The 288358-nt window shown below is 40.2% G+C and overlaps 5 protein-coding genes, 2 non-coding genes and 2 pseudogenes across 12 annotated transcripts; 3 read left to right on the forward strand and 6 right to left on the reverse strand.

The window, feature by feature from the left end:
* Window positions 1-7590: 7590 nt before the first annotated feature.
* On the reverse strand, window positions 7591-126949 carry USP13 (ubiquitin specific peptidase 13). The gene is made up of 21 exons (XM_042998705.1): window positions 126740-126949; window positions 104346-104471; window positions 92475-92535; window positions 83044-83165; window positions 77219-77361; window positions 75401-75585; window positions 68376-68470; window positions 66867-67054; window positions 62107-62178; window positions 61407-61500; window positions 51272-51397; window positions 49398-49551; window positions 46822-46996; window positions 39979-40067; window positions 37517-37639; window positions 35878-35904; window positions 32682-32825; window positions 29453-29619; window positions 27742-27895; window positions 14136-14220; window positions 7591-12462 (listed from the first exon to the last, which is right to left on the reverse strand). Exons 1-21 carry the CDS (start codon window positions 126905-126907, stop codon window positions 12369-12371), a joined length of 2592 nt encoding a protein of 863 aa, XP_042854639.1. The 5' UTR covers window positions 126908-126949; the 3' UTR covers window positions 7591-12368.
* On the forward strand, window positions 107803-107960 carry LOC122230888. The gene has a single exon (XR_006207956.1). It is a non-coding gene; the product is annotated as a small nucleolar RNA SNORA81 (small nucleolar RNA).
* A 2957-nt stretch (window positions 126950-129906) lies between the features above and the next one.
* Window positions 129907-130046, reverse strand: LOC122230779. The gene has a single exon (XR_006207865.1). It is a non-coding gene; the product is annotated as a U4 spliceosomal RNA (small nuclear RNA).
* Window positions 130047-152659: 22613 nt separating this feature from the next.
* On the reverse strand, window positions 152660-166997 carry NDUFB5 (NADH:ubiquinone oxidoreductase subunit B5). 2 transcript variants are annotated; one of them, XM_007094579.3, is made up of 6 exons: window positions 166751-166987; window positions 160314-160402; window positions 159192-159258; window positions 157795-157856; window positions 156474-156580; window positions 152660-152894 (listed from the first exon to the last, which is right to left on the reverse strand). In XM_007094579.3, exons 1-6 carry the CDS (start codon window positions 166872-166874, stop codon window positions 152774-152776), a joined length of 570 nt encoding a protein of 189 aa, XP_007094641.1. In that variant the 5' UTR covers window positions 166875-166987; the 3' UTR covers window positions 152660-152773. The 2 variants fall into 2 exon arrangements, with proteins under 2 accessions (XP_007094641.1, XP_007094642.1); XM_007094580.3 differs by lacking the exon at window positions 156474-156580 and having other exon boundaries at window positions 166751-166997.
* Window positions 166998-167015: 18 nt separating this feature from the next.
* MRPL47 (mitochondrial ribosomal protein L47) lies at window positions 167016-208406 on the forward strand. 4 transcript variants are annotated; one of them, XR_006222135.1, is made up of 8 exons: window positions 167017-167169; window positions 169747-169898; window positions 170473-170533; window positions 188456-188552; window positions 194220-194350; window positions 197154-197249; window positions 201242-201419; window positions 208389-208406. XR_006222135.1 is itself a non-coding variant. In XM_042998824.1 (7 exons), the coding sequence occupies exons 1-7, from the start codon at window positions 167072-167074 to the stop codon at window positions 201363-201365; spliced, it is 693 nt and encodes a 230-aa protein (XP_042854758.1). In that variant the 5' UTR covers window positions 167016-167071; the 3' UTR covers window positions 201366-201438. The 4 variants fall into 4 exon arrangements, 2 of the variants coding, with proteins under 2 accessions (XP_042854758.1, XP_007094643.1); XR_006222136.1 differs by lacking the exon at window positions 208389-208406 and adding an exon at window positions 201526-201960 and having other exon boundaries at window positions 201242-201423; XM_042998824.1 differs by lacking the exon at window positions 208389-208406 and having other exon boundaries at window positions 167016-167169; window positions 169813-169898; window positions 201242-201438.
* LOC102966124 (non-histone chromosomal protein HMG-17-like) lies at window positions 193724-194204 on the reverse strand (the record flags this gene model as incomplete). The annotated part of the gene is made up of 1 exon (XM_042956556.1): window positions 193724-194204. A coding segment is annotated over one exon (396 nt), but the record flags the coding sequence as incomplete, so codon positions are not given.
* Window positions 201931-232717, reverse strand: ACTL6A (actin like 6A). 2 transcript variants are annotated; one of them, XM_042998822.1, is made up of 14 exons: window positions 232542-232717; window positions 220201-220277; window positions 219860-220034; window positions 216808-216908; window positions 215617-215714; window positions 212489-212583; window positions 212062-212168; window positions 211875-211964; window positions 210222-210283; window positions 209831-209945; window positions 209595-209675; window positions 207770-207865; window positions 204500-204586; window positions 201931-202400 (listed from the first exon to the last, which is right to left on the reverse strand). In XM_042998822.1, exons 1-14 carry the CDS (start codon window positions 232564-232566, stop codon window positions 202320-202322), a joined length of 1290 nt encoding a protein of 429 aa, XP_042854756.1. In that variant the 5' UTR covers window positions 232567-232717; the 3' UTR covers window positions 201931-202319. The 2 variants fall into 2 exon arrangements, with proteins under 2 accessions (XP_042854756.1, XP_042854757.1); XM_042998823.1 differs by lacking the exon at window positions 232542-232717 and adding an exon at window positions 227276-227436.
* LOC102968137 lies at window positions 226682-228294 on the reverse strand (annotated as a pseudogene).
* A 22233-nt stretch (window positions 232718-254950) lies between the features above and the next one.
* On the forward strand, window positions 254951-255718 carry LOC122241911 (annotated as a pseudogene).
* Window positions 255719-288358: the final 32640 nt, after the last annotated feature.

Below are 288358 nucleotides of genomic sequence, written 5' to 3' on the forward strand. Positions count from 1 at the left end.
AAGCTCACTAAGACAAAGCTGGGGGTGAGTCTTATGTTGCTAACAGCTTTGTCACCATCTCACACACCGCCATACACACACATATAAGCTCAAAGACGGAAATCCTCAAACTCCTAGCAAAGACTCAGGTGTGGAGGCATTAAACAGTTAAAGAGGAGAAAAACCAGAAAATCAAAAGTGTGAAGTTTAACAACCTCTCACGTGGTATTTTGCCTTGAATAAAGTTTCCACTCCCTGTGACCTCTGCAGACTTACCAAAATAACACACTCTAGAAACCAGTGCCCCAATCTCAGAACTGTTGTCTCAGGACCTTCTCTACAAGAGAAAACTAACTTGCAGTGTTGCAGGGTGTGCATGCAAAACCCTGACAGGCTCTTCAGGACACTTTTAGAAACCCGCATTCGAAACACTATGAAGATGAAAAAACAGCAGGCAGTTCTTTGCTCAACAATAAAATGTGTGTCGTTTTTTTTTTCTTTGAATTTCTTGGAGAGGGGAAATGGACTGACAAAACAATAGTAAGGGATATACATACACACTCAGCTAGATAGTTTGGCATTTTCACTGAGATATGTAAAAAATTTGCCTAGATACCATAAAGAATTGCACAATGCGAGAAATGGTTCATGATTGAATATGTTACCAGTAGTTAAAGGAAATAAAGCAAACCTAAATTTTTACCAATGTCCCCCCATATCACTTGACTCAAACCCTCTTCAACTTTCATTGCCCAAATTTGTTTACATTAGTTGAAAAAAAAAACCTGATTAATTTAATAAACTTTTTACAAACTATAACAGGCATTTATTAACTATTTAGAAAAGACGTTTCTATATATTTTGTATATCTACGAATATTGCATATCTAGTCTAATCTAAAAATATTAAGACAAATGGCAAATTCTTCTGTGATGCTTCTCTATGCTCAATAATGTTTAAAATCTTGGGATTTCATTTTTAAGCTGAAATAGATAACAAAAAATTTAACTTTAAATGTTTACATTGAGTTTTTAAGTTAAAACCAACCCAAATTAAGTGACCTATAGTAAATTAATGGCAATGGGGTGAGGGTGTAAAAGTTACAGGCATACTATGTGATAATGTACCTGTGTATTTACTGAAATATTATGTATCATAGCACAACTCTGTTGGATAATAAGGCTTCATCTTAGTATTTCCCTGCATTGCTCTTTGAAATAAAACTACTACCATAAAAATAACCTATCATATTTATGTGTTTAATTTACTCCTTTGGCTTATAATTTGCAAAGTACCAAGATTAAGGTAGTATTTTTGTACTATTATTGGAAGCATGCCTTCCCTTTTTCACATTACTAAATTGTATTTATATTTGTGCAATTTTAAACTATGTTTTCAAATAAACTTTGTCTGTGGCTTCAAGGTCTTTTGAGAAATCTTTCAAAATGGGATTTGGGGGTCAGAATTGCTTCAAATCATATATAATCCAATTTGTACTATTGGTAAAAAAGGTCTTTTATTGAATACCACCACATATGATGTTGCATGAGCTATCTGGAAATCAAGAATGCATTTTTACATATAAAACAAAACTTTAAAATCTTCTTCCTTTGTTAATTTTTTAAGAGTAAAATATTTAACCTGAAATTGGATTTTGTGATTTTTTTTTTTTAGAATAAAAATATTAAAATATATTTCAGTTTTAGGGTCTGGTTTTTTTTTCTTTTCTTTCTTTTTTTAATCAGTCAATAAATATTTGAGGTTCTATTACGTGCATGTACTGTTCTAATTCAGGAGTGGTAAGTAAATCAAATCAAACTTGCCCTTGAAGAGCTTAGATTTCTGTGAGGGATCAACAAATACTTTAACACATAAGGATGTCATGCGCCAAAAACTGCTAGAAGGACAAGGCAAATGAGGTATTATGAGAGAAACTGGGGGCTCCTTTTTATCCATAGATGGTCAGGAAAGATTTCTCTTAGGTGACGTTTGGGCTGAGCTTTGAACACCAAGAAGCCCACCAAGTGGCACTGGGAACAGCTCTTTGAAATATTCTCAGCAGAGCCAACAGCTACCACAAGACACCAAGGCAGGAATGAGCTTGGTGTGTTCAATGAGGAAGGAGCCCAGGATGGCGAGCGCTGTGAGCTGGGGAGACCTTAGGAGATGCCCTGGCAAAGCAGGAGATTGTTGGTGGCCTTCCTGGAGCACATAAAGGGTGGATTTGCCCTCAAGCAGAGAAGGGATGCCACCGAGACAGATGTTTCTGTTTCCAGAATGTTTACTAATGAAGTCCTTGAGTGGTCAGGTTGGTGATGCAGGAACAATAGGCTTGGATGAAGAGAGCTACACAGGCACACTGAGCACCCCCTTCTCCCTCTTCACTAAGTCCTCTTGCTATAAGCCAACAACCTGGTGGAAGTTCATTTTCGCCTCTATCAAATCAGGCTGTACCTCCTTCTTTCCCACTTCACGGTTATTTTACCCAGCGGTGAATTGTGGCTCCTCTCCCGACCCCTTGCATAACTTAAACCTTTTATTATGTCTCTTAATCCTTTTTAAGCGTGAATTCTATTTCCTCAAACAGCTGCTTCACTCCATGTGTATACATGAAAGCAGCCCAAGGTTTGAAATGTTTTTCACATTCCTTTACAAGGCTCCTCACAGTAATGCCTTACCTATCCAGTACTTTAGGGCTCACAAGGACGTATGTATTTTTTTTCCTTACTTACACCTCATAATAAATAATGCTGCCTGAAAGGAGGTTAGAGGGGGAGTGAGCCAAAGCATAAGAGACTCTTAAAAGCTGAGAACAAACTGAGGGTTGATGGGGGGTGGGAGGGAAGGGAGGGTGGGTGATGGGTATTGAGGAGGGCACCTTTTGGGATGAGCACTGGGTGTTGTATGGAAACCAATTTGACAATCAACTTCATATATTGAAAAAAATAAAAAAATAAAAATAATGCTGCCTGGTTATCAATGAATCAGAACCTTGGAAACTGACAGTTAATTTTAGTATTTTGATCTATGGAATTAAGCCATTTGATTCTTAGGAGGCCCCCTGCTTGAGTTTGCTCACCTGAGTTTAGAAGGGTGGAGACCAAGCAGTGCAGCCTTCCCAGGCCAAGGTCTTTGAAAAGGAAAAAGAAAGGAAGCTAACACTGAAACCTGCCATGTGCCACATTCCTACACCATTATTTCTAACGCCATTTTAACCCTAATGCACATTCAGGTCCTCTGCTTCTCCCCTCCTAATAATACACACAGTCCATAATTAATATTATTGCAAATGATGAACATAATAGCAAAAACTGCGCCAGGTGGAAGAAAAACATCTTACCGATTAAGAACTGACTAAAGATCACATCTACTATTAAAAACTGCAAAAACTGGCCCAGGAAAAAGTAAGCTTGAGAGAAATCTTACCAAGACGATGGCTAAGAGTGCTTACAGGAAAACTGGCTACTGATTCAAAAAAATGACAAAAGAACAAAATCTTGACAAAATCTAGAGTGGCAAAATTTGACCTGGTAAAGGTGGACCCGCTGGAAATCATGGCCACAAAAGGGACTCTGCAATAGGAAAAGTTCTAATAGGGAAAATGCGATGAGGACCAAAAGCTGAAGACTCAGGCTGTCTTCACAAAATTTACAGAACTGAGGGTGCCCGGGTGGCTTAGTTGGTTAAACATCTGACTCTTGGTTTGAGCTCAGGTCATGATCTTGGGGTTTTGTGAGTTCAAGCCTTGCATTGGGTTCTGCACTGACTGTGCAAAGCCTGCCTGGGATTCTCTCGATCCCTCTCACTCTGCTGCTCCCCCACTCGTGCTGTCTCTCTCTCAAAATAACTTGAATTGATACCAATTAAACTAATTTCATTAAAATAGAAAGGAAAATATAAAAGCTTGGAGAGAGTTCAACTGGATAACTGTTTCACACCTCCCCTCGCCTCGAATCTCCAATCTCCCCCACCCATGGTCCCTCCAAGCTGAGGATCTCACTTCTTACTTCCCTGAGCAAATTAAAGCAGGCAGGACAGAATCCCCAGACTCTCAGTGCTCCCACTCCTCACAGCTGCATCTGGCGCTCTTATCTCTGCCTTCCTCCTGTCCCCAAAGACGGGCTCCCCAGCCGGTGCCTAAAGTCAGCTCCAACTGAGCACGAGATCCCGTCACCTCTTGCCTGCTCAAGGGCAGCAAACAGCAATTCTCACCTTTCTGTCCTACATCCTCAGTATTGGGCCTATTTGACCATCTTATTTCCCATATTTAAAAACAAAAACCTCTCTTGTTCCCAGCCCACGTCCTGTCAGCCACCATCTCTTCTTTGCTTCCCTTTGTGGCAAAATTCCCCAAAGAGTGGTTTGCATTCATCTTCTGCAAAAAGTTTAGAAGGGTGGAGACCAAGCAGTGCACCCCTCCCCACCCCCCAAACTGTCCCCATGGAGATCACCCATGACCTCCAACTTGATCAATTGTGTAGTCAACTCATCTGACTTAACCTACCACAGTTACTTGACAGTTGATATCTGTTGCCTCCACTTGGCTTCCACTTGCATGCACTGTTCTCTTGATTTTTGCCTACGTTGGTGTTCTCTCCTCTCAGAGTCTCCTTTGCTGGCTCATCTTCTCCTGGACTTCTTATATTGAGCCTTTGCTCAGTCCCTGGACCAGTTCCATTTCCTGTCTTCCTCCATTGATGATCATACCCAGTCCCTGGTTTAAATGCCATCTTTAGTTTTTTTTTACTTCAGTCCAGACTTTTCCCTCAAAATCCGGAGTTGTATATCCAGCTTCCCACTCAACATCAACCACGGAGATCTAACAGGCATTTCAAATTCAACACATCCCAAACTTGCGATCATCTTTTCCCATCAATACCCCCCAATCCCACCAAGCCTTCCCTATCTTTGTTGATTGCAACTACATTCTTTAGTTGCTCAGAGAAAGAACTTTGGGGTCTAGCTTGGCTACTCTCATTCCCTCACATGCCACGTCCGGCCCATCAGGAAATCCTACTGGCTTTACTTTCACATGTATCCAGAATCTGACTATCCTTGCTACCTCTACTGCTACCATCCCATTTATGTGAGCCATCATCCTAGCTCACCTTGCTTACCACAGTAGCCTCTACTTCTATCCTTGCCTCCTATCAGCTAATTTAGAGAACTATCTTCCTGAAACTTTGGTCAGATCAGATCATTGCTCTACTTAAGAGCCTATAATGACTCCCAATGGCACTCCAGAGTCAAGCCCTTCCAATGCCTCCTGGCTCAGGCAATCTGGCCCCTCTCCAACATCTTCCCCTACTCCTCTTCCCCTCATTCCCTTCTCTCAAATCACACTGGTCCCCTTACTGCTTCTCTGACATAATAGATTATGCTCCCACCCTTGAGCCTCTGCTCCCATGAGTCCCTCTGCCAAGCATATCTCCCCCCCCCCCAAATATCCATTTAGATGACTCCTTCACCTCCTTCAAGTCTTGGTTCAAATCTCACCTCCAAAAAAATGCTTTCCCTGCGTACCATATTTAGTAGCAAAATCCACACCTCCCCCCATTCTGCTGTTCTTTTTTTCCATAGCACATAGTACCTTTTAACATATTATATAATTTACTTATTTCTTATGTTTAGCATCCGGCTCTCCCTGCTAGAAAATAAACTCAACAAGGACAAAGAGTCTGGTCTGCTTTGTTTACTGATATATTCTAAGAAAAGCAATGCCCAGCACATAGATATTCAGTATTTATTGAATGATGAACCATGTCATATACACTAACAAAATAAATTGGCTTAATGACATTATCTCCAGAAAAATACTTTGGGGGAAAAAAGTCATCGATGTTGGTATAATTCTGATTCTTTACAAAAAAAAGATTTGCTAGACTGAAATAAAGGGTCAAAACCTCCACAGGGTCAAAGTGCTAGTTAAAATAGTGATGTAAAATAGCACAGTAAAAATATACTGTGCCACCAGACTGTGAAATGTTCGACATAACTTATCTCATGTATTATTAGGCCCCCTGCACAGATGACAAGACTGAGTTTCAGAAAGTCAAGTCTCTATGCCTCTACTCTTGCCGTTCTATCTGCCCCCTACCTCACTGAAAGACTTTTCCTAGTAAATTTTTAAATAATAGGTTGCATGAGAATGAGAATAACTTACTGTTTCCTATTAAATTTCCTCACTACAAATGATTTGCCACTGACCACATTTGAAAAGTGGGACCTTAGATTCAAACAGTGCATACACACCATGGTAGACTCTCCCACTGGGCACAAGGGGACAGAGCAAAGTGAATGTAAGCAGCATCTGACTTGCAAACATTGTCCTAAAAACTTTATAATGTGTGAGTCATAAAAAAAATCCTCCATCCCAATCATTTCCTTCTCCTCTTCTCACCAAAACATTATGGCACAACACTGATGTTGGTCATTTTACTTGGATTTTTAAAAATGTACAGATTCTTTTAAATTTTTTAAATATTGAGGGGCACCGGGGTGGCTCAGTTGGTTGAGCATCAGACTTTGGCTCAGGTCATGATCTCACAGTTCGTGGGTTCAAGCCCCCCATCAGACTCTGTGCTGACAGCTCAGAGCCTGGAGCCTGCTTTGGATTCTGTGTTTCCCTCTCTCTCTGCCCCTCCCTGGTTCATGCTCTGTCTCTCAAAAATGAACAAACATTAAAAAGAGAAATTTTTTTAAGTATCGAATGGACATGTTTTAAGTAGTAATAAGCATACCCTATATGGTAGGCAAAACAATGCCTCCTCAAGAATTTCTATATCCTAATCCCCAAAACCTGTGAATGTGTTACCTTACATGGCAAAAAGGAACATTGCAGATGTGATTAATTTAAGGATCTGGAGATGGGAAGTTTATTCTGGACTATCTAGGTGGGCCCACTGTAATCATAAGGGTCCTTATAAGAGGGAGCAGGAGAGCCAGTCAGAGGCCATAGGACAATGGACACAGACACTAAGTGACGTCCATGTTGTTAGGAGGCCACAAGCCAAAGAATAAGAACAGAAGAGTTTCTAGAAGCTGGAAAAGGCAAGGAATGGATTCTCACAGAGAGTTTCCCTGCCAACACCTAGATTTTAACCATGTAAGACCCATTTTCATACTTCTCACCTAATAAATGTGCTCTCTTGAGCCACCAAGTTTATAATCCTTTGTTACAGCAACAATAGGAAATTCATACAACCTACAAACACGGTGCCATCGAAATGCTGAAATCCCTTGGTGCAACCAGTATTGAGCATGCTGGCACCTGCATTAGGGAAGCTACCAGCAAATTGAGAGCCACAGAACCACAGCAGGGTCTCCACTGACTCCAGTATTGCACCTGACATCCATTCGAGAAAGACTAAAAGACTTCCCTGCCTCGGCCCCTCCCTCCTTTGCAGAAGAAACATCTTGCACCGTTGCTGATGTTCCACTATTGATGGGAATGAGGCGGCCTTGGTGCCCACACCAAGAAACCCCAAAGAGAAATAAAATCAGTCACTGTCTTGGGTTACCTGTTCTGTTGATGGATGAGAACCCGCCAAGGGCAGAATCAGTTTACTTGACATTTTGCAAAAGAAAAAAGAGCCATAGAGGAACCTCAGATTGTGAGAATAGCTTTTAATTTTAAAACAACTGAAGCAATAAATCATCCATCTCTCTTTCCATCACAGGCAATGCTCTCCCCAAACAGTTGAGATATTTTAACAGCAGCTGTGACTAGTGCAAAATAAAATAAATACCAACTCTTTCAGGAGTCAACCTCAAACCTGCTGGGCAGGTGGGCGCAGGCAGCAGGCTCAGCCTCTGCCCAGGCCGATAGGAGCGGCGAGATTTACACCATACATCATCACACCCAGCTCTGAATGGACCACACAATACCTGGGGAGGGGAAACCACAAGAGAATGTTGCCTAAGGTGAAGCAAATATGCCCAGCACCCTCATGTAGCCAGCATCCCTGGCACACGGAAGATGCTTGAAAAATAAGTGCAAAGTTAGCTTCTAAGCAAAGCTGAAGGAACGCAGTTTGGGGCTCATTTGCTTTAGTTTTGTTTTGGTTTTTTTTTTTTATTGGAGTCTTATACATACTGGTTTTTACATAGAAAGTCTTCTGCTGTCTGGAAGGCATTCTGTGCCTCACCGAGCTGACTCCAGCGAAAATATGTGTGTTGCTTCTGTCTATTGGGAGAATTACCTTCCACACGTGGCATCTCACTGCTGACTCCACACCATCTAGAACCTAGAGCAGCACCTGTCCAAGTGCAATGCCAGCCACATGTCTAATTTTAATTTTGGTAGCCATATTAAAAAAAAAGAGAGAAAAAGGAATAAGTGAAATTTTATTAACAGCTTATTTATCTAAAATATTGTCATGTTAGCATGTAACCAATATAAAATACTGATGAAATATTTGACGTTCCCTTCTTTTTGGTACCAAGCCTTCAAAATCTGGTGTATGTTTTACATGAACAGCACAATCTCGATTTGGACAAGCCAAATTTCAAGAGGTCACTAGCTACATGTGGCTACTGACCCTTACACCCAGTAGCACAGATCCAGCACATTTTAATACAAACTCTTTCAAGATGATTTACGGTGTAGGGAATCTTCATGGCACTGGGTAGGTGATCTTATACACCAACGTAAGAGTACAAAATCTTGCTCTGTAACCTAGGATTTCTGACCGAGGCAAAGGGTGAAATCACATTCCATCTAATCCCATCCCCTGCTCCTGCTCAGCACCTGCCATCTCCTCAACAGACTACAGAGATACTGTAATTTACCAACAGTGATGCTCACAAGAGGAAGAGACATCCTTTCTGTGACAGACAACTTTCTCAGTACTTACTTGGGGATCATAGCTATGACTGAATTAGAGTAAGAAAATCGTCTACACACGTTACAGATTTATTTGCTGAAAGTGGTGCCGAGCCTTTTCATCGCAGGAGGTGTTTTAAACAGACTTTTTCATTTTGGAAGGGGATGGGAACAAGGTATCTTGTGGACTAAGAAGTGGCAAGTTTCAAGAATGGGAGAGAAAGAGGATAATTACCAAAGGAAGTGGGAAGAGAAGTTGGGGTGGGGACACTAAAATGATGCAGATTATAAACTGGGGAGTACGACCTATAACAAACCAACAAGTTACATCTAACCTCTGTGTGCTCCCTCATCCCACATGTTTAACCCCCATAGTAACTATAGGAAAATAAAAATAGAATCGAATGTTAGGGCAGGAGGGGACTTCTGAGCTGATCCAGCCTACCGCACTCATTGTAAAGAAAAAGGCCCAGAGAGGTAAAAGGCCCACGGCACCTGGAGTGGCGTCGGGCCACGAACCCGGGTACGCACACTGGACACTGCAGGTCATGGGAAAGAATGATGTTGGGAGTCACAGGCTCAAGCTACTTGTGCCGGGCTTCCTGTAGCTCAAAGTGAGTGTGGGGGAACAGCAGGCACATTCTCTTATAGTTGGAAGAAAACAGCCGTGTCAATTCAAAATACCGAAGCAATGTTGATATAAATGGCATTAAAACATGATTCTTCCAGTAGTCCTTTCTGCATGCTTTTTTCCCTTAAAAAAAATCCCCCAATCTGAACCAAAACTGGATTTCTGATCAGTTATATGGGCATTCAGATCAATTGACAAAATAAAAACTTTGATACATTTTCCAAAGACACATTCATTGGGATTTTACACAAATGGATATCAAAAGATATTTACAGGAAAAAAAAGGTGCACTCTTTCACACGTACACCCACACACGGTGAGAATTTCACAATTACACCACCACGCCTCACACAGAGGACTCCTAACAGGCTGATAATCTGACAAAATCCACACATTATTCCAGTTTTCAGTCACAAATAATCTCGTCAACATACATGGTAAAATTAAGGAGTATGTTCCAGACTTTTATTCCAGGGAAATCTGCCTCGTATATATTAAGGTATACATATAAACACACTTTTAAAAGCAAGAAAGAAACACATTATTTGCTCCAGTTTTTCCCCAACTCTCAATCTGAAATAAAGAATAGCACATATACAAAACTTTGCCTTGTAGAAATAGCCCTTTGTTTTGTGAGGCAGGAAAAAAAGGCAGCCATAGTAATATTCTCTTACAATATGTTTAGGCATCAAAAGGGCTAAGTTTATTTTTCTACTTGAAGAAGTTAAATAATGGATAGCCTATAATCTTGTTCTGATTTTACACCATTTTGCAAAGTTTTATTACAAAATTTTTATTTTGTTCAAAATACACATGCTATCTTTGTTCGCATTTCAATCCAAACCCCCAGTTATCCCCCGACCCCCGAAGAAGGCCTTCACTTTGTAAGAGCATTGAAAACGAGTCATTTTTCATGTGTGTTTGGAGTCAGTATTCTAGGACACTCAGCCAAGGAGACTGGATTTTGTAAGGCTGCTTTGTGTGGGAATTTCTACAGGAGCCAGGGACTCATGTGACAGAGTGGGGCTGCTTTAGGATCTCCAAAACAACACTAAAAGGCGGCACTGGTGGGCACAACCGAGTAGAGTTACTGCACCATAAGCGCCCTCCTCATGCCAATTGCATTTGTTCCCAAATTGAAGAAAACATCAGACGAGAGAAGGAGGGAGCACACTCTACTGGGACCCACACGGCATACCACCTGCTACTCTTTCAAGGGTCACCGTATCAAACCTCACGTATCTATCCTCAAAGCACAGCTGGAAAGAGAGAGCAGGTGTTATTGTGCAGATAAGGAAGCTGAGGCACAGGGAGGATGAGGGTCTTGCCCAGCTAGGGGCAGCACCCAAGTCTCCAGGCTCCCAGCCTCCGGCTCAGTGCTCCTCAGACATACAGCGTAGCTAATCTCCTGTAAAAGGAGCCCCGATCTTGACCAGAATCCTGACTGCTCACAACTCACCGTGTTGCAATCCACTTGTCCATGTGGTATTTTACCCAACTGGTTCTACTTTATTTTCCTACAGTTTCTAGACAGATCCTTTCTACCAATCAAATACACGTTAGGCAGACTGCAGTAGATCCTTCTTCATTTGACTGGATAATCTGAAATAGAAACTCCAGAGACTCTAGAATTCGGTACAGAGCTGCAGGAAGATTATACACCACTCTTGTTGCACTTTTTCATCACATTTGAAACCCTGATCTAATCCCAGGTTGCAACAAAAATACTAAAACACCAAAATGGAAATGATGGTTTTTCACAATGTCATATAAAGCTTCCTTGCATCTGAAGCCCTGAAGGTGCCCAAGATCACACTGCTGGTCACAGCAAACAAGCAGCAAAGGCAAGTCAGGAGGTGATTAGCCCAGAAAGGGCCAAGAGGAGACTCTAGCCCCAGAAAAATGTAAAAATGGAGGCAGGCGAAGAGCTCAGGGACAAGAAAATTACAGACAAATTTGGGGCACTTAGTGGGATTCCAGGGAGTTGTTACGTGTTATGGTAAGATTAGCTATTTTAACTAAAAATACATACTATGCCTTAGGGAGAAGGGCTGCTGAGAACCAGAATTCATCTACTTTTATTTGGCAAAGAACAATGTTGTGCTGCTGTGGGCATCCGGCATTCTCCCACAAAATGTCACAAACCCAGGTGGATTCTTGACAACACTTTTTTAAAGGGACAACTCAGCCCTTTTTACTCCTGAAAATCTAAGTGGGGAACCAATTTTTAAAACTGATCCTGAGTTATAGTTTCTTTAAAATAGTTACTTGCTTTTCTCAGCTATGCTTAAGACCAACTGCTTTAACCTTTAAAAACTAGCCCGTCATAGATTTCCTGGTTGACGATAACAGTCTCACCCTCACACATTCACACAATCACATTATGAATTTTGATACGATTAAATTAAAAATACCTTTCATTGCAGATGCTCTTATCTTCTATACATGGACAGGTCAGAAATTGTGTGTAATGAAAAAACTATGTCACAAATAAAGCCCATCCCATTACTGATTTTTGATATGAAACAAAAATGGGCTTCTCATTTATTTGGGGGTGAGGCCACACCATGGGCCCCCAAAGCATAACAGAGGGCTGATGGCACATTCCCATTTTTGGTGTGACACTGGCAGATCCCCCACCAGCAGTATAAATACTTTTTTTTTTTTAATCATCCTCTCCTTGAACATTTATAAAAAGAAAAACTATCTACAGTAGTGTATCATCACTAATAGAAATTCCTTCCCAGTTCTATTTCAGAAGGCGTCAAATGATGTTCTTTAAATAAACTATAAATACCCCCATGTATTCCTTCATTTCATGTCTGGCTGTCCCAACTTCTGCTTTTTTTTTTTTTTTTTTTTTTTTTTTTTTTTTTTTTTTTGGCAAATTAAAAAGGCGTGTGGCTTCTTCTGGCCAACTGGCACATCTGAGGCTCAGCGTGGTACCCTGTGGTAAAAGTACATGTAGCCCAGGTCCTTAGGGGGCCTTTCTGAGGCACACACCCTGTGGTCATTGTAGATCACCCATCTGAAAACAAAAGAGAAGAATTCGATGATTTCAGTCAGTCCCAGGAAGCTTAGCGGAAAAAAAGTTACTGCTCCATCCTTATAATAGTCAAGATGTCTTAAGACAACCAAACCCAAGCCTGTTGTATAAAAAGGAACAGAACACTGGTGGGAATTTACTACTACTTTTTTTATTCTTGAGCTCAAAAGTGGTCATTAAAGGGGTTTCCAAACATTTTAAACCCTTTGATCTCATAACCCCTTTTGTAGAAATCCATAGATGGCCTCAGAAATTAAGTCAAAGAATTATGTACGACAGCACTTATTTCAGCCTGAGACATAAAACTAGGTAAAAGTAAGAAGTAAAGAGCCATGTGGTGAACTACTGTACAACTATTAAAATGTCTTCAAGGAATATTTGGTAAAGTGGGAAAATTATTTCAATACGGTATGAAGTGGAGAAAAAGGTTAAAAAATTGTATGTGCTGTGTGCATACTTTACTCTTTTAGAAAAGTTGTAAATACATACGTACATTTATATATAGCATATGTACATAGACATATACCCTCTCCCAACGAAAATAATAAAACAAAGAGAAGGGTTATCAAAATATAAACAATGATTATCTTTAGGCTTTCAAATGACATATCCTTTGCATGTTTTTGCACTTTACAAATTCCTTGCCATGAACTGTATGGCTTTTTAAATTATAATTAAGCTCATTTTCTTAAGAAGAATATTTTGCTTAGTAATAAAAAAAATTCTCACTATAAATCAAGTGTCTGTGTGCAACTGTTTCATTAATCAAGTTAAGATGACAGCACTAAAAGACGTACCAAAAAGGGGCACAACCAAGTCGCAGGGGTGGGGGGACGTGTCTCCCCTGCAGTGCATCTTGTTGTATGAGAGATCAACATCCCACCAGGACAGGGCAAGACTCCATTTCTCCAGCATCCCAGGGGCTGAGCATTGCCTCAAGCAGGAGGCCGACACACAGGCTGCTCAGAGGAAAGCTCAAGGAAGACAAACCAGTGGGGTGTGTGGGGATCCAGCCCAAGGAGAAGGTTCTGAAGAGAGCAGCAACCTCACATGCCGTAGATGTCTTATTCCCGGCTCACCACACACATAGCAGTTCTACTTAAGAAGCCAAGAAGCCCACTGTAAGGCCACAATAAGGCAAAACAGTGGATGTTTAGGGACGCCAGATAAAACACAGGATACCCAGTTAGATTTAAATGGCAGGCAAGCAACAAACAATTTTTTAGTGTAAATACATCCCACGTAATACTGAAGACATGTTTATACTAAAAAGTTATTCGTTGTTTATCTGAAATTCAAATTTCCAGGGCATCCAGTTTTCTCATTTTGTTGGCTAAAACTGGCAATCCTATGGAGGTCCCAAATATCTACACATTCGGCTGCAGGATGTATCTTAATTTTGGGAAGTCACTTTGGTATAATGGTTGAGAGAGGCTTTGAATACCAGCTACTTACAGGCTAAGTTCAAGCTATTCAACTTCTCTGAGCCTCCTGTGTCTTGATGTGTAAAATGGCTTTAAGAGTATATCCCTACAAAACCATTGTTGAGAGCCAAATGAAATAATATAACAATAATATACACCTAGTAGAGTCCCTGGCATACAGTAGGTGCTTAATAAAACATGGATATCATTTACCTTCTAAAAAAGACTTACCTTCCTTCCTTTTTAATATGGCAAACATAATGGCCACTCATTGTAGATGTTCCCATGTGACTGATGAACGCAAATAATTCATACACTATGAAAGAAGAAACACCTCTGTTACAAGGCAGCATTACCAGAAACCAAAGCCGCTTCTGATTAGAATTTAAAGCCAAGAACAGTGGGGGCGCCTATGGGGCTCAGTTGGTTAAGCATCCGACTTCAGCTCAGGTCATGATCTCACAGTTTGTGAGTTTGAGCCCTGCACCGGGCTCTGTGCTGACAGCTCAGAGCCTGAAGGAGCCTGCTTCAGATTCTGTGTCTCCCTCTCTCTCTGCCCCTTCCCCACTCTTGCTGTCTCTACCTCTCATAAATAAATGAACTTAAAAAAAATTAAAGCCAACAACAGTGAACCCTAGCAACTGTTTAGATTGAAAGACAAAGACTGTTTACCTTGCTATGCTGAGAACACACACACCCACCCACCCACACACACACCCAAAGTGACATCAAATTTGACCTGCAAATTCATCACAACACAGGACATAAACTATCAAAGCACAGCTGACATTAGATTCCTATCTGGAAGGGGCTTTAAAATCCCATAGCCAAGTCTGGTAGCAAGCTCATGGGTCTAACGGGGAAGTCCTGGCTCTCTCACTTCTAAGCAGCATGAGAGCAGAAAGTGGTTTCCTCTTTCTGAGCTCGTTTCTTCACAGTGATTAAAAAATCCACCCACTTCACAAGGTTGTATAAGGCGTAAGTGAGCAATTCAGACTAAAATACTATACAAATGTCAGGATTATGAGGAAGACAGCAGAGAGCTGTTGTCATTTATAGAAAAGGCTAATGCTTCACAGTAGGCTTCTTGTGGATTCTGACTTGCTCACAACGATACAGGACCAAAATTCAGACTTCACGCTTTCTGAAGAAGAAAATACAGAGCCTTAGTGTAAGACCGATGTTTATTCTCTAACAAGTACCTCCTGCCATCTAGCAAAGTATTCTGGACATCCCCATTCTGAATGAATTTCAGCTCATGCTCCCCGGGCCAGACCTCAATCTAAAAACACTGAGTGGGCTCCATGGACTGGTACCCATCCACTCTGCAAACTGTTACAGGCCACGACGGAGTGTTTACAAACTTTCATAATAATTTCAGAACAGTATTCATGTCTGTTGAATCTAATAAGGAAAGAAAATCAGCTTACCTGTTCATTTTTCTAGTGCTTAATTTGTATTGCATTTTCCAAAGTATTGTTTCTGGACACACTCTTTCCCTTGACCCTCCCTCTCTAATTCCTTCTCTCCTTTGCTGTTCACTCAGGCTCATCCACTTACTTTCCCACAAGTCCCGACCTTACTCCCCCTTCACTTCACATCACGCACTGCTGATCACCTGCTCCTTCCTCAAATATTTGCCCCCAGGACACAACTGTCTCTTGGTTGTTCAGCTGCCTCGTGGGCTCCTCCTCGTCTCCCTGACCTTCAAACACTGATGACCTGGAACTTAGACCTCAGACCTTTCTTTTCTCCATTCTACACACTCTCTTCGGGTGATCTCATCCCATTGCATGGAGTTAAATGGAATTATTTTCTTAATTTCTGGAATGTTCATTGCTAATGCCCAGAAATACAATTGAATTTTGTATGCTGATCTTGTTTCTTATAATCTTGTTAAATCCATTTATTAGTCCTAAAAGTTTTTAGTGAATTCCTTTGGATTTTCTATATACAAAATTATATCATCTGCAAATAGACAGAAGTTATACTTCTTCTTTGCTAACTTGGATGCCTTTTATTTCTTTTTCTTGCCTAATTGCCTTAGCTAGAATATTCTATTACAATGCTAAATAGAAATGGCAAGAGTGGACATCCCTGTCTTGTTCCTGACCTTAGAGGAAAAACATTTAGTCTTTCACCATTACGCATGATATGAGCTATGGGGTTTTTGTAGATGCTCTTTGTCAGGTTGAGAAAGCTCCTTTCATTTCCAGTTTGTTGAGCATTCCCTCTTCGGCCTTATCCACCTCAGTTAATGGTGATTCCATTCTTCCATTCAGGACAAAATTTTGACTTCTCTTTGACACCCATCTTTATTTTTCTTTTCGGTAAATTTTTTTGAGTATAGTTGACACACAATGTTATATCAGTTTCATGTCTCCTCAGGCTCTTTACACACATCCAATGCATCAGCAAATCCTGTCAGCATTTCCTTCAAAATATATCCAGCATCCAACCACTTTTTACCACCTCCACTAGTAATGCCTGATCCTAGTTACTGTCATCACTTGTCTGAATTTTTACAACAGCCCCCTATCTGGGCTCCTTGCTTCCTCCCTCGCCCTCTACTGACTATTCTCAGTATGGCTGTCACAGTGGTCTTTATTTTTTTTTTTAAATTTTTTTTCAACGTTTTTTATTTATTTTTGGGACAGAGAGAGACAGAGCATGAACGGGGGAGGGGCAGAGAGAGAGGGAGACACAGAATCGGAAACAGGCTCCAGGCTCCGAGCCATCAGCCCAGAGCCTGACGCGGGGCTCGAACTCACGGACCGCGAGATCGTGACCTGGCTGAAGTCGGACGCTTAACCGACTGCGCCACCCAGGCGCCCCCACAGTGGTCTTTAAATGGAAGTCAAACTGTGATTACTACTATTCAAAATCTTCCCAGTGGCATCCTGTATCTCACAGTAAACTCTTCCTCTCACAATGACCTATGAGGCCAATCTCCTGCCCCTCTCCCCCTCACTCCACCCTGGCTACTTCCCCTATCCCCTTCACATCACCTCAGCTACTTCCCCCCTCCCCCTCACTCCACCCCAACTATTCCCTTGCTCCCCCTCACTCCATCCCAGCTATTCCCCTTCTCCCCCTCACTCCACCTGGGCTACTCCCCTTCTCCCCCACACTCCACCCCTGCTACACACCATCCCCCTTACTCCACCATGGCTACTCCCCCCTCCCCCTCACTCCACCCTGGCTACTCCCCTTCTCCCCCTCACTCCATCCCAGCTACTCTAACCTCCTGGTTACTCCTCAAACACCCAGCATGTTCTGGCCTTCAAGCCTCTATTATTGTTCCCTCTCCGAAACTATTCTTTCAGATGTCATTTACTTACTTCACTCCTTACTTCATTGAGACCATGGATGAAATATCACCTCGGAGAGGACTTCCTGAACCACCTTGTAAAAGAGCAACTCTCCCTTCCACCCCCACCCTCACTCCTAAGCTCACCCCCAACCTTGCTTTATTACTGTCCACACAGCATGAAGTAACTCCTGTCACATTACATACTTACTTGTGTGTTTATTTATTGTCTATCTCCTTTTATCTCAGATTAGAATATATCTCCATAAGGATAAGAAGTCGGTCTGTTATGTTTACTGAAATATTCCTGACACAGAGAATGGTGGCTTAGCATGCAATAGATGCTTCATAGGTATTTGCTGAACATATAAATAAATGTATGAATTAGAGAACAACTCCGTTCACTCCATTTCTTCACTTGTTTTTATATCATCTTATATTGTATATATTTTATAAACCACCTACCAAAATATAAATTAGTAAAATAATTATTAAAAAAGGGGGTTCCTGGTAGGCTCAGTCAAGCATCTGACTCTTGATTTCAGCTCAGGTCACAATCTTACAGTTTGTGACTTCGGGGCCCACGTCGGGCTGCAAGCTGACAGTGTGGAGCCTGCTTGAGATTTATTCTTTACCTCTCTCTCTGCCCATCCCTCCCTCCCTCCCCTCTCTCTCTCTCAAAATAAACTTTAAAAAAATAATTATTAAAAAAGATATCATTCAGAGGGGATTGCTTTTCCCATCATTAACTAAATTTTTGTTGTTAGCTGTCATATCAACTGATGACTAAGTCAATCAATCAATAAATAAAATCCAAGTTTAAAACCTGAAACCAGGCAAAAACAATTATGAGTGGCAATCATTTTGCCTGGCACTTAGTTTTTGAAATAGTGACCCAAGCACCCTTTTTGGTCTTCCCTCCCCTTGGCACCCCCAACACTAAGAACCTACCCTACAGTAAGCAAGGGAGAGTGTGGGCAGAGACCGGTTCATGTTTCTAGACCCTGGCTGGTTTTTAAAACTCTTTGGAATGGGGTGTCTGGGTGGCTCAGTTGGTTAAGCATCCAACTTCAGCTCAGGTCATGATCTCAGTGGTTCTCGGGTTCAAGCCCCACATCTGCCTCTGTGCGACAGCTCGGAGCCTGGAGCCTGCAGCCTGCTTCGGTTTCTGTGTCTCCCTCTCTCTCTGCACCATCCCCCCCCCCCATTAACTCTCTCTCTCTCTCTCTCAAAAATGAATAAACATTAAAAAAAATTTTTTTTAACTCTTTGGAATAATTCTATATCAAATTCCAATACTTCAGTCTGAGATACAGTACTGGTCTCCCAAAATGAAGCTGCTCTCTTAGAGTCTTCATGAAATAAAGACAGGACATGATACCCTAACCAAGACTTCCCCCCTCCCACGGAACTGATCCCCAAAACAATGATGTAAATAATTGAACAGAGTATCTAATGAACATTGCTCACATTAAGCACGGGTCATACAATGAAACATGGCTTAGACCCCAACACAGCCAATGAGTTGACAAAACAAGACAGAGAAAGGGATGGATCCATACATTCCCAAGCCCCCAAAGGCATTTCTCCTCTCTTTGGTTAAAAACAATTCAATGTAGGGGCGCCTGGGTGGCGTAGTCGGTTAAGCGTCCGACTTCAGCCGGGTCACGATCTCGCGGTCCCTGAGTTCGAGCCCCACGTCAGGCTCTGGGCTGATGGCTTGGAGCCTGTTTCCGATTCTGTGTCTCCCTCTCTCTCTGCCCCTCCCCCGTTCATGCTCTGTCTCTCTCTGTCCCAAAAATAAATAAAAAACGTTGAAAAAAAAAAAAAAAAAAAAAAAAAACACAATTCAATGTATACTCAGAATCATAAAAATGAATTAAAGAAAAAAAAAGGATTAGCATAAATCTTAGTCCTATAATTAAAATTAACAATGTTTATCAATATAAGCAACCACCCCATGCATTATTCAAGACCTCCTGCTGGAACCGCCAGCAAAAGAGAGCATCTCTCCCAATGCATTTGCAAAAACTCAACAGGTAAGAAATCTCAATTGATATTTGCTTCCAAAAGAGAAAGTGAAGGCGAATAAACCCAACAGGGCAGCTACTGCTGATTCTTCTCCAAGTTCCCAGAGGCCTCCCTCTAAAAAAACAGCATCAGTGCACACACTCCCAAAAAATGTGCAGACCCCTCTTCACGGAGATAGAAAAAGCAGTTTGAGGCAAGGCAAATCATTTTTTAAATACTGACTTGCAACAGAGAAACTCTGGAAGTACCCGGAAGAGCTGGACAAAACTGCCTAAACCACTATGTCCCTCTAGAAAGCCAGAATTAAACAGTGTCTCCAACTCACATCTTTCCCCCTCACTTCCCTCTCCCAACAAAACTTGTCCTTTTTTGAACATTAGAAAAATGTGTCCAACCTTCCTAATATGAAGAATTTTTTAATATCAAAATTTTACCACCACTGCCCCTAAACAATAAAACAGCGACTATACCCTGATTTTATTCTTTGAGAAAGGACTGTCAGAAAACAAGGGTGGCACGTGGAAAACAGAGGAGCCAGGCAGCCTGCCCTTTCATGTCATATGGAGGAATAGCCACCCAAGGGTTGTCTAGGGTAGGGACTGGCATACTATGATGGCTCATAAGCCAAATCCAGCCCTCAGACTACTTCTGTACTGCCAAGGAGAAAGGAAGGAGGAGAGGGACAAAAATACCAGATGACATAATTATGGCCCACAAAGCCTGAAACATTTACTCTCCGGCCCTTTAGAGGAAAGGCTTGCTGGCCTCAGTCTAGGGGAATGAAAGTTCATCTCACTGCTTACTACTGACTAAAGGTCCCAGACTTAGTAAAGTTACTCATTAACTTGTAGATTTTTGTTTGGTAAAAGTACAAAAAATTTCTTTCCAGTGGATTGTATACCCTCAAGGATTTATGACCCTGAGACACTAATTTTATATTTAACTCAGCAGTCAAATTATCTTTCAACATCCTGGCTTCTCCGATGCTTTGAACCAGTAATAAAAACTAACTGGTCCCCTCAGTAATTAATGAGTCAAAGAAAATCTGTGATACGTGCTCAGTTTATATGTACCTGAAAATCATGATTTTACCTTTTTGAAAAGTATAGTTCAACAACTCGTAATGACCTAAAGCAACTCTAGATTCGGAAGTGCAGTTCAATGAATTTATATTTGTTAAGCCATTATAGCATCTATATGCTGTATATTTGAAAAGCAGTACTATCTTGTAAGGGTGTGACACATTAGTTAGTCTACAGAGCATGCACAGAGTACACAAACACCAACAGATTCCTTGAAAGGACCAGCGAGACCCCAGGGGCTCCACAGCTTTTTGGTAAGAAACCCAAACTGAGTCTTCCAACTGAATCTTCCTAACTGGAATAACTGGATCCATTACCCACCTCTAACTCCTTCTGTACAACGGTGGGGGGGGGGGGGTGGTGGATATCATTCCCAATTTATTAACATTTGACTCACAAATACCTTATATCTGCAAACAATTTCTACCCAGAACAGCTTGATTTCCCTCATCACTGCTCTGAGAAAAGAACACAGTGGGAGGTGGGGGGGAGAGAACAGGGTAGATTTGGATTTGGAGCTTTGAGAAAACTTCAGAATTCCCAAAAAAAGCAAAAGGAGCATTTGGGTAAATCAAGAACAGCTTAAGGCAGCTGACAACAAAGACAGAGTCTTAAAGAGCCTACAAATGGGCTCCCCAACCTCAGCCAGCTCAAAATTACCAAAACCTCTTGACTTCTCTTTCTTATACTGCCTAAAACTCTAAATATCAACCAATCCCCTCCAAAGCTTAATAGTTCTCAGTCATTCATACTTTAGTATAAATTAGCTTATTTCAGACTGGCTTCCTCTTAACTTCCAATAATACCATTTAAAAAAAAAAAAAAGGCCTATAGGAATTACAAGCAGATACTGAAATGCATGGGCTCAGGAGCCCAGCTGCATTAAGTGTGTGTTGCTTTCCAGTAGACCACCTGTGTTTAGCTCCGTTGCGTGGTTGTACCTCCTGCTCTGTGGATCCTATTCCCGTTGCATCCCTCAGGGACCCTGACACTTTGGGAGACCCACCATTATATAAATGTCTCTCTGCTCCCCTTGCTGGAAAATCTCAGCTGCAGTAGAAGCTGTCTGTGCCATTACAGCGATGCGGCTGAAGGAGCCAGAGCAGATTTTGAGTAATCACAGCCTAATCACATTTTAATTACATTGGCAATCAGTGAGTTCTTAAAAAAAAAGAAAGAAAGAAAGAAAGAAAGAAAGAAAGAAAGAAAGAAAGATTAAATGCTCGTTAAGCACAACACAGAAACAGAAATAATTTTGCAAATGGCAAAAGCCCAGATAGGTCAGACTGAAAGGCCTGATTTTTGCACTTTTTATAATATTTAAAAACTCAACAGAAAGTTAGGTGATAGCCCTACAATGTGCAGAATATGATGATAAATAGAGCCTTTTGAAAAACAGACTCCTCCTTCCCTTCCAATTTAGAAAATCTTCAGTAAGATGAAGGAGGAGGTACACAGGTTTCAAAATCAGACAGACCTGAATTCCAAGCTGGTTCTCCCACCACCAAGTCACCTAACTTGTCAGGTCCCTATTTCCTCATCTGAACACCCAGCCGTAAGGAGTGAAGGAAAGCTGTGGAGGAAGTAGCTGGTGCCTTAGCAGGCATTCAATAAGTGACACGCTATTTCACCCAGTGTTGTTAGCATTAACCCTTCTTTTTTCTTAATTTTTCTAAATGTTTATTTTTGAGAGAGAGAGAGAGACAGAGACAGAGTTCTACTGAGGGAGGGGGAGAGAGGGAGGGAGACATAGAATCTGAAGCAGGCTCCCAGGCTCTGAGCTGTCGCCACAGAGCCTGACGCAGGGCCCCAACTCACAAACCACAAGATCACGACCTGAGCCAGTCAGACACTTAACCGACTGAGCCACCCAGGTGCCCCAGTACAAGTGCTTCAGTAATCCCTGTCCTTATATAGTCACTTTTTTCCTAATTCAAACACCTATCTTGCCATTATTTTCCACATTAACATGGTATAGTGATGTCCCAGCAGCCACTGTCCTCCTTCTTAAGGCAATGGTAACCTAACCTGGCTTGTAGGGTGGTGGTTCCCAAAGTTTGGCTGAATTAGAACCACCTAGAGGGCTTGCTGACTCCTAAATTGCTGGACCACCTGTGAGGTCCTAATTCGATAGGTCTAGAGTAGCGCCCAAGAATATTCATTTCTAACCAGTTCACAGATGACGCTGATATTCCTGGTCCAGGGCTACTCCCTTCCCTTTTCAGATCACAAGCTAGGAAGGAAGGTCTCCACCCTCAGGTTCCATGAGTGGGTCCAGTGATCAGGGGAAGGCTGGGCAGCACATGACTCAGATTCTCAGGACCTTCGCTAAGAACTCCAGGACAGTACTCCGCTGGATTTTAACCTGGAGACATACATTGTAGGAGGCACTGGAAGTCACCTCAGGGCCATTAGGGAGACACTGTCTGAGAGTGGCACCAACCCAGAGGAAGCAGAGCCAAGGGGAACAAACAGATATAAGGGTTTCAGTCCCAGGGGCGCCTGGGTGGCTCAGTCAGTTAAGCATCTGGACTTGTGATTTCAGCTTAGGTCATGATCCCAGGGTGGTGGGATCGAGCCCTGTGCTGGGCTCCTCGTGGAGCATGGAGCCTGCTTAAGATTCTCTCTGTCTCTTTCCCTCTGCCCCCTCTCCCCCTCACACTAGCACATTCCGTCTCTCTCTCTAAAACAAACTAAAAAAAAGGGGGGGGGGGGGTTCAGTCCCAGAATCAAGGGCATGGTCTCCCTGGGACTGTCCAGGTTTTATGATACAATACTTCCCTTTTTGCTTAGATAAGCTTGGCTCAGCTCTCCTTCCACTTACAGCAGAACCGGAAAACGGAGTTTGTTGGTTTTACTTGGTTTTCCTGTCGGTTTTGGCTCTCCATTTTGCTCCTAAATAACAATTACCTAAACCATTAAATTGTCTCCATTACCACCAAGTCAAATGTCTCCACCAAGTCACCAACCCAAAAAGAGATCCAAAGCAATGTTTTGGGAATGTAAACAACCTACCCCACACAGAATACACATCTCCCAAGGTGAACCTCTATGAGTTTAATGTAATTCTAACCGAATCCCTACAGAATGGCCAATTACAAGATCAGGAACTTTCCAAAATTCAGCAGTAACAATTTAGAAAACATAATGGGGAAAAATTATATTTAAAAATACATTAAAATTATATTCATAAGTAACAGAAAATGTAATTCTGAGAAGACACTAAACCACAAATACACAGGAAGTTTATGAAGAAAACCATATAGCTTTGCAAGGGCGGGCGAAGGGAGAGGTGAATAAAAAAAAAAAAAAAAAAAAAGGATAAATAGCAAGTTTCTGGCCAGAAAAACTCAATATTGTCGAGCTACCAGGTATTCCCAAGCTAATATGCAATATATGAAACTCTCATACAAATCAATAAAAAACAGATGAAACCTCAATAAAAAATGGGAAAATGGACCAAAGGAAATGAGGAAGTGATTAACACAAGAAGAAAAACAACCAGCCAATAAAAATATGAAAACTAAGGGCAGTACTTAGCCTGACGGCACTGGTGCGAGGGACAGGGGAGCAAGAGAGTCACCAGAGCTGGCTTTTGGGGGCCAATGTAATAATCTGCATTAAAACCCTGAAAATACACAGTTTTGACTCAAAAACTTCACTTCTGAAATTTACCCTAAGGAAATAATCAAATAATTTTTAATAGAGAAAAAAGTAAGGGAGCACAGAAGAGAAAAAAACTTAAACATGGAACAAATGGTTACTATCTGGACAGTGACTGAAGGAGGTATTGTTGTACTTCTGTAAACAGAATTCATCCTTTAAGACATGTATTATTTAAAAATAATTGCTATTATCTTCTGGATGTAAAAATAACCCTATTATTTGAAACTCTTTCTACAACTGTCTTTTATTTATATAATGATTAGTTGGCCTAAAATCAGGTGTATAAATTGGCATACGTTCAACGATTTAGACTTACATATATGTACACACACAGGGGAAAAGCAGGTTATAAACAGCATGTACAGAATGAATGTTTGCTTTTTTTATTGTGGTTGTTTTTAATTTTATTTATTTTGAGAGACAGAGCACACAAGTGGGGGAGGGACAGACAGAGAATGAGAATCCCAAGTAGGCACTGCACTGAGAGTGCCCACCCCCCATACCAACATGGGGCTCAATCCCACAAACTGTGATATCATGACCTGAGCTGAAATCAAGAGTCAGATGTTTAACCGACTGAGTCACTGAGACGTCCCATGAATGTTCTACTTTCATAAATATACATATTTATATTCATTTTTATACAGTTTCATAGAAAGGCCTAAAGAACACACACAAAATATTAATAGTGGTTATGACTGGGAAGTAGGATTGTGAGTAATTTTTATTTTCTTCTTTTCATATATCTGCACTTTCTCAAGTTGCTAAAATTATTAAATACCCTTTTTAATTATAAGAAAAATAATATAAATGTTAATATTTTTAAAAAAAGAAGTGACTGACATTTGAGTTTGGGAGTGCTAATGCAGCTAAGTATAAGAAATCATCTTTTTCTTTTCCTGTGATTTATGTGATAGAACACAAAACGGTACACTACCAATTCCTCCATCTGGCACTTAATGGAGACAGCAAAAACTTTATCTCCCAACATTCATTCATCCTTCATTCAATCATTCATTTTTATGATCACCTCCCATGGGCAAGGCAGATGGTGCTGGAAAGTCTACTTTAAAAACATCCGTTTTTCTTAAAAATCAGATACAAAACGCAATGGGTAAGTTAGGGTGGGTTATACTTCTTTGGCTTTTCATAATTAAAATTTTCACCTACTACTGCTTTTAGATGCAGTATATTCTATACCTGATTTCTCATGGTGCATCACTGTCTCCTTCCCTACCCTCACCCACAGGAGCCCTAAATTTGGGGGCAGTGAAGAATAAGACCACAGAGCTTGGCCCCAAGTGCCTGCAATTTAAGGATGCTTAAAAGCATCATCGTGACATCCCATTCAAGGATGAAACTCAAAACCAGCAGCACCAGAAGTACCTGCAGATCACTCCAAGTCAGTAAGCCCAGGGAGATGATGTGGCTGTTCCAGACCATTAATGACCATCTGTAAGAGAGTGACTGGTCCTTCCAAGCTCCATCAGAAAACAGGAAAATGTAAGGATCAGATTCTCCCTCTTTCTGCAGCCAAATATCTTGGCAGCTTTACAATGGCCCCATCTTGTGGTTTATTCCTTCCATGAGGAGGACGTACCATCCCCAAAGAAAGTCCATTACAGAAAATCAAGGAAGAAGTGGACCGATAGATATGTAACATGTAATAAAATCCTGCTCATGAATTATTGAGTAACATCCATTAGTCACCAATTTCCAAAAAGTAATACAAGACTCTTAGAAGAATATGGAAATTGGGAGAACTAGATCTCATCATTTTCTTACCCAGTCGGGATAACAAGTTTCAGTGAAGAAATTCCTATTTTATATAAAAGAAGAAGAAAGTTTCCCTCCCACCGTCTATCTCTAGAGGTAAATCAATATACACATTACAGATTCTGTAAGACCACTAATGCGTGGACCATTAATGAGAGCTACAGCTTTATTATTACAGGAAAAAATGCTGCTAATGTAAAATTAATTAAATCCAATTATTTTTTACTTGGTACTTTCTATGTGCTAGACACCATGAGCTTTATAAAAATAAAACAGCCTCTCCCTTCCACAAGCTCCCAAACAGGAGATGCAAATATTTACATAAATAATTTTATGTTGCAAGATGAATTTGAAACTTCTAATAACAAAAGAATAAACATTATGTTATAGGGGTTTCAGTCACAGGCTCTGGAGGCAGATTACCTGGATTGGAATTCTGATTCTACACCCATCACTAGCTAGCTATGTGACCTCGACAAGCTTAACCTTCTCTTCTACCTCATTTTTTTCATTTATAAAATGGACATAATGATATCTACCTCATAGGATTATTGTGAGGATTAACTGTGGCACAAACGGAAGTATCATTAATATCAGTATAATTATTACTGGCATGAGATAAGGAAGCACTAATTATGAAGATCCTGGGAAAGCAGTCCCACGGAATAGAATCTGTGGCCAAGTTCTGAATAATGGTAAGGATTTTAGTGGGAAGTGATGGGAGAGAAGGGCATTTCACAATTAAGGATTAACCTGAGCAAAGGCCTAGAAGTAGGGAGAGTCGATGCCCTGAGTAAGCTGGTGGTGTGGCTACAGCAGCAAGGCAGCTGAGCTATATGTGGTGGGGGAAGGAGGTGTGCAAAAGAAATAATGCTGAGCAATGAGGCGCGCTGGCCTCTGACTCAAGGAGGTGGTGACCACCAGGCTAATAAGACAACACTCTTCTAGAGGCGATGACAGCTCAAGAAGCAGGGCATCATAGTGGTAAAGAACATGAGATTCTGGGTTTGAATTCTAGCTCCATCTCTTTTTTTTTTTTTAATTTTTTTTTTTAACATTTATTTATTTTTGAGACAGAGAGACAGAGCATGAACAGGGGAGGGGCAGAGAGAGAGGGAGACACAGAATCCGAAACAGGCTCCAGGCTCTGAGCTGTCAGCACAGAGCCCGACGCGGGGCTCGAACTCACGGACCGTGAGATCATGACCTGAGCCGAAGTCGGAAGCTCAACTGACCGAGCCACCCAGGCGCCCCTCTAGCTCCATCTCTTAAGAGCTGTGTGACTTGGGCAAGGATGTAATCTTTCTGTGCCTCTGTTTTCTCACATGTAAAATAGGTGTGTTGAAGATTAAATGAGGGTCTATATACCAAGTTCTTAGAATAAGTGCCCGGCACCTAGTGATACATATGTGTTTGCTATTAAAAGGTTGAATACTGTATGACTCTTGATCTCAGAGTCGTGAGTTTGAGCCCCACACTGGGTGTAGAGATTACTAAAATAAATAAATAAATAAACTAACTAACTTAAAAAAAAAGTAGAATACTGGCCTCTTCCTCTTGATAGCTGTTCAGAAAATTATGAGCAGTTGGTATGGGCAATGACAGGGTCAAGGGTATAAGACTGCTTTTCAATTATTCAAAAAAATACTACCATGAAAGTAAATGCTCTCATTTGGACAAAAATTTCCACGGTCCATGAAAAAAATTTATCTCAAAGGAGTGACAAACTGACAGCAATCACTAAGCTTAAGCACACACAGTTCTAGGCAACACGACTCTTAAGTTTGTCCAAGACTTCATCGGGTCACCACGGCCATGAAAAAATGGCAAAATGCACCATTTACGAGAAGACGGTATCTGTGTTGATTGTGGATGATGGCAAAGGTTTTAATGTGAGTTGGGGTGGGGGGAGGAGGGCATGAGCCAACGGATGGTCACGATTGCTCAGACGATCCCTAAGGCAAGAACTTACTTCCAGATCCATCCTTGACTCTAGGTCCTTCAGGCTTGGCCTCAGAAATAATGTTTGCATTGGCGTTATTCTCCATCTCGATCACAAAGTCACTGTCCTCCTCAAACTCAGGGTGACTAAAGATCCAATCCAGGGCTCTTTCCAGGTTATTATTCTAATAAAATAAAACATTTTTACAATGAATGCAGTCCCAGGGCCTCATTATATCCTGCCCACTTGAACCAGGATGTCAAGCAGATAAGACAGGAGGCCTGAATTCATTAGTCCTAAGTGCTTCTGAGTGAGAAGCTCTGACCCTGCATATGAAATGCACATTTAGCTGGTATTCTCTGAGTCTCCCAACTGGGGTCTGTAATTGGATTCACCAGAAAACAGTTCTGAGCAGCAGACCAGCATTCCAAAGTCCATATCAGTCTTAGCTCAGTGTTTCCACAGGCTAATGCTACTGATGAGGTGCAGAATATCAAAGAGTATTGCCTATGTCTAAGAACAGCCCTTTTTCAGGCCACAATAACTGCATGCACCACATTCCCTATCAACTGTGTTTTCTGCAGAGCCATGCCAGGTAGAAGGGATGCCAATGTGAGTACCATGTTAGCGCATCTTCTCCCTCAATGTCAGCAGAACTGTTGAAATTGCAGTAGAGACAAGATTAATGCCTTGATTAATGGTGACAGCATTGGTTAGTGAGGTTATATTGTTTTAAACTGAACTCCATGAAGTTCAAACCAATTGACCATAAAAACATTTTCCTCTGTTTGTGACATCAATGGCAGGTTAAAGAATTTGTTTCAACATCATCAGAATCTCCAATGAAACACTCAGGCAGTAAAATAAGTGGGGCAAAGCAAGTACCCCGAATGAAAACTAACTCCAGTTGAGATATTTCAAGCATTTTAAAGGGAAACAGATTGTTCCAGCCACACCCCATGCATCAGTTGAGAACTGTTATATGACCTCAACAATAGACCCCAGCAGGCAACCAGTCAGGAAAGGTAAGAAAGAATCAGTAGCAGACATCCACTCAAAAATGGATATGGTGTGGCAAGGGAGGGTGGGTTGAAAAAAAAAGTACTTTCCCTCAATATTAAACAGGTATCTGTACTATAAGAGGATGACTTCTATGTACCCTCTAGTTGCATGGTCTCTTCTCTCCTGATAACATCAGAAGTTCATTAATACCAGAAGCATCTTCTCTCTCCTCAGAGAGAAACAGAAATGGAAAATTCCAGAAGCCATTCAGTCTTCTCTCTGAGGACTTTTGATAGACACTTCTCCAAGGTCTTGGTCTCAGAAACGTAAAATTTCTCCTCAAGAACTGCCTTATTGAACACTGAATCTAATGCATCCTTCTCTGCTCTAAGGCCCCAAGGAAGCTCCAAGTCAAATCTCAGACCCCTGCGAGTAATAAACACCAAGATGATACAGTTTCTTTAGGTTTGGTCATCTTGCCCTGGCTGCATTATCTCCCTATTTTTTATTTTTTACTCCCTGTTCTTAAACTGCCCATATAATTCCCCCCAATCATTTATTTTAGCTATATATATATAATATATGCAAATATAATTTCTATGGGCCATGGTGGGGTACAGAGTGAGATGAACATGATTCCAAATGATCAAAGGACACTGGAAAGCCCAACGGCTACTGGCAGAAATACACATGACCTCCAATAAGTGGAGAATATTCTCACACTATCTCTCACGCTTACCGTGGCTCGTAGCGCCTGAATAGCCTGATTCCGATGGAATCCCATGGAAGTAATGATAGCTACAATTTCCTCCGGAGGTTGGTTATCCAATCCAGTAGCACCAAAAACAGAGGCCCCAGCAGAAGCCGCTCCTCCATAACCAGGCATGGTCAGTGGTTCAGCAAAATCTGGGGAAAATAATCATTCTCAGGTCTTTTCCTTTTTTTAGTCTTGAAATAAACAACATTTTAGAGCTAAGAAGGAAAAATACCTACGAAGTTATAATAATCAGGACAGTTGGTACTAGCATTAAGGATAAACATATAGATCAGCTAAAACAGAATTCAGAGAGTCCAAAAATAAACCCATAGATTTATGGTCAGTTGACTTTTGACAAGACCACTCAATGGGGGAGGGCAGTCTTCTCAACAGATCGTGCTGGAACAACTGCATGTCCACATACAAAGAATGAAGATGGATCCCTACCTCAAGCTATATTCAAAGATTAACTCAAAATGGCTCCCTGACCTCAATGTTAGAGATCTTAGGATAGGCAATGGCTTCTTAGCTATGACAACAAGAATACAAGTAACAAAAGAAAAAACATAGAAAATTAGACTTCATCAAAATTGCAAACTTTTGTGCTTCAAAAAATACCATCAAGAGGGGCGCCTGGGTGGCTTGGTCGGCTAAGCGTCCGACTTCGGCTCAGTTCATGATCTCACGGTCCGTGAGTTCGAGCCCCTCGTCGGGCTCTGTGCTGACAGCTCGGAGCCTGGAGCCTGTTTCAGATTCTGTGTCTCCCTCTCTCTCTGCCCCTCCCCTGTTCATGCTCTGTCTCTCTCTGTCTCAAAAATAAATAAACGTTAAAAAAAAATTTTTTTTTAAAAATACCGTCAAGAAAGTGAAAACACTCACAGGATGAGAGAATATATTTGCAAATCATGTATACAGTAAGGTACTTGTATTGATTAAGAAAATAACTCTTACTACTCAACAATAAAAAGACAAATAATTTCATTAAAAATGGGCAAAAGTTGGGCTGCCTGGGTGGCTCAGTCAATTGAGTGTCAGATTCTTGATTTTGGCTCAGGTCATTATCTCATAATCAAGATCAAGCTCGCTTAAGAGTGTCTCTCTCCCTCTGCCCCTCCCCCACTTGCACACACACATGCTTGCACAAGTGCTCTCTCTCTCTCAAAAAAAAAAAAAAATGGGCAAAAGATTGGATAGACATTTCTCCAAAGAGATTTAAATTACCCACAAGGACATCAAAAGATGCTCTACCTCATTAATCATTAGGGAAATGCACATCAATATCACAATGAGCTACCACTTTCACATCCACTGGAATGGCTATAATAAAAACAATAATAACAAGGGTTGGTGAGGATATGGAGAAATTGGAACCCTCATACATTGGTGGTAGAATGTAAAACAATACAGCCTGATTGTTGAAAAACCTGCATTTTTATGTTATGGACATGGCTTCTTTCCTTCAATCTTATGAAATAACCTGTGCTAGCTTCACACTTTTCTTCTATGGCTTCCTCACCTCTCCCAGACTTCACAGACTGAAGAGAGTGAGGGCCTTGCTCTAGACTAGGTTTTGGCTCAAGGGAATGTTGTGGCTGGTTTGATCTTGTGTCGAAACCACTAAAACTTTCTCCAAATCAGCAATAAACCTGCTGTGTGTTCTCATCACTGGTGTGTTCAATCGAGTAGCACTTTTCATTTCTGTGGAAGAATTTTTGCTTTGCCTTCACAACTTGGCTAACTGTTTGGTGTAAGAGGCCTAGCTTTTGGCCTCTCTGTTTTCAATACGCCTTCCTCTCTAACCTGAATCATTCCTGGCTTTTAAGTTAAGAGATGTGTGACTCTTCCTTTCACTTGGACACTTAGAGGCCAGCATAGAGTTATTAGCTGGCCTAACTTCAATATTGTTGTGTCTCAGGGAATAGGGAGGCCCAAGAAGAGGGACAAAGACAGGGGAATGGTTGGTCGGTGGAGCAGTCAGAACACACACATCTGTGGATTAAGTTTGCTATCTTACGGGTGCAATTTGTGGTACCCCAAAACAGTTACAACAGTAACATCAAAGATCACTGATCACAGATCACATAATAGAATAATAATGGAAAAGTCTGAAATATTGTGAGAATTACCAGAAATGTGACACAGAGACACGCAGTTAGCAAATATTGTTAGAAAAGTGGCACCAATAGACTTGCTCAACACAGAGTTGCCACCGACCTTCTGTTTGTAGAAAGTATAATATCTGCAAAGTGCAATCAGATGAAGTGCAGTAAAATGAGATATGCCTATATTTCTAACTAAGAAATGATAAGGACTTGAAATAGAAAACTGTGCATGAAGAAATGGGGGTTGTTTAGTTAGCTTTCACTTCTGTCTACTTTATTAAGGTATAATTCACACACCCTATAATTCACCCACTTGAAGTGTACACCCAGTGGTTTTCAGTAAACAATATTGCCCACTCAACAGACTACAGTATAGTGTAAACATAACTTTTATATACACTGAAAACTAAAAAATCCATTTGATTCACTTTATTGTGGTGGTCTGGAACTCAACCTACAACATCTCTCTGACATATGCCTGTATGTCCCACATCTTTCCACTGGTCTTTTTGCCACTGAATTACATACTTTAAAAGGTGAATTATGGGATGCCTAGGTGGCTCAGTTGGTTGAGCATCCGACTTCAGCTCAGGTCACGATCTCACGATTCATGGGTTCAAGCCCTGAATCAGGCCCTGCGGCGACAGCTCAGAGCCTGGAGCCTGCCTCAGATTCTGTGTCTCCCTCTCTCTCTCTGCCCCTCCCCCACTCACATTCTGTCTCTGTCTCCCAAAAACAAATAAACATTTTTTAAAAGGTGAAAATAAATAAATAAATAAATAAATAAATAAATGTAAAGTACTCACTTAAAAAAAAAAGGTGAATTATATCTCAGTAAAGCTATTATTTAAAAAAACAGAGAGAGTGAGAGTAAAGATTAACACTGTGACTCTGCTCCACAGGCAAAGTGCCACCTCACTGAAGCAGAAAAAAAAGTGACCTAAAAAGTTAAATTATGAGGGGCAGGAAAAAGTGAGCTAAGAAGCTAAATCATGAGCTAAAAAGTCATTTTCTGGGACACATTCAGAGGACATGTTAGTATCTCCATGGCTTAGCAACACTGAAGATCTCATCAGACTCCAAAGCTATTCCCCTTTCCAACCACTGACCTGGCTCTTCCATGTGAACAATGATCCAGTTGAAGGCCACTTCAGCTCCCATATTTCCAGTAAAGTACACAGCCTTCCGACACGCTTCTAGAGGGAAACCCATCTCGGCCAGCTGCATCACTGATGACTCATCAATGTCTGAGGCTATGGGGCACAACAGAATATTCTGGTGTAAAAATGTAAACTCTCTTCTGGTCTTAGCTTCTCCTCACCCACTATCCACGTGCTATCCAAACAAAGTGCTATTTTTTGGTGGTTTAACTTTGTTTTGTTGTGTTTTAAGTCATCCAAATATTTAGCTATTTGAGCTGAGTTTATATCTGACCTAAATAGGAACCATGTTAACTACCTGGACAGCCCAAGCACGGAAGAACAATTCTCTAATTTCATAAGGGGAGATTTGCTATATTCCCAGAACCATTTCAACCTCTCAGATCATCTCAAGACCTTTCCTACAGCAGTTCTTCTATGACTGAAATCTGAAGAGAAAAGAATTATCTACAGGCCTAAAAGCCTATTCTTTAAATCCCACAGGAAATTATACCAGGCCTTTAGGAAAATATATGTATTTTACATATACCAGGTCAAAGGAAATAATCAGCTCTGGGGAAATGGAGAGCCCAAATGTTAAGTAGAAAAGACAGAATATGTTCTGTAATGGTTTACATTTAAGATTTTGAAAGAGATAGCCTTTATAAACCTAACTTGGGCTTGGACACAGAGCGTTTTCTTTTCTTTTCTTTTCATAATAATAGATAGATGTTGGTGGAGATGTGTGTGCATACGTATGTGTGTGTGTGTGTGTGTGTGTGTGTGTGTGTCCATGTGTATACATAGAAGCACACGTCTGTATATGTATAATGTACAAAAATATACATTAAAACCTACAGGCATGTGTATCTATATATATGTACATGTACACACATACACACATAAATACATGCATGTATAATGCATACATGTATATAGGCCAATAAATTTTTTGTATATACTTTTGCACATGTATATACATGTTTATATATATACACATACATGTATGCATAAGTGCACACATAAACACCTACATAGTGCTCTCAAATTATCCAACAACTAGGGGGGAAGAGGAGCACAAAATATATCCCTCATGTTTTCCGTGTCGTGATGTCTCTACTGAAAATTCTGCCAAAGATGGCAATTAGTAGAACACAGTAGTAGTAGAACTGAGGATGAGAGATATCTTTTCTATAAAAATTATATCCAAAATGTATTTATCATACAAGGAAGATACACAGAACATCCTATCAAGACCAAATTTTAAGAAAGCAATGATTTAGGACAACAGTGGCTCCCAAGTTGTGTTGTATGGTGGCCTTGTGTTCCAAGAGAGATGTCATTATTGAACCACAAAACAAGGGGTTTCCATGGCCAAATTAGTTTTAAAATCTACATTCTCTATTCTCCCCTTAGAAATCACAAGGTGCATCAGCACAGTGAAGACTCAAACATCCTGTAATAAAGACTCCTACAGTAAAGAAACTAGGAAACTCTACAGGATACCTTTCAACATCTTGTAAGACTCTAATGTTCCCTACAATGCAGTTTAAGAAGCGCAGCTCAATAAATGGTGTATGTATGTCTATAATAACATATTAGATTGAAAGCGTTTAATTCCATTTTTGTGAAAAATTAAGTGAGCCAGGCATGGGTCAAGGACAGGGGAAGGATATGTGCCAAGAGTTAACAGTGATTATAGATGGGCGATGAAACCATAGATGGCTCCTACTGATAATCCATAATTTATAAATACCTTTTTACTCTCATAATAAGAAAATAATCAAAGTTATTCTTTTTAAAAATCTGAGAAAGGAAGGATGCAAATGTTAAACAAGCCCAGATCACTCTACTTCTCCTGTTGAGTACAGGTAATTGCTGATAAGACAGCAGGCTCAGATCTAGGAAGAAATCAATGGCCAAACCATTAACACTGGAAAATGGCTAAGTGCTTCCAATCAGAGACAGACTCCTCTGGCAGTCAGGTCCAACCACCCATCACCTCCCCTGGGGCAAAAGCCTTGCAAGGACAGCTCTCTGGAGGATCTGGAGCAGCCAGCAAACCTCTCACATTCCAGAAAATGTCAAGTGGCATGAAAAGCACATTTGACTCCTAGATCTGGTTCTGGTCCCAGCTCTTTGGTCTCTGAAGTTTTCTGGGTCTTAATTTTATACTCTGTAAAAGGTTACCTGCCCTGCCCTTCTTACTGTGAAAATCAAATAAGAACCTGGATTTTGTATGAATAGTAAAACTATTTATCATTGGAAGAATTTATGAAATAATAAATGCAATATAACTCATGGTAACCATTCAAAAGTAGTAACAGCCATTGTTATTGTTATAGATTATGCACAGAGACAATGGCTTTCCCAAGACCCTCGCTGACCCTAACAGCTTCTTCTAGCAAAGAGCAAATCGTAATTGACCAAGGAAAAGAAATGTGGAGGTCTAAGCCACATGATCAATCATTTGCAAAATACATGAACTTCTAAATTAACAATAGTTTGTCTCCAGGAGGGCTTTGTAGACAAAAAGATTGAGAGTATTTAGTGTTAAACATTCCTTCTTCCTCCTAATTAATCTCTAAATATTCATTATAAATAGTTTATTATGTTCTTTTCAGAAAACCAAGAGTACCAATTCCCACAGGATTAAGGAACTAAAAGTCTACAAAATTAACACAATCCAATGACACTAATAACCTTTAGAGTATTAATTAATACAGCCATGTCCTGTCCAACAGCAGGAGTGGAAAAAATGCTGGGCCACAGTGCCATCATTGCTCTAGAGCCCTACTCATGGCCAGAGTGGGAAGAAATGGCATCATTAGCCCACCTTCACACCTGAGGAAACTGAGGCTCAGAGAAGTTAAGTAAATTTTTCTAGGTTGCACAGTCATAAATGGCAGGGCCAGGTTTCCAATCCGGGGCTGGTTGGCTTTCATGCTGATGATCACTCTTCTGAGCTACAGAGCCATTTAATCACCATGTCACTGGTTTACATTTACTGGTAACTCAACTTGCAGACGAAGAATCATTCCTACCCAGGAAAAAGCTACACACATACACATGTAGAGAACAATGCCCCTTTATTGAATTCCCAAAGATAAATGTCAGACCCAGGACAACTGTAGGACAACTGAGAAAAATTTCGAAAGATACATACGGTCTATCAGTTGGTTCATCAGGCGATCTGGAAATTAAAGGAGAGGGAAGAAATGAGACCAAAGCATGGCAAAGAGTTTTAGAGAAAAAGTAAGAGTTCATGCAGGGCACTCTCTAATCCCTCAACCCCGAGGGATTCCACACTGTTGTCAACCACTCAGCTCCCCCCAACACATACCACCAAGTCTGTTCAATATGAAATCATCACAGTAGGGAGTGAAAATAAACAGGTTTCAGGCATTTCAATCAGATAAAACATGATGCTCTGGTTATCACCTTAATGAACGAAATGATTTATCTCCCTGTATTTCTAAGAACTCTATATAATTACAAACTAAGGATTCTGTTAGAAACATCAGAGAAAGCAGGAGCAGTTCTAATGAACTATAAACCATCTTGTATTTCTCTGATGCTCACACTGATCTATGCTCTCTGGCCCCTTGAATGGACCACCTATGCCACATAACAGAGTGTGCCACGCAGAGTTCCATTCCCTACTTTCCATACTCTACAATTTAGCATTTGCCTTAGCACTAGATAATAATGGAACATAGATGCCTATCTTGAATATGATCTTGCTCCTTCTGGATTCACCTTACCCTTCTTTGGCACCTGAACTTGGTCACCAATAATATTCAATGCTCAACTAATGAAAAACCTTTGGTAGAGGGGCCCAGAGTGCTCTATCACTATTAATTCACCTAATTAACTGATTAAAAAGGTGAACAGTAAATAGATAGGTGAGCAAATGAAACCACAATGAAACCAATTTCATCAGTAACCGAGCTAACAATAAAACCAAGATTTTTTGCCCCTGTCCTCAGATCCACAAAGATGAAGCAATTATTTTCTGTATGTCCTTTTCCCTTAAAAAGTTAAGTATTCTAGGGGTGCCTGGGTGGCTCAGTTGGTTGGCATCTGACTTCGGCTCAGGTCATGATCTCACAGTTCATGAGTTCGAGCCCCGCTTTGGGCTCTGTGCTGACAGCTCTGAGCTCAGAGCCTGCTTTGGATTCTGTGTTTCCCTCTCTCTCTGCCCCTTCCCCGCTCATGCTGTCTCTGTCTCTGTCTCTGTCTCTGTCTCTCAATAATAAACATTAAAAAAATTTTTTTTAAGTTAAGTATTTCTAAATAAAAATTTAGTCTTCACAGAGCCAACTGCTCCCTTGTATGAAACAGTGACTAAGCTGGGGAGGTAAAATGTGGTCAAGATTTTTAAAACCAACATGCACTATTGAACTTCCCCTTCTGGCTGTCCAACCATACTCCCAAGAGGACACAGCTCCTCAAAACTAAAAGCCTACTGAAAACACACTCCTTATCTTCCCTACAGGTCCGTTTGGGGGAAGAAGAGGCAGAGGAAGCCAGAGGCAACATAACCTAAAAACTGTTTGGAGATTTGCTGCCCTCTGTTACCAGTGATTTCTGCAGGTCCATTTCATTTACTCATCATGGGTCTGTGCCTCCTCCCATGACTAATTTAAGTTTACTGTTGCAGCCAGGACTCCTACTGTATGTCTGTGGTGGGTTAAACACAGGAAAATGGCCAAGGGACAACAGAGTGGTGGAAGAGAAGAGACTTCATCATCGGGTGGGGCAGGGAGACAGTGAGAGAACATCCTCCTGACAGAAGATGGTACCTTTTGAGTCATCAGGAATGACGATAGGGGGGCTGATGTCCGGAAGTTCCTCCTCTCCTGGTTGTAACCCCCTGGCTCGGAGATGGTTGATATCAAGTAGGTCTGGCATGTCAATAGAAACATCTGCAAAATTAGAGAGATTACATTCACCAACTCTCCAAAAACCCACAATCACCCCCTAAAACCAGCACCTCTAACTCTTATGTACATGTGTCTAAGCAGAGCTAAGGGATGCTTTTCAGTTCCCTGGAGTAGATTACTGGGCCAGTAAACTCACTGAGACTAGTTAGATTTAATGGAGAAGCAGAGGGAAAGTACAGAACATTTCACACTGAACAAGCAAGAGGTTGTAAACTGGGAACCCAAAGACTATTTGTGGCCCAGACACTTTCTGTTTAATGTTTTTAAAATGTTGGCAACAAATTCCAATTTTTAAATCAGAAGATTTCATTTAAATATCCCTATTTCCAGCTTATTATGAAAAACAGAAAGCTATAGCATATTCTCAAATGGTAATAACTGCCTGGGTCTAATTTTCAGCTTCCACTCTAGACAATATGTGCCCTAGAGCCTATCACAGACCCCACTGCTGCCTACTGATCCTGAGCATCATATTTGTGCTATTCTGATTCTTCTGGTAAAGAAATGTTTTTCTAAGCCATGTCTTTATCCAAAGTGGAAATACCCAAGAAAGACCAAGATAGCCAGGCTACACATTTCTTATATCCAATGTACTTCTTTCATTTACATTAATCCCTGTGCTTGTTAGGCATTTGAGTTTGCAGCCCCTAGATTATGCCTTTTCTCAGATCATGACAGGCACTGCGATCATTCTAACCAAGGTAATAAAGAATGAAGTTTTAAAGAAATAAAATTGAATCTCAAGTGTATTAGGCTTGGGGTATTTTTTTTTAACTGCTCAGGTCAGTTGTTATTGTGCTGACTTACTTAAATACAAAATTTATTAGTCTAAAAGTCTGCTGAGATTTAGTGTTACATTCAGTTATGACAATAATGAAAAATGGGTCCCAATGTTGGTGTGGGATAGGTCTCTTGGGCTAGCACACAGAACCTGAAAATACTATCCCCAAAACTAGCTATGATGTCAGATAAATAAATCCTATTTTAAAACAACAACCCAGAGAAAAAGCTTAGTTAAAAAAATTTTTTTCAATCTCAGGGGATAGCAAAAACAAACATAATGTCCGACAAAGTCAATACAGTTGTTCCTCAACAGAAAAATTCAGGTTCATTAAAGCTCTGAGGCTCCTTTAAATTCAGCAAGTCTATGAAATCTGATCTGAATTTTTACAGAAAATCCAATAACAAAGAAAAATAAGAAAGCTGTTTCCAAAGCAGTTAAAAGCCTTTAGAAGAAAGCAGTTTTCTCTCTCAGGTACTTCTCAGGTCCACAGAGGAAAGGCTGAGTGATGATCATCCTGCCCACAAAATCATTCCACCAGGAAAATCGAAGATGTGCTGCAGAATCAGTCACGGCCCTGCACAAGGTCACGTGGCAAGCAAGTACCATGTCAATGGAGTGCTAGAGGTTCTGGGGAAATCCGTCCTGCTGATTTTACATTCTTTCTACCTACCCCCTTCAGATGAGCAGATGAGTGCTTAATTAACCAGTATAAGACCTGAGTTATTTTTTAAGCCCTCAAAACCAGAAAATCTTTAAGACTGGCAAGCAGCCTGAGCTACCTGCTTGAGAAATGACAAAGAGTAAAACTGTCCATCCGGCACCGAAGACAGCATAGTAACATCTTGATGTTGGATCATGACAATGGAGAAAATGTTCTCATACATTGTCTAGAAAACTAACCTCTAACAAAGGCTTCTGAAAATAGCAAGAAAAAAACCCAAGTAAGGCAAAAATCAAATCCCTTTTTTGACTATTTAATGCAACTGACTATACTCATTTTGTTATTAATAAAATTTGTATGATTTAAGTGACTATTCTCAGCCACACCTGCCTACTTTAGAGGCAGAGGAGAAATAATAAGAGGAGCATGTACCTTCAATTACCTGCACCTCCAAGGGTGGTCTCTGGACCAGCAGCACCAGCAGCATCAGTATTACCAGGGAGCTTGTTAGAAATAAAGAATCCCAGGCCCCACCCCAGACCTGCTGAATTAGCACCTGCATTTTGCCAAGATCCCAGATAATTTGTGTGCACGTTAAAGTTTGGAAAGCATGGCTTATTTGATAATGTGGAGATGCCATTTTCACTCTCAGAATCCAGTCATCCCAGAACGCATCATTACAGGGGTGGGCAGCATGTGATAGTTTTTATTACGAGTGCAAATCATATACTGTGACTCAAAAGAGAAAGGTGAGGACGATGGAAAAAGAACGAAATGGAACTATTTCTGACAGCCAACAACATGGGCCCTTTCACACGCCATTTTTTTTAATGGCTAATTTGATGTTTCAAGCAAAAGCATGCAAAAGATACCTACCAAATTTTTTGGGAACCCAGTCAAGACCAAAAGTGAACTTCTTTATCTGCACTACCAAGTATTCAGGGAATGAGGCAAAGCGAGATGTTCTGGGAAACACAAGGGGATTAGATCAATGAAACAAGGCAATCAGAATCATGATTATAGTTCATGAAGCATCCAAAGCTTTGTCTGAGGCACACCTGGCAGTTCCAGTGACTGCACTGAGAAGGAAGGACACTCAAACAGACACAAGCAGACACACACTCACCCACAACCAGTCATTCTTCCTGACCTTTTCCCAAGGAGAAAATGTTTAACGGAGGAGAATGTTGTCCTTAGAGAGTGATTTGGAGCATGGTGCAAAATTACACTTTTATTTTGCTGTGGCATTTTGTATTTCTGAAAAGTACTTTTCAACCGTAGACATCTTTTTCTAAAACCCTTGCTAGAATTTAGTACAGTTTAGTACCCCTGAACAACGCAGAGGATAGGGGTGCTGAACCCCCCATGGAATCAAAAATCCACATATAACTTTTGACTCCCAAAAAACTTTACTAATAGTCTACTGTTGACCAGAAACCTTACCAATACCATAGAGTCAATTAAACATATTTTATGTTATATGCATCATATACTGTATTCTTACCGTATAAATACGCTAGAGAAAATATAACACTGTACTGTAAAAAACCCACTGGACCCACACAGTTCAAACCCATGTTGTTCAAGGACCAACTGTGTGTGTGTCTGTGTGTGTGTGTCTGTGTGTCTCTGTGTGTGTGTGTATTATCTGCAGGATAATATGTGCATGTACTACATGTTTGTATGTGGGGTTTGAAAAGCTTCACAAGTTGCGGCGGCTAGGTGGCTCAGTCAGTTAAGTGTCTGACTTCGGCTCAGGTCATAATCTTGCAGTTTGTGGGTTCGAGCGCCATATTGGGCTCTGTGCTGACAGCTAGGAGCCAGGAGCCTGCTTCAGATTGTGTGTTTCCCTCTCTCTCTGCCCGTCCCCCACTCACACTTTGTCTCTGTCTCTCAAAAAAAGTGAATAAACATTAAAAAAAATAAGAAGAAAAAAGAGAAACAGAAAAAAAAGAAAAGCTCCACAAGCAATCCTGACATACCCCCAATCTCTGCTCCCACAGAGAATCACTATCTTACAGCACAAAGTTGACATAAGGAAGGTTTATTGAAACTTTGGTTGAGGTTGACTACTGAAAATGCCAACACCTCATTAAAATACTACTGTATCTAAAATCCATGATCATGTGAATCCTAAATATATACAAATATATATACATAATGAGATAAGCATCTAAAATATCTAAATCTGACCTTACATTTTTAAATTAATACATATGGTCAATATCTCGAGTTTCCCTTCAAACTTTCAGGAATTGTCTAGACTTTAGTTTGACAATTTCATGCAGACTATTTACCTACTATACCAAATTCAAGCCCCAGTTCCAGCTCATTCTCTCCACATTTATCACCTTGTTTATAACAACCATTTCTATGTGGTGTCAATGTGGATATAGTAGGTTATGTAAAAAAGAAAATAAGCTGTAGACAGATACTATGTCTTAAAATGAAAGATTCTTGAACACCGTCCCCACAAACTCTACTTTTCATATCTAAGTCATTGCCTTCTACCTGGAATGCAGTGGGCCCAGAATTCAGAAAGCAAATACAAATGCATTGCTGCCCCCTAGTGTAGAAGAAAAGCCATAGTAGAGGGACAAAACACTATCCAAAAATGGGTCAAAATGATGTGGATTTGGGTCTAGAATATGCTACTTAATTCACTCCAATGTGGACAAATCACTGACCCTCCCTGAGGCTCCATTTTCACATCTACAAAACAGATTTCTTAATCATATCTACTTGCCAGGACTATGCAATGTTCATAAAATGATGTGAAAGCACTTGGCACACTAGAACATATACTATGTATACCCAGGGAATTAGCACGATTATTTTGTCATAAAAGAGCTATAATCCATGGCACTGAACACTGACTTGGTCTATCACTGACCTGTTTTTTGCCCCAAGCAAGTCACTTAACCTCTCTGTATCTCAAATTCTCCAACACAAGGATGGTAGAAGGGTCCAGGCAATAATGTAAAGGAGTTCTTTAAAAAACAGGAACTTAACGATCCTAAGGAACTTATCTATTATTACCCTGGTTCATTCTCCAGAAACTGTAATAAAAATTATCTCTAATTAGGCTTCCTACCTTCTGAGAGGCAGTAATAAACATCATTCTTACTCCAATATAGCCAAATCCTAATTTCACCAAAATCCAACCAACTCCAGCTGCAGTATTTTCAACTAATGTAAAAATGTCACCTCTCTGACCTCTTCTTCTTACCACATCAACTTCAAAGCTGGAAAATATGTAATAGTGAGATCAGCCAAAAGTCATCAGTATATCAGTTATTTCCAAAATGTGGTTGAAAAGCCCCAAGACTCTTAAATTTTTTTTTTAACGTTTATTTTATTTTTGAGACAGAGAGAGACAGAGCATGAACGGGGAGGGTCAGAGAGAGGGAGACACAGAATCTGAAACAGGCTCCAGGCTCTGAGCTGTCAGCACAGAGCCCAACGCGGGGCCTGAACTCATGAGATCATGACCTGAGCCAAAGTCGGCCGCTTAACCGACTGAGCCACCCAGGCGCCCCAAAAGCCCCAAGACTCTTAAAATTGCTCTGTGGTCAGTATCTGGGTGAGTAAATCAGCTGGTGATACCATGGGCAGTGCAGGGAGGGAACTGGAGGCTGGGGTGTGGTGGGAGAGGGGTGGATAATTTAACACATCCCTTTGTTATGGGTAACTAACTACCAACCTAAGAGTACCAGAAATCAGATTAGATGAGCCCACATTATATTTACCCTGTTAGGTAAACATGCTATATATTATATTCATCTTTGTAGCCTGTAGAGGGTCTCAAATTGAATCACACAGACAGTAACTGCTCAATATATATCTGCTCAAAATAATCTCAAAATCAGTAATGTGCATTCATTAATTGCAGGTTTGGGACATCAAGTTTGTTAGTTAAATCTAGCAAAAAGTGTAAATTATGCACCGCTTACTCTTTTATTCCTAAAATTAATTCCTGGAAATTAAAATTTTTCCTGAAAGACCATTAGACTGTAAACCATTCAAAAAGATCTAGGTAGACACACAGCAAATTTACCTCAAAAACCTGCTATGGGGACTAAATCAGTTAGTATACAAAGTGCTTAGAATTGTGCCTGACAACACTATTGAACTGTCTACTGACAACCTATTATCATCATTTAAAGTATATCAACTGTTTGCCAATCATAATCAAGGCAAAAACACTATGAAAGTCTTAATAAGAAAATATATAAGCTGTCCTTCTCTGTGAAATTAATATTGTCCACTGTATTGAAAACCTGGCAACTAAAAAAATACAATTCTATTCTTTCCATTGAATATGTTGAAAATATGACAATTAATCAACCACAGTCCAACTGTATAACCTAAGGCAAGAAAAAAAAAGGAAAGGAAAGATAAAAACAACGGTAATAGTAATTACAGCATGTGAGGCACTATACAAAGCACTCTGCATAGTTTATCTTGCCTTAACCTTCACCCCAACCCTAGGAAGAAACTATTATTATCCTGGTTTACAGATAAGGAAACAGGAGCTTAGGGAGATGAAGTCACTTGGCCAAGGTCACGTATCAGTAAGTTCTGCACTGGGGATTAAACACTACCTGTCCATTCAAAGCTTGCACTCTGGAATCCTACACTGTACCTTCCTCTTCATAAATGATGAAAGTCCACACAAAATTTCTCCCTATTGACCCTTCCCCTGTGAGCTGCTTAAAGGCAGGAACTAGGTCTTGTTCAACTCACTGCCTAGAATATTCCAGGTGAACAATAATACTTGCTAGGTGAATGAAATGTCCAAACACTAATATTCTTCCCAGAGACTGTCTGTTCAGAACTATTTGACGAAAGAGTCTTTATTCTGGTCTATACTGACTGAAGATCTACAAAAAGGACATTTTTTTGCCTCTTCCTGGTCTTTCAGTGTCTGGGTCTAACACAAGAAAAATTCAAGACCCTAAACTAGCATAAGGAGATCGTGTCTATATTGCTAGAAATAAGAAAAAGAAAAAAAATCTTTTAGGAATCTCCTGAACTGTGTCTCCCAAAACTAATACTTGAAACATGATAAGGCATAATAAGGAATATGCAAGGCTTTGTATAAGGGTTATAAGGATATAAGCAGATACGAAATGATAAGGGAAATTGGATACTATGTAACAGAGGAATTAAGAGTTTAAACTTTGAACTCAATAGATCTGAATGAATTCCAGGTCTGCCACTTACTGGCCAATTATTTCTCCTTTTATCTCCTCATCCATAAAATGGGGAGAATGGCACCCACTTCACAGTAGTACCAAGAGGATTAAATGACAATTGATGGTAAGTGCTTAACACATGACCTGGAATAATAAATGGACCAAAATATGGTAGCTGCTTTATTAACCTAACATTGTCTTCTCCTTTTCCACAAAGACCAGTTTTCAATTATTAACAACTGGATACATCCAGTATTAATTTTTTTCATATACATAAAAGAATGAGAGCATGTATGTATGTAAAAGACAGAGAAAAGGAATAAACGTGTTTAATATCTACTGTCAAGGATTAGAGAAAGCAGAAACCCCTCCTCTAGAGAGTTATGTTAGCACTGCCTACAACTAAATATTCTGTAGTGCTTGAGGAAAAAACCAGGTAAGCAAGCATCATTCCTCCATTACAGATGCAAGAAGGACACTGGGTGGTGACTGTGCCCTGGGATAGAACATAGGCTGGGAAGTGGACACAGGAGAAGGATCTAGATCTCCTGATCACTCACCCTGGGGTGAGAGCCTCTGTCTCTGGAAAGCTAATGCCTCCCAACTCCATTTTAACGATGGGCCTCTTCCAAGTGATAAGAAGGCTCCTTTCTGCAGGCCCAGAGAGTGTGTCACACCTTGCACTTCTAAGACACAAGGCTACTTTTCTGAAGAACAGAAAAGGGTAGCCAAGCAGACAGGTATACGAAGAACAACTCTGCAGCTTACATCTGATGCTGGGGACTTTCTAGGTGGCCAGGTCCCCTGATCACTTCTATATCCCATACATAAACAGAATTAAAGCGCAAAGAGAGAAGGATAACTGAGAAATCTTCCACCTACTGTCAATAATTAAAGCAAAAAAAAAAAAAACAAAATAAAATAAAATCATTATGTTGTATACCTTAAACGTACACAATGTTATTATATCTCAATATATATCTATATATGTCAATATCTCAATAATGTCAATGATATCTCAATAAAGCTGGAGGAAAAATAATTAAAGAAAGTGGGTCTACCACTAAGATACTGTGTAGATGTCTAACTGCCCAATGATGTCTCCAAGTTGCAATGAAGTAAATTTCACACATTTACCACACCAACTCATCAATGTTTCTCTGCAAGGACACACATACAACACACACACACACACACACACACACACCCCACAGACCCTGTAACTCAGCAATCCTAGGATAAAAACTTACTTCACATTGAATAACTGATAAAGGAATGGAAAATTATTAACCTCATTTGGATATGAACAACATTTAAAAAAATCATTTTAAGAAATTATGGCTTTTTTTAGCTCTTTGAAATAAATCTTTGTGCTTTCCCATTTTTAACATATGAAGTCAATCATCTGAAACAAAGAGGAATCCCAGGGATGGCTGTTCCAGAGAATAAAGGATTTAGGTTTGACGGCTACTTGAGGTGATAAAACATCCAGCAGTAGCTCTTCAGCCTTCATTCCCCTTTCACATCAACTAGATAGTGCTCAATTTTTGTCAGGAGGACAGATGGCCAAAGAATATCTAAAAGGAGTGGGGGTGCCTGGGTGGCTCAGTTAAGCATCTGACGTTGGCTCGTGAGCTCATGATCTCACAGCTGGTGGGTTCGAGCCCTGCATCGGGCTCTGTGCTGACAGCTCAGAAACTGGAGCCTGTTTCAGATCTGTGTCTCTCTCTCTGTCCCTTCCCCGCTTGTGCTCTGTCTCTCTCTCTTAAAAATAAATTTAAAATAAACAAATAATATCTAAAAGGAATAAAATTCCCAGAACCAAACTTCCAGACCTCCCTTCATTTTATGTGACTATGTGGGCTTTACACATTTGACTGTATAAAATCGATTAAGGTGTCAAGGGCAGAAAAAAAAAAAAAAAAACTTATGTACCTGACAATGAGGCACACAATGTGGAAACTGAACATCTCCTAGCTAAGTCCTGAGCAGCTCATTTGAACAAAGAGCAGGAGCCCTATGTCCACTTTGAAATACCCTGAGAGACCTGGACACCAAGTTCTAAGCCAAATTTTTAATTATGGAATTAAACTATATCATATGGAGTTTAAATATTGAAGACTATCATGAGTATTTCCATAATTTCTTCATTAATATCATTCTTACCATGGGGTTGGGGTAGGGGGTTGTTGGAGTTCTTGACTACATCCTCTTGGAAAAAAGAAATTCCTAATAGAGGATAAACCACAGCCTTGCCTTTAAAAGGCATAAAAAAAAGGCATTCCCTCCCTAGCACATAATATAAATTATGAACATTTTATTGGACAGGTCTCATACAAGTGAGCTCTATAATTAGGGTTGTATGATTCATTATCCCATCTCACGTGAGCAAGCATGTGCAAACTTATACAGTTCCCTGCTACCTCTCCCCTAGCCATTCCCCACCTGTCAAGGGTCCCCCCCTCACCCCACTCCCACCATACAAGAACACACACACAGGTGCACACATATACACACTTACTTAACACCTGCAGACTTTGCTTGTAGGGCGCTGCTCCAGAAGTCATCGACATTTTCTGGTTCAGAAAAGGCCTGAAGGCAGGCACTAAATGGTATCTTGGCGCGAACCAACTCAGGAAGGGGTCTTCTGTTTGCTTCTGCTTCCCTTCTCGTTAATTCATAGGCAATCAGTTCATCTGAGTAACAGAGCACATGAATGACCTTGTACTCACTCTTATCTTCTTAAAGTGAAAAACACCCCCTTTGGCCAACCTTCCCGAAGGCTTCTGGGCTGGGGCAAGATTGCTTACTTGTTGCCCTCCACAGATCCAGAAAAGCCTGCTGAAAGGCTGATCTTGAGCCATCTTTAAAGTGGCACCGACAGACCGCATGAGCCATTCATATTTTTTTTGCCTGTTCTTCTTTGAGACTGACAAGAGGGACCTGTGAACTCCAGCCCAGATCAGAGGTTCTGCCCTCATGTGTAATGTGAGTGATGCAGGAACCTGGTCTTTCATTCGTCCAGAGGTCAAGGCTGGGATTACCCAAATGCCACCTTCCAATCACAAAGTCTTCACACCAGAGAATTTCACACTGAAAGAGACCCAAGGGTCATCTCTTCATTCTGATTAGAGGTCATGGAGGGTGTGGACCAAGGAGCAAGAAGACCTATAGGATCCAGAGTCCTCTACCGCACACAGCCTGTGATTCTAACCAATGCTGCCCAGACAACTCGGGTTGAGGTTACCCACCACCTCAGATAGCAGAGCCACCAACCTAGAAGGCCTTTTACACTATTCCTGCTCAAACAATTAAAATACCAAGGGAAAAAGAAAACATCACATCATCAACTTCTCAAGAGTCAGCAGATCTGCTCTTGGAAACTGCCTATAAGTCAAAATTTTATATAATTTTGAAAGGGCCTTTTTGGGAATTCCTTTTGTTAACCAAAAAAAAAAAAAACCCAAAATAAAACAAATTACTCCCGAATTATCAGTTTTTAAGCACCCTTATGTACCTATGTGTTTTCTTAAGCACATCTGAGCATGGGTTTAAAATTCATTGTACAGCCCACCATCAGTTTATGATGTACTTATATCTAGGATGCCAGCATTAGGTGTTCCCAACAATCAATTCCCAGAGACTAAATTATAAATCTCCTTTCTGAAAAAGAATAGTTACTACTCATAAATCATAAACAATGAGTTACGGAGGATCACAGAACTGAGTAGAATATCCCCAAGGCTGGCAAGAGAAAGCAATCAAGCCTTATTCTAAAACAGAAACAAATCACAGACCCCTACCCTCATTTCTACATTATATAATGGATAAAAATTTTAAGAATTTTAAAACTGGTCCAAAGTTGCAGGAGCTTATAGAAAATGGAAATCATTTCATCTTAAAATCATCATAATCCTCATTTGCACAACAAACTGACCCCTCCCCCAAAAAGGGAAAAAGGCCACCCACTGAGTTGTTGACCTTCACAGAAATGACCAGTTCACAGGACATAAGTAACATAGTAGATAATACCCTTCCTCTATTCTGCTTGGGAAGAACCAGATAAACAAACTGAAGGAACCTTCTCCTGAGACCCCAGCCTGGCCATGGTTCCTCTACCTTCTTCTGAAGTCCAGAGACCCTTCTAACGGGTCTTGGTCCTACAAAAGCCCCTGCCCCACTTCATCTCCCACAGGAGGCATTTTCAATACTCAGAGGTCAAAGCCAGATTATTTCGAGATCTCTGCTAGAATGTCTCACATCAAAAAATGCAGTTCTGGGGGCGCCTGGGCAGCTCAGTTGGTTAAGCGTCCAACTTCAGCTCAGGTCATGATCTCACAGTTCGTGGGTTCGAGCCCCGCGTTGGGCTCTGTGCTGACAGCTCAGAGCCTGGAGCCTGCTTCGGAATCTGTGTCTCCCTCTCTCTCTGCCCCTCCCCTGCTCATGCTCTGTCTCTCTTCGTTTCAAAAATAAATAAGACATTAAAAAAAATTTTTTTAAATGCAGTTCTGGGGCACCTGGGTGGCTCAGTCAGCTAAACATCTGACTTCAGCTCAGATCATGATCTCATGGTTCGTGAGTTTGAGTCCCACATCGGGTAAGCTCAAGCCCCACTTTGGGTGAGCCCACTTCTCCCTTTCTCTCTCCCTTTCTCTCTCTCTGCCCCTCGCTCACTTGCGCCCCCCCAAAAAGAATAAATAAATAAAAAGAACGCAGTTCTGATCATTTCCCTCAGAACTTATAGCACAACTCATGAGTGCTAATGTTCAAAGAATTTCCCATATTTATAATTACAAATAATGTCCCACCAAATTAAGCTGACTCCAAGCCAACTGGTTGGTCAAATTTATAGGCACTAAAATAGGTTCCATCCGTAATCCCTCCAACAAAAACCTGTGATGCGTTGGACTCTTCTCACAAGAAAATCACATGGGGACTGAGGAAACGAGGAAAAGAGACGTGCCAACCAGACACCATCTGGGCTGGGTCTACTCCTGACGCAACTTGGCAGTGACTGAACCGTATTCCTTCTCTCCAGTTCGAGGGTTTTCACATATGAGAAAGCACACTGCTAGTTTCCCACTTTGGAACCATTACCCTTGTTGGTTGCTGCCTCCATGGCCACAGGTAACTGCATCAGGTAATCCACCCTCTCCGTGTAGCGGACTTTCCGGGTCTGACAGCACTGAATACGTTCTTCCACCAAAAACCGAAAAACGTCACTTGGGTTTTCTGAGCCAATGCGGTTCCTCTGAAGATTAGATTGTATCAGGTTAGTAAATTTAGGACTATTGAGCCATAAATAAAAACTGGCATAAAACAGAGTATCTATCAATCTGGTGTAGAGACTGGGCATTACTAAGCATTCCCTCTGGGCATGGCAGTTCACCTAGAGTACGTTCATAACAAAACACTGGCATTTCTCTAAAGTCAAAAAATGGGGGACTGGTTAAATAAACTGTAGTTCATCATGTGAATTAACATTATGCAGCCATGAACAGTTATGAAAGAGGGACTGACCTAGATGGAATCAGAAGAAAGGGGGTGAGGGAGCCATACTAAAGACAAGGCAGGGGGGAGGAGAGGGTAATAAAGGGTTGCCCTGGAAAAATTAAGGCACATATGATATGATCATGTAAATGCATTTGTGTAAATTACATACAAATAAAAAAGAAATCATGCTACATCCAAATATGTAACGATATGGGCAAAACATTCACAACAGGTTAAGTGGAAAGTAATGCTTATAGGAGCGCCTCAGTGGCTCAGTCGGTTAAGCATCCGACTTCAGCTCAAGTCATGATCTCACAGTTAGTGAGTTCCAGCCCCGCGTCATGCCCTGTGCTGACGGCTTGGAGCCTGGAGCTGCTTCAGATTCTGTCTCCCTCTCTTTCTGCCCCTCCCCTGCTCACACCCTGTCTCTGTCTCTCAAAAATAAATAAACATTAAAAAATTTTTAAAAAGAAAGAAGACAAAACAATGCTTATGAAACAGTCTGGAGAGAATTAATAAATGCACCCAGGGAGGCGCCTGGGTGGCTCAGTCGGTTAAGCATCCGACTCTTGATCTCAGCTCAGGTCTTGATCCCAGGGTCGTGAGTTCAAGTCCCAGTGGGTTTGAAACCTGCTTTAAAAAAATGCACCCAGGGGTGCCTGGGTGGCTCAGTCGGTTAAGCGTCTGACTTCAGCTCAGGTCACGATCTCGCAGTCGGTGAGTTCGAGCCCCGCATCGGGCTCTGGGCTGATGGCTCAGAGCCTGGAGCCTGTTTCAGATTCTGTGTCTCCCTCTCTATCTGACCCTTCCCCATTCATGGTCTGTCTCTCTCTGTCTCAAAAATAAATAAACGTTAAAAAAAAAATTAAAAAAAAAAATGCACCCAGAAAGTGACTGGTAGGTCAGACACCAAAATGTTAGCACTGGTTGTTGGTAGGGGCTGTTCTCACTGGTGATTTTTATTTTCTTTCTGCCTTTTTATATTTTCCACAAGAACATGTTTGTAATCAGGAAAAAGTGGCTGTTTTTTAAGAAGGGGAAAAATAGTTCAATCACAAATTCTCAGTAGCTTTGAAAAACCACAGCGTTTAATGTGGTTTGACTCTGCTGTGAGCAAAACGTGCCCATCTCTTCTGAGTGGTGGCACAAGGACACCAAAGACCACACCCGCCTCTTAAGGAAGTCTGTCATGGAGACCAAAAAACCTGTGAATGAAATTATGGACAAACACTCTTATAATTACAAATTAAAGAAGAACAGGAAGATCCAGAAGTGCTACAAAACAGGGACTGAGAAGCGACTCTGCCCAACGGGCTGCGCAGAGCAAGCCTCACACCAATGCCACATGAGCTTGGACCATGAGAGATTCGGGAAAGGGGCGGGGGGTGGGCACCCTGGCCACAACACAGTGGGCTGCACCTGCGGATTGGGCACACCTCTTACAATGCTTTGAGCAGTTTGGAAAACCGCCTTCTCACCTCTACTAGATTCACCAGATGCAAGAAGAACTCCTGGGCATCCTGCTGTCTATTAGAGGAGAATTCCGGGTGGCTCTTGCTTACGAAGGCCTTAAACATGCGTGGAGAGATCCCATTCTGTTGAGGCTGAGATGTAAAAATAAAACCAACTTACAATAGTTTCACACACGTTAACAGCACTGAGCGGCCAGCAGGGTAGGGATGACCATAAGTCCTGATTTTCAGATGAGACTACTAAAGCCCACAGAAGTTAAACAGTGATGACAGCCAACGTTCGCTGGACGTTTAGTGTGCAGCAGGCACCGCATTAACGAAACACAGGAGAAACACCTCCACTCTCTAAAGAAAGGCATTATTCGACCCATCTTCACAGGACATGCTCCAAGGCAGGCCATTATGGCCCACTTCAGGGCAGGCGAGAGAGGCAGGAGTGGGGGTTCTCTGAAAGAGGCCAAAGGGGAGGAGAGCTCTGCAGCACCCCCTTCCCTCCTTGTGAGAGAGTCTGAGAGAAGCCCCCGTAGAGACGGGGGTGCAGCACACCTCATTTTATCGTGCTTGACTTCACCGTGACTCGACGATACTGTGTTTTTTTACAAACTGAAGGTGTGTGGCCGCCCTGCACCAAGCAAGTCTGTGGGCGCCGTTTTTCCAATTGCATTCATTCATTTTGTGTCTGTGTGTCAAATGTTGCTTAATTCTCAAAATATTTCAAACTTTTTCATTATTGTATATTTGTTATGGTGACCTGTGATCAGTACTTACAACTCACCGAAAGCTCAGATGATGATTAGCATTTTTTGGCAGTAAGGTATTTTTCATTAAGGTATGCACATTGTTTGGGGGGGTTTTTTTAGACATAATGCTACCACACACTTAACAGGCCACAGTGTCAGGGCGCCTGGGTGGCTCAGTCGGTTGAGCATCCAACTCCGACTCAGGTCACGATCTCTCGATTCACGAGTTCAAGCCTGGAGCCTGCTTCAGATTCTCTGACCCTCCCCTGTTTGTGCTCTGTCTCTGTATCTCTCTCTCTCTCAAAAATAAGTAAACATTAAAAAAATAAAATTAAAAAAAGAAGGCCACCGCGTCGTATAAACATAGCTTTTATATGCACCAGGAAACCAAAAAATTCATTTGGCTCCCTTCATTGCAGTATTCCCTTTATTGTGGTGGTCTGGAACCAAACCCACATTCTCTTCGACGTATGCCTGTACCTCCAAGAGAGGAAATGGCACAGCATGCCCCCAGTAACCGCTGCAGAGTGTTCAGGCTCATGAGCGTGCCCTTGGCTGTTTCTGGATCAGAGCATGGGTTGTTTCCAGGAGCTTGCCCCTTGCCTGGAGAAGCTGGAGGAGGCTAGCAGCAGCTGCCAGGATGACAGAGTGCAAAGAGTGGGTGGCAGGGACAACTCTGATAGATAAGGATATGTGAACTTCCCTGGGACCAGAAACACAGTAGCCAGGCTCCTTCAGAAAGGACACTGCATAAGATGATGGAAAGTCAGCTGGCAGAGGAGACTTGAAGCAGGAGCCAAGGTGGGGGTTACAGAAGTCAGTTGAACAGAAAATAGGGAAAGGTCCCTGTGGAGGTCCCTGAGGAGACAAGCAGGGAGGAGGGACACCTCTAAGGAACCACTAATGTGCCCCTACAAAAAGGCTAACCATGGCAGAATACACATGGCAGCCAAGAGGAAGCCAAACACACTAGCTCAGTGAAAGGCTCTGCCTCTTGTCTAGTATCTCCATCCCTTGATCCTTACTTGACTTTAGAGGGGTCAGAGCCAGAGGGAGCAAGGACACAAAGCTACCAGAGGATGCTGATGCTAGCTAGCCCTTGTGCACTGCTGGTTTCCATGACTCCCGAGCCTGGTAGGGGAGAGATGCTTTCAACTGCCTTTGATGTGAACTGGACTTTTTAATGCTGGTAATCTGCAGGAAATCACTGGAAATCTAGGCGATCTGCCTGAGATGCTCTGAAGAGGCAGAACAGGATGAGTCCATATCACCACGGAGGACAGAGGTGGGCTCATGATAAAGCTGTTTCCTGAGTCCCCTCCAAGTTCACCCATCTAATAATGGTGTTACATGTCACTTCACCCAATACTCACAAGAACCCCACAAAGAAGAGACTTCTGTTATCCTCACTTGATAGCTAGAGAAATGGAGACGGGCAGAGAAGTGCCAGACAGATCTTTCAACTCAAAGAGGTCTTACGACCAGATTATCATGCAGCTAACAGAGCAGAACCAGAATGAACTCCAGTTGTGATTCCAATTCCAAGCTCTCTGAAGCAAAGATAGGGAGTGGCAGCTGTAGCACACAGTAGGTCTCAGTGAGACAAACCTCAGCTTGCCAAGCAAGCACAGGAAGTGGTTCATGTACTGTGCAAACTGTGTGGCTGCTGCACACCTACTTCTTCTCAAAACCTCCACTTGCTATCCTGAGAAACTTAACAGAAACCCATGGGGGAGGGGAAGGAAAGAAAAAAAAAGGTTAGAGTGGGAGAGAGCCAAAGCATAAGAGACTCTTAAAAACTGAGAACAAACTGAGGGTTGATGGGGGTGGGAGGGAGGGGAGGGTGGGTGATGGGTATTGAGGAGGGCACCTTTTGGGATGAGCACTGGGTGTTGTATGGAAACCAATTTCACAATAAATTTCATATATTGAAAAAAAAAAAACCCTCCACTTGCTCAGCTTCTGGGCCACGTTCCCCTCTGCAGTCCAGGGAACGTGGTCCCTGGGCGGGCCATCACTGAGTACACAGCACAGCGTGCCTCCCACTTCCTGTAACTTCCAGTCTGCTCTGGCCCACCTCCTCGGCCTCACTGCAGGCTTTAGCAGGTGGAGGCCACGTTTCACACTTCTATGAGATCTCCTGGACATCCAGGTCAATGCCTAGGGTCCAGGGACCATGTTAGGTGTGCACAATCACACAATCAGATGCAACGGGGGATGGGAAAACTCTCGTACCCATCTCCCTGCAGTCCCACAGCAGCTCTACGTGTAAATTCTCCCCAACACATATTTCCTAAAAGCAACGTTTCTAATAAAACTCTGGTGATTTTTCCTATCTTGTTGAATATATATGTGACCTAACCCTGTCATCCAGTATTTACTAATCACCTACATCACGCAGAGCACTACTGGGGATTCCACCTTCCAAGAGCTGAGAGACCATGGGGAAATGAAAGACAACACACGTGTCTGTAACAAATGCTGAGGGACACTGCAGAAGACCCACAACAGCGCCAGCAGCTCTTAAAGGAGAATTCTCCAAAGTGGGAGCATTTGGGCATCTGAGGACCTGGAAACTGTACATAAATGACCAGCTTACACACATGCGTGGCGTCAGATGTGCTTCCAGTGCTAGATGAAGACCAATTTACACCTGATAATTAATGTTACTACCTGTATAAAGACCTCCCGGGGACGATGTAACAAGCGTAACTCTCTTCACTCACACTGCTTGATGCCTGTCTACCACATGGTGTCACCCAACACAAGCACACAAAAATAATGCCTTGCATCACGGCTAACATTTATTCATTCATTTAACAGAAATTTACTGAGTGCTATAACATGTCAGCCATTGTTCTAGGTACTTGGATAAATACTTACTAGATGTCAGGCGTAGTTCTAACTACTTTATACATGTATCTTGCTTAACTCACCTAACCTGATGAGGTGATGATAATGATGATGATTTTCTCCACTTGACAGATGAGGAAACTGAAGCAGAGAAGTATTAAGTAACTGGCCCAGGATCACACAGCTACAGAAGTCAGCTACTTGCTATCTCACTGTCTGTCTCCCTGTGTGTGTCTGTCTCTCTCTTTATCCCAGGTCTTTTTTTTTTTTTTTTTTTTTTTTGTAGAGAGTGAACAAGCAGAGGAGGGGCAGAGAGGAGTAGGAGAGACAGAATCCAAAACATCCTCTGTGCATCATCAGCACACAGCCCGACATGGGGCTCAAACTCAGGAACCATGAGATCATGACCTGAGCCAAGATCAAGAGTCAGACACTCAACCAGCTGAGCCACCCAGCACCCCTATCCCATGTTTTAATACTGCTAGTAATAATTACTAGCTCTCATCTCTGATGGCCCTGAGTCCATCTCACCAGTTGCTGAAAAAAGGAAAACAGTATGCCTTGGACTCTGAGCCCTCTTCAAACCCACACACTTCTGGAGTCAACATTCCAGGCCAGTCCAGCAACTATTCCTCTGCTCTTGGCAGTGCAGAGGCACCACACGGAATGAGCCTTTTCACATTGAGCATTTATCTTTAGGCATTCACATACACACGCACTCACTGCCTGCTGCTGATGACATTTCTTCCTGCAAGCTGCACTTCAACCCGATGTGGCTGCCAGTCCCCATCAAAGCAGCTGCCTTGGAAAGTTCAACAAGTCAGTAAATTCAGAAAAGCTGGCTGCTGCTCTGTGCCATTCACTGTGTGGTCATACAACTGGGAGGAGAAGTTTCAACAGGGACTGTGGTGAGAACCCCAGCACCTCAGCCCCGCACTGGGCCGTGGCCCAGCCTCATTCATTACCCACCCCCACACCTCTTCTCTTTCTGTGCCCATTTCATTTGTTTTCCCTGGACTGACCTTTCTTAATCCTTTGTTCGATCCTCTGTCAAGCTATAGCTTGTTTACCATTGAAAAGTTATTTGAAGAAGCTTCCTAACCAGAGAGACGCTATCTCTTCCTCTCCACGTCACACTGCAGACCAGCTCCTGGCTTTTACCGGGTTCAAGCATCTTAGTTAAAACTAGCTGAACTCCACAGTTAATGTCTTGGTCATCAGCTGGCCTGTCTGCCTGTGCCCATGCCCCACACCTTATCTATCTGATTTCAGATGGAAGTCTTACTAATTCCTATACTCAACTATTAGTATGTTCCCTTCATATCTAGCATAGTCCAAAATCTTCCAGATCTAGCTTCCAGCTTATCAGGAACACAAGCTGAAAAAGGCAACAATCTTTAAAGCAATCCTGGGGCAGATGATTCAGCTCCTTCCATAAATCAATAGCTTGCAGAAAAAAAGGGAGGGGGATTTGTAAAAGTCATCTTTGATACTGCAGGGGAAACTCTGGGCATGGACTGCATATTAGATGATACTAAGGAATGGTTGTGAATTTTGTTACTGTGCTACTAACACTTTAAACAACTTTTAACATGATTTTTATTGGGGGGGGGGGAAGGCATTCTAGTCACAGTTGCATACTGAACATGTACAGGTAGAAAAGGAGGATGCTTGGGTTTTGTGTTAAAATCCTGCGGGGAAGAGAAGGGAGAGGAAGGGGAGGAAAGAGGAAGAGAACAGGGAGGAAAAGTTGAGCTCAAGGGGGACTGCTGAAACCAGACTGGCAGAATGGTGATTGCTAAAGCTACACAATGCTACTTGTGTGCATATTTGCAAATTTAAAGAAAAAAAAATTTTTTTTAAGACCAGGCTCTGGATAAGGCAGTTAGTTAAAAGAAACCAAAAAACCAAAATAAGAATCAACGAAGTCACAGAAACTACATCTCTTAGTTGGCAGTGCGTCACTGACATCATCCCAGTGTCCCCTATGGGTCTATCACCACACAAGATGAGAGGGAGTGACCAGACCTGACCAAGAGTCAGACCTGCCTTCAGGAAGCATACACTCTCACCATGAGCCAGCTCTTAAAACACCTGAAGCAATGGCTAGTCTCAACAACTAACTTTATTAAGAGGGAGCCCCAGGAGTCTCCAAAATAGCAACCACCTAAGGAACCTGTCATATTTATAGGATACTGTACTTACTTTCTCCATCAGCAATTGCAAAACAGATCAGCTAAAATTAGCGAGAGGACTACAGTGTTCAGAATCTTTCCCACATGCTTACTTATACAGGGCTTTCTGTTTAACTCTGTACCAAGAAAGCAGCCAGATACTCTCCACTCACATTCTGCTGAGCCTAAAGCTTTAATTAATAAACACACAGGAAGAGTGGGGCTTTGTATCACATTAGAGCAACACCCGTATGGATATTTACATTGTAAGACCACAGGAATAAAAAGAAAGCTAGATGCATCTCAGCCTGTCCTCAGTACACGTGTATGGCATCTGTTCATTTAAACTTTTATTAATCTTTTTTTTAAAAAATTTTTTTAACGTTTTTTATTTATTTTTGAGACAGAGAGAGACAGAGCATGAACGGGGGAGGGGCAGAGAGAGAGGGAGACACAGAACCGGAAGCAGGCTCCAGGCTCTGAGCCATCAGCCCAGAGCCCAACGCGGGGCTCGAACTCATGGACCGCGAGATCGTGACCTGAGCTGAAGTCGGATGCTCAACCGACTGAACCACCCAGGCGCCCCTAAACTTTTATTAATCTTAAACCATAAACCTTGGGCCAGTAGTTCCTAACCCAGATTCAAACCCCAAATCTCCAAAGAGAAAGGAACAGAGGGCTTTCCCCAAGCTATTTTTCATATTTCAAAAAGTGAGTTAGAAATGTTACATTTTCCCCACCGAGAAAAATGGAGGTTAGCGAAAATAAAGTTCTTATGCTTGGGAGTAAAACTACATCACCTCAAAGCAGAACACTGGTCATCTCATGGTGATCAAAAATGAAGACCGGTAATTCCTCATCAAGTATTTTTTTAGAGGGGAAATCAAATGAATTGTCATGTAAGAAATGCAGTTTGTTTAAAATACAGAATTGTTTAAAACATGTTATCTTCAGAAGAAGAAATAAATTAGAGTTATTCAGCATTAAAATGTGTGAAAGCATGGTCTTAGAATGCATAAAATCAGGAGTATTTTTTGAAGAAGAAGAAAAAGCGTCCTTTTATAAAAGTGAGGAGGTTTTATCTACAGCAGATGCAATTTAATTTTAAAAATCAATTCAACAAATTCATGTAGAAATGGCATTGCCCAAAACAAATACAGCAAATCTTTTTATAGATGAAAATGTGCATTAAGCATGTGTACATAAAAACTAGATTTTGCCTTGGTCTACAGAAGACCAACTTAAAACTAGGAAGCATGTAGCCTAGAAAGGACCCAAGATGTAAGATAGAGGTATTGAGAAACACAAGTTGCTGGGCCACCTGGCAATTCTGCAAACTTTAAGGACCCCCTGTTGTCATCCACCTACACCATCCACACACTGGGGCACTGGAAAGCCTGAAGCAAAGCCAGAACAACTATCAGGGATGCAGAATAATGTAGGGGTCAAATGCAGACTCAGGGGCCAGCCTGCCTGGTGTAAATCCCAGCTCTGCCACTCACTGACTGTGTAACTTTAGGCAAGGTTTCTGTGCATTAGCGAACATACAGGAAGAGCCAGGCCTTTCCTCAGCACTATGCAATCTTAGCGATTCGTATTGCTGGTGGTGGTGGCCGTGTAAAAAGGCCTTCCCACCACATGGTGGCTCTGACTTCTCTCTCATGCTCTCTCCCTTCCACAACACATTCCTCTTGTAATCCATCCCCTTCTCTGCTTTAGCACACCTTCTTTCTTCTCTTAGGGCATTTCAGGCACATTACAAATCACAAAAGCCACAGGCCTGGGACAAGGCCACCTCACCAAAGGGCTCCTGACACCTCAGAGAAGAGTCTCACAAACTGGTTTCTCTGAAACCAACTGCCAGTGAAAATCCTGATGCCTCAGAAAGCAATTCCCTCCACTGGGAGGGGAAATGGAGATTTTACTATGAATCACTTGTCTGTTCAAACAGCAGCTTAAAACTGACTCCCCCAGGGCCACAGATTGTATGGTCAACTCAAGCTCCTTTTGAATGTTAAAGAGACCCTGGTGATCTCTGAACCAAAGGCTCACTTGTATCCCACCCAGCTAGATGGTCTTCCCCACACTCCCAAGATGCACATTGTACTACTGGTCACATTCAGGATCCTTTCTCTAAGACCATTAGATCACGGTACCTTGGAGCAGGAAAGGATTTCACAGATCATCTAGATTAAAGGTCACACACTCAAATGCAACAGCATACTGGCCAAGTCACGAATCACAAAGGGACTGGAGCCAGCTGGGGACTGTGTGTCCTGTTTGAAGGGAGGGCTGCTACTCAGCTCCAGCCATCTGCTATCATGGGCCTGGAATCGCCACAGGGTCTTAGTGTTTAAGAGAAGCTGGAAATTCAGGTGTTTATGTGTGGGCCAAGGAAACACACCTAAGGCCAAATATGGCCCAAATGCTGGGTTACCCATGTTGGGCCAGACAAAGCTGGGGTTCCCACTTGTAGGCTACAGACCCTGGAGATCACAGAGCTACTGCACCACAGTCACTAAACCCAACAGTGAGGAGGGGGCAAGGGCCCCAAGCAGTCACTATTCATAGAATTTGAATAAATACATGCCTTACTCATATAAGAACTACTTTTTTTCTAATGTAAAAGGACATTGTAATATTAACCAAACCAAACTTTACTTGCAAATATTACTAAGTTGATGATTTTTATTCTATATTTTCTCAAATGAAGAGACTCCAAAAGCACAACACCAGGCAGGAATACACACAGATTTTATTTACACTGGAGAGACAACCTTCACACCTGCAACAGTCACAACCACCACCCACACCAATTCTGCCATTTGACCGCTGGGGTTGGAAGCTTGCGTGACTAGCCCATGATCTCACAGCTCCTTGCAGAGCCAGGAAAGGAAGCCAGAGTCCCCGAGTCCCAATCCAGTCTCCTTCTCCTCCACCAAGGAAGGTGGGCTCTGACCCAAAAGTGTCCCACAAAGTGACATAGTGTGGATGAAAACCCAGGATAAAATGTGATGAAAACAAAATGCTGGGCCCAGCTGTTTTCACCATCACCTCTTCAAGGATTCATGGGAGCTCAGAGGTGGAAGAAGCCTGAATAACCCCCATACTCCAGCCCCACCTCCAAACCATCCCTTCAGCTGTGTCCCAGATGAGGGCCTTCCAGTCTTGGATGGATGAAAGACTCGTTATCTCGCCATAGTGGATACCAACGCATCTCCCTGCCCCCACACCACTCTGATCTCCCAGCCCGGCCATTCGGAGTATCTATTTCCCTCTCCACCCTCTTAAGTCCCTTCCTTCTCCCCACCTCCAAACACCACCTCTAAATGCTCCCTTCATAATCTCCCTTCTCCCACCTTCTCCACTTCCCCAACTAGCCAGCTTTGTTATGAACAAGCGTTTACTCACTTTGAATTCCTGCTGTCAGTCTTGTTAAGGATGACCGACTGAAGGTGGGAACACAGAGGTCAACACTTGAGAAACAGATTTGCCCACTAAGTCAAAACAGAGCACTCTGAGGGCAGAGCAGGTGGTAGAGAAAAGGGGCACGCACTCCATTCAGGCCATATGCAGCACCACGAGCCGGGCTGCCAAACGCAGCTGTGTAAGCTGTGTACTGCAGAATTTCAAGGGCACCTCTCAAAAAGACCAGGTTGTGAGCAGTGTCCTCTGGAGTTGAGCAACAGAACCACCCAGGGAGGGGTCAGTAGCCCATTCTGTAGGCACATGGAAACGCAAGTCTCCCTATTAGGAGACGGGGTGCATCTTGCATTTATTCTATCAATAAACAGTGACTGAATGGCCAACTGAGTCTCTCATATCTGAGTGTGGTTTACAAATCTGCTAGGAGCTTACCAAAAACAAGAACCACCCACCCCTCCCCAGAAATTCAGAATTCCCAACTCTGAAGGTGGGAGCAGGGTGGAAGAGGAGGTGGAACAGGAATGTGTGTGTTGCTTTTTAACAACCAGCTTCTTGAGAAATCCTAGCAAACAAAGTTGAGGCCTAGGAGAAAAAAGACATTATAAGGGCCAAGATTATGCTGCCCAAGGAGAAAATGTTTGTATATTTGTATCAGGTTTATTCCTTCCATCTCAGCTCTATCTTACAAAGAACACTGTTCTGAAAACCAGTGACAACGGCACGCACATAAAATCCATAAAGCAACTATGACTAGAAACACCAACCCTAGCTATTTCTTACCACAACTTTTAAGAGCACACAGACACCCTAGACTCCAAAATGAAATAGCTATTCTAATACCTTCCTGAATTTACAGCCACCAATTGCCAAAACATAGGAAATCCGTATTTTAGCTGGTTAAGTCCCCTCCTACCTGCATATCAATGTGGCAAACACTGGGACACATACCTTGTGTTCTTCCTTCATCACCTGTTCAATGAGTTCAGATTTCACTGGAGGCTTTGAATACTGGCCTGAGAGAAGGCCGTGTCCTAACTTAGTCCTGGACAGGAGGGACAAAGAAAAACAAAAACATCATTGCTGTTTTCCCATAGAGATATTAACATTATCTATGAATGCTTTTAGCTGGAACATTTTATCTTGGTTACTCAAAAATAACTTATTTAAGGCGGCTTGGGTGGCTCAGTCAGTTAAGCTTCCGACTCTTGATTTTGGCTCAGGTCATGATTTCACAGTTTGTGAGTTCCAGTCCCATGTCCAGCTCTGTGCTGAGAGTCTCCTTGGGATTTTCTCTCTCTCTCTCTCTCTCTCTCTCTCTCTCTCTCTCCCCCTCTCTTTCTGACCCTCCCCTGTTCACACTCTCTCTCAAAATAAATAAATCTTAAAAACTTTAAACACTAACTTATTTATTTCATTCTTCTTGATACCGATGTCATTTTTAAACTAGCCTCAGTCCTTTATAAATAACTATTAATATCTTTCTTCTTCTAAAAGTAACACACGCTCATTTTATAACACTTTTAAAAATACAGAAAAGAAAAAGGAAAAGAGAATTGCCTTTAATTCTGCAACCCAGCAATAACCACTAAGAACACTTACTGGATAGTTTTCTAAAAAAAACTTTAGATACCTTTTAATCAGCACTTACATCTGTGTGTTGAAATCCTGTGTTGGATCTAAAGGAGAGTAGTCAAATATTCTTGGAAGATTTCCCACATACCTAGAAAATGAGAAGGGAGAGTCAAAACGTAGGAAGTGAATGAACAGAAATAAAATAAGCTGCCATCCTAGCTAAGACCTTCTTGTCTTTCTATCAAAGTTAACTCATCCACCCAAAGAAAACTTTTCCTGAAATCTTACCTTTACAGCTATCTTCATGGCCTTCCATTGTGCTTCTATCAGTGGGTCTCAACCCTGGGTGCAAGTTAGAATCACCTAAAAAGTTTCTCAAAAAAATACCAAAGCCAGGGTCACTCCCAGACGTTCTGATATTGTTGCCTGAGACTGAGGCTTGGGCTTTGCAATCTTTTCAAAGTCCCCCAAATGACTATAACATGTAGCCAGAGTCAGAAACCACCGGCTAATGCCATCACAACTGCCATCTCAAAAACGAATGGTAAGGCTGGAAATTATCCCAATCATATCAAGATGAATAATGATGATGACAGGAGTAACAACTACTATCCCTTAAGGGGTCTCTATATAACCTGGTTGGGTCTTCATGAAAACCATATGAGGAAGGGATGGTTATTGTTACCCATTGGAGAGATAAGAAATCAGGATGCTTCCAAAGTCACCCAAGGAAGGAGTGATGAAGCCCAGAGTGCACCCAGGCAGCCTGGCTCCAAACCTATGCTCTGAACCAGTTTCCTGGAAGTACCTGCCCTATCTGTGATCCCTTGAGCAGTCCCCAACCCGTCCTTCTGACCAGTTTACATTGACAGAGCAGCGCCAACTTCCACCACCCACAGCTAATCTCACTATACAATCATTCACTTCTCAAGTTCACTTCCTATTTCATACCCTCTGTTCTGTGCTGTTCATCTTTCCATTTTCAAGCTTTAACTCTCTGAGTGTGAAAGCTCTAGAAAGAAGAATCTAGAAGCAGATCCCTTTCACTGGCACTTCATGCACTCTGCTCTGCCCACTTCTCTGACCTCATTCCCATCCCTCTCCCCTAGACCACAACACACCAGCCACATGCCCTTCTTTGCCAGGACATGCCAAGCTCACACCTGCTTCAAGGTCATGCCATCTGCTCTCTTTCCCGGAATGTTCTCTCCACAGACCCTTGCTCCATCTCAGGTCTGTTTAAAAGGCACCTCTCCACCCCTCCTAATTCCCTATCACCTGACCCTGGCTGACTTTCTTCTTGGCATGCTTCAGTATTTGCAATTCTATAATTTATTTATCTCCCTGTTTATCATCTCTCTAGAGATTATATACGAGAGTATAATCTCCATGAAGGCAGATACATGATCTGAATCACTGCATCTCCAGAACTAGAATAGCATCTGACATGTAAAAGGCACTCATAAAATATTTGTGGGGGGCGCCTAGGTGGCTCAGTTGATTGGGCATCTGACTCTTGGTTTTCCTCAGGTCATGATCCCAGGGTGATGGGATCCACCCCGCATCAGGCTCCACACCCAGCATGCAGCCTCTTTAGGATTCTCTCTCTCCCTTTCCCTATCCCAATCCCTCAATCATGCTCTCTCTCTCTCAAATAAAAACATTTTTAATTTAAAAAAGTGTTGAATACATTTATATTGTGTAACCGTATAACCAATTTCCATAACTGACTACCTACAAACCAACATAAAAGGCATTACTATAATAAAGCCCTAGCAGAGAACCATGACAAATAATAGTCAGCAATGACTTCTAATCAGATCCCCCAACTACTGGACACTTGTAGGCACCTGCTGTCTACAAACTCAGAATTTATTCCCCATATTATGTACTTATGCCAAAATTAACAGAGCCCACTTCTCTGGGACAGTCCCATTCAGATGGTTTTTGGATGTGTCACTAGGGCAACAATTCCATCTAGAAATTTTCAGTCGACCAAGAGCCAAATAAGAGATCAACCAAACTTTGGAACAAAACTGTCCACAGCCAGAGACTGTACTGAGGAATTGTTAAAACACAACATGATGAATTCATCAGCTCTCCTACAAACCAGTCTTTATCATATCTCGAACATGATATGAAGATGAACATTAGTGAAAAGGCTTATGCTTTCAGGCAAGATTGGTGGAGAAGAATAAAAAATTAAAGGTGGCAAATCTTTGATGTCAGAAAAGCCCATTTTGCTAGTAATTTATATTACTTTTCTAATCGATGAGAAATATTCTTCATTTACAACAAAATTAAGTTAAAACACAGAAGCAATGCTGGATACTTTTTAAAATACGTATTATACCTTTAGTTTGCAATCTAGCAGTTCTCAAAGGAAAAACAGTTTTGCTATCTGATAATCCATCTTAGCTCTCATTCAGTTTGTACACTACACCAGGTTACTTAGACTGGATCCTCATCAGAAGTATTCTGAAATGTAAACTGGGTTCTGGTGGCAGAAAGAGTATCGAGGAGTCAGGCTGACATTTCTAAATTACACTGTGGTTGTACGTAAGGCATTTAATCTCTCTGTGAGACACTCTTTCTACTTACAAAATGGAGACACTGTCCCCTGAATCTAACCCCACTGAGTTAGTCCCGCTGGGGAGAAAGGAGTCAGAAAAGCAAGTATTTCAATCAACTGACACTTGGTAAAAGAATGAGCAGACTGAGGATGAGTATGAATAGATTGCTCATGTTCAAATATATACAGTAAATGTGCAGAAATCAGAAAATTAAATATTCAGTAATATCAAATTCTAAAACTCTTGAAACAACACTGAGCTGAGAGATTTGAATCTTAAATCCAAAACACAGATGTGAGGTACATTTTTTCATTAAAGAAAAAAAAATCAGAAAGATAAAACCGTTCATCAAACTTTGGAGGGTAGAAAGCATTTTCAAAAACTATAGACTATAAAGCACTGAAAATGTTGGATTTTGTAACCAAAGAACACAAGTTTCCTCCATTCTAGTTTAAAAGAAATAGTGATTATACAACACCTACCATAAGGTCTTTCCTTTAATGTTTTTTTTAAAAATCCTGGACCATGAGACACATAAGACGAAGTTATACTGCCCCCAAATAACAATACAAGTAGGAGACAATGGCAAAAATTTGTGAAAATAATACGACGTGTGATACATAACTTTGAAAAGGTTTTCCCATCTCAGAGCTTCAAACTTGCTCTTCCTCTAAAACCCTCCTCCCCACTCCTCCTGCATATGGGTCAAGGTGTGTGCCCCTTTGCATGTCCTTTCTTCAAAGAGATCCTCCCTGATCACCTCTTCCCCTTTTCCTCCGTGGAACTTACTATGTTTATAACCATGCAGCTGCTCTTCTGATCATTTATTTAATCAGTGTCTGTTTGCCCAAGTGGGGCCAGGCACCGTGTCCTTTTGTTTACCACTGAACCCCTGCACCCAACACACTGCTGAGCAGAGCAGAACCACTCCTCATTGGCTGGATGTGAAAAGGAAAACTAGACATGCAAACTAACCACAAATTTCCAAAGCCAGAAAACAGCAAGAGGAATGAGAATTCAAATACCAAGAGAGGAAAGAAAAGGATATTTGATACACTTTTGATTAACCACCATTAAAGCAATTAGCATTTCAACTCTACGTGAGTAAAAAATTGCCCTGTGCTGTTCCTAGTGTGCTGCCTACCCCTCCATCTGTAAGCACATGTGTCCTCTTCCATACTTGAACCATGGTAGAAACCTACCCGCTCTGGAATACACTAGAGATAATTTTCTTTTTCTTTAATTTTTATAATGTTTAATTATTTGGTGGGGGGGGAGTGGGAGTTAGACGATCCAAAATAGGCTCTGTGCACTGAGAGCCCAATGTGGGGCTTGAACTCACGAGCTATGACATCATGACCTCAGCCAAAGTCAGATGCTTAAGGAACTGAGTCACCCAGGCACCCCAAAGATAATGTTCTAAACTTTAGGCAGTGGCTGCCCACGAGTGCACAGCCACACTCCCAGTCTGTGCAGCGACCCATCTAAGCCCAGCCTAGGGAAGAAAAGGGCCACAGACACAGCTGCTCTCCCCCTCCATGTGGGAGGAAGAAGGCAGCCCCATACACACACAGTTAGGAAGCACCCTACATCAGTGCCTCCCAATTATCTATGGTGAAGGGCCAGCTGTTTTATTTCAACTCATACAGGTGACTCCTTTAAAAAATATAATAAAAGAAAAAAATGAAACACCTCTCATAAAGCATGACAATGTCAAATTGCTACAAAAACTTCTAAATCCTCACTCAATTTCCATAGTTATCACAGATCCCTATCCAGCAGTCCAAGGACCAGTGCCAGTCTGTGAACCACATTCTGAGTAGCAAAAAAACGAAAAGCTTAAATCCGCCAAGAAACTCCACTCACCAGGAGGGCAACACTGATCAAACCGATCACTGAATCTCTCCTAGAGCATCTATAGGAAGGAATGTGGCAGGCTTCCATGAAGATTGATGATTAATATTTTCTTGGCATAGAGGGTGATTGATGGTCTAAAAATGGAAGCCATTATTAATATGACAAACCCCTGTGAGTTTCTCAGTTACAAAGCTCTCCTAATCTCACCTGATTCCCGTCACACTTGACAAGTGTTCTCACCCAGCTTCAGTGCAAGAAGTCACACCATGAGGATGTGGTGAAATGTCCTGCAGCTGAGGAAGACAGGGTCCCCGGCACATGCTGAGTGGACTGGACATGGAGTGGACTGGACGTGGAGTGGACGAAGGGCAGCGCTGTGCGCACAGGTCTGCAAGGGGACACTTACGCTCTCTGGAATTCTGGGATGCTGAAGATGGCCTGCATGACCGAACTGAGATAGCAGCTGTTGCCCAGGTTCTTGAGACCCGTGTACCCGGGACCATACATGGGCTTCAGCTTCGTCCCCGTCTCCTGGATCACTTCCCACTCGCTGACACGCGGCTTGATGTCATTGTCTCGAAGCCCGTTCTCTGTCTGGGGCAAAGTCAATGAAGGAAACCAACCTTACTTGTAATTATCACCCAAAGATCATGTCCCAAGAATTATTTCTAACAGCAGTGGATGTTTCTGTCCCTTTATTCCTCCAGCTAAGCAGAAAAATAACCTAATTAAAGAGACTGAGGTAGTAATAGCTGCACAAAAATGTCAACACGCTCAATGCCACAGAACCACGTGCTTAAAAACAGTTAAAATGGTAAATTTTATGTTATGTACGTCTCTCCACAGTAAAAAAGAAACACATCTTTAAAAGATTAAAAAATGAAAGAGGGAGGCACCTGAGTGGCTCAGTCAGTTAAGCGTCTGACTCTTGATTTCAGCTCAGGTCATAATCTCACAGTTCATGAGTTCAAGCTCCGTATCAGGCTCCGTGCTGACACTGCTGAGCCTGCTTGGGATTCTCTCTCTCTCCCTCTCTCTCTCCCCCTCCCGCACCCATGCTCATGCTCTCTCTCTCTCAAAAATAAATAAACTTAAAAAATTTTTAAATGAAAGAGACTGAGGAAAGGAGATAAGAGGAGGAAGAAAGGCAAATAGGAACTGAAAGAAAGAAGCAAGTGGAGTGACTTCAAGGGAAGAGACAACACAATACTGCAAACAGAAAGGCAAGAAAGCTGGAGAGGAAAGTGAAGGAAAATCATGTGCCTTAGGAGTGCCCTGAAATAAGAGGGGGGTTTAAGAAGAGCACAGAACGTAAACTAGAAGGTGACATGAATGAGGATGAGGAGACAGGGGAGGAGAGCCCGAGGACAGGGAGGCGGGCTGGGAAGAAAGGGCCACAACAGAGCACGCACACTCAAACAGCTCCTCACAGGGACAAACATTACATAGGCATGATATCGGCTAGAAAACACAATATTAAATGAAGCAAAGCTTTTCCCATCAACAGTATGTTGGCTTGTTCTTTCCACCCCCGAGCTCTGCTTCCCTTCCTGAAATTAATTAAAGTGATGTCGGTCACAGATCATTTTAAAGGTCATCTTCCCGTACCTTCTCGCTTCAGTGAACAAGGAGTGATTCATGCAACTCTCCATCAGAGGAGACAGAAATTTTGCAAGTAAACTCCAACTAAAACAAATGGTACTTGAGGAGGTGCCACTTTTATTATACCATTAAGAAAATATTCTAAGCTGGTAACCAAAAGAAAATGCTAATGAATTAAATCCAAGAAGTAAATGCACACATTAAAACCGAAAACCTATAGAAGCAAGATTCCTGTTACAGGAATTACATATTAAATAAACCAAATGGTTCCCTCCCTGCAAGGAGGGAGCACAGACAAAGTCGACCTTCTTACCCCGTGCATATGAAGCATATCAATTCCAAAATGCGCTAAGTGCTTGGCCAAATGAGGATCCAAAACAGGTTCCTCTTCTTGAAAAGAATAAACATCTAGAGGGTGAGGAGAAAACAAGGAATGAGATTTTTAACCAAGTTGTTCAATATTCAACATATATTTATTGAGCTCCCTCTATGCACCAGGCTTGGACATATCAATGAATAAAGTCAAGAGAAACCCCTCCTGAGTTTACACTCAAGTGGAGAAAGGAAAGATGATAAACAAGGCACATAATAAAGAGATAGATTTTGTAATTATTCCCATATATCAAGTCTTTTGACATATATCAAGTCTTTTGACATTTCAGGAAGTAATTTTTTAAAAAGGATTTCTGGGGCGCCTGGGTGGCTCAGTCGGTTAAGTGTCCGACTTCAGCTCAGGTCACAATCTCACAGTTCGTGAGTTCGAGCCCGCATGGGGCTCTGTGCTGATAGCTCAGAGCCTGAAGCCTGCTTCATATTTTTCCATCTCCCTCTCTCTCTGCCCCTCCCCCACTCGCTCTCTGTCTCTCTCTCAAAAATAAACAAACATTAAAAAATTAATTAAAAAATGATAAAATAAAAAAAGGATTTCTGAAACAAAAAAATTAAAAAGCAGCATCTAAAGTTAAAATAATTGAAATTAAACAGATGTAAATGCCTAACAATTGATTGCCACGGCAGGGGGAGGCTGGGAGGGAACAAAGGGAACGCACAGGCCCTGGGGAGCAGCTGAATGGCTGGGGTGAGGTTTTAAGTCCAAAACAAAACAAAATTCTGCCTGTGGAATCCTCTATGGTCTCAGACCTACCAGCTCACCAACTTCCACCTCCCACCTGCCCCTTCATCCCTTCTTTCCAATGTTAGTGTCCACACCCCACATGGCTGGTGAGTGATTTAGTGAAAACTGTTCAGTACTTCCCAAATGCGTCCACCTCATAGCACACACAGAAAATGAGGATGCATGTGGCACAGCAGGGTAACTCAGGAGGTTCCAGCCACCCCAGGCCCGGTCCCTGGGCACCAGAGCCTGAGGGATTAGCATCTTGGCCTTCTTGGCAAATAACCCCCAAAGCTTTCCAAACTACTGTCTTCGGTGTCCTGACACAGCAGTGCAATTGTGGGAGAGGGAACAGATATCTTCAGGCCCATTTTGCAGGTGAGGAAAAGAGGCTCATATGGTTAAATAATTGGCCTCAAACCCCACAGGCGGCTCAGAACCCAGGAATCCTGACTCCCCCCCAGTACTTTTTTCTCTGTGCCATTCTATTTCCTTAGATCTCTCAGGAGACTCAGAGACTTGGTGAAGCATCATCGCAAGCCCTTAACAGGAATGAAGAGTCAAAAATCACAATTTCTTGGGGTGCCTGGGTGGCTCAGTCATTTAAGCATCCAACTTCGGCTCAGGCCATGATGTCACGGTTCATGGGTTCGAGTCCCATGTCAGGCTCTGTGCTGACAGCTCAGAGCCTGGAGCCTGCTTTGGATTCTGTGTCTCCCTCTCTCTTTCCCTCCCCCACTCGTACTCTGTCCCTATCTCAAAAATAAACAAACATTAAAAAAATTTTTTTAAAAAGATAGCATTCTCTAGGACAGGAAAAGATAGACTGTCCAAAGAGGTTCCTCCTCTTTGGAACATCACAGGGAGAATAAATAAATACACACACACACACACACACACACACACACACACACAGAAACTATGGTAACCTTCTGACCCATGTGGAGACTCATGGCCACCAAAGGAATTCAGTCTTTTTATTATTAATAGATTAAATGTTGTATAGCTTTCTCTGCTATTCCTCTTCCTCTAGGGACCCATTTTAACTTGTAGGTAGGCAGCCTTCATTTATATTCTTTCTTTAGTACAACTCCGTGTTCTCAAAAGCAAAACAAAGGACAAAATCCCCAGCCCAATCAAGAAAAACATCCCCCTCAAAAGAAACAAACAAACAAAAAAAAAATACTTCCCCAAAAGTTTAAATACTAAAAACACCAACAAAAATCTTTAAACTAATAATTTGAAACAAATATATAAATAATATTTTTTAATCTATGGCAAGTAACAAAAAAATACCACTCAAATACTAGCTGGGAGGTGAAAATGACATTCCCTAGGCACTTTCACTTTGGTCATTATTAACTAATGAAACAGTTTTGAAGACTTAAAGAGTTTAAGACTCTAATTATTTGAACTTTATTAGAAAATAATGAAATTGCCAGAACTGAACTGATGGCATTGGCTTAGGATTTTGAAATAAGTGAACACCACACAGCACTCTATAGTTCTTTTTAGGCTCATGCCATAATGAGAAATTAATGTTTCCTACCTCCAGTCATTAACTGCTCCAAAGATGTGACATGATTTGGTCAGACATGATAGTTATTTTTTACCACAATGATAAAAACAGTTCTGTGAGTAACATATAAGAAATCTAAAAAGGAACTGTGACCCTTTTGGCAATCATGAAGAATTTATAAATGACATGTGACATGTAGTCATAGAAAAAAAAATGTGAAATGGACTCAGGAAAGACCATCTTGAGATGTACTGAGTTGGCACAGGGGTTGGTGGGACAGGCTATTTCACAGCTGCTGTGGGCATCTCCAGAAGCTTCTCCTGCAGCCACCAAGGCATTATAGCTTCTTCTTAAGTAAACTAGTTTCACAATAGAAGAACAAAACACCCTCTCCTGCCTCTGTCCTTCCTCAGTCCCTTCCTACCAAGAACCTTATCCTTGCTTTGCCAAATCAATGTCTCCTCCCATAGAGGAAAGTTTTTTATTTGTTTGTTTGTATGGTGATCTGTTTTCTTGGTTTGTCGCTGTACCCATGGAAACCCAGAATGGAATTTAATATGGGGCCCATTTTTATTACCCATGCCACCACAATGGCCTAGCCTGCATGGTCCAGGCTTCTTGGAAGAACTAATTCTAAGTTGTGACCTCAAGGTGAGTAGGAGTTTCTCACTGAACAGGTATATCCTTATTGGGGAGAAGGAAACCAGATGATCAGATCACATTGCCATTAAATACTTGAGTCCACAACCTGCTTGGATTCCATGTGCACTAAGCAATATTCTAAATATAAGTCAGCTCCCCACAGGGAAGGAATGTACTGGTCAAGCCAACATAAACATCCCACTTACAGGCAGTTGTGGTTCTCACTATAAACTAAAAAATAAACACTTTCTTGTGAGTTGAATTAGCCTGGGTGAACCCAGCGAATATGGAAATGGGACCCTTGGCAGTGGTACCTTCACCAGGAGATGGCCACCCTAGACAGGGGGCACCATACCCTCCTAGGCCTCAATGTCCACAAGGCTCATCATCAGACATTAAGGCAAACTTCAGGTATGTTTTCATTAACTTATTTGACTTTAAAATAAGTGAGTTATGGTTAGCAATCTATTAAACAGACTTAAAAAACTAAAATAAAATTGATACATCCGTAAACTAATATGATAATTAGACTAAAAATAATCATTGTGCAACACTGCATAAGGCAAGCAGAAATCAAACCCTGATCTTTCTTCAAAAAGTGAACATTAATTGCAGGTGAATCAATTCAAGAACCCTCATCACAAGCTATATGATCTACATCGCTGGTTGTCATGCCTTCTATGATAGAAACAGAAGTACTTATTCAAATGTTCTCAATTACATGAGAGGAAAAACCCTGAAAGTTGTCCCTCCTCTATGAAAAACAACAGGGGAACCCATGTGCCTCAGTCAGTTAAGCGTCTAACTCTTGATTTGGGCCCAGGTCATCATCTCCCAGTTAGTGACACTGAGTCCCAAGTAGGGCTCTGTGCTGACAGCACAGAGCCTGCTTGGAATTCTCTCTCTCTCTCTCTCTCTCTCTCTCTCTCTCTCTCTCTCTGCCCCTCCACCACTTGCATGTGCAGGCACACATTCTCTCTCAAACATTTTAAAAAAACAAACGAAACAAAACCAAAAACAGCACTTAACTATGGCAGATAATGAATTAATATTCTTAGTAGCTAAAGAGTTTTTTTAAACAAGTAAGGAACACCTACACATACACTACTAGAAAATCAACCAACAAAATTCACAAATAGAACTACAAATGGCCAAAATTACTATGAAAAAATGTTTAGCCTTACTAGTAATGCAAAAGAAAACAAGATACAAGATTAGCAAAGGTTTTTAAAAGTTGTGAATACTTGGGGCACCTGGGTGGCTCAGTTGGTTAAGCGTCTGACTTCAGCTCAGGTCACGATCTCACGGTTCATGAGTTCAAGCCCCATGACAGGCTCTCAGCTGTCAGCGCAGAGCCTGCTTGGGATCCTCTGTCCTCCTCTCTGTCTGCCCCTCTCCTGCTTGCTCTCTCTCTCTCAAAAATAAATAAACATTTAAAAGAAATTGTGAATACTGAAAGTTGTCAAAGATTGGCTAAAATGAGTATTCTCATACACTGCTGAGAAGTAAATTACTATGACTGTTTAAAAGAAATTCAGCAATTGAAAATGTAAAAGGATCAATCCTTGTCCCTAAGAATTTATCCTAAATATATCATTAGACAAACATCCAAAGATTTCCATATATGTAAGGATACTCATCAGAATAGCAAAAAAATTGTAACAACTCATAGGAGAATAGTGAAATAATTAATGGAACTATCATAGAACATTTATTGAAGAATATTTAATAACATGGAATACATACATATTTAATGTTAAATAGAGGAAAATAAGGAATAAAATTTTATACACTATGATTCCATTTTTGTAAAAATGTGGGGCAGGGGTTGAGGGTGCTGTTGAATGTTGTGTAAGAATTGATCAAGGCCTTGGGGCACCTGGGTGGCTGAGTCAGTTAAGCTTCTAACTCTTGATCTTGGCTCAGGTCATGATCTCACAGTTCATGAGCGTGAGCCCCGCATCTGGCTCTGCACTGACAGCACTGAGCCTACTTGGAATTCTCTCTCTCTTCCCTCTCTCTCTGCCTCTCCCCGACTTGTACACTCGTGCTCTCTCCCAAATAGATAAAATTTTTAAAAATGTTAATTAAAAAATGTTAAAGAAAGAATTTATCAAGGCCTTAAAACATGGAAAAAAACTAAAAGGAAATACCCAAATTGTTAGAAGTGATTTGCCAAATGGTATTACTAGTAATTTTTATTTACTTCTCTAAGCTTTTCTGTTTTCTAAATATGTTACACTAAATATCTGCTTCTTGTATAATCAAGGGGCAAATATAAAACATTCCTTCCTCAGGCTGTAAGGAAAACAGCTTTAGATGTACTCTAAATCATAGTTTGAAAGTAAGTGTCATGCTGGAAAAAAGGCTTCTGGAAAATTAAAGATGCACAGAGAACAGAATTAACCCCTGCCTTTATTATTTGCATACATTTAAATAGAATTTAATTATTTAAATACTTACATACCAGTTGGTTTATTTAACAAAAGTATTTGGGCATACCATGCGTAAGATTTCATACAGAACCCAAAGATGAGTAAGACAGAGCTCTGCCCTCAAACAACTGAAATTTGAGAACTAAGCCATGTATACAAATAGCTGTAGTCTTAGGTTGTTCCGAGAACTGGACTTCTAATAACTGGTCTTATCAAAGCACTACAAAAAACAACATAGAAAGAAGACACATCCAAATTATTCTCCCCTTGCAATTTTTCCCATTAGAATTCCTACATTATAAACCCTTCCCTCTGTAGCCCCCTAAAAGGACAATGATGGTTGCCTCATACAGCAGTCATTCAACATAGGGAAGACCTGTAAAAAACTTGCTGTAACCCCCAACCCAACTTCACGTCCTGAATTTCTTCTTCAGATCCTAGAACTCTTAGGAGTCAACCTGGCTTGTGGAGAGGTTTATCCATTTGCGGGAAGAAGGTTTGGGACCAGGAATTGGGACTTTTGCAGCTACTTATCTCTAATGAGTTAAACATTAGTCCACTAACTGTGGAAGCAGGAAAATAATCCAAAATGTGAATCAAAAGGTCTTGACATGACTAAACTGTCAGCCCTCAATTATAAAACAAATGAAAAACAAAACCTGTTTGATGGAAAAGGCATGGTAGACAAGAAGTATGCCACATTTGGTGAACACACTCTAACCAATTAACTCTGAAGCAGGCTAACTCAGTCCTAGAAAGAGAACAGAAGAAAAGACAAATGTCTTTGTACGTCTCTTAAAAAAATCATCTTACCTTAAAATGAAGAAGAAACAGAGACTAAAGCTTGGAAAGATGAAGAAGACTGACCTAGCTGTTGGTCCAGATCTATGCTTAGTAAACGTTTTCAATGACACTTACATGATGGATTCTTATGGCCATTGCTCAGTATTTAAGTTTCTTGTTATTGATCCTGATATGATTTCCCTTTTCCATCACAAAATGGTAGATGGAATTAACTAAACAAACGTGGCCAAAAAGTAACACTTGAGAGCATACAGTGTGAGAGCATAAAGACAGCCAACTCTGAAGCTGACAGTACAAGCAGGAACCAAATCCAACCCTTTGCTGCCAGCTGCTGTCACACAACAGCCTTTAAAACCCCTCTTCTCCATAATGAACCCATTTGTTCCTGAAACGATACTAACCCCTAATGAATTCTAGGGCTTCCCACTACTGTGATTTGATTATCCCTGTTCACTTCACAGGTCTTGGTTCCTACCCCTGTCCTCTTAACCAAGAGATATACAAAAAGATAATAATAAGAGTGAACAGTAGCAACTAACTTTTATTAAGGCCTTACTGTATGAACTGGGCTAAATACTTTATACACATTAGCCTCCCTCCCCTATGAGGGAGATGCCCTGATCATCCTCAAGATGAGGAACTTGAAGCTGAGAAGTATTTGAAAACTTGCCCAAGACCTCACAGCTAGTACGAAGCAGAATCAAGATTCAAACGTGAGCTGTGTCATGGCCTCCACCCTCCACCCTCCACCCTGGGAATGAAGGCACTGGTTAAATGCAGACGGAGCCACTGCAAGTTCCCCAGGTCAGTAAAGGCACACTCACCTGCCCCGTCAGGAGTGATGGTTCCCAGTTTCACAGCCAGAGGGTAGCCCATGTCTCTGTAATGCTCCAGCGCGTGGCCATTGCCCCCGGAGCTGTCGAAGAACCATTTCCCACACAGCACGGAGCCATCGGTCAGATTCAACCAGAGGTTTTCCCGAAGGTCACACCTGGCACACTTCCAACCACTGAAAAAGTCATTGAAGAGCAGTTGGTATGGCCAGAACTCAGAGCATAGTTAGAAAATTAACATCTAAGAAAACAGAGTGTCTCAAGGTGGGGGTCACAGGAAACGGTCAGTGGACAACAGAAACCAGTGCTTCTTTCCTCCTTTTCTCCCTTCAAAATATTAATGTCACCCCTCTCAGAGCAGCAGGACCAATCAGTACCCTGTCTGCCTCCACAATGGCTTTTACCTTAGAAAATTGACATAGAACCTGAGGTTGGGAGGGGAGGTCATTTCCTTAAAATTCCGACGTGAGGGACACTAATAAATAATATGTAAATCTAAGATACTAAGGATCCCATGTATATAAACATATAAAGTTCTAAAGCATTAGCCACACTTAGTAAAACTAGTTTAAACAAATGCTACTACACAGTAAATCTGTATTAAGTAGAAAGAATGTCAACTTCACTGAAGGTTAAGTGTCGGGTATGTGCTAGGTACCTTCCAGAAGTTTGATCACCTAATTCTCCAGAAGTCTGATCACCTAATTCTAATAAACACCCTTCCGAATCAGTATTACCAGCCCCATTGTCAAAGGGAGAAACTGAGGCCCAGAAGCAGTCTGTCTTCCCCTAAGACCACACAGAATGGGAATTCAGTACAGGCAGCATTCAACAAGACTAGACACCCTCCTAATCCATCCACTCTTTGTCTCGAGTACCTGCCTCTGAAACACAACAGACCTGATAGGAGATGCTAATGTAGACCAAAGAACATTCCAGCCAAAAATGAGACAACCAAAGACTTTTATAATTTGGGGTCCCCTAGAAGCAGACTCCGAAACAAAGATCTGAATGTAAATAGCCTGTTTAGGAGGTGATCCCAAGAAGCACTGTAAGAACATAAGACTGGAAAGGTCAGGAAGTCAGTCCAGGCATGTCAACAAGATGACCATCATGGGCAACTGGGGCTCAGTCCAGTTGGGGAACTCCAGGAGATAGGCCCACTCAAGGGGTAAGGGTCCAGGGTATTTATCCATCCACTCCACAGCCACCGGTTGAGGGTTTGAGGGCTGTTCCAGGAGGATAGGAAGGAACATTAACTCCGTGGCATTTCTTTTTAATTTTTTTAATTTTTTTTAATGTTCATTTTTGAGAGAGACAGAGACAGAGCATGAGCAGGGAGGGGCAGAGAGACAGGGAGACACAGAATCCAAAGCAGGCTCTAGGCTCTGAGCTGTCAGCACAGAGCCTGACATGGGGCTCATACCCACAAACCACAAGATCATGACCTGAGCCGAAGTCGGATGCTTAACAATCTGAGCCATCCAGGCGCCCCAACTCTGTGGCATTTCTAACTGACACATGGCCAGGCCTACCTAGCCTCAAGCAGCCAGAGAAAGCCCTCAAGCAAAGAGTTGCAGGTACCTGCCACTGGAAACCTAGGGGTGGGATGGGCTCAGGGGTATGGGCTCGACATGTTCAGAATCCACAAAGGTAAAGATATTTTTGGAAAGAATTTTGAGCTTATTTTTAATCAAAGGCATCTGGTAAAAATATGTGTAACTGCTAATTCAGAGAAAAGGTAGAAAAGTAAATATTCCTTTGCCCAGTTTTAAGGGGTAAAGTTCCATTTCACTAGCTGATGCTCACCTTGGAGGAATCCTGACTCCATTGTCCAACTGGGTAAGGTTATTGGCATATTTGGATACTGGCAATTCATTTTCCCATGTGTCTGGGTCCTGCTTTCTATATGGAGATTTTGAGCTGAGAACTGCATCACAAGCAATTGTTACCTGTAAGACAAACCCAGGTATCATATGTAAAAACAGTTTGAGAGAACATCAACTTCTAGAAAACAAATTTAAAACTTTATTAATAAATACAGGCTAATCCAAGAAAATTCAAACAGCAGTTGCCATAAAAGCAAGATCCTAGTTAGCTAATTCCAGCACTTTCTCCATGAATCTAGCTAGGTTTAATCCCTAACCTGGCGTGTGCAATATTATTGATAATGACACAAGATAGCAAGAAACCAAATCCAGTTTGTAAACCCAAGCACAAGAGTCAGATTTAACGGTTTCTTAGCAAGCTGAGTGAAAAGTATATGGCAAACAATTTACAAGAGTGACATTAGCTACAGGAATGCCTAGGATTTACCCAACTGGTGTGTTTTCCTCCTAACAAATATACACCCAGATATCCAATATCCTCAACTCATCACACAATGGCATGTGGTCAAGGGCATTTGAATGGAATGCAAGCAGCACGGCTCCATTTCTTAATCTGGTGCAAATGTGACCCTGGATGGGGACAGGCCTAGGTGTCTCTGTGCCAGATCAGTCGACATCATGAGCAAATCTGTGATGTCCAGCTTGGCACCAACTGACCACAGGGGAAGGGGATGCAAATTCTCTGCTTTCTCCCAAACCGTTATGATCCTGGACATATGCCTTATCACCACATTTGCCATTTACTTAATGCTATAAAAACTATCTCTAGCTGTCTTTAAAAACATATTCTGGTGGGAATGTAAAATGGTACAGCCACTTTGGCAAACAGTTTGGCAGCTCCTCAAATGGTTGAATATACCTAGGCATCAGATGGTTAAACAGAGTTACCATATAACCTAGCATTCAACTCCTAGGTATGTATTCTAGATAAATGAAAATATGTACCCATACAAAGACTATTGTACACATATGTCACAGAAGTATTATTTATAACATCCAAAAAGCAGAAACAACCCAAATGTCTGTTAATGATAAGTGGATAAATAAAATATCATATGTCTACACAACGGAAATTCAACAATGAAAAAGAATGAAGTCCTGATACATGCTACAACATGAGTGAATCTTGAAAATATATGTAAGGTCTAAAAAAGGCCAGCCACAAAGAACTATGTACATCGTATGATTCCATTTATATGAAACGTCCAGAACAGGCAGTTCCACAGAGACAGAAAGTAGATTAGTAATTGCCAGAGGCTGGGAGGGATGACAGGTTGAGGGGTGATGGCTGCGGGCTAATGAAAATATTCTACAATGAGATAGTGGCGATGGATGCCCAACTCTGAATATAATAAAAGCCACTGAATGGTTTTAATGGGTTTTTTTTTCAATTTAGGTTTGTATTCTACATCACTAAGATCCCACACAATTAGCTGAACTTCATGCAGAGTATTTTCCCCTGGGTGGCCCTAGAATTCATTAAGAGGCAAGGAAGGAAGTTCCCTCAGCTGCCATCCACCCCCACCCAAACCATGAGCAATTCCTATCACTCCTACGTGCAAACTCTATTTGGAACCTTCCTCTTCTCAACTTCAACCACACTCATCTTGTCCCAGCCACTAAGACAGCTCACCCAGACGGCTACACAGCAGCCTCCTTGCAGTTTCCTTTCTCCTACTCCTGCCCCTCTTCTGCATAGCAGCCAGAGCGGTCTGCTGTGAACATCAAATCCTATCCTTCTGTGGCATAAAACTGCAAGGTACTAACTAGTGATGACACAGTCAGGAATAAGGAAGAGGTCTCTGCCTTCAAAAAAACTCATACTCCGGGGCGCCTGGGTGGCTCAGTTGGTTAAGCGTCCAACTCTTGATTTCGGCTCACAGTTCCTGAGATCGAGTCTCACATCAGGCTCTGTGCTGACAGCATGGAGCCTGCTTGGGATTCTCTCCCTCTCTCTCTGCCCCTCCCTGGCTCATATGGGCTTGCTCTCTCTCTCACTCTCATTCTCTCTCTCTCTCAAAATAAATAAACATTTTTTTTAAAAAAAAGCTTATACTCCATTACATGTCAGGCACCCATAAATATATCTAAACCTATTAAAGAGATATTCCTGGGGCACCTGGTGGCTGTGTCAGTTAAGCGTCGGACTTTGGCTCAGGTCATGGTCTCACGGTTCGTGAGTTCAAACCCCGCATTGGGCTCTGTGCTGACAGCTCGGAGCCTGGAGCCTGCTTCAGATTCTGTGTCTCCCTCTCTCTCTGCCCCTCCCCCCCTCATGCTCTGTCTCTCTCTGTCTTTCTCTGTCTCTCTCTCTCTCAAAAATAAACATTAAAGAAAAAATTTAAGAGATATTCCCATTCATCTCTCACTACAAACACTTTTATATATACAATTAGTCTTTTCTTTCAATTATCAAAATTCATCTCCCACTTCATTCCAGGAATGACCCTAGAAAACAGGGCTGAGGACACCATAAACCCCCTTCCTGATTCTATGGGTTTGGACTGCCTTAACACTTCTGTGCTGCCTTAGCACTTCTAAGCACACATCCGAATCTTTTTAGTCTGGTCTGTTATTACAATCTCTTTGTTGCTTCAACGACTACCTCAATCCCTTCCCTGTCCTCCTCTGAATCTTCTCCACCCCATTAGATCTTTTTAAAGTGCTCTGGTTTGCAATGCACAATAATGTTGACCAAGATTTGACTATAATATTCTCTCTTTTCTTTGAATACACTTCTTGGTGACATTCAACAAAATTTCCTTAAACTTCTGGGCCACTATAAAACACTGATCTAGTGTTTTCAGAGTATCATCTGAAATCACTTAGTGACCCTTTGTATGGATCACAGCTGAAGATCAGAATCCATTATCCTGTAATTATATTATGAATTATCTGTCTCTGGTTCCCTGGATTTGTTGTCCACAGTGAAGAGAAAGAACGTGATACTAGTCCTGGCTCCATCCCGGGTCTCCATAGGCTTCAAATTCAGTAGTGTTCTGGAACTGACTCAAACTGGCTTACAAAATTGATTGTTAAATTTTAAGAAATTCTGCAAGATGGTTGTTAAGCACAGCCATTAGTTTTGTAATTAAATTACAAAAACTTACAATTAAGTAAAATACATTTTTAAAAGGTAACAAATATTCAAAACTCTTCACTTCCTGTTCTACTATAACTTCTGATCTTCTGTGTGCTCTTGAGGTTATTTACATCTACGTTATGTGACTAGTGGAAATTCTGTATAATGGTGTGCTACTGCGCATTCTCTTTTCAACACTGCATTCAGAGACATGTTAGCCTGAAATCAGCCATGGTGGGAATATTTACACCATGGAAATCATCAAACACTACAAAGCAGGGCTTTTCCCCCAGGGAGCTGGTTGCTAAATATTTACAAGCACACCACTGCTTGAGTTCCTGATATCTAAAATGTGGCATTGGATTTCAGGCTGTCAGATCCCTACTGAGCTTCAAATGCTATGTGTCTGTGAACTCTGCATCACTGAGAGGTGGTTTAACTGTCTGGGACCATCCAAGGAGTTCCTATCTTAAACGCAATGTTTTCTGTGCTGAGAAGCTCAAAAGATGAAGCAAGAGTTATCTGGTTGGGTGATTTTGAGCTCAATAATGTTTGTAATTTAAAAGCTTAAAAAGAGAATATCAAACACCGAATATGTAGCAGAAGCATAAAAAGAAAATACAGGAACTAGGTTTAAATAAATCAATAAATAAATACTATTATATAAATAAATCCTATTATTTAGGATTACTATTATTTATCCCATCAGATAAATACAGGTGTTTCCTTCAATCTCTCCACCCCAACTTCCAAATAATCCTCCCTCTCCCCTTTTTTAAAATTCTTTTTAAGTATTTCTTAATTCTAAAAGATTCTGTGTTAAAAATTATAACATTTATTGCTGGATTCAGATTCCTATGACACTTCAATTTTAACTAAAAGTATTCACACTTCAAATTATATTGTGAATACAGGAATAATTAAAAAACACTTAAAGGCTCTTTCATCAACTTTTTTCACACAGACTTTTCCTTCTTAAGTGAGTGAGATCAAAGTATATTGTGAATATAAGAATAATTAAAAAACACTTAAAGGCTCTTTTATCAACTTTTTTCACACAGACTTTTCCTTCATAAGTGAGCGAGAGAAAAACTATTTCTCATGACATTTATTCACAATGTGCTTCTTTCTTTCTTTTCCGACAGCAGACATAAGAGTTTTATTAAACAAGGGCAGGCAGTAAGTACTCTCAGTATCATGGAGATACAAGCTTTAGTATATAATTTCAGGTAATGGGACGAGGTAAGACCATTTTGCCCACTCATATTTTATCCTTGGTAACAGCCACATGAGTCAACACAGGGAACTGGAGAAAGGAGAGGTAATTTAATTCTCTGTGCACTGCTAAACACTTTGCACTTAGCACTAAAAAGGATAGGTCACATATAATAATTAAAGGAAAGAACTACAATAGGTAAATACACAACATTTTCATTTCTGTGGTCTTGTATTTAGGGATAAAGTAGGTCAGGGTCAAAAGAGGTTGTATGGTAGAAACCTGGTCCCTAATGACATGGGAACTCCAAGCACAAACACCCTCCCCCTCCTGGCAGAGGCAAGTGAGCAGGTGGCTGTGGACACAGAGTCACACAATGTCCTGAAGATTCCGGGACCTAAACACCTGGCTTTTGTTCTGGAGTGTGAGGAGGGGAAAAAAAAGAACTAGCATACCTAAACTCAACTGACCCTGACCCCACTACTACTGGTGGCCAGGCTCTGACAATTCAGGGTATGCACGGATTGGAAAAGAGGAAAAGAAAGGGAAGAGAACAAAGCAGAGAAGGATGAGGTGGGGGAGACAATACAGGAAAGAACAGGAAACACAGTTGTGTCCTTGTAGGAGGACACTCCAGGCGCCTTCACAGCCTCAAACTAAAACAGAACCTGGCTTCCTCACAACTGCTCAGGAAGATGAAAGTCATTCCACAGAAACAAAAACAAAAACAAAAACAAAAACAAAAAACAAGGGAAGGGAAGAGAAAAGAAATCCACCACTAAATCTAAATGTTAAAACCTAGAAAGTAATCTTAGTCCTCATGAGGAACAAAACTTTCAAGGAGTCTCACATTACCACAGAGCTCCCGCAGACTTGTGATTTATAAACGTTTGGTTATTTTTATAATCGTGTTGCGGTTGTTTTGGCGGAGGAGTCCTTATTTCTCCCCCAAACAAAATCTCACACGGAGGGCTAACATGCAGAAGATAGAAAAATATAGCCATTCCTCTCATGAGAAGACAGCCCTCTCCAGCAGCCCCTGCATATCTCAGGGGCACAGTGTGAAAATCTAAGCAACAGACTGTTAACTACAAGCAGCAAGAAGCCAGCTCGCCTGGCGGAGGCCAGCCCACCTTGGTGGGGAGACAGGGGACCAGCTCACGGAGCAGGAGTGGGGAGCCAGGCCACCTGGGGGGAGGCCAACCCAATGTTTGTACAGCACCGGGAGTAACGCGCAGCAAAGGGTATCTGGCCCCACACTACTGAGACCTCACCCTGCAAGACCCTTTCACAGAGAAGAAGCAGTATGCTCATGATCGTGCTCATTCTCCTCTTCTCTCATTCAACCCTCCTTCCCCACCTCCACATGCACACACACCGCACACGCACACACACCTGACACAGAGAGTCACGCGCATCTAGCTAGCAGCCGTGCACACTCACTGACCAGGGCTGGTAACTCCTCAATATTTGGTAGTGCTATTTCATAGTGGTCTGGGAATATAACAAGTTTGGCTTCATCTTCATATTCATAATCGTCGCTATTTAAATCGTCATCAGTATCTAGATCTGAGGAGAAAACAAAAACAAAGAACAAGAAGTGAAGAGAAAACATTCTACACCAAGGCAGCACTCACTGGGAAAGCCAGAAATCCACAGCAATGACAAACAAAGGTCATGACATTTACGATTCCCTCCTCTGACAACCATCCATCTGCCCCAAACCAGGAGTAAATGTAGGTCTACCATCTTTCCTAAGTTATGAATACTTACTAATAAGTGACAGATGTATAAAGGCTGAGTCCGATCATACAGCTTTACAATTAAAATAGATACACGTGCTAGATATTCAATTCTTAAAGATTTTTAAAGGAATAAATTGTTAACTATGATTTGCCGGGTACCAGCCTCCTGATTGTGTAAGAATGGGTTGGAATGTCTTTCGTAACACTGTAAGATGGAAGAAAGCACAGGATTTCAGAAGTGATAAGCCAAGGTTCGATCCCAGCTCCAAAATTTAATGTAACTTTGAGCAAGTCACAAACTCTCTAAACCTTAGTTTCCTCACGTGTAGAATGGAGATAACAGCTCTTACCTCACACAGTTTACACAAGGGTATGTAAGAAATTGTAGACAAGAGATCAGGCACATAACGGGTAGTCAATGAATGAGGGCTATTTTTTAAAAATAAAATGTCAACCTCCCTCTCTCTGTCTCCATCTCTCTCTCTGTCCCCTTCCCCCTCTAGGAGTTATTAAAATACTGCATTGTAAGCCAGAGGGGAAAACTCCATAATATAACTAGTCCTGTTGTCCTCAGGCTGTGCAGAATTTTCAGTAAGAAAACTGAGCTCCTCTAGCCTGTTATTTATCAAGTCATCACCTATCTGCTTGGTTAATCTCTGCTAAAGGTTAGGTGAAGGCTCAAGGAAATGTCTTGTCACAGTATTTCCTTGGACATTTCAGCCTTACATTCACATGGATGCCAGGATCCCAGATCATGTTTGTATATTTAGATGTTTGGAACTATGGTGACAAAGAGCGATTGAGCCATATTCCACTCACACCACACATAAACAGGTACACAAACATGGGTCTATAGATAGGAAGAAGTTATTTTCCCAGACGAAGCAGCTGCCTGAGAACCAAAGGATCTAGGTTCTGTTATTACCTTCTTGTTTGCCTCCAATCACAAACTTAGTATCTTTTTGTATACAGCGCTGCTCCTGAATTCTCAAAAGGAAGGCAGTGTTAAGTGGAAAATGAGATACAGGGAAATACAGTCTCAATAATTTTTAATAAAAGGTCCAAATACTAAGAATCAGAAATATCAAAATAAAGAAATAACCAACATTATTTGATAGCTGTAAGTGTTCAAGTTGACAAAAAGCAATGTCAAAGATGATTCTAAGAATTTAAGAAGTCACTAAAGGCATTATTTGCTAGACGGAATGATGCCCAATTCATGAATCATTTAATAAAAGCAATTAGATCTTCAAATTTTTTTTAAAGTCACCAAAGGCATTTATTTAAAGGAAATGATTCACAGACATTCTACATGTAATAAAAATTCAGATGCCCCAATATCTATAATTTTAAAAATTAGAACCTAAATGTTCAATGAGAATGGTGTTGAACCCAACAGAATATTATTTAAATATTTATTTAGACTATGTAGAAACATGGAAATATTTATCCTATGGCAATGTTAAAAATACAAAATTCATCTTCACGGTAATGACAACTTTGTAAAAGTTATGCCCACAGACAAGCAATAGAAGGAAACCTGAACAAATGAAAACAGTGGGTGTGTGGGCTTTTTTCTATTCTTTAATCTTTATATCTTTTATGACAATTTTAAGGAACCAAAGTACAACCCTTTTGTTTTTGTGTACATATTGGGCTCATATAACATATTATCTAAGCGCCTTTTGTCCACAGAAAACACACTCATTTAATGCTAAGTCAAATCTTACCTGGCCGAACACAATGATAAACTAAGTCCAAAAAAAATCCTGCTCTGTCATTTACTAACTATGTAATCCTGGGCAAATTCTTTCCAAGTTCATTTTCCTCAGGAGCAAGCTATGAATAATGTTATGTACCCCCAAAAGAGTGTTGAAAAGATTAAACAAGATAAGGTTCTAAGGCATCTAATATAGGATCTGGCAGGTATTAGGGGCTCCACAGATAGCAGCCGCCATAATCACCATCAACACCTTCTCTACATTCCTGACAACCAACATAATCAAAAGTGCCTCCCCTTCCCTTTGGTTACCCAGCTGCAAAGCAATCCTGAAATAAGTTTCAGAAAGACCATGACATCACGTGGGGATCCTTCTATGAAATCTCAGTATGGAGAAGATATGAACTTCAAATGCTTCCAGACTGTAAGCTGTCACAGCAGGAAACGAGTCTTATTCACTTTACATACCCCCAGCCCCTGCACAGTACCCAGCACATACCACACACTCAGTAAATGTCTGTGAAAGGAGACTCCAGGAAGTTAAAGACCCCAATATGCTACGGACAACAGCTAAGCAAGAGCATCAGAAGGGTAGTTGTGGGTTCGGGGTTTATTTAATTGGTAACTGATATGTGTTTAACAATAAGCAAAACTGCTGTTGTACAAAAAGCAGAACTTTACTGGGCTTTTTTTTTTTCTTTTTCTAAGTAGGCTTCACACCCAATGCAGAGCCTAAACTCATGACCCTGAGAGAGCAAGACTTGAGCTGATATCGAGTCAGACACTTAACTGACTGAGCCACCCAGGTAACCCCCTTTGTTGAGCTTTTTTACACTTAGTTTAGAGTTGCTTTTATTTTTTTTTAATGTTTATTTATTTATTGAGAGAAACAGAGTATGAGTCGGAGAGGGTCAGAGAGAGAAGGAGACACAGAATCTAAAGCAGGCTCCAGGCTCTGAGCTGTCAGCACAGAGCCCGACACAGGGCTTGAACTTACAGACTGTGAGACCGTGACCTGAGTCGAAGTCGGACACTTAACCGACTGAGCCACCCAGGTGTCCCTGTTTTTATTTTTAATTCAATGGGATGGAAGGGGACATGATCTTTCCCAAACATTTTTATCCAAATGAGAGAAAAGTCAGCAGAAGTAACTTACACTCTGATTTTAAGGGACGAATCTACGGTTTCTCCTAAATGTATATGACCCCACAGTCCTAAGTATAAATCTACAATTTCCAAATTTCTCTAATTAGAGTCTTACCACTCCCCAAAATATCTAGTTGAGGAACCTACAGAGAAATTATACCCTAAGGACCAGTAGGACTAGGACCCCCACCAAACCTCTCCCAGCAGGTACTTTCCACTATGGCTATTAACTAGCAATACCTGGATGGTCTCTTTTTCTAAATCTAAAAACAAACAAACAAATAAATAAATAAAATTAGTATTTATTTTATTTATTTTTTGAGAGAGAGAGAGCAAGAGAGAGAGAGCATGAGCATGTAAGTAGAGGAGGGATAAAAAGAGAAGGAGAGAGAGAATCCCAAGCAGCCTCCACACTCAGCACAGAGCCCAACGCAGGGCTCAGTCTCACAAACCTCGAGACCATGACTTAAGGCTGAAATCAATGCTTAACTGACTGAACCACCCAGGCGCCCCTTAAAAATTTTTTTTAATATCTTTTCCCAATTCTACTTCAATGACCCTCTCAGATCCCTGGAAGAAGTGGCTGGGACCACATCCATTTCCAAGAAGTGACTTGCCTAAGCTGGGAAGAAGCACCATGGAAGAAAAGATCCCTGTATCAGACCAGGGCTCTGACGCCCAGCTCAGAGTTCTCCCAGCCTGACCAGATTAACTAGTTTGTACCCCACAGGTGAGCAGTTTGGCTGCTCTAGTGCTGTGAGGTCTGCACTAGGTGGGGGAAATCTCCTTGAACACAGACCCTGTTCTGGGACCTACTTCAGAAGGAAATGGCAAAATGGAGTTCACTAGAACCTTCTGGCCGTTACAGGTACAGTTGACTTTTCTGAACAGGCCCACTCCTAGAACTTTTTACAAACGCTCTGTTTTCAACCTACTTCTCATCAAGTATGAATGCTAGGGCTAAAACCAAAAAGGTGGAAATTCAAGTTCTCTGAGGTTTAGTGATGGTTCTTCAATGTCCCAGACTTCAGACACAAAAGAACTTGACTCATTTACTCCTACTTGTGAAAGTGGTGGAAAGGAGGGGAAGTCAATAAAAATGTGAATATTTAACACTATTTATGACATACCAAAGATATGCGTTAAATGTACTAGCAAGTATTTACACATTTATACACATTTGTAGCTTGACTGTAAAAAAGTATGTAAGATGAGGCCAGAACCACATCATGAGTCCTGGGGTATTCTTTGAAGATCCTGGACCCCCTTATATTCCCCCCTTCTCTCCTTCCATCTCATAAAACAGTAAGTTTTGAATCAGCTTAGCCCAAAAATTCACAATCTCTCATACTGTTGTAAGTTATCTTTTAAAAGACAATCTAATAGTATCCCTCTCTAGCTTAAAAACATTAACACAGAGCTACCCACTTTCTCAGTACACAGCAGCGTAAAGCATCCCAATGATTTTTGCACAGCAGCCCTAAGCCAAAAGAAATGCCTAAGGGCTCTGTTTATTTAGTAGTTAGGTCCAAACTACTTAATAAATATTTATGTTCTAATGATTTAGTAACCATTTGAAAAAATAAACATAAATTGAAAGAAATGTTTTATTTCACTCTTAACCACAATCCCTTATGTGTGCACCTGTTGGGCACTGCACAACTTCTTGAGTCAGATGTTAACACTGCCTCCCTCATTTTCTGTTCCACATTTATCTTCACATGGTACCTCCCTTTTACCATAGAAACCACCGAAAAATCAGCTTTACCAAGAGGTGAAGTCACTGAAAGGACTATAGGATACTCAAATAGTAAAACTACAGCAAGTTAATAGGTCATGCAATGTTGTGCTCGCTTCAGCAGCACATATACTAAAATAGGTCATGCAATGTTCAAGTACCACTGTCGTTTCCTTGAAGAGTTAAAAATACCTTGTGGTGCACCTGTGAACTCACTGTAGCACCCTAGGGTGCCTCAGAGTACAATTTGGAAACTAAGTGTTGATGGTTCCCAACTGCCTATAGGAAAAAATTCTAAAAGCATGATATATGTCTATACTATTGCTGGGAAAAATATAAAAGATATATAAAAATGTGCAAACAGAAAATACTGTTTGTCTCTGGGGAGAGTAACCAAGTAACCACGAGACAGAGAAGCAAGAATAACTTACTTTTCATTATACAGGCCCTCATAACTTTTCAATTTTAAGCTGTGTCCAAAAAACATTGTTCTAAAAATGTTTTTTAAACCCTAAATATAAAAAGTAAAAATTTAAGTGATTCAAAAATTAATAATTGTCACTGTTGATTTAAAAAATAAAAAAATACACCAGCTAAAGCTAGAGCTGAGGCAAGGATCTTTAACTGTGACTTCGCCTGAATGGACATCAAGGTAATCGGGAAGACTGACTTGAATGTTGAAGGGCAAGATGGTGCTCAGGAGACCTAGATAAGCCATTCAGCACCAGCTAATGGCCTCAGTTTCCCTTATAAAATCTGGAGTCATAAATGAATGATTATAATGTCACCATTAGGCCAGTGGAAAAGGAATTGGTCATCAAGTCATGAAGCGACTGGGGTACAAGAAGCTTTGATGAGAACGCGTGAGTCAGCTGCATCTATTTTATGAGGGGAAGAGGAGCATCAGGATGACATTTCAATAGCAATGGAAAAGTGCTTTCCAGTCACAGAAACAAAGAGACTATATAAGAGAGTTCTGCGTTCTCTTCCTCTCCAAGAAGAGACAACCCAACATCCCTTTTAGGTAAGGAGTCTGTGGCAGAGGCTACCAGCTGCCTCCCAGTAGTCACTCTCCCCTGCGTCTTTAGTAACAGACTTTACTCAATGACGCCAGCTAATAAATTTTACGTACTCTCCAGTCTCCTGTACAACACATGGTACAGCCACGTGACCAAGTTCTGACCAGAGAGGTGTAAACAGAATGCTGCTTAGGGATCTGTGAGAAGGCTGACAAAAGTAACGACCATGAAGAGACCATGAAGTTAGACTCACAGGCCAGGATGGAGGGTGAAGCAGAAATATGGGAAGGGTCTAGATCCTGATGAACATGAGGGCATCCCATTAGCCTAGACTTGATACTTCCCTACATCCTCTACATGAGAGAGAAATATACATCTACTTTATTTAAAGTCACCAATATTTTAAGTTTTCTGTTCCATACACCAGATCTAAGCCTAATGTGGTCCTTCACTGAAATTAATGCACAGGCCACATCAACTTGAAAACAGCTGTGATCAGTGTAACAAGAGAAAAGTCACTGCTATTGGGGAACATGAAGCATCATATCAAGGGAGCTATAAAGGTGGGCTTGCAAAACCAAATTCTTACTCAGATGAAGTAACTAACTTCATTTGTGAAGCATCTGGGTAACAAACAATAGAGAGAAACAGGGCCTAGGCAAGCCCCAAAGTACCAATGACGTTCGAATTTAAAATTTTTTTTAAACCCGGTACAGTCCAAATAGAATATCTTTGCTGGACTGTGAGTTTAAGGGATATTCTGTGGTTTCCTAAGATATGGAATATTGAGTGAACACAGACCACAGTCTATAGAAATGGATCGACTGGAATGAAATGGTAGGTTAGCATTCCCCAATGAAAGAGGTCCACACACTATAATGCACAAAACCTCAGTGCTTACTTTTGGCTTAATTCTTAAAATAGCTAAGGGGCACCTGGGTGGCTCAGTTGGTTGAGCATCCAACTTCAGCCTAGGTCATGCCCTCGTTCCCGATTTCAAGCCCCACATCGAGCTCTGTGCTGACAGCTCAGAGCCTAGAGCCTGTTTCAGATTCTGTCTCTCTCTCTCTCTCTCTCTCTCTCTGCCCCTCCCCCACTCACTCTCATTCTCCCTCCCTTTCTCTCTCTCTCTCTCAAAAATAAATAAAACATTAAAAAATGTTAAATTTAAAATAGCTACTTTACCATACCCTCTACCACCAAAATGATCACTAGAGAAATCAAACTGCAAGCAAGGTCTTTCAGGCAAAAGACACAAAGGCTAAAGGGCAGGAAGTCAGCTAACATCTTCATTCAATCAAGAAAATAATGAAAAATAACAACAGTAATCAAAAATGTTTAATTATTTCCACCTCTAAGAATGCCACGCTGATATCATTTAATTCAGAAGTTACATTATCTCTGCAAGCCAATTTGACAATAAATTTCATATGAAAAAAAAGTTACATTATCTCTACTAGTAGAAGGGGGCCTGCGGCTAATAACCAAAGCATCAGAATGCATACAATCATTTCAGCTTTGAGGCCCATTCTGAGCTGGTTTGGGGTTAGCTGGTTGATTTGGGCTGTGGTCCAAAGACCATAGAGAGGTGGGAAAGATTGGTCAGTCTGGAAAAGCCAACAACAGATAAGCCTCATAAAGTAAACCACTACTGAAAATCAGGACAGAAGACTGCAAGCATGAGCTCAGTGTAGAGTAACAGAGAATCAAGGCAGGAAGGACACTCAGCTCCACGACTGTTTCCAATGGATTTCCTTTCCAAATAATTAATGTGTCTTTTCATTACAACAGTAGCACATGTTTGTTATAGAAAAACTTTAAATACAGATAAGCAAAAAGAAGAAAATAAAAATCACCTCAATCCCACCACTGGAAAAGAGCTACTATTAACAATCTGGAATATATTTTGCCAGATTTTTCTGGACTCTCAATTATATACGTATACGTGTATGTATATACCCACACATTCATGTACACACACATACATATATGTACACACATGCATACACCCATACACACATATACACACACGCGCATATATTGTATAGATTTTTTTTACCAAAATGAAATCATAACATGCAAACAATTTTTAAATTTCTTTCAAACAATAATCCTAGGCATTTAGGGATATAAACTTGCTTGTTCAAAAATGATCAAACCACTTTTTCTCCTGGCAAAAACATATCAGAAGCTTAACGTGAAAAATTATCATGATTATAGGATATAGAAATTAATGCTCATTAGCATGAATAAAACTGGCTCTTCTAAATGAGGGAAAAGAAAATCACTGCTAGGCACATACCACAGTAATCATTGTGGCAGGCAAGATCCCATGACAGATGATAAAATTAGTGCACAAAACTGGGGCGCCTGGGTGGTTCAGTCGGTTGAGCATCCGACTTCGGCTCAGGTCATGATCTCGCGGTTCATGAGTTCGAGCCCCGCGTCGGACTCTGTGCTGACAGCTCTGAGCCTGGAGCCTGCTTCAGATTCTGTGTCCCCCTCTCTCTCCGCCCCACCCCTGCTTGTGCTCTGTCTTTCTCTGTCTTTCAAAAATGAATAAACATAAAAAAATTTTTTTTAATTAGCGTGCAAAACTTTGAAGAGAAACAAGATATCAGCATAGTCTCAAAGTATTACTCCCAAGGTATTTATTAATTACACTGAATCTTCACAGTGGAGAAACCCAGCAGACACACCACCTTAAAAAGGGATCAAGGTTAACAGCACCGATATAAAGACACCTCAGCATCACATGCCCCCAATATCATGCACTGAGGAGGGCACATCACCTCTGTGGTGTTCTTGCCAAAAATGCAACACTTCAGACTTATAAGGAAACAGACAAAACCAAATTGAGGACCATTCTACAAAAATAACTGGCCAATACTCTTCAAAAGTGTCACAATTATTAAAGACAAAAAAAAAAAAAGACTGGGGAGCTATCAAAGATTAGACAGGACTAAGGAAACATGACAACTAAATACAACATGGGATCCCAGGAAGAAAAAGAAAGAAAGAAAGAAAGAAAGAAAGAAAGAAAGAAAGAAAGAAAGAAAGAAAGAAAGAAAGAAAGAAAGAAAGAAAAGAAAGGAAGGAAAGAAAGAAAGAAAGAAAGAAAGAAAGAAAGAAAGAAAGAAGAAAGAAAACACTAATGGGAAAAAATGGTGAAATCTGAATAAAGTCTATAGTTAGGCTAATATTAAAAAAAGAAAAAATGTCTCTACTTTCAGAGCAGTGAAAAAAGAGAGCAGAAGCAGAATCACAATTAGTCTCCAGTCACTGTAAGTATAATTGCTTCAAAACACTAAACCCAACTAAGAGTACTAGAAGCATCTTTCACCACTATGTAAACACAAAGTGGAGGCAGATCATCCCAAGTTAAATTGGTACCTCTTATCCTTAAACTGAGGAAAAATAAATAACCTATTATTCCAAATCAGACATGCACATGCACATACATACACACACAGAAAATCTGGACACACTATGGATTACTATTTACATTACCTAAAAAAATCTTGGAATTCCTCCTTTTTGGTAAAGCTCCACCAGATGCCCCTCTTACCTTCTGAAAAGAAAATAAGAGATTGTTAAAATGCAACATGCAGAAGAGACGACAGGGGGAGTTGGGGAGGGAAAGGGTTCTCAGTTGTTAACAAAAGGCGAGAGGAAATACTCAACCTGACCAGAGATTCCAGGATAAACCAGAACTTGACCCAAGTCAATGGAGGTAAGTGAAGGGCAATGCTATTGTTCCACCTGATTATTTTCATCAAATTATCAAGACCACTTCTGGAAAGGGACGTAGAACCAGGGATCAAGGTGAACTAGAAATTTCAACTTCAAATTGGCACATGCTCCCAAAAGGCTAGAGTCCATGCCCAGTGATGGAACTATTCTGGAGAGATGGTGGTGGATCCCAGAGGGAAGGCTCTTGTTCCCCTGCTACCCACTGGGTCCCTGTGCTTGGTCCTGGGTATGCACAAAAATTACTGTTGAAAGAGCTAATAAATACTGATTAGCTGTCACTGATATTCTGGTCATATTAAATCTCAATCTAACCTCCCTAAACATTTTGGAGCACCAACTAATGGTTAGTTGCCATGTTAAGCTTCGTGTATTTTCTACCTCTGGTGGAAGTACCTGACAGCAATGAAATAAATGTCCATTCAAGTGGTTAAGCAAAAGAAGTCATTCATTACCTTTCTGACAAAAGGGTTTTACTTTTACAAAAAATTTTACTCTCAAACAGGATTATAAAATTTTTTTTTCAAATGGCCAGAATGATATTTCCACATTGTTTGTTCTCTCAGTTATTAGAAAAGTGTACATTTCCAGCGCACCATGGTGTGCTGGTCAAAGCCTGGCATCTTTTCAAGTGGCCACATGTTATAGCAGCATCAAGGCCTTGCTGCTGCTTTAGTTTGTCCCATTATCAGTCTTAAGTCTCCTTTGCCACATTTTATCATTTGGCATTGAAGGGTGACTCATCTTTGTGATTCTCACATTAAGTTTACAGCTTCTACTATAAGTTTATGGTTCACATCTTAAGCATGTGAATATGATAGAACACATTAGCTCAAAAACCTGTCTCTCCAACTACGCGTGCCAAATTCATGTCACCTCTCTTAGAATCCCTCTCCACCAAGGTCTCAGAGCCCCTGCTCCTCTCCCCACCTTGTGCCTGCATCAAAAAAAAGGGGATGAAATAAAACCTGTAGGCACATTTAGCAATCTTAGAGTCACTTGAAATCTCTCTACAGAAGTTTATGGCATGCTTTTAACTTTTCCAACCTGTCTCCTCCACTTCTGCAGGATGGTAGAGGGAGAAAAGAAGAAGGGCTGCATGAAAACCTACTAGAATATGAGGTTCTCCTTGATTGTGAGATCCACACCTTAGACTTGGATTAGATTCACTTCCTTACAGGGGAAAAAAAAACTAGGTCTTCTTTCCAAAAACCATCACCTCTGTGCCTGCCTCAGTCTCCACTAGAAATCAACAGGGTTTGAAAAAAGGCAACTCCTCAGTCAGCAAACATGACTGTGCCCATGGGTAAGGCTCTATGCTGGCACTGAGGCTGCAAAGTGAATGAAGACATGCTCCATTCCTTGATGAGCCCACGGGCACAGTAGGAGAGCATATATACAAACAGCACTATAGATTCTGGTGAGTATTAAGGGAAGTGTGAAAAAGGTAGGATTACAAGGAGGAAATGACAGTTCTTCTGGGGTGGAAGCTGTGGGCAGAGCTGGTCAGATAAGAAGACCAGCAGGTCTGGCATTGAGCGGCTGCTCAGCAAATATTTATTTAATGGATAAATGGATGGATAATGGATAGATGGATGATGGATGAACGGATGAATAGACAAATGGATGGATAGATAGCTGGACAGATGGATAGATGGAGGATGGACAGGTAGATGAATGGATGGATGGATGGATGGATGGAAGAATGATAGATGGATGAAGGTATAAATGGATGGATGATGAATGAATGCATGGATGGATGGGGGGATGGACAGGTAGATGGATGGATGGATGGATGGATGGATGGATGAATGGATCAGTGGATGAATGGATGGATGGATGGAAGGATGGATGGAGGATGGACAGGTAGATGAATAGATGGATGGATAAATGGATAGATGGAAGAATGATAGATGGATGAAGGTATGAATGGATGGATGATGAATGAATGTGTGGATGAATGGGGGGATGGACAGGTGGATGGATGGATGGATGGACGGATGGATGGATGGATGGGATGGATGATGAATGGATGGATGGATGAATGGATGGATGAATGGATGCATCCATACATGCATGATGGATAGATAGATGGATATGCTGACCACAAGGATACAACAGGTATAAGAGGAATGAGACATCCCAGAGAGGAAAAACAGCATGTACAAAGGTATGAAATCATAATGTATTCCAGGAAGAAGTGGTTAGATGTGTCTAGAGCACAAAGCTTACATAATAAAAGTAAGAGTCAGAAAGGCTATAGAGGCCAGATCATGGAAGGCCTTGTAATCAAACGGAAAAGAATTTTGGATTTCATCTTGCAACAAAGGGAGATACAGAGATTTAAGCTTCAGAATGCTACAGATACGTGCATTTGAAAAGATCACTCCAGGTGTACCATGAAGACTGGGTAGGATGGAAGGCAGCAAGTTTGAAGGAAAGGAGATTAGTCAGGAAGCTAAAGAATTAGTCCTTTTAAGGGATAATGAGCCCTCAGACAAAAACTACAGGGATGGAGAGGACAGGATGGACTTCAGAGCCATTTGGGAGGTCCAGATAACTAGACTTGGTCACCAACCAGCCATGGAATGAAAGCAGAATCCAAAATGTCTAGGTCTCTAGAATTTAAGATGAAGGACAACTCTGAGAAAGAGGATTATTCATTGAGTCTGGACACACTGAGCTTGAAGTACCTATGAGGTGTTCAAGTAGGAAAAACCAACTCAGAGTCAGATGGTCAGACTTTGGCTCTGGAAAGATACCGATTAGTAAGTCATGAGTTCAGGGACAGTGATTAAACAAGTAAATGGACAACACTGATGAGGAAGAACAGTTTTCAGAGAAAGATAGTCCAAAGGCACCCTAGGAAGTGTGGATATTTAAGGAATAAATAAATGAAGAGATGCTAGTGAAAGAAAGTCAGAAAAGGCAGCCTAAAAAACAGCAGGAAGCCAGGAAAGAATGGTGCCAAAGAAAGCAGGAGAGGAGCGGTTCCAAGAGGAAAACAAGTTCAAATGCTTGTAAGCAAGTAAAATCAGAGCTGAAACATATCCACCAAGCATGATAAATGAGCGATCACTGCAGCCCTGGCAGTTTAGTGGATTAGCAGGAAGATCAACCGGATGGCAACGCTGAACTTCCAGGGAGGTATAGTAGAGATGATGAGAAGTTTTTAGAGACACTTACTTTAGTTGAAGAATAGGATGACCAAATGAGGACACTATACAGAGACAATTAGTAGTGTGTTCTTTTTGTTTGTTTCAAGTTTTTATATAAATTCTAACTACTTAACATATAGTTTCATATTGGCTTCAGGAGTAGAATTTAGTGATTCATCACTTACACACAACACCCTGGGCTCATCACAAGTGCCTTCTTTAATATCCATCATCTAGATCCCCCATCCCCCACCTGCCTCCCCTCTGATAACCATCAGTTTGTTCTCTATAGTTAAGAGTCTCTTATGGTTTGCCTCCCTCTCTTTTTCTCTTACCCTATGTTCACCTGTTTTATTTCTTAAATTCCATATATGAGTGAAATCATATGGTATTTGCCTTTCTCTGACTGACTTGTTTCACTTAGCATAATACACTCTAGCTCTATCCATGTCCTTGCAAATGTCAAGATTTCATTCTTTTCTTAAGGTTTATTTATTTTTTCTGAGAAAGACAGAGACAATGCATGTGAGCAGGGGAAGGGCAGAGAGAGAGGGAGAAAGAGAATCTGAAGCAGGCTCTGCACTGTTAGCGCAGAACCTGACAGGGGGCTCGAACTCATGAAGCATGAGATCATGACCTGAGCTGAAGTCAGACGCTTAACTGAGCCACACAGGTGCCCCAAGGCTTCATTCTTTTTGATGACTAATATTCCATGTTCCATATATATACTTATGGAATGTATACATATTTATGGAATGTACACATATATACATATATACACACCACATCTTCTTCATCCATTCAGCAATCATTGGACATTTGAGTTCTTTCCATAGTTTGGCTATCACTGATAATGCTGCTATAAAAATTGGGCTGCATGTGTACCTTCCAATCTGCATTTTTGTATCCTTTGGGTAAAAACCTAGTAGCACAACTGCTGGATGGCAGAGTAGCTCTATTTTTAATTCCTTGAGGAAACTCCACACTGTTTTCCAGAGTGGCCACACCAGTTTGCATTCCCACCAACAGTGTAAGAGGGTTCCCCTTGCTTCACAGGCTAGCCAACATGTGCAGTTTCCTGTGTTGTTAATGTTAGCCATTCCAACAGGTATGAGGTGATACCTCATCATGGTTTTGATTTGTATTTCCCTGATGATGAGTGAGGTTGAGCATCTTTTCATGTGTCTGTTGGCCATCTGGATGTCTTCTTTGGAAAAATGTCTATTCATGTCTTCTGCCCATTTCTTAACTGGATTATTTGGGGGGTTTGGGGTGTTGAGTTTGATAAGTTCTTCACAGATTTTGGATACTAACCCTTTACCAGATATGTTATTTGCAAATGTCTTCTCCCATTCCGTTGGTTGCCTTTCAGTTTTTGTTGACTTCCTTTGCTGTGCAGAAGCATTTTATATTGATGAAGTCCCAATAGTTCATGTTTGCTTTTGTTTCCCTTGCCTCCAGAGACACATTGAATAAGAAGTTGCTATGGCTAATGTCAAAGAGGTTACTGCCTATGTTCTCCTCTAGGATTTTGATGGTTTCCTGTCTCACTCACATTTAGGTCTTTCATCCATTTTGAATCTGTTTTTGTGTATGTTGCTAAGTGGTCCAGTTTCATTCTTCTGCATGTTGCTGTCCAGTTTTCTCCACACCATTTGTTGAAAGACTGTCTTGGGGCGCCTGGGTGGCTTGGTCGGTTAAGCGTCCAACTTCAGCTCAGGTCACGATCTCGCGGTCCGTGAGTTTGAGCCCCGCGTCGGGCTCTGTGCTGACAGCTCAGAGCCTGGAGCCTGTTTCACATTCTGTGTCTCCCTCTCTCTCTGCTCCTCCCCTGTTCATGCTCTGTCTCTCTCTGTCTCAAAAATAAATAAACGTTAAAAAAAAATTAAAAAAAAAAAAAAAAGAAAGACTGTCTTTGTTTCCATTAGATATTCTTTCTTACTTTATCAAAGATTAGTTGACCATACAGTTTTGAGCCTATTTCTGGGTTTTCCATTCTGTTCCATTGACCTATGTGTCTGGTTTTGTGCCCGTACCATACTGTCTTTATCACTACAGCTTTCAAATATAGCTTAAAGTCCGGAATTGTGATGCCTCCAACTCTGCTTTTCTTTTTCAAAATTGCTTTGGCTATTCAGAGTATTTTGTGATTCCATACATATTTTAGGATTGTTTGTTCTAGCTCTGTGAAAAATGCTGGTAGTGTTTTGATAGGGATTGCATTAAATGTGTAGACTGCTTTGAGTAGTACAGACATTTTAACAATATTTGTTCTTACAATCCATGAGTATGGAATGTTTTTCAATTTCTTTGTGTCATCTTTAGTTTCTTTCATAAGTGTTCTATAGTTTTCAGCATACAGATCTTTCACCTCCTCAGGTTAGGTTTATTCCTAGATATTTTATGGTTTTTGGTGCAATTGTAAATGAGATCAATTCCTTAATTCCTCTTTCTGCTGCTTCATTATTGGTATATAGAAATACAACATATTTATGTACATTGATTTTTGTATCCTGTGACTTTGCTGAATTCGTGTATCAGTTCTAGCAATTTTTGGGTGGAGTCTTTAGGGTTTTCTACATAGGGTATCATGTTGTCTGCAAATAATTCTTTGCTGATTTGGATGCCTTTTATTTCTTTTTGTTGTCTGATTACTGAGGCTAGAACTTCCAGTACTATGTTAAATAACAATGATGAGAGTGTTGTTCCTGACCACAGAGGAAAGCTCTCAGCTTTTCCCCATTGAGGATGATATTAGCTATGAGTCTTTCATATATGGTCTATATGATGTTGACGTATGTTCCTTCTATCCCTACTTTGTTAAGGGTTTTTATCAAGAATGGATGCTACATTTTGTCAAATGCTTTTTCTGCATCTATTGCAAGGGTAATATGGTTCTTATCCTTTCTCTTATTAATGTGGTATATCACATTGATTGATTTGCAAATATTGAACCACCCCTGAAGCCCAGGAATAAATCCCACTTGATCGTGGTGAATAATTCTTTTAATGTACTGTTGAATTTAATTTGCTAATATCTTGTTGAGAATTTTTACATCCATGTTCATCAGGGATATTGGCCTATAATTCTTTTTAGTGGGGTCTTCTATCATTTGGGGATCAAAGTAATGCTGGTCTCACAGAATGAGTTTAGAAGTGTTCCTTCCATTTCTATTTTTCAGGAACAGTTTAAGAAGAAAAGATATTAACTCTTTTTCAAATGTTTGAGAGAATTCCCCTGGGAAGCCATCTGGCCCTGGACTTTTGTTGGGAGATTTTTGATTACTGATTCCATTTCTTTGTTGGTTACTAGTCTGTTCAAATTTCCTGTTTCTTCCCATTTCACTCTTGGTAGTTTATATGTTTCTAAGAATTCATCCACTTCTTCCAGATTGCACAATTTGTTGGCATATAATTTTGCATAACATTCTCTTATGTTTGTATTCCTATGGTGTTGGTTGTGATCTCTCCTCTTTCATTCATGATTTATTTGGGTCCTTTTTCTTTTTTTTTTTTTTGATGAGTCTGGCTACGGATTTATTAATTTTATTAATTCTTCCAAAATCCAGCTCCTAGTTGCATTGATCTATTCTAATGGATTTTTTGTTTGTTTGTTTCCACATCATTTATTTCTGCTCTAATCTTTACTATTTCCCTTCTTCTAGGTTTAGGCTTTATTTGCTGTTCCTCTTCTAGCTCCTTTAGATATAAGGTTAGGTTGTGTATTGAAGACTTTTCTTGTTTCTTGAGGTAGGCCTGTATTGCTATATAATTACTTCTTATAACTGCTTTTGTGGCATCCCAAAGGTTTTGGAAGGTTGTGTTTTCATTTGCATTTGCTTCCATATATTTTTTTTCTTCTTTAATTTCCTGATAAACCCATTCACTCTTTAGTAGGATGTTCTTTAACCTCCATGTATTTGTGGTCTTTCTAAATTTTTTTCTTGTGATTGACTTCAAGTGTCCCAGTGTTGTGATCTGAAAATATGCATAGTATGATCTCTACCTTTTTGTACTTGTTGAGGGCTGATTTGTGACTTAGCATGTGATCTATTCTGGAGAATGTTCCATGTGTACTCAAAAAGAATGTGTATTCTGCTGAGTTAGAAAGAAATGTTTTGAATATATCTGTTAAGCTCTCTGGTCCAGGCTGTCATTCAAAGCCCTTGTTTCCTTGTTGATTTTCTGGTTGGATGATCTATCCATTGCGGCATGTGAGGTGTTAAAGTCCCCTACTCTTATACTGTTATCACTGAGTTTCTTTATGTTTGTTATTAATTGATTTATATATCTGGGTGTTCCACATTGGGGGCATAAATATTTACAATTGTTAGATCTTCTTATTGGATAGATCCCTTTATTATGATATAGTGCCCTTCTTCATCTTTTGTTACAGTCTTTGGTTTAAAATCTAGTTTGTCTGAAAAAAATAATAAAATAAAATAAAATAAAATAAAATAAAATAAAATCTAGTTTGTCTGATATAACTATGGCTAATCCAGCTTTCTCTTGAGGTCCATTAGCATGATAAATGGTTCTCCATCCCCTCACTTTCAATCTGCAGGTGTGTATAGGTCTAAAATGAGTCTCTTGCAGGCAGCATATAGATGGATCTCATTTTTTTATCCATTCTGATATCTTTTGATTGGAGCATTTAGTCCATTTACATTCAGAGTTACTACTGATAGATATTAATTTAGTGCCATTGTATTACCTGTAAAGTTGGTGTTCATGGAGATTTTCTCTGTTCCTTTTTAGTCTTTGTTGCTCTTGGTCTTTCTTTCCCACTCAAAGAGTCCTCTTTAATATTTCTTGCAAGGCTGGTTTAGTGGTCACAAACTCCTTTAGATTTTGTCTGTCTAAGAGTGGTGTTTTTTGTTTTTTGTTGTTTTTTTTTTTTAAGGTGGGAGGAAAAAGCCAGAAGAGGGAGGGAGACATTGAAGAAAAGGGAGTTAAGGAAGGAGCAAGTTTATGAGGAGGAGGAACAGAGCTGTGAGGACAGACAGAACATAGCTTTCTGCTGGGATGGAGGAACCAGATGCAATGAGTTCTGAGGAGGCAAGACAGGAGTTCAGGAAGTTCCTGTCCAGGGTCCCTGTTTTCTTGGTAAAGTACCAGTCAAATTGTTTTCTAAGGATGGTGAGAGAGGTCGTGGCAGCACCTTGAAGACTGCATCCAGAATCTGGAGTGGGAGAAGGTGCAGGCCAAATTTGCTGGGCAGTGAGTGCGCCCAGCAGAAAGGGGAAGAGCAGGAGTCTGACATGGCCCCAGACCATGGTGGTGCAGAATTGCTCACAGTATGCACACAGAACCCATGATGATGCTGATGGCATGACTGGCTGGAGCTCTGGGGACAGTTAGGCGAGACAAAGGGCAAAGGATCTTTGAAGGCACTGGTGGTAAGAGAATGTTTCAAGTCATGAGAAGCAGGCTTAACAAACAGAAGCAGTGGCGGCCTGGACAAGTCATGGGCCTGGAAATATCAAGGAGGGAGAACAACAGAGTGAAATCAGAATAAATGAGTGACAGAGCTAAACTGAGAGAAGGCTGTAGTCAGGGAGTAAAATATTTAACTGAAGACTTCAGAGGCAGAGTTAACCATGTGAAATTACCACCATTCTGCAATTCCGCCGCAAGCTTAGTGAGCAAGTTATTTCAAGCTTCTGGGCCTCAGTTTCATTCCCCACCCCACCCCAGTTTCCTAAAACTTCATCATTTTATACTAAGACATCTGTTCAGGACAAAGCGGACCTCATAAGAATTGCTATGCCCCACATAACAGGAGCAGTGAATGTAAATCATATAATATCGGGCCAATATTAGACTATTTTAATCATTGAGGTGATGGCTTATCTGACCTCCTGGCCTTTCTTCCTCCTCTTCCTCCTACTCTGCCCACTGTCCAATTTTGGGATCTCTCCTTTGTCTGGAACTTAAACAGAGAATATATTAGGCAGGCTAGCATGAACAATTAGATGAACCTCAAATCAGCACTGACTAGAAGTTGCAACAGTCTACTAGCTATTAGGACTGAAAGCTGAATAGTGTCGCTAAGTATAAAAATCAATACTTGAAAATTAATAACATCCCCAAACATCATCAATAACCAATTAAAATATAGTAAGTAAAAGTTAGCAGTAACAATAGTTACAAAAATTACAGAGCATTTAAGAAAATCTTACAAAATGCAAGCTCTTTTACTGAAAATTACAAAATATTATTGAAGGAGACAAAAGAGAACTGAATACTGAACTGATTCAAAATGAACTATGTCATTTTGAATACTCATTCAATAAATATTTATGAAGCACCTACTGTGTGTTGGGACAGCTAAGTGCTGAGGGCACAGAACTGAACAAAACAGACAAAAATCCCTGCCCTCGTGGAGCTTAACCAATGCTATAGATTATAATCTACAAATTCAATGTGATCCTGATCAAAATCTCAACAGGATGTTTTAAACTAGATGAACTGATTCTAAAATCTGTATAGAAAAATAAATTTCTAAACCCAGGAAAGTTCTGGAAAAAGTATTTGTACCACCAGATATCAAGGCTGGCCACACCAATGCAGATTCAGAAAAATAAGATCAACAGAAAAGAACCAAGAGCCCCAAAGCAGACCCAACTATGAATGGCAAGTTAAAATGTACAAAAAGAAAGGACAGATATCATATGTTTTCACTCACAAATGGAACTTGAGCAACTTAACAGAAGATCATGGGGGAAGGGAAGAGGAAAAAAATAGTTACAAACAGAAAGGGAAGGAGGCAAACCGTAAGAGACTCTTAAGAGAACAAATGGAGCGGGGATGGGGGAATGCGGGAGAGGGGAAAATGGGTGATGAACACTTAGGAGAGCACTTGTTGGGATGAGCGATGAGTCATTGAAATGTACCCCAAAAACCAAGAGCACACTTTACACACTGTATGTTAGCCAATTTGACAACAAATTATATTAAAATAAAATAGTTTAAAATGAAAAAATAAATAAATAAAATATACAAAAAGATGATACTATAAATCATTTAGAAAGATTGCACTAGTCTACCACAGCAGGAAAACTCGTTTTCAGTATGGAAAATAAAAAACAGATTCCCATACTTCACACAAATACAATAAACTATAGATGGATTAAAATCCAAAAATGCTAAAACACACATATGCTCATGCAAATACACATGCACTTCAAAAAAAAGTATTAAAAGAAATACTGTTATGACCTTGAGTTGGGAAATAATTTCATAGATAAGATACACAAGGCACAATTCATAAGAGAAAAGGTTAATAAATCTAACATTGAATTCAAAACTTCTGCATAAAAGAATTCATAAATGAAGCAAAAAGATAAGCCATAGACCATAAGAAAACAGGAAAATCAGAGAAGAAAAAACCAGAATGGCCAATAAACATATATAAAGATGTTCAACCCTCACAAAAGGAAATGCCAGTTATTTAGATGCCACTTTACAACCGTTAGATTGGCAAAAATCAAAAGTCTGACCAAGGGTTGATGGGGGGTGGGAAAACAGGAATTGCTAATCAGTGCAGACAGAAGTAGAAATTGAGTGCAACCACTCTGGGGAAAGATTTAGCAATACCTAGCAAAAATGAAAATAAGTACCTCTACAAGCCAGTATTACCACTTTGAGATATACTTATTTCCAAAATAAATCTTACACATGTACCCCCGGGAGAAATGTATAAAGATGTTAATTGTTGCACTATTTGTAGAAGCAAATAAAAAAAGGAAACAATCTAAATGTTCATTAATAGAACAAAAGAATAATAAATGACAAGGTACTCACAAGAGGGAATAACAAACAAATAATAAAATGAAGTAAGTACATTCAGGCACATCGCAACATGAATAGGTTTCAAGAACAATGTGAAAAGATAAAGCTCTACACAGAATTATAAGTAACAGTATGATAGTATGTATCTACATCTTTAAACCATATAAAGTCATTCTACGTATTGTTCATGACTATCCATACGTAAATAAAATAGAATGACCTATATAGGAACGAGAACAAATTTGCAGCCATGGTTACTACTGGAGAGGGAAACAAAAGGGACTCGAACTTTCAGGAAAGCTTTCTCTCGCTCAAAACAAAACAAAACAAAACAAAAAAATCGGAAGCAAAAATATCCAAATGTTTTTTACTTGTGATTTTTGCATTTCTGGCATTATTTTGTGTACTTGTCTGTATTTTTTTGCTTAACTTTTTTTTCATTCAGTCGACCCATGTCTTCTTAACACCAATCAGAAATTCAGAGGAAGAGAAAAATTAAACTGAGTTACACAGGGTTTGGGGAAACCTGTGAATTTCTGCAAAGGGTCCCATTTTTGTTTCCCATCCTCAAAAGGAATGAGAAATCATGTGGGCACAGTAAACTCTCCATGTGATAAACCACACCACGACAATGCCACAGGAAAGATATCAAGGCCAGTTCTCCAAACATGCAGCTCACCTCTCGCACATGTCTTTTCAGGTGCATGTACACACTCTGTCCAGTTTTTCGAAAATGTCTTTCAACATGTTCCCTTCCAAAGGCCAAAAATGTGTTCATGCATACATAGAGTCCACCTTCAGAATTCTAGAAGAAAGAGACAGGTCACAACATTAGCCAAGGATATCTCGCCAAGTCATTTAGATAAAGAAAAGGGAAGGGAAAGAGGGCAAATGATGAAGACAAAGCCCAGCAAAAGGCCACCTGGCTGTTGTAGTCATCTGCAATGACCCTCTGAGGCTCCACAGCCACCCACAGCATCAGCGTCTACCCCAAACCTGGATTCCAGGTGCTCCGGACAGCTGCTCACAATCTCCCAGTCAGGCGAGAGCCTCAGAGGGCCTGGGAAATAAACGTGCTTGTCGGACTCTCCAAACTTGGGTACGGGACCATAAGGGAAACGAAAAGCTTGGCCAGTGAACCAGCTACCACCACAGCAAGCCTGTCTCATCATTCTCCCTCCCTGATCAGTGCAAGTCTCCAGGAACATAAAGTTTTATATTCTTTTAGCAGGGGTTCTTCGATTCAAAGATATTCTTCTCTTCCTTCAATGACACAGAATATCTGATCGTACCCATTATAAATTAGGATAATTCAATAAATCAATAACTTAATGAGTAAATAATAAAGGATAGAGCCGTCTAATAATCCTAGCTACATATTTTTGCACGCCTGATATGTGCCAGGTGCTTCTCATGTATTATTTCTAATCCTAACAATACTACAAGCTGCTTATTATTATTTCCATTTGACAGTTGAAAAAAAGAATTAAGGGGGCATCTGGGTGGTTCAGTCCGTTAAGCATCCAACTTTGGCTCAGGTCATGATCTCACAGTCCGTGAGTTCAAGCACCACATCGGGCTCTATGCTGACAGCTCAGAGTCTGGAGCCTGCTTCAGATTCTGTGTCTCCCTCTCTCTCTGCCCCTCCCCTGCTAATGCTCTATTTCTCTCTCAAAAATAAATAAAAATTTAAAAAACTTTTAATATTTAAAAAAAATTTTTTAAGAATTAAGGATCAGTCACTTGCCCAAGTTCTCACAGCATAGAAACGTCAGTTAAATTGACTCTATTTCTCTTTGTAGCCTTCTATGCCACATTTCAAATATTATTTAATTACAGACACCCTGTCACAATGAACAGTCAAGGATATTGTTCACATTTTAGATACTTGATTTTCTATGCCAATTTCATCTCTCCTTTTTCTCTCACTTTGCTTAACATGCATCTCTCTAAATTTTGCCTATAAAATCAACCACCTTTTCCTCAATGAAAGTGGATTCTTATTAAGCTCTCATTAGTCTCGCCTCACCACATAATTTTAAAAAACAAATTTTTTTTAAAAACCTGTCAGAATTGATAGCAAGCACCTGTCAAAATTCCTTACATTACATTTTAGTAGAGCACAAATTCAACATCAAAACAGGCATTGATGTTCATTACAAATATATGAAAAATAATTTGTAAGTTCCAGTAACGCAAGATTATTTATTTTTTTAATTTCTAATAAAATTCCCCAACACTATATGGTTTATAAGCCAGACATAAAGGCGTCTTATCACAATGAGGATATTACAACAGCATCAGTTCAAATATGTGTCTATTATTGTAGCAAATACATTGCATAAGGCAAGAAAAGGAAAAAAGCATAAAGATCACAAAGAAAGAAGTAAACTGGGTCTCAATTTGCTGATGACATTCTACTCTATATGGAAAATCCTTAAAAATCTAAAAACTACTAACGAGTAAAACTAATACATGAATTTAGCCAGGTCATAGAATACAGATTTATAGGCAAAAATCAATTGCAAGTTTACTCCCTGGCAACAAACACTTGCAAATTAAATTTTTTAAATTTGACTATAAAATAGCATCCAGAAAACTCAGTTATTTAGCTGGTACTTCTGGATAACTTTTTCCCTTTGAAAGAGATCATTTGAATAAAACTAGAAAAGTTCTTCAACTGGAGGCATATTACCTTCACTTGATCATCAAATTCAATATTTTCAAATGTTTTTTTAAAAATAGGTGTTTTTTGCATAGTCATAACCCTTAAAAAACTTGTTATCATTATAATGGCTAGTTATTCATTAAGCCCATTAAATTGAGCACCACATATTGTGATTTTTAAAAAAAACTTCCATTCTCTTCCAATGGAAGAGATGGAACCCAATCAAAAAGAATTCAAACCAGAAGATATACCAGGGAAAATATGAGATTTGTAACCAGGGTCCTGAACTACCACTAATTAGCTCTGTGGCCTAAGACAGGTTGTCATTCAGTCTCTGAGCTTCAGGATTCTCCTTTACAAGCATGGCTGCAGCAATAATTCCCACCTCACATGGTTTCGTCAAGTTCAAAGAGGATGAGATACATTCTATACTATAAAGCATTCATAGCAATTATTTATTATGAGCTACAGGTCTGTGTGCTACACGTATCTCCGATTAGCTCAATCATTTTATAATTGGAGGAAACAAGGAAGAAAACAGTGAGCCAGTCAGCCACACAGGCTAGGGGCAACAAATATTAATCTATCAGAAAAATATGTTAAGCAACGAGCAGGAGAACCAAGAAACCAGCAAGCAGAGGAAGAAAAACGTTCAAGTGCAGCATTTTTCTGGAGAAAAAAAATACACGATAGCTATATAATGCAAGAGTTTATAAAGTAATCTCTAAAATAATCACAAGGTCTTTGCTAATTTCATTGCCAAGACTTCTTGACTTCTTGGGAAATTTGATAAAAATTTAATATACCCCAAACATTCGTTCTCAGTCTGGAGTCACTTGATACTGTCACAAAGTCGATAATCAGAGAGGAAAATGCTTCAGCACTCACAGACAAATGGTCCCACATAGGAAAGGATTCTATTACAAACATCCATGGGTCTCCTCCATCTGACACATGCTGGCCTCTGAAGCAGTATGTGCCTGTCCACTAGGGGCTCTGAGATGGAGGCACTGCCCACAGGACTTGCCAGCAGTACGAAAGCTTCAGGACACAGTGAGACACAAACCCCCTCAAAGCTACCCCATACGGAACAAACACACACTTTAGTCTAATGGTCTAACGTTTTCTTCCCTCCTGCCTTATTAATGTCTAAACAGTGGCCCTATAAGACACTTTCTTTTGCATACAAAGACAGTACTCCATGCCATGTGCTCTGAACAGCTTCTTTCATTAATGATGACCAGTGTATGCTGACAAGTCTATCCCTCCCGTTTCCTCTGTGACCAAAGCACAGAGAAGAGTTTTAGAGCCTGGGATCAGAGCTGACCTAACTGATTCTTAGTTTTCAAACACTCAACCTCATGCTCTCATTAACCAGCCAAGCCCCCACTAAGATTACAGCCCCGGAAAATACCCGTAAAGCACTTGCCTTCCTGTGGCCAAGAGTGCAGCCATGAAATCGGGCAGGACCTTCTTTCATATAAGCACTGTGTCAAAACTGCGGAAACTAGGATCACATCTTGGTTTTTGTAATAATGTTGGCAGAGTACACACACTGCACTAGATTGTGAAGACTTGGGGGCCTCTCTCTTAATGTCTTTCGTCTCAAGATTTGATGCAATATGTCTTTAGAAAAAAAATTTTTTTAATGTTTAAAGAAAAAAGTCATTGTTAGAAAACTACCAACGAACAATGAAATACAACTCAAAGAATATCAGGGCAGAATACAAAATAATACTTTTCTCAAGTCATAGTGGTAAAGTGCTTATTAAAACAGATTACAGGGCGCCTGGGTGGTTCAGTCGGTTAAGCGTCCGACTTCGGCTCAGGTCATGATCTCACAGTCTGTGGGTTTGAGCCCCGCGTCGGGCTCTGTGCTGACAGCTCAGAGCCTGGAGCCTGCTTCAGATTCTGTGTCTCCCTCTCTCTCTCTGTCCCTCCCCTGTTCATGCTCTCTCTCTGTCTCAAAAAAAAAATTTTTTTTAACAGATTACAAATGAAATTCATATATATTGCATTAATATTTTAAATAAATGGTAGCATATGAATAGAGATTCCAAAAACACATTCTATGGTAACTGCTTAATATATGTCAAACCACAAGAAACACAAAAATAAGGGGAAATCACTAATAAAAGTTATTGGGGAAGTTAGATACCAGTATACAATAAAATTAACCTAGATCCACATCTTATGCCAAACACTGTATGTAATAAGGTCCAGAGAGCTCCAAGAGATAAGCATTTAAAAAGCTAGAAATGAGCAGAATAGCATATTTTATCCCACTTATGAGAGGGAAATAATTTCTGGCCATGAAAATACAGGAGAGGAAGATGGCATAATTGAGTATAAAAATGTAAACACTAATGAACAAGTTTTATACCACATAATATAATGAAACAAATAGAAAACCAATTATCACAGAATGAGGAAAGATGAGAAGTACAACAAAGAAAAGTTTATATCCAAGCTATGTAAAAACTGATAAAGTCACAAGACGTCAGCATTCAGGTTCAACTTGGTAAGTTTTTCTTTTAAGATCATTTAGTTTTAACTGTGAGAAAATATTAAAATCAAATCATCACATCCTCACTACCTCCTGAAGTAATAAGCACGGTAAAACAATCTCGGGGGGGGGCGCCTGGGTGGCTCAGTCAGTTAAGTGTCAGACTCTTGGTTTCGGCTCGGGTCGTGATCTCGGTTTTGTGAGTTCGAGCCCCACATCGGGCTCCAAGCTGACAGTGTGGAGCATGCTTGGGATTCTCTGTCTCCCTTTCTGGCCCTCCCCAACTTGCGCTATCTCTGTCTTTCTCAAAATAAATCAATAAACTTAAAAACATTAAAAAAAATCTCAGGGCAAGTATATGCCTACTAAACCAGCAGAAAGTATGAAATCGACAAAGCCTGAAGCCACAGAGAAAACCTGGATGGAGTCTCACAGTATAAATCGGTTCCATCCTTCTAGAGATCAATCCAACTGTGACTCTCTGACACAGTATTTCTCCTTTGGGTACAGACTTCAGGAAACCAAAATAAAGAGAAAAGAAAGCTAATTTGCACAAAATATTCATAGATACACTGTTTATAATAGGAAAAAGAGCTCCCAAACAAAGGAGCTAAAATATGTGGCACATAAACAAAGCAAAATGCTATAATGTTATTTAAAATGACATATTACGAAATATGTGTAATGTACACAGAACATAAGTATAGAATTGTGTATAATTTGCACAGAAAAATAATTTTCATGAAAAAAAATACATGCTGATGACAGGGAGGAAAGAGAAGAGAAGAAGGGAAGTCTGTTCATTGACCAAGACCCAAAATGAAACTGGAATGTGATCAATGTTTTATATTTAAGCTCTTGACCTTGGGACTCACAGCCTTACCTCCTGTTACCTTTGAGCTTGGTCTAAAGAGGTGTTTGTCAAACTACTGTCATGAAGAACCAGGTTGTTTTCTGTTGTGTTTTCTTTTGTTTCTGTTCATTAAGGAAAGATATGTGGTCCCACTGCACATGACTAGTCCCTGGCTCAGCCAGATATGAACTTACTCCCACATGTAAGTCCCACAAAACCCAAACGGGTCTATATGCTGTCCAAACAAACTAATCCACTGCTCACATGCTTGGATGTGGCTACAATGTCAAGTTGCTATAGAAATTACTAAGTGCTTACTCTCAATGTTTGTACTTATCTCTTGGCACCAGTCAGCTGACCACACTTGAGTAGCATTGGTCTAGAGCTAGTGGCTGCCATGTCCACACCCCATTCTTAGAACTGCCCAGTTCTGGAACAGGGCAGTTCTAAGAATGTGTCATGGTGAAGTGTGACTTCAAGGACCTTCAGAGACACCAAGCCTTCAGAGCAGCCCACATCAAAACTAGCTACACACACCGATGATGCCTTCACGACTGTACAAGCACCCCCGATTCCATGCCTGTCCACTTATCCACCTGCCAGCCTCTGCCCATGACCACATCTCCTGACTCCTCACCCAGTGCTGCCGGTCCTGACCTTCAAATCCGTTTTTATTTCAGAACCGTTAGCATCTCGCTCACTGAAATCTACAGCTGTGAGAAACCCATGCTTCCTTCATTTGAGGCCACTATGTTCAGATGCTGAATCACACGTTCACTCCTTAAGGGTAGGGAAATCATGTCACATTCATTACTAAATTCCAACAACAGTACTCTCTGGTGCAGAGCAGAACTGAACAAACATATGGAATGAGTGGAAAAGTTTGTGTAGTTATCTCTCACTCGGCTACATAGTTTAGTCTCTCTCTCAAACTGATCCTCAGTGTCCTTCTGATTTGGATTTAAAACACTTCAGAGCACAGGCTCCATCTCAAGTCACTAAACAATGAGGATCACCAAAAGAAAACAGATGACCGTGCATAGAAAAACAGCCTCAGGTGGCTCAGTCGGTTGAGTGACCAACTTCGGCTCAGGTCATGATCTCACAGTCTGTGAGTCCGAGCCCCGCATTGGGCTCTGTGCTGACAGCTCAGAGCCTGGAGTCTGCATTGGATTCTGTGTCTCCCTCTCTCTCTGCCCTTCCCCCACTCATGCTCTGTCTCTCTCTGTCTCAGAAATAAAAAAACATTAAAAAAAAATTTTTTTTAAAGAAAAACAGCCTCAGGCACCTGCAGGAACACTAGGTTTTCAGGTTTGTTTGGTTAAAGTCAAGCCCTTAGCAGCTTGGACACTTGAACCCCATTACCCCAGCTCTCCTACTTTCTGTGACCAAGCCAACCTCCTTGGCTCTTCAGGACTGTGGCTGCCATGTCCACACCCTATCCCACCTTGGACCCTATCTGGCCCCTGCTTCCAGAGGTCACCCAGCCCAGAATGACCAATATGCGCTTCCCTGCATGTTTTTAGCTAAATAAGATTCTAATTAGCATTTTCATGATGCACTAAACAGAAATGTGACCAATGTGTAAGACTTAATTTAGAAACCTGAATTCACAAGGAAGTCAAGAAATACCACTCAGGGCTTCTCTGAAGTTCTATAATGATTCCCATGACAATTCTCCCACCTCACAATCAAAGTAAGAGAGAGGAGCAACATTAGAAGCCCATATGTTGTTTAATTGCACTCTTCAAAGCATGTCAATATAAATACGATGGATACATAGCTGTTCATTTATTACTTTACATTGTATTATCCTACATGCCATTCAGAAGTAACATCAAGAACGAAGTCACCTTTTTTTTATACCGCTGCCATTTAAAAGAATATTAAAACTGAGGTGAATATAAAGGTTAAGGTTACATGTTTTCAGAATAGCAAGTGAACAGTCATTTTAAATAAAAATACACCACATTGTCAATCAGTAGGTGTTCAGAGAACTTTGTTTACGATGGTGTGTTCTTAGAGACTTGGAGACCAGCCTCCGCTGGAAGACAGGAAGGGAGAGTGAGCCTGTGTGAACAGTGCACTCAGGAAACAGAGTCGCTGCGTAACACTTGTTTTTATAACCACTGAACAGTGTGGAAAACAAGCGGTCATTGCCGCAAAGAGAAACATGATGTAGGTAGATGGAGTCACAACAAATCCACGTCCAGGACAAATTACATACTAACACCCAGGAAGACTGTGACTCACACACGCATGCAAAAGGCAGATGAAAAGGACAACACAGTATTTTCTAGAACACTGATTTTTTTAAAAGCAAAGAAAAAGAAATCAACTGACAAGCTGCTTGTAACACTAAAAGGAAATAACCTGAATGCCCAAGTATATGGTACATTCATGAAATATAACACTCCTCAGCCATTAAAATTGATTTGTAATGAGTAATTCCTGATATAGGAAAAGCACATGGTATTTCTGAGTGAAAGAAGCAGGCAACAAACCTGCATATGACGTTACAATGGACACAACATGCATGCACTACGCGGCATGTGATGTTATCTCAGCATGAAGAGATAATGTGGGATTGCTTTCCTCATGTTGTCTTTTGGCATTTTCTCATTTTTCTTCAGAAAAAACAATTCCTTTTTGGGGGCACCTGGACGGCTCAGTTGGTTAAGCATCTGACTCTTGACTTCAGCTCAGGTCATGATCTCACAGTTTGTGAGATCGAGCCCCATGTCAGGTTCCACACTGCTTGAAATTCTCTCCCTCCCTCTCCCTTTGCCCCTCCCCCCACATGCTCTCTCTCAATCTCTCAAAAAAAACTGATTCAGGGGTACTTGGGTGGCTCATTTGGTTAAGTGTCCGACTTCGGCTCAGGTCATGATCTCACAGTTCGTTGAGTTTGAGGCCTACATCAAACTCTGTGCTGAAAGCTTGGAGCCTGGAGCCCCCTTTGGATTCTGTGTCTCCCTCTCTCTCTGTTCCTCCCCAGCTCACTCTCTCTCTCTCTCTCAAAAATACATAAACATTAAAAAAATTAATTGATTCATTTTTTAATAGTAAAAAACAATAAAATTTTTCTTAATTAAATATGTTTAGAACCAAATGTACGTACACATAATAGAACAAATGCTCCCTTTTCTTAACCCAAGCTTTCCTTAGGCTTTAACAACCAACTTCATAGCTTTAAGAGTCTGTATCTTCTTGCAACTCACAATAAAAGTGTGACCTGAAAAAACTAAGAGATTATTTCAAAAGCTGTAGGTAAGGAAATTTGGGAACACACAAAGAGGTGATGAGGAATATAATCTCAGGGAGACAGATGAGAATGTGATTACAACAAAAAAAATGAAACAAATCAAGGACACTGTACCCCAGCTCAGGTAGACACCATGCATGTTTACAGAAGGGAGATTGAGAGATCGTCTGTGTGAAGGGCAAAACAGCTACAAAAGAGAAGGAAGCTGTGATGCCTTCTCTGGGGGCAAGAGAAGTTGGTGGGGTGTCGAGCAGGAGGCGTTTATTCAGCAGAGAGAGAGAGAGAAGCATAGTTGGTGCTCTGATGACATTTAATCCTACTAAAAGATCACTCTGGCTACCGGAGGGATCTATAGGGTGGGGGTCAAGAGAGTATATAGTCATGAGGCTATGCAATCTAGACCCACGCTACCACTGGCCACATGTGAATATTTAGATCTAAATTAAGTTAAATTAAAAGTTCGGTTTCTTAAACACACTGGCCACATTTCAAGTGCTCAATAGCCACATGTGGCTAGGGCTTACCATATTGGACAGTGCAGATACAGAACAACTCCATCATCACAGAAAGTTCTTTTAGACAGTCCTTGTCTAACTAAGTAAGGCAAGATGGTGGCTTAGCCTGGGGGAGGTGGCAGGAGGTCAGGGAAGGGGACTCATAGCAGAGATGGGGAAACTTTGGCAGATGCAGGTTATAATTTTAGGATAGAACCCTTAAGCAAAGAAGATGGATTAGATTGTAGGGGTTTGTGGGAAAGAGCAGGATCAAGGACAGTTCCTGTTTTAACTCTTAGACTCGTAAGACTACCCACCTCTCTCTGCTCAACTCTTGCTTCCATCAAGCAACCACCTGTCTATTAACTCTGCCCCGCAGGTACTTCCATATATCTGAATGGTAGATATAAATATTCCAATGACCAGAGCACAGATTCCCAATACATTCTGGCTTCTAGAGCAAAACAAACAGACAAGAGTTTGTAAGTGCAAAAACTAAGTACAGGCAGATGGGAAACAAATGTGCAATAAGAAAGTAAAACAAGGTTCCAGAGCAAGGGCAGCCAGCATGCAATCCACAGAAAGCAGAAATGTGATGGTAAAAAAAAAAAAAAAGCACTGTCAAAAAATAGTTCACCAGTAGAACAGAACTTCCAGAATGCAATATTTGCAAACTATAAAACCTTGCTTCCAACAGCAAATCCACTGAAATAAAATTATCCAAATAAATTAAGTAGAAAACACCAAATGCATATAATCCCAGGAGAGTGTAGGTCTCTCTGCTGAACATCGATAAATCATGCTTGTAGCCGTGAAGTGTTAAGAAAAACTAGAAATGTTGATGCAGTGATGATTCTTCCAGTTTGCTCCCACTTTGACGTTTTCCTCTCTGCAGAGGGCTCCCACGTATGCCTCAGAGCCATGCAGCCAACCCAGACAGCTAAAGGCAGAGTTCAAAGAGCTATGTTCTGACACACCACAAATTTACCGTTCCACTGAAGCATCATGTATTAACTTTTTTCCTAAGGATAAAACCAAATCCTTGCTCTGGGTATTTGGAGCAATGAGGATGCTGTCACCAGAACGGCTGGGGAAGGGTTAGGGCAAGGCCTGTGGAGCAGCTACCATGATGCTCATAGGACACATGGGCAGAGTAAAAATCATCAGAGTGAAGACACTGAGGTGAGCGTCCTCAGCAGTGCTAAACTGAAGCCACGATCCACCTAAGTAGTTCCCAGCTGACACACAAGAAGAGAAAATGTGAAACTACCTTGTCAAAGGTAAAAACCTTTTATACTCATTTCTTCTCATTTTTAAAAAGAGATGGCTTTCTTCAGGATGCATTTCCCCTGACAAACTCTATTAAATGTGAGGATTAGGTTTCCAGGAGAACCCATAAAAGCCCATCACTATGAGCTGGATTTGAGTATAATAGCGCTGAACAGAGTACCCGCCGCCCAAGGAAGCCAGCACACGTTCATGTCCAAGGCTTCTGCTGTAGGGCAGAACCTCATGCAGAATTGCCAAGTACGGGATGTCTCTCCTTGGCAACCCCAAGACCCTATAAATTCCCATCTCACCTTCTTCTCAGAAGGATCCCTGCCACGAAATCCCACTAGAGAGGTAGATAACATTAAGTAGGTTTAATGGGAAGCCATGTTTATAACAACCCTGCAAGGTAGGAACTACAGAGACAAAGGCCCGGCGAAATTCAATGAAAGTAAGGCACCAGCTGAAGTCATGCTGCTACTCAGTAGTAACAGTGCAGGGGGGAGGGGTGGAACCCAGGCCAGTCTGGCCCTCCACATGCTGCCTGGTGCAACAGAGAAGCAGATGCTGTTTTGGTGGCAGGAGCTAGGTGGGCAGCTGTCAGTAAGCACACGCCACCACGGGAGCTCGGAGAAAAGAGCAGTTTCTTCTTTTTTTTTTACCAAAGCTGTTTCATTCCAGGAAAGCAGACCGGGCAGGCAAAGGAGAGCATACGAGTAGGTGGCTTGTGCCAGGTGTTCTGCCATGCTGTCCTGAAGGGGAGAAGAGAGGCTTCGGCAGTCCCCGCCATCTCCACTTCCCAAACTCGGAAGAACGGCTGGGGTCCCCGGGAGATGGCTGCTCCAGGCTGACAGCTCCCTGACCAGACAGCAGCGACACCCAACGTGCTGGGGTCCAAGACCCTGGCGAAGCAGCTGCAGGCTTTGGCAGCCCCACGGCTCACCCACCCTCATCAACTGATGTCCGGCCACTAGGCTGGATCTGTCAGTGATCCCGCTGCAGGCCTAGACATATAGTGCACATCAGCTGGGGCTCCTTCCAAAGCTTCAGGCTGGAGACTCAGTGGCAGAACCTACCTAAATGGCACGTCCAAACGAGCAATTCAGCAGCTGTACCTAAAGGATACAATAGGTGAATTACTTTCACCCTTGACCCCTGCCTGCTCCTCTTTCCTCTTGGCCAGTCAATCCACGAATCCCACTAATAGACCACCAAGCCTATTTCTTTTTTTTTTTAAGTTCATTTATTTATTTTTGAGAGAGAGAGAGAGAGAGGAAGGGATAGAGAGAGAGAGGAAGAGAGAGAGAGAATCCCAGGCAGGTTCCATACTGTCAGTGCAGTCCCATGCAGGACTCTGTCGCTCGAACCGTGAGGTCATGACGTGAGCCAAAGTTGGACCTTAAAATGACTGAGCCACCCAGGTGCCCCTAAGCCTATTTCTAACAGCTGCTGGGACAGAGACATCTGTGTCCTGGTCACCACTGTATAGCCACACCCAAAAAATTAACCAAGACCAAAAAAGCAACCTTTGGTTTGATTAGGAGAAAGTTTCCATAAGTGCAACTCACAAGAGCTATTCGCCTCTAGGCCAATCGCCCATGGAGTCCATATGGGGCAGATTTACTCTAGCGATTTTATTTCATAAAACAGTAAAGTCTGCATGTATTCCATCTATGACTGCTCGTGCAACGTGATTATCTGTTCAAATTTCTAATTCCTGGAGGACACAGGGCCCCAAGCTCCTGAGTTTCTCCACGCAGTACTCCCCCACCTGACTGACCATCTCACCTACCTCATGTATGCCTTTGATGCACTCCTTCTGTCAGGCTCCAGGCCTTGAAGTCACCTCCAGCTCCTTCCACGCCTTCACCCACCGCATATTCGGTCACTAAGCTACACTGATCAAAATTTCTGAGTTTGTTCCCGCCACCCTGCCATCTCTAGCCCCACTGTCATCACCCCAATGAAAGTACCCACCCCCAAAACTACAGGAGCCCTTGCTCGATTCGCGTTCAAGCTCTCCCCACCTCTCAACCTCGCTTATCACTCCACTTCCAGGACAGCCACAGCAAATAACCACTGTCCCCTAGCTCATAACTGGCCAGCCCATCCGGCCTAACCTTACAAGACCCACCATTACAACCCACAGAGGATTCAGTCCTGCTTTCCAGTCTCCCCCTCTTCCTTACATGTGTGCGGAACTCAGTCCCAGCTCCGTGCCTCGGTCCCCTCCTCCCACAAAATGCCACTTTTTCAGATCCCATCCAGGTGTCCAGACCAGTAACTTTGCCAGATTTTACTGATTATTCATTCTCATGTCTGAAATCTCCATACATTACAAGTGCCATGTTATTTAAAACTTAAATACCCTATTTAGTGCTGCAGGGTCTAACCTCCTGACACATCAGGGCTTAAGTCACTTCTGTGTCATATACCAGTCTTTGAACAAGTCCCTGAACAAGCTACCTAACCTCTCTGACTCTCAGTTTCCTCTTCTGTAAAATAGAGTAACAATAGTAGTTATAATTTACAAGCCAGTTACTACTGTAATTAAATGAGATGTATATAAAATTACCCAGTACCGTGTCTGACACCTAACAGATACACAAAATTGGCACTCATATTCCACCATGCTAGAAACATCCATGCCATACCCATCTTTACTGTGGTCCTGTTTCCCTCCTAAATACTCAAACTCTCCCAGGGCAGTGCCACATGCATTGTAGGTTCTAAGTAAGTATTAATGCTTGCTAATTAACACAAAACTTTTATTTAATTAATTAATTTATTTTGAGAGAGAGAGCGAGAAAGCCCAGGAGCACAAGCAGGGAAGGGACAAATAGAAAGAATCCCAAGCAGGCGCTGCACTGTCAGTGTGGGGCCCAATGTGGGGCTCAAACTCATGAACCGCGAGATCATGACCTGAGCTGAAATCGTAAGTCGGACACTTAACTGAATGAGCCACCCAGGTGCCCCCAAAACATTCTATTTTTAATCTCATCACAGGAAGCACATACTATTGTGCACCTCAAGCAACATCTCTAGTCTGCAGGCACGTTCAGATTCATTCAATTCTTGTCATTATTGTATTGACCTCCTGTTCCAGCCCTAAAAATAGCTGCTCTTGTCCCCATCTTCCCTATGCACGGGACAAGGGGAGTCCTGGGCTGACGGCCTACAATACGGGACGTGAGCAGCAGCACAGATGCCTGGGCTACATCCACAGAGACCAGCCCTCCTGTCACTTCCCTCAGGGCCACCATGTGTGAACACCTCTACCAAGATCCCTGTGGCATCTAGAATCACAACACACAAAACACTCAGCAAGTACCCAAGACAATTTTCCCTAGCTTGACAAGGGTCAAGCTTACAACTTTTCAGATTATAATATGACAGAATAATATATGGTATTGGTTAATTTTAATAACATTTTTTTATTCCAAAAGATATGCTCATGATTCTTAAAAAATAGGGGGAAAAAAAGGGACAGATGCAGCATGACTAGCACAGGTCTACAAACGGCACAGTCTTCTGTCTTCTCTTTTCCCTTTAATTCTCTAAGACCCCAACTGTTCCATGTCCTCGACAAGCAGTATCCCAACCATGATGGAGATGTACAGGGTGTTTTGAAAGCACAGGAAAACAAGTGTCTAACTCAGCTGGAGGGAGGAGGGGCAGTGGTGAGGGCCTCACAGAGAACAACCAAGCTGGTTTTTAAAGATCAGTGGGGTTTTCCCAGGGGGGGTGAGAGGTTGGGAGAAGCCATTCCAGGCCAAGGGAGGAGCATAAGCCAACACATGGAGTGCTGAAAGCATGGAGCGTGTGAAGAAGGCAAAGTCCCTTGGCCAAAGGGACTGTAAGTAGAGGGCGGGTGCTAAGTAACAACACTGGCAGGGAAAGTTGGATCGACTTGGTAAACTGATTTGAGGTGCTGTGTTAGGAAAGTCTCAATGGTGCTTTGAAAACATCTAGGCAGGGAAATGGCATGGTAAGACCCATGTTTTAGAAAAACTGAATGCACGATGGCAGACTGGAAGGGACGCAAAGTAGTCAGTGAAGAAGCTTCTTGCGCAAGAGTCCAGGCAAGAGATGATGAGGGCTTGGGCCTGGGCCGAGGATAAGAGAGGAGCCTACACCAGAACCTGGTCTCTAATGGGAACCACACCATGTCCACAGCAGCATTACACACAACAGGCAAAGAGTGGGAACAGCCCAAGTGTCCAGTGGCACGTGAATGGATAAACACGATGCATTATACACATACACTGGAATGTTACTCAGCTTTAAAAGGGAAGGAAATTGTGACACAGGCTACAACATGAACACCCCCTGAAAACATTACGGCAAGTGAAATAAGCCAGTCAAAAAGGATGACGACCGTGTGATCTTGCTTAGATACAGGACCTAGAGCAAATTCATAGAAACAGAAAATAAAATGGAGGTTGCCAGAGGCTGGGAGGATGGGGCATGGGGAGTTATTGTTTAAGGGGGGGACAGAGTTTCAGTTTTGCAAGATGAAGAGTTCCAGAGATGGCTGGTAGTGATGGTTTCGCAACAGTGTGAACGTACCTAAGGCCTACTGAACAGCAGACTTAAAAACGGTGAAGATGGCAAATTTTATGTTATGTGTATTTCACAGTTTCTTTAAAAGCAGGAGAGGGAGAGGGAGGCAGAGTTGATAATATTGTACATCTCCTAGCCTGTGGCCCTAAATGAAGTGCAGCACCTTTACGGAGCTCCAGCCCACAGAAGGACAACACAGGGGAGTGGAAAGAGAATTCGGAGTTGCACAGATGTCCAGACTCATTACAACTGAGAACAAAAACTTTCCCAAAAGGCTCCCTGACAGGATCAGCATCGTCCCTTACACTCCTGAACTCTAAAAACGATACAACTTAAAAGGTAATTAATGGCAGCCAAAAAGAGATAGGAAATGACTTCTTCATTACTCATTTGGAAAAGTGGGATTCTAGCATACATGGGGCAGATTACACAAATAAATCCATTCACTCCTTTCTGAAACCCAAAGAAAAGAACTGTAAAAATGTTATTTTCTTTAAAGTGTATTTAAAGAAAGAGAGTGTATTTAAAGAAAGTGTAAATTTAAAGTGTATTTAAAGAAAGAGAGAGAAAGCACAAATCAGAGAGGGGTAGAGAGAGACAGAGAAAGAGAGAATCCCAAACAGACTCCGCACTGTCAGTGCTGAGTCCGATGCAGGGCCTGAACCCACGAACTGTGAGATCATGACCTGAGCCAAAGTCAGACACTTAACCAACTGAGCCACCCAGGCACCCCGCAAAATATTATGTTTTTAAACACATAAACCATAGAAACAGGACTGAAGATGGAGAAGCACTAAAAGACTAAGACGAGCTGACAAAGCTGAACCCTAGGCCTGCAACAGAGAAAACCAAGACCCTATCTTACATATACCCCTGAATTTCCAAAAGGCTCCACAACCGGAAGCTCCAGGTAACTCTGGAAACTGGGGTGAAACAAGGGGTAAAACAAGACGGAAAGTTTGGGGGCGCCTGGGTGGCTCTGTCAGTTGAGTATACGACTTCATTTAAGCCCCACATCAGGCTCGTGGGAGCCTGCTTCGGATCCTCTGTCCCCCTCTCTCTGCCCCTCCCCTGCTTGTGCTGTCTCAAAAATAAACAAACATTTAAAAAAAAGAAAAAGGGAGAAGGAAGGTTTGGAAATCCATCCAGGTAAGCAGTCAGAAACCCAAATCCCTCCTCCACTCCCAGTGGTGCCTCCCACACTGGTAACCCCTGGAGATTTATTCTCTGAAGCAGGTAAAAACACAGCAGTCGGGTCTGTGGGACAAGGAGTTCAGGTAGGAATAAGGGTTCCATTCTGAATACATGGAGACTTAGAGGTGTATGTGTAATGTATGTCTATCAGTCCAGATGTAGACCCAAAATACCAACTATTCTAGGTATTTCAGGCAGGGAGGCGTTTAACACAGGGCATTAGAGGTTTGCATAACAATCATGGCTGGAGCTGTGAGAGCCAAGGTCAAAGAAACCACCATTCATGTTCAGGAAATCAAGATGCACAAGCATCTTAAGTAACTGCAAAGATGATCCCAGCTCCCCCATGGCTGAGGTAGCTCTGAGTCCCAGACGGATACTCCGAAGCTGATGAAAATCCCACATCTGGTATGTGCCTTTGCTGCAATAGCAGTAGCAGCTTCTTCTGAAACTCTCGCTGGCAGAACCGAAATCAGAATCCTCCTGTCAAAGGATTCTGGCAACTGTAGTGCCCAGGTTCCCAGCCCCTACAACATGGGAGATGGCTTAACAAAACGGGTTGAGGACCGGGAGACCGTATCCAGCCAGTATCCAACATCCAGATGCCAAGACCATCCTCGCGCTCTCCTCCCACTCAGTTCCCTGCTCCCCAAGTACTGGCGGGCAGACCTTCCCTTTCCCGGCAAAAGAGGACAAAAATCTCCCAGCCAGTGGCCAAAGGAAAAAAACAGGGTGCTAAAATTTTAGGTTCTCAGAGAAACAGCCCAGCCAGATCACATTACAGTGACACTCACAGAAGAATAAGGTATTCTCATCTCCAAAAAGGCCAACAATTCCCAGCAAAGTAGCTGTAATTTTTTTCTAAAGGAGTCAAATTCTCTACATTTTAATTTGCTTCAAAAAAATGGGCATGAGTTTAAAAAATAATGTACGTGACACATACGACTTCTATAGTTGAGCTAAGATTAACAATCAATTATTCAATCCCCACATATGTGAAAACATGAACCCATAAAAGCCACAACACAGGTGAGATGTGTTACTGAAGCAGCCAGTTGTACTTTTCTTACCTAAACTCTAGATCTTGGGTTTTCAAAGTATGACCTGTCATGCCCCCAAACCCTTAGTGATCTACAAGGTCAAAACTATTTTCATGACATGAACTTATCTGCCTTTTTCACTCCTGTTCTATCCTGAGCGTACAGGGGCATTTTTCAGAAGACTACATGACATCTGATGACATCATCAGCCTAATAACTAACAGAGTGGAAGTTGTTTTCAATTTTTCTGTCTTAATCTCTAATATGGTAAATATAAATAGAAACCACACAAAATCTCTTTGGGGTCCTTGAAAATATCTGAGTATACAGGGGTCAAGAATCTTGAGAATCATTGCTATAAAACAATGTTTTAGAGGCGCCTGGGTGGCTCAGTCGGTTAAGCACCTGACTCTTGGTTTCGGCTTGGGTCACGATCTCTCGGTTCATGAGTTCAAGCCCTGCTTTGGGCTCAGCACTGCTGGTGCAGAGACTGCTTGGGATTCTCTCTCTCTCTTTCTCTCAAAAATAAATACATAAACTTAAAAAAAATGTTTTTGTTAGTTGCTTTTAGAAAGGAACTTTTAATATGTAAACCTGATTAGAATTAGTTTGTTTATATCTTCAAAGAGGAAAAAATAAATGTTTTACTATCTTGTATCTGTTGATCCCTTAGGAGAAGGAGTTTTCTACACAGATCCCAAATTATTTTTCCCCTACAGTAACCACCATGATGACAAGTCTCATTGCCTGGAAGGCAGCACACAGTGAGTCCCTAACAGGAACTGTTCCTACAAGTAAAGGATTGCAAAGCCTTTCCCAATGGATATGTAAAACAGCCCCTACCATGAGGCCCCAGTTCCCCAGAGTTTTACAAAGACTTTCAGGAATGTGGAGAACCAGCAACCCCTAACATCACCAAGGGGCCTCAGAGCTTCAGAGAATGGGAAACAAGATCCCTCTGACAAAATAATGCTGATGCTGGAAGGGAAGGAGAGGAATGAGGCACTCTCACATCCTCTCGAGCCACCTCTGCAGCTGCTTGTCACAGCAGGTGTGGCCTGAGACCTCTCTCTTCTCAGCAGCTGCTGGTGCTGGGAAGCCTGCTCAGCCCCTCTGGCACAAATACAAACCTCGAAGAGTGAGAGCATTTCACTCCTGGAGCACCTTTGATCAACAGACCACGGGAGCCAGTGGATAAACACTCCCCTCGTCCATGTCCCAGGCGGAGGACACTGAGATACATTCAACAGTTCCCCAGGGAGTCCCTGGCTGGATTGAGCACCAGTGGTCCACTGCGGCAGCAGGCTCCATAACTCACTCTTGGATTGGCTTTCCCTTTTTCCTTTTGTTATTATTCCCTTGGACGTTCTTCCTCTTATGTTCCCTGGGATACCCTTCCAAAATAAACTGCCCATGCTAAGCTCCTGTCTCAGTCTTTCAGTTGACCCCACCTAAGACAAGGCATAAGATAAGCCCTCCACATCCAGACAGGTGGGGAAGGGACATAGCACAACAGTGGCCCTCCTTGTCCCTATTCCTAAAGCTTGGCAAAAAGCTTCACATCTAGCAGATGTTTTAAAACTTCCAGTTAAGTGAAAAGAGAAGGAAGTGATGACAAACTATGGAAGACAGACTGTAACTAACTGCTCTGTTGTATGACATAGACTCTAAGTAAAATGGGCTTCAGAGAAAGGGATGAAGTCTCAAGTAGAAAGGGAAGGCTGAGAAAGACTCCCGAAGATGATCAAGAAAGGAAGGTGGCTCCAGGAAAGGAAATATGAGTCTTAGCCACTGGAGACCCAGAGACTGGCCTCCCCAGAGCTGGCAACCTAGAAGCTGAGGGGAGGCAGGACAGAGTGTATGCAGATGAATGAGGGATTCGACAACCAAGGAGAGAAGTAGAGTTTATATGGTGGTCCAGGAAGGCTTGTGAGAAAAGTGCAGACCAATGTCTTCACTTAACCACACCAACCTTTCTATATAACTCTGAAGACAAACACTTGGGCTTACAACCCGTGACTGACTCTCTTTATCTCTTTCTTTTCTTCCCATAGTGATTACTACTTGGCCAGGCACTCTTCACATATTAATTTATTTAATCCACAAAACAACTCCATGAGGTAGGTTCTATTATTGCCCCCATTTTACAAAGGGAGAAACTGGACCACAGACAAGTTACACAGCTGGGAGACAGAGCTTGGGTTCAAACCCTGCCAGTCTGGTTCTCTCTCTCACATCTGTCCCCCACAGTCAATAAAGTCACCACATTTTACATGATAATCCTACATGATTCCTTTCACACTGTTTCTTATATGTTGTATCCTCAGCATTTTCAGGACCTATAACCACATGTAATTCATACATTTCCTAGGCATTAGTTGAGTTCCTGGCATATACATATGCCAGATGCTGCACCAGCAGCTGGGGATAAAGATGCAAAGTCCTCACTCTCCAGGAAGGTCCCATTACACATCTTGCAAGATGAACCAAGTCATGGAGAGGTGAACCTGTAGGTCAAGGTGAGAAGATGGGCCTGGGATGAAATTGGGATGAATTGGTAGGTGAAGAAAACAAATTCTCACTCATTCCAGAAGTGTTACTGAGTATCTGCCATGTGCAAAGTCCTAGAAGACAGGAAGGAAAGGAAGGAACACTGAAATGTTACCATACAGTACAACCCAATCCTCATACCCACACAGGTGAGGAATAACAAAGTTGTTCACACCACGCCTGAGACATAGTAGACACATAATAAAAAAAATGACCAATGTAGTCTTCCTCTAACTCCACTTTAAATCACATAACTTATAGTTTTCCATAACTGACCACATAAAATCAAGATCCTGTTGTAGGTATTCAAGGCTCTCATCGTCTACTCTCTACTTACTTGGTTCTGACCTCACTACTTATTAAATCAATCTTTTTCTTCCCAATACATCACAGGCAAATAAGGAGAACATATTCACACTTTACGTGTCTGCCCATGTGATTTACCTTTACTGCATGTTGGTCTTTTTTATTTCTATCCCTCTTTACCTATGGCTAGTTTCAAAAGTATCCAATGCTGGGATGATAATTTTTTCCACTCACATGGTTTTGGCCTTTCCTCTACCACAGTCCTATGGCACTTGTAGATTAAAGCCTCTGGTGTGTTTGGCACCAGTGGATTTAACTGTTTGGCTCTTACAGTTGAGCATGTAGGAGCTGGCACACAGTAGGTGCTCAAGAACCTGTATGTGATTCATGATGAAGCAGTATCAGAGAGAAAGATCTTGCGTTATCATACATAGTGTTTTGACATCACTTGTTATAAAACCTTCTTTCTCTTTCTCCCCATAGATAATGAAATATAATGATTCATCAGCCTTGTAAATAAGCCCAGTCTCCCCAAGGAACTACTGTGACATGAATGAAATCATCATTTTACACTGGACACGATGCTTCTAGAATAGTGTTTGGCACACAGTTAACTCCCAGTAACTATTTGTGGAAGTGAATTAAAACAATCAGCTTTTTTTTCACACCTGCCACATACTATATAATGTGGTAAAGATTTTTAATACCAAAGTTTTAAGAATTTGAAGAGCAGCACAGATCAAATACAGTAAAAGTAGCTTTATCCACTCTACATGTTGTGCTACCCTGAAAGACTAGGCCACTCTCTTCTTCTTGGACTTCACAATCTGTCAGTTGCTTAAGTTAGGGAAGACCATCATCCCTCTCCACCCTCAGGAGCTATTAATGGGAACCTGCCCATCACTAGACACAAAATCTGAAAATGGCATTTTCAAATACTTTGTGGAGAACAGGATTTAATGACACCGCTGATAGTCACTTTAAGTAGTGTGATCACAATACGTAAGTATTAAATACAACCATCTCATTCCGCTTAGACCTTTTTGAAAGAAAATAAATAATGAACGAGAAGCAAAATTTTTATCCCCCAAATGATCTGAAATTAGCATAAAAGAAAAACTAAATATCCTAGAGAGAGGATATTAATTCTGGGACTCCAATGTATAACAAACAAATATGCTCTGACATCAGCCAATATCAACCCACCAGATAATAAAGGATACTTTGGAAAATTGGCCTCTCATTTGGTTTTTCTTTTTTTTCCCCCTCCAACGATACTCTACATAATGTGAATAAAATGTGTTAGACTATTGTTTGAAACCTGCCTCAGTCCCTCTAATCCAATGCACCTCCCGGTTGCATTGAGATCTGCCGGTGACACATGAGATCTAAAGTGGGTGGATAAAAATAACCTGGTCCTCAAAAAGACATGATAAACGCCAGACAGCTGAGTCACTTTGAAGCCCATCTGACTCTTGAAAGGGACATTCACCCTCCTTTTCCTTGTCACACATATACATACCACCTGGTGAAAAACACCACCAACCTCCCTGGGTGGAAGGCGGTGATCTGTCGTAACTTCCCCCTCCAGCCTCAGGTCACAACCCGCGACTAAACTTTTCATAATTTATACTAATGCATCTCAGCCCCAGCTACTCATTTAGAAGAGGAAGGGGAAAGACTTAAAGGAACCGTAATAATCCAGTAGACCCCCTATTTCTGCTGCCCAATTGGAGGCACCCGAAGGTTTCCTGTGACATTCTAACGGGAAGAAAAGGAGTGGGGGAGCAATGCAAAGTGGAGATAGAAAAGCTCAGCGAGGAAATCAGAATCGTCCAGGAGCGGGAATCCCTGGGCAGAGCAAACGGTCCCAGAAAGAGAAGGGTTGTGCGTGTCTACGGGGGATCGATGCGGTCCACCCGCCCGCTCTCCACTCTCGCCCCGGGGAGGACGCAAATCATCCGCAACGTGCAGTTCAGATCAGGGAACTCTTCCATTGGATCTACCTTTCAAACGGTGGCGGGGCTGGGGCCAGGCAGCTGGGAGCCGGGGCCAGGCAGCTGGGAGCTGGGGCCCAGTCAGCCTAGGAAGGCTGGCGGAGCTAAGCCTCGGCGACCCAGTGCTCAGCTGCAGCAGCCTCGGGGAAAGGAGCGCCCGGCACGCAGCAGGCGCTCACTAAGTGTTTTCCGAACTGCAGTGCCCCTGAGCCAACTCCGCCGCCGCGGGAGGAGGTCCCCCGGCTGCCACTGCGCATCTTCTCCCCCGGCTTCACGTGCCGCCCAGTTCCGCGGCTCGCGGCCGCCACAGGCCGCTGGCACCGCGACCCTCCCCCGAGGCGCCGCGAGCGCCGCCGAGCCTCACTTACGGGGGAGTCGTACGAGAAGGCGCACTCGTTCTTGTACACCCTGTCCCCCGACCTGGGCACGCGGATCGTGGGCATGTGGGGCACCAGCAGCTCGCCGATGTCTCCCGCAGCCATCTTCCTGCTGCCGCTGCCGCCCGGCATGCCGAACAGGGCGCCCCGGCGCTGCATGGCCGCGGCGCGCACCCGAGCCGAGCCGAGCCGAGCCGGAGCGCTGGATCTGCCCGCGGCGGCGGCGGCGGCGGCGGGCTGCGCGGGCGACCGGGGCCGAGCCGGGGCTGGCGGGCGGAGCGGGCCGCGGGGCGGGAACGGGCACCGGGGGCCTGGGGCGGACGAGCGGGCGTGGGGGGGGGGGGGGGAGAGACGCTGCTATTTTTAATCCAATGGCGAATCGCCGGCCCAGCTGCAGCGTCAGGCGGGGCGCTGGGGAGCGCCAGCCGCAGCGCGCCGGGGAGGGGGCGCTGGAGAGGGGCCCTGCGCCCCGATCCGGCTCGGCAGCGGGGGGCGGGAGACTAACCCCCGGGGCGCGGGCGCGGGAGCCGGAAGCGGGCGGGGGGGGGACACCCCCCTCCCGCCCCCGCCGACGGGCCGCGGTGGGGCTGCCCCAAGGTGTTTTCTACCCTAGATCGTTAGGTTGCGAAGGGGCAACTCCGAGGCAGCTAACACAAAAGGCAGAATTGGGGGGGAGTTAACAACCGCTTGCTTTTAAAACAGCTGAAGATAAAAGCGGGTACTTCCCCTGCCTGGGTAGGGATAGGATTCGACGTGCAAATCGGGATTGCACAGCTCCGGGCCCAAATCTAAATTTGCGCTTTGCACTTAGGTGTTAACCTCACTAAACCTTGTTCTTCACTTTTTTAGCATCTAAAGCTTATTGAAAGAGAATAGAACAGGATCCAGTGAGGATGGACATATATTTTTGCAATAATACAGATTTTTCCTACGCATGGAGAGGAAGATCAAGATTTTTTTCGGGGAGGCTTTATATTTTTCTCTTTGGAACGTATTTTGCGTGATGTATTCGAGGCTTCTGCGTTGAACATTGAGTAGCCTCGTTTGAAGATCTTATTCAGACACACATATTCCTGTCTTGCAGGTCCAATTCCTCAAAATAAATAATGAAGGGGGGGGGGGACTAATTTGCAAACTAGCTTGCCCTACAGCATACTCTTATTTTCTCCAAAAAAAATTCTTAAAACAGGTTCAGTTCCGCTGAGGTTCGCTAACTACACGCAGTGTAAAGGGCGGTAATTCCTGACAACTGGAACGCAGAAATAGCAAGAAATAGTGAATAAAAATGCTTATTTCTATAAGCCTCTCCCAGATCAAATGGTCTTTAAAATATCGGTTTTTTTTTCTCCTTCCCATTATTTCTGTTACTCTGCGTGATTCTGCAGATGTGCGGGTTCAGCTGGGAGACAGGAAAGGTACCTGGAATTTGATGTGAAACAGGCAGAGATGAACCCTCGCTTGCCCAGCTCTTCTTTTTATTTTTTTTTTTTAACGTTTTATTTATTTTCGAGACAGGGAGAGACAGAGCATGAACGGGGGAGGATCAGAGAGAGGGAGACACAGAATCTGAAACAGGCTCCAGGCTCCGAGCTGACAGCACAGAGCCCGACGCGGGGCTCGAACTCACGGACCGCCAGATCATGGCCAGAGCCAAAGTCGGCCGCCCAACCAACTGAGCCACCCAGGCTCCCCGCTTGCCCAGCTCTTCTAAATTCTCATACCATCAGGCAAGGCTCAAGCAGACTTCACATCCAGGTTCATGGATGATGCTTGCTTGTCTAATTACAGGAAAAACTTTACCCAAAAGCACTCAAAACCTACAGTTTAAAAATTTTTTAGATTAAACGCAATTTAAATCGAGACAGTTTTTCACCCTTCAGACTGATAAACATATATTGCGTTGGCCTGGGTATAGGAAACAGGCCTCATATACATTGTTGGTGGGAGTAAAAACAGTAAACAATAACAATATTACTGACCATAATTTGATATGCATATACTGTTTCCAGTATATGATGCTGCAGATGACCAGGAATTCCTCATCTAGACATTTATGCTACCAATAACTTCACACTGTGTAAGGATATTTGTTAGAGCATTGTTCATAGTAAAAAAAAAAAAAAAAAAAATGGAAACAGCCTAAAGATCCATGTGCAGGAAGTGGTTAAAATACAGCACTGTTGAGAAGAAGGAAGCACTTGGTGTGTGGTGATGTGGAGCAATATCCAAATCACATTACTTGAGAAAAAAAAGCAAAGTGTAAGTCGGTGTGCAAAAGCAAGGACTTATGCAAGGCACTCTGGTACACCCTGCATACCACAGGCCTTCCTTGCAGGTGGTTGCACCTGTGGTAAATATTCTATCTATACACATCCAGAGGCTACTACACACACACACACACACACGCGCGCGCGCGCACACATAGTATATGTGTGCGCATGCATGTGCATGCGTGCGTGTGTGTTTCTGTGTATTTGGCCTTCAGATGTTTCTAGAAGACTACATAAGAAACTAATGACAGTCAGGCTCTATGGAGAGGAACATAAAGCCAGAGATTAGAGAGCGATCCACAGCCAGTCTTTACCTTTCTCTAGAAAGGTACGTTTTTATTATGTGTAACTATTACTTTAAAAAATAATTAAAGTAGCCTGGGTGGCTCAGTCAGTTGAGCTTCCGACTTTGGCTCAGGTCGTAATCTCATGGCTGGAGAGTTTGAGCCCTGAGTTGGGCTCTGTGCTGACAGCTCAGAGCCTGGAACCTGCTTCAGATTCTGTGTCTCCCTTTCTCTACCCTTCCCCCACTTTCCCTCTGTCTTTCTCTCTCTCTCTCTCTCTCTCAAAAATAATAAAACTTAAAAATAAATAAAAATAAAAAAAAATAATAATTAAAACTCAATTATACACTCTAAGTTCAATAATCAGTTAACATGTTTTTGGTATATTAGGTTCACATACTTATATTGCTTTTAAGATGTCATTGCAAATGGGTAAAAACCAACATACATTTTGGCAAGACTGGAAAGACATGTAAAATTTAAAGAGTTATGTTTAGAATTTGGTTATAGGATTTTGTTTCTATTTTCAAAATGTCTTCAAAGATATTACATTTGGTTTATAATATAAAAATGTACCAAGACAAAAAGAGAAACTTCACTGAAAAAACCTGGACCAATTACAGAAACTTTTAATTTAATTTTACAAATTCTACATATGAATTTATAACCAGAAAAGTTTTCAACCAGCAATAATGGTGCTTCATGTAAACCTCATTGGCACCAACACTGCCACTGCCCAAAGTTCAACCTAACTATTTTACTAATGGACCAGTTTCTGCATGTAGATCTTGATCAAAGAACAGGAATAAAGTGATGATGGGTAAACAATTTTCACTTCCAACATAAGTTCACAGTCCTTCTGAAGAGATGTCAGAGAACCTAAGACTAAGAACTAACTTGTGTCCCATGAAGTATTCAGTCCACCATGTCACTCTACTGCTCAAAAGCCTCTTTGTAGGACATTGGCAGTGAGTTTGCCTCCCATGGCCTTGCATTCAAGGACCTCACTCTTTGGCACTCTCTCAGACTTGACTCCCACACCTTCTTCTGGTGAGGTGGATTATATTGTACCCAGGGATACATGTACTTGTCTCCTAGCCTTTGTTGAAAGCTCTCCACTCTCATCTGTGTCTTCTCAATCCTTTCAAGCCTTTTCTGACTGTTCCAACCTTCAGGGATGGGTCTTAAATGCAGACAGCCCCTACTGCCTGTGCCTATCATCGCATACTGCCATGTGACTTCTTTTGTACTGTTAATTCGTCTTCATTCCCTATCCTTTCCCTCTCTAGAGATAATACACTGTTTGAAAGAAACTCTTTCTTAGGATCCTTGCACATTGTGGAAACTCAGTGGAATAGTGCCCACCCATAAAGGTACTGCTCTGTTTATTTTGGGCACCCAATAAGTATCTACGAGGTGAATGACTCACATCTGTGACATTGTAATAGATATGTTTTGCACTCAGCTTTGTGTTTTATGTAAAATACATTGTTTCACAAATGCTGTTCCCAGAACTGACATGGGTTACATTAAAACATGACATGAATGTTACTGTGACTAATGCCAAAAAGGGGAATTGGGGAAATCTACAGAGAAAAAAGATATCTTAAGTATTTCAATTAGTAGAATAGCTCTTGACCTCAGATGCCCTCCAATAATGCTCAGTGATCTGGTAAAGCCATATACGGTGATAGCTTGTTTTGGGGCATATCCATAAAATTTTCTATCCTGGCAGCTAGCCTCCACAAGAAGCACGGGTTATTAAGTGTAAAAACAATAGATCAGTGCTTGAGAAATGTACTGCTTTTTCCATTTAAGAAAATCTCTAGGGACTCCTGGGTGGCTCAGTCAGTTAAGCATCCAGCTTTGGTTCAGGTCATGATTCTTGTGGTTCATGAGTTCAAGCCCCACATAGGTGTGTCTCCTGTCAGCACAGAGCCTGCCTTGGATCCTCTGTCTCCCTCTATCTCTGCCCCTCCCCCCCTCAAAAATAAACATTAAAAAAAAGAAAATTCTATATTACCATCAAAAGTCATGTTATAAGAATATTCATTGACATGGAAAAATGTTCACTATAATGCAAACTTCAAGAATTGGTAATAAATAAACATATGCACTATTATTTGTTTAAATACATATACACATACACATATATATAGGCATAGCATAGAATAGAGATTAGATTGGAATGGGTCATATGTTAATGGTAGTTATCTCTAAGTGAAAAAAAGAAATTTTGTGCTTTTCTGTGTTCTTGCAATGTTTTACATTAACTATCCATTTATTTTTTTTTAAATGTTTATTTATTTTTGAGACAGAGAGAGAGCATGAACGGGGGAGGGTCAGAGAGAGAGGGAGACACAGAATCTGAAACAGGCTCCAGGCTCTGAGCTGTCAGCACAGAGCCCGATGCAGGGCTTGAACCCACGGACTGCGAGATCATGACCTGAGCCGAAGTCGGTCACCCAACCGACTGAGCCACCCAGGCGCCCCCATTTATTATTTTTTTAATAGGGGAGATAATAACTTTTTATACCATCACTGATTATGTCAATTTCTTTGCCACTTGCCCTCTTTCTTATCTGTTTGTCCCTTTCACCACGCATATAAAACTAAACAAGTTTCTTATGGACAATCTGCATAAGTAAAAGGTAGGTTCACACTGGAATGAGCAAACTCCTTGAACAATTCTTAACATCAAGATGAGATAAGCTGTTAGTCAATTTAAAAGGAAATCTGAGATCCCTGTTCACCTCTTGGGGTTCTGTGATGTGTAATACTCACCACAGTTCTTCCAGAAGCCTGACTCATAAGTTACTCATAGAGATAGGTAGGCATATTGCCTTTCAGGCCAGTCTGACACCATCCGTACTCATGTCCACTGTCATTTCCATGTACACACAGGAAGACATGTCCTCTGCTCAGGTGTAGAAAAGACTATTGTAAACACAGTAAAACACACACACACACACACACACACACACACACACCATGGGGCCACAGATTACTTTTCAGACTTCCTAGTAAATGGGCAAAGCAACCTAAATATGATACATACTGGCTCCAAAATCCAAAGAAACTCATCAAACATTGTGCCTCATTGTTAGTGATAGGGAGCTCAAGATGAAGAACTTAACCTTCATTTTTCTATATTATTAAACTCCCCTCCGGAATTTCACTGGGATGGCAAGCCCCTGTATTTCTCAGAATATATCTCCTATCCTCTGTCACAGGACATCTGCCACCTCCTGCTCCCCAGGTCCTGTCTGCACATTGTCATTACTGTCGGGATTAACATGATGTCCTGTAGATGCTGATGGCCAAGACCAGGAGTCGGTGCACTGCGGCCCATGGACCAAATCCAGCCTGCCATCTGCTTTGTAAATAAAGTTTTGTTGGACTCCAACCACACTCATCCATTTGCATATCATCTATGACTGCTTTTGTGCTATAACAGCAAAGTGCAACAGAAACCATATGGACCCAGGGTATTTATATCTGGCCCTTTATAGAAAAGTTTGCCAACCACTGGTCAAGATCAATACAGGTTATACGTTATGATCCAGAATCAGAGAATTGGCATCACTTTAGACTTGTGCTACTTACCTCCATATGATGGCAAACCTGTTTATCTAAATGGAACAAATGCTTTCACCAGATCAGTAGCTGCAGAACAAATGCCAGGAGATGTGTTCATTTGCTTCAGTAAGGAGATCATCTCTAGAATACCAGCTAAGTTGAAATCACCACCCTGTTAACTTTACCCTAGTCCATCAGCATTCTCCATTCTAATGGTGAAAATAATAGGAAATGATGGGAGAAAGAATGGGAATATGATAGCAATCATCAACTCTGTGTCTTCCTTGTCTTTGATATAGTTTCACTGGAAGAGCAGCTTTATTTCATGTTTACACTGTTGTTAGGGAGAGAAAACACCAGTGGCTCCCTCTTGGTTTTTCCTACTCTAGTAATGATTACTCCAACAAGGAAGGGAGCCATTGTGCAGATCCTACAGTTCACTAAGGTCATGTATTCCAATAATACTTTCAAGAGCTAGAGTACTATCTACAGGATGAGCTTGGGTCCCTCTCTGCCTACCATGAGGCAAACAGGAGTCAGAAGCTCACACATCAGGGGCACCTGGGTGCTCATTTGGTTAAGCATCCAACTCTTGATTTCAGCTCAGGTCATGATCTCACAGTTTGTGGGATCGATCCCCGCATCAGGCTCTGCACAAATAGCATGGAGCCTGCTTGGGATTCTCTCTCTCCCTCCGTCTCTGCCCCTCTCCCCCTTTCTCGTTTTCTCTCTCTCTCTCTCTCTCTCTCTCTCTCAAAATAAATAAACACTTAAAAATAAATAGGGGCACCTAGGTGGCTCAGTCAGTTGGGTGTCAGACTTCAGCTCAGGTCACAATCTCACAGTTCTTGAGTTCGAGCCCCACGTTGAGCTCTGCTCTGACAGTGAAGATCCCACCTCAGATTCTCTGTTTCCCTCTCTCTCTGCCACTCCCCCACTCATGCAGCTCTTTCTCTCTCTGCATGAGAGAGAGAATAACATAAACATTAAAAATAATACAATAAAAATAAAAATAAATAAAATAAAAATTACAAAAAAACGCATAAACTCACACGTCATCTATTCCCAATAAGCCTCTGCTCTGGCAGATAAGAGTGGCATTCCACCAGGCTATAGTTCTCATCAGAGCCAGTTTCCAATAGTCTCTGAAAAGTTTGGATATTTCTCATTCTCCAGGACACAGTTACTAGGGGAGTGGTTACAGGGAAGGCCAGAAGGAAGGTGCACAGTGTCCATATTTGGTAATACTGTAGTATCTTTCTTGAGGAACCCAACCTCTTCTTCAATCAAGAAGCTCTGTGGTAGGGGCACATGGGTGGCTCAGTCAGTTAAGCGTCCGACTTCGGCTCAGGTCATGATCTCACGGTTCGTGAGTTCGAGCCCCGCATCAGGCTCTGTGCTGACAGCTCAGAGCCTGGAGCCTGTTTCAGTTTCTGTGTCTCCCTCTCTCTCTCTCTGACCCTCCCCCGTTCATGCTCTGTCTCTCTCTGTCTCAAAAATAAATAAACGTTAAAAAAAAAAATTTAAAAAAAAGAAGCTCGGTGGAACCAACTAACTCCTGTCTGTGACTGTGACTGTCTAGCATGGTGGCTTGATGCAGGTCTTTGCTTGCTAAACTTGGATTTGAGGAGGGTGGGATACATCTTAGTGGAATGTCCACTGCTTGCACTCCCAGGAGCCCCACGATAAACTATAGCCAGAGTTATCTGTGAATTAGCCGTTCCCTAAGATCTGTTAATGCCAGCTTTGCTCCTGGCAGTGAATTACTACCACCCGAGGAATCTCCCTAGGACTCTTAGCCCCACAGAGATCAGAAAGCCCACTTCAGGGAAAACTCTTGTAAGAAGCACTCCGACCTGTTGGAATGATTAGTAAATTGCTTTTGAAAGACTCTGAGCCCCATTGGAGATATATTTGATAGGTCAGATTCAGCATTTCTGTGTCTTCAGTCCCTTCTTCTATGCTATGCCAAGGGACCTCTAACCGTTTTGTCATCCTTTAGCATGAGTCAGCATCTGGGCAACCCAAGTTTGTATTAGGATCATGCCCATGCCAATACATTTTATACAGAATGCCTGCTGAGTAAATACACATTGATCAAATTGGCTTGATCCAAATTCATGTTTTGCCCTGCTTGATTAAATATCCTCAAAATTCATTCCCACAAATATTGCCACATTTTATAGAATTTGCTGATCCCCATGATTCCTTTGACTATAGCTGCTGAATTCTTTCCACTCTGATTCTGCAGTTTACTCTTAGGGACCACGTTGAGTTATCAATGAAAACAGTTATCAGTAGAAAACACTGCAGGGGTGCCTAAAGGGAACAATGCTAATGAGATTCTGAAAGGAAGTGTAGCTTCCTTAGAAAAGGAAGTTTAGAGGTGGAGTTCAGAAGGATTTCAGAATTGGGGATTCTCCATGTCTCCTACATACTCCTAGATTTTCCACGTCACTTATGGGGACCGTACTCTTTTCTCATCTGTGCCGTAACATGAACATAAAATAAGTGAAAAGAAAAGTGAGACAGCACTTTCAAAAGTTGGATTTGATTTCTGGACTCTCATTCTGCAGCTGCAAGCAGGAAATAATCATTTTATCATGGTCACATAAATACTTTGAGATTCATCCTATTCCTTAAAGACTGTAAATATTTGAGCATGCCCATCTCTTGCATCAAAATTGTCCAATGTCTTTTAAAACAGAGCCCTGGGGCGCCTGGGTGGCGCCCAGGCATATGTACATATGTATATATGTACATATATACATATACATATATATACATATACACATATACACATATACACATATATACATATATATATACATATATATATATGTATACACACACACACACACACACACACACACACACAATGGAGTATTACTCGGCAATCAGAAAGAATGAAATATTGCCATTTGCAACTATGTGGATGGAACTAGAGGGTATTATGCTAAGTGAAATTAGTCAGAGAAAGACAAATATCATATGACTTCACTCATATGAAGACTTTAAGACACAGAACAGATGAACATAAGGGAAGGGAAGCAAAAATAATACAAAAACAGGGAGGGGGACAAAACATAAGAGACTCTTAAATATGGAGAACAGAGGGTTACTGGAGGGGTTGTGGGAGGGGGGATGGACTAAAGGGATAAGGGGCATTAAGGGATCTGCTCTTGAAATCATTGTTGCACTATATGCTAACTAATTTGGATGTAAATTTAAAAAATAAAACTAAAAAGAGAGAGCATAAAAAAAAGAAAAAGGAAACCAAAGCTGGAGGCTTTGTTTCTTGTGCAGAGAAAGAGGGAGACAGAGGATCTGAGGCGGTCTCTTCACTGTCAGAGCAGAGAGCTCAATGTGGGGCTCAAATTCAAGAACTGTGAGATCTTGACCTGAGCTAAAGTCTGACACCCAACCCAGATCAATGGAACAGACCCACAAACGTATGGCCAACTAATCTTTGACAAAGCAGGAATGTTTTTATCTGCTCACTAGATGAATAAAGAAAATGTGGTGTATATGTATATATATATAATGGAATATTATTCAGCCATAAAAAGAGTGAACTCTTGCCATTTGAGACAACATGGATAAACTTGGAGGGCATTATGCTAAGTGAAATAAATTAGACAAAGACAAATACTGTATGGTATCACTTACATATGGAATCTTTAAAAAACAGAAAAGATGATTTCATAGAAACAGTGTGGTGGTTGCCAGGGACCATGGTGAGGGAAAAGTGAGAGCTGTAGGTCAAAGGACACAAACTTCTTGTTGTAAGATGCACAAGTTTGGAGGATCTAATGTACAGCATGATGATTATACTTAATAATATGGTATGGTATACTTAAAATTTGCTAAGAGTAGATATTATGGGATTTTGCCACAAAAAGAAAGAAAAAAAGAAAGAAAGAAAGGGAGAGAGAAAGAGAAGAGTTAATTATGTGAGACAATGTATATGTTAATTATCTTGATGTTGGTAATCATATCACAATGGGTATATATATCATATCATCACATTATAAGCTTTAAATATATATGAAAAAAAGAAAAGAAAAAAGAAAAGAAGTTTCTCAAAAATGTTTGTTTTTAAGAATGTTTATTACTGTAGAAATATTGCTAATTAATTTCCAATAACCATCTCCTTCTCCCTTAGAAAAATAAACTGTCTAATATGCTCAGAAGGAAAACCATATGTTCCAAATTTGCATCTCAGTGCATCTAGTATGTTCTAGACATTAAGATGTAAGCAGAAGGTTATGCCTCTCTGATGCCCAGCATCTGGATGTGACGCCTGGAACTCCAGCAGCCATCTTGGAACTTGAGGTGACCCTAAGAATGGAATCCAAGTGTGACAGAACATAAAAATTGAAATACACTGTGTCCTTGAAAATACCTTAGAGCTGCCTTCTTCTGAATGGTCTTACATAAAAGTTAAATAAATTTTTATCTTTTATCTTGTTTGTCACCTTTTTTTGAAAGGGGTAGTCAGTGGGTGATGCTCCATTACAAAGAGCTGAATACAATTTCTAAATGGTACAGCTACTATTAGAAAATTCAGACCAAATTTTTAAAACTCTGATGACTTATTATTTAGTACTAAGTAATTATACTTAATTAAAAGCTCTTATGATCTCATGACTTGTACAATATACTATATAACAGCTCCCTAAAGATATTCACTTCCTAATTTCTGGAATTTATAAATATTGCCTTACATAGAAAAAAAAAGTTTGTGCTTGGCATGTGTGATTAAATTAAGGATCCTGAGATGGAGAGATGATACTAGATTATTGGAGTGAGCCCTAAATGTGATTACAAATTTTCTTATAAGAGAGAGAGCAGAATGAGCTTTGACATACATAGAAGACGAAAGGGCAATGTGATGATGTAGGCAAAGATTGGAATGATGTGGCTACTAGCCAATGAATGCTGACAGCCACAAGAAGCTGCAAGAGGCAAGGACAAGTTCTCTCCTAGAGCCTCCATAGGAGCATGGCCCTGGCAACCCCTTGACTTCAGCTCAGTGATACTGACTTTGGGCTTGACTTCCAGAACTGTGAAAAAATAAACTTCTGTCATTTTAAGCCACCATATTTGTGGTAATTTGTCACAGCAGTCATAAGAAATTAATACCACTTTATTTTTATTTTTTTGGTGTTTACTTTTGAGACAGAGAGACAGAGCATGAGCAGGGGAGGGTCAGAGAGAGAGGGAGACACAGAATCTAAAGCAGGTTCCAGGCTCTGAGCTGTCAGCACAGAGCCTGACATGGGGTTCGAACTCACAAATGGGAAGATCATGACCTGAGCGAAGTTGAAGGCCTAACCGACTGAGCCACCCAGGTGCCCCAAATTAATACCACTTGAATTACCTCTCTACTTCTCTTCTAATAAGGAACTATACTTTCTTCTATAAATTACCTATTACCTTTTCAACTCCTACCTCCCAGCATCTCATGCCCGACACATCACCAATGCCCAAAATATAGTTGATAAATGTGTAAGTCCATACTTTTCCCTTGCTTACCTAAGATGCAACGTTTCACAAACAATATACACAGGGTTAATTGTCAACTGCATGACACAGGTCACAGTTAGCTTACTGGGGGAATGCACAAAATAAATTCAAAGAACAGACTAGTTTGACAAGAATCAAGGATCCAGGAAGTTTATCATTGAAAAGAATATGACATTGCAGGAAGATTGGAGAAGGGAAAGGACTTTGGGTCTCCTTCTTACAGGCAATGGAGGGTCACTGAAAATGGTGAGTAGGAAAGTGACACACATGAAACTGACCTTTGAGGAAGATGAAGTTGGTGGCAAGATATGACTTAAGTTGCAGGGGGACAGCAGCTGGTAGAAAGAGCCTGCAGGGAGATATTGTAAGAGTGCATGTAGCAAGAATGACCAAACCGGGGGAAGCCAGTGGAAATCATGTTATGTGAGAGAATTTGCAAAGTAAAAATCAACAGGACATTGATTTGGGAGAGTGAAGGCCAGCACTCTGCTCCCAGCTGTGACTATCCAACTGTGCTTCCTACCTATATCACCTGAGAGAATTAGGTAACAACTCCATACTGTGTCTCTTCATCTGTAGAGTGTTCAGAAGATAAAATATATATATATATTTTTCTATGGATGAAAAAAAATATATTAGAATTGCACCTTCCCTCTCCTTCGCACATTCATTAATTTCTGTATTTTTTTTCAAACTCAGACGTCTCCTAAATCCTCCTGAAAGGATGCCATGACAAGAGACCACACTGGGAGAAAGCTCCAAAGTATGGAGGAAGTTAAGATGTGCTAATGAAACTTCTGACACATACGTGTGGTGTCAGTCATTGTAAACTGTGTTGTATCATTTCCAATGTCATCTTGACAGCCCCATCAAATTAAATAGTTTGCAAGTACAGCTTAAATAGATGAATATTTCTCAAGAAACGTATGTCCTATGAAATTGGCAAGAGAAGAAGGACAATAAAAGGATGAGGAGGAGGGGGGAGGGGAGAGGGGGAAGGAAAAGAGAGGGAGAGAAATAGGAAAAGAACAACATATTAAGCTTCTGTTACACCTCGGGCTACATATGTGTTATATCATTTAATCTTAGCAAAACCCTAGAGGTAGGGCCAGTTATTCTCCCCATTTCACAGATGAGGACATCAAGACTATACAAGATCAAATAACTTGCCAAGGTAACACCTCTAGGAAATGAAAGAATCCAAAGCCCTAATGCCTGCCCTTTAAGAAGCTTATAGTTTCAAAAAGAAGAAGAGGAAGAAGAAGAAGAAGAAGAAGAAGAAGAAGAAGAAGCAGCTTATAGTTTCATAAGACAAAAGTTAAATACGTGGCACAAATGAAGAAACAAGACAAGACAGCATGGAATCAAGGAAGGTCCATGTTATATATTACATTATTTGTTCAAACTTGTTCATCCCTATTCTGCCCTTCTCATGCTTCCCTCTGGGTAGAATAGGGTTATCAAAGGTTGATTGAAGACACGTAGTGAAGAGCCCAGCAGACTCAAAGCTAACTCTCAGCCCTTAAGACTAAGAAATAGTTTATCATTATCATAAGCCACTGAGATGTTGGGGTTGTTACCAGAGCAGAAGCTGACTGACACAGACCTAAATGTACAATATTGTTACTGGTATTCAAGTTTCCAGCTAAACTTTATTCTTCTTTCCATTTTTGCCAAAACAAAAAGCAATATCCCTTTATCCTTTTTTTTTTTTAAGTTTATTTATTTATTTTGAAAGAGAGAGGCAGAGAGAATCCCAAGCAAGCTCTGTACTATCAGCACAGAGCCTGAGGTGGGGCTTGAACTCATGAACCATGAGATCATGACCTCAGCCAAAATCAAGGGTCGGTTGCTTAACTAATTGAGCCACCCCGGTGCCCACCCCCCTCCTATTTTTAAAGAATATAGACAAAAATGTTTCTGGAACTAAACATTAGTTCACTCAGATAGAAATGGTCATTACATTTTCCCACCATGGTGGTCCTAGAAATAGAAACAACATGAAAACATTGAGACAAAACAAAGTTACAAGGAGTAAAGCACAAAATCATCCAGAATTCTTTCATTCAGAGCTAACATTATTAATAATAGGTGAACTTCACTCCGGGTATCTCTCTCTGTATATCTATGGATTAAAAGGTAGATGGATGGCTAGTCAGAAATAATTTCTTAAAAATGGAAACACATGATACTTGAAGTAAGCTTGACTTTTCTACCTATAAATGATCTGACTTTCCTGCCTGGAAATTTCCCTACCCTCATGTTATTTTTTATTTTTTCTAATCCAACACGGTTTTATCAACTACAGTCACCATGTTATACGTTACAGTCTCAGTATGTATTCATCTTATAGCCAAAAGCTTGTACCCTTTAACCAACCTCTCCCTATTTCCCTCATTTTTAAGCCCTAAATACTATTAAATTAGAATACGTTTTAGCACCTATTTTTTTAAAAAAGTTTTTTAACATTTTATTTTTTGAAAGACAGAGCACGAGCAAGGGAGGGGCAGAGAAAGAGGGAGACAGAATCCAAAGCAGGCTCCAGGCTCTGAGCTGTCACAGAGCCCAGCGCGGGGCTTGGACCTGAGCCAAAGTTAGACGCAACCAACTGAGCCACCCAGACACCCTCATTTTAGCATCCATTATTTCCTAGAACATAGTATGTCTTTTTTAGCATTGGCTTAGTTTCTTCCTTCATTTCTTAGAAATTCCCTTCTTACCTCTCTACCTCAAGGATTTTAGTGCTTGCTCCTATTTCAGGTTGAACAAATGTGGCATTGGGCCAAAGGAGGGCTTCCCAAGAGGCTTATTCTCACTGCCTTCTCCAAGGAAGTGAGCTACTAATGCCAGTGTCCTTGGGTTCTTCAATACCTGTTACCATATTTCTGCTACAGCATGTCCCCCATCTCTTTCTCACTTCCTTCCCTCCCCAAAAATGTTTGACCTCGAGTAGGTAAAAATGAAAGGATACTCATGTCTGACTTCATTCTCTTTCTCTTTCTCTCTCTCTCTCTCTCTCTCTCTCTCTCTCTCTTCCCCCTCCTCTCCCCTCTCCCTTTCTTTCTCCCTCCTTCCCTTTATTCCTTCAAGGATCTGAGGTCTTTTCTTTCCTGTTTTGACAGGACTTCCCTTACTTTCAAGTTGGCATCAATCTTCCCCTTTTACTAGAGTCATAAAATGATGCTACAGTTATGAGAGCACAAAGTGTATAATAAAGATTTTTAAGAATCTACTTCCGATCCCTATGCATTCCTGAGAGCACAACATCATCTTTGGATCTCACATGTCACTGTTGGTGTACTGACATGATGTCCAGAGAAGACACAGCAACCTGGAAATCTCCCTTCTTAAAAATCCAACTTTTGAAAGATTTTCTAAAGTATTTTGCTATGGGAGCAAAAACTGTGGTCTCCAAGTAAATGCAACAGAGCCGTGCTTCCTTCTAGGTATAGGGAAAGGCTCTGGTGCTGAAGAGCAAGAACACCATGATATGCAGGGGCGCCTGGGTGGCTCAGTCAGTTAAGCGTCCGACTTCAGCTCAGGTCACGATCTTGAGGTCCGTGAGTTTGAGCCCCGCGTCGGGCTCTGGGCTGATGGCTCAGAGCCTGGAGCCTGCTTCCGGTTCTGTGTCTCCCTCTCTCTCTGCCCCTCCCCCGTTCATGCTCTGTCTCTCTCTGTCTCAAAAATGAATAAACGTTAAAAAAAAATCTTAAAAGAACACCATGATATGCATAACAAATGGAACGACATCTGGAAAACAATCCGGCTAAGGAGAAACCATGGTCTCATATGCAGGGTAAAGTGGTCTTCATGTTTCCCAAGAAGGACTCTGAGACGAAAGATGCACAGCTTGCCAAAAAGTTGCCAGCCACTGCTTATGTTGATGCCACAGCTCCATGCAAGGTCACATACTCAGTCCAAAACTGAGTCTGGGTCTGGGAAAACTTCCTTTTTTCCAGCCTTGAACATCACAGCCAATGTCTCAGGGATAACAATCGAAAGCCTGAGGGATGTGCCCCTGAATAAGACAATTGAAGGTGAAGGTGGAGCACAGCAAAGCCATATTGCCGAACATGTTGAATATTCCCTTCAGGTCCATCACCCAGCAAGTGTTTGACAAAAGCAGCTCTTACAACCCCAAATGCTTTACATTCTTCCTTGCAGCAGGGAACCTCCAATGCCGTCAGCATTTGTGAACTGGTTCCCCCAGATGTTCCATCAGCACCCCACTCTATCATCAGTGACTGTAAGTGGGGCCCGACTGGCTCTGTGGAGACCAATTTCATCCTTAACATGATTTGGACTGGCAATGGTTGACAGAAGCAAATGTCAGGGAAATCAAAAGCTCACAGTGAAACAACATCAGGCACACAAGAAAACGCGTGATGAGGGAAGACAGCTGAAATAACCAACACACAAAGACGTGCCTGCAAGGCTTCAGGTCCTTGAATTCTCAAACACAGAATATAAAATAACTATGATTATCGTGTTCAAAGAAATGAAAGACAGATTTTTAAATGCCTACAGGGAACAGAAGACTACTTTCTGAAGAAATGTGTTTTGTTGGCATTAATCATCTTTTATTGCAATTCAATGAAGATATCAAACAATTTAGTAAACAGTGTCAAATGCCAAGATCTGGAATGCTGAGCAAAGGTGTAAGGTCTGTGCTGAGTGGGACATAATATGTTGAGAATTCCAGTGTCAAAAGAAACAATCTGTGACAACATCGTACCATCAGGTTTTCAACAGACTTGAAGACTTTACACCTTTAGGCCTTGAGGAAATTGATGCCCTCTTACACAGTCTACGGGAGTATGAATTGGTTCAACATCAACAGGAGGGCAACTTCAAAGTCCAACGTCTAAAGCCTAAAAAACATACTCTTTGGCTAAAATCTCCCTTCTGGGAGTTTCTTCCAAAGAAAAAATTAAGAATGCATGGAAAGGTTTAATTATGATATTAGAAGCAATATAAATATCCCAAAATTAGGGATTGCTAAATAAATTATGCACATCCAAGGGGAAGGAGGAGACTGGGCACTTATAAAGAACTGTGCTAGAATGAAAGTCACTTTGCTGTGTACCAAAGCCAGTCCTGCCCCTTCCCCTCTGAGACAGGTGTGCTTTTATTTGTTTATTTTTAATTATTTTTGAAATATGGTAGAATTTTTATGTTTATTTTTTAATGTTTATATTTGAGAAAGAGACAACACATGCACAAGCAGGGGAGGGGCAGAAAAAGGGAGACAGAAGATCTGAAGCAGGCTGTGTGCTGACAGCAGAGAGCCTGATGTGGGCCTGCCACAAACTGTGAGATCATGACCAGAGCAAAAGCCAGACATTTAACCGACTAAGCCACCCGGCTGCCCACCCACGTGCCCCTGGTACAAGGTTTATTTGATGCAACCTTAAGCTACTTACTTTATTTAACCTTCTGAGCCTCAGTTTTCTTATTTAAGTGAAAACAGTCATATCTATACTCCAGCATTATTGTAAGAAATAAATAGGATAAAATAGACAAAGTGCTTAATTAGTGTTTGCTATGTTTTAGACTCAGTAAGGGGTAGCTACTTCTAATTCATTTTTTTAAAATGTAAAACACAATAAAATAGCATCACAAGAAGTTGGATATTTGAGAGAAAAACTAATTCCTCTACCTTATGTCAATGATTTTATCTCTTCTTGTTTCACTTTTAGATTTTGTTCACATTTGCCATCATGGTGGGCATACACTTATTTCTTTTGCATATTATTTAAAAACTTTTAAATTTGAAAGTAATACAAAATAAAATAGTACAAGGAATGTTCACATACTCTTTACCCAGATTATCCAGAATTCTTGTACTTCACATACTTGAATTTGCTCTCACTCCTGTGTGTATATAAGGGTGGTAAGTGAGTGAAACACACATACGTACACACACACACATACAGATATATAGATATACACATATGTTGCATTAGTCTACAAGTGCTGCCAGAACAAAGCACATAGACAGAGGGACTTAACCAACGGAAAACATTTTCTCACAACTCTGAAGGCCAGCAGGCCAAGATTGGGGAGTCAGCAGCATTGGTTTCTCCTGAGGCAGCTCTCCTTGGAGAAGGCTGTCATCTCCCTTCATCTTCCCATGGTCTTCTGTCTGGACATGTTTTGTTCTTTTTTAAAAAATTTTTGTTTATTTTTGAGAGAGAGACAGAGATAGAATGTAGTGGGGGAGGGGCAGGGAAGAGAGGGAGACACCGAATTTGAAGCAGGCTCCAGGCTGCAAGCCATCAGCACAGAACCCGATGTGGGGCTCCAACTCATGAGCGGTGAGTTCATGACCTGAACTGAAGTCAGATGCTTAACTGACTGAACCACCCAGGAGCCCCGTACATATTTGTATTCTAATCTCCTCCCCTTAAAAGACCAGTCATGTTGGATTAGGACCTACCCAATGACCTCATTTTAACTTAATTACCTCTTTAAAGACCCTACCTCAAATACAGTCATAGTCTCAGCTACTGAGTTAAGACTTCAACATATGAATTGTGGAGGAGACACAATTCAGCCCATAACACACACGCACACACACACACACACACACACAGATCTAAACCTATATAGAAAGACACACACAGATGCACATATACATAATACATGTATATATGTGTACATATATTCATATACATATGCATATGTATATGTATCTATACACATGCCTATGTGTACATGTATATACACACATTGACAAATATAAAATATAAACGATATTTTTTCTGAACCATGTGAGGGTAGGTCACAGACATATCACATATATCACCTTTACCCTAAATATGTCTATTTCCTAAGTTTCTCATACAACCATAGTGTCATCAACTTCTTACTGTCATGCTACTTTTATGTGATTCACATTCCACACTCTGATTTTGCCAGTTGATCTAATATTCTTCATAACAACTCCTCTCGCACCAGTGCAGCACAGTGTCAAGTATTGCATTTAATTGCGTGTCTCTCTTCATCTTCTTTTTATGTGGAAGATTTCCACAGACTTTCCTGGTGTTTTATGGCATTCATATTTTCAATAAATACACTTCAGGTTTTTAAAAAAATGGAATACTTACCATTTTTATTTGGCTGATATTTCCTTGTGATTAGGTTGAATTACACTGAGGTTATACATTCTTTTTTTTACAATTATTTTTTTATTTTTAATATAATTTTTGTCAAATTGGCTTCCATACAACACCCAGTGCTCATCCCAACAAGTGTCCTCCTCAATGCCCATCACCCACTTTCTCCTCTCCTCCTCCCCCCATCAACCCTCAGTTTGTTCTCTGTATTAAGAATTTGCCTCCCTCCTTCTCTGTTTGTAACTATTTTCCCCTCTCCCCTTCCCCATGGTCTTCTGTTAAGTTTCTCAAGATCCACATATGAGTGAAAACATATGGTATCTGTCTTTCTCTGACTGACTTATTTCACTTAGCATAATAATACCTTCAGTTCCATCCACATTGCTGCGAATGGCAGGATTTTATACTTTCTCGTTGCCAAATAGTATTCCATTATATATATAAACCACATCTTCTTCATCCATTCATCAGTTGATGGACATTTAGGCTCTTTCCATAATTTGGCTATTGTTGAAAGGGCTGCTATAAACATTGGGGTACATGTGCCCCTATGCATCAGCACTCCTGTATCCCTTGAGTAAATTCCTAGCAGTGCTCATTCTTGGTTGGCATACTGCATAGGTCGTGTTCTTCTTAGGGTATTATACATGTGTCCATCATATGTGGTATTAATTTTTATGTGTGTGAGGTCAGGCCATTAGGTCAAGGTGTTGCCTGTCTTTTCCACTGCATAATTACTGGGTTGTTCTTTTTTTTAAAGCTCCTTGTTCTTTTGTTTCTACCCCCCCTTTTTTTTTTAATGTTTATTTATTCCTTCTTTTAGACAGAGAGAAAGTGAGCAGGGGAGGGGCAGAGAGAGAGGGAGACAGAATCCCAAGCAGGCTCCGTGCTGTCAGAGCAGGGCCTGAGGTGGGGCTCGAACCCATGAACTGGGAGATCATGACCTGAGCCGAAACCAAGAGTCTGAGGCTTAACTGACTGAGCCACCCAGCTACCTCCATAATTACTGTTTAGTGTGCAGTTACTTTTGCATCCTGCTCTTTTCACTTAACATTATAGAAGATTGAAAAAAAAAAAAAACAATATAGAAGATTGGCAGAGACCACAAGTTTCCCTTCACCATCCATTCTCCAAAATCTTAAGCTGGACACATTTCTTGAAATTGGTTATAATCACGTGACTAGGTCTTGTCCAATGATGTGGGAACAGAAGTGACATGTGATTTCCAGGCCTGTGTTTTAGAGGGAAAGAGCATGTCTCCCTTTTTTATTTCCCTCTTCCCATGGGCTGGGATTTAATCCTGACAGTGGAGGCTAGATTAGTCATCTTGGACCACGCAAGAGGAGCTGCATGTGGAGAATGGCAGGGCCAGGAGACAGAAGGAGCCCAGCTAGCGTCCTGCTATTTTCATGGGGGAGAGCCACCATACCTTCTGACACTTCTACAAAGTAAAAAAGTAAACTTCCATCACATTTGTGATATATTTTAGGTTTCTGTAATAGCTTCAGTAACTTTTTTTTAACTAACATAGGTGTTTATCCTTGTTGCCACATAGTTTCATAATTGTTTTTTAACTGCTATATAATATTCCATCAAGTGATGTGCTAATAAATTAACAACCATTCTCCTATTAAGTATGTATTGCTTATGTTTTTCCCCTATTACATATAATGTTATAATTAAGAGTTTAGTATATATAACTTTTTCATTTTTGTGGATTATTTTCTTAAGGTAAATTCCTAGATATGTGATTATTAGGTTAAAAATAGAAAAGAGATCACAGCTCTAGGTACGTTTTGTTCAAACGTTTTCCAAAAAAGAAATTCTGTGGTTGGATTCTGATATGCAGTGCTAAATAACTTATGCTTTTGGATAATTAACTTAATGTGATGCTAAGTGATTTTCTTTAGCAATTAATATGTAGTTTAAAAACAAATCAAAATGTGAATTAAGGTTAGTTATAATTGATACATGAGAGGATATTTATTTCCATATTTTCCAACGTCAGTGGTACTTCCATCTTAATGAAACATAAAAATATTTGCCAAATGTGAGCATATGTAGAACTACCATACAATCCAGCAATTCCACTTCTAAGTACTTATCCAAAGAAAATGAAAACACTAATTTGAAAAGAAATATGCATTACTATGTTCATCACAGCATTATTTACAATAGCCAAGATATGAAAACAACCTAAATGTCCATGGATGAATGGATAAAGCAAATGTGACATTTATATACAATGGAATATTACTCAGCCATAAAAAAGAATGAATTATTGCCATTTGTGACAACATGGATGGACCCAGAGAGTATTGTGTTAAATGAAATAAATAAATCAGAAGAGAGAAATAACATATGACTTCACTTATATGTGGAATCTAAAAAACAAAACAAACAAAACAGAAACTGACTCATAGATACAAAGAACAAACTGACGGTTGCCAGAGGGAAGGGTGTCAGGGGGATGGACAAAATAGGTGAAGGGGATTAAGAAGTACAAACTAACAGTCCTAAATAAGACACAGGGTTGTCATGTACAGCACAAGGAATATCGTCAACAATATTGTAACTGCTTTAAATGGTGACAGGTGATAACTAGACTTATTGTGGTGATCATTTCATAATGTATATGAATATTGAATTACTGTTATATACCTGAAACTCATATGATATTGTGTCAGTTATTTTTCACTAAAAAATAATATAAAAGCAAAAAAAAAATGTGGACATGTTCCTGGAGGATATAATTCATCATATCATGACTGAATTATTGCTTTTTCAATTCTCCATTTGATTACATAAAAGAAAGCCTCGATTTGGTACTGGTATGTTTTAACACCACTAATTTCGTTTTAGAATTCTCCATTTTCAACAGAGAGAGAGCCAGGTCTCAGGCAACAGAATCTAGGTGGAATGTAATAGTTATATCTGTGATTACTTTTTAATTATGACAAGGGGCTGATTTTCTATTCATAGTCATGACATAACATTTCTTCTTTCAAACTTAGTTTAAAAAGGTCAAGGTTAAAGAGAATAACCATATATCATATGTGGAGGCAAAATAGAAATGGTTAAAATCAAGCACTGAAATTTGAAAAATAGTGACATAAGGAAAGGGATTGGGCTCAGGAATTTACTGCAAACTCTTTTTTGATCGCCAGCAGAGTGTATTTGTTTCTACAAGAACAGTACGGTTAATTTACGTTGTAAAATTTGGTACATTTACACTGTAAAATTTGAACTTTTCCCATGATTTGGAACTAGTGTCAAAAACATTGCCTATTGGCTTTAGTCTATCTTTAACTCCATTATTCTTTGAAGTCAATAGGCCTGAAGCAGAGATAGTATGGGATATTTAGTAATTTTCTTGAAAAAGGAGTGGACCATTTCAATCTTTAGTTGGCAGACATAAGTCTTTATCACCTATTATTTACTGGTGTAGTAGGCACTTTACATACATTGTCCCAGTAATCTATACAACAGTACCGGGGGATGAAGAACATAATCTCTTTTAGAGACAGGGCTCAAAGCAGTGAAGGAAATTTCCCAATGTAAGACAGAAGGGAAGATTAAATATAAAATTCCTAGTGTTGGGGTGCCTGGGTGGCTCAGTTGGTTATGCATCCAACTTCGGCTTAGGTCATGATCTCACGGTTCGTGGGTTTGAGCCCCATGTCAGGCTGTGTGCTGACAGCTCAGAGCCTGGAGCCTGCTTCGGATTCTGTGTCTCCCTCTCTCTCTCTCTCTCTCTAAGATAAATAAACATTTTTAAAAATTTTTAAATTCCTAGTGTAGTGCCTGGCACATGTAGCAGATACCAAGTAGATGGTAGTCATCATTATTGGCCTAGTAATTAGCAACTCAGGATTTAGTCTGAGGTCTGCTCAATCCAAGCAGGTCCATGCCTTTATGTAACACCATGCTGGGCTCTGCAGAATTGCAGAAGAAAAAAGATAGATAACGCCAAACAATAGTAATTCCATGTATCATCCACTCAACAGATCTTTACTCAGTTGTTTACTATGTTCCAGATGCTATGAAATGAGCTTACAATCATTCCATGTACACTCAGGCTAGCTTGGGATCCCACAGGTTGCTACAGTGCCCTTTTCTTCCTATCAAACCCAATGCATAGAATTATTTCTGCTTTGAGGTCTACCATCGATGCTAAAGAGTAAACTAAACTCTGGGAAGGAAACATGTTTACTGCGATGACCACTTTATCCCTTGTATGTATCATAGTGACCAATAAGCTTAAATATTTGAATTAGAAAAAAAATTGCATAAAAATCAGTATAAACATATATATTCTAGCTTTATGTTAATATTTACCTTCAAGAGACACTTAAAAACCTTAAAACACACACACACACACACACACACACCCCAAAAAACACTATTATATATGATTCCGGCTATGGTAAAAAATAAAAACTGAAAGAAATTTCTCAAATTTCTTTATGGGTGGTGAGATTAATAGTATTTTTTATAATACTTTCCGTTTTTCTATGTTGTGTTTCTTACATCTAGATTAGTAGAAAGTAAAATATAAAGTAAAACCTAATGATGCCAGAAAATAACCTGTAAAGTCTAAAAAATATGAACGTAAATGTGCATATAGCATCATGTACAATTATCATACTCAAGACCTATATTCTTCCATTCTCCTTACCCTCTCCTACAAAACTGAATGATTCATGCAAACAGAGGCTTAGGGACAGCATGCCCTTCTCCCAAATCCTTTGTTAAAAATATGAGGTGGTTGGGGCGCCTAGGTGACTCTGTCGGTTAAGGAGTGACTTGTCTCAGGTCATGATCTCACCATTCATGAGCTCGAGCCCTGAACTGTCAGCACAGAGCCTGGATCCTGTTTCAGATCTGTGTCTCCCTCTCTCTCTGCCCCTCCCCTACTCGCTCTCTCTCTCTCAAAAATAAACATTAAAAAAAAAAAAAATACGAGGTGGTAAGTAGACTGCATGGGGAAACCTTCAGAATGAAATTTGGAAGTAGCTAGGTGAGGCAGCCCTCTGCTGGGTAAATAAGAAAACACAGCTACTCCAGAGGATCTTGGCTGGATTGTAAAGGGCATTAAGTGCCTTCAGGGCACCAGGGCACTGAAAAGATATTTCCTGAAAATATGGACTTTTGAAGCTAGAGGTCATTCTGGAAGTTGAAGTGTAAATATTGATTTTTGTAAGTTGAAGTGTAAATATTGATTTGCCTCAATCTCTCATCTGTAAAACATAAAGTGATAGTACCTCATAAGGTGATTTTGAAATTAATGTGAAAATGCAGTCATTTAGCATAGTGCTCAACCAACAGTAAATGCTTAGCACATGACAACCATTATTTTAGCTTTTACTCACATTTTATAATCTTGGCAAGTAATCATTTGACCTTGTGGAACATCTCATGTTTCCAAAAAAAGGACTCTAAGAATCTTAAAGAGATTGCATCTAAGCAAAAGATGTGCACATCTGTGTGCATTTAAAAAGAACAACATAGGGGCACCTGAGTGGCTCAGTCAGCTAAGCATCTGACTTCGGCTCAGGTCATGATCTCACAGCTCCTGGGTTTGAGCCCCGGGTCAGGCTCTGCGCTGACAGCTCAGAGCCTGGAGCCTGCTTCAGATTCTGTATCTCCATCTGTCTCTGCCCCTCCCTTGCTCATACTCTGTCTCTCTCTCTCTCTCAAAAATAAATAAACATAATAAAAATAAAAAGCACAATATTATACTACATCTGAAACTAATGTAACATTGTGTGTCAACTGTACTTCAATAAAAATCATTTTAATGACCAAAAAACAGTTTATGGCCAAAAAACATGAAAATATTAAACTGAGATTTGTTCACTGAAAAACTGTTTATTACGGTGTCATTAAATGTGTAGATAGCTTTGGGTAGTATTGACATTTTGACAATATTTATTCTTCCAATCCATGAGCACGGAATGTTTTTCCATTTCTTTAAATCTTCTTCAATTTCCTTCATAAGCTTTCTATAGTTTTCAGCATACCAAAATGAACAAATCAGGAGACTATAGATGCTGGAGAGGATGTGGAGAAACGGGAACCCTCTCGCACTGTTGGTGGGAATGCAAATTGGTGCAGCCACTCTGGAAAAACAGTGTGGAGGTTCCTCAAAAAATTAAAAATAGACCTACCCTATGACCCAGCAATAGCACTGCTAGGAATTTACCCAAGGGATACAGGAGTACTGATGTTTGGGGCACTTGTACCCCAATGTTTATAGCAGCACTCTCAACAATAGCCAAATTATGGAAAGAGCCTAAATGTCCATCAACTGATGAATGGATAAAGAAATTGTGGTTTATATACACAATGAAGTACTACATGGCAATGAGAAAGAACGAAATATGGCCCTTTGTAGCAACGTGGATGGAACTGGAGAGTGTGATGCTAAGTGAAATAAGCCATACAGAGAAAGACAGATACCATATGGTTTCACTCTTATGTGGATCCTGAGAAACTTAACAGAAACCCATGGGGGAGGGGAAGGAAAAAAAAAAAAAGAGGTTAGAGTGGGAGAGAGCCAAAGCATAAGAGACTGTTAAAAACTGAGAACAAACTGAGGGTTGATGGGGGGTGGGAGGGAAGGGAGGGCGGGTGATGGGTATTGACGAGGGCACCTTTTAGGATGAGCACTGGGTGTTGTATGGAAACCAATTTGACAATAAACTTCATATATTGAAAAAAAAAAGGTGTCATTATGTTATATCGTTAGTTCAATATACATACTTTAAAATTCTGAATTGCCTCTGAATAATCTAGATATCTACAAGATATGTATGTAAACTACTAGATTTCCTGATATTTAACATAATTAGACTTCTCTAATTTCTAATTATCAGACAATTAAAACATTAGACTTTTAAAGTTACACCATTAGTAGTTCGTAAATTTCTATTTGTCCAAGTTTTTTTTTTTATTATATGATAAACCTTAGAGAAAGCAAAACCCACAAATCAAGTCTTAATCTGCCTTTCACAGTGTATACCAAATCATCATAATGTACACTTCAAATGTCTTGCAATTTTGTCAATTATGCCTCAATAAAACTGAAAAAAATTAAAATCCCACACAAAATTTTAATCTGAACCAATGCTGAGAAAAAAAGCAATGGAAGATCTTTTATTCATCACGTGAACAAAAAATATAGAATATATTAATTAATTTTCCCCTAAAGAGAATATATTTTGTATTTAGAGAAACAAAGGATTAGTTGTCAGGAGTTGCTTTTGGAGAATGATCAATCAGCGCCTTGTCAATGGTTGGATACTGATACCAGGGACCATCGCCTCTTGCACGCATTAACTTTCGGACTTCTAGCTCCTTTAATCTGTAACAAACAGAACAGCAATACTGTGATTCCATCATTTCCAACTGCAAAATTAATGAATTATCTCCATAAAGAGAGTCTTTTGATTTTGTGTAAAGTATTATCTAAAGTACTTTATGTAAGGGACACCAGGGTGACTCAGTCGTTTGGGCATCTGACTCTTGATTTCAGCTCAGGTCATGATCCCAGGGTCAGGGGAGCGAGTCTCGTATCAGGCTCTGAACTGACTATTCTTCAAATTCTTCTTCAAATTCTCTCTCCCTCTGCTCCTCCCATGCTCACACATACTCTCTTTCTCTCTAAATAAATAAATAAATTTATGTATGTATGTATGTAAAGTATTAATATACCTCCACAGATCCATGTGTATACATTTATCTGATATGCACCTATAAGCAAAATTTGGGGCTTATTTTTGACTTTCATTATCTTGCTTATGTAGTTAGCCCACAGATACTGTTTTTAATCACTAAAACATCACTTGAATTGGTAATCTATTCTTTCCTCTTGTCCCAGCTCTTTATCTGGACAGATCACTTTCACTTGAATAGTGGTAATGCATCTCCTATCTTCTTGCCTTCTAGAAAACCCTCTTGAGACCACCTATTTTTGAAATAGGCCCTTTCCACGAAACCTTTCCTTTCCATTTTTATAGACTACATATTAAGTTTTTCATCTGATTGGAAATTTATCACAGTTAAATAATGCACTTTATTAACCTTAACCAACTCACTAACCCTACCTATGAGAGTCTACCTACCTTTGTATTGTGTATGTAAGAGAGTGTATTCTTTTTTTTTTAAGGATTATATATCATATTATCCTTTTTTTCTACTCTTTAGAATGTAATTATCCAAAATGCAAATATTAAAATATTCATAAGAAGGACTGGTTTTACCCTTACAATAGACTACTAGGCACCTGTTAAAAAGAATGAAGAAAATCTGTATATAGTAAATAGAGATGATACATATAGGGTTAGATTAAAAATGCAAAGTATAAAATGAGTATGTGTAGCGTCTTCCCATTTCACTAAAAAACAGAAACTAATATGTATTCATACACATGCAGAAAGTATTAAAAAATGTGGAGGGCAAAAAAATAATAGTTATCTTTAGGCAGAAACAATTATGGGAGACAGTCCCTTTCTATTTTGTATCTTTCTTTTATGCTTCAGTTTTCCAAATACCTACACATATACTTAAAAAAATTTTTTTTAATGTTTACCTATTTTTGAGAGACACAGCATGAGCAGAGGAGGGGAAGAGAGAATCCCAAGCAGGCCCGATGCTGTCAGTGCAGAGCCCAACGTGGGGCTCAAACCCATGAACCGTGAGATCATGACCTGAGCCAAAATCAAGAATCCGACACTTAACCAACTGAGCCACCCACGCGCCCACGTAAACATATACTTTTTTAAAAACATAGGTACTCCTGTTCCATCCTCACAACAGCATCTTTCTTTTGGGGGTAGAAGTCACGCTTTTGTTTTGGTTTTCACTTTGTTTGGAAATTATTTAAAATCTCTATATGTCTAAGGAATTCTAGGATCTATCTTTTAATTGGAACTCAAAGGTGTTATGTCTGAAGTTCAAAAAAGTCCAATGTTACTAAGTGTGAGCCATACTGCTGGTTCCATGCTCTTAAATACATAACAATTCCATATGGTAACTATATACATGTATGATTACATATCTAGTTCTTTTAATCATTTAAATATCTATACATACTTTTTTTACTATCATAGCAATTTTTATAAACTATTAAGTTTAAAAGAGAATAACAGAAAGCAGATCAGTGGTAGACTGGGGCCAAGAGTAGGGGATAGGGAATGACTGAAGGCACAAGAAAGAGGCTCAGTAGGTGATTGAAATGACCTTGGCTATGATGGTTACACAGCTATTTTCCTTGATCAAAACCCACTGAACTTAATGGATGCATATGACTGTATGTAAACCTCACTACAAACACTAAAATAAATCTCAGACAGGATCACATTTAAAAGTAGCAAAAGGAAACATGAGTGAACATTAAAAAAAATAATAATTTTGGACTTAAATATTTCCCTATTTAATTACTATCAAAAACCTATGCATGACACAAAATCCCAAAAGCTAAGGAAAAGGACTGACAAACTTGACAATAATTAAATGAGTAAATATATATAAAGTAATTAAAACACTGATGCATAGTAAGTGTTCAGAAACACATTACCACTACTACACTTTTGTTAACCTGAAACATAAAAACACTTAGGCTGCAAAAAATTTTACACTATCAAAACACAAATGACAAGTCAGGAAAACATACTTGCAACAAAAACAAAAAGATATTTTAGTTAAATGTATACATTAGTAGAAAAAAAGGCAATTTATGGGAAAGCAAATACAGCTAGTAGATTTATTTGTGAAAAAATACTCAACCTTACAAAAAAATACAAAATTGAAATAATGAAATAACATGTTTCAACTATCTTATCAGCAAAATGTTTAGGCTTGATAAATTCCATTTACAGGGAATGGTATGGAAAGCAGAAATTATCATGTATTGGTGACACAAAAAACAACTGATAAACAATGTTTTGGGAAAGTGTTTGGCAACATCTATCTAAAATCTAAACATATAACATTTGGTTTATCAGTGCCACTGCTAGGAAATTTATATTCCAGATATACTAAATAAATATGCAGCGGTCTATGTAGAAGGATATTGACTACAGCATTATGTATATTATCAAAAAACTTATAAAGGACCGAAGTACCAACAACAAGGGACTGGTTAAAAAAATTAAGGGACACCCATCCAGTAAAATATATAATGCAGACATTAAAATGAACAGGGTGCGTACTATTATAGAAAGATCACCAAGATCTATTTAAGTGAAATGAAGGCAAGGTACAGAGCGGTGTCTATAAGAGGATTCTATTTGTGTTAATATATTTTCAAATGATATACAAAATATATTTTTAAGGCATAAATTTTCTTCTAGGGACATACACAAGAAATAATTAAATAGTCACTTTTAAGGATGAGACTAGGTAGAGGAGGAAAGGAAATTGAGGGAGGTGGGGCATAGATGGAGGAGAGGGCTTCCCTGCATTTAAAAGAGAATTTAAAAAAAAAATTTTTTTAATGTCTTTTTTTGAGAGAGAGAGTGAGAGAGAGTGAGCCCGGGGCAGGGGGCGGGGGTGGGGCTGGGTGCAGAGAGAGAGGGAGACACAGAATCCGAAGCAGGCTCCAGGCTCTGAGGTGTCAGCACAGAGCCCAATGTGGGGCTCAAACCCATGAACCGTGAGATCATGAAACCTGAGCCAAAGTCGGACGCTCAACCGACTGAGCCACCCAGGCACCCCAAAAGAGTGAGATATTTTAAAAAGAATTCCTTTTACTCTGACAGATATTATCAACCAATAGTCTCAGTTTCCAGCTCATAAACTCCACTCTAAACAGGCCAGATCCATCCCCATCTTCATTGTTTTACATGGAGCATCCTAAAGTGTTGAAACAATTTAATTTTTTTCTTATGGCTTACAATAGTAAGGAAGGAGATTTCTTTCCTGCCCCTCTCCCCTTTTTTACCGTAAATCAGCCTTTTCAGCTTCAATTAGAAGGATAGCCATTGTTTTTTCATAATTCTTTTCAGGACTATCAAAGAAAGTTCGGGCAATCCATCTTGAGATAGGATGCTACAAGAGAAAATTTGTTTATTATTTTCTGAACACTACTTTGCCTTTTCAGTTTACCATTCTTCAAAATGGCTATCTCTTGGGCATTGAGAAGGACACCTGTTGAGATGAACACTGGGTGTTGTATGGAAACCAATCTGATAATAAATTATATTTAATATTTAAAAAATGCCCATCTCAGGTAAATCAATAATACTAACTAAATGCTAACTACTTTATATATTTTTTAAATTACTTTAATCCATTAGGTGAATATTATTTTTGTCCCCATTTTATAGATAAGCAAATTTTGCAAAGTTATACAGTTACTAAGTGCCAGGATCTGGATGCAAACTGGGTCTGTCTGACTCCAAAATCTGTGCGTTTTGCCATTATACTACACTGAGGATCTTAAGTGGCTAATTTAGGAGCTAAACCCAGGGTTTGGTGATGAAAAACTGAAGCTCCTTCTCTCAGCACAGATAAACTATTTGTATGACTTGCCTTAAGATATAATAATGCTATGTTAATGATATATTTTTCCGAAATATAGTTCAGTCAGATAATAAAACATGACAGAATATACTCTACTCAAGGCCATCTCACCACAACACTTATAAAGACACGTAACAGAATTAACTTTAGAGATTCCCAAGCAGGCCCCACACCGTCAGTGCAGAACCTGATGCTGCTTTCGTAGCAGCCCGACGCTGCTGTTTTAGTAGCAGGGACAGTGTGCTAAAATGACAGTGCAGGCTCTCAGATCAAGCCTGCGTAGGTCCAAATGCTGGCCCTACCTTTTGGACAGGTCACTTCTCCTCTTTTATGCCTCAGTTTCCTCACCTCTGAATTGGGGATAATAATAGCACATTTCACATGGAACACGGTAATATTTACAAAACACTACCACAGCCCCTGCTACATAGTAGGTGCTTGATAAAGAATAGCTAAGCATTAGTATTGGTAAAATCTTTCCTATGGCATTGAACTTAGGATATGTTCTGATGGTTAATATGCTAGGATGAGAACGCACTGCAGAGTCATTCTTTAAAAAACCATACAGCGTAAAGCGATAAAACAAATGACCAAAAGAAGTTGCTTGTAAAAAGTGAGCACAAAATGTGTCATCTCCCTCATACCAAAAATTGAATATATCATAATTGCTAAATTAAGACATTAATCAGTACACTGACAAGACACGTAATGGAAAGTAACTTTCAATGGCCTATACCAACCTTGAAGTATTCCCAGTGTTCTGGGATATAGCCTTCTGGAATTTCTGCTAATTCAGCCTCACCTAATAAGAGAAAATAGTGATGTCCAATTAGTATCAGCAGTTTGTAATATTAATTTTCCACTATTTAAGAAACCAACCTCTTGTGGTTTTAAAGAAAGCTCTGTACTAATGAAGATATCAAATACAGTTGACCCTTAAACAACATGCGTTTGAATGGCATGGGGTCACTTACACGTGGATTTTTTTACAGTACAGTACTGTATTTTCTTTTTTTTTTTTTTAAGTTTATTTATTTGAGAAGAGAGTGTGGGAGCAGGGGAGGGGCAGAGAGAGAGGGACACAGAGAATCCCAAGCAGGCTCTGCAACTCAGCAGAGCCCGATATGAAGCTTGAACTCATGAACCATGAGATGATAACCCAAGCTGAAATCAAGAGTTGGACGCTTAACCAACTGAGCCACCCAAGCGCCCTTCCTTATCATTTTCTTAATAACACTGTCTTTTCTCTAGCTAACTTTATCACAAGAATTCTTTATCACTTTATACAAAGAATACTTTGTATAATATAAAAAATACACAAAGTATGTGTTAACCAACTGTTTATGTTATCAGTAAGGTTTCTGGTCAACAATAGGCAATCAGTAGTTAAGTTTTGGGGGAGTCAAAAACTTATATGTGGATCTCTGACTGAGCAAGGGGTTGATACCACCACGTCGTTCAAGGGTCACCTGTATTTTAGATTCACTTTAATGTGGTTTAAAATTATTTCATTCATTAGATATTTTTTAGATGTCTTCTACTTGTAAGGCATTGTCTATTGTCTAAGGCATGATAGGAGAGTTTCACATTGTTTTTATACAATGTAACAAAATATAATAAAAGACACATTATTCCCTCTGGTTTTCCCTACCACTACTAGACAAAATATTTTAGGAGTCAAGATGTTAGAAGTAGTTTGGGCAGTGTTTCCCATGAAAATCTAATTTGCACTGTCATTCACAGTTTCATTCTTTTTTAGATTATAATTTTACATGTTCCAAGATGCATAAAAAAATTCTTCCATCCTTTAGCCTCTCTTCCACCTCTATCTCTATTTTTTTTTTTTTTTATTCAGACTTGTCAAACTGGTTTTGGAGAAATAACAAGGAGGAAAACAAGGCTTTCTGAAGCCATTTGTGGCCTCTACAGAGTTGGTGACCTTCAAGGTTCTTGAAGGGAAAAAAAATCTTTAAAAAAACAACATTGTACCCTGTTGCAGATTGAGATCTGGTTACTGTAAAATAAAATCTCATGTTTATTATTTAAATAATTTTTTCTTATAACATTCGTAATTTCCTTCTGTTATTAATATACATGGGTTTTAAAAATTTACCAGTTTGGTTGGAGAGGTACTTACCAATGAATATATTCACCAGAGTTATGCCAATTGCTACTGGAATCCCAGTCAACAAAATGTAGAATTTCTGTTGAGATTAAAAAATAGTTTTCACATAACATAACCATTACCTAACTTTCTTTCCCCACTCTTAAACTGTCTTCAATTTTTGATTTCTTTCCATTGCCTGTAAAATAAATTTGCCATATTGGAGATGTGGTACCAAAGTATTTATTTCTGAGATTTTCTTTTGCTCTAACTTTTAGATGCCTATATTTGGAAGCAAAAATGAAAGAAAAAGTAAGGATTAATTGTAAAAGGGTAATACAATATATGTTTAAGTGATTTTCCCATTTTTGGTTAAGGCGATGTAATAAAAGTTGAGAAATTTTTGTATTAAGATTGGAAGTGCAAAAACATCTGGGTGTTGTTACCCACTGTAGAGTTTGAGTTGGTCATGACAAGAAAAGTGGGAGCTCAACCAGGAGAGTGAGGAGGGGCACTGAGCACAATGGGCGAGCAAGAGGTCTAGAGGGCAGCGTCCAGACAATCTTCTATCTGCCAGGCCTCTACTTTTCCTTAAAGAGCCTTGAGATACAAATATATAGCTGGCACCCCACTTCATCCTCTGAAATCAATGTTCCTGAACAATATAGAAATAAAAAATTGTAGTCCAAAATAATGTAGTTACTTTAAGGAAGTCTTTCAATGAGTTCCTTGGTATTTTAAAGAATATTTTAATAATATAAATAATTATCCCCAAATGAATCCATTTTCAAAGTTTAATAACTTATAGACTTTAGTGTATGTGTGTGGGTGTGTGCATGCACGCATGCATGCACACTGAACACAGATTACATTTCAAAACCCCACAATCTTGAGAATAAAGGAATGGCTCATTTTTTACCTCTAATACATATGAATCCTTTTTGATGAAGAACGAAAAGCTCACTAGTTTAAAAAGAAATTCAGTAACAAATCAGACATTACAGTACAAAATCTCAATTATCTTTTAAAAAAGAAATGTGAAATAATAAAATAATACCTTTTACGAAATGAAAGATGCTTATTTTCTAAATAGGCCAAAAAAAAAAATTCCTATTTGTATATAAAGAGTTTAGTTTAGCAAAATTTTTGACTCACCATTAAACTCAAAAAACGCCTGTCATAGAATCCAGAAGGTTTGATGATAAACAGTCTTTTCCCATGATCTCCACTGTGTCGCACAGGAGCTGGCAATATTAAATTACCCTGTTACATATACAAGGCTCATAAACATATACTGTTCTATTCTGACATAAAATCAGGTTATAAGAAAATGTATGTTCATAAATGTTTAATATGAATGAAGACAAAAAATACATACTTATTTGAGTACTAAAGGCAGGGCAGATAGGGTATCTTTCAACAAACACTAATGTACTATTGTAAACTCTAGCTCTCTTCATTTTTATTCAACTTTAAAGAGATATCTAAATAATTGTCTAAATTTGTTTCCAGAGCAGGCAGGGAGGTTAGATACTCTTGGTGGGCTAATTATCTTTGTTTATCTCTGCAGTAAATATCTGCTAATGCTATAAAATAAATAAACTCAAATTGTGTCACTTCATATGATGAGGAAATATACATCAGGGATTTGCAGCAAAATAGATGGAAAGATATTTATTCCACATATCTCCAGCAGGAACTTGAACTTGTTAAAAGTAAATACTCTAACATATCTTGATAAAATCGGTCTGTAAGCCATTTCTTTCTTTTTTTTCTTCAATTTTATTTTAGAGAGAGAGAGAGAGAGCATGAGCAGAGGAAAAGAGAGAAAGAGAGAGAGGGAGAAAAAGAGAGAGAGAATCCTAAGCAGGCTCCATGCTCAGTGCAGAGCCCAATGCAGCTCGAACCCACAACCCTGGGATCATGACCTGAGCTGAAATCAAGAGTCGGACACTGAACTGACTGAGTCACCCAGGCACCCTTGTAAGCCATTTCTGGTTGTGAATATTCTCCTTTTCAAATTCTCCCTTGGACAGTATGCAGTCAAGCCTCACTGGAGATAAACTGAGGCAAAATTTCACCCCTAAGCTTATTTCTACATGATTTCCCTTTCTTGGATGCCTGGAAGGATCACTGCAGGCACTCTAAGCCCTTGTGCTGAAAGCAGGAAAGGATCTCACTGTTACCGGGAAACTGAGATTATGGTTTCTGCTGTATGAAAGTGTATTCAAAAAAATTTCCCATGGGAGTCACTGCAGAATACAAAACTAATTCCCCATTAAAGTAATTTTAGTTATAATAGAGGTCATAAAGATTTGTATCCTTTGTTCAAGCTTAAATGTCTGGAATGCCTTTCCCTCTCCTGATATTATTAGGCCCAGATGACATTTTAACCTCCAAAAACCAACATTATTCCCAATCACATGAGATGTCTCCTACTTCTGAACTGTTGTATATTCTAGTGATATGCATACTTGCTTTCAACGCTTCCACTGAAATATAAATGTCTTGAAGGTAGGAACTATATTCTTAATTTTGGTATCACCTATAGTAGCTTGCAATGAATTTAGGAAGTTAATTCACAAGAGAATTCGAAGCTGGCATGCATTTACTGTGTACAATTCACACTACTAAAGTTTCTAAAATAACAAGAGAATGTGGCAAAGTGATTACATATTTCAGAAAATCATTTGAAAGGTACATTGGAATTCTTTGTGGACTAGATGCAAAAAAAAGAGCTGGTTAATAGTACAAACCACTCATTAATTCTATTCTACTATGTGTAGGCCCTGTGCTAGGCTATTCTTTCCAACAAAGGAAAGAAACAGGATGCAATGTCAGAAAAAACCAGGCCCAGAAGTAAGGTTCCTATATAGACAGGATGGTGGAGATGGGGGGTATGAGGAAGGGGCATTAAAAGGTGAGAGAAGTAGCAAATTAGATGAATTTATAATGGGTAACTGATCGATTATACCCAAAAGGTGCTGATTACTTAATCCAACAACCCGCCAAAAGGCTCCATCCAAAGCTCTGAGAAGTTGAGATTTCTACAAATGGCCTGGATGAGGTGAAAATGGCATTCCTGATGACACAAAGCTACTGCTACAAGGATGGCTACTACACTGATGATGAAATAGGATCCCCAAAAGTCCTCTCACACATTTATAAAAGGGTAAATCTAAAAGGATTAAATACAAGAAGTGGAAAGTCCTGATTGGACCTCCCAAAAGTTGCTCACAGACTTAAGCAGAGTCATTGGTGTGATATGGTAACCAAGAAAGTCAAAAACAATTCAATCCTAATCTTATGTACGAGAAGTGTAGGGTCAAAACAGGAGGAACACCCACCTCCATCTCCTAATTACACCTGCAGGAGTGTGTCCATCCCAGAGTATATTGTTTTAGAGGAACAACCTGGAGCACACCCCAACTTAAGCAACCAGTATGGCAAACAACCTGGAAACTGATATACTGAAGCTTAAAGAAATGCAACTGATTGATTGGCCTACAAAAAAGAAGTCTGGGTAGAAAGCAGAGAAGTGCCTTTAAATAGGTGAAGGGCTATCCCATAACAAAGGGTCACACTATTCTGTGCTGACCTGAAAGGAGGAACCAGGAGTAATTTTCAGCTTAATACGAGGAAGAAGTTTCTAACCATTTTAGTGGTTCAAAATAAAATTGGACTGCCTCTCCAGTCCCCTTTTTGGAGTTATTCAAGTGTCAACAGTGGGATGTAAAAAGGATATTCTAGGGGTTGGCCTAGAGGATATCTAAGGTCCTTTTCCTCAAAGAATCAGAACACATGGTCTGTCTTAGAACAAAAAGGCATACCTTTCCAACTTATCAGTCTCAATGATTTCCTTCCAACTCCAAGAACTGTTTCTAGACTTCAAGTTTTTGCACTCTTTGCCGAAAAGCTTTTCCCCAGGCTCTTTGAACAGTTACTGCCGCACCTCCATCCTTCAGGACCAAGTTCAAATGTAACCTCCTCGAAGAGGTCTTCTCTGACTACCCTATCCAAAGCTGGCCTCCTACTTACCTTCCGTGATATTATTTGGTTAGTTCTTTTAGAACAATACACACTAAGCCTGATTATTTTGTTGAAGTCCATGAGGTCAAGGACCGCATTATTCAGTACTGTATCCCCAGTACCTTTTAGTGTCTGCCACATGATGGATGCTCCATAAATATGCTGGAATTTACATTTCTTAAGTAAATTAAATGTCAGTTGGGATCCTTCCTCACTCTCTGAAAGTAAATCTACTCAGAAGAGACAGTGTACTCCCAACTTTCCCTTTCAACTGGGCAGGCAGGCAGGCAGGCAGGCAAACACACACACACTACCCAGAGAGAAAGACATGGATTAAACTCTACCTGGTTTTAGGGACAACTGATTACGCATAACACCATTAACAGATATAAAAAAATGTAACATAAAAAAACTATGGAAGAATGCTTGGTCTGGCTGTATTCTAGCAATATTAATGCAGTTAGTAAAGTGAACTGCTTGCTTGCTTTCCATATAATTACCTTTACTGTTAAACAAGTTATTCATGTCATTAAATGTGCTAAATAACTATTATTATTTTATTACTGTTATTATTATTGTTAACTGTTCTAAAGTATATTTCATAGCACTAAACTCTTCTCAAACATTCTGAGCCTTCATGATTTGTTGTTGATGTAGTCAGGCCACCTGCTTACAATTTAAAAATATTAGGGTGAATACTGCTTACATGGTTTTTGACAACTGTGATATTTGTGAAGATCAAATAAGATAATTTAGGTTTTGTGTCTCTAAGACAACAATCAAAAACTAGCCATTTTCTTTCCTTCATTCTCAGACTATTCCCAGTTAATGACTCTGCCAACTCAATTACCCAGGCTAAAAAACTCATTCATCTTCCTTGTACCTACCCCTCATTCATCAATTGTCAAGGCCTCTTGATTCTAAGATTCAACTTTTCTTTCCTGCCCTCTTTACCTCACTGGCTTAAGTAACCAACACCCTCTTATAAGCCATCCAAATTCAGAAGCATTTTCCCAAAACACACTACTGATTTGGTCTCCTGCTAAAACACTCTCTGCAGCCTACAAAACAGTTAAGATACTTTGGTTTTGTATTCAGTCCTCCACTCCCCCAACTTGGTCCCAAGTTCCCTTTTCTTAAGCCTTTTCTTTCAACATCTACCTATCTCAAGACCCCCCATATTCAGATATATCAGAAAATACATCCTCTATTCTTCTGCCAATTGCAGCTGTTAAAACTATCCAGAATCCACTTAAAATGCCCCATCTTCTACATCTGAATTAACTCCATATCACTTTGTTTATGTAATCATTTAAATATTTCTTCTCAGTTTTTTTAAACCATAATGTGCACACATCAGTCTTCATATTAAAGCTACTGCAGCTGAGGGAAGAACTTAAACTCATTTCTGTAATTCCTTGATATTAGACACTTAATAAATAATTTAAATAGAACACTTGTATCTGCTTATTTCCTGAGAAAAGTTTTCAAGGACGGTGAATGAAGATAACATGTCAGTACTACATGTATAAGAAAGGGGTGGCCACAGGGCCTGTTAGTAAACCAATGCTTCTAAATCTAGGTGCTGTCGATTTTCCCACTCACTCTTCACAACTACCTTATGAGGCAGGTTAAAATTATCATCCTCTTTTTTTTTTTTTTCTAACAGTTCTTATGGTAAGAGACAAGCACCTTTCAAAATGACATTCTAGAAAGATGCTAACTTATGCAGAAATATATTTCAGGATTATAAATACTTGTCAATAGTAAAGAGATTAGATTTATTTCCCTGTCAACAGAATATAAGCACACTTGTAATAAACATCTTTTTTTAAAGATAAAGAAACACAGGTTCCAAGCAATTAAGTACTTTCCATTTAGCTTCCAAGATATGATGACCCAAGGTCACAAAGCTACTAACTCTGGAGCAGGATTTGAATGTAGGCAGTCTAGCTCCAGAGAAAACAAAACAAGGTTTTCTGCTCCTGGGTCTTACAGCCTCATAGGGGCAGACATAAGCAATAACATAACAGATTAAAACCTTTCATTCCACAGTGACAGATGAAACCACCTGCAAAATACCTTTGAAAGCAGGTATCAGGCTGAAACACAGACTCTAATATAGCTATCAGATCCTTCCCTGGTCCCAGTGGAAAGGGTATAGATTATTGGTATTGATCCTTCCAGAAATCCAAGAAAGGAGGAATAACGTATAAAAGGGATCTGGGGGTGAGGTTTTCACCTGAGTTTATCTCCAGCAAGACATGAATAAATACTATCTCCAGGGAGTATTCGAAGAGGAGGATATTTGTAATCAGAAATGGCTTACAAAGGGATTTTATCAAGAAATGTTAGCACATGTAGTTGTTTTTTTTTTAAAACAGGTTCAAATTCCTGCTGGAAATCCTTGAATTCCACTAGTTGTTTCCATCATTTTTGTGACAAGTCTCTATGTGAAGTGACATAATTCAAATTAAATTGGGAGAAGAAAAAAGGGGTAGAGAAAGATATTTTGAGGTTGGAGATCTTTTTGGCTTTCGAGTACACTTCCTCTCTACCTTCTTGTGTTGCACAGGGCAGACAGCTTACAGTATATTTTTTATCAAGAGGATTAAATGAATTAATATTTTTAAGATCTTAGGATGGTACATGGCACATAGGTGTTCAATAAATATTACATTTGGTGCTCTAGTGCATTATTTTTGTAATAACGGAGTCACAGTCCCTACATTAGTAAAATGGGGATAGTAACATTGTACTTAATTCGCAGAGTCTTTGAAAGAATTAGATTGAATACAATGCATCTGAGACTTTGCTATTATAATTATTCACTCTCCTAGAAGTCAATACAGTCTCCAAGAAGCTTCAAATAACCCTGGCATGACTGCATTATGACTTTCCTGGACCTAGGGATTTTTCCTTCATGGGCCCCTTCCACTGTAAGAAGATATTAAAAATTACTATTTTATGACTCCGTTGATATAAAACGAATACAATCCAGGCTGGATTCCTTACCACACATTCATTAACATTACAGGTTTGTTTTTTTGTTTTTTTTTTCTTCCTCCTGGTTTTAAAAGAAAGAGAAAACATTTGCAGGGACCCCTAAAAGTATGGTGTAGGCACTGTGTCTACTGAAGGAGTTAACCCTGAGCCTCTCCACCTGCCTACTAACATCAGTGAGCTCCTGGGCAACATGACTTACAACCTTGTGGGACTAGAACCTAGGGTGGAATGTACAGAGAGAATCCGGTGCCTGAGACACCTAGATCTCTGGTCTGTGCCTTTTTAACCTCAACTTCATCCGCATATTAGCACCAACTGGGATGGCTGAGTGGTAAAGTGTTTGACAAATGCTAATTAATGATTTAAACACGATCGATCTGATTACCTCAGGAAAACCCTCGACCTCCTCACAAAGCCCACGCTCCATCTCTCCTCTCAAGCCCCAAGCCCGCAATTTCTCCCAGCTCCTTCCAGATCCCACCAAGGTCACTCCGGAGGAGCTCTTCATCTCTCATCCCACATCCCCTGAGCGCGCTTTTCCCAAAGCTAGCACCCACCGACAGTCTTCGGAAAGCCACGGGTGAGGAAGCCCCCGAATCCAAGTCGAGCGCCAAGCCGGCGGCCGGAGAGAGCGGCCACTGCAGTGACCGAGGCCCGCTGCAATAAACTCATGGCCGCCATGGCTACTACGGGCAATTGAAAAGCTGGGGCGAGTAACAGGAGCCGAAAGAGCCAATTTACCAACGAGAGCGAAGGCGGAAGGTGGCCATCTTGAGTGAGGGCAAAGCCTATTTCTGTTTTCTCCATCCGGTCGGCCTGAGACACAGGAAGTGACATCATTGTGGAGAAACCGCGGTATCCTTACTTTCTGTGGAGACATGGCTGCGGCCAGTTTGGGCAGTGTTTGCAGAAAAGTCTTAACCGGGCTGAAAGCTTCTAAGTCGCTAATAAGTCTTCAGGCCCCACCTAGCACAGGGTAAGTGATGTGAGGAGTAGGTTTGTTCTCCTCTCCGACTTTGGATCTTGTTTGGTTGCCGAGATGCTGGAAAACAGCTGAGAGGCCGCGCGCATAACCGAACCCGAACTCACCTGCGTGAGAAGGGAATGCCCTTAGAGAAGTCGTCCACCTCCGACATTTCCGGTCTTTTCTCAAACTTTTTCTTGTCACCTAGTGCGGACCAGACAGTCCATGGGGTCTGTAGATAACAGAAGTATTTGTATTTGTTGACTTAAACCTAGAGGTACAGAAGTATCCTCTTTGGATGGGTGAGTTGGGAAAAACTGCACTGAAGAGGATTTGGTTATGGAACTGAAGATTATGTCAAGTTTGGATGGATAAAAACCAAGGCGCTTTTGTATTTCCAGAATCTATCAGATTTTTCAGTAAATGTGGAGTGAATAAGTGAAAGTAATCAAAAGAACGGAAAGTAGCTCTGCTGGTGTGAGAAAGGAACATCCTACATATGGTGTTTATTATTTCTGGAAAGACAGCCTGTCTTCTGGACAGACTGACGAGTTTATGGTATATGGTTTCCCCCTTTTATTGGATTTTGTCTCTAATGAGTTGGATTTTATAAATCATTGGGTATGTCGGATTTTTTTTAAAGGAAGTCATGTATGTGTCCTTGAATCCAGCACAGACAATTGTTGAGCATCTATTATGTGCTATATATTACTTGCACTTACTTTAGAGATAAGCAATATTTTTTTCATTTTGCAGAGGTTCACAGGTTGTAACTTGATAAAGGTGACAAACTTGGATCAATTGTCTGTAATTCACTGTCATTTTTTCTTAAAAATAAATTTTAGAGGGGCACCTAGGTGGCTCAGTGAGTTAAGCATCTGACTTCAGCTCAGGTCATGATCTCACAGTCAGTGAGTTCAAGCCCCGAGTTGGGCTCTGTGCTGGCAGCTCAGAGCCTGGAGCCTGCTTCAGATTCTGTGTCTCTCTCTGTTTCTACTCCTCACCTGCTCATGCTCTGTCTCAGAACTAAACGTTAAAAAAAATTGTAAATAAAATAAATTTTAGATTTTTATTATCAAAATGAATATTGCTTCATTTGCAGACAATAAGGCAAGTGGAAAATAAGGCAAGTGTTTTGAAGAAAATAATAATCAACTATAATTTTTGCCACTCAAAGATTTCCTTACATTCCTTTTTATATATACATATACATGTAATTCTTCTAAGTTTATTTTTGAGAGAGAGAGAGACAGAGCAGGTGTGCGGGTGGAAGGAGCAGTGGGAGACAGAGAAGAGGGAGAATCCCAAGCAGGCTCTGAGCTGTCAGAGCAGAGCTTGACTCAGGGATTGAACTCACAAACCATGAGATCATGACCTGAGCTGAAATCAAGAGTCAGACACTTAACTGACTGAACCACCCAGGTGCCCCCACATACGTGTAATTTTAAAATAAAGCCAGAATCATATTTACATGTATACATTTTGGTGCTCTACCCTGTTTCCCCAATTTTTTATATTTAAAAATTTCAAACCAACAGAAAAATTGTAAGAGTACTACAAAGGATAACCACTCTTCATCTATATTAAGCAAACCTTAGCATTTTGTCACATTTTTATGTCTCTTTATATCCATGCTTTATGTGTATTTTTTTCTGAGCTATTTGAGGCATTGTGACACTTCAGTATATGTCTCCTAAGAACGAGAACACTGTCTTTATAACTACAATACTACAATGATCATTCTGGAGTATTTAATACACTACTGTCGCCGTGCTTTTACGTAGCACACAGTCCAAATTTTTTCTTAATTTTTTATCCAGGGTCCAACCAACGATCATTCATTACTGTCGTTGGTTGTCATGTCTTCTTAGTCATCTTTAATCCAGAACATTTTTGAGCAGATCAGCCTTTTCAGATTATCCTTCCATTTAGATTTGTCTGATTGTGTCCTCATGGTTAGATTCAAGTTAAATTTTTTTGGTAGGAATACAACACTTGTGATACACTTTGCTATTGAGTTTTACATTCACCAGCTTATTAAATATTCTTTAAAAACGTGATTTTTAAATTACTGCATAATAAATTATTATACAAATGCACAGTAATTTTTTAACCATTTCCTGGTTGCATATTTACATTATTACCAACTTTTGGATATCACATATAATGCTTTAATAGATATTTTTATTAATTCTCATCATATTTTAGTTGAAATTTCTAGATGAATTTTGGGTTGAAGGGGGAAAGCATTGAGGCTTGTGATACATGTTGCAAAATTAATCTTCAGAATGTTTTTATCTGCTTATGTAACCACTAGCCAGGAATGAAAAGCCTAAAAGTGTTACCTTAAGTATAATTTTATCAAGATACTATCTCCAAAATTATGTGAATATATTAATCTCTGAAATTAAAGGGTAGCAGCATCTATAATGCAATATTGAAAATTATTTCTAAAGCATTTTATAAGTTTGTTCTTTGTGCAAAAACCCTAATTTTTTTTTTAACATTGTAGATGAGGAAATGATTCCAATTATTGCTTGTAAAATCCAAATGTTGCAAAACTCTGATCACTTGTTTATATATGTTCAGTTGCAGGTTTTCTCTTAGTCTTTTGCCTAAGAATATACCAAATGTCACATCTTTTCACCAGTGTAGATTACTTCATACCACATTGTCAAGAAAAGGACTGGAAGAATTTTTTGATGACCCAAAGAATTGGGGGGAAGAAAAAGTGAAATCTGGTAAGATATTTGGGTTGACTGATATTAAATATATTTATTAAATCCTCCATTACTTTGGGATTATTTATCCACCTTGGGGATCATTTAGATGTTTCCTTTTTTTATTTCTTTTGGGAATGTGAGAGAAAATTAAAAGGACAATGTAATAGTACAGTTAATTGTTGATTGGCAGGTTGACAAAAGGCTTAGAAGAGGAGTAAATTGAAATTGTTAACTGAAGTGAGGCCAGAGATTTGGTTTAGATTTCATTTTTTAGAGATAATTACATGTTTATAATGATATGAAATATTTTGGTATTAAACTGTGGAAACACATTCTTTTTTAGTACTAACATTTTTTTAATGCTATTGCCAGTGACATTACTAATATTTTACGTGTTACCTAATTGAATGCCAGTTTAGTCCTAATTGTGTACTATACTATGATATGATAAAACTATTATATTTTACAGATAAGGAAACAGGTTTAGAGAAGTTGAATAATCTGCCACAAGGCACATAGCTAGAAAATTATTTCATGTTGTGAATTTCATAAATTTTTCTGTGTGTGTCTGTGAATTTCATAATTTTAATAGGAGCTTCATGGACCTGTCAGCAATTAAGGAATAAAAGTAATGAAGATTTACATAAACTTTGGTAAGTATACTGAATACATTAATATGTAGGTGTTTGAAGCAGTTAAAATATGACAATGAGGTATAAACTTTACATCTATTTGATGTAAGAAATTGAGAAAGTGATTTGTCTTATAATACTATGGATGATATGTAAAACCAGTAAAGATTTTAAGACAAATGTATTAGTGTTCTCAAATAGTTGGGGATTAAGAAATTTTACTGTAACTGCTACCAGTCATACTAGCATCTTTTTCTTTAAGTTTATTTTATTTATTTTGAGAGAGAAAGCATAATTTTTTGGGGGGTGGGGGGCAGAGAGAGACTCTCAAGCAGGCTCTGTACAGTCGGCGCTGAGGCTGATGAGAGGCTTAAACTCGCTGTGAGATGATGACCTGAGTGGAAATCAAGAGTTGAGAGTTTAACCAACTGAGCCACCCAGGCATCCCCATACAAGCATTTTTATACTAACAATTTTAGTAAACTAATAAAATGAAATAGGAAGAGTTTGTCACATTTAAGCCTTCCTCCTTTTTATTACCTTATCCATGGTCTGGAATCTTTAGCTTATTTGCCCTGGGGAAATATGTTGGAGGGTGCATTTAATTGGGAATTTTGCTAAATTTTTCTGGCAAATTTTCCTGATGAATTAGAGAGGGTTGAGAGGATTTAAGTCAGTGTGGTTTAATGCATCCATTAAGCATTTTTAATGGATGATTTATTTATTTATTTACTTGTATTTGTATTTTTATTGAGGAGTAATTGATATAACGCTGTATTTCAGGGATACACTGTAATGATTCGGTATTTGTATGCATTATAAAATGATCACCTTAGTAAGTCTGGTTCAAATATGTCACCATACATAGAACAGTTTTTTTCCTTGTGATGAGAACTTTCAAGATCTGCTTTCCTACCTATTTTCAAATATGCAGTACAGTATTATTAACTACAGTCACCATGCTGTACATTATATCACCATGACTTATTTTGTGGTAGGGTCCCCTCCCTAAGGAGAGAAAAAACGCAAAAAACCTGAAGGCAACCTGGCTATACACCTATGTGACAACATCCATCATGACCTTGTAACATGAGACCACTTAATCAGACTGCATGTTTGTGTGTTACCATATATGGGAGACAAAGAAATAGAAAATGTATAAAAAACTGTGCCGCGTGGCATTCGGGACTCAGTTTTTCTTGTAGGAACCCAACTAAGCAGTGCCTGCATGAATAAAGTTGTTTACTGGAAAGAAAGGCCTCAGTGTCAGGAATCTGTGCAAGAGTCCTGCTACATTGTAACTGGAAATTTGTACTTTCTTACCCCCTTCATCCATTTTGCTATTAACCTAACAATAAAATAATTGGGGCGCTTGGGTGGCTCAGTCGTTAAGCATTCAACTCTAAACTTTGGCTCAGGTCTTGATCTCACAGTTCATGAGGTTCGCTTGGTGTGGTTTGTGAGATTGAGCCCTACATAGGGCTCTGCTGCTGACAGCATGGAGCCTGCTCGTGATTCCCTCTCCCTCTCTCTGCTCCTCCTCAACGTGTGCACTCGTCTTTCTCAAAATAAATAAACATTTTTTTTTTAATAGAATAAAAATAGGGGCATCTGGGTGGCTCCATTGGTTAAGTGTCCTACTCTTGGTTTCAGCTCAGGTCATGATCTCGCAGTTTCGTGAGTTTGAGCCCCATATTGGGCTGTGCACTGATGATGTGGAGCCTGCTTGGATTCTCTCTTTCTGCCTCTCTCTCTACTCCTCCCCTACTCATGCTGTCTCTCTCTCTCAAAATAAATAAACTTTAATAAATAAATAAAATAAGTTATTTTATCAGCAAAAATGGGTTTATTTGGGAATTAGACACTTTTAATTAAGGACAAGCAAGCTGTGGCAAAACCATAGACAAATCCTACAAAGGAATATTATTTTATGGAGAAGGAAGAGGAGGTTGGAAGGGATTGTTTTGAATGAAAGTGTTGTACAAAAGCAGGAGTTCAGAGTGATGATGGTTACTCATTGGCTGAGTTTCAGAGGTAGTCAATTTCTTGTAGATGGCCTTGTTTATCTTTCCCTTTGGGGCCTGTAATTGATGATTCTTTCCTGTTGAGTCTTCTATTAGGGATCTGTAATTGACAGTTTTTCCTGTAACTGAAGTGGAATGGTATGGCTCCCCTTCTAGGATCTCCAGTCTACTTTAGTGAGGTTTCCTTTTATTAATTTTCACATTCCCCTCCTTTTTTTTTTTTTCTTTCAATTTTTTTTAACGATTATTTATTTTGGAGAGAGAAAGAGTGTGAGTAGGAGAGGGACAGATAGAGAGGGAGACACAGAAGCCAAAGCAGGCTCCAGGCTCTGAGTTGTCAGCACAGGGCCCGAATTCACAAACTGCAAGATCATGACCTGAGCTGAAGTCGGATGCTAACTGACTGAGTCACCCAGGTGCCCCTCACATTTCCCCCTTTTGATCAAGATCTCTCCTTGAAAGCAGTGCTGAGGAAGAGTCCGTTTTTCTATATTTAGTGGTTTTTTCCTTCAGTGTCAGGAAGAACCTTTCCTGGTTGTCATGTCCTACCTTGGAGGGAAGGTGCCTAATAGTTGGAAACCACTTCAGATCACATTTAAGTAACAGGAAGATTAGGAGGGAGAATTCTTAGGCACTTCCCATCTAAGGTTTATATTTTCTCTAGGTCCCAACTGTTGGAGATCATCTCCTTATTGGGTGCATCATTTTCTTTTTTTAAATTTCCAGTATAATTAACTTAGTGTTATATTAGTTTCAGGTATACAATACCTGATTGACCCAGTTACTCAGTGCTTTTCACCATAAGTGTACTCTTACTAATCTTCACCTGTTTCACCCATCTCAGTGCCTACCTACCCTCTGGTAACCATCAGTTTGTTCTCTAAGACTCTCTTTTTTTTTCTCTTTTATACTTTGTTTTGTTTCTTAAATTCCACATATGAGTGAAATCATACACTATTTGTCATTCTCTGACTTATTTCATTTTAACATTGTACCCTCTAGATCCATCCGTGTTGTTGCAAATGTCAAGATTTCATTCTTTATGACTAATATTCTAGTGTACATATATACCACATCTTCTTTATCCATTCTTCTATTGATGGATACTTGGGTTGCTTCCATACTTTGGCTATTGTAAATAATGCTGCAGTAAACATGGTGCATATATCTTTTCAAGTTAGTGTTTTAGTATTTTTTATTTATTTTTTTAAACATTTATTCATTTTTGAGAGACAGAGACAGAGTGTGAGTGGGGGAGGGGTAGAGAGAGACACAAAATCCGAAGCAGGCTCCAGGCTCCAGGCTCCAGGCTCCAGGCTCCAGGCTCCAGGCTCCAAGCAGTTGGCACAGAGCCTGATACGGCGCTCGAACTCACGAACGGTGAGATCATGACCTGAGCCAAAGTCAGACACTTAACTGACTGAGCCACCCAGGTGCCCCAGTGTTTTAGTATTCTTTGGGTAAATACCTAATAGTGGGATTACTGGATCATTTGGTAATTCTATTTTTAATTTTTTGAGGAACCTCCATGCTGTTTTCTACAGTGGCTGTACCAGTTTACATTCCCACCAACAGTACACAAGAGTTCCTTTTTCTCCACATCCTCTCCAATACTTGTTTCTTGTGTTTTTTATTTTAGCCATTCTGATAGGTATGAAATAATACCTCATTGTGATTTTGATTTGCATTCCCCTGATGATGAGTAATGTTGAGCATCTTTTCATGTGTCTGTTGGCCATCTGTGTGTGTGTTCTTTGGGGAAATGTCTGCTAATGCCTTCTGTTTATTTTATTTTTTTATTTTTTTAAATTTTTTTTCAACGTTTTTTTTTTATTTATTTTTGGGACAGAGAGAGACAGAGCATGAACGGGGGAGGGGCAGAGAGAGAGGGAGACACAGAATCGGAAACAGGCTCCAGGCTCCGAGCCATCAGCCCAGAGCCCGACGCGGGGCTCGAACTCACGGACCGCGAGATCGTGACCTGGCTGAAGTCGGACGCTCAACCGACTGCGCCACCCAGGCGCCCCCTGTTTATTTTTTAATTGGGTTATTTGTGGGGTTTTTTAGTGTTGAGTTATAGAAGTTCTTTATATATTTTGGATACTGATGTTTTATCGGATATGTTATTTGCAAACATCCTCTCCCATTAACTATGTTGTCTTTTTGTTTTCTTGATTATTTCCTTTGCGGTGTGGAAGCTTTTTATTTTGAGTAGTTCCCATAGTTTATTTTTGCTTTTGTTTCCTTTACCTCGGGAGATCTATCTAGAAAAATACTGTTAACAGCTGATATCAAAGAAATTGCTGCATATACCCTCTTCTAGGATTTTTATGGTTTTGGGTCTCTCATTTAGATCTTTAATACACTTTGAGTTTATTTTTGTGTATAGTGTAAGAAAGCAGTCCAGTTTCATTCTTTTGCATGTAGCAGTCCAGTTTTCCTGACACCATTTGTTGAAGGTTGAAGAGACTGTCTTTCCCACTGCATAGTCTTGCCTCGTTTGTCAAAGATTAATTGACCAGATAATGGTGGGTTTATTTTTGAGCTCTCTATTCTGTTTTGTTGATCTATGTGTCTCTTTTTGCATCAGTACCATACTCTCTTGATTACTACAGGTGTGTAATATAACTTGAAATCTGGGATTGTGATACCTCCAGTTTTGTTCTTCTTTTTAAAGATTGCTTTGGCTATTCAGGATCTTCTGTGGTTTCATATGAATTTTAGGAGTGTTTATTCTGGTTCTGTGAAAAATGCTGGTGGTATTTTGATAGGGACTGCATTAAATCTATAGATTGCTTTGGGTAGTATGGCCATTTGAATAATATTTGTTCTCCAGTCCATGAGCATGGAATATCTTTTTGTTTGTATCATCTTCAGTTTCATTCATCAGCGTTTTAATTTTCAGAGTACAGATCTTTCACCTCCTTGGTTAAATTTATTCCTAGGTACCTTACTATTTTTGGTGCAGTTATAAATGGGATTGTTTTCTTAATTTCTCTTTCTGTTGCTTCATTATTAGTGTATAAAAATACAACAGATTTCTGTGGGTTGATTTTGTATCCTGTGACCTTACCGAATTCATTTGTCAGTTCTAGTAGTTTTTTTGGTAGAGTCTTTAGCATTTTCTATATATAGTATCAAGTCATCTGCAAATAGCAAAAGTTTTATTTTTTCCTTACCAATTTTGATGCCTTTTATTTCTTTTTGTTGTCTGATTGCTGTAGCTAGGACTTCCTCGTACTATGTTGAATATAAGTGATGAGAGTGGACATCCTTGTCTTGTTCCTGATCTTAGGGGAAAAGCTCTCAGTTTTTCACCATTGAGTATAATGTTAGCTATGGGTTTTTCATATATGGCCTTTTTTATGTTGAGATATAGTCCCTCTAAATCTACTTTGTTGAGGGTTTTTATCATGAATAGATGTTGTATTTTGTCAGATGCTTTTTCTGCATCTATTCAAATGATCATAGGGTTTTTTCTTTTTTTCTTGTTGCTGTGATGTATCACATTGATTGATTTGTGATTTTTGAACCACCCTTGCATCCCAGGAATAAATCCTACTTGATTATGGTAAATTACTGTTTTTAATGTATTGTTGGATTTGTTTCACTAGTATTGTGTTGAGGATTTTTGCATTATGTTCTTTGGAGCTATTGGCCTGGAGTTTTGTAGTGTCTTTATCTAGTTTTGGTATCAGGGCACTGTTGGTCTCATAGAATGAATTTGGAAGCTTTCTTTCCTTTTCTATTGTTTGGAATAGTTTGAGAAGAAGAAGTATTAACTCTTTTATAAAAAGTGTTTGATAGAATTCTCCTGTGAAGTCATCCGGTCCTTTAGTTTCGTGTGTTGGGAATTTTTTGATTACTGCTTCAATTTCATTGCTGGTCATTGGTCTGTTCAAGTTATCTATTTCTTCCTGATTCTGTTTTGGGAGGTTATATGTTTCTAGGAATTCATTTTTTCTAGGTTGTCAAATTTGTTGGCATATAATTTTTCATAATATTCTCTTATAATCCTTGTTATTTCTATGTTGTCAGTTATTTCTCCTCTTTCTGATTTTGAGTTCTTTCTCTCTCTCTTTTTTTTAATGAGCCTGGCTAAAGGTTTATTAATTTTATTGATCTTTTCAAAGAACCAGCTCCTAGTTTCATTGAGCTGTTCTATTGTTTTTGTTTCTGTTTCATTGATCTCTGCTCTAATCTTTATTCCTTCCTTCTTCCTACTGGCTTTGGGTTGTTTGTTGTTCTTTTTCTAACTCCTTTAGGTGTAAGGTTAGGTTGTTTATTTGAGATTTTTCTTGCTTATTAATATAGGCCTGTATTGCTATTAATTCCCCTCTTAGAACTACTTTTGCTGCATCCCAGTGATTTCAGAGTGTTGTGTCTTCATTTTCATTTGTCTCCGTGTATTTTATAATTTCCTTTTTGATTTCTTGGTTGACCCATTCATTGTGTTCATTGGATTTTTTTGTCCCCATTCACTGTTTTTAAAAAAAAAATTTTTTTTAATGTTTATTTATTTTTGAGAGAGAGACAGCCCGAGCAGAGGAGGGGCAGAGAGAGAGGGAGACACAGAATCCAAAGCAGGCTCCAGGCTCTGAGCTGTCAGCATAGAGCCTGATGCAGGGCTTGAATCCACGAACTTGCTAGATCATGACCTGAGCCGAAGTCAGACGCTTAACCGACTGATCCAACCAAGCGCCCCATCGATGCCATATTCATTGTTTAGTAGCATGTTATTTAACCTCCATGTATTTGCGTTTTTTCCAGATTTTTCTTGTAGTTGATTTCTGGTTTCATAGCATTGTGGTCAGAAAAGATGCATAGTATGACTTTGAATTTTTTGAATTTGTTAAGACTTCTTTTGTGCCCTAACATGTGATCTACTCTGGAGAATGCTGTTTTCTACACTTGAAAAGACTGTGTATTCTGCTTTTTTAGGATGGAATATCTTTTAGATCCATCTGGTTCCGTGTGTCATTCAGAGCCACTGTTTCCTTGTTGATTTTCTGTTTAGATAGATGATCTATCCATTGATATAAGTGGGGTATTAAAGTCCCCTGCTATTATTGTATTTACTGTTGATTATTTCCTTTATGTTTGTTATTAGCTGCTTTAGGTTTTTAGGTGCATAAATACAATTGTCACGTATTCTTGTTGGATTTTTCCCTTTATGATTATATAGCATCCTTCCTTGTCTCTTGTTACAGTCTTTGTTTTAAAATCCATTTTGTCCATTGTAAGTATTGCTACCCGAGGTTTCCTTTCATTTCTATTTGCATGATAAATGCTTTTCCATCCCTCTACTTTGAATCTGCATGTGTGTTTAGGTCGGAAATGAGTCTTGTGTAGGCAGCATATAGATGGATCTTGCTTTTTTTATCCATTCCATCACCTTATGTCTTTTGATTTGGTGTTTAGTCCATTTACATTCAAAGTAGTTATTGATAGGCATGTAACCATTTTGTTATTGTTTTATGATTATTTTTGTCCTTCTCTGTTCCTTCTCTTGCTCTCTTACAGTTTGCTGGCTTTCTTTAGGGATATACTTGGATTCCTTTCTCATTATTTTTTATATATCTATTGCCAGTTTTTGATTTGTGGTTACTATAAGGTTTATATATAACATTTTGTGCATATAGCAGTCTGTATTAAGTTAATGGTCGCTTGAGTTTGGAACCCATCCTAAAATCACTAAATTTTTACTCCTCTCTCCCCCACATTTTAGGTATATAGTGTCCTACTTTACATCCTTTTATTTTGTAAAATCCTTGATTGATTTTTATAGATATACTTAATTTTATTGCTCTTTGTTTCCTACTTTCCTTTGGTCCTTTCTACTTAGAGTCCTCTTTCACATTTCTTATAAAGCTGGTTTAGTGATGAATTCCTTTAGCTTTTGTCTGGGAAACTCTTTATCTCTCCTGTTATTCTGAGTGGTAGCCTTCCTGAATGTTAGAGTATCTTTGTTGCAGGTTTTTTTCTTTCAGCACTTAATATATATCATGCCACTCCCTTCTGGCCTAGAAAGTTTCTGTTGAGAATCAACTGATAGCCTTAGGGGATTCCCCTTGTATGTAACAGTTTTCTTTTGCTACTTTTAAAATTGTTCACTACTTTTTGCCCTTTGAATTACTAAGTGTCTTGGTGTGGCCTTCCTTGGGTTGATTTTGTTGGGAGCGCTCTGTGCCTCCTGGATTTCTATTTCCTTTCTCAGATTCAGGAAGTTTTCAGCTATTATTTCTTCACAAAACTCTTCTGCCCCCTTTTCTCTCTCTTCCCCTTCTGGGATCTCTATAATGCTAATGTTATTATGTTTGATGGTGTTGCTGAGTTCTCTAAGCCTATTTAAAAAAAATTTTTTTAATTATTTTTTTTCTCTCCCATCCAGCAAGATTGCTTTCCATTACTCTGCACCCCAGGTTGTTGATCCATACTTCTGCTTCCTCTAGTCTAGCATTTATTCTATTTAATGTATTTTTTATGTATTTTTTTAAGTTTATTTATTTATTTTTAGGGAGAGAGATTGAGAGTGTGCGCGTGCGAGTGGGGGATTGGCAGAGAGAAAGTGGGAGAGAGAGAGAATCCCAAGAAGACTCTGCACTGTCAGTGCAGAGCCCAACGTGGGGCTCAAACTCAAAGACCCGAGCTGAGATCAAGAGTTGGATGCTTAACCAACTGAGCCATCCAGGCACCCCTGTTTAGTGTATTTTTAATGTAAGTTATTGAGTTACATTTTCTGTCTCTTTGTTGAGGGTCTCACCAAGGTCCTCCACTCTTTTCTCAAGTCCAGGAAGTATCTTTATGACTATTAGTTTAAATTCTTTGTCACGAATATTGCTTATTTCCATTCCGTTTAGGTCTCTTGCTGTGATTTTGTCCTGTTCTTTCACTTGGGACATATTCCTCTGTCTCCTCATTTTGTCTAACTCTTTTCATCTGTTTCTGTGTGCTAGGAAAGTCAGCTATCTCTCCTGCTCTTGAAAGTAGTGGTCTTATGAAGAAGAGTTCCTAAAGTGCCCTGCACTTCACCCGAACCTGGTGCTTCAGGGGTGTTTCCTATGAGTGTGGCATGCACCTTACTCTTGCGGCTGAAGTGTATCTGCCTTGTCAGTCATTTACAACGGTTCTCTGCATGTTGCAGCCAGAGTTTTGTTCCTGTGTTGTTAGTGGGCCTGTCTGGGGTAACCTTAGCTTGAGTTGGGTCAGACTAGGTGTTTGCCAGAGCTGCAGTTGCGCTGAACTGTAGGGTATTCTCTGTGTTGTCCTCTAAGAAGCTTTCATTGTTGGACAAGGCCTGCAGTCACACCAGATGTCTGCCCCCAGTCCGCTGCTGGGACCACAGTGGAACTAGCGTGTGCGGTTATCTTCCTCTTTCCCCGGGACAGGAATCAATTTGGGGTGATGCTAACCCATCAGGGCTGCTTGCACACTGCCAGGCTTGTGGTGTCACTTTGGATGGACGCCTACTGAGAGAGAGTTGGAGGGAGCAAGTCCACAAAGGAACACAGGGGCAGGTGCACAGTGATAGCAGGGTTTGCTCAGGTCTGCTATAGGAAGAAGCTGGGTTGGAAGGGGTAGATCTGCAAAAGTGGTTGGGGGCCAGGCACACTGTTAGTGAGCTAGGTAGAGACTGTTTGCACTGCATTGGTTCCCACGGGTGTCTGTATCTAGCCTGAAGAGTGGGGGAAGGAGATGGTGCCCACCAATTCCTTTGTTCCTGGAGAAGTCTCCCTAAGACTTGCCCCTCCAGCATAGGCCCCAAAATTAGCAAACAAATCTCCTTGTACACCCCAGGCGTCTTTCAAACTGGTGCTCTGTGCTGAATCTCAGCGGGGCTATTTGTTGTCTTGTCTCTTTAAGGATGGGGACTCAGTTTCCTCTTGGCCTTCTACTCTCCCTGACCCAAGCCTGCTGATTTTTAAAGTTCTAAGTGTTAAACCCCCGTGACAACAAGAACTCAAGAAATTAAGCCCCTCTGGTTTTCAAAGGGAGAATTATGGGATGGGAATTTTATGTCATGGGAATCTATCTTCCCAGTGCTGGTCCTGCATGCCTGGGGTGCCTGGGGTGGGGTCTGCTCCTCTCTCCCCTCTTCTGTGCCCACCCTGTCCCTCTTACAGACGGTCCTGTGTTTGTTTGCCTCTCTACTATGTCTGCATCCTTCCTCTTCGGTGTGGCCTCTTCTCTACATTTAGCTGTGAAAAAGTCTTATTATGCCAATCTTTGGGTCATTTTCTGGGTTACTTACATTGAGGTGGGTGTTATCTAGGTGTGTCCATGGGATGAGGTGAGCCTAGGATCCTCCTACTCTGCCATCTTCCATGTGTCTGGGTGCATCATTTTTACAGAAGTTTAACAAGAAACAAAGTATAAGAATTTTAAGTAATTACATAAAACACAAGAAGTAAAATAATTCAAAATTGTTTTATGGTTCTAAATAAGACCCTAGGTCTGAAAGTAGTCAGCTGAAGATATTTATTGGCACTTACTCCAACTTATAGGAGAAAGTTCTCCATACAGAGGCAAACTCCATCCCAGAGTCATGTATGCCTCCTGCAAGTCCCCACTTAAAAGTGGCCATGAAAGCAAAATAGGGGACTCTGCAAGAGCTCATTGGAAGAATTGATCAAGTGCATTTTGGAAGATACGGTGCAGGTATACACATGGATCAATAGTTAATGAACTTTTGCAAAAAATAGCAAAACTTCAGAGATGTATTAAAACAGTATTATCTCAAAAGAACTATTTGAAAATAGACATTATCCAGGGGTGCCTGGGTGGCTTAGTTGGATAAGCATCTGACTTCAGCTCAGGTCATGATCTCACGGTTCGTGGGTTCGAGCCCCATGTCGGGCTCTGTGCTGGCAGCTCAGAGCCTGGATCCTGCTTCCAATTCTGTGTATCCCTCTCTGTATCTCTGCCCCTCTCCCGCTCGTACTCTGTCCCTCTCTCTCTCTCTCAAAAATAAAGAAATGTTAAAACAAAAAAAGAAAAGAAAATAGACATTATCCAGTGATACAACCTATAAGGTTACATATTCAGAGACTGTGAATTTGGGTAAGAATCCAGAATCAGATAATAGGTTAGATGAAAGACTTTTGGAATTCTGAACCTTCTAACCCTTCAGAAAAAGCAAGTGAAAAAGTATTTCATCACAAGATCATGATGAAGCTGTTTCTGAAAGCCCATAATGAAAAAAGATGTTGCCCCCTTTCGCCAGCATTTGGGAAATGCACATAAGGGTGTTTTCTTTCCACTTTCAGCTAAAGAGTTGGGAGAAGCAAACAGGAAAAGGTATGCAGGCCTGGTCTGGACATGTTGATAAAGCTGTCTTGTCATTTCTGCTTCAATTCCAGGAAATCTTTACTTTCAGGTCCCTAGATGGTGTGCAGGTCCAGTCAGGGTTTAGTGCTTTCTTTAGATGTGTCATGTGAATCCAGGATTCTATTCCTTGGAGTTTGGCGGCACGAGGGTTAGTTAGCAGTTTCTCATGCAGGTATGTACCTTCCCAGCAAGGTTGAAGAGAGTAGTTTTGGAGTTTGGAGAGTAGTTTTAGTCTTTTTCAGTAGACGAAATCTCCAGGTTGCAAAGTGTGATGCTTAAGGTTGCCATCTCCAGGGATTGCACTGTGAAAAGATGGCTCTAACAAAGCATAGTTTTAATGGAAGTAATTGGGCCTTTACAATATTGATGTCTGTCTTCCTTCTGTCAGCTCTGGGTCACAGGAGGCAGGGGCCAACTACAATGGATGTTCTGTGACTATCTCATGGGATGAAAGCTTATGAATTTCAAAGGGGATAGATTTGAGATTTAGAAAGACTAATAGCAGTGCCTTTGGCCAGGGTATTTGGAGGGTCTCTACAAATTTTGCCCAATTGAGTCTTAATAGTGCTGTTAGTACATTCAACTACCCCAAGGTTTGAGGACGATATGCAGAATAAAAGTGTTATAAAACCGGCCAAACAGCACAGACTGGTTGAAGCACCTAATCAGTAAAGTGCATTCACCAATCATTGTGGAGTTCAAGAGGGTTTCCCCAGGTAGGGATAATCTTTTTCTAACAGAATTTTAGCCACAGAAGAAGCATTAACCTATCTACAAGAGAAAGCTTTGGTGAGTGAGAAAACATACAAACCATGACTAAAACATATATACATCCATGAAACGGGGGAACTGTATGAAATTCATTTGTGTGAACAGGTTTCTTTGTATTGTATTTTGGTGGGACAAGAGAGGTAGGCACTTTTGTTACCTTATTAACATTTCCCCACCAATATTGGTTCATGAATGCTATCATGTGAGTAGATACTGTTTATGCATATACAGTGGTAATTGGGAATTTTAGATTTTCTGGTAGGGCAGGATTGTTACTTGATCCAAACCAGAGTTCTCTCTTTCTTATGGAACAATTAATTAGATTTCCAATATTGTTATTCCCTCTCTGGGGCAATTGTTGGGTATTTCTGATCATTTTTTTTTCCAAATTACTGTTTGGGAGAACATCCCTTTGGACCATGACAGAGGTTTGGCTCCTGGTTTCCTTGAGAGCAGCGTTTTATTTTTTTTTTTTTAATTTTTTTTTAACGTTTATTTATTTTTGAGACAGAGAGAGATAGAGCATGAATGGGGGAGGGTCAGAGAGAGGGAGAACACAGAATCTGAAACAGGCTCCAGGCTCCGAGCAGTCAGCACAGAGCCTGACTCGGGGCTCGAACTCACGGACAGTGAAATCACGACCTGAGCCAAAGTCGGCCACTCAACTGACTGAGCCACCCAGGCGCCCTGAGAGCAGCGTTTTAGGCAGAAATATCAGTGAGGTGGTTTCCTTTGGCGTCCAGGAAGTTAAGTCTGGAATCCCCTGGAATATTAATAATAGCCAGAGCTTTATATGTAAGTGATGAATCATTAAATTCTACTCTTCTTTCTATTTTATTTAAAAAAATTTTTTTTGGAGGCGCTTGGGTGGCTTGGTCGGTTAAGCGTCCGACTTCGGCTCAGGTCATGATCTCATGGTCTGTGAGTTCGAGCCCCACGTCGGGCTCTGTGCTGACAGCTCAGAGCCTGGAGCCTGTTTCAAATTCTGTGTCTCCCTCTCTCTCTGCCCCTCCCCCGTTCATGCTCTGTCTCTCTCTGTCTCAAAAATAAATAAACGTTAAAAAAGCAATTTTTTTTAAATTTTTTTAACGTTTATTTATTTTTGAGACAGAGAGAGAGAGACAGAGCACGAAGAGGAGAGGGAGACACAGAATCCAAAGCAGGCTCCAGGCTCTGAGCTGTCAGCATAGAGCCCGATGCAGGGCTTGAACTCACAAATTCAAAGTCGGTCACTTAACCGACTGAACCACCGGGGGGGCCCTACTAAATTCTACTCTTGAAACCAAAAAAAATAATAATAGCCAGAACAGCCAGTAAAAGTATGGCATATTGGGATGCCTGGGTGGCTCAGTTGGTTAAGCGTCTGACTTCGGCTCAGGTCATGATCTCGCAGTTCGTGGGTTCAAGGCCATGTCAGGCTCTATGCCAATAGCTCAGAACCTGGAGCCTGCTTCAGATTCTGTGTCTCCTCCTTTCTCTGCACCTCCCATGCTCATGCTGTCTCTCTCTCTCAGTTATAAATAAACGTTAAAAATTTTTTTTTAAGTATGACATCTAGTAAATTTTGGACATAGGAGTCATTTTTAATTTTATCCCCATAATTTTTCCATTATTCCCCATTATTCCATAATATTCCAAACTCATCAGCTACTCTAAAGGCATACCAGCCATTGGCATAAATATTTGTGGTTTTGTCCTTGGCCACAATATAAGGATGGTAAAGGGGATCCCATTACTATTTCGTTAGTGGCCTTAACTAAAAGGGTGGTGGCAGGAATGGCTCTGAGACAAGGGGGACTCCTGTGCCCCAGGGTGTAGTTGGTAGGTATAATGCCCTGTGTGTTGATGATGGTCCCCATGTTTTTGGGTGAGTACTCCCCCAAGGGTATTCCCTTCCCTCTTATCTAAGAGGAAAAAGGAAAGTTGATAATTAGCATTCCAGAGGGCAGGAGGCATTTATTAGGCTCTTCTTTAAAGTTCCCAAAGGCTATGTCTTCCAATCCTTTCCAAACAATAAGGTCAAGCTTGTCATTTTTTAGTAAAGCATATATAGAGTTAGAGCAGTAAGAAGTTTGGAATCTCATTTTCAACAGTAGCAAATAAGTCCAAGAAAACCTCATAACTGGCATTTAGTTGTAGGTTTGGGGAAGTTCAGGATGTCTTGAAGTCTACCTGAATCCAAATGTCCTTGTTCCAAGATCAGGTGCCCTAAGTATCAAACCTGAGTTTGAGCAAACTGCAATTTTTCTTTGGAGAGTTTATGTCCCTAAAGCCAAAACTTGTAACAGGTAGATGCTATTTTCCTGTGAAGAGTTTTGAGAAGGGAAGCAAGGAGGCAAATAATCTACATATTTTAATAAAGTAGAGCCTCCAGAAAACTCTGTCATCCACATCAGTTTTTAAGGTTTCTAAAAGTAAGGACTTTCTAGTCCTGGAGCATTATTGTCCAGGTGTATTTTCCATTCTTCCCAAGTGCAAGTTTGGCTATCCTCATCAACTGAAATACTAAAATATGCACTGCATAGATCAGTTGTGGTGAAAATTTTGCTTTCAGTAGGATTGGGTGTCAGTAACATGGGGGGAGGGGTTAGGAACAAGATGCCAAAGGATAACAATGTTATTTATTACTTGGAGGTCCTGGACAAACCTCCATCCTCAGCCATTGGGTTTTCTTATAGGTAAAATTAGAGGTATTACAGGGACTAGTGTAATCTTTTATTATGGGCTTGATGCCTTGCAAGGTCCTTTATAGGATATTCATTAATTCTGGGGACAGGTTTTGAGGGATCTGTTTGAATCTTGATGGGAGATGAACTGTGGATTCTACCAATATCAGTTGGAGACCTTGCCCCTAAAGAGAACGGTAACTGATCCAATAGGGACAAATGATCAGTGTTCCCGGACTCCAGCTATAGTGCTGTCAGAGATGGAGCAAAAAAAGATGTCAAAGGGCTATTTTTTAAATTAATTTTTTTTTTTTTTTTTTTTTTTTTTAGCGAGAGAGAGTGCAGTGAGCGAGGGGCAGAGAGAGGGAGAGAGAAGGGGGTTCAAGGGTTCAACCGAAGCAGGGCTCATGTTTTTACCCAAAGCAGGGCTTGAGCTCACCCAGTGTAGGGCTCAAACGCACGAACCGTGAGATCATGGCCTGAGCCAAAGTCAGATGCTTAACCTACTGAGCCACCCAGGCACCCCAAAGAGCCATTTAATTTATCTGATTGGCTATTGTCATTACTGCTGTCAAATTCTAGAATTATTTCCCCATTTTGGAAGAAAGGAATTCTGGTATGGTATTTTTCTGAGAGATCTTCACCCAATAGGGGCAGAGGAACTGAGGAGAAAGAGTTCTGTCTCTCAAAGTGCCTAGACAAAAGAGAAGAGGTTCAGAGGCAGGAACCTGTTGAGGTCTGTTAAAGACCCCTAGTATTTGAACTGTTTTATTAGTACTCTGAGACAGAGGCTCCTTTATAGCAGTGGGAGATGGGATACACTTAACACTGTAGCTCTCATGTCAGTAGAGAAAGAGTGAGATTCATTCCCAATCTGGACAGTGATTTCTCTGAGCTGATAGGGTTTGTTTGGAGTGTACTGTTCTTAAAATTGGGAAATTTAACACAAAAATAAGGATTTCTGGTTCCTCTTAAATAATCAGAAGTATAATCTGGCAACACTGGACCTGCCTTCCTGCATTGTAGCAACTGGCTGCTGTATAGCAACTACCCCATCTAAATGGAGCCATACAGACCACTTTTTACCCATCTGTTCCTTCAGTGAGCCCACTTCACTTACAATTGTTTATCTGTCTAGGCAATGTAGTAGACATTTAAAGTTGTATCCCCTGATTTAAAGGTTATTTATCTTTCATGGCAGATTAAATAATTGTAAAATACTTATTAAAACCATTAATATTATTGGCTTACTCATGTGACAAAATAAGAAATATGTATTTGGTCTTTGTCTCCAATTCCTTGACACATAGCTCCTAAATCTCTTGGAATTTCCCAAGAGGAGTGTCTTTTGTTCTAATTCAGCAACTTCTAGTGGGTCCTTTGGTAGCTTCAGGACAGAGGCTAGTCGCCACAAAGACGTGAGGCATGATCGGAGGGTGGGGCTTTCAGCCTCATCACCACCCTCACCTCTGGTGAGAGGAGATGGACTGGGATTGACTTTAACCAGAATCATGATTTAGTCAATTGTGCTTATGTATGAAACCTCCATAAAAATCCCTGAATAACTGGGTTTGAAGAGCTTCTAAGTTGGTGAACACATGGAGGTGCTGTTAGGGTAACATACCCTGAAAAGGCAGGGACGCTATTCACCCCTTCCACACACCACGCCGTATGCATCTCTTCTGTTTGGCTGCTTCTGAATTGTATCCTTTATAATAAACCAGTTCTATTAAATTATCAAACCAGAGGAGGAGGGGTCATTGGAAACCGAATTTATAGTTGTTAGTCAGATGTATGCGGGCTTTGAAACTTGCTATTGGCATGTGAAGTGGGGGGACAGTTTTGTGGGACTGTACCCTTCAATCTGTAATCTGGCACCACAGGTACTCAGTGTCAGAGTGCTGGAGAAGTGGTGTTGAAAAGTCAGCGTGTATTTGGCATCAGGATGGAAAAAAAACCTTTCATTTGGTGTCAGAAGTGTTATGTGTAGAACAGCACAGATTCATTGTAGAAAAATTAGTTGTATGAAAGCACTGTTACCGTGGGTTACTGGTGAAGGGATAGGTAGGGCTGTTCAGTATTCATCTTGGCTAAAACCTGTTTATCTTCTGATTTTATCTCCTTCCCCAAAATTGTCTTCCTCCATTAACTAAAAATACCCCAGTGCTTTTGTGTCATTTTCAGTGCCCTTGACATTTATTTCCTTTCCTTTCTTCCAGCTCTAATTCTCAAACATTTATTCACAAAACTTACCCCACTTTACCTTTGCCACTTTAGTACCTTTGGTTATGTTTGCTTTGGTTTCCTTTCCAGCCTAACAAAACCCATCTTTCTGAAGCTTGCTTTGATCATCCTGGCTAGAAGAGATGTTCTCACCTCTCCCACATAAATCTTCCCTCTCTCGTCTGTACCACTCAGTACACCACATCACACTACATTTTCTGAGGCAGCCTAGTGAAGTAGAAATAAAAAGAATATTGCACACAGGGAGTCCAGATTATGAATCTTGAATTAGTTATGTGCCCCAGAATACCTTACTTCTGTCACCCTTACTTTCTTCTTTTACAAAGTAGAGGGGCACTTGAGTAGCTCAGTTGGTTGAATGTTCAGCTCTTGATTTTGGCTCAGGTCATGATGTCATGGTCATGGGATAGAGCCCCAAATCTGTCTCTGTGCTGAGCATGGAGCCTGCTTAAGATTCTCTCTCTTCCTCTCCCTCTGCCCTTCTCTCCAACCGCCTCTCTAAAATTAAAAAAAAAAAAAAAAAAGTGGAAATAGTACCAACTCCAAAGGGTTGATGTGAGAATTAGATGAGGTAATATATATAAAGCGCTTATTAGCACATTGCGTGGCATGTAATAGGCAGTAAGTGAATGTTACCGTCTATCTTCTCTCTCTACTTGGAGTGTAGGGATTATTTTTTATGTTTTATGTAACTCTCTTGGCACTTAATACAGTATGTGGCACATGGAAAACTTACTGAACAAATGAGTAAGAATTCATACAGCTCTGTTTAAACGATAATTCTTTGTAATGATCTGTATATTCAGATTTCTAAAGGATTTTTGAGTACAGATCATTAGTTTTGGTGTCAAAAACTATAGCCTTAATGTAATCATAGAATAGCATCACAAGCTTTGTGTTCTTTGACACAGGTATGTCCTACTGAAAGAAAGAAACATGCTCTTAACTTTAGAGCAGGAGGCCAAGCGGCAGAGGTTGCCAATGCCAAGTCCGGAGCGGTTAGAAAAGGTAACATTTGTGGAGGCTAGAGACTATTGTGTGGGATAAAGGCCAAAACATGTAAGTCTATGGTTCCTGTATTTCTTGGCAAGTAGATTTCTTTTTTAAAGTTTCTGCTTGATGTTTAGTAAATGTACAGAGTTGGGCGACATCACTATTGTAGAATATCTCCATCACTCCAAAATGAAGTGTCATGCCAATCTGTAGTCCCTCCCCATTCCCATCTGCAACCCTCAACAGATGTGTGGACATGGGCTTTTATTTCTCTTGGGTACATAGATAGGAGTGAAATTGCTGGGTCATATGGTAAATCTATGTTTAACATTTTGGGAAACAGCCCAACTGTTCTTTAAAGTAGATGCACCATTTTAAATTGCTGGTTTCAGTTTAGCCACTGCCCTACCAACCAGGTCAAAGTTTTGAGTGCATTTTTTTTTTTTTATTGTAGTAAAAAACACATAACATAAAACTTACCTTCTTAAATCATTTTTAACAGTATAGTTTAGTAGTATTAAGTACATTCACATTGTTGTGAAAAGGTCAACTATTGTTCAAATTAGGTTTTCTTCATCATTAAAAAAAAAATCCCCTTAGGTTCATGATTTCCACTCCTACAGGTAATTATTTGTATATGTTTCCTGTTTATCCAGCAGAATTTTTTTCTGCGTGTAGAAGTGTGCCTAATTATTTTTATTTACATAATAAAATTATTACATAATTATTTAATACATAATTTATCTAATTTGGTTATAAACTCTCCTGACATTTGTACTTTCACTTACCTAGTATATCCTGGGTACTTTTCCCTTTCAGTATATGTAGATCTGCCTTTTCTTTTTCAAGGCTGTACACATTTTTTTTTTTTAATGTTTGTTTATTTATTTTGAGAGAGACAGTGCATGCGAGTGTGGGGGGAGGGGCACAGGGAGAGTATGAGAATCCCAAGCAAGCCAGACATGGAGCTCACGACCATGAGATGAGACCATGACTTGAGCCAAAATCAAGAGTCGGACACTTAACCAACTGAGCCACCCGGGCATCCCAGTGGCTGTAAATGTTTAAGCTATTTCTTCCATGTAGAAGTTTTGTGTTTTATTTAGTTGAATTTCTCAAGGTTTTTTGCCTGGATTGCTTACGAGGTTAATTCTTTGTTGATGTTTCTGTGCCATCGTAAATAGAACTCAGCTTTTTGCCTAACCTCAGCTGCTTCACGTTCGTTCGTTTCCCCATGCTACTCACAGCCGTTATTGCCACACTGCCTCTGAGAGGGGCGGACCTAATATCCCTGCAGAGAGTCAAAGAATGTAGGGAGTAAAGTTTTAGTATTTAGCCTCACTAGGAAGAAGTTATTCTGACTTAATGAAAATTGAATTCCATAGCATATTTATTTTTATTTGAAACTTTATTTTGACACAACATGAGATTGACAGAAAAGTTAATAGTACAAAAGTGCCTTTCACCCAGTTTCCCTAAGTGAATATTTTACCCATTTGCTTTATCCTTCTCTGCCTCCTTCTCTAAATAACACATTTTTTCTTCAGAAGTTTAAGAGTCAGTTATATACATCCATAAATAACTAAGTATATGTTGTGAAAAAACAAGGATATTTCCTTACATAACCACTGTACAACTTTCAAAATCAGGAAATTGATATAATACTATTATCTAATCTGCAGATCTATTTCATCAGTTATCCGGACGTTGTCCTCTAATTTATAGCAAAATAAAATTCTGGATCATTTTCCAGTTGTTATCTCGTTAGTCTTCTTTAATCTGGATACTCAGTCTTTCTTTGTGTGTCAGAACATTGATTTTTTTGAAGAGTGTAGGCCAATTTGGGTTTGTTTAATGTTTCTCATTATAATCATGATGATTGGCGGAAGTATCATAGAAGTGATACAGTTTTCTTCACAGTACTTAATATTAGGAGGCACAGGATGTGGATTTGTTTTGTTACCGGTGTTCACATCAATAATTTTTTAGTGTGGGGTGCCTGGGTGGCTCAGTTGGTTAAGAATCCGACTTTGGGGGCGCCTGGGTGGCTCAGTCGGTTAAGCGGCCGACTTCGGCTCAGGTCATGATCTCACGGTCCGTGAGTTCGAGCCCCGCATCGGGCTCTGTGCTGACAGCTCAGAGCCTGGAGCCCGTTTCAGATTCTGTGTCTCCCTCTCTCTCTGACCCTCCCCTGCTCATGCTCTGTCTCTCTCTGTCTCAAAAATAAATAAATGTTAAAAAAAAATTAAAAAAAAAAATCCGACTTTGGCTCAAGTCATGATCTCGTGGTTTGTGAGTTTGAGCCCCATGTCAGGCTCTGTGCTGACAGCTCAGAGCCTGGAGCCTGCTTCAGATTCTGTGTCTCCCCCTCTCTGTGCCCTTCCCATGCTCACGCTCTGTCTCTTTCTGTCTCAATAATAAATAAACATTAAAAAATTTTTTGTTTAAATAAAAATAATTTTTTAGTGTGATGTCTGCCAGGTTTCTCCACGGTGTATATAGTTACTAATTTTTCTTTGTATTGAGATCATATATAAACATCCTGTAATTTCTCAAACTTGCACTCACTGGGTTTAACATCTATTGATTAGTTATTACTACAATGTTTGCTAAATGGGCATTTTTTTCATCCCATGATTCATTCTACATTTATTGGTTAGCTTTATGTAAGGAATGGCTTTCCCTTCACTTTCTTCTATCCTATCGCCGTGGACTCAGGGATTTCAGTTTTATTCAGTGAGTTATAATTCTTGAATACCTTCATCCCAGATTTAAGGACCAGTGTGGATTCCTTCAGGCTCGCCCCTGTGTTCTCATCACTTTTATGAGGCATAGCAAGTTGTTCTGGATTAATTTTGTACGTTTCCTGCCCCATCCCTGGAATCAGCCATTTTACAGAGGAATACCCTGATTCCTTTTAATGACGAATGATGTATTTAGAAACTAAGACCTGATGATTGCCACATAACATTTATAAAGCATTGAGATTTTATTTTCAGGATATTTGCTAATTCTGCTATTAAGGAAAGTTATGTATAGCGCATTGTTTATTTGTTGAATAAGCTTTTGTTAGAATGGTGCTGTTGTAAGACTTTTAAACTTCAGTAATAGATTACCCCATCTCCCTGCTATAAAAAAATACATTTCAGAAGTGAGCTTCATCCCCATAGGTCATATATATTGCACTTTCTGGATTAGTAAATTCCAAAAATAATGAAAGCTTTCTCCGGATAAACTGAACGTGATCGTAATTTTTTTTTTCAGTTTTTTTTTATGTTTATTTATTTATTTATTTTTTGATAGAGACAGACAGACAGACAGAACATGAGCAGGGTAGGGCAGACAGAGAGGGAGACAGAGAATTCAAAGCAGGCTCCAGGATCTGAGCTGTCAGCACAGAGCCCAACGTGGGGCTTCAACTCACTGCAAGATCATGACCTGAGCCAAAGTCAGATGCTTAACCAACTGAGCCACCCAGGCTCCCCAATCATGATTTTTTTTTTAAGCCTCAAATGTATGGATCTTCTCAGTTTTGTGACATACTACTAAGGAAAATTTATCAAGAAAAAAAAATTAAAAAGAATCCTTCTCAAGATATAAATTGAAGGTGTGGAAGTGTGTAAGGACATTCTTGGCTCTGGAAGAGTTAAGCTGAAAGGAAAGAAAGGTCTCCAAGGTTGGCTTGTTTTGAATAAAGTGTATCTAATTGATATTTCTGATTTTCCTTCTCATCTGGAGGCATGAGCATGAGTAATCGGGTATGATTTCCGTTAGGAGCCCCAGCAGCAACCTTGCATGGGCAAACCCTAATGTAGTCCGTGAACAGCCAGGCTCACTAGGTTCCTAAGGGCTACACGGCACTTCACTCTTCTAAGTTTGTCTGTCTTCCAAATAGGATTCACCATTCTCACCCATATTTTATTTCTCAGGGGTTTTGTAGAAATTCATTCAGTTAAGAGGAGGTACGTGTGGATTCAGCTGCTCAGTGTGGCTTTGATTGAAGTAGGGGAGAGCAGATACATAGAGTGTGAGCTGCGTATACAGGTTATGAGGTAGTCTATCTAAATTTGTGGCTTTCACATCTCTTTTGGATGCTGCAGCTACCTGGAAGTTTACCTTTATAATCTAATCTGCCACTCTGTTTTTGAGGGCTCTTAAAAGAAACAAATGTGTGTATACAGTATTTCTATTTGTCATGATGCTCACAGGTAATACACATAACCGAAAAAATGCCTCAGTATTCAGAGCTATGAAAAAATTTAGCTCATCTGTCATTAGAGTCCCCAAAGGTGAATATTTATTTATAAAGAATATATTTTGCCCTGCTAATATATTACTGTATACATTTTAAACTTCAATAGAAATGTTAAAAGAAAGAGATAAAAATAAATAGGGGTTCCAGTAGGATCTTCTTGCATCTTGATGGATCATTGGAGAGTAGGATCAGGGTAGACTGATATTCCATTCTCTGTAATAGCAGCAGCTGCCAATCAGGTAGGAACATCTATGTCGGGGCACCTGGGTGGCTCAGTTGGTTAAGTGTCCAACTCTTGATCTCAGGTCATGATCTCACAGGTTTGTGGGATCGATTCTTGTGTCAGGCTCTACACTAACGGCATGGAGCCTGCTTGGGATTCTCTCCCTCTCTCTGCCTCTCTCTCTCCTGCTCACTGTCCCTCTCTCAAAAATAAAAAGCATCCAAAAAGAATTTTTTTAATGAATTTTAGTTTTTTCCACACCACAAGGCATTTGTGCCAAGGTGGCTAATGTGGGTTGACATCAAGGAATCCCTCCCCCTAGGAACCAGGAGGAAGTTTCTCAAAACTAGAAGGGAAGGGTGTTTTTCCCCTTGTATCAATCTAGCTTTGGAGATCCTCTGTTAGTGACATATGCCCTCCCTCAAAACAACAATGAAGTGTTCTTTGTGCTAACAACATAGCTTAAAAAAAAAAGTAAAACACGGGGCACCTGGGTGGCTCAGTTGGTTAAGCGTCCGACTTCCACTCAGGTCATGATCTCATGGTCCACAAGTTCAAGCCCCGCATTGGGTTCTGTGTTGACAGCTCAGAGCCTGGAGCCTGCTTCCAATTCCCTCTCTATCTGCCCCTCCCCTGCTCATGCTCTGTCTCTCTTTCTCTCAAAAATAAATAAATATTAAAAAAAAAATTTTTTTTTAAGTAGAAGACAATTCTGCATTTTTATAAAACTTGATAAATAGTATTTCAAACTGTACAGTCACCAGAAGTACACAGTTATCAAAAATCACACACTTCACTTGTCATCTCCAACACCCTCAGCTTTCTGTGCCTGGTCTGTTTTGGCATCTCTGTTTTCTGTAGGGCCATCCCCATCCTTGCCAGCATCAGCTTTCCCCTTTTTCCCTTTGGGTACCTTCTCTCCCTTTTGTGCAGGGGCCTTTTTAGGTTTGGGCTCTGTCTTTGGAGGAGCAGGTTTAGCAGGAAATCTTGCACATCTTCTCTGTGGCTCATCCTTCACCTTGGCTTTATGTCCTTTAGCATCCCCTTCATTCTTTCTCTTGGGTATGGTGGTGACTGTGGCAGGGCATAGGCGCTGGATGTGGGGATTCAGTGGAGCACAAACTTTGGTGGGGCCCGGGGTCCTTCTCCCCACCTTTCTGTTGTAGGTGATTGTTGAAATTGTATCTTCCTAATCTCTTACCAGGTAATCGATTCCATGGATGCCTTAGATAAAGTTGTCCAGGAAAGAGAGGATGCCCTAAGACTTCTTCAGACTGGTCAAGAAAAAGCTAGACCTGGTGCCTGGAGAAGAGACATCTTTGGAAGAATCATCTGGTACATAGTTTCCACTGTGGTTTTTCTAAGATGAGAGTGGAAATCTCATGCCCCATTCTCCTGTCCGGTATCTTTTACAAAAACTCTCATATGAAATTTATTACAGATGTATCTAATGTAAACAGAAGTCCCCAGACCCCTTTGGAACCCCAAGATATGAATGAAGGTAGCTTTATTTGGTAGCTCAGGCACCCCATTCTCATGATTCAATTATTTTTAGTTTTTTTTTACTTCTTAATTTTTTTTATCTATTTATTTTTGAGTGACAGAGTACAACAGGGGAGGGACACAGAGAGAGGGAGGCATAGAATCTGAAGCAGGCTCCAGGCTCTGAGCTGTCAGCACAGAACCCAATGTAGGGCTTGAACTCACAAGCTGTGAGATCATGACCTGAGCCAAAGTCGGACGCCCACCCGACTGAGCCACCCAGGTGCCCCTGTAGGTTCTTTATAACAGTGGTGCTTAAGCTTCTGTCAATCATGTGACCTTTTGGGAATCTGGTGAAAGTTATAGATCTTTTACCCAGAGAAATGTACATATGCACATAGAATTATAGAGCATTAATAAACACCATGAAGCTAATTTTAGGACATGCACCTGCCCATTAAGAACTTGAGATTAGGGGTGCCTGGGTGGCTCAGTTGGTTAAGCTGCCGACTTCGGCTCAGGTCATAATCTCATGATTCGTGAATTTGAGCCCCGTGTCGGGCTCTGTGCTGACAGCTCAGAGCCTGGAGCCTCCGTGGGATTCTGTGTCTCCCTCTCTCTCTGCCCTTCCCCAGCTCACGCTCTGTCTCTCTCTCAAAAATAAACAATAAAATTTTTTTTTTAATTAAAAAAAAGAACTTGAGATTAAAAAAAAGTTCTCAAAAAAAAAGAGTTTTCGGAATAAGGCCATATGAACCCTTTTCAAAAAAAGCATTGCTGCCATATCAGGATAAGCCCTAGTTCAAATTATGTAACTGTTTATTTTCATTAGTCTTTCCACCTTTTGTCCCCTGTGTCTAGCTCCCGAAGTCCTGTCAGACCCTGGGAAAGGATCTGATAATAAACATTCAAACTGAGGTATAAATAAATGTGGAGACCCAGTGTAGTCTCTGTCTTCAGGGCTTTATTTACATTTGGGTTGAGCTGCTAAAAGGAAGCATACTTAGTAGAATTTTTAAATGTTGGTCAGCAAAAGAGGCATAGCAAAATAAGAGACCCTCCCTGTACTCTTGAAATTATACCACATAGTAGTGCTTGTTCATTTGATAGGCTCTTTTTTTTTTTTTTTTTTTTAAAGAGAGAGTGCACAAGTTGTGGGGAGGGGCAGAGAGAGAGAGAGAGTAAGAGGGAGAGAGAATCTCAAGCAGGTTCCCCGGGCTCCATGGAGCCCGACATGGGGCTTAATCTCACAACCCTGGGATCATGGCCAGAGCCGAAATCAAGAGTTGGACACTCATCTGACTGAATCACCCAGGCGTACCTGGTAGTCTTTTTAAATTGAGTTTGCAGTAATAGGGCTGCTTGGAGCAAAATGTAGGGGAGTAGCTGTATGTCTGTAATGGTATAATCCAATACAGAAAAGAGAAATTACCAAAATGTCTAACTAGAAACTTTATTTTCTAATTTTTATTTGGATTAATACAATTGAGGTCAGTTAGGGAAGGGTGAGGATAGAGGACAGAATCTGTATGAGTGCTAATCTCTTCTAGGTTTTTAAAATTTTGCTTTTTAACTTTTCCAGAGCTAAACAAAGTAGTAATTATATCATCTTTCCAACATAGCTTATTAACTCAAACATTATTAATTCCAGTACCTTTTCCCTAATTTTTTATTCCATGTTATAATATTTAAGGTAGCCTTTTAAATGCAGAGCTCCTTCTTAAAAACATTTCATCTAAATTTTTTTTTTCTATCAAAAGAACATGTGGCAGTAATATCGGACATTACTTTTTGGACACGTCATGCCCTTGTCTATTGAGGAGTAGTAGATTGTCATCCTGATGAACTGAGGGAAATACAGTACCGTTATCTATCCTGCTTAAAGCAGTGGTCCATATTTCTTGTGGCACTGTCACATTATATAGTAAAAGCTGAAATTATGAAGAGATTGGAACTTTGGCTTCTAATATTACAGATTAATCCTGGATTTAACCAATCAGAAAAGATTGGTTAAATGGCCTGAAATTAATCCTTTTGTTACTTTTTTCATTGAAGTACTTTCAAATGAATGTTATATATAGTATGAATTCACAACTTTCTTTTTCCCGCTCAACATTATGATTTTTTAGGTTTCATTGTGTTGAGATAAATGTAGATACCTACATCAGTTGGTGCAATTTATTTATAATTTAAAAGCAAAAAACTATACATACACTTGTATGTATTATATATTGTTATGTATGTATGTATATACACGTGTATATAAAATAAGTACGTACATACATATGTATGGAGTAAAAGTATGAAATACATCTGGTAGTGATACACTCCAGTGTATGGCTCAGAGCTGCTGTGGAAATACAGAACTTAACCTGTATCTTTAAGTTTTTATATATATTTTTTCAAAAGTGATCTGAAGCAGACATTGCAAAACATACATACACTCATGAACTCAGTGGGTTCATGTCTGTACTTTTTTCTAAGTTTAGAGTATTTCATAATTTATAAAAATTGTAAAAATCTTTTAAGAGCCAATTACATCTCATTTTATTGAAAATATATTTAGCTCAAAGATGGCTAAAACTCTGTTTGTAAAAAATGAAAAAATGTATGAAATATCTTCTATTAAGGCAATATCTCTTTGCTTTCTTGGCAGGCACAAGTTCAAGCAGTGGCCTATACCTTGGTACCTAAATAAAAGATACAACAGGAAACGATTCTTCGCAATGCCCTATGTGGAACGTTTTATGAGGTGAGCACAACCCAAATACCCTTTAGTAACACAACTTACCTTTATATCAGATAACACAAGTTAAGCTTTTACATAAGTAATAAGTTAAGCTTTTACATAAGTAATACATGTGTATTGTGGAAAAAATAGAAAAATTGGGTAGAAAAGATGAAATTAAAATCTTACATAATCTCATCATCCAAAAATAACTTAACATTCTAGTGTATGTCCTTTCAAAAAGTTTTATTGCCTTTCTATTCATCAGTCTGTATGTAAGTACGTTACTAAGTCTTTCTGTAATGTGAAAAGGAAGGTCTAAATACTTTGGTTACATAAGATATGAGCTCATGTTACTGCAAGGTTGATGAAATGAAAAGGGGCTAGGGTGAGGAGACGAGCCTGCTGCATTATGTCTGCAGTCATGTTACCCTGCAGAATGGTGGTTTCCAAATATTTACTACAACAATTTTTTTTCTGCATGAGGTTTATTATAGGGTTTCTATTATAGAGGAGTGAAGTGGTCCCACGAGCCCCCAGCTAATAATTATAAAAATGAAAGATTTTAGAAAATGGCTATTTTAGAACACTGGATCCACATCCAAAAGCAGACAGAAACCAAATTGAAGTTGGAAGGGGAGAGAATTACAAGTTTGTGGTTTCAGGGCAAGCATGCTACTCAACTTCCATGGCTGTCTGTGGCTGCAGAGAGAAGCTGGGTGGGGAAAACTTCAAAGTTACTGGCTAATGGTGCTAGAGGTCAGAATTCAAGCAGGAAAGCAGCTGGAAATTTAAGAAGGAAATTCTAGCAGCACAAAAACCATAGCTTGTAACAACTGCCTTAGATAATACAATCTACTTTCATCAAGAGTTCTTTAAAAACTGATGTTCTCTCCCAAGAGCTTGTTTCTATACCAAACAAATAAAAACACTTAAAAAAATAATTTAAACAGGAATAAAAAATATATCTTTAAATTGGCTTTAAGGTGTCTTGGTACATTTTAGAATCACAATTAAAAATTTTTATCTTCCCATTAAACCAGCTGCCTCTCTTCATTTTCAGTTTTATCTTTGTGATGTGATTTATAATAAAAGGTACATATATTTGGTCTTCCTCCTTGTTCCTGACACAGGACTCCTAAAACCCTTGGAATTTTCTAGGTGTGGGTGGGGTGGTATCATTTGTTATGTTAATGACATGGTTTTTGGGGAGCACCTAAGAATGGGGGCTAATTGCTAGAGGAACCAACTTGGAATAGATGGTTGAAACTTTCAGTCCCACAGCCTGACTTCTGGAGAGGGGAACAGGGCTGGAGGTGAATCAGTAGCCAGTGGACAATGATTTGCTTTAATTGACCGTGCCTGTGTAATGAGGCCTCTGTAAAAAGGATAGGGTTCAGGCAGCTTTTCTGTTGGTGAGCATATGGAGACTGGAGGAGAGTGGGGTACCTAGAAGAGGGCATGGAAGCCTCATGCCCTCTCCCCACTCCTTGTCCTGTGTACCTCATGTCTGGCTACTCCTGAGTTTATATCCTTTTATAATAAATCCATAATAGTGAATAAAGGGGTTTCCTGAGTTCTGTGAGTGACTCTAGCAAATTAATCGAACCCACGGAGGAGGTCTTGGTAGCCTCTGATTTAAAGTACAGGTAACAGCCTGGACTTGTGACTGCTGTCTGAAGTCCAAAGAGGGAGTTGTGGGAATGTCTGATCTGTGGCAAGTCGTTGGTTAAGAAGCATGTGTGACAACCTCTGACACGATCTCCACGTAGTGTCAGAATGGAGTTGAACTTTTGCTCATTCTGCTGGTGTCTGAGAATTGCTTGATGGGAGGGTAGAGGTGGGGGGACCACCACCAGTGGAATGAGGCCCAGTACCCCTTAAATAGTATATCCATTCTACATGGGCATTTTTCATCATCAGTGCCCTAGAAGCAGTCAGTCCTTGATTTCATTCTTCCTGCAGAAGGTCTCCAGGATCTGTCCTTTGTGCTCCCACTCTCTGCCCTGGTGCCCTCCCTCTTCATCAAGATGAATTATTGAACCTTTTCCTCACTCCAGTCCATTCAAATACTGCTTCCTGGCTAATTCTCCTCAAACCTTTTTATCACATAACCTGTTCAGAAACCTATAGTTGCTTCTTGTCTACAGATAAATCCAAACTCCTTCCCACCCAGGGTTCCCACAATTTAAGTCTTACCTGCTTACCCTCATCAAAGTCAGACCTTTCTCCTTGTTTCCTCAACAGTCTTGCTCATTTTCCCCTCTTTTATGTACAGCTCTGAAATCCTTCTACCATTCACATTTAAAAAAATTTTTTTTAATCTTTATTTTTGAGAGAGAGAGAGAATGCATGAGTGGGGGAGGAACAGAGAGAGAGAGGGAGATCTAGAATCTGAAGCAGGCTCCAGGCTCCAAGCTGTCAGCACAGAGCCCAATGTGGGGCTCGAACTCATGAACAGTGAGATCATGACCTGAGCCAAAGTCAGGTGCTTAACTGACTGAGCCTCCCAAGTGCCCCGTCCACCATTCACATTTTAAGGCCCAGTTCAGATACTAAGCAGTTGAAGAAATTTAACTGCATTTTTTTTTCCTCTACAACTTCTCCAGACCTACCGTGCCATTGGTCCTTTTGTCCCTTAGTCATATAAGGTGAAGCTATAAACAACTATGAGAATTTATGAATCCAGTGTTGCTTTTACAGGCCTAATACATGTCCTAATTGTTCTATTTTTGAACCTATCTTTTTTAGTCTTACCTTCAGGGCATGCATCATAATCTTCTGAATATTCTTAAGAATAGCAAACCTTGGGGCGCCAAGGTGGTTCAGTCAGTTAAATGTCCAACTTTGGCTCAGGTCATGGTCGCATGGTTCATGAGTTTGAGCCCTGCTTCCAGCTCGCTGCTGTCAGTATAGAGCCCACTTCAGATCCTGTCTCTCTCTCTCTGCCCTCCTGCGCTCATGCATGCGGTCTCTCAAAAATTAACATCAAAAAAAAATCAGAATAGCAAACCTTTATTCTGTATTTTTATGGGCTTATTTTTTTTAATGGCCAAAATTTAGTTGGAGCAAAGACTGAGGACTATCATGAGTAATCTGATTTCAGCTTTGCTTGATCTTTATACTTAATTTACAAAATAGCTTATATTTTTAAAGTACACACCTATGTTGGTCTTCACCCAAATAGAATTCTTGGCTCAAATTTCTGTGACCATACTAAGTAAGTTACTCACTATGATCTCTTATGTTGTTTTAAAATATACTCATGCCTAGTGATCAATAAAATATCCTGCAAAATCTTGTCTTAAGTACAGTAGTGGCTTGGCATCTATTAATTTATCATATGCAACTTTGTCTTAAGTGACCCTAGAGGTCAAAATAATTTAGCTGAGGCACAAATGCTTCCTGCTCTGGAATGCACACTCACATAGGGACCAGTCTAGCACCTAACCATCATCTCTTAGCATAATTTTATTCTCTTTGTTGTAGGGAAAATGATATGGTAGACTGAGGTATTTGGAATGAAGGAATTCAAAAAAGTCTCAGGATGTATCACAGGATACAAAAAATATTGTATTCAATAAAACTGGTGTTTTTAAAAGAGGAGAAAAGGTAGCCCAGTCTGCTATAGGCTCATAAGATCTGTTCATTTCTTTCTATGTAGGAAATAGGAAGAATTGGTGTAGGGTTACAAATGCTTTTGATTCTAAGTTTATCTTTGACTTATGTAGGTTTACAGTGATTATTCAAGTTTAATAACATACATGGGAACACCTGACTAGCCCAGTCAGTAGAGCATGCAACTCTTGATCTTGGGGTTGTGAGTCCCTTGTTGGGTAAAGACATTACTTAAAAATAAAGTCTTTTAAAAAAAAATTAATAATAATACACATGACACACCTAATACGGAGACTAGCATTACTGAGGCTTTTAAGTAATTGATTTGGATATCCTTTGAGAATATTGAGTAACAGGGAAATATTTTTGTATAAATTGGTGTTATGCTTTTATTCTAGGTTGAGAATTGAGAAACAAGCCCGCATTGAAGCAAGGAAGAAAAGTTTAGAGAAAAAGAAAGAAAAATTTCTTCAGGAAAAGTTTCCACGTCATTCTGAAGCCCAGAAGTCAAGTGTTGTCTAAGATGTCTGAATTCTGAAGTTACTATTTTCCTTGGATAACAATCTATATACAAAAGTAAATATGTATTAAGTAATTTATAAAGAAATTGTGTTTTTAGTTAAATGACTATCTCAACTGTTTTAACAGTTTTCCTTGGATAACAATCTATATACAAAAGTAAATATGTATTAAGTAATTTATAAAGAAATTGTGTTTTTAGTTAAATGACTATCTCAACTGTTTTAACAGTTAAATTGTGTTTTTAGTTAAATGACTATCTCAACTGGTTTAAGGGTTAATATTTGGCATGCTAACTCTGGAAGTTAAAAATTCTGACATCTAAGCAAACTTTAACATCACCTGTACCTTAGAGTGGGAAAGTGATGTCAACTGCAATAGCAAAGGCAGTAAGGTCATTTTTGGAATTCAGGTAACATTTCTACTATTATATTAATAGCATTTGAAGGGGGTGTGGACATTACTTTTAATAAACAATGAGTACTTTCACTCAAAATAATATAAATACATTTAGTAAAACTTAGAGTAGTTAAGTCACAACACAACAATAATTCAAAAAAGCATTTCTGGAATGGCTAATAACTTTTAATTTTGCAAGCCTAAGGTAAAAAGCATAGGCAGTAAATTTTACTAGTCAATAAAAACCAATTCTACCAATCACTGGTAATTAATATACTAAACAGAGTTGAAAAGCATTTTACTGAAAGCAAAATATTTAGAGAAAATAGACATTTATACAAAATTATAAAATGCTTGTAATAAGAATAAGTGCATTTCAAGGAAAGCACAAACTTATCTTAATTTATAGAGCCAGTTAAAGCCTTAAAAAATTTAAGTGGAAATTGAAATATGCAAAAATGTATAAACATTCTACAAAAGATGGTCACTCTTTTCCTGAGTACACTAAAGCTGTGGAACTTAAGGTGACACGGGAAGGCAGAGGTCTGGGAACTCTCCTCAAGGGCATTTCCTTTCTACACACTGCTTCCCTCCTTCTTCATATTCTTGTTTGGAAATCCACATCTGTTGAAAGGTGCCCTGTAAAATGGAAAGAAAAATTATATATTGTGCCTTTTTGTTAGAAAACACTTTTTAAATTATCTTTTTCATAACTGATTTTGGGGCGCCTGGATGGCTCGGTTAAGTATCCAGCTTCGCCTCAGGTCATGATCTCACTGTTCGTGAGTTCAAGCCCCACGTCAGGCTCTCTATTGATAGCTCAGAAACTGGAGCCTGCTCTGGATTTTGTGACTCCCTTTCTGCCCCTCCCCTGCTCACACTCTGTCTCTCAAAAAATAAACAAACAACTGATCTTTGCAGAACGCTTAAGCCCCTCCCCCAAATAGTACTCCCATATTCCCTTATTTCTGCCCTCCTCTAGAACACCCAGAAACATGATTTAGAAAGAATAATAAGTCTTTCTATACCTATTAAACTGTCATGAGGATTTAGAAAATGGCTGTGAAAGGAAGATGGATGGTTTAGCTATGATGGCTTGGTGCCAACCTGAGGCAACAATAGAAACTATCGGAAGGTTTCCTCCCAGTACAGAATTGATGTTCTAACACTTAACTAATGGCAGCATTTAGAACTCAGAAGTGCTTGGGGTGCCTGGGTGGTTCAGTCAATTAAGTGTCTGACTCTTGATTTCAACTCAGGTCATGAGCTCATGGTTCATGGGTTCGAGCCCTGTAGTAGGCTCTGCGCTGGCAGCAAGGAGCCTGCTTGGGATTCTGTCTCTGCCCCCTCCCTGGCTCATACTCTCTCAAAAATAAACATAAAACTTAAAAAAAAAAAAAACAAAAAACCCTCAAAAGTGCTCATCAGGAGTAGGATAAAGTTTTATAAGAACACACAATAAATATAGTGCATAAGCACTATAGAAGATGGAAAGGAGGAAAATAACCAAGAAAGAAGAAACCTAGGCTACATTAAAAATAAAACATATAAGCAGGAGAAATCCATTCTCTAAGATTAACTCTATTCAAGTGGACTTGCAGTGGTATCCAGCTTTGATCTAAGATCTATTAAAAGATTGGAAATAGAATACATAGACACTTATGTCTATAATACATTTATGTATAATAATACACTCATGTATTATTATAAACTTTTACTAGCTTAAAAAGGTTTAGGAGTGGGGCTCCTGGGTGGCTCAGTTGTCTAAGTGTCCGACTTTGGCTTGGGTCATGATCTCAGGGTCTGTGGGTTCAAGCCCCACGTTGGGCTCTGTGCTGACAGCTCAGAGCCTGGAGCCTGCTTCGGATTCTGTATCTCCCTCTCTGCCCCTCTACTGCTCGTGCTCGGTCTCTCTCAAAAATAAATGTTAAAAAAAATTTTTTTTTTTAATTGTTTAATAGAAATACTTCATGAAGGCACCTGGGTGGCTCAGTAGTTAAGCATCTGACTTTGGCTCAGGTCATGATCTCACAGTTCATGAGATCGAACCCCGCATCAGGTAGACACCAACCAGCCCTGCTTCCGCTAAAAAACAAAAACAGGCCCTGCTTCAGGCAAGCCCCATTTCTCTCTCTTCCCCTCCTGGGATTCTCTCTCTCTCTCTCTCTCTCTGCCCCTTCGCTCACTTGTGCCCTCTCTCTCTTGCTCTCAAAAGAGAAAAAAAAAAAAAAAGAAGTACTTCCTGACATTTACTTTGGCTGCTCTGAGGTGAAGGGAAAATTCCCCAAGTCTAGGGTGCAGATAAATACAAGGACTCTTCCTCCTGATTCAAGGTAGGCACCCATCTGAGCAACGTGAAAAACCCAGCACCATGACTTCAACCATTTGCCCCAAGAACCAACTCCTGACTTCCTCAACCTCACCAAGAGGCCAGGGAACAACCAGAACCTGAGAAGGAATGATTTAAGTCCTGACCAGTTCCAATGGGAGTATGAAAGGGCACAAATATGTTAGTAGAATCCCCACCTTTGAGAAGGGAAACTGAAATGAGGCTGACAAATAGCAACTGATAAGGCACTAAAGCATTTTGTTAAATTAGAACATGTAATTCATTTCATAGTTATACAAAGATAAATGATGCACTGAAATTATTTTTAGTCTTTTTACTAAACTTAGTTTATATTCACTGGTACACTTAAATCATTCAATAAGACTATTTTTCAAAGTAGTTTACTAACCAAAGATGCTAGAATGGAGCCACCAATCCATGAACTAAACCTCCGTTCTACTGTTGTATTATTTGCAATCAATTTCAACCGCATACTCTAAAATAGAGGGGGAAGAATAAGTATTAGGACAATCAAGTAAAACAGGTGACTCAATTCAAAAAATTCAACTTTGAGGACTTCTTAACAATTGGTTCAAACACCAGTTACATGTGATTATTTTGCAAAAGCTAGGCTAATAGTAGGCATAGTTTGAATTACTATATAGAAAGTACTTTGATTATGGTTTTTAATGTATAATATTTAATAATTACATCAACCTTAGAAAACTGCACACTAAAGAGTATGGCATTCACAACGATACCCTAGAATAACAGCAAACACATACTTAACACTTACCTATAAATCAGGTATCGTGCTAAGTGCTTCATGTGGTATTCCATTTCTTCCAATACCAAATACCATACTGTCCCAACCTGCCACCCTTTCTATAGTCTTCACCTTTCTAACTACTTTTTTAGTATCTTATCCTAATTCCTCCTATCTTAGGTCACTCCCACCACTCCTCCACTTCCACATCAAAATGCAGACATTAGATCTCAGGTTTTTTATTCATAACTGGTTTCCTCCCAAATGAGTGTTTATGTTTTGAACTCACACTCTCTTGATAAACATGGTTTTGTGGCTCAGTACTATTGCTTCCTGTCTCCGTGCATCAAGAGATTTTCCCCCTACCTAGGACTTTGTTTCCAGGGATAGTTCTTAAATTGTTGATACTCTATTATTTTATATGAACACATAGTTTGTGTTCATTCAACAGTGAAATAAATGTATATGTTTCAGGAGTAAAATAAGTGATATGGGAGGAGAGGGTGCTGGGAGCAGGAAGGATGAATATGGATTTTTGTAGATGAGGAACTGCTTGGTATCTGTTGCAATGGAATTTTTTCCTGTTATTTCATCTATTTTTAATTGTCTCCTAAATGAGATGGATAATATCTAACTGCTCTTGACCAAGACCTTGGACAGCCCAGGTCTGTATTTGTTATTCTGGGGCTTATTATCAAACCTAATGATTAGTATTATAATTAAGTTCTATTCCAGATCAGACTATATCTCCAAGAATGTAGTAAATACAATTCAAGTGTCAATCTTGTGCCTGTATCAGTATTTACATAACAACTTAACAATTACAAAAATGTGCCATATGTAAAATGTTCCTTTGTATGAGAAACAAAAAGACTGCCAAATATACAAATTCTACAGATACTATTAGGACCCATGTAACCCCTAAGTTTCCTTTAATGTAATAACTAATACAAAGTATCATACAAAAAACTACTTGATAAAAGTTTTAAAATCTAAAGATTATGACTAGGGGAGTGTGGGTGGCTCAGTGGACTGAGCATCTGATTCTTGATTTCGGCCCAGGTCATCTCATGATTTGTGAGATCGAGCCCTGTGTCAGGCTATGTGCTGACAGTGTGGAACCTACTTGGGATTCTCTCTCTCTCCCTTTCTCTCTGGCCCTGCCTGCTTGTGCATTCTCTCTCTTTCTCTCTCAAAATAAACAAACTTTTTTTTTTTTTTTAAAATAAAGATTATGACTACTACTCTGTTATCAATGGGTACCAGACTTTCTCCCCAAACCACATTCTTCTAATCCTTTTAAAAGTTGTCACAATGCACCCAGTGATCTTTTTAAAACATAGGAGCTCTGCAGTCCCCTGCCAAATTTTATCCTGTAAGTTCCCTATTAATAAGCAACATGACCTGATACCCAACTGTGTGGGTGGAACAGTGTCCTCCAAAGAGATATGTTGAAGTTCTAATCCCTGGTACCTGTGAATGTGACATAATTCAGAAATAGGTTCTTTGCAGATGTAATTAGGATACAAGTTAAGATAAGGTCATATTGGTGGGGTACCTGGATGGCTCAGTTGGTTGAGTGTCTTGACTCTTGATTTTGGCTCAGGTCATGATCTCATGATTCATAGGATCAAGCCTTGCATTGGGCTCTCCTCTGGCAGCAAGGAGCCTGCTTGGGATTCTCTCTCCCCGCCCCCCCCCTCTCTGCCCCTCTCCCACTTGCACTCTTTCTCTTGAAATAAATAAACATTAATTAAAACAAAAAAAAGATAAGGTCATACTGGAGCAGAGTGGGTTCTTAATCCCATATGACTGTGGAGTTTTGGGGTTTTTTTAATGTTTATTTTTGAGAGAGAGAGAAAGGGAGCTAGTGGGGGAGGGACAGAGAGAGGGAGACACAGAATCTGAAGCAGGCTCCAGGCTCTGAGCTGTCAGCACAGAGCCCAACACGGGGCTCAAACACACGAACCATGAGATCATGACCTGAGCCACAGTCAAGATGCCTAACCAACCGAGCCACTCAGGCACCTCCCTGGAGTTTTTATAATAAAGAGAACAGATCTGTGAGAGAATGCCCTCTGACAATGGAGACAGACTGAAGTGTTGGAGCTGCAATCCAAGAAACAACAAAGGATTGCTGGCAAACCATCAGATGCTAAGAAGAGGGAAAAGAAGAATTCTCAGCTCTACATTTCAGAGAGAGCATGGCCCTGTGGACATGTGGATTTCAGACTTCTAGCTTCCAGAATGGAGAAAGGATAAATTATCTGTTGTTTGAAGCCACCTACTTTAGTTTGTGGTATTTCGTTACAGCAGCCCTAGGAAATCAATACATCATCCATCTTTCAAGCCATATCACTCTTCCCACTTCTGCAGACTACAAGCCAGCTACTTTGAAGTACTGGAATATGCCATCCTCCCTTCATATTCTGCACATGGTATAACTTCTACCTAGATGTTCTTTCATAAATTACCAACCAGTTGAACTCCTATTCCTTCAAACAGCTTCTTCATGAGGCAGTTAACTGCTTGCTCCACAGTGTTCCCTAGAGTGTCTCATTCATGATATACTGAACCACTTAGCACATTATCTTTATTTTTACATGTCTATTCATCCTAGCAGACTGAGCCTTTAGTGGGCAGGGACTGTATTTACAGCCCTAGTGCCTAGCACACTATAGGTACTTAAGTATGAAGTCAACAAATAAAAGATTCAAATAGTACAAGAGTAACCAAAAGATGTCATCTATGAAAATTTGGTTAACAAGGGATATTAACTTTATTTAAGTAACACCGTATCAAGCACACACAGAATATCAATCGACTACTGAAAAACAAACCTTATCTATAAGACTACACCAGCGATGAGGATACCTGTGACTGAAGAATACCACTAAAGAACAAACAACTTACTGGGGGAGTTTTCTGAGAGAGCTCTCTATTCAACCTGTCAGTAAAGCTCTGTATTAGCGTGTTTCCTCCAGCCACTATAACACTGCCATAGAGACCCTAAGATAAAAAACAGAAACAAATTAGTTCCAAATGTTTCCAAGTTTTAATCACAACTACAACTAAAACTGTCCTCCTCTACAATTTACCCTTTCTTTTTTAATATTTTTACTTCTATACAGACCTAGTAGCTGAATCCAATGGCTCTCAGTCCTGGCTGCACATTCAACTCATTTATGGGATTTATAAAACGTCAAATGCCTGGGGGCAATTAAATAAAAATCTGGGGACGGAGCACAGATCAAGGTTTTGTCAGTTTGTTTAAAACTCAAGATGATTCTAATGTGCATTAAAGTTTAAGAACCACTAACTTAAAGCAATTATTCTAAAACCCAAGCATAATTTTTTGGCAGATAGCTGCCAATATTTAGAGGTATATTTTATATTGGCTTCATCTTAGAAAGCTCATGTAGAAGTTACAGTATTTAAAATTAGACAATGAGATTACTTAATGATTATGATGGATAATGCATAATCTGATAACATCCCTGGCCAAAATGACTGTGACTTTTCTCTTTTGCAGGGTATTAGACATCAGAACCACATGGGGAACTTTTTCAAAATCCACATGCTGATACCTCCCTAAAAAAAAATAAATCAATCTACTTATGAGTATATTTATCTGTAATTTACATGTATGGTTCAGAAAGCTAATGTCAGCCTTTTTTTTTTAAGTTCTTACTGAATTCCTGTTAGTCAATATATATGTCAGCCTGTATGCTTTTTTAGTGGCTAAGTTCATATTTTTAAAATGTATTCCAGATGTCTAAGTCATCTAACTTTTGAAAGAAAAATGGAAAACAAGCATCTCCTCTGCAATTAACATTAGTTAACTAGAGGAGAAATCGCACTAAAAACAGAAAGTTATCTATTACATGCTTATAGTAAGTATAATTCAATTCAGTTGCCTTCCCCAAAATGGCCTTGAGTTTGTGCTAAAGAAATTCCATACTTAATCCCTATCATCTTAGAAGCAGCAAGTGCCTGCTAGGTGGCTAGTTGAAACAAACATTTTGCATAGTCATCCAAAAGTCTTTTTTGAAACAACATGGTTTTTATACACCCCTAGCTATCAGTACTATGCTCTAAGCAAATGGATCAACTCCAACAATACCAAGGCAACATATGTTGGCTACAAATTGAATCTAGGGTTTAAATAACATATAATCAATCTAATAATTAATATATGTATAATATGGAGTTAGTATTTAAAACCTGGCAAAACACAAAAATTATGAAGGGTACGAAGATCATCTAAACTAAACTCCATGTAAAAGTTACATAATTTAAACCCATACCTTCCTGAACAATAAAAACAGCAAAACTGCTACATAGAAAAAAATCAATAATATATATTTTGGCTTGTCACATTTTAGGAACTCTCTAGAACAGCACTGTCCAAAAGAACTTCCTGTGATGACAGAAATGTTCCCTATCTGCATGTCATACAGTAGCCATTGGTTACATTTATAATGTGGCTAGTGCAACTGAAGAACGGAATTTTTTTACTTCTTTTAATTTAAATTGCCACATGTGGCTGGTAGCTAGTACACTGGACACCGTAGCTCTAAAGTTTTACATTTTTCCTTTTCTAATACTTCATATTTTTACACATTCTAAAATGGACTTCAAAGTGAATGGCCAAAGTTGCCAACTTAAATAATGATTCAGGGGCATTTCATTACCCTAAAATATACCTTTATACCGTAAACAGGAGGCTGACACTTACTGGTCTGATGTCAATATCACACATTCCAACGCTTGTAGTGACAACATGACTGACTCCCAGCATTGTATTTCCTGATAATCCCTACAACAAAATGAAAATGAGTAGTCACACAGAAGAACTTCAAACACAGCACACCCAAAAATCTCTACAGTTGGTCTTATGTAGGTTTTATATAATTACACAAGATGTGCACACACACAGGAAAGGCCAAGCTGATTATGAAATAGTGCTCACACCTTTACGTTGGAAGGGTCAAACAACCCTTCAGGAATCTTTAACCGCTCTGCTCCAAAGTCACAGTTGTACCCATTGGGGAATTCATAATGAACAGTTGGCATCTGTGCAGCTACTCTGAAAACATATTAAACAACATTAAACAAAAGACCAAAAAAATTCTTCAAAATTATAAACTAAGAAATTATCAACTTGTAAGAAAGCAGAGTGAGAATCTTTCTTTTATGTTAATCAATATTTCTTAACTTTTTACTTTTAGACCAGTTAAGCATACTCCACAATTTTTAACAAAACGAATCAATTTCTTTCCTCATTTATAAGTATTTGGTGTTTAGAAGATTAGTATGAAGGTTTCAATGAGCTATTTTAAGTCTTGTAGACAAGAAGACATACTGTTCATCATAGGTTGAATCTGATACTTGAAGTACTGAAGCTTGAAAATCCTGGATAACACACTGTGGATATAAAAAAAAAAAAAAAACAACATTTTAAGAAACAGGTTAGAAACAGGCAATCTATACTTTTGTAACATTGTAGAGCTGTTTTTTTTGTTTTGTTTTGTTTTTAATGTTTTTATTTTTGAGACAGAGAGAGACAGAGCATGAGCAAGGAAGGGGCAGAGAGAGAGGGAGACACAGAATCCGAAGCAGGCTCCAGGCCAAGCTGTCAGCATAGAGCCCGACGTGGGGCTTGAACTCACAGACCACGAGATCATGACCTGAGCCGAAGTCGGCTGCTCAACCAACTGAGCCACCCAGGCGCCCCTATACTTTTGTAACATTGTATTTAAAATACTTTTCTTAATGAAACCGGATCACATTCCTGGATGGCTATGTCATTTCAAGGCTATAAATCTACCTAGCAAGGACTCTTGAGTATCAAGAAACCCAATTTTAAGCATTTGAACTAGAAGCTAAATTATATCATGTTTAAATTACAACAATTATGGAACACTGGTGAGATAAAAACAATCTGAAACCCCCATACCTACCACAGTCCTGCATTACAAAACTGGTTTCAGAACATTGTTTTTTCCTTAAAAATAAGCCTAGACTTAAAGGCAAGATTTCATTTTCTGAATGTATATACATGTGCACATACATGGCATCATATGTAACTTTTAATGACTGCACATAGTTTAAAACAATTAAAAATTCTGCTGTGAAATACATGTGACCTCTGGGCTGCTAAAGAAAAATCCTATCTAATAGCTAGGCCAAACTGTTAATCAACTTCACAATTTTTCCTTCTACTGAACACCCACAAAAAATCTTTACCTTAGGTGCAAAAAAATGTGAGATAGGATATATCCCTCACATAGTAAATTATGACTTTCAAATCCTTTTACTATTAGAAATGAATGTATATCTGTAGTGTGAGAGGTTTTACTCACCTGTCCTCCTGTCAGTAAGGTATATGTTCAGAGAGGAATTTTTTAGTAAAAGAAACTCTTACTGGCTCCTTGCTATGAATAAGGACACTTTTTTTATATGGCTGATGTTAAAGCAAACATAACTGAGCCATACTACCAGGTCTCTATAGACTAAAACCATTTTCTTAGACAAAAAAAGGTACAGAATAACATAATGCTTGTTTTTACTCCAAAACCAAAGTTCCTTCCAGGTCTCATCAGAGTAATCCAAATGAATATATACTAGTTTGTTGAGATAATTAGTTTGACAAACACAAAAATACTCGTTTCTTCTCAAAATAATAATTTTGTTTGCAAAATATCATTAAAAATATGAAGTGCTCACATTCTATTCAAAAACTTACAGCCTAGGTGGTGCCTGGGTGGCTCAGTCAGTTAAGCATCTGACTCTTGATTTCGGCTCAGGTCATGATCTCACAGTTCATGCCCTCAAGCCCCTCATTGGGCTCTGCGCTTGACGGTGCAGAGCCTGCTTGGGATTCTCTCTGCCTCTTTCTCTGCCCTCCCTTCCTCACACGCTCGCTCGCTCTCTCAAAATAGATTTAAAAAAAAAACAAAAAAACCCCACAACTTAGAGCCTGTAATACTCCTGTAAAGAAAATAAGGGTACTTACATTACACATGTAGTTGTGCCAAGACCTTGTAACCTGTGGCAACTTCTCTTTTCTTTTCCAGTTTGCTGGAGATCCTTCACGAACAGCTTCCTGAGTACCAAGAGCATGTGCTAGGTTAAGAGAGTTCACGACATGGGGCTGGGGAGCTGGAGATAAATTCCAAAATGAAAATTCAAGCATCACCTACTTTTGATGCAATCATATATGGAGGAATCAGTTCTATATTCATTTCTTGGAAGAGTTCTCTGCATTGCATAGTAATAAAGTCTCCAGCAAGAGGGGATTTCACGATGCCTATGAAAACAGATTAAACGAGGCTAAGACAGCATTAAAACTGAACTCCCTGGGACAAATTTCTTCTGTGTATTTATATATGAATAATCTTTTCAAGTAGAATCAACTGAACTATCTCTCTAAGCATGAATGAAGCCTTGCATCAGTTTTAAACATGCGTTATATACTAAAGGTTTTTTAAAACTCCTAAAAAAAGAGATACTATTTGGAAACTGATATGACTTGATAGTCCAATTCACTGCTCTATTTCATTGTCTACGTTGTCATGACAGCTAACATCATCTCCTGTTTAACTCATGTACCCTAGTTAAATACATTACCTTGCTGAAGGACATAGCCATCATGGACTGGAATTGCAGTGGTATGAGTGGCTCCACTGTCCAAAATAAGACCCGTGGAACGACCATTAGCAAATCTAGTATAAAGCATTAAGGAAAAGAAAGTATCAAGCTTCCAAAATAATGTTTATTATAAAGGGAAAATTTCATTAAGGCATTTTTAAATGTGTATTATGGCTTAAAATGTGTTAATCTAGGGATAAATATTGGTGTGAAGAAACTCTGGCTTAAAGACAAATAACAACAGGCAGGACTTCCGAAATGATGGTGAGAGGAAGTTAAAGAGACCTTTTATCCCAGAGAGACATCTGTTAAACTGGCCAAAATTAGCACAATCATTCAAACTCTCTGGAGCCAGAGTAAAGGACTTAAAACAAATTAAGAAGCAATGAACAAAATCAACAGAAAGTGAGTAAAAACAGTGGGGGGCTATGGCATTGGCGCTAGGAACTAAAACCATTCTCCACATAGGATTAAAGAAAAACCATCTCAGCAGTTTGGCAGCTGAGTGGCAGTTCCCACAAGTCAATGGGAAAGCTATTCCAGGTGGATTCAACAGTCAGCAAATATTGGCAGATCCCATCTTCCACAGCTCTGAGCTGCAGAAGGCCCATACCATGTGAACATCATAAGCCAGTATCAGGAGCAGGGCCATGCACTTGGTCACCAAATATTTACTGCGCATTATGTGCCTAGTGACAAGTCTGGTGCTTAATAAGGGAGGGTAGTCCGTCTGGCACTGGCATTCCTGTGCACAGAAGGCACAAAAAGGTGACCCCAAACTGACTCTGCCCTGAAGGATATCCTGTTTAGTACAGATTAGGAAAGCTGTGAAAATAACAGCTCAGGGTGCCCCAGGGGTATACAGGAGAGGCCACCTAACCAATCCTGGGGAAATCCAAGTAAGCTAGGGAGAAGACAGGGAACAAAGGAATATGTGGGAAGGCCAGGAAGCAAGGGTATGCTGAGGTCAGGGAAGTCTAAGTAGTTCGGCAGAGCCTGAAAGAATGTGGACGATGATTTGGGCTTAAAGCAGCTTGGCAATTAACAAAGATCATTAGCATGGCAGTGGGAAGAACAGGGAAGAGAGGAGGAAGGGTTGCAGTAATCCCGGAAAGAGCTTGCACGTAATGCAGTGGCAATGGAGAGAAATAAATGGATCTGAGAGGTAGTGGGGAGAAGAAAAATCGGTCTTGATGAAGGACTAAATTTGAAGGGTTAAAGAGAAAGATATCTGGTGTGAGCAACTACAAAGAAGAAGAAGGAATAAATTCGAGGGGAGAGATTAATTCCATTTTAGACATACTGAGTTTCAAGTGCTTAAACAAAGAACAGAAAAAGTTCTACTAGGGCAGCTGATTGTGGGCCTGCAGCGAACAAGAAAGGTCTGGGACACAGAACAGATACGGATTTGGAATTTGTTAGTGTGTAACTGGGATCTGAAACCAAGAAAATGGGTAATTGAAACCAGAAAGAGCATGTCAAGAGAGATGAAGGGCTAACGGCAAAAAAGCAAGCAATGGGTAAGGATGATCAGAATCCATGAAATCGATGGCCAGAAAGACAGGTTGGTGAGTTATCTTTGCTATTACTGGTACTTTATTGACCTCTGGCCAACTATATACAAAACATTAATTTTATGCTCTGTAAGTACAATGTCAGATACAGTGATAACACACTAAAAAGTGGCATGAAGGTATGTGGACCTTCCTATAAATAACAATCATAAAATCTAGACAAATTATCTTAAATGATCATTTCAAGATTCTGGAAACTGTTCAAAAGCAGTCAAAATTTACCCAAAATTTATTCTCATAAAACTGCAAATGGAAGGGGTAAGAAGTTTATAGCTAAAAATGCTCCCCAGCTCCATGGCTATGGCTTGGGAAAGCAGTGGTGGAAAACTGCAATTTTACCACCTTGAGTGAGCAGTAAAGGACTTCAGGGCTGAAAGAAAAGCTGGACACTTAAGGTAGAAATCCTAGATGCCAGAGAACCACAAATGGGTGAAAACCAAAATCAGAGTATAAAAGGTACCCAAATCTCTGACTGACTGCTATACTATTCAGGAGCAGGACTTCAGGGGGACCAACAAAAACATGGAGAACAGAGAGTAATCCACTCTTTTGTTTTGTTTTTTTAATTTTTTAAATGTTTATTCATTTTTGAGAAAGAAAGAGACAGAGCACGAATGGAGGAGGGGCAGAGAGAGAGAGAAACACAGAATCCGAAGCAGGCTCCAGGCTCCGCACTGTCAGCACAGAGCCCGACAAGGGGCTTAAACTCACGAACCATGAGATCATGACCTGAGCCAAAGGCGGACACTTCACCGACTGAGCCACCCAGGTGCCCAGAGAGTAATCTATTCTTGAAAATCAGAGCAGCACCTAAGAGTTCTGTGATTTTGCTACATTTTTAGATAAATGCATTCTCCAACAGTATGCAGCTTGGACAGCAGAAAACTTTCCTTACTAGCTTAACTTGTCAAGAGAACAGAGCCTGAAGTTGGCAGATATAAGAAACCAGCTATCAATGAAGTCAGATAAAACAATACTACTCTTCTCACTAATATTTTTGTTTTGGAAAATATAATTATCTTTTTCATAAAAATGTTATTTGTGTTAACCTTAAGGAGGTTTTTTTTTGTCATTATTAAGTGAATAAATAAATGTTAAACCAATTCTTAGTTTTCATTTCTCACAGTAATACTGACAGATATAACCAACATAAAGAAAATCTTTTTGGGGTCCTCAGTAATTTGTTAAAGTGTAAAGGAGTCCTGAGGGTCCTGAGGCCAATAATGTTTGAGAAGCCAAAAGAATTTTTAAAGTAATACTAAGATGTTATTTGCCTTTTTCACGGTCACTCTCTCATGAGTGTATAGGGGAGTTTTCCAGAGACCGTGTCATGTGTGATACGGTACAGAATGAATGCAAAAGACAGATATGAGAATCCAATGTTTCCTATTAAGACTGACCCTAAAGAGATTTGAAAAAAAAAAAAGTAAAATAATTCCACTCTTCTCATAATTTTTTTGGTTTTGGAAAACAAAACATGCCCCACCACATTTACTTCTAAAGAAAAGCTGAATGTTACTCTTTCAAGGATACGCTGTCAAAACTGCAGTTTTGCAAAGGAAGAATGCAGGGATGTTGTAGTGTTCAAACATTAACTCTGTCAGTTTCTCTCTCTTTGCTCTAGTATTCCACTTGAGAAGAGGGAAAAAGAAATGTAAGTTATTTACTGTTTAAAAACTAAAATGTTGATTTATCTCAAGATTCAATACAGCACTATATTAAAAAAATATAAACATTAAAAACAGAATACCATAGAAAATAACCATAGAAAATACCATAGAAATTTGTGTATATTTATATTTATTTGTAAATAAATTTAATAAATTTAAAATTTATTATTTAATAAAAAGTAAAATTGTTGCTAGGAATTGTACAGGTTACAGACTTTCCACAGTACCAAAATCAGGATTCTTATAAAGTATTATTAAATCTTAAGAGTCAATCCAGTCATTTTAAACCACCAAATTCTCCTATTTAAGAGTTGCTACTCATAAAGGAAACTAGAGGTTAAAAACAGTAACAAAATATTGATAATTTATGATCATTATGCTAGCCTTCTGGGCTCTTTGTGGACTCTGTACCAAATGTATTTCACAAGAGACCTCGATCTAGTAATTTATAGCCCTAGTTCCATATTTGACTCCTCTCCTGGAGAGGAAAATATAAAAGTGGATACACTCTGCCTTCGGGGCACAAGGGACAATTCATAAACCCAAATGGGAAGTGGCCCAAGGAATTCAAATGTTAAATAAATCCCTGGAAAAAATAAATAACCGAACCCCATTTAGGGTGCTTTGTTATTGTTCTTTGAATATTTTAATTATTAAAATAAAAACTTTATTTTTTTTTTAAACGTTTATTTATTTTTGAGACAGAGAGACAGAGCATGAACGGGGAGGGTCAGAAAGAGAGAGGGAGACACAGAATCTGAAACAGGCTCCAGGCTCTGAGTTGTCAGCACAGAGCCCGACGCGGGGCTCGAACTCACAGACCGCGAGATCATGACCTGAGCCGAAGTCGGCCACTCAACCGACTGAGCCACCCAGGCGCCCCATAAAAACTTTAATAGTATATAAAAATTAATCCCCCTTTCCCTAATTTTCAAAATTCAAAACATGAACTTCTATGCCTTTTTAAAGAAAAGGAAAACATTCTTCAAATCAGTTAAAAACAACAACAACAGCAGCAACTAGAGAAATTCAGAAAAGAAAGTCTTTGTCTTACCGGTGCTTCTGACATGAGAACAGGATGCAGGCTGGCTTCTGACTTGACATGCATTTTGTAGGTATGATCCAAAATAGCCTGGAAACTATCCCAATCTTCAACTACAATATAAGATTAATACCTTCAAAACAACGCTTAGTTGAAGATGAATACAGAATCTTTTTAAGAGATTGTTTCTGTTTTAGAGTACTTTAATATACAGAACCTATTTATTTTACAGATTTATTTCATAAGATAGCACTTTATATAAACATCATCTTTGTCTTCTATAATATATGGAACCTCTTTTTTGTTCATCCAACCCCAACAGTATCACAACCCCTAAGACCTGTCCTAAATGTAATCAGTGCATCTAACAGACCTAAAATACCAAATAAATATTATTCAGTAAGTACTTACTAGAGGCACAGTATACAATTCGAATGGTAAGAGGAAATACAAAAGAATGGTAGGATCTAAACCTGAGATTTAGAAAGTTTACAGTCTACCTGAAAAAAGATGAAAAGATATAAATATAGATACAGACATAGATATAAACCCTCAGAGAATATAACATGCCTTCAATTTGGCTTCCACTTAAACATTCCATTGAAAGTGCTTGCATTTCGTTATGACCTTTTTTTGTAATGTTTTTTTTTTTAACATTTTTATTTATTTTTGAAAGACAGAGCATGAGTGGGGGAGGGGCAGAGAGAGAGGGCGACACAGAATCCGAAGCAGACTCCAGGCTCCGAGCTGTCAGCACAGAGCCCAACATGGTGCTCGAACCCACTAACCATGAGATCATGACCTGAGCTGAAGTCAGACACTCAACTGAATGAGCCGCCAAGGCGCCCCTTGATATGACCTTCTAACAGACAAATCCAGCGGAAACTTCACTTGTAATATAGCTTGACCTCTTTACATTATCTGACACTATTGACTGCTCAAAAGTTTGCAAACCAGTTCTGCCACAATCCAAAGAAGAAATGTCATTACTTGTACAACATACTCCCACAGTCCTATGAGGCTTTGGGGGAGGGGGCAGGGGGGGAGGGTGTCAATGAACCGCATTAGTCATTCTAACTTTTCTCTTCCCTTCTTAGTGTAACTCTCAATGTCACAGCTGAGAACAATGAGAATCACTGGACTTCTATGGTTCCAAAACTTTTTCTTCTCTTGGCCTTCTGAATATTCTATATCCCTAACTGTTCTTTCTCATTCTCCTTCATGGGCACCCTTTCTTCTCTTTGGTTAAACAGAGAACAGGCTTTCACATGGAAACCCATCCTCAACCTTTTTCTCATATTCCACACTCTTTCTGGCTAATAAATAATGCAACTCCATGTCTTAAAATCTTCTCACCTGCTGAATAGAACAGCACCTATATTCAAATACTTTGAACTCAAAAACAAACTCATTTACTTGCTGTACAGAAAAAGGCCTGCTTATAAGGCTGACCTTTCGCTGCCATCTGAGAACTTGACTGATAACCAGTTCCCTACAGTGATATAAAACTTTCCCTAAATGATAACAGTAGTTCACTGCACCTAAACTGTTTGTACAATGTGGTTTGTGCTGAACACTTTCTTTCCCTCTGGGAGTCTTGAATTTTAGTAAATTCTAGACACGTGGTACCTACATGACCTCCCCCAGTAAAAATGGTCTCTAATGAGCTCCCCTGGTAGACAACATACACGTTGTCACAACTCATCGCTGGAGGAATTAAGTACATCCCATATGACTCCACTGTGAGAAGACTCTGCGAAGTTTGCCCTAGATTCCTCTGGACTTCACTCCATACCTTTTTTTCCTTTGTCAATTTTGCTTTGTATCCTCTCAGTGTAATAAACCTTAGCCATGAGTACAACTATATGCTGAGTCCTGTGAGTCCTTCTAGTGAATAAATGAACCTAACAGTGACTGCAGATATTACCAATACATTTGCCTTTGAAGACCGTAAAACTTGTTCCTTCCCATTCTATTCCTACTTCAATGTGTGGTACCCTCTATTCAATTACCCCAGTCAAAAATCTAGGAAACTCAATTATTCTCCTTTCACCTCTTTGATATCTCTCAAAGTCATCTCAGGATCTCGGCCATCAGTGATAAAATTTAAACCCTCTCCATTTCTCATCTGAATTCTCACCTCCCTAACTGATCCTCCTATCTCCAGTATCTCTCCCCAATCTAGCCTATGTACTGCTCTTAGAATAATCTCTCCAGCTGGCAAACACCCAAGTGTTTAAATACCTTTAGGGTTGGGATGCCTGGGTGGCTCAGTTGGTTGAGCAGCCAACTCTTGATTTTGGCTCAAGCCATGATCCCAGGATCATGGGATTGAGCCCCACATCAGGCTCCACACTGAGCATGGAGCCTGCTTATGAGTCAGTCTCTCTCTCTCTCTCTCTCTCTCTCCACCCCTCTCTCCCTGCATCGCACTCTCTCTCTCTCAAATTAAAAAAAAAATTTTTTTTTAATTTTTTAATTAAAAAAAAATTCCTTTGGGGTTATCTTTCAGTTGCCAGCTTAATACACCCCTGGCATGGTTTACAAGCCCTATGATGATTGCTCTCTGTCCACCACTCCTGCAACTGATGCTAATGCACCCCACTGTTAATAGCCATACTTAATTTTTGATCTTTCTAATAAACATGTAAGCCGCTTCCACAGCTCCACCTCTTCACACATGCTGGCTGCTCCCCTTTACCGAGCCTTGTTAGTCAGGCTAATCCTTATTTATTTGTCAAGATTCAGTGCAAAAGTTACCTCCTTTATGAAAACCACCACTGATCCCCAATGATGGGAGTTAAATACCTCTCCTCTCCAATCCCACTGCTTATCAAACACAACATTTATCCTACATATTTGGATATCTACATCGACCTCCCTATGAGTTTCTTGAGGAAGAGGAACATGTTTGATGCATCTTTGTATTCTCAGTGCCTGGAACATCAATTTATGGAATTAAAAACAAAATACCTGATATTCAACTTATAAGAAGCCATTGTCTTATGTCTAAAATGTACCATATATACTCTATAAATCAAACCCATACAAGCAAACATCATACCCATCCCATTTTTTAGTGGTGAAATGGCCTCCGTATTCTCCCTGGGAACTCGCAGGGCATTAGTATCTATGTAATAGGTGGGGCCGCCTTGTTTGCCTTTATCACCATCTATTTCCATCAGTGTGCTTCCATCATCTCTTTCTACCACCATACCAATAGCTGTGGGGAAATCCACCTGGAAGAGTCAAAAACATGATAATACAAGTTTTACCTGCTTTATCAAGTAGTCATTTTTTCCCAACTAAAATCTTTTACCATAATTGAGTGAGAATTTCTGCATGAATTTAATTCTACTCAAGTAAATGATCCTTTCATATCCAATTAACTAACGCTACACTTACCTTGGGACAGTCCTCACCAGCATAACCAGCTCTCACAGTATAGGATCCAATGTCAAAAACAAGAGCTCCAACCTCATCTGAAAAAACAAAGGACAATTAACATTAACAACTTACAGGTCTCATATGAAAATTAAGAGTACTTAATGTGCTGGGGCACCTGGGTGGCTCAGTCGTTTGAGCGTCCGACTTTGGCTCAGGTCATGATCTCACAGTACATGGGTTTGAGCCCCGTGTCGGGCTCGGTGCTGACAGCTCAGAGCCTGGAGCCTGCTTTGGATTCTGTGTCTCCTTCTCTCTCTGCCCCTACCCCACTCGTGTGCTCTCTCTCTCTCTGTCTCTCTTAAAAATAAACATTAAAAAATTTTTAATAAAAAAGAGTACTTAATGTGGTTAATATGAGAATGTAAAAAAGTTCTATTAAAAATTAAAACAGGTATTACATTCTTATTATTATAAGCTTGAACTTAGTTTTAAATACACCTTAAAATAAAGATTCATTCAGTTAAAATATAACAAGTCATACCTTGTATATCAGTAGAGGCTCAATCAGAAAAGAGATGGTACACTAACATTGGGTAATTTGCAAGAGTTTACTTATTAAAGGGACTATTTATAAAGATATAGGCACAACACAGGAAAACCAAAAGGGATAGTATGCTACCCTAGCACTAATAGCAGATCTGTTGCCACCCTTAGAACTGAAGAAACACAGAGAAAGAATGGTTAGCAGAACCTGGAGAGAGTTGTGTTGGGAGGCTGCCTGATAGGAGCCGTGACCTTCAGTTGAGGGATGCAGTAAGCCATGGCTGACCCTGAGGGGAAGGAACCAGACTAATAAATATGTCAACCTCTCTCTTCCTCCTCTCTACTGGCTAGGGTAATCTTACAATTTCTCACCCAAACTGGGCCACTTCTGAATGCAAAAAGGGTTCCCTATTCATAGTTATACAAGGACAAGAGGCATAAGGCAGGAAACATGGTTGCCCTACCACTGGCCAAACCACAGGTTAACAGACCCACTGAGACAGTCAGTAAGGGTCACTCTTCAAGGGCACAAAGAGGGTGGAAATGGTGGAAAGTGGAGAGGCAAACGGAAGATATCCAGTACACTTAGTTGCCATTTTTTCATGTTAACAGAAATTATATTCCATGCAATTAGGATAGAAACTTAGCAAAACCCCAAGAAAAAGAGGAACCCTGAAGAGTAAGAGTTTAAAACATAATTACATAGGCCAAGTAAAAAGTTATCAAAGTTTGCACATTTCAAAGATTTGTAGTAGATAAAGTTTAATGCTGCAAAGAAAGCTGATTTTTTTTCACATTCAAATTCAGAGAAAAGCCTCTAATTATACTTTGAAAATATTTCCCCCAAAACTGCATGGTCCAAAAACAAAACACTTGGGCTTTCCAGGCACTAATTTTTCATTTTTTTCAATCATTAAAAATAATAAAGTGCTATTATTTATCTCCATTAAATTGGCAAAATCCATCTGATAAGACAAAGTATTGTCAAAGACATAGGGAAAGAGGAGCTCCTACACATTTACTAATAAAAGCTATAAACTGATACAACCCTAACGCTCAATTTAGTCATACGCACTAAAGTTGAAAATGTTCATACACATGGTAATGCAAATTAGTGTAGCCACTCTGGAAAACAGTATGGAAGTTACTCAAAAAATTAAAAATAGAACTATCCTACGACCCAGCAATTTATCCAAAGGATACGGTATTTATCCAAAGGATACAGGTATGCTGTTCTGAAGGGGCACATGCACCCCAACGTTTATGGCAGCACTATTGACAATAGCCAAAGTATGGAAAGAGCCCAAATGTCCATCAACAGATGAATGAAGAAAATGTGGTATATATATGTATGTATGTATGTATGTACACACACACACACACACACACACACACACACACACACACAATGGAGTATTACTTGGCAATCAAAAAGAATGAAATCTTGCTATTTGCAACTACGTGGATGGAACTAGAGGGTATTATGCTAAGTGAAATTAATCAGCTGGAGAAAGACAAATATCATATAACTTCACTCATATGAGGATTTTAAGATACAAAACAAATGAACATAAGGGAAGGGAAACAAAAATAATATAAAAACAGGGAGCGGGACAAAATATAAGAGACTCTTAAATATAGAGAACAGAGGGTTGCTGGAGGGGTTGTGGGAGGCAGGATGGGCTAAGAGGCATTAAGGAATCTATTCCTGAAATCATTGTTGTACCATATGCTAACAAACTTGGATATAAATTTAAAAATAAATACGGGCGCCTGGGTGGCTCAGTTGGTTGGGCGTTCGACTTTGGCTCAGGTCATGACCTCGTGGTTTAGGAGTTTGAGCCCCACATCGGGCTCTGTGCTGACAGCTCAGAGCCTCGAGCCTGCTTCGGATTCTGTCTTTATCTCTCTGCACCTCCCCTGCTTGCTCTTTTTCTCTGTGTCTGTCTCTCTCTCTCAAATATAAAAAAAAAAACATTTTTAAAAAATTAAAAAATAAAAAATAAATTATTTTAAAAAGGAAGAACAAAAGTGGGAAACTCACAGTACCTTATTTATAGACTTAAAGTTACAGTAATCAAAACACTATGTTACTGACATACTATGATGTAGATCAAAATGTCAAATCAAAATGTCAATACTACCCAAAGCTATCTACACATTCAATGCAATCCCAATCAAAATTGCACCAGCATTCTTCTCGAAACTAGAACAAGCAATCCTAAAATTCATATGGAACCACAAAAGGCCCCGAATAGCCAAAGTAATTTTGAAGAAGAAGACCAAAGCAGGAGGCATCACAATCCCAGACGTTAGCCTCTACTACAAAGCTGTAATCACCAAGACAGCATGGTATTGGCACAAAAACAGACACATAGACCAATGGAATAGAATAGAAACCCCAGAACTAGACCCACAAACGTATGGCCAACTAATCTTTGACAAAGCAGGAAAGAACATCCAAGGGAAAAAAGACAGTCTCTTTAACAAATGGTGCTGGGAGAACTGGACAGCAACATGCAGAAGGTTGAAACTAGACCACTTTCTCACACCATTCACAAAAATAAACTCAAAATGGATAAAGGACCTGAATGTGAGACAGGAAACCATCAAAACCTTAGAGGAGAAAGCAGGAAAAGACCTCTCTGACCTCAGCCGTAGCAATCTCTTACTCGGCACATCCCCAAAGGCAAGGGAATTAAAAGCAAAAGTGAATTACTGGGACCTTATGAAGATAAAAAGCTTCTGCACAGCAAAGGAAACAACCAACAAAACTAAAAGGCAACCAACGGAATGGGAAAAGATATTTGCAAATGACACATCGGACAAAGGGCTAGTATCCAAAATCTATAAAGAGCTCATCAAACTCCACACCAGAAAAACAAATAACCCAGTGAAGAAATGGGCAGAAAACATGAATAGACACTTCTCTAAAGAAGACATCCGGATGGCCAACAGGCACATGAAAAGATGTTCAACGTCGCTCCTTATCAGGGAAATACAAATCAAAACCACACTCAGATATCACCTCATGCCAGTCAGAGTGGCCAAAATGAAGAAATCAGGAGACTATAGATGCTGGAGAGGATGTGGAGAAACAGGAACCCTCTTGCACTGTTGGTGGGAATGCAAATTGGTGCAGCCGCTCTGGAAAGCAGTGTGGAGGTTCCTCAGAAAATTAAAAATAGACCTACCCTATGACCCAGCAATAGCACTGCTAGGAATTTATCCAAGGGATACAGGAGTACTGATGCATAGGGGCACCTGTACCCCAATGTTTATAGCGGCACTCTCAACAATAGCCAAATTATGGAAAGAGCCTAAATGTCCATCAACTGATGAATGGATAAAGAAATTGTGGTTTATATACACAATGGAATACTACGTGGCAATGAGAAAAAATGAAATATGGCCTTTTGTAGCAACATGGATGGAACTGGAGAGTGTGATGCTAAGTGAAATAAGCCATACAGAGAAAGACAGATACCATATGGTTTCACTCTTATGTGGATCCTGAGAAACATAACAGAAACCCATGGGGGAGGGGAAGGAAAGAAAAAAAAAAAAAAGAGGTTAGAGTGGGAGAGAGCCAAAGCATTAGAGACTGTTAAAAACTGAGAACAAACTGAGGGTTGATGGGGGGTGGGAGGGAGGGCAGGGTGGGTGATGGGTATTGAGGAGGGCACCTTTTGGGATGAGCACTGGGTGTTGTATGGAAACCAATTTGACAGTAAATTTCATATATTAAAAAAAAAAAAAAAAAAGAACTGAAAAAAAAAATTAAAAAATAAAAAATAAATTATTTTAAAAAGGAAGAACAAAAGTGGGAAACTCACAGTACCTTATTTATAGACTTAAAGTTACAGTAATCAAAACACTATGTTACTGACATACTATGATGTAGATCAGCGGACTTATAAGCCAACAAAATAGAGAATTCAGACACACACACACACACACACACACAAAGAAAATGTACACACACAGAAATCACAGTTTTTATTTTCTCTACAGAAACTCTCTCACACACATCACAAGGAAACACGTTTAAGAACGTTCATTAGCTATGTGACCTTCGGTGATTTCTAACCTCTCTGCCTCAGTTTCCTCGTATGTAAACGTGCATAATAGTTTCTAACACATAGGATGTTATAATAAATAAATGTGTTAAATGCTTTAATGCACATAAGCACTTACAACAGGAACAGCACATAATAATCACAATAAGTGGGAGCTGCCATTATCATTATCACCACACTACTTGTCACAGGAAAAGATAAAAATAATCTAATGGCCTCTCAGTAGGGAAATAGATAAACTATAAATTATTCATACCATGAAATACTGTACAGCAGTTAAAATGAATGATCTAGATGTACATATCAATACGGATAAATCTAAAAAAAAAAAAAAAATGACTAGTTTGAAAAGCTAGCTACTATGGGCACCTGGGTAGCTCAGAAGGTTAAATGTTTGGCTCCGGTCATGATCTCACAGTTTGTGCGTTCGAGGCCCATGGTGGGCCGTGTAATGACCGTGCAGAGTTTGCTTGGGTTTTTCTCTCTCTCTTTCTCAAAATAAATAAATAAACTTGAAAGAAAGAAAGAAAGAAAGAAAGAAAGAAAGAAAGAAAGAAAGAAAGAAAAAGAAAGAAAAAGAAAGAAGGCTAGTTACTATACATACATACACATTGCGATACTGTTTAATTCATTATGGATACACACACACTTAGTATTAAAAATATGCATGGGGCCTGGTAATGCTGCATATCCAACTTCGGCTCTGTGGTTACCTCTAAGGAGGGAGAAAAGGGGACTCTATACGAATAACATTCTATTTCTTAAAATATCTCAGGCAAATATGGTGAAATATTACATCTATCACATACAAACTTACATATATGCTTCATTATTAGTATATTTGAAGTACTAAAAATTGAGTTTTAAAGTAAAGAAAAACCAATGATTATACAGATATTCATAGTGAAGAGATGGTATCTTTACAGAATAATAATCTCATTTTTATTTAAATAAAGAGCCACCTATTTTTATTCCTAATTTGAAAAGAAGTTTCTTCATTTATTATACTTCCCATTCTCGATACAATTCTCTGATCCAAATTATTTTGTCTGAAAATAGGGGTCCTTAAAAGCAGAACACTGCATTTGTTTTCACCATAGCATGTATACTCAAGTACAAACAGTAAAGTTAACAAATGACTATAAATTAATAAACTTTAACACTGACTAATTACAATGTTGGGTAAAGAAATATCTTAACTAAATGAATTAATTGCCAGGTTAACCAAAATATTCAACTCTCATTCTCAAGGATCAAGGCTCTTAACCTTTTCTGTATCATGGACCCCTTTCACAAAGCTCTGGGCTGAAGTGTTTCCCCCTAAAATCCGTACATTGCAGTCTTTACCCCTAGTACCTTAAAATATGACTGTATTTGGAGATAAGGTCTTTAAAGAGGTGATTAAATTAAAATGAGATCATTAGGATATGCCCTAACCCAATATGACTGGTGTCCTTATAAAAAGAGGAAATTTAGACACAGATATGTACAGAGGGAAGACCATGTGAAGACACAGGGGGAGGATGGCCATTCTAAACCAAGGAGAAAAACCTCCAAGGAAAACAACCCTGCCAGCACCTTGATATCAGACTTCTTGACTCCAGAACTGTGAGAAAATTAATTTCTGTTATTTAAGCTACCCAGTCTGTGGTACTTTGTTACGGCAGCTCTGGAAAACTAAAACAGATACATTAGGAAACTTAGGACTCCCTTCTTAGAATGTTCTAAAGTAGATTATAAAAGAAGCCAATTATAACAAAACATAATTCTACCTGTGGATTCCTTGGGGAGGTGAGGGACCCCACACTGGAACCCCTCCCTTAATTTACCCCCTCTTAGGTAATCTGCTCCACTCCTATGGCATCAACTTCTACTAATAATTTCAAGCTCAAATCTTTCTCTCAAGCCCTCACCTTTATCTAGATCCATGTCTCAAACTTTTTTAAAAAAACATCACAAATAAGATTTTTTATTTGTTACCATTAAATGTCTGCATTTTAAGAGATTCTTGGACTGGTGGCTCATATCCATCAGCTCGTTCAACTTTAGCAATGGTCTCTAGGGGTGCCTGGGTGGCTCAGTTGGTTAAGTGTCTGCTTCAGCTCAGGTCATGACCTTATGGTTCGGGAGTTTGAGCTCCATGTCGGGCTGTGCTCACATCTCAGAGCCTGGAGCCTGCTTTAGATCCTCTCTCTCTCTCTCTCTCTCTCTCTCTCTCTCTCTCTCTCTCTCATTCTCTCTCTGTCCCTCCCCCTCTCTCTCAAAAATAAACCAACATTAAAAAAAAATTTTTTTAAACAAACAAAAACTTTAGCACTGGTCTCATTTTCAGTAGCTTTTCCTTTTAAAAGAAAAGTGAATTACTGCCTTCACCATGAAGCTCCATGAGCTCCCAATTCAAACTTGGGCTTCTTCAGCATTTTTACTTTTCTAACAAAGACATCATAGAGTGGAAAAATAGATCGGCAAACCTTGTTTAGATCTTTTCTGATGGTGTCTGGAATCAATTTATTTACCACTTCTTTCAAGTCATTTGTCTGCACACCTCAGGTCATAATCTCCATCATCATTTTCTGGATTTGGTGGACCTGTTGGTACTGAGCATAAGAGGTCTTCCGAATTGGATTGTTGCCTGTTTCGGTAAAACCAACACAAACTAAATGAAGCAAATAACCATCGGCAACCTTGACCTCAACAGGAGTTTCAACCATGGTTTGCCGTTTTTTTGACCATGAAGCACATTTTGTCATGGGTAAAATCCATGGCATGGAAATTAGTCAGGCAGTTTTTGCCCTGAACATCCTCAGTATGAGCTTAAATTTTCTAAACGCCAACTTCATCACTCTGCAGAAGGCTCACTTCAAAAACATGACCCTTAGGCAATCAGATACAATTTTGATTCCTTGAGTTCTTGTGACTGTTTTTCCAATATTTCTTATACTGAACACAGGAGGTGCTTTTACATCATACCAATTTTTCTTAGAAAACAGATCAGGAGCATCTGACTGCAGCTCAGGTCATGATCTCACAGTCCATGAGTTTGAGCCCAGCGCCAGGCTCTGTGCTGACAGTTCGGAGTCTGGAGCCTGCTTTGGATTCTGTGTCTCCCTCTCTCTCTGCCCCTCCCCTGCTCATGCTCTGTCTCTGTCTCAAAAATAAATAAAAACATTTTTAAAAATTTTTTAAAAGAAAAAGAAAAACAAAACAGATCAACCACTTTCTTCTTGACTCCCTTTCTGCCACCTTTCATGAGGCACTTGCTCTTGATGACCGCCATGATGCTACTCAGAGAGCCAAAAGGCCATATGACAAACTTCTTAGTGTACAACATTGATTCCTCCTGATGTCCCATGGTTACCTCATATTCAACATATCTGAAGCACTGTCTTCCTTTCCCCATCCTACTTAACCTAATCTTAGCAGTGCTATCACAGTTAGTGGCCTAATCAACAGAGACAAAAAACTAAGAATTGCGAATTCCTTCATATTTTCATACCCCTCAGCAAGTTCTGCCAAACATTCTGCTAAATATTTCTCAATTCCCTTCCTCTTTGCTACCATTGCCCCTGTCTTGAATCAAGCTCTTATCTCAACAGGGAATTACTACAATTCCCTGTAAGTATTGTATTTCCCATCTCTTCATTTTTTCCATCCACCTTACAAACTACTGCACTGTGATCTTTCAAAATTACAACTCAACATATTGGTACATAAATCCTTCAACGAAAAGAGAATCATCTGGTGGTTTCCCATCATCTACAAAATAAAATTCAAGTCATTTCACCCAGTTGATATTCAAGACCTAGCAAAATCTGGCAGTAATCTCATTTCCCACTTTACACACTAGTATGACTGGATAATGTTGTCTGCTAAACACACCACATACTCTCACTCAGCTAATTTTTGCATATGCTGTCCTTCTCCACTCTTCTTCCATCATCCCTACAACCTCTCTTGTAAAGTCCTCTGACTCCCCAACAATGAGTTAGTAACTTTCTTCTCTGTTCTACCTTTGTACCTTCGACATATCGTCATTACTGAACACACTTTGTTGAATTACCCTTTCTCATCAATATAAAATTTTATAAATGGTAAGATACACCATCTCTTCATGGACCAAGAAAAAAAGCATGCTGCCAATTAAACTCTGCCACGCCATCAAGAAATATTCCATGTCGGGGTGCCTGGGTGGCTCAGTCGGTTAACTGCAGACTTTGGATCAGGTCATGATCTCACAGTTTGTGGGTTCCAGCCCTGCATCTGGCTTTGTGCTGACAGCTAGGAGCCTGGAGCCTGCTTTGGATTCTGTGTCTCCCTCTCTCTCTGCCCCTCCCCTGCTCGTGCTCTGTCTCTCAAAAATAAATAAACATTAAAAAAAAAAATTTTTTTAAGAAATATTCCATGTTAATTATACTTGAATTAAAATTTAAAAAAAATTTAATATGTAAAATAGAAAAACTTCAAAAAGAAAAGAAATATTCCAACTTCAGCTCTTTAAATATGGGGAGGGGGGAATGTACAACTGAAGTGAATAAAATGCAGTGTCTATTTATTTGACTGCCTCACCTGTAAGACTGAGTTTCTTGGAGGCAGAGGCTATACCTACCCGGTAAATTTTTTTATGAAATGAAAATCTAGGAGTACCTGGGTGGCTCAGTCGGTTGAGCACCCACTTTGGCTCAGGTCATGATCTCACGGTTCATGAGTTCAGGCCCTGCATCGGGCTCTATGCTGACAGCTCAGAGCTGGAGCCTGCTTCAGATTCTGTGTCTCCCCCTCTCTCTGCCCCTCCCCAGCTCACATGGTCTCTCTCTTCTCAAAACTAAACATTAAAAAATAAAAAAATAAAAATCTAATAAATCAATTATGTTCCTATCTTAATGAGAGGCAAACTAGACACAGATTTTAATGTAAGACTCCTGATGCTTAGAATTTTGCATCTGCTTTTTTTTCCTTTTTCAAAGGTATAGGTCTATCTCCTGTACCTCGTGTTGTCAACAACTAGAACCAATGAACACAAAATAGAATGGCAAAGGGACATAGGAGACTTAAACCATAACCACAGAGGTCTGGATATTTAAAAACCAGGATACAATTTCTAACGGATAAAAGTCCTCAAGAGTTGGATCCCTTTGCTACTAAAAACACAGTTTTCACTTTTCTGAAGATATTGGTGCTTTTCTGGAGTAAATGGCTTCCAAGTTTAAAGGTGTGATGGTTTTTCTGGGAAAACATGAAACAATGGTGGCAATTTTCTAACCTGGTCTTAAAACATTCCAAGATAATACTGAAGGCTAATAACTTTGGGAGAAAGTGGGAAGATCATTTTTTTTGTTTGTTTGTTTGGACAGGGTACACCAACTCATGGGGATGGAGATTTTGAGAAAATTTTAAGGTTAGAGATCTGGGGGTCAGGAGTGCAGGAATGATGAAACAATTTATCAAAGATGGCCTGTTTATTTTTATAATGCAGAGTTTGAAGTAAAGGAGCACCATGAGAGATAGTCACAGGAACAATGAGTAGGTCCAGAAACCAGTTAGAAAGTATAGAAATCTGGGTAAATTATGCATTATACCTAACGCTAAAGATCAATGTCAGATCTAGTCAGAAATCATTATTAGAATAAGACAGCCATAAATTTTAAAATTTAAACTTCAAAGATCTTTTCAATAAGCAAGTCAGTTAAAAATACAGCTTCTTAAGTTAATTACTCAAAACCTAGGAGAGAAGAAGTTTGGTTTCTTCTCACAATACACCCTTTGGAAAATGTCACCCAATATAAATACTGACCATACAGTGGTAGCACAAACACAAAATCATACACTTATTTTTGTAAGTTTTAAATATTTTGTATGTGGTATAGGCTTTATGACATATTCCCCTCCTAAGCAAATGAGAAAAAGGACGTTTATTCTGAATACCTAAACCATACATGAATATGCTGTGGCTATACAACTGAAAAATGACTTATGGAGAAACAACGAAAAAACTTTCTATTTTTAAAATAGGAAAGGGTTTTACTGAAATGCCATCTTCTTCAACCCAGAGATTCTTGTTCCCCATTTCTTAGGAAGTTCGATAACTCTTGGCCAGTTCATCTTTTCCATATTACTTTCTTATTCCGTAATACAGGGACAGCATTACCATCCCCTATATGGTTGTTATAGATTGGACTAATGCATGTATTAAATGCAACACATGAAAAGTATCTGGGAACAGTTCTTAGTACACAGTATGCACTCAATAAATGTTTGCTGCTGGTATCATTAATATCCATTTCTGCCTCAGTCATATTAAACAATGCCTTCAAAGGAAATACTCCCAGACAGCCTCTAAGTCCTTGGATCAGTGAACCTAAAGGTCAGAATGGAGTCAACAACCTCCGTAAGGCAAAGGCACAAAGATCCAGGACTGCATCTTCAGATGAGGAAGAGGTAAATCATGAAGATCCACTAGGCTTTCTCCAAAGTAAAAAATGGGAAACTACGGACGGGACGCTCACATGTGAGAAATCAAAACCAAGAACATAAACGGGAAAGAAGCGGCTGAGGGTCAGCATATTACTTCAAAGAGACTCTAGCTACACTCCAAAAACTCCTAAGAACTTTGAAAACCCAATTTCTATCCCCTACCTGTAAAATGCCATCCTCTTCAGAAACAGTATCCATTCTTACTAGACACAGTAACAAAAGCAACACTTCAAATCTGTCTCCTTGTTCTGGAAACTCCTCAAACACAACACAAACCAGAATCATATACACCAGTGCTTCCTCTACCTGTCTAGCAAGAATGGAAGCTCTGATTCAGTATATGTAGACTGGAGCTTGAGAGTCTGCATTTCTAAAAAGCTTGCAGGTGATGCTGACTCTGCTGATCATGGACCACACGTTGCGGAGCCACGTATAGCATCATCTCATTGAACCTTCACAGCCACACCACTGGGCAGGAATTATCTTTCCCAAAATGAGCCCGAAGTTGAGAAAAGTTAAGTAACTTGCCCAAGGCTAAAGCGCTCAATACATGGTGGGGCTGAAAGTACAAGCCGGGTCTGCGTAACTCCCAGACCCGTGTCAATCTTTCCACCACACTACAGCCTGCCCAAGAAAGCATCTGTAAGTTACAGGTGTTCCCATGGGTAACTCTGGAGAACCCAGTCAACAGGCAGAAATTACGGAAAGGTGTGAGGCTGCTAAGCACGGAACGAGGAGGCTGCGTCGGGAGTGGCCGCCACTCCTCCAGGCAGTGGTACCTCTCTCGGCTCGCTTTACCCTCCAAGGGACTTTGCGGAAACCTTCCGTCCACGCTTGCAAACTGCTGGAACCTCCCAAGTTTAAACACGCGCGCGCGCCCCGATGTCGCAGACTTGTGGAGATACCGGGGGAGATGCAACCCTGCGGCTGGCCACTCAAGCCGGGGTTCTGCGGGCCGACCCCCTTGAAGTGCCCGCCCAGCCCGAGGCCGGAGCGCACCCCCAAAACCCTGCTCCTCCGGGGGGCCGAGGCTGGAAGGAACCGCAGGGGGCGGCGACTCTGGGCGCCCAAGGCTCTCAAAAGAGCCGGGTGGGCTCCGGGGGCGGGCAGAGCGCGGGGCGGGGATGGGGCGGGGAGGCCGGGGTCCCGAGCGGGGAGACCGGAAGGGGCCGCCGCGGAGGGGAGGGCTGGGGAGGGCTGGGGGCGGCGGTTACAAAACCCACACGCTAAAAAGGCGCGCTCTCTCGTCCGGCCGCACTCACTCACCTCCCCCGTACACCCCGCCGCTCATGGCTGCTGTCCGCGCGACTCCTACGCTAAAGGCTACCCGGCGAAGTGACTGCGACGGCCGCGAGTGTGGGTCCCGAGAAGCACTAACCCCCTACCCCCTTAACTTCCACCGCCACCCCCCTCGGGCAACAAAGCCGCGTCCACACACCCCGGAGCTCAGTCACACTTGCTGTCTGCTCTTATCAGCCAATCACAAGAGGCCCGGGTACCCTTTAGCCAATCAGAAAGAGGTTGTGCTGCATCCCCGCCGCGGCACAGCCAGTTTAGCCAATCGAGGGCAGCCATGGAGGCGGGGAAAGGGTAAAGCGACGGAAGGAGGGAAGGAGTTGGGTTGCGGAACTGGCCCCAGGCGGGAGGGGTAGCTGGGGGGGGCGGAGCTTCCTGAGTGGGCGGGGCTTCCTGAGTGGGCGGGAGAGTGCGGCAGAGGGAGCAGCAGAGGGAGGAGAGAGTCCGAGGGGAAGTGTCCGGGCGGGTCCAGCGGTGTGGCTGGGCGCCGAGCAGCGGTGGGACTCTGGTAGAAGAAAGTAAAACCCTGGAAAAGAGTTTGGAAATAACAGTGTCTCCGCGCAGCGACTCCCAGTTTTAGGTTGTGGGGATGCAGAATTTTTTTTTTTCCAGAAAAAGTATGTTCAGCTAACTTTTATGTTAAAAAGATTTTCAACTAACTTTTATGTTAAAAGCTCAAGTTTGGGGTAGGGGAACAGTAAATCAAATAAACCTATAGGATCCTGCAATTTTTTAAATGGCTATTAATAATTAGAAGAAGAAAGAGATGACATATTTTCCCAACTAAATTTAGGTAGCACTTTAAAAAATATTTTTTTCTTTATTCCTTAAAATATTTGTTTATTTAGGGGCGCCTGGGTGGCTCAGTCGGTCCATCGTCCGACTTCGGCTCGGGTCATGATCTCGCAGTCTGTGAGTTCGAGCCCCGCATCAGGCTCTGTGCTGACAGAGCCTGGAGCCTGCTTCCGATTCTGTGTCTCCCTCTCTCGCTGCCCTTCTCCCGCTCATGCTCTGTCTCGCTGTCAAAAATAAATAAACATTAAAAAAAAAATTTTTTAATGTTTATTTATTTATTTATGTGACAGAGAGAGTGTGTGGTCCCTGAACAAGGTAAGGGCAGAGAGAGAGGCAGACAGAGAATCCCAAGCAGGCTCTTCGCTGTCAGTGCAGAGTTGGAGACAGGGCTTGAATTCACAAACCATGAAGATCACGACCTGAGCTGAAATCAAGAGTCACACCCTTAAACAACTGAGCCAGCTAGGTGCCCCTAAAATTATTTTTTAAAGTATCATTGATTTTTTTAATGTTTATTTATTTTTGAGGGAGAGGGAGGGAGACAGAGCATGAGTGGAGGAGGGGCAGAGAGAGAAAGACACACAATGGAGAGCAGGCTGTAGGCTCTGAGCTGTCAGCACAGAGCCCCATATACACCCCATAAAAGTATCATCGCTTTTTTTTATCCTGTGAGACAGGTGTCAAACAATCCTCATCCAAGCAAGTACCTGATTCTAAATATATACCTAGCCTGTCTATTGTTCTTAGTCCTCTGGTTTTACCAGCCCAGTCCAGGTCACTGATATCTCTCCCTGGAATTGGTCTGTCTAAAGTCTGGACATATAGGCTGCTCTTAGCCCTAGGAATAATGGAATAAAGTCCCGTAAGTCTCAGTGCCAGCAACGCGGCAGAGTGGTAGTAGGGTGAGGAACAAAGCTAGTGAGAAAACAGTCCCATTCACTTAATAGTATAATCTCAGTGTATCTGATCATTTAGGAAATCCCCATTAACCCAATGAGATAATGCAGAGGTCAGCAAATTATAGCCCCATGGCCAAACCCAAGCTGCTTTCTGTTTTTGTATGGCCTATGAGCTAACAATGTTTATTCCATTTTTAAATGGTTTTTAAAATTATTTTTAGGAATAATACTTTATGACATGTGAAAATTATATGAAATTCACATTTCAACGACCATAAACTAAGCTTTACTAGAGCACAGCCAAGCTTATTCATTTATGGCTGCTTTTGGGGTATAAGGCCAAGTTGAGTAGTTATGACAGACACTAAGCTGGAGAACATGTTTCCTATCAGACCCCTTGTAGAAAGAGTTTACTGACCCCTGAGATAATGCATGTAACACATCTAGCACAGTGCACTAAGTACTCTATGTTAATTGTTGCCCCCATGATTATAGCTTTTAGTATATAGATACCTATCAAATTCTCAAAATATTCCCATTTCCACTCTGTGGTTTTATGCTGTTTGACTAATAGCTTTCATTGTATAAATACCTATCAAATCCTCAAAAATATTTCCATTTCCACTCTGTGGTTTTATGCTGTTTGACTAATAAAGCCAATGAGCTATAAAACATGTGGTACTTTGGTAATAATTAAATGTTGAAGCAATACTATTTGTGTTGAAAATATACAGTAATTCATTTAAATCAGTTTATAGTTTAAATGCATAGTAATTCAATATACCAACTTAAATGCATAGTAATTCAATATACCAACTAAAATGGATTATGTATCTTGATATCTCTCATCAGTATTATCTACAACCTCTCCCATCCATGGAGAAATAGAGTTGGGTTGAAGAAGTTGGGACACTGGGGTGGCTCAGTTGCTTAAGCATCTGACTCTTGATTTTGGCTCCAGTCATGATCTCACAGTGTACTAACAGTGTGGAGCCTGTCTCTCGTTCTTTCTACCCCTCCCCTGCTCACTCTCTCTCTCTCTCTCAAAATAAATAAACAAACAAACAAAAAAAATAAAAGTAAAAGTAAAATATTTGTCCTACAACTTCAGTGTTTGTCAGAAAACAAAACAGTTCAGTAGGGTTAATGAGGACCATACAGCTAGCCTTCAGGGAGGCCTGAGATGCTGTGAATGTCTCCACCCGTAAAGAACACAGTGGAGTGCAGGAGAATCTTTAGTATGACAACACAGAGAACACAGCTTGAGAAAATGCTAGAAAGTCATGCTTAGTTGTTTTTGTTTATAATAAGGGATTGGCTTTATTTTATAATTCGAAAAGATATTAGAAAACAGATCATTCATTCATAATTTCAGGTCAGCTTGTTCTCTTGATGTATCACGGGACACATTACTTTATATGATAATAAACCATTGTAATGAACTTCAAATGAACTGAACTTCAGAGTCATCTGGTGTGTCAGGACTAATGACATGTTAATGCAGATAAAAGTGCACACTTAAGTCTTTCATTAATTTTAATCAGCAAAATTGTAATAGGGCACTAAGATTGTTGCCCCTAAAGTATTGAATTGCTGGAGGGACTGTTGAGAAAGGAAACCTATTCAGTATCCCAAGAGAACAATGTCAGAGAACTGCACATGCTTGGTAATAATGACATTGTTTCTTTCGTGGTAAGACTTATACTGTGGCAACTTGTTTGCTTCCATTCTTCATAATTAGGAAAGCTGGTAGGAAATACATTAAAAGGAAAATACTGACCCAACAGAATCTACTTTGTGAAATATAAAATATGTGAGTGTTTGTGTGTGTGTGTGTTAATATTTCTCCTCTGTAGCCTAACATGTTTTCCCTAAAGTCTTGGCTGAGCCTACATTAACATTACTGAGAGCTAGTTGGATTAAAAAGCAACAACAACAACAGCAACTCAAGATTATTGTCTGTGCCAATTTTCAAGGGCATAATGTACCAAAACAACCAATGCTTACAATTTTCCCACCTGAGCCAGCATTCTCCTTCTATCAACCTAAAAATAAAAGATATTGAAGTAACATGTATGTAAACTTATTAGCCTTTAGTAGATGCTCAGTGGTTGCTTCTGAATCCAGATCAATAAAAATAAGCGCCCTTTTAGAAATCCTTTGTAATCTCCAAGCAGCAAGAATGTCTTCTGAGTGACTACCCAATGTAACACTTGATTTTGCCTCACTGGGTCGCTGGTCTTCCATTCTTGTAATGCTGCATCAGCCTGCCCAAGACGCTGTACCTCACGCCTTTTTTCACCAGCTCTGGCAGAATTCAGACTATGGAATTACAGCACTCATTACAAAATATTACCGATCTCATCCCATCTCCGCCTTTATCAGTCTCAGAGTTGAAAAAAACTTCAACTTGCAAATGCAAGCTAGAAAACAAATTCAGGAGATTATCATTTGTTACAAATAATGACACAACTTATGTCCATTTAGAGTTATTTTATTCATGCAGCAAAATATATGACATTAGTAATTATCAAAAACTGGGGCACCTGGGTGTCTCAGTTGGTTAAGCATCCAGACTTTGGCTCAGGTCATGATCTCGTGTTTGTGGGTTCAAGCCCTGTGTCGGGCACTGTGCTGACAGTTCAGAGCCTAGAACCTGCTTCAGATTCTGTCTCCATCTCTCTTCCCCTTCCCTGTTATGCACTGTGTCTCTCTCTTCCTCTTTCAAATGTAAATAAACATTAAAAAATTATTTAAGTAATTATCAAAAACTAATTTCACTGTAAGCAATTTTGTGTGGATGGATCTGTGTGTGCGTAAAGAGTACCACTGTTTAGTGAAATTCTGTGTGTGCGTAAAGAGTACCACTCTCTGTTTAGTGAAATTCCAAAAATGTGACATGAATGCAAGCACTACTGAGATAAAGGATAAATATCTGGAGACTAGAGCTTTTCACCAGTAGAAATATGATCAGTCAGGGGCGCCTGGGTGGCTCAGTCGGTTAAGCGGCCAACTTCAGCTCAGGTCATGATCTCGCCGTCCATGAGTTCGAGCCCCGCATCAGGCTCTGTGCTGACAGCTCAGAGCCTGGAGCCTGTTTCAGATTCTGTGTCTCCCTCTTTCTCTGACCCTCCCCCGTTCATGCTCTGTCTCTCTCTGTCTCAAAAATAAATAAACGTTAAAAAAAAATTAAAAAAAAAAAAAGAAATATGATCAGTCAGACTGATACATCTGTTTTCCATTAGAATAGTAAGAGATCTGCTAACCATTTCAGATAATATGACCTAGCTAGACAAAGAAGCAAATGAAAATATATGTGGTTATAGCTTGTACCTTTGTAACACATCAACAGGTTTGTCATAATATTCACAATGTGATCCTGAAAAGACAAATAAGGAAAGAAAAGAAGATGAAGTGCTAGATACTCTGTGGATTTCATATGTGTTTGTTATTTCATAATCGCTTTTAAAATCTCTTTGTTCACTTGATATGGCTCTTTTCAGAAATCACAACACGAGCAAACATTGTCAACATTTAATCAATTGGTGGTATAAAGTGGCACCACGCCACCTGGGGTCACTTCAGGGCCAGTCATGGATTTCCCACTGATCTAGGTCAGCGCCAGAGCCATGTGATGGGGCTGTTACCTCCGCCACGTAGCAACACTCAAATGAGTCCAAAGTTCTTGTTCTGTATTGTTTCTTTAAGATCCTTGAAACTATTTTTGGAATACACAGAAGAAATGCCTCTGCCATATGGTAATAATGACTACAAATTACTGACCTCCTAATAAGTGCTATCATAGGAAACACGCTTTATATTTTCTGTGTAATCCATACACCTTCCCATGTGGGTTTTTTCATAAGAGGCCCAGAGATTTCAGCAAGTTGCCCAACATCACACAGCTATTGAAAGAGTCAGAGGGCACCTGGGTGGCTCAGTTGAGCGTGGAACTCTTGATTTCCTCTCAGGTCATGATCTTGCAGTTGGTGAGACAGAGCCCCACGTGGAGCTATGCACTGATAGCACAGAGCTTGCTTGGGATTTTCTCTCTCTCCCTGTCTCTCTGTCCCTCTCCTGCTCGCTTGCCATCTCTCAAAATAAATAAACAAAAAAAAAAAAGTCAGGATTTGAAACTATGATTGCCTGATCCTACCAAGCATGCTACTTCCCAAGACACCTTTTCCTTTCTACTTCTTCTACGTGTCCGGTAAACTTTAAAAACAAAAACAATTTTAATTTTTATTATATATACCTATGTTTTTAAAATTAAAAGGTACAAAAAGTTATACAGGAATGTCTTCCTTCCACCTGTGTCCCTAGCTGCCCCATTCTCTTCTTCAGAGATGTTCTATGCTTCTATGAGTAATTATGTAGATATATCTCTCCCCTCCTCACAGTTTTCCTGATATAAATGGTAACTCACACTATGATGAGTTCTAAAAGGCATTCTCTTGGGAAACTAATTCTGAGATGTTTACTTTTGAGCACTTTTGTTTAAAATAGTAGTCTATATACACAGCTTCAATTGAATACAAAAGAGTGAAAAAAACAAGTCTCTCTCCCTCTAATCCTTGAAATTCCTTGTTTCTCGATCCAGATTGACTCACTCTTACCAATTTCTTTTGTAACCTTCCAGAGACAGTTTTTTTAAATGAAAGCATATCTTTGTATCCTTTCCCCTACTCTTTTTGCTTATTTACACATGCAGTAGCATACTGAACACGTTGTTTCGCACCTGACTTTTTTCACTCAACCATGATACCTTGGAGATCATTCCATGTCAGTATGTATAATTCTATCGTATTCATTTTAACATCAGAAAGAATTCCATGATATGTATATACCATAATTTATTTCACCGGTTCTCTACATACGGACATTAAGTTGGTTCTAGTCTTTTGCTGGTATAAAGAATGCTTCGAGACTATTCTTTACTGTATGCGTATGTGAGAGAGTTTTTATGCAGGATGAATTCCCCGAAGTGGAATTGCTGGGTCACAGGGTATATGCCTTTTTTTCAATGGTCATTGCCAAATTACTCAGAGATTGCACAATTTACGTTCATCCATTAACATGTTTGGGAATATACTTTTCCCCCAAACCTCACCAGCGCAGAACTTTATCAAACTTCTGTCACAGTGGAGTTTCTATGTTTCATTCATTCATTCGTTAGTAGTTTAGGCAGAGCCCCTAATTATACCAACTGTATCATTAATGGTATACCAGATCCAGCAGTACATTTGGGGGGCTCTAGACTCTGGATGCCAAAAGCAAGCTGAATCTTTGATCACCTAATTTATTGAATACCTGCCCTAGGCCAGGCACTGAGGATACAAGGAGAAATGAGCAATGGCTGCACTCAAGGACTATAACAGTTCCCACAGTGTATGAAAATGGCTGCTAACACATTCCAGTTACTACTTGGAGAATGGATCCCAAATGTTCACTTAGGCTTAGGCTTAGGCTTCCACCAGAGCTTGCAAAGATGTGGGTGGTGGTTGTGCAATCCTTCCATTTAAAGTCTTTTATCTCCACTCTAGCATATGAATAAGACAGTTGCAAAGAAAAGAGAAAGCATTTGGCACACCTAATGGGAGGTACTCACATTTAATTGCAGTATGCACTCTGGCTCTAGCCGGGGAACATAGAGTCTATTTTGTTGGTAGGTGTGAGAAGGTGTTTCTTTTGTTCTGTTTTTCTGTGTGTGGAGGGGAGGGCTTAAAGTTTTCTAGAAAAAATATATGAGAAACAGAGGAATTGTTAATTACAAAACCATCAGTCTAGGGGCGCCTGGGTGGCTCAGTCGGTTGGGCGGCCGACTTCGGCTCAGGTCATGATCTCGCGGTCCGTGAGTTCGAGCCCCGCGTTGGGCTCTGTGCTGACAGCTCAGAGCCTGGAGCCTGTTTCGGATTCTGTGTCTCCCTCTCTCTGACCCTCCCCCGTTCATGTTCTGTCTCTATCTCAAAAATAAATTTTAAAAAAAAACGTTAAAAAAAAAAATCAAAACCATCAGTCTTTGCAGATAATTCAAATAACTGTTGTCTTCTGGCTCTACCTAAACTGACTATAAGAAAACCTATATTTAAGCTTACCATTATGTTTGTTGATTTCTGATAAAAATGTCAAAAGTGCCCATATGCAGATGGAAAAACCCAAACAGTGAAGAATTTGAGCATTAAACTCGGTCATAATTAGCCTATTGTACCTAATCAGTATGATGAGTTCTGAGCCTTGAGTACAGCCTCTCTTTCCCACCCTCCCTTTTCCTCAGATATAGCTTATACAGAATCACATTATGCTACTCTGAGATTACTCACCTTATCAACTGTCAGACGTTGATAAAGTCACACAGGGATTAAAAAGCCTCTGATTTCACTGCGTGTACCATCAGTGGTGCACCAAATCCGGGAGTACATTTTTGGGACTCTAGACTCTGGATGACACAAGCAAGCAAAATAATTCACAAGCTAAACCTTTGATCATCTTGTATCATTCTGTCAGCTGTTAGAAGCATCAAAGTTATTCCTACTGTGCCAACTGGGCTATAGTAGGAAACACGGAGATAGCAATGCTCTGGGAAACTTTTTGGTGTCTATTCCCTGGGACATCTGAATGAAGAGATTCTGAAGGATTTTAGAATCCTTCTGAAAGGTTATTGAGTAACACTTGCCAGTAACCTTTGTGAATGTGGTTGCTAGTTTTTCCCAAGAAGTCTTATTAAAAAGTTAACCTAAAAATGGTCTACTTCACATCATTATCACTATGATCATAATCACAACTATTAACTAACATTTATTTTTTTATGTTTATTTTTGAAAGAGAGAGAGAGACAGAGTGTGAGCAGGGGAGGGGCAGAGAGAGAGGGAGACACAGAACCCAAAGCAGGCTCCAGACTCTGAGCTGTCAGCACAGAGCTAAATGCGGGGCTCAAACTCACGAACTGCAAGATCATGACCTGAGCTAAAGTCAGACACTTAACTGAAACTGACTAAACCACCCAGCTGTCCCTTAACTAACATTTATTGAACTGTGTTTATTGGAAACTGCTGACCCTGAAGATATAACAGGAATAAGGCAAAGAAAATCAGGGGGCACCTGGGTGGCTCAGTCAGCTAAGCGTCCAACTTTGACTCAGGTCATGATCCCACAGCTTGTGAGCTCAAGCCCCATTGTGGGCTCTGTGCTAACAGCCTGGAGCCTACTTCAATTCTGTGTCTCCCCCTCTCTCTGCCCCTACCCTGCTTATGTTCTCTGTCTCTCATAAATGAATAAATATTTTTAAAAGAATAAAAAAAAAAAGAAAATCAGGAAAAAAATATACACCTTGAGAAAGCATATAGTGCAGATAAAGATTGAAAGAGAACACAGAGAAATAAAAATGGCTGTACATAGCTAATAGAGTTATATGTACATTTTTAATGTTTTGTTTTGCATCATAAATTGTTTTAATTTTTTTAATGTTTGTTTTTGAGAGAGAGAGAGAGAGAGAATGAGTGAGGGAGGGACAGAGAGAGAGAGAGGGAGACAGAGAATCCAAAGCAGGCTCCAGGCTCTGAGCTGTCAGGACAGACTCTGACCCAGGGCTCAGACTGGTGCACCTAGAGATCATGACCTGAGCTGAAGTCCAATGCTTATCCAACTGAGCAACCCAGGCGCTCGAGCATCATAAATTGTTTTAAGCGTTATTTAAAAAAATTTTTTTTAAACATTTTATTTATTCTTGAGAGAGAGAGTGAGAGTGAGAACGAGAGCAAGAGAGAGAGAGAGAGAGAGAGAGAGAGAGAGAGAATGCGAGTGGGGGAGGGGCAGAGAGAGAGGGAGACAGAGAATTCAAAGCAGGCTCCAGGCTTTAAGCTGTCAGCACAGAGCCTGACACAGGGCTCAAACTCACAGACCATGAGATCATGACCTGAGCCGAAGTCGAACGCTTAATTGACTGAGCCACCCAGGCACCCCTAAGCATTATTATTTTTAAAAAGTCATTTAAAATCGTACACTAGGAAAATCATTTTACAATCCTAAATTGGGATACTAGTCTCCAGGTTAACATTTTGGTACATATTATTTCAGGCTTTTTTCCTTTGTACTATCTTTTTATCTATATAAGGGTATATATATATAATTACAATATTTTAATATTAATTACTATTCTGAAACATGTATTTTTTTGCTTAATGTAATTTAAACAGGCTTCCACTGTATTATATATAGATTTACCTAATTTTTACAAAAATTATTGTTTAGAAATGGGATCAGCAAACTATAACCTGTAGATGGACCACATGTTTTTATAAATAAAGTTTTGTTGGAACACCCCATGCTCTTTTGTTTCCTTATTGTCTATGGCAAGTTTTGTGCTACAATTGTAGAATTGAGTAGTTGCAAAAGGGACTTCATGGCCCACAAGCCCAAGATATTTATCTGGCATATTAAAAAAAAAGAAAGTCTTCAAGTTTCACTGTCGGGATATTTCATAATTTGAGCAATTGTCTTTTTTTTTTTTTTTTTTTGAGACAGAGAGAGACAGAGCATGAACGGGGGAGGGGCAGAGAGAGAGGGAGACACAGAATCGGAAGCAGGCTCCAGGCTCTGAGCCATCAGCCCAGAGCCCGACGCAGGGCTCAAACTCACGGACTGCGAGATCGTGACCTGAGCCGAAGTCGGCCGCTTAACCGACTGAGCCGCCCAGGTGCCCCAAGCAATTGTCTTTTGATTGACATTTCAATCATTTCTAATTTTCTGTAGTTATAAACATTCATAAAACAATAGTTTTATGTTGAGTTGTAAATATCTTGGAAGTCTGTCTTTGCATATTTGTGAATATTTACTGACATACAGAAGTTTAAAAATGTCTTACATTGACATTGATATTAGTCCATCAGTCTTTTCCTTTATGATTTTCACCTTTGGTATCATGCATAGAAAGGTGGGTAGTTTACTTTTGTTAAAATAGTCAACCCAGAACTACTAGAAATGGGTGTGTGTGTGTTTTTGTTTGTTTTTTTCAGAATGTCTAACCCTCGGCTGCATTCTTCAATACTTGGATGGGTCTGTTTTTCCTCTTTCCATTTACATCAGGAAAACCACTCAAAAGCAAAGCAAGCAGAGGATAGCTGCTGCCCAGGGCTCAGCTGCCCTGTCCTGATTGTGCTCCAACTACTGGCAAGTGAGTTGATGTTTCCAGGCTCTGGCTGAACTCCTTTATCTCCCTGCTAACTCTGAAGTCTGACTGGCACACGGAAGTACCCTGACTGGGGGCCTGCCTGGCCTGGCTGTCTCACACTTGGCTTCCCCATTACTCTGCCTGTGCCCCTAGCTAGCCAGGCATAGCTCAGCTCTCAGTGTGCAACCTCTGGGACTCCATACTTGCTCATGCCTTCCAATTTGTCTCATACCCTTAACTGCAACTTTTTTTTTTTTTTTTTTTAATTTGAGGGAGAGAGAAAGAGAGAGAGAAGGAGCATGCAAGTAGGGGAGAGGAGCACAGGGAGGCGGGGGAGAATCTTAAGCAGGCTTCACAATCAGCAGACTCCATGCTGAGGGCAGAGCCAGATGTGGGGTTCGATCCCATGACCCTGGGATCATGACCTGAGCCGAAATCAAGAGTCGGAGGATTGACCAACTGAGCCACCTAGCACCCCTAACTGCAACTGTTTAACTCCTGGCTTGCCTTCTTTGTTGTGTGGTCCCCAACTTGGAAAGGCTAACAGAATCATTGCCAAATTAAATTCCTCTTCAAATAGCTCTCAGTATATGGGGTTTGTATACATGTGTTGTTACTCAAGAAAAAAAATCCATTACGTAAGGAAAATCCAATTAGCCCTCTGAAGCAAAGCCTCACATGTACTTCAAAATCCTGTTAAATGACAGCAAACCTCCAATACCATCCAAAAAATATCGGGGAGCACCAGTGAGAAAGGTGAGAAGGACACGTCTATATTAATAAAATTAACTCTTAAAATTAGCTGGTTTAAAAAATTTTTTTAATGTTTTATTTATTTTTGAGACAGAGAGAGACAGAGCATGAGCAGGGGAGGGGCAGAGACAGAGGGAGACATAGAATCTGAAGCAGGCTCCAGGCTCTGAGCTGTCAGCACAGAGCCTTATAAGGGGCTCGAACTCACAAACCTCAGCATCATGACCTGAGCCAAAGTCAGACGCTTAACCGACTGAGCCACCCAGGTGCCCCCAATTAGCTGTTTTTTTAAAAGTAATCTCTACACCCGATGTGGGGCTCAAACTCATAACCCTGAGATCAAGAATCAGATGCTCTCCTAAGTTAGGCGCCCCTACAATGAGCTCGTTTTTAGGGAAAGTTAACTGATTCTGAAGACCTAGAAGGGCTACAGCATAACAATTTATAGTACAAAAATGGTATTTTCAATAAATTTTTTTAAAAAACTTTCTTGAAAGTTTATGAGAACTTACAGCCACAAGTTTTCCTGGTCTCCCAAGAATCCATTTCCCCCACTGCACAGAATATCTTGCAAAAACATAAATGCATGGAAGAGCTATTTCTAAAGGGCAGTATTTATTTGTTTTAACTTCTCTTTTACCATTTACAACTCTCTTGCATTGAATCTTTTCAGAAAGATTTTCCAATTTCCTTTGCAAACTGACAAACATAACTTCAAAACACCTTGAAATTTGCGTACAAGCATAGAGCCATTACACTAGTTCTGGAGAGAATTTAGCTTTTAGAATTTTAGCTTATTAGATTTTAAAGACGAAGAATAGCAAACAACTATTCCACACTATTTTCTCACCAAACTCCAGCCCTCAGTTTCTTGCCTTTTCCTAACATTGGGAAGTCAAAACCTGGATTCTCCTCATTCTCTCCTTAGATGTTGTATTCATTTTCTATTGGTGCTGTGACAAAGTATCACAAAATTAATGGTTTAAAAGAGCACAAATTTTTTTCTCTTACGTTTCTGAAGGTCAGAAGTCCAAAATCAGGTCTTAAGGGAATGAAGCAAAGTGTCTGCAGGGCTGTGTTCGTTCTGGAGGTTCAAGGGGACAGTCCACTTCTTGTCCTTTGCAGTTTTTAGAGGCTGCATATGCATTCCTTGCTCATGGTCCCATATCACTCTGTCCTCTGCTTCTGTCAACACATCCCATTCTCTAACTCTGACCCTCCTGTCTGTTTTTTAAGGTTTCTTGTGCCCACCCAGGTTAATCTCCCAATCTTTACCTTAATCACATCTGCAAAGTCCATTTTGCCATGGCAGGTAATGTATTCACAGGCTTCAGGGATTAGGATATATGGACATCTTTGGGGGGACCATTATTCTATCTATTATAGATAGAGTTCTAATGTAGTCAGATACTTGATCTGCTCTATAATTTTGCCCAGACTAACACACTGACAGAAAAACACCATTAATATTTTCTGCCTTTAAAACTGAAGTATAGGGGCACCCGGGTTGTTCAGTCAGTTAAGCGTTCAACTCTTGATTTTAGTTCAGGTCATGATCTCAAGGTTCATTAGATAGAGCCCTGCGCCAGGCTCTGCATGGACAGTGTGGAGCCTTCTTGGGATTGTCTTTCTCTGCCTCTCCCCTGTTCGTGTATACACCGTCTCTCTCTCTCCAAATAAATAAACATCAAAAAAAAAAAAAAAGTATAAAGACAATAGCTAGGCCCATGAAAAGAGACAAAAGGAGAGATTAGGGCAAATATACTTCTGTAATGACCTATTTCTGTAATTACACAACCACATGCCCTCTCTGCTAGCTCCCTCCTTTCATACCTTGGCTCCATCCACTATCATATCTCCTATGACTGGCCTTTAACTAGGATCTCCTTTTTGGGCAGTAGGAACTCCCTATCCTAGGGTCAACAAGCTCCCCTACATCCTTGAACACAGTTTCCTTTAAATATAGTTCCTACTTCACTGTGATTGGGTTTTCCCCCAATACACTGTCACTTCCAAAGGAGTCCACTTCCCATCATGTTTCCTACCATCTCTCCACTGCCCTCTCCTCTCAGCACTGTACCTTTTTTTGGAAGGAAACCCAAACCACTCACTTATACTCCTCTTCCCCCACTTTCCCTATCATCATCTATGGAACTCCAGAATATTCTCCACTTTTGTCGATCATTTCAGGATCTCAGTCCTTCTCTCTACCTGAAGCACTGCCATCAATCCCAACAGCCACATGCCAACTTTCCAACAGTCTGGCCTCACAATTCTTATTAGGACCAACATGTTCCCTAGCCTTCACATGCCTCCCCTCCTTGACAACTGGGTCCACTTAACCCTCACTCAGTGACTCAGCCCCAACTTTCCTTGGTCAAAGGCTTTAAGAAGCTCTGCATCATCATTTGGAAAGTTCAAAATCAAATAGACTTCCTTATAATTGAACTCTTATTTTTCAGTTCTAGGAACTAGGCTTTGACTTGATATCAAGAATTTACTAAGGAATAAAGATGTATTTATTTAAGATTTTATTTTTAAATAATCTCTACACACAATATGGGGCCTGAACTCACAAACCCAAGATCAAGAGTCACATGCTCTTCCAACTGATCCAGCCAGGTGCTCCCCCCATTTTTTTAAGTTTATTTTTTTTTTAGTAATTGACCCTTCTCCCTTAAAACTGTGGTCCAGGGGTGCCTGGTTGGCTTAGTCAGTTAAGCGTCTGACTCTTGATTTTTCAGCTCAGATCATGATCTCATGTTTGTGAGATTGAGCTCCACGCTGGGCATGGAGTCTTCTTAAGATTCTCCCTCGCCCTCGCCCTCTGCCCTTTCCCCGCTTGTATGGGCATGGGCTCTCCCTCTCTCCCTTCCTCCCTCCTTCTCCCAAAACAAAACAAAACAAAACATAACAAACAAAACAAAACAAAACTTTCAGTCCAAGGCTGGGGCTTCATCTGTGGCCAACTTTCCTAGTACCAAAACCTGTCTCTTTGTATTGTCTCAACTCTATGAATGTTACCTCGGTCTAGATCCCAGCAGCCGCATTCACCCTGAGACTGACCATTCATCACTGGGGCTCTGAATTTTATAGGTTCAACTATTCCCTAACACTGTGTTCTGCCTGCTTGATGAGACTCTCTTTTGGTACCAACAGCTGGATCTTTATTCCTGGCACCTGCTCACCAAAGCAGACTGGTCCAACTTCAATTCAGTCTAGCTCACCAAGCTGCAGTGAACTTTTCTGTGACCAGCTATGGAAAGGAGATACAATAATACCCACCCCCACAGCTTTCTACCACTCTCTCACTCCTTTCAAACTAGATTTTCCATCTCCCTTTGTTCTCTAGTCTCTTAATATCTACTTTGCCCCACAGACTCTCTGCTTCTTTATTGCACCGCTCCCTCACTGCTCCAGGACATTTCAACCATTTTAGATTCTCTCATGTCTTGATTTCTCTGCCATATTCTCTCTGCCAGTATTCCAAACCTGGCTAGTCCCTGGGATAATCATTAAGACCATTTATAAAACTTTCAGTTCTCTTCCCTCCAGGTACCTGGTAGTGTCTTACTTCTCCATTCCTCTACTTTGGCCAATGAAATGTCAATAATTTTGAGAAGACATATCTCCAGGTAGAAGCTTTAAGAGATAGTGCTTCCTGGGGTACCTGGGTGGCTCAGTCAGTTGAATTTCTGTCTTCGGCTCAGGTCGTGATCTCACGGTTCGTGAGTTTGAGCCCCACATCGGACTCTGTGCTGACAGCTCAGAGCCTGGAGCCTGCTTCGGATTCTGTGTCTCCCTCTTTCTCTGCCCCTCCCCTGCTCGCCCCCTGTCTCTCTCTGTCTCTCAAAAATATAAACGTTTAAAGAGATAATGCTTCCTTTGTCATGATCTCTTTCCTTTTGTCTATATTATAAGAAACATTCTCTAAAGTGGGGAAAGTGGTCCCAACAGACCAACAATGCATGTAACAACAGAAGAAATAAATCTCTGCTGTTTTAAGCCTTTGAGATTACAGGTGTGTCTGTTATTATAGCATAACCTAACCTGTCCTGAAAGATACTGGTCCTACCACCTGTTTTTTCCACTCCTGTTCTCAGTCTGTAGTGGACCTGGTTGTTTTGCCTGACTGGCATTCCTCTGAAAAACCACCCCTCCCTCACTTTGGGTCCATGTTATTCATGACTTCAGGGGTGATTCAGGCAATCCAACTGTCCCAGCCCCTTAGCCCCAGGGACTAGTTCAATGTTGGGCACCTTATCCAAGCTGGGCCAATTATAGTCTCTACTAGGTTTTGGCTGGAAAAATTGGGAAAGAAGTGCTCTTTCTGTGTGGGCTTTTGCTAAAGCAGCGAGACTATGTTTTTGGAGCTGCCAGTGGCTATCTAGGAAAGCAGAGCCAAACAATGGAGAAAAATGTACTTTGGATGACAATTATTTGAGGCCTTGGATTTAGCCTTGTCTTAAGACTTTCTTCAGACTTTTCCTGTTATATATGCCAGTAGATTACCTTTAGACTCTAATCTAGTTTGAGTTGGGATTTCCTTCAATTGCAACTGAAAAAGTGCTGACTAAAATAGCTTGAGGCATTAATGGAAACATCAGAGCACCATAGAATTTTTCCTTGCACTTTTATGCTATAGACTATCTACTGAATTCTCATGGGGATGAGCAGTCTTTTGTTCAGCTTTGTTTACTTCCTATTATATTCTCATGGTGCCTATTTACTGAACACTTCCTATTCTCCTTAATTCCTTTCTTACTCTCCAAGATGAGCTGGCTTTTCACTTCTCTGAAATCAAGTTCATCTGTCTTAAACTTCCTCCACTTTAACCCCATTCCTATGTATTTTCATCTATTTATCTTTTTTCCAAAGATAACCACATCACTGGTTCCTCCGCTGGTGGCTTTTGTGTCATGGCTTTCCTCTTCTATCTCTGACCACTCCTGTGCCTTCACTTCCTTCGACTGCAGCCTGGTAAGAGCTATTCACAGCCTCTATCTTTCTTTTCTTGCAGTGCAGATTCCCAGATAGCTTTGGCTCTATCTGTCACCCACAAGCAAACAGCTCTCAAATCTATGTATTCCAGTCCAGTCCTGCTAGACTTTTGCATTCACAAGTCCCAGTTGGAAACGCACGTCGTACTCAATATGTCCAAAAGTGAAATTACTCTCCTGTCCCAAAATTCAAACTCTAAGTTATTCTGAGGCAATCATTGCCTCAGTTTCCCTTAAATGATCAAACTCCAGAAGGCAAGAAACAAAATGATGGAGAAAAATACACATTAAAGTAAGTTTTATGTTGCTGCTTCTTGTCCAGGCACATATATCAGCTCAGGACTCTCTGTTGAATGCCTGCCAGAGATCTGTTATTCATGACTTGGGTCTCAGTATTTCCTATCCCCAATGATATCCTTGGCACACGTGGAAATAGTATATCTTAAGCTCAGTGACCATTGCTACACAATTCCTTTGTAGTCCTCACAGCCCCGCTGGAAATTTCAAACATGCTGTTGTGAAAGTTTTCCAGAAACCTGTTTTCAGTTTCACTGTTTTCTTAGAGCATTCTCCCAGCCTTGTCCCAGACTCTATGACCTTGTTCCACTACTATCCTTTTGTATCAGGGCCTAACAATGTACAACATTATGTGAGCCTCAAATACAGATACATAAACCTAGAAGAATAATCCTCAACAGCAATAACCTACCCAGCCTCCCACCTTTCTTCTTTTTAGCTTGTTCTCTTCAGATGCTTCCGGTTTCCTTCCTGAAGGGCAGCATGGATCACATTACCCCTCTTTAAAAAGTTTAGTTATGTGGGCACCTGGGTGGCTGAGTTGGTTAAGTATCCAACTTCGGCTTACATGATATCACAGTTTGTGAGTTTGAGCCCTACATCGGGCTCTCTGTATGGCATCGGGCTGCCAGTATGGATCCTGCTTGGGATCTTCTGTCCCCTCTCTCTGCCCCTTACTGTCACACACACACACTCTCTCTCTCCCCAAAATAAATAAACATTAAAAAGAAAGTTAAAACATTTAGTTGTTCAAACTACAGGGTCCAATCCCAACTCATTTGCCTGGCATCTCAGACCATTTGGGCTTCCATAGCAAAATACCATAAACTAGATAGTTTATAAACAACAGAGATTTATTTCTCATGGTTCTGGAGGCTGAGAAGTTTAAAATCAAAGTACCAACAGGATTGGTATCTTTTGAGGCCTCTCTTCTTGACTTGTAGATAACCATCTTCTACCTCTGTCTTCACATGGTCTTTCCTCTGTGTGTGGGCGTGTCTGTGTCCAAATTTCCTCTTCTTGTAAGGACATTAATCATGTTGGATTAGGGTCCACCTTAAAGACTTCATTTTAACTTAATTACCTCTTTGATGAGCATTCATCAGTATGCTGGTTTTTAAAAGGTAGCTTTGACTTAAACAGGCGGAGATAAAGAATGCTGTAGGGATGCAATATTGTGAGCAAAGCCCAGAAACAAGAAAACTTCAGGGGATGCTGAGTGGCCAGTTTGGCTGGCTAGAGAACCAGGTGTGGGAAATGAGGACGGATAGGATGTGCTATGGGTTGAATTGGGTCCCCTCCAAAATTTGTATGTTGAAGTCCTAATCCCAGTACCTCAGAATGTAACTGTATTTAAAGACAAATTCTTTAAAGAGGTAATTAAGTTAGGGGTGCCTGGGTGGCTCAGTCGATTAAGCGCCTGACTTTGGCTCAGGTCATTAACTCACAGTTTGTGAGTTTGAGCCCTGCGTCAGGCTCTGTGCTGACAGCTCAGCGCCTAGAGCCTCATTGGTTCTGTGTCTTCCTCTCTCTTTGCCCCTCCCCTGCTCACACTCTCTCTCTTTCACTCTCTCTCTCTCAAAAATAAATAAACATTAAAAAAAAAAGAAGTAATTAAATTAAAATGAGGTCTTTTAAGGTGGGTCCTAATCTTAATACTAGTTATCTTTCATAAAGTCTTTACAAACACTGAATTAGTTAATGTTGAACCATTGCTACTAAAATATATACAAGGGGACACCTGGGTGACTCAGTCAGTTGACTCTTGATTTCAGCCCAGGTCATGACCCCACGGTTGTCGGATCAAGCCCCGCATCAGGCTCTATGCTGAGCATGGAGCCTGCTTAAGATTCTCTCTCTACCTCTGCTCCTACCCCCCTGCTTGCTCTCAACCTCTCAAAAAAAAAAAAAAAAATTGAAGGAGACACAGGATTAGGTTCCCACAAACCTCCAGTCACAGTATCATCAACTGATTAATATGTAATCTTTTATGTGTGTTTCTGTTTAAAGATATCTTATTTAAAATATATTGTTGGGGCACCTGGGTGGCTCAGTCGGTTGGGTGGATGACTTCGGCTCAGGTCATGATCTCGTGGTCCGTGAGTTCGAGTCCCGCGTTGGGCTCTGTGCTGACAGCTCAGAGCCTGGAGCCTGTTTCGGATTCTGTGTCTCCCTCTCTCTGACCCTCCGCCATTCATGCTCTGTCTCTGTCTCTCTCTCAAAAATGAATAAACGTTAAAAAAAATAAAATAAAATATATTGTTGATTCATTAACATTGAACTAACAGTCAATGAACACATGCCTGAACAAAGCTTATGTAGCACATGTATTTTTTTCTGTAAGGTACATCACAGCCTTCTTGTACTTATGAATACTGGGCAGCATTTCAGCACTATGCTCAGGAGCCATTTTAAAGAGCAAAATCACTGAGAAAAATCACAAAAATTGGAAAATGTGGCCCAAAATAGGTCTAAAAGGATTACTTGTTTATAGTATAAGCTGAAGCAAGAAGACAAAGTATCACCTTGTTAAAACTCAGCTGGGAACATGTCTTTCAGGTGACTCAGATTTTTCATTGCACTGCACACGTTGACCAATGACTGCAAAAGTGCTGTGACATTGATTTGGGGATTACCAACAAATTCTAGCAAGTAGATGAATTTGCAAATAAGGGATCCATAAATGAGAATCAATTGTACTATTAATTTCATTTTATAGATGGGGTGCCTGTGTGGCTCAGTCGGTTAACCATCTGACCTGGTTTGGGCTCAGGTCATGATCTTATAGTTCATGGGTTCAAGCCCAGCATCACGCTCTGCCCTGACAGTGTGGAGCCTGCTTGGGATTCTCTCTCTCCTTCTCTCTCTCTCTTTCTCTCAAAATGAGAAAGGTCTCTTTCTCTCAAAATGAATAAATAAACTTAAAAAAAAGGAAATATTTTATAGATAAAGAAACTAAGACTCAAACAGTTAAAATCTTAGACAAAGTTACAGTGTGTAAAATTGGCACATCCAGGATTCAAACTCCATTTTGTAGGAGAGGGAGTTGTTTTCACCTATACTGAGTCAGGATAAGATAAAGGGAGTTGAGGAAATCAGTAAAGCACATTAACACAGAGGCTGCAAGCAGCTAACAGTCTCTGCAAAAACTTGCCAGTTACACAAAGCACACTTTCTGGGAGTGGCAAAAGATACTACTGAAGAGCAATTTCACACTTTAAACAAAGACGATAGTTGTTAGAAGTACATTAGTAATACATTTATCTGATGGCCCCAGAGCCCAAGTGACCAAAATCCATAGCCTTTGTTTCTGCAGAGTTTATGTTGTCATCTTCTCAATACAATTCTGTTTTAAAAAAAGAAAAGAACATTCACACCCAGGCATTATGGGGTATACAAAAGAATAATCAGGGGGCATATTATAATAGCGCAATTCAAGGAATTAGTTGTCAAGTCTATAAAGGAGGTTTCATGCACCAAGAGCAAGCATTTATTCATCCAAAAAATCTACTGAGCTGCCACTGTGTACTGAATGTTAGGTTAGATACTCAACATCTGTGGTGAATATGAAACAGCTTCTGCTTTGGCCATAGTACTTGAGACGTGTACAGAATTTTGTGCACCCATGTGTGTGAACTCCTTGGCAATTCCTATCCATTTCCCTCTCCCTCCCATACCTAATGCATCTGTAGATTTGTGCTGCTGCTGAGAGCCTCCAAGGAGAACTCAAACCATTTCCACTAGGGCTGAGGTACATACATACAACAAATCGGCTGATCTGGGGATGTCAGAAGTTAATTACTAAGCAATTTCAAGACCCCTGAGAGGTACAAAGGGTCAGGGATGATAAGCTAGGGATCCTGAGAGTCCCAGGGAAATGGTGGCCTGGGCCACTTTAGGAGGATTCTTTCTCAAACCTGTCTTCGCTGAGCCACTACCCAGATACTCCGTGTTCCTGATTGTCTTCCCGTGTCACTGACTTCCTCCTTGTGGAACTCACCTCCTCTTTCCAACCTCCAAATAAGAGTCAGTCCTCAAATCTCTTTTCTTTTCTATCTCTTTGTACTCCTTAAGTAATCTCATCCAATCTCTGGTTTTAAATTCAGTCAAGGTACCAGCAGGAAATAGACAGCAAACTCAAACTTAGGTCATTCAAGCAGAGTCCACTTAAAGGACTGTTTACAAAAGTGTAAGGATATCAGTACTCTGCGACTAGTCAGGGGAGGAGCTGTCTCCATCCATGGGGATGAAGGGAGGAAGCAACTATTGCATCTGAAGAGAGACAGCTGTGTGGAGACCTGCCTGACAAGGGCCGTGGATTTTCATGGACAATTTCAGACAATTGAGGGGGAAGTTCAGGGAGGGAGCAGGGCGAGTAAACTACCCCATCCTACTCTCCTCCCTTCTGATCTGTTGCTAGTCTGGCTGAATCCAGCTAGAAACCAGAAGGTTGGAGTCCATCCACTTAATTGATACTGGTTAGCCTGTATGGAGGCAGAGAGAAAGGTGGAGAGGCACACAGAATTTGGAAGGCCTACAAAGATATCGTGAAGACCCCCAAGTTTGTATAGCTGTAACCCTACCTAACATTTCAAGTTGAATCACAATGGCCTACTTGAACATCTTCACCTGAATTTTCACTTGATTTTCCCCTGCCTGGCCTGGTCCCCACCTATCCTATTCCTTCCCCAATCCCTTCCAGTTCTATTACCATTCACTTGGTTGCTGAGGCCCAAACCTCACTTTCACCCCCAAATTGTTTATTTCTCTTACACCCAATCTATGAGCAAGTTACATCAGCTGCACTTTTAACAAGTGTCCGGAATCTGGATACTTCTCACCACCTCCACTACCTCTACCCCAGCACATACACATATCATGTCTTGCTTGTAGGAGAGCAATGGACTACTAACTGGTTTCCTACCCCACTCTTACCCCCACTAGGGTCTATTCTACTTTTGGCCCCACTAGGTCTACCTAGTCAGTGTCTATCCCTTTACCCCACTTGTATTTTCTTCCCAGCAACTATCTTCACTTAAATGCCTGATATATGTCCATTCCTTGTCTGTTTTTTGTCCTTTTCTCCATTAAAGTGTAGGCTTCACGAAGGCAGAGATCTTCTCATCTACTGAGTTATCCCCTCAGTTGAATAGACTATTTCTTGAATGAGAAAATGGATAATGCTTCCGTGGAAGGCACTGCTAAGAGAATGAGAAGACACATTGCAGACTGGGAGAAAATGTTTACAAAAGACACATCTGATAAAAAAAAAACAAAAAAACAACAACAACAACAAAAAAACTATTGTCAAAAATATATGTAGAATCTTTAAAATTTCAACAATAAGGAAAACAAACTGCTTGATTTAAAAAATAGGCAAAAGTCCTGAACAGACTATATCACTAAAGAAAATATACAGATGCTTTTCCCATTCTCCATCATGGCACAGATCAGGAAAAAGAGAACCCCATGGCACAGATGAAAAAGAGAACCCCATGTGGGAACTTTGCATCCACAAACTGCCGCAACGTCTGTGTTTGAGAGAGTGGAGACAGACTGATCCTGGCAACCAAGGTGCTGGAGCAGCTCAAAGCCAGACCCCTGCATTCTCCAAAGCTAGATATACCATCAGATCCTTTGACATCAGAAGAAATGAAAAGATTGTTGTCTACTGCACAGTCCATGGGGCCAACGCAGAAGAAATTCCAGAGAAAGGTGTAAAGGCATGAGTGTATGAATTAAGAAAAATAACTTCTCAGATGCTGGAAACTTTGGTTTGGGATCCAAGAACACATTGATCTGGGAATCAAATATGACCCAAGCACTGGTATCCACAGCCTGGGCTCCTATGTGGTGCTGGGTAGGCCGGGTGTCAACACTGCAGACAAGAAGTAGGAGACAAGCTGCCAATCACAGATTTAGAAAAGAGAGAGTTATGTGCTGGGGCTCCTGGGTAGTTTGGTTAGTTAAGCATCTGATTCTTGATTTTGGCTCAGGTCATGATTGCAGGGCTGTGAGATCAAGCCCCTGAGCATGGAGCCTGCTTGGGATTTTCTCTCTCCCTCTTACTCTGCCACTCCCTCCCTCTATCTCCACTCCCTCTCCTGCGCTCTCTTTCCCTCTATCTCTCTATCTCTTTATCTCAAAATAAATAAATAAACATTAAAAAAAAAAAAAGAGGAGGCCATATGCTGATTCCAATAGAAATATGATGGGATCATCCTTCCTGGCAAATAAATTCCTATTTCTATCCAAAAGGCCCATAACATTTTTTCAATGAAAAAAAAAGAAGGTATGCAGATGGAAGATAAGCACATGAATATTATATTATAAGCACGCTGAATATTATATGTCATTAAGGAATTGCAAACCACTAAATACCCATTAGCATGGCCAAAATCCAAAACACTGCCAACACCAAATGTGGACAGGGATGTAGCGTAACTGGAACTCTCATTATTGCTGGTAGGAATGCAGAATGGTACAGCCACTTTGGGAGACAGTTTAATGGTTTCTAACAAAACTGAATACACTCTTACCATACGATCCATCAATTGCACTCCTTCAAATTTACCCAGATAAGATGAAACTTAAGTCCACACAAAAGTTGCACACAGATGCTTATGGCGGTTTTATTCGTAACTGCCAAAACCTGAAAGCAACCAAGATGTAAATGCATAAACTGCCGTACACTTAGTGGAGTATTATTCAGTACTAAAAAGAAATGAGCTACATCAAGCCACAAAAAAAAAAAAAAATATGGAGGAAACTTAAATGCATATTACTAAATGAAAGAAGACAGTTTGAAAAGACAACATACTGTATGATACCAGCTGTATGACATTCTGGAAAAGGCTAAACTATGGAGATAATGAAAGGATCAGTGGTTGCCAGGGGGTAGGGGTGAGGGAGAGATGAATGAGTAGCATAGAGAAGATTTTTAGGGCAGTGAAACTATTCTGCATTACACTATAGTGGTGGGTATGTACCAATATACTACATTTGTCAACACTCAGAGAACGTAGAACAATACTAAGAGTGAACCCTAGTGTAAATTACGGGCTTTGGGTGATAGTGTAGTTTCAATGACTCCAACAAATTTACCATTCTAGTTTGTGATGTCAGTAGTGGGGGAGATTGTGCATGTGTAGAGGGCGAGAGTATATGGGAATTCTCTGTACACACGTTCTGCTCAATTCTGCTAAGAACTTAAAAATACTCTAAAAATAAAGTCTACTTAAAAAAAGAGGAAGAGTATGTAGAGAGACCCTGGAGAAAAGGGGACCATAAATCTAGAAAAACTGTTCCACTAAACTCGGAAAGTAATCAGAACCCTGAAAAAAAAATCCTGGTTTGGTACTCGTGTAAGAATGCAGTACATATGGGGATGCAGAAGGGGGAGAGGGGAAGGTATTGTATTGTTTCTGTAGCTTAAAACAGAAAAATCATAGCTGATTGGTCCAGATTGCATTACAAACCTACTTCATGACTTACTCAGGGGAATGGATGACAAGAAAGGCTAAGTCAGATTCACTTGCCACGGACTGGGCTGATCAGTCTTGGACACCAGTAGGGCCATCCTTAAGGCTGATATCCTGATACATCCATATATATTGTTACAGAACCACTGCTGGACTCCCCAAGTACCTGTCTGCTGCCAGTTATGTTTACCCATGCCATGTTCCCTGGACCACCCTTCATCATCCAGCTACTCAAAGAGAAGTTTTTAGCACCCAGCTTGGCTGCTATGGCTGACTTGCAATTTGATCAACTCGGCTACACCGTTAACAGTTGTATTTTGACCAGGGTCAGCTTCATGAGTATGCAACCTGTGCAACCAAATGGACCCTGCACTTAGAAGGGCCCTACACTTAGTTTAATACTTCACTGCCACCATCTTGGAATTCTTAATCAATTTTGAACAAGGGCCTTGTGTTTCACTCAGCCTCAAAAATTATGCAGCCTGGGGGCACTTGGGTGGCTCAGTTTGTTAATCATTCCACTCTTGCTTTTGATTCAGGTCATGATCTTCCGGTTCGTGGGTTCAAGCCCCTTGTCTGGCTTTACTCTCACAGCACAGATCCTGCTTGGGATTGTCTCTCTCCCTCTCTCTCTGCCCCTCTCCTGCTCATGTGTGCGTGCATGTGCTATTTCTCTCTCTCAAAATAAGTAAACTTTAAAAAAATTATGCAGTCTGTTTTGATTTTGCCTTTCATCCCCAGAAATGGAGTATTATGATTACATGTTTGAAGTAGGGGAAAGCTAGAACAGAGCAGAAGTAAATGCTAGATATACTAATATTAAATGTCACTGAACATGTGTACTTATAATTTGAAAGATGAATGAAGTCCTTGGGACAGTTCAGAGGAGGATGCTCTTAGAAGTAATAAACCCTAATACAAAGGTCTAAAAAATACTTTCAGAAATAGAAGAGTGGTTGTCTAGGGAAGGTAGTTGGGGTGGAATTGAATGGGAAAGGTATATGGGCCCTGAATGGGTTGATAGTAGTGTTTTATATCTTGATAGAAATTTGTATGTGTTTTTCAAAATTCAGCAAATGTACATTTAATATTTGTGCATTTCATTGTTTATAAATGTTATATCAAAAGAAATGTTGAACTGTAGTTAATGATATGCATATTGAGATATTTAAGGGGAAGTATACTCATGTCTGAAATTTTGATGTGGAATGCATCAAAAAATAGATGGCTTGGGGGCACCTGGGTGGCTTAGTCGGTTGAGCAATCAGCTTTGGCTCAGGTCATGATCTGGTGGTTCATGAGTTCAAGGCCCACATAGGGCTCACTGTGTCAGCCTGTCAGCGCAGAGCCCACTTCAGATCCCCTGTCTCCTTCTCTCTGCCACTTCCCCACTTGGGCTCTGCCCAAAATAAATAAATATTTTAAAAAATACATGGCTTAAGGTATGGATAAGGGGATGGATATATGGATGGATGGAGAGAGAGAGAGAGAGATAAAAGGAATATGTATGTAATAAGGCCAGAAGAGTAGAATGGTGATGACTCTGGGTAATCAGGTGATGAATATACAGGTGTTCACTGTAAAATTCTTCCAACTTCCTATGCCTGAACCTTTTCATATTAAAATGTTGAGGAAAATACTTTTAGAAGAAAAGATCAGCTTCCTTTTTTTTTTTTTTTTTTTTTTTTTTTTTTGAGATTTGCTAGTGCCATTTTTATGGACTTGTCAGTTATTGTGAGACCTAACATCTAAGCTAATAGCTGAATTGTATTTTGCTTAAATTAAAAACTCAAAGATACTCTTTTCAGATCTCACAATCTTAAGTTTATGAAGAATGTTTGTAAATGGAAGACTGCTTGTACTCATCTTAAAGCCATTTAGTGTCTGTATGAGCCTAAGAATTCGAAGTCCTCAGAATGATCTATAATGCATAGAGTGTATGCTCTCAGCAGTGTTTTTCCTCTTTTCTTGACGTCAGTTGCCATTTGTAAGGGTTGCCAAGGTAATGACCAGACACATCTAAAGACAAGCCTACAAGAAAGGACAGCATACTTATTTTTTCCCTTTTAGCATCAAATATATTTAAAATTCATAACACATTCAGTTTGATGAAATTCTACTTCACAGAGAACCAAACTTCACAGTACAGAAAAGAGTTCCCCCTCCCTTGTCTTTTCAGCTCTGCCTTAAAAGACTGGATTTTCTCAAAAACTGCACATATAGGGTTTTATATATGCCACAGTTTTCTTTTTTTTCTTCCTGGGAAAAAATGTGAGGAGGTACGGTTGTATTTCATAAAATCATTTTGGCAAAGTCAATAGAAAGATCTAGCATACCTCAATGGCAGGCATGGGAAAAAATTGGGATCTGTTAACAAAAAAAGGAATATTTCATGTTCTCTGGAAAGTAGTTGATTTTTTAAAATAAATTAAGAAATAATACTTGGGATTATCAGTCAACATGTTTAATATGTTTCTAATGGGACAGACCTGTCACAGCACACTAAGTTTTATGTCAATACAAGTGTAAGATTTACAACTTTACACATTAATAAATATGTTTTTATTTTGTGGCCGCAATAAATAAACCATTCTGGGTTGAGGAGAAACCCCATCACAGTTAAGGTGAAATTCATTCTGTTTTGAAATGAACGCAATCTAATATTAGAAAATTAAGTTCTAGCATGCCCATCGATACTCTATTTCTGTTGGTGACTCATTTCAAAGTAAGTTCTTATTATTGTACACTCTTAAGTAAGTATGCTTTGGTGTTATTGAAATTCATTTATTTACATTTCAAATGAAATGTGAAAACATTAAGCAAAAGTTGTTTTCTAAGGAAATCTTTTGGAAAATACAGAAGTTGTTTTATGTTTGAACGAATATTTAAGAATTGTTTATATGAAGGGCACCTGGGTGGCTCAGTCCAGTAACTGTCTGACTTTGGCTCAGGTCATGATCTCATGGTTTGTGGTTTGAACCCTGTGCCAGACTCTCAGCTCTCAGCGCAGAGCCTGCTTGGGATCCTGTGTCTCACTGTCTCTCTCTTTCTCTGCCCCTCCTCCATTCTCTCTCTCTCTCGCTCGCTCCCTCACTCACTCTCGCTCTCTGTCAAAAATAAATACTAAAAAAAATTTTTTTAATAAAAAAATAAAAATTATTTATATGAGATACAGAGACTCTTTGTTCTTGAGTTTGCTTGCCTCTAGGATGTGAACCATAGAGGATCAGAAATATACCTGTCCTCAAACACCCTAAGATTCTCTTAAGAGCCCATTATGAATTTCATGATCAAATATATTTACCTTTTTTTGAGACAATTTCTATTTTCAGCCTGAGCCATTTCCTGGGCAGAAGATTCCATAGATTTAGTACCAAGTGTGTAAGATTATAACATACCTCTTTTCAAGCTTCAAATCATGTGCCCTTTGGGTATAGAGTTTGATGGAAAATTCTGTCTCCATTGACACGGGCCACTGCTTTCCTCACTTCATAGGACTGAATCATACCACTTTCCTGAGTCTCTACCACAGGCCCACGACTCAGAGTCCAAACCCCTGGAGGTCATTCTCTATCCTTTGGTCATTTTGGAATTTCTGCTTTGGATCTTCCCCAGCTCCATGATGTCTTCCTTGAGAGTAATCACTATTTTATGGCGTGTAAAATGGATTTCAGGCTGATCCTTAAAACAAATGAGTGGATTAATAAATGTCGAATGGTAAAGTCTCCATGGGGTGGAAGCAGCCGGTGTGGGAAATGGGTGAGGAGGAGACAGTTACAATTCAAAATACCCACTGGATTATGTTACCTTTCTCAAATTTTCTGAACCTCTGTTTTGCTCGAATTTTAAGGGTAAGAAACATCTGCAAATGAATCCCTTATGGGCAACTCTATGACAGGTAATCAGTCAATGACTATTAACTGAGTCCCTGCTTTGGTGCCTGGCACCACACTGGGATATTACAGTATCTGTGCCCTCCTGTGATTTCCCCAAGTATCAAGCTTCACTCTTTAATGCAGGCACAATCCGCCCCTCCCTAAGTTCCTATCCCTCACAAATTCTCCCCAGCTTTGTGTTCTTTTTTCTAACTCTCCTTGCAGTGATCTGCTCAGACCTCCTGCCTTGTTTCACCAGCACCAGCACCAGCTCTGCACTTCCCACAGCACACCTGCCCTATTTGCTTAATTCTGGCACTTAATTCTGGCTATTCCCGCTAAGAGAGCCACTTCCTACTTGCCCGAGCCTCAGGGATCAACCCTGCCTCACCTTCCTCCTCCATCCCAGCTTTCTCCCCAGAGGAAAAGATTACACTTGTTAGCTTATGCCAGATAGACTTAAAAAGTAGAGGGGGAGTTACTGAGCAGAACTCATAGAGCATTAATACTGGAAGCAGAATTAATTAATTGTGTGAACTTGGGCAAATTACTTAACAATTCTGAACATGTTTTCTCTTCAGTAAAATAGAGGTTATAATGCTCACTTCCCTGGTTTACTGGAGGGATTAAATAAGATAATATATAGAAAACCTTACACATAACAGGCATTTATTTATTTATTTATTTATTTATCATAACAGGCTTTTAAAAAGATGGTAGCAGACCCATTCAGTAACACGTATGAAATGCTTTCTATTTGCCAGGCATTGTGCTGGCAGTTGATAGCTGAGTAGGTGTCCTCTCCTCCAGGGACTTGCAATCTAGTCAAGAAGACAAACATGTATATAACCATTTAGCGATATGTGACAAATATTGAAAGGGTCATATATCTGTGAGAAGTCCTTGACTCTGCCTGGAAAGGTCTGGAAAGACCAAATCCTTGTTTTCAATTCCTTGTAGGAACAGTGAGGCAAAGAGAAAAGTTTTTACACTGTAGATCTAGCCAGGGTTGAAAACTGGTGGTCTATGGGTTATATTAGGACTACAAATTTGTTTCGGTTCATCCATACATGGTTTTAAAAATCAAGATGATCTCACAGAAAAGTCCAGAATTATGAATTTTCTGAAAAATTACAAGATCTGGAAATTCTGGACCCAAATCAACTGGATCTAAACTAGCTGCTTTCAGTTTGTTTTATAACGAAACCACTTGACCCATCTGTTTGACCTACTTAGCCTCTGTAGGCATTTGAGATTTCAACCCTTCAACCAGGCAGACTTGGGTCCAAGTCCCGCTTTTACCACTGACTAATTGTATTGCCTTCAGCAGCTGACTCTCCATTATCTGTCCCTTTAATGGGATCATCAACACCTTTTCCTCTTATAGAAAGTGGATTCTAGAAGAGCATGTATTTGAGCAGTGTTTGTCAAAATGTGGTCAACAAACAATGTCAGTATCGCCTATAACAGTGCTTCTAAAAATTTACCTGGGGGCACCTCAGTGGCTCAGTTGGTTAAGTGCCCGACTCTTGATTTTGTCTCAGGTAATAATCTCACAGTTTGTGGGATGGAGCCCCTCAACAGGTTCAGCATGACAACATGGAGCCTACTTGGGATTCTCTCTCTCCCTCTCTCTCTGTCCCTTCTCCACTCTCTGTCTCAAAATAAATAAATAAACATTAAAAAAAGATAAAAATATATCTGCATATTCTGCAGACCGTGGACTTCCAAAGTCATAGAGCTGTGTCATCTACCACAATCCAATACAGTAGTCACTAATCATACATGACTCTAAATTTAAATGAATCAAAATTTAGTTCCTCAGTCACACTAGTCAGATTTCAAGCGCTGAATAGCCATATGTGGCTTGTGGCCACTTTGCTGGACAGTGCGGCTGTAGAACATTTTCATCATCATGGAAAGTTCTATTAGTGCTGTAGACAACATTGTCTAATAAGTCCACCTGAGATCTCCTGGTGGGGATGTAATTTTGTTTGATCTGTCCTGTTTTGTTAGTTAGGGTTCCAAGCCTTTAAAAGTAGATGTTAATGGAGAGCGAACTGATGGTTGCCAGAGCAGAGGTGAGGGGATGGGCAAAATGGGTGAAGGAGTGTGGGAGGTAAAGGCTTCCAGTGACAAAAAGAATAAATCATGAGGATAAAAGGTACAGCATGAAGAATATAGTGAATGGTATTGAAATAGTGTTGTATGGCACCAGAAAAACAAATAATACAGTTAAGAAAATGGGCAGAAGACATGAATAGATATTTTTCCAAAGAAGACATACATATGGCTAACAGGCACATGAGAAGGTGCTCAACATCACTTACCATCAGGGACATACAAATCAAAACCACGATGAGATACCACTTCACATCTGTCAGAATGCCTAAAATTAACAACACAGGAAACCATAGATGTTGGCAAAGATGCAGAAAAAAAGGAACACTTTTGTACTGCTGGTGGGAATGCACCTAAGAGTTTATAGCAGCATTACCAACAATAGTTAAACTATGGAAAGAGCCCAAACGTCCATTTACTGATGAATGGATAAAGAAGATGTGGCATATATCACACACACACACACACACACACACACACACACACACTGGAATATTACTCAACCATCAAAAAGAATGAAATCTTGCCATTTGCAACAATGTCGATGGAGCTAGAGTATATTATGCTAAGCGAAATAAGTCAGTCAGAGAAAGACAAATACCATATGATTTCACTCATGTGTGGAACTTAAGAAACAAAACAGATGAACATATGGGAATGGGAAAAAAAGATAGAGGGAAGCAAACCATTAAAAAACTCTTAATGATAGAGAACAACCTGAGGGTTAATGGAGGGAGGTAGGTGGGGGATGGGTTAAATGGGTGATCGCATTTATGATGAGCACTGGGTGTTTTATGTAAGTGATGAATTGCTAAATTTTACTCCTGAAACCAATATTACACTATATGTTAACTAACTAGAATTTAAATAAAAGATTTGAAAAAAAACAGTGTTGTATGGTGACAGATGGTAGCTACACTTGTGGTGAACATAGCGTAATGTATGGACTTGTCAAATCACTATGCTGTATACCTGAAATTAATGTAACATTGTGTATCAACTACATTTTTTAAAAAACCCTCAAAAAGTAGATAATGTCTAGAAGTTGTTAAGTTGCAAGTTATTTTTGTCCTCTAGAGATAAAAATGATTTATATACGATAGAAAATAACCCTAAATGTTTTAGTTTTATTGCTCTGTAGAACATTAGTCAGCTCTCTATTCTCTGTCTTTTCAATCTTGTCCAGCATTCTTTTCTTCCATTGATCACACACACACACACACACACACACACACACACACAATCTTGTATCCTCTCCATTGAACCAGCTAGTTCCCTCCTAAATGAGGCAAGCAAATGTTGGACATTATATGTTTGTATAAAGATCATTTTTCTAGTTTTAAAAATGTGTACTTTGACAGGGTCAAACTTTAAATTTATACTTCAGGCGAATGATTTAACGTGAAAAGTTTCAGTTTGCTCACTTATAAAATGAGGAATAATTTCTAAAACAGGGACTTTCCGCATTGGGTTCTTGAGACTTAAATGGGATGACAAATACTAAACAATTATTATAGTTCTTGGCATGTAAGAACGGCTAAATAAATGTTAGGTATTATGATTATTATTTAAGAAGACTTCATCAACAGTATTTCTAGATGTCTAAGCATCTCAATTTCTACTTTCATGTAGTTCCCTTCAAATGCTGGAAGTTGCAAATGTATTCTGGTCACAATGCCTGTATCTCCCAACTCTGGCTTCACTCCATGTGCACTCAGCACCTTTTCATCTTTTGTGCAGGAACAGGAGAAGTTTTCTGGCCAATATCTGGCTTCAAATTGTGAAAGAAAGTCTTCCAGGCTGAGAGCAACTAAAAATTCGGTGCCCTGCTCAGCTCTCCCTCCGCCTTCTCTACTCCTTCCTGCCAGCAGAAGTCACTGACTCCCGGCTTCCTGCCTTGCACTATAAACACTCTCTCCAGCTGCTGCCTGCATTCACTCAAGGTTTAACTATTTAATTGCTAATGACCCTTTTTCCAGAGCAATGCACATACAACATTCTTATTCTCTGGTTGGAGAAATATTCACAGAACTTCTCTCCTCTTTCCCTTAAGCCTCCTTATGCATTCTATCACGACCATTTGTACTGGTCATATATAAAAGCAAATTTTGTTGTTGTTAATTCTGGGAATGATGCCAAAAATAGTTTTTCTATAGTTCGGTTTATGGAGGATCATCTATGTGTATAACACTGTAATTTATCTATCCTGTAGGGAACTACGCAATAAGGAAAAGAGAGAGGAAGATTTTGTTCTCTGTTTTTCAAAGTTTACACAATCGGACTAAGAAAACTCAATCTAGAATATAACTTGACAGGGTCTTGGCACAGAAGCACAGTTCAGATTTGCAATAAAGATAAAAAAGACAGTGTCGAGTTAGGGATGGAGTAAAATAGAGATGTCCAGGAGAGAGATGGGCAGACCATGTTAACAGAGCTTTACAGAGCAGCCCTCCAGGGTTCAAAGGGTAGCTTTCAGCTTTATAGACCCAGAAACTCCATTTTTGGTTTAGCCATTACACTCTTATGAGGAAGTTTGCTCAGATATCTGCAAATTGGAATGTAATATGTTTTTATCTTCAGTGATATTGGAGTGAATAGAGGTAAAGAAAGCTTGACTTCAGCTTGAAGCCAAATACTCACAGGACCGCAGGTAACACTTAGTTTCATCACAGAACTTATATTCTACTTACATTCTGAGTTGCACCTGAAAATAAGCAAATTGTCCTCAACACATTGTCAAATGGCAATACTTCCTATTAGAATGTTAATAATATGGACATGTATCTAGGTATTAAGTAATTCCACTTGTATCAATTTCAGTTCTGCATTTCTGAGCTATAAAACCTGGGGCAAGTTACTGAACCTCCCTGTGCCTGGCTTCCTCATCTGTGAAATGGGCATAGTAATAGTAACTACCTGATAGGACTGTTGTGAGGGTTAAATAAATCAATACATGAAGAGCATTTAGAGTATCTGCTACATTGCAAGCAGTTGGCTTTAACAGCTGCCTTAATTTTATTGTTGCTATTTTTATTATTAAATCATTTTACCTGAAATTACTCATTGTGCTGAGATCGTGACTTTTGAATGTTTGTATAGAAGCTAGCCTACTGTTGACGTGAATGGGGATATTCAATACCAGGCTGTCATACTGAGTAAAAGCAATGGAGTCCGTCTCTCGTGTTTCAGTGGAAGAGCAAAGTGTGAAGGCTTAAGAACAATTCCATTACTTTAAAATATGATTATTCTAAGTCTGTTGTTTAGTAAGAACCAAGAAATGTTCTAAACCAAATGCTAAACTCTATGTATGAGTCTGCTAAGGCTGCCTCAACAGAATACTACAGACTGGGAGCTTAAACAAAAGAAATTTTGGGTTTTTTTCACAGTTCAGAAGACTGGAAGTTCAAGATCAAAATGTTGGCAGTGCTGGTTTCTTACTGACTTATAGATGGCCACCTCCTTGCTATTTCCTCACCTAACCTTTTCCCTGTGCACAAACACTCCTGTTGTCTCTTTACCTTCTTACAAGGACACCAGTCTTATTGGATGAGGGTCCCACTCTTATAACCTCATTTAGCCTTAATTACTTCCTTGAAGGTCCTATCTCCAAATATAGTCTCCTGGGGTTTAGGGCTTCAACCTGTGAATGGCGGGGAAGGTGGTGATGTCACAATTCACTCCATAACACTCTGCCTCATTCCCTTGCTTTGAAACTTTTAAGGTCTCCTTACTGGCTTCAGAGTAGATCCAACCTAAATCATGGTGCCTAAGGGTTACTTCCCACCACACTTCCCCATAGGCTCCTTCAATGCCTTAAGCAAAATGAATTATACATTGTTTTGTTTGAGGTATATTCCTTTTTGTCTGTACTCATGCTGTTCCCTGCTCCTAGAATGCCTTTCTCCATCTCTGTATGTCCACATCATACCTACATCTCAGAAACCAGCCTAGATGCAGTTCCACCAGGAAGCTTTTTCCAATCCTCCCTGATGGAAATCCTCCTTTCTCAGCTCTCAAAGCTTGGTATCTCTCTTTCATAACTTTACATTTTCTCCATTTTATATCAGTGCATGCCTCAGATCCTCTATGAGTTCCTTGGAGGCCAACTGGTTCTGGCTCTTCTGTCATAATCCTTTCCCAGTACAGAGCCTTATTCTACATAGATGCTACAAAAGAATGTGTTGAATTAAATGTCAGTTGCATGCCAATGACAACCAGATAAGGGTAGACAGAGCATGAAGGATCAGGAAGAGTAAACACCAAACTTGAGCTGTGGTTATCCATAAACGAGTAGAATTTCGGAGGTCTTTCATTTTATATTTTCTTTATTTCTGAATTGTTTGAATTTTTATGCTATATACAAGTACATTATTATTTTTAATAAGAAAAAGTATAAAAAATTTCATTTTTTAAAAGAGGTGGGTGGGAAAGGAAAGATTGATGTCAGGAAACATGGCTATTATATCTACAACTCAGTAAGAGGAGGGCTTTGGGGGCACCTGACAGAGGTATGTACATGTACAAAGTGTCCATTCTAAAAAATAATCCACAAGGTTTGCAGAATTATTTGATTACCTAAAATACGTGCATGTACCACTGACGATAAATGCCTTAAACTTACTTTCTGGGGCACTGAAAAATTTTAAGTATGTGTAATACAATCCATTTTGAAATGTAATTTCTACCACAAATTGAACCTGCATTTTATCATTTCTTATTTTTCTCTTCTGGTCCTCACTGCCACATAGGAAGCTATGCCAGCATTCCAGAGAAAAAAACCCAGAGATTGTTTTTGAAATTAAAAAGAATAAATATTTTGGTGATAACTGGTGAAGACACATTTGTAGGGTCAATAATAACATGTTTGGAAAAAAAGAAAGTAAAATATATTTCAGAACATACCTTCAGGCTCTTACACATACCTTTAGGGTTATCTACATGAAACTGAATTACACACACACACACACACACACACACCTCCTACTAAGAAAAGCTCTAGATATTTATGTTCATTATATTTGACAACGCGTATGTGTAGAACCTAAAACTATGGTTGGTTACTTTTACTCTGCTTTGAACACAACATAGAAATGAGTCCAGAGAAAACATGAAGTGTGTTTTCCCAGAGTCCAATCCTGCCATCAGACACAGTGAATGTTGTCCTCTGGGAGAGAAGTAAGCCATTTAAATTCAGAGGACAGATCCTCAACACTGGCAAGCTATTTATAGCTCAAGCTGTAGCTTAATTTGGAATCCAACCAGTTGAGGTCTTGCCTTTTCCTTGGATTGATTTTTTTTTTTTTTTAATGGCAGGAGATATCTATACATATGGAAGAGGAGTTCTCCAAAAGTAGAATGTTAAATGTTCTTGAAGAATATGTATTTTAAAACTGGTTTTAAAAATGTTCATGTTAGATCTTTGAAAGTTTTTGTTTATCTGTATGCTGTTGTTGCTTCTAAATTCATGGTGTATGGCCTTAAAAAAAAAAGAAAAAGGCTCTTACTTGGCTTATTCAACCACAGGTCTGGGGGGATGTGCTGACCTGCATGGCTACCTGACAGGATAGCAACACTGCCTTGATCAGGTGCCTGGCCGGGGAGGGCTGACCAAAATAAAGATGTGGGGGAGTTTATTGGCTTCCAGGAGACTGTGCTACTCATGCTCAAAAGGATGTCTCTGGGCTTAAAGGGTAGCCAGATTCTGTCAGCCATGACGATTTGGCTGCTGTAAGAATTCCTGCTCCTGACTGTCCGTCAGGTAGTCTAACTTTGAATTCTAATTAACTCCAATTAAATCAAATTAAAAATGAATTTCCTCAGTCACACTAGCCACATTTCAAGTGCTCAGTAGCCACATGTGGCTAGTAGGCTGTTGTATTGGACAGTGTGGAGCCTTTCTGTCATGACAGAAAATTCTATTGGACAACACTAGTCTACCCCAATGACAAAATAACATTAGTCAGTTCTGTGAAAACACTAGATAGGGAATCAAGAAACCCAGAATTTGGTCCTATTCCAGCTTCTACCCAGCATATATGTAATGCTTACTATGTAGCAAGTATTTTAAGCACTTTATAAATATTATTTAATCCCTATGATAACTTTGTGAGCTGATACAATTATCCCTATTTTCCAGATGAGGAGACTGAGGCACAGAGACATTAAATAACTCACTGAGCCAGTAAATGGTAAGGCCTGGATATGAACCCAAGCATTCTGCCCTCAGAGTCTGTGGTCTTAACCACTACTTAATGCTGCCTTTCTGAAAATTCATGTGATTTGGGGAAATTGCTTTACCTCCTTCATCAAATAAGGAAAGCGGAATGAATGCCTTCTAAGGTTCTTTCCACTGCCAAATGGTCTGGGATTCACTTAAGCAGTTGTTGTTGAGTGACTACTCTGGGTAGGGACTATATTAGATGCTGGATACACATGGACACACAAAGCTCACGTGGTTCCTGCTCTCATGGTGAGAGAAGCAGACATTAATCGAACAATAAATACATGGACGATTGCAATGGGGAGCCATGTGACAAAGGATTGGCTTTTGGTACTGAGAGTGTTTATTGAGATTTGACCCAGAGAGGCCAGATGTGGCTCTTTTAAGCAGGTGGAACTTGGGCACTGCAGCCCACACCGAGAAGGGGAAATCAGGGAGCCTCCACCGTCCTGGCGACTGCCAACCAATGAGGGTCAGCTGTGCCCACGTTTCCCTGCAGTGGCATGGGTCTCTGTGGTTGGGGGACAGGAGTGAGAGGGTGAGGTTGGAGGCTGTGGGTGAGCAAGACCACAGAGAAACAAAATTTGCCCTCCCTCAGGGCACTTTTCTCCCTGGTTTGCCCAGATTCATGTCTCCTGGGCAACCAGTGCATGTGCCTACGTCAGAGTTAAAAATGGAACACAGGCTAACATCTGTAATGGGGACCAAAAATAATTTGGGTTTCAGCCTGTGCCCAGCTTACACCCAGTAGATAGTCGAGTTCATGCCTATGTCATCAATGTCAGTGTGTGCAAACGTACACAGAAACTCAGAAACTCGTTTTTTTTTTTTGAAGTTTATTTGTTTCTTATGCGAGAGAGAGGGAGAGAGAGAACGAGCAGGGGAGGGGCAGAGAGAGAGAGAACGAGAATCCCAAGCAGCCTCTGCACTGTCAGCACAGAGCCCCACACGGGGCTCAAACTCACGAACTACAAGATCATGACCTGAGCTGAAACCAAAAGTTGGACACTTAACCAACTGAGCCACCCAGGTACCCCAGAAACTCAGAAACTTCTATTAGAGATTCACTTCAGGGCCTCTGACTGTAGAGGCTTTGCTTCAGAAAGCGTACTGATTCTCAACTCCATAAGTGGGAAGTTCTGTTAAAGAAAAAAAATTAGGGGCACCTGGATGGCTCAGTCGGTTGAGTGTCCGACTTCAGCTCAGGTCATGATCTCATGGTTTGTGGGTTTGAGCCCAGCGTCGGGCTCTGTGCTGACAGCTCAGAGCCTGCAGCCTGCTTCAGATTCTGTCTCCGGCTCTGTCTGCCCCTCCCCCACTTGTGCTCTGTCTCTCTGTCTCTAAAACAAACATTTAAAAAAAATTTTTTTTTTAAAGAAAAAAAAAAGAAAAGAAATTAGAGGGGCACCTGGATGGCTCAGTCGGTTAAGCGTCCGACATCCATCATTAGCTCAGGTCATGATCTCGGTTCGTGGGTTTGAACTCCACTTCAGGCTCTGCACTGACAGCTCAGAGCCTGGAGCCTGCTTTGGATTCTGCCCCTCCCCTACTCACGATCTCTGCCTCTCTCTGTCTCTCTCTCTCTCAAAAATAAATAAACATAAAAAATTTTTTAACTAAAAAAAGAAAAAAATTAAGGGGTGCCTGGGTGGCTTAGTCGGTTAAGCATCCGACTTCGGCTCAGGTCGTGATCTCACTGTTCGTGAGTTCGAGCCTTGTGTCGGGCTCTGTGCTGACAGCTCAGAACCTGGAGGCTGCTTCAGACTCTGTGTCTCTGTCTCTCTCTCTGTTCTTCTCCCTCTCGTACTGTCTCTTTCTGCCTCTCAAAAAATGAATAAATGTTAAATTTAAAAGAAAAAAGAAAAAAATGAAAAAGAGGGAAAGAAGCAAATAGGAGCCCCATTGTGAAGAGGTTGCTTTTCTTCCTCTCACTTTTCTACTGTGGGTTTTCCCCAAGGCCTGGGCCTCCATTTCCTTCTCTTCAGCAAGTTCGTTCTATTTTGTGGTGAGAGCCGGCTTGTCAGTAGCTAGTGCAAATGTAGACAGGAGGTCAACAGAAGAAATCATGCTCTGGCCTGGAACCTGGATAATAGGAAGAAAGATTGCCTTCTGAGAGTTAACTACCTGACAAAGGCAGTGGCTCAGCAGAGTGCGTGGTCCTGCAGAGATGACTTAATACCATGGTTGCAAACTCAGTACTTGCAAGGCTGGTTGAGACAGGGGACATGATCTCACGGTTTGTGAGTTTGAGCCCCGAGTCAGGTCCTGTGCTGACAGCTCAGAGCCTGGAGCCTGCTTCTGATTCTGGGTCTCCCTCTCTCTCTGCCTCTTCCCTACTCACACTCTGTCTCTGTCTCTCAAAAATGAATAAATGCTAAAAAAAAAAAAATTTAAAAAAAGGGGGGGGACAGAAACTAGTGAACCAACTACTCAGAGTCCATGGTGAACTGGGGATTCTATGCTACTCCAGTTAATTGTTGTGCAATTCCTTATATTTTTCTGGTCTTTTCTTTTTTTAAAGGAGAAGTCAGAAATCTGTATTTTTATGTGAAATGTGGGCAACTAATGTTGTACATTAAATGGTACAACAACACATTTGCAGGGACAGATGTGGTCTTTTGCTCTTAAGACTTGATAGTCTCATCCTGTAGAAAGAAAAAGACTGCTCGCTGGGAGGGGAGTGGCCAGAACAAAAACATCGTGAGGAGGTGAACAGAGAGTGAACGGAGGCCAAGGGGCTATACTCCTGCAATACCAGATCAGAAGAGTGAAAGAATCCTCTCCACATAGCAGATACATATCGAGTTGAGTCACCTGTGTGGAAACGTCTGATCAGATGATCATGGCTTGATAACATCAGCCACTAGGATTATCCAGCAAACTCTACTCACTCTGGCTTGCTGCTCACCAGGCTAATTTTGCTTATAATTTGCTTTCCTCAGATCTGTCCACAGATAGGGAATGCAAATATAAATAGCCAGTTTATTTGGTAGTTTAACTTCACCTTCTAAAGTAATAGTCATTCTGATTTTACAAATTGACCTCTTTTGGTTAAACCAAGTGTGTTCCCCGGGGCCTTATCACTTAAGACATGCTAGATAATTAAACTTCTATATGATGAATTAGTATATATATATACACACACACACATGTATCTCAGGTCCTAGATCTGGAATCACTCATTTCTGCATGGAGCCTTGGCTTCTTGAGTGGGAAATGGTATTTAAAGGCCACAATCTGTGCTGTCATTACATCTAGGCCTTTTCAGTGGTCAGAGCTATAAAATACATATTTCTGGAAATTAAAAAAATCACAGGCTCCTACTGATATTTCCAATTCAAATTTAACATTACAGGGGAGATATATATACTACTGTGGGAAATCTTGATTCCTAACAACACTAACATAGTTAACATTTGCTTTATCCTGCAATGTAAAAAATAGTTTCAAAATAATACTAATGTGACTGTTAACACAACTATTCAATGCATGCCGTTCATAATTTCTTTGCAGCTCTATTTGTTCTTAGAATACATCGCACTGAACATATGTATTAAAACTACAGTATTAATAACTTGAATGGTTTTCTCTGTGTGGTTCTATCACCAACTTGTTCTAGAGCTAAAAATAATGAAACATTCATTTCAATTTTTAAAAACTTTTGGGGTGCTTGGGTGGCTCAGTTGGTTAAGCAACCAACTCTTGATCTGCTCAGGTTATGATCTTATGGTTTGTGAGTTCAAGCTCCAGATCGGGCTCTGCGCTGACAGTGTGGAGCCTGCTTGGGATTCTCCCTCTCCCTCTCTCTGCCCATCCCCTGCTCACTCTTGCTGTCTCTCTCTCAAAATAAATAAATAAAAACTTGAAAAGTACTTACAAAAACCTTTTTAGGGATTGCTTTTTTAGCTATCTTTTGCATATATAAAATACTAACAAGATACCAAATCCAAAACTATGTATCTTTGCAGTGTTTATTTTTACAGTGCTTTGCTTTATTTTATTTTATTTTATTTCAAATATAAGCAGGTAGGTATCTATTTTAACCCAGTCCCCTTGCATGATACTGCGGGAGGGAGCTCACATTACTCGGGATGTTGCCATGCCAGTAAGAGGTCAGGTGTGCCAATGTGTCCCCTATAATGATGCATTTGCCATGGGTCTGTATGAGTGGGAACATGCCAGTTATATAAGAAAATGTCTTTAAACAATCTGATTTAAAAATTGGCAGAGGACTTGAATAGACTTTTTTTTTTCCAAAGAAGACATACAGATGGCAAACAGACACATGAAAAGATGCTCAACATCACTGATCATCAGGGAAATGCAAATCAAAAACCTAATGAGATATCACCTCACACCAGTCAGACTAGCTGTTATCAGGAAGACAAGAAATAGCAAGTATTGGTGAGGATGTGGAGAAAAGGGAATCCTTATATACTGTCAGTGGGAATGCAAAGTGGTGCAGCCACTATGGAAAACGGTATGGAGGTTCCTCAAAATATTACATAGAGCTATCATGATTCAGCAATTCATTTCTGGGTATTTATTCAAAGAAAACAAAAACCCCAATTTGAAGAGATACATGCACCCCTATGTGCATAGCAGCATTACAACAGCCAAGATATGGAAGGAACCTAAGTGTCCATTGACGGGTAAATGGATTAAAAAAAAAAAAAGTGGTATATAAGCACAATGGAATACTATTCAGCCATTAAAATGAGTGAAATCTTGTCACTTGCAACAACATGGAGGGACCTAGAGGATATTATGCAAAATGAAATAAGTCAGACAGAGAAAGACAAATACCATATGATTCACTTATATCTGGAATCTAAAAACCAAAACGAATGAGCAAACAAAACAAAACAGAAACAGGCTCATAGATAATCTAACAAACTGTTGGTTATCAGAGCAGGGAGAGAATGGGGCTGGGGAGGGGCAAAATAGGTGAAAAGGATTAACGGGTAAAAACTTCTAGTTATACAGAGAGAGAGGCAAACTATAAGAGACTCTTAAATACAGAGAACAAGCTGACGGTTCCTGGAGGGGAGGTTGGTAGAGGGATAGGTTAAATGGGTGATGGGCATTAAGGAGGATACTTTTTGGGATGAGCACTGGGTGTTATATGTCAGAGATGAATCACTGGGTTTTATTCCTGAAGCCAAGACTATACTGTATGTTAACTAACTCGAATTTAAATTTAAAAACAAACAAACAAACAAAACTTACCTCCTTAAAAAAAAAAAACCTTCCAGTTATTAAATAAATAGGCCATGAAGATATAATGCACAGCATAGGGTATCCAGTCAACAATATTGTTATAAGCTTGTATGGTGGCAAATGGTGACTAGACTCATCATGGAGATCCTTTCACAATGTATAAAAAATATCAAATCACTATTATGTATACCTGAAAAAAAAAAAAGAAAATGCCCATATTTCTCTTTTCCATTTGGATACTATTGGTTAAAATTCAGCATATATAAAGCCAAAGCAGCAGCCTTCTCAAACTAACTCTGCTTCCACAGTTCCCTGTATCTGTTCTCAGCTCCTAATCACCCAATATCAAAATTTTGGTTACCTTGGATTTCTCCATTCTGTTTGGTCATCATATTCTATCAACCACCAAGACATCTAATATCCACATTTTTTGAGCATGGACTCTATGCCCAGCATGTGATGAATCAGACACAACTGGTGACCCCAAGGAGCTTACACTGCAGTGGGAAGACACCGAATAACTAACCAATCCTAGTGTGGTGGGAAGTGCTGTAATCAAAGTAGGCAGGAGATGGTTTGGGAAGACAAAGGGAGCGTAGAAAACGCTAACTAAGAAGGACTTCACAGAGGAGGTGATGCCTGAGCTGAGTTTTTGGGGAAAGTGGAAGTGGGATTTTAATCATGAGAAGGGGAGGAAGATGGGAGAAAGAACAGTCCAGTAGGGAGAGGCCAGAGGTAAATGAGAGTAAGATGTGTTCAAAGAACCACATATTTTTCAACATGCATGGAGTGTCATAGTTTGGTGGAAGAAGAAAGATAATTAGAGACCTGATGGTGAAGCATTTTGTCCCCTCACTATGTTACGGATTTTGCTGTTTTTATCTGAAGTCTGAGTTTAAAATTGTGCAGTGATGTAATCAGAATTGTATTTTAAAAAGATCACCTTTGGGGTGCCTGTGTGGCACAGTTGGTTAAGTGTCAGACTCTTGATTTTGGCTCATGTCATGATCTCAGAGTTTGTGGGCTTGAACCCCATGTAGGGCGCTGCGCTGACAATGCAGAGCCGGCTTGAGATTCTCTCTCTGTCTCTCTCTGCCCCTCACCACTCACATGCACATGTGTGCATGCTCTCTCTCTCTCAAAATAAATAAATAAACTTAAAAAACAAAGTAAAGATCACCATGGATATTCGTCAGAAAATGAAAACAGAATGAAGGAGGGAAAATCTGTAAGCAAGACTAACACAGTAATTCAGGGGAGAAATGATGAAGGGCTGAACTAAGGGCGGTGGTGGAAAAGACGGTGGGAAGGAAACTAACTTGGAGACATAAAGGAGACAGAACTGTTATGGGTTGACAAGTGGATGATGACTCCAGGACATTTCTCAGACTTCTGGTTTGGCCACCTACATGGATGGTGGCACCACTGACTTAGAACAGGAGCCCAACAGGAGAAGCCACAGGTTGGAGGGTAGAGAGCAATCATGAGGGTATCCACATTGTTGGAATAACACTAGGAAAAAAGTATTTATTTAACAAATCTCTATTAAGCATCTACAACATGAAAGACACCATGTTTTCTGGGAAGTGAGCAACAGATTGTAAGGTAAGGACAAGGATCTGTAGTTTATTTAAAAGAGAGAGAGGATTAGAGAGGGTGACCTAGACAAGAAGAGATGGGAAAGAGAAGAGGGATGAGTAGTATTGGGGATGAGGGTAGGGAGCTCACATTTGGAAAGTCTGAAGGATGGGGCACCTGGGTGGCTCTGTCGGTTAAGCGTCCAACTTCAGCTCAGGTCATGATCTCGGTTTGTGGGTTTGAGCCCCACGTCTGGCTCTGTGCTGACAGCTCGAGCCTGGAGCCTTCTTCAGATTCTGTGTCTCCTTCTCTCTGCCCCTCCCCTGCTCATGCTCTGCCTTTCTCTCTCAAAAATAAATAAAACATTTTTTAAAAAAAATGTAAAAAGTCTAAAGGAAGTAACCCATCTCAAGAATCCAAATAGTGCAGTGACCTAAAATTGCTTCAATATGAATGAGTGCTGAAGCCCCAGAGAGTGTTACAGGCTGGTCAACTAAAGTCTTGTCAATTTTGTTTTTACAAAACTTCCTGCATCTTCCTTTTCTTTCTCATTGCTATCATCAGAGCTCAGACACTTTCCTCCTATTCCTTTAAATTATACATTTCTCCTTCTTTTTGTTTGTGTTTTTTATTTTGCTTGAAAGTGTTTTACATCACTCCGACTCATACTTTATTGGCCAAAGCAAACAACATGGTCAAGCCTGATGTCAGTGAGTAGGGAAGTATCACCCTGTCACATGGAGAGACAGTAAATTACTGGAGACAATAATAAAGTCCACCTCAGCTCTAAATTCTTATAGATACATGTATTTTGTTTGTTCCTTATGTATCATCTTTATGAACTAGCTGGATTTTGTGGGACAAAATTATTAAATAGCTTTTTTCCCCCCTTAATGTCTTTTAAATATACCTGAATGTCATCTCCTTCCCCGACTATGGACATTATCTGAAGGAAGCCCGAAAGCTTTTCTTAAAACTTTAAGGTATTAGCACACAGGCTTGTCTTCATGAATTAAAAAGCTCAATTTGATCAAAGTAAGAACTTTAATCTCTCATTCAGCATAAAGCTCCTTCTCTCTTCCATGGCTTTTAACCAGACCCAGGTTTGGACACGTTTAATGAGAGGGTCTGCCTTTCACTACTCGTTCTGCCTCACCCCCTAGTCATTTAGCTTCACTGGTGCCACATTGGTATAGGCCCTTTGTCTGACGGATGCAGACTTGCTGGCCATTTCTTTCAGGGGATGTTTATGTGAGTTGTTTGAAGACTCCTTTCTGGAGCTACCTGCTGTGCTGTTCCCTGATATGGGCAGGCATCTTCCTGCTGACCCTGAAACTGTTCCCATAGTGCCTGCTTCTGGCTTTCCATTCCAGGACCACCCTTTCTCCTACAGCCATCTTGTCAGGCAGACAGACCTCTAGACCTCTAGAGTGGCTTTAAGGCCACTCATGCTGGCCTTCTACTGCAGTGTCCACTCTGGTTCATGGCAATACTCACATCTTTGCTCGACCAAATTCTGAAAGTGCTGATTATTCCCACTAATTCTGAAAGTGCTAGAATGAGAGCCTTCACCTTTCACTCTGTTATCAGGGACAGCTCTAGTTAGCCCTTGAATTTAGACTTTTCCAGGTGCAAGTCAGCCTCTGGGTCCTCTAAACATCTGAAGACACATGGCAAGCTCTCTGAGATGTTCTCCTACTGCTCCTTATCTCACCTAAGGCCGGGATGGAATGGGGAGTCTGCAATGCATAGTGTTCCAATAACTGTTTCCAAAAATGATTCTTAACCTCCAACGGTCCTCATCTCATCAATAGGCTGGAGGTGGGAGATAGGCTTACAGTCACAAAGTGACTTTTACAACCTCTTTGCAGGTCCTAAAAGCTAAGTCAGCACTTCCTTTTGTTTACTGTTTTGGGGCAAAAGCCAAAACCAAGACAAAAGGATATCGTATATATTTAGAATATATATTTTCCACCTGTCACATATTTTATACCTAACCTGATTAGCATCAGGCCTGAGTGAGAGATGGGAAAAGATGATATCTAGTTATTTTTATAAAATTTTGCCTCTTTCTTACATCTAAGATAGCTGCATGAAAGAAAGTCACTATTTTTTAAAGTTTATTTGTTTATTTTGGAAGAGAGAGAGAGGGAGAGAGAATACCAAGCAGGCTCAAGTCAGCACAGAGCCTGATGAGGGGCTCGATCTCACAAACCGTGAGGTCACGACCTGAACTGAAATCAAGAGCTGGATACCTAACCAACTGAGCCACCCAGGCACCCCACCATTATTATTATTGTTTTAAAAAGCACAGACTTGTGAAACCTCCAGCAAGGTGGAAAGTTCAGCATTATAATTAATGAAAATGATTATGATGTCAGAGGAAAGCTTACCTGTCCCATCCATCCCCGGAGACTATGATGAAAAGGGAAAAAACAGTACACTTAGAAAGATCTGGGAGTTTGGAACTCACAACCATTCCCCTGTTTAATTCAACTTAGTTTCATCTGTTATGAATCTTACAACTGAAAGAAAGCAGTGCAGAGACCTGACAGTAATGTTTCAAATCTTGGATACTAGCAAATGAAAAGCAGATTGAACACGTTAGGCTTGTGATTCATCCCACAATTGAAAGCCACTGCCCTTTAATTTAATCTTTTGAATGCAACTATAGTAGGTCTGCATCCTTGTATTCAGATAATAAGCCAACCCACCATGAATGCTGAAGGCTGTGTCTGGGACTGCTTGCCGGCACCAGATAACACTGAATGCTATGACATTATGCCTCCAACAGTGTTAATTATAAGGGCCTTAGAATAGAAACACAGAACAGAAAATCAAAGATGTTCTTACTTCGCCACTAGTAAATAAATGGCAGACCGCATATGGCAGAGGCTCCCTTTGTTGGAGGTAAAACCACTGAGATATTGACCAGCTGTTAAGGCCAGAATACTGTAATGAACTGTGTAGTTGATAATAGGAATTTTTTTCTGGACATTTTATTATGAAAATTTTCAGGCACACCAAAAAGTTGATAAAATTGTAACCTCTCACATATTTACCACCTAGATTCTATAATTAACATTTTGCTATATTGGCCTTATTAGATAGATATCTACTGATGTATTCATTTTTCTGTCTGTCTATGCACCAATCCATCTCATTTTTTAAATCACTTCAAAATAAGTTGCAGACATCAGTACGCTTCACCTCTAAACACTTCAGCATGCCTATTATTATCTAGAATTGAATATTTGTTTATGGGTTATTTTGGTGGTAAAATTTACATATGGCAAAATACACAAATCTTAAGTGTCCCATTTGATAAGTTTTAACAAATGCATACACCGGGAACATCGAGTTTTAATCTCCAATTAAAATGGCTATATTTGGGGGCTCCTGGGGGTTCCTGAGTGGCTCAGTTGGTTCAGTGTCTGACTCGACTCAGTACAGGTCATGATCTCATGTTTTGTGGGATCCATCCCCATCTCTCTCCCTCTCTCTCTGACCCTCCCCCATTTGCACTCTTTGTCTCTCTCTCTCTCAAAATAAATAAATAAACATTTTTTAAAAATAGAATGGCTATATTTTTCTCTCTGGGCTGCATATTTCATCTTATCAAATTATTGAAGTTCAGGTTTTTTTTTTTCAAAACCTTGAATTTCAAAGACCAAGAAGAATAAAACTCAGGCTACCACGACCTACTCATTATTCTCTCCATTTGTTAAACAAATATACTGGCAATAGCAGACTAGAAATTACAGTAAGAACAATGCCATTCCCAATGGCATCCAAAATACAAAAATGTCTACCTCAGAATAAGTTTATAAGAGAAGTGTGTGACATAAATACAGGACACTATAAATCTACTGAAAGATAGGAGTGCCTGGGTGGCTCAGTAGGTTAACCATATAACTTCGGCTCAGGTCATGACCTTACAGTTCATGGGTTCAAACTCCCCTGCACCCCGTCGGGCTCTGTGCTGACAGCTCAGAGCCTGGAGCCTGCTTCAGATTCTGTGTCTCTCCCTCTCTGCCCCACTCACACTCTCTCTCAAAAGTAAATAAACATTAAAAAAAATTAAATCTACTGAAAGATGAAAGGTTTGAATAATACAAAAAAAATGCTATATTCCTGAGTGAAGGCATTAAACATTGTAACAATGTCCGTTCTCCCCAACTTAGTTCATAGGCTTAAGATCATTGAAATTGAGATATCAGTGGACATTTCTGTGTATAATATAATATAATTATCATGAATTTTTATGACAGTAAAGTTTAAAATAGAAGAGTAAGAGGGGATCTAATTCTATTAAATAAATACATGTGCTATAATTACAGCAGAAGATGATGGTGCTTGGAATAAAAAGGTAATAATGGGAGTGGTGAGAAGTGGTCAGATTCTGGACATTTTATAGGTAGAGAAAACAGAGTTAGATGATGAATACACAGCATGAGAAAAAGAAATAACTCAGTGAAAGGGTTAAAAGGTACAAACTTCCAGTTAGAAAGGGAGGAAGAAAGAGAGAGAAAGATCAAAGAGAGAGAGAAAGAGTAAAAGAGGAAGGAAGGAACTCAAGGGTGATGCCTAGTTTTTTACGTGAGTTATTTTTAGAAATGGGGAAGACATCTCAGGAAATATTAGAAGGGAGAAGGAGGGAATCGGAAGTTTGACTTTGAGTTTTCAGTGTTAAGCTTTAGATGCTCATTATACTTCCAAGAGGAAACATGAAGTAGGCAATTGGATATTTGGGTCTGAAGTTTGGAGGAGTGAAGAAGTCCATGTTTCAGGCTGGAGTTGTAAATACAAGATAAGATCACCTATGGAGTAACCCTAAAGGAAGAAGAGAAGGGTCTGAGTACTAACAGCTTGGAAGACAAAGATAGGTATTGCCAGATTCCCCTTCAGGGAAAGACTTGCAACCCTACTCCTGGGAGAGCAGTCAGCAGGAAGCCTCAGCTGTTAACTCCTTCAGGAGCTTCCTCAGCTGAGAGAGCCACCTTGTACTAGGTCCCAGCCTTTCTAAATTCATGAAAGCACAACCATTTTTGTCCAATTGCAGGACAACTCTGACCAGTAATATTTGTTCCAGGCATCCCACTGGGTAGATAGACCACAGCCTTTTGGGTCTGCATTGACCCATTTCTGCTTTCCCTTTCTTCCTTTCAGAGGTATTGACCCCTCTAATATATCTCACACACTAATCTCAGTATCCGCTTTCAGAGAACTCAACCTATAACAGAAAAACAAGGAGAGACCAGATAAGAGAGGCCTTTGAAGCTGGAGAATAACCAAGAGAAAAAGGGGTGACTTAGAGGCCAAAAGTTCAAATGGTTACTCCGTGTAGCCTACATCAGAGATCTCTGGGTGTCCTTCAATATCTGTTCTTCGTTCTCTGTTTTACAACTCCCAGATTTCAGATGGCCAACCTGGCTGTCCAAAATAAAGACAAAATTTTGCAATTTCCCTTAAAGCTAGGTGTGATGATGCAATTAAGTTCTGGCCAATGATATGTCAGTGGCTGCTTCAGGGAAATTTCCTTATTAAAACAAAAAACAAACAAAAACAAAAACAAAAACAAAAAAAACAACTGGACAAAATCTTTGCCCTTCTCTGTCCCTTCCTTCCTGTTGCTTGGAACCTGTCTGGGATGACTACAACTCAATCTGCACAGGGACAACAAGGGCCATACTTAGGAATGGTGAAACAGAGGTGGCAGTCAGTCTAGGATCAGATGATGGTAGAATCTCTATGCCAGCACTGGAACGCCTTCATCCAGACCTTTATAAGAGCAAAAATAATGATTTTTAAAATTTTTTAATTTTTTGATCTCTGTCACTCTTGGGCTAATCTAATCCTAATATGTCTACCCTAATCCTTCTCTATCCCTTCACCCACCAGGTTGATCACTCCTTCTTTCTGGCCCTGCTTCTCTTTGTTCATACCACTATCACAGCACTTTCCTAATGTTATTGTTACGATTTAGGTATTTTAGTAGGTGATCTGGTTTTATTGAAATCTATAAATGGATTTCAATTTGTCAATTTGGATCTTTATTCTCTTTTGTATTATTGTAATTTAAAATTTTCTTATCCTTCCAGTTAGATTCCATAGACTTTGAACACACGGACTTTTTCTTACCCATCTTTATAAAATTTCCGTTTGGCTCTTCTTTATATTTTCTATTTCTTTGCTCAGAATTTCCATCTTTCTATTTACCCTTTTTCAGGAGTGTTTACCCTTACTTCTTAGAGCATTTTTTTTTTTTAAATTTTTTTTTCAACGTTTTTTATTTATTTTTGGGACAGAGAGAGACAGAGCATGAACGGGGGAGGGGCAGAGAGAGAGGGAGACACAGAATCGGAAACAGGCTCCAGGCTCCGAGCCATCAGCCCAGAGCCTGACGCGGGGCTCGAACTCACGGACCGCGAGATCGTGACCTGGCTGAAGTCGGACGCTTAACCGACTGCGCCACCCAGGCGCCCCTCTTAGAGCATTTTTATAATAGTTGCTTTAAATACTTTATCATATAATTTTAATTACATGTCATTTTGGTGCTGGCACCTAATGATTATCTTTTCCCACCTGGATTGAGACTTTACTGGTTCTTTTGATGCTGAGTAATTTTGGATTGTGTCTTGGACATTTTGGATATTATAGGGTCTTATTGAAATCTTATTGAAATCTTAGGGAGGATGGTGATATTTTCGTTTTAGCAGCAAATTGACCTAGTTGGGTTCAGGCTATAAGTTTTGACTACACTTCTGGGTGTGAGGCCAACTTCATATCAGACAAGGGAATACTGGAAGGGTAAAAATCAGAAAGTCAAGGGGTGCCTGGGTGGCTCAGTCAGTTGAGCGGCCGACTTCGGCTCAGGTCATGATCTCGCGGTCCGTGAGTTTGAGCCCCGCGTCAGGCTCTGGGCTGATGGCTCAGAGCCTGGAGTCTGCTTCCGATTCTGTGTCTCCCTCTCTCTCTGCCCCTCCCCCGTTCATGCTCTGTCTCTCTCTGTCTCAAAAATAAATAAATGTTAAAAAAAAAAAATTAAAAAAAAAATCAGAAAGTCACTGCCAGTTCAATGATACTTCAAATTCTGGACTTCTCTAATCCTTCTTCTACTATTTGCTTTTTCAGAGTACTAAAATAGCTGTTTCATGCATTTTTGTTTTATTATTATTTCAGAGAGCGAGTGAGAGAGACAGCATGTGTGCACACCTGTTTGTAGAGTGGGAGGGAGAGGGGCAGGGAGTGGAACAGAGAGCGAGAATCTTAAGCAGGCTCCACACTCAGGGCAGAGCCCAACATGGGACTTGATCCCACAACCCTGGGATCATGACCTGAACCAATTTCAAGAGTTGGACACTTAACCAACTGAGCCACCCAAGTATTCTGTTCCATGCATTCTATCTAGATCTTATAGCTATATTCAGTGGGTGAAACAAAGTGAATTGTTATCTTACCCAGAACAGAACCTTACTAAGTCATTTTTGAAATTTGTGTCCTCAATTTCTACAGAGGTTAAATAGAAGTTATCATAAGAATGGTTCTCATTTAAAAAAACAAAGTGGGGGTGGGTGCCTGGGTGGCTCAGTCAGTTAAGCATCCAACTTCGGCTGGGGTCATGATCTCACGGTTCAGAAGTTTGAGCCCTGTGTCAGGTTCTGTGCTGACAGCTCAGAGCCTGGAACCTGCCTCAGATTCTGTGTCTCCCTCTCTTTCTGCCCCTCCCCTGCTCACGCTCTGTCTCTCTGTCTCTCTCTCTGTCTCTGTCTCTCTCTCAAAAATAAATTAAACAAAATAGAATGGTTTTAAACATTAAAAAAAATAGAATGGTTCTGACGAAGCTGCTTGGTGACTCAGTCAGTTAGGCATCCGACTTCGGCTGGGGTCATGATCTCCAAGTTTGTGGGTTCAAGCCCTACATTGGCTTGCTGCTGTCAGGATGGAGCCTGCTTCAGATTCTGTCTCCCTCTCTCTTTGTTCCTCCCCAGTGGCACTCTCTCTCTCAAAAATAAATAAACATTAAAAAAAAAAAAAGATGGTTCTGAGAATTGTTCTGAGTTTCCAGTAAAGTCCTTAAGATGTATCCTGATCCTTTACAGGGTTTAAAGCATTCTGTGCAATAAAAACATACTAAAATAATTAATTAAGTGTTCTGTACAAAGTGGTTGGGAAATGTGGAAAAAGCATAAACCTTGGAATTAAGCAGCCCTAGATTTGAATCTATATCTCATAGAATGCAAAATGGGTTAATTTGACGCTCACTGAGATGATTAAACCATATTGTATATGTAAATATCCCACCATACATAAAATAAAAAATAAACATTAATTCTACTTCCTTTTAGAATTTAGTATCAGAAAAAGAGTGCTTGAAGAAATAATATGCTTCTTTTGGTCATGGTAAGAATTATGTAACTTGCATTTTCTTTTATTCTTTGGCTGACAGGGGACTCAGAGCTAAGTGTAATAAGCAATCAGTATGTTCATTTGTGGAATTAGTATATCCGCCTTGGTAGAATGGCATGGTAACATGGCATTTTACTTTCCATTTTTTATTGAAATAGCCAAATTGTATAATGTGACTTTTATGGTAAAATATTTTAAGCTTTTTGGATGTAGATAAAACACAGCCAGAAAAAGCTAGTGTATACTGTTCCTTGCCTTTTAATTTACATGGTATTACTGTATGTTTCATATTCCTTAATTGAAAGTTTGCAGTTGTTTCCTTATAAAATAAATTGCTTTGAATTAAAATAGTTATTTTAGAGGCATGAGCACTTCATCACAGAAAAATCACATCTTATAACTGAAATTCATGTTTTACAATTTAAACTATCATTTTTTTGAGCTATCATTTTATTTTATTTTATTTTTTATTTTTTATTAAAAAAATTTTTTTTAACATTTATTTATTTTTGAGACAGAGAGAGACAGAACATGAGCAGGGGAGGGTCAGAGAGAGAGGGAGACACAGAATCCTAAACAGGCTCTAGGCTCCAGGCTCTGAGCTGTCAGCCCAGAGCCCGATGCAGGGGCTCAAACTTACAGATAGCGAGATCATGACCTGAGCCGAAGTCGGACGCCCAACCGACTGAGCCACCCAGGCACCCCTTTTATTTAAAAAAAAAATTTTTTTTTACATTTATTTATTTTTGAGAGACAGAGAGACAGACCACAAGTAGGGGAGGGGCAGAGAGAGAGGGAGACACAGAATGTGAAGCAGGCTCCAGGCTCTGAGCCATCAGCACAGAGCCCGACGTGGGGCTTGAACCCACGAACTGTGAGATCATGACCTGAGCTGAAGTCGGATGCTCAACCGACTGAGCCACCCAGGCACCCCTGAGCTATCATTTTAGATCTCAAAACTGGCTTTGTTCCTATATATGATCCCCCCCCACACACACTTTTTTTGAGAGAGAGAGAGAGAGATCAGGAGGGAGGGAAGAGGGAAAGAGAGAATACCAAGCAAGCTCCATGCTCAGCACAGAGCCCAACACAGGGCTCAGTCTCACAACCCTGAGATGAACATCTGAGCCAAAATCAAGAGCAGGACACTCGGGTGACTGAGCTACCCAAGCACCCCTGTATGTGACCTGTTTTTAAAACATTTTATATAAGATACTGATAACACGTGAAGAATATTTTTCTAACAAAATAAGATGTTGTGATAAGATGCAGTTGTATAATCTTCCTTCAGCTGTGATTAGCATATTCATCACAGTTAACAGTATGTTAACTTTGCTAAACACTGTAGGAATTGGTTTGTAGTCTAAAGACATTCATAGTAAGCACATGTTGCATTAAATGACTGTTATTTAAAATAGGTTTGGTTAGATTTTGAAACAGTAAAGTGTCTCATGATTCTAATGAAAGCTTTCTCTTTTTGTGTTCAGATTTTTCTTAGAAGGAGGCATTTTTACACAGAATGCTTTCTGATATCAGGCCCAGTATCTCAAGCTTGATTTATGCCAGTATGTTTTTAAAAGTGTTGTATGATTATGTTGTGAGGCTAGATGTTTAAACAGTTTTGTTTTGTTTTGAATTTGCAGGCTCACCTTTCACAAGACAACACAATTTCCTAATTGTTGATTGAAAGCTATTTCAGAAGGCTTAGAGTTTCCCTAGTAATTCAGTAACATGGCAGTGCACCCACGTTACTGAATTTGAGGCAAAACTTTGCTTATTAAAATGAGTTAGCCACTCACAGAAACAGACTCATAAATACAGAGAACAAACTGGTGGTTGCCGGAGGCATGGGGGATGGGTGAAAGAGGTGAACAGGGTTAAGAGGCATAAAGGAAATAAGTAGATGGTTAGATGGATGGATGGTTGGATGGATGGATGGATGGATGGATGGAAGGGTGGGTGGATAAGTTGGCCAGCTTCAACCTACTCAGATCTCTTTTGAACTTAAATGTGCTTGTAATTTGCCACCTCAAGTGAAATAGGATCAAACCTTCCCTGTGTCACAGGAAATTCTTGAAATTCGAATCTTCTTGAAATTAGAATCCTATGACAGCTCATTGACTTTTTGCAGAAGATGTCAGGGATATACTTGTTTTCTTTTTACATATTCTTACTCTTGTTTGACTGAAAAATACAAATACTTGTCAACTTAAAGCAAAATTGATGACTGTAGATGGGAATTGGAAAAGCTAGATTAAGAGCTCCTCAAATTAATATCACAATTTTAAGATGGAGAACCATGCAAAAGAAGCTGGGAAAGTTCACATAGTAGGGGATTTATTGGGTAAATAAACCTGTGAGTATTTTAAATTGTTCAACAGAAGAATGGATTGAAGAATATTCACAACTAGTAGAAAGAAGGTGGTACAGAACCTACATCCCAATCCAGCCACACCCCAGGTTTGCAGTTCCCCAAGCCCAACACATGGCCTACCAGAAGAGCCTTTTCCCAAGCTACTCCTTTTCTCCCTTTATTTTCTTCAAGTTTCAGCTTAAACATTACTTCCTGACCTCTGGAACTAGGATGGACCTTGTTTGCTTTACGCACTTCAAGTTGGCTGCTAAAACAATAGTGGGAGGTTGGAAGGCTGGCTAGTTATTAACTTTATTTAGAGAGGAGAGAGATGAGGACACTGAGGCCCAGAGCAATTTGATGATTTACCTGTGATCACACATCTACTAGAGTGAGTGACACAACTTGATGAAACCTCTTTGGTGCTACTACAGCAAAGGCTCTTCTCATTAGTAGTACTTCCTAAATTAGATCCTCAAAACTTCTAAAAACAAACAAATCTAGGGACATTATCATAGTTTGAATCACCACTTTACATTTGGGCTAGGAGCAAAGTAATGATATCATAACTGTATAACTGAAATAAAAGCCTTCCCAAAAGTAGGGATAGCAGGAAAGGATTTAAGAGTGAGTAACAGCTTAACATGTATTTAAAGGGATGACGCTTAATAAATGAATAAATAAATAAATAAATAAATAAATGTAAACAGAAATAAAAAAATAAAGGTATGACATTTAATAGCACAGGAAACTGAGTTATGAATGTTGGAATGCAATTCTGGAGTTAGAACAAGGGAAAAATGCACTCCACACAGCACTGGTCAAAATGTAAGCAGGGAAGTATATCTTGCTTTTTGTTTTGCAACTTAAGGGGAAAGCAGAGAACTTTGGTGGGGCCAAGACATTCTACAAAGCTAAATAAATATTACTAGAAATGCCTGAAATTTAGAAATACGCAGAAGGGTAACAGGTGTTCTGGTGGTGCAGTGCTAGGCTTGACTTGTTATTTACAGGTCTATTTTATAACTCTGCAGGGGCAGAGATTTATTTGTGGATATAATCAGCTCTTATTATTCCCAATAGTGATATTCTATAAAGTCACCATGAACACTGACTGTATATATAGTTAATTCATTAACATTGAACTCTCGGCCAGTAGCACCATAACGCACATCTGAACAAAACTCACAAACACGTAAGGCATATCACAGCTTTCTTGTGCTAGGAACACTAGACAGCACTTCAGCACTATGCCGAGGGTCATTTTAAACAGAGGAATCAAAAAAATAAATAAACGGAGGAATCACCAACCAAAAAGCACAAACATGAACAAAAAAATACATAGCACTAAATAAACCACAAAAAGTACACTTGTTTACAATGTGAGAGCTGAAACAAGAAGGCAGATGTCACTTTGCTTGACCTCAGCTGGGAATGTGCACGTCAGACAACTCAAATTTTTTTCTGCTCTGTGCATGTCCTTGAATGACCATGAAAACAGGGTGAATATTGATTTAAAAAATCCAAATAAATTTTCATGAGTAGGTGAATTTGCAGATACAGAATCTACAAATAACAAGGAATGACTTTTTGTCTAGTAGAAAGGCAAATGATTTCTAT

Source organism: Panthera tigris, chromosome C2 (assembly GCF_018350195.1).
Source record: "Panthera tigris isolate Pti1 chromosome C2, P.tigris_Pti1_mat1.1, whole genome shotgun sequence".
Classification (NCBI taxonomy): Eukaryota; Metazoa; Chordata; class Mammalia; order Carnivora; family Felidae; genus Panthera; species Panthera tigris.

Coding starts and splice junctions, on each gene's coding strand:
- USP13 (XM_042998705.1), bottom strand. CDS start 126,907: ATGCAGCGCCGGGGCGCCCTGTTCGGCATGCCGGGCGGCAGCGGCAGC. Junction 35,905..37,516: donor CATTCCTGATGACTCAAAAG/GTACCATCTTCT, acceptor TTTAATTTCCAG/ATCGCCTGATGAACCAACTG. Junction 27,896..29,452: donor TTCAGGCGCTACGAGCCACG/GTAAGCGTGAGA, acceptor TTATTTTATTAG/AATAATAACCTGGAAAGAGC.
- NDUFB5 (XM_007094579.3), bottom strand. CDS start 166,874: ATGGCGGCCATGAGTTTATTGCAGCGGGCCTCGGTCACTGCAGTGGCC. Junction 160,403..166,750: donor TGGCTTTCCGAAGACTGTCG/GTGGGTGCTAGC, acceptor TAATATTGCCAG/CTCCTGTGCGACACAGTGGA. Junction 152,895..156,473: donor GCTGAAAAGGCTGATTTACG/GTAAAAAAGGGG, acceptor TGTTTGTTACAG/ATTAAAGGAGCTAGAAGTCC.
- MRPL47 (XM_007094581.3), top strand. CDS start 167,072: ATGGCTGCGGCCAGTTTGGGCAGTGTTTGCAGAAAAGTCTTAACCGGG. Junction 169,899..170,472: donor GGAAGAAAAAGTGAAATCTG/GTAAGATATTTG, acceptor TAATTTTAATAG/GAGCTTCATGGACCTGTCAG. Junction 170,534..188,455: donor GAAGATTTACATAAACTTTG/GTAAGTATACTG, acceptor TCTTTGACACAG/GTATGTCCTACTGAAAGAAA.
- ACTL6A (XM_042998822.1), bottom strand. CDS start 232,566: ATGAGCGGCGGGGTGTACGGGGGAG. Junction 211,965..212,061: donor CATATATGATTGCATCAAAA/GTAGGTGATGCT, acceptor CTTGGTACTCAG/GAAGCTGTTCGTGAAGGATC. Junction 202,401..204,499: donor GCTCCATTCTAGCATCTTTG/GTTAGTAAACTA, acceptor TCCATTTTACAG/GGCACCTTTCAACAGATGTG.